We start from the raw sequence: 283,802 nt of genomic DNA on the forward strand, positions 1-283,802 counted from the left end.
ACAGAAAATCAGTCTGAGCGTCTGAAAATTGATTTCTTGCTTTTGGCTACAAAAATGATCCGATCTGATCCAGATTCAGATATGGTCATTATCTATGATTCTGCGTTTTTAGTTTTCTCGAATGTGCAATATTGTGGATGCAACAGATTTTCGTCCTTTGTGGGGTCGGAAGGGGGTGGGGCGAAATTTTGAGATACACGTTTTATAGTGAGATCTAACAGAAGTGCGGATACCAAATTTGGTTCCTCTAGCCTTAATATTCTCTGAGATTTGTGGATGCCCCAGATTTTCGTCCTTTGCGGGGGCGGAAGGGGGTGTGGCGAAATTTGGACACGAAACGGTCAAGGTCCGATATCACAGGAGTGGGGATACCAAATTTGGTTGCTCTGGCTCTTATAGGTTCTGAGATCCTTGAACTCATATTTTGCAATTGACAAAACCGACCATGAAACCTGTGTGTTAGAGAGAGACAGAGCGAGAAAGAATGAAATTGTTTTCTTGATTCTGGCTATAATCATTATTCGATCTGGTTCAGATTTTGCACTGTAGAAGATATGGTCATCCTCACCGATTCTGCGTTTTTGGTTTTATCGTATCTTTAAAAATGTGGATGCCACAGATTTTCGTCCTTTGTGGGGGCGGAAGTGGGCGGGGCGAAGTATTGAAATATTTTTGTAGCAGTGACATATCACAGAAGTCTGGATCCAAAACATCGTTGCTCTAGCTCTTATAGTCTTTGAGCACTAGGCGCTGAAGGGGACGGACGGACGGACGGACGGACGGACAGACGGACAGACCGACAGGGCTCAATCGACTCGGCTATTGATGCTGATCAAGATATTATATTAATATCTATATACGGTCACACCATCCAAGGGAGATAAAAAAAAAGAGAATCTTGAAGACAACGCGTGCTTAAGTCTGAGTGTCAATACACTACATAATTGGCGACGAGGATAAAATAGTGCATATAATATATGAATAGCAACATGACGAAAAATGAAGCACCAACATTCTATCAAATGGCAACAATTGCTGAGTTTTCGCCACACCAAGAAACGTTCTGCATTTGGAAGGAAAAATTCGACATACATTTGTGCGAATTGAATGTGAAAGAGGAAAACACAAAAAAGGCAGTTTTGTTGAAGTCGATCGGTACAGCGGCTTACACTGTACTACATAGTTTGTGCAATCCGGTATCACCCGTATCAAAAGCATACAAAGAATTATGTGAAATTTTAAAAACACACTACACACCACCTACACTCATATTCAGAGAAAGAAAAAAATTTCACATGTCCACAAAAAGTGAAGATGAGACTGTAGCGGAGTGGTATGCTCGAGTTAAACAATTGGCATTGGAATGCAAATTTGGCTCAAATCTGGAAGCGTTTGTATTAAACCAATTTGTGATGAGCCTTCCCAACCCTATATATGAAAGAATATGTGAAGAAGACGAAAATCTAACTCTGGCTGATGCACTCAAGAAGGCGATGATCATGGAGACGAAGATCAGCACAAGGAAGACAGAACACAACGTCAACTACATGCATCAAAAGAACGGGACTAGTCAATGGCAGAGGCAAAGAGGCGAGAACAGAGATCAAGCAAAGAGCAACGGCAGAAGTCATTTCAAGGGCAACCGAAACGTGAGTTACAGAGGCGGCAGAAGCGACGGTGACGGCGACGGCGAAAACGACTGCGACGCTGGCAGAGAAAAGAAGCAGCAGCCATGCACACACTGTGGCTGGCGAAATCATAACTCAAACAATTGCAAGTATAAGGCATGCAAATGTCACAGCTGTGGAAAAATAGGTCACTTGGCGAGCATTTGTAAAAATAAATCAAAAAAATCCGTAAATTATGTATCTCAAACAAAACATGACACCTATTCTGATAATAATTTTGATAATGATAATTATAACTTTTCTATCTATAGCGTTGATACAACCTCAACTAATGGAGTATATTATTTACCTGTAAAAATTGATGGAAACATAACGAAAATTGCTTGCGACACTGGTGCACCGTGCACATTGGTTCCAAAAACATTTTACGAAAGCTTAAATACCAGCAGACCACTTAGAAAATGTCTAGTTCCATATGTAGATTACAATGGAGATTCAATCAAAGTTATTGGTGAGTACGATGCAACGATCGAATATCGAGGTCTAAAAAAACAAATTGTTGTTGTTGTAACCAATGCAGTGAGTCCACCTTTGCTAGGTAGAACATTTTTGAGAGCTTTTAATTTTGAGTTAATGCAGGTGAACAATGTGTACGTAAATGAACCAAATTCTGTAATTACAGAACAGATTAAATCGGAGTTTGCTGAAGTTTTTGAGCCTCGTTTAGGTTCATATACTACGAATACGATATCGTTACTATTAAAAGAAGATGCAAAACCAATATTTTTCAAGCCTAGGTCAGTACCATTAGCATGGAAAGAAAAGATTGAAGTGCAGTTACGAAAATTCATAGATGATGGAATTTTAGAGCAAGTTGTTAGTTCTGAATGGGCAACACCTTTGGTACCGATTTTAAAACCAAACGGTGACATACGAATTTGTGGTGACTATAAGGTTACATTAAACCGGTCTTTAGTCGACGTAAAGTATCCACTACCTCGAATAGACGACATTTTTGCAGCGCTTGAAGGGGGTACACTGTATTCAAAACTTGACCTGTCAAATGCTTACAATCAGCTAAATTTAGATGAGCAATCTCAAAATTTGTGTACTTGGAGCACACATATTGGACTATTGAAAGTTAAACGCTTACCATTTGGTATAAAAACTGCAGCAGCTATTTTTCAAAAAACAATGGAAGGGTTGTTTCAGGGTATGCGAGGAGTTGTGGTTTATCAAGATGACATAACAGTTACAGGACGAGATCTTCAAGAACATATTTCAAACCTAAAAGCTGTACTTAGAAAACTGAAATCAGTTGGACTTAAATTAAATGACAAGAAATGTGAGTTCTTTAAATCCAAAATTTGTTACCTAGGATTTTCAATTGACAGGATAGGACTGAGCAAAAACAATGATAGAGTTGCGAGTGTATTGTTTGCACCGGCTCCGGAAAACGTATCACAGCTTAGAGCTTTCATAGGCATGGTAAATTATTATTCAAAGTTTATCAATAATTTCGCTCAGATAATGAGTCCTTTATATGCATTATTAAAGAAAAATACAAAATTTAATTGGACACGCGAATGTCAGAGTGCATATGAAGAGGTAAAGAAAGAAGTAACTTCTGAACAAGTTTTAGTTCACTACAACCCAGATCAACCGTTAGTATTAACGACTGATGCTAGCAGTCATTCAGTTTCAGGTGTTTTATCACATAAATGCAATGAAGATATCAAACCAATAGCATTTGTATCAAGAGCATTATCCAAAAGCGAGCATAATTACAGTACAATCGAGAAAGAGGCCCTGGCTATAGTGTTCTGTGTGAGTAAATTAAGACAGTATCTTTTAGGAAACAAGTTCATCCTTCGAACAGATCACAAACCATTACTAAGCATATTTGGAGACCTGAAAGGACTTCCATTGATGGCCTCTGCACGAATGCAAAGATGGGCACTGACTTTGTCAGGTTTTCAATATACAGTTGAACACATAAAGGGGACCTTAAATATAGCAGATGGACTCTCAAGAATGCCTCAATGGGAAACGGCTGTACCAAACGAAGACTATAATTACATACATTTTATACAGTCCGAAAAGGTGTTCAAAATTAGCTTCAAAGAAATAGCTCGTGAAACACGACGTGACCCAATATTATCAAAAGTTTGTGAGGCAATTAACACTGGTTCGAAGACAAGATTAAAAGGCAGCGAGTTTTCTGCCTACATCTCTAAAACAAATTAGAGGTTTTCATTTATTGGTTATTATAGATTCTTATACAAAATGGGCAGAAGTATTCAAAACGAAGGAAATAACTTCATTGTTTACTATCAACAAGCTTAGAGAAGTATTTTGTCGATATGGTTTACCAGACGTGTTAGTTAGTGACAATGGACGACAGTTCACTTCTGATGATTTTAAAACGTTTATGAAAAACAATGGTGTTTTTACTGCTCCAGGACATCCAGCGACTAATGGTCAAGCAGAAAATTTTGTAAAGACTGTTAAGAAATCACTATATGCAAACATAAAGGCTAATGAAAGACAAGATTTTAATACAATTTTAAATAGATTTTTGATCGATTACCGAAATACGATTCATTGTACTACGGGCGAATCTCCTGCTAAATTATTTTTTGGTCGTACACTAAAAACAAGATTTTCGTTGTTAAAACCACCTACGGTCGAAAGCATAATAAATAAAAAACAGACTGAGTGTGTTGTAAATCACAAAGGTAGACGAAGCACAGAATTTTTAAAGGGTCAAAAAGTTATGGTTAGGGACTACAAAAATCCTAACAAAGCAAGCTGGACTCAGGCAACTGTAAAACAACAACTGGGCCCGCGTTCGTATTGTTGTATTTTGGCGAACAATAACAGAGAAATAAAACGTCACCTGGATCAAATTAGAAACCAAAGCACTAACAATCATACATCGCCTAATGCGAAAACACCAGATGTCGAAAGCAATTGTTCAGTAGATGACAATTCCAAAACCAACAATGAACAAATAGTTTCTCAACCAACACCCACCAGGAGAGAGTTGAGACCACGTGAGGCAGGGAAGGTAGTAAAGCGTATTTAACAATAAAATAATATAAAGAAAGGAATTATGAAATCAAATTATGTACAAATTAAACACTGAAACAAATACTAAACAGATTAAGAAGAAAGAAAAATACGAAATCACATAAATTTTATATACGCTAATTAGATTAAGTACACAAATCAAATTGTTATAAGAAAATAGATTTGTAAATGACATGTATATTAAACATCTAAGGAGAGGCGTGTTAGGTATTATATTAATATCTATATACGGTCACACCATCCAAGGGAGATAAAAAAAAAGAGAATCTTGAAGACAACGCGTGCTTAAGTCTGAGTGTCAATACACTACAAGAATATATATACTTTATGGGGTCGAAAACGATTCCTTCTGGACGTTACACACATCCACTTTTACCACAAATCTAATATACCCCAATACTCATTTTGAGTTTCGGGTATAAAAATAGAGAACGACTTGGAAATTTTAGGAATAAAAACATTAAACCTCAAGAGCAATTTCAATATTTTTAGCATATATGCCCCGCCATCAACAACAGTTTCACAGTTTAAATCGGGCACAAAAAAGTTTTTCGAACTCGCGGCTTCGCTTGACATACCCTCAATAGTGGGCGGGGACTTCAACGCTAGGTCTTCTATCTGGGGAAGTCCGATCTGTGATCGCAAGGGTCGCAGCATTGAGAATTCCACCCGGGAGGCCGGATTTATCCGCCTAAACGACGGTTCGCCAACCTTCTCCAGGAGCCCATCTCAATTCTCCGTTCTTGACCTTTCTTTTTCGAACTACAGAAATGGAACTATTAACTGGCAAGTCCTCAAAACAAAAATTACGAACAGCAACCACTTCCCAATTGTATTATCAGTGCAAGGCCTAAATGCCCCTCCAAGGCAAGAAGATCCTTCACAACAGAATAGCCCGGATTCTGGGTGCAAGTGATTTCTCAAATCTGAAGGAGCTCAATGAAAAAGTGAAATCCCTGACCTTAAAAAACACGGTCACATTCCCAAGCAATTACAAGTACGTTGCTAAGAAATGGTGGAACGAGGAAACGGAAAAACTTTTTCGCGTGAGAAACGCTTGCAGGCAAAAATTCTACCTCACCAAAAAATTGGCTGATGCCAGAGCAACCTTAGAAGCTGACAAAAATCTACAAAATCACGTAAAAAATCTTAGAAAGCGCAACTTTTCCAAGTTTATAGAAGAGGTCTCCTCATCGCCCTCTATGTGGAGCAGGGTGAAGAACATCAAAAAATACGGTCAAATCAAAAATGTAGGGAACAAATGGACGAACGAAGATGACAAAAACTTTCTCAATATGGTTAAAGTAACACCATCCACGTCAAACAGTAGGCCCCCTAAGAAAATTCCTGCCCCTTTGTTAGGACCAGACGACCCGGAACCCCTGGAACTGGAAGAATTCCTGGCCTTCCTAAAAACCAGGAACCCCAATTCGGCTAGAGGCCCTGATGGCATCTCGTTCAGGATGCTTCAAAAGCTACCAAGTGGGAAAAAACAAGACATTTTTGAAATTATAAATAAAGTATGGCTGAGTGGCGTCATCCCTGAAGTCTGGCGCAGGATAAAAGTGGTACCCATCCCCAAGAAGAATGCAGACCCTACTTCCTTCCAAAACCATAGGCCGATTTGTTTGATTAACACGCTGTTTAAATCCATAGAGGGGTTGATAAAGTTGAAGTTGGACGAGCACATAGCAAACTGTGACCTGCTGCCGGTCAGGTCCTATGCCTTCAGGAGAAACAGGTCCACGGCTCTTTGCATCAACGACCTTATCAACAAAGTTCTGGCGCTGAAGGCGAGGGGTTGTCAGGTTGTCGCAGCTTGCCTAGATTTACAAAGAGCGTTCGACTGCGTAAGAGTGGACACACTCGAGCACAGGATGAGGGATATGCGGTTCAAAACAAGCCTCACGGCTTGGATCTCCAGCTTCCTTAACAGACGAATTCTCATAAAGGGCAAAAGCGAGGTAGAGGTGAACAGAGGTGTTAGCCAGGGTAGCTGTCTCAGCCCAACCCTTTTTAACCTTTACACAGCCGAACTACATGATATTAACAGTCATAACTGCTTACTGTTTCAGTATGCTGATGACTTTTTCATAGTTTGTTTTCATAAAGACGTATCCATTGCGAAAGGGGTGCTGGAAGACAGTATAGATAAGTTCGAGGAAAAATGCAATAGGCTAAGCCTCTCATTCAGTCCGGTGAAGTCTAAAGTGATTTACTTCAACAATCGTAGAGCTGCGCTAAATATCTCGCATCAAGGAGTTGAGATCAGACAAGTAGAGCAGATCAAATACCTAGGCAGGACTATCTCAGCAAACAACTCAGCCTCTGGTCACATTGATCTGGCCATCTCGGAATCGAACAGAAACTGTGCGTTTCTCAGATTACTCAGTGGGTGTCACTATGGTATCAGCCCAAAAGAGGGCTTATATTTTACAAGGCATTTGTCAGAAGTAGGCTAGAGTACGCGTGCTCATCATTCTGCAACCTGTCCAAATCTGCCTTGGCCAAAATCAAATCCCACTGCAACCATCACCTCAGAAAGTCGCTGGGTCTGATAATCTGCACTCCCGTTCCTATCCTATGGCAGGAGAACTTCCCCCGGACTACAGGATGAGATTCCTGGCGGCGAAAGAGTCGGTTAAGGTGTTTGCATTTAATCTCCCAGCAAGTGAAACAGTGTTAGCAAATAGGGATTTAAACACGGGCTACGCTAAGGCATATCGGGAGTTTGGCAGCATAATAGATAGAGTTGAGGGTTTCGAGAACACAGCTTCGTTTTGCACTAAAATTAGCTCCGACTTAGAATTTTTCAAGGGTTCTGCACCCAACAAGCACGCTATAGACCAGGCAGGTATCATGCTGCTCGTGGGAGGCGGCTGTTAAAGCAGCTAAATATCATTTTCATCGCATCGTCGGGACCTACATTTTTACTCTTGATGAAATTCAGACCTTGGCTTGTGAAATCTCTGCTTTGTTAAATTCCCGTCCGCTTTATGCAATTACAGAAATTCCCGTTGATCTAGATGTGCTCACGCCAAACCACTTTCTCAATGGAGCCCCGAAAGCTGCATTCGACGAGCCAGATGTGGCGCATCTCCGGGTCAACCTACTTAGTCGATGGCAGCGGCTGTGTCAAATGAAGCAGGCGTTTTGGAGAAAATGGAGCACGGCGTATCTTTCGATTCTTCAGGAGCGGAGCAAGTGGCGGTCATCGTCTCCAAACATCAAGCTAGGAACGCTCGTCATGATCAAGGAGGAAACGCTGCCACCATTAAGGTGGCCGCTTGACCGCATTGAGAGCGTCATACCAGGAAAAGATGGAACCATCAGAGTAGCCGTCATCCGCACTCAAAAAGGCCTTTTCAAGAGGGCCGTTGGAAAAATAGCGGTTCTGCCCCTTCAGGATGGATCTGTTGAAAGCCTTTGCCTTCCAACGGGGGGTGAATGTTCGGAGCAGAACCCAGCCGATTAGCTGCTTGCCAAATAGCACCTAATTCATGGCCCTCAGCCGCTTATTTTGTTTGTTACTTATGTCTATGTCACTCATTTGTTTGTTAAAGCTCTGCGCTTGCTTGCCCTGCTAAACGCTCTCTGCCAGCTCGCTCTTCGCTATCTCCGCTTTGCGTCTGCCTACCGACGTCGGCCGAGCGAAGCTGCGCTTAGCGATCGGAGCAGGCAAGCCACACTTGCAATTTGGATGTCACGCATTAAAGAACATATCGTAATTTTATTTCTGCGCCGAGTTTTATATAATTCGAAATAATTAGTCGGCCGATTGGGGATAAAAAACATTATCTCCACAAAATGTGTAATTATATTATTGTAATATTTTATATTTTGTGGTATAAATCAAACAAATAACAGCTTTTATTTCATTTCCCGCGCCCTAGTGTACCATACCCCCACCCCCTGCCCATTCTTCATTTATTTTGTGGCGGTAGGTCAGCTCATCAAAAGACCCAAAACAAGAACCAAACTCAAATTTCAGTTCCAGCGGCCAGCAATACTAAACACACACACGCAAAGTACGTGAGAATGCATGTGCACCCATACACTAAAACATACTGGTGGCAAAACAGAACCAGACCTGAGAAAGTTCAAAAAATCTGAAAAAGCATATAATCACATATTTTTGTCGAAACATATTGCGTGTGTACTAACACATGCAAAGATGTTCTCTCTGCGCTCTCTCTCTCATGATGACGTCACTCTGGGGTACTGAACGCGCTAGCCAGTGTGTGACGCTTTCGTTGTATGAACTGGCACATCTATATACTGTATGGTTAGTGGTACAACACAACAAGGCAAAACTTCCCATCTCTAAGAAAATATAATGATATTTACAAATTCTTTGAAAAAGAAAACATCAGCGCGTACCAAACACTAATTGACTTCATCGACGAAATTGATGTAAAGCTATAAACAGTACTCCAACATCTTCTATTCTTTGACTTGGCAATTTCCACCTTCAAAAGGCGGGCGGCCAAATAATCCCACGCTACTCACGGGTAGCTTGGTAACTTAAAATCTAAAAAAAAATAAAAAAATATATATAATTCTCGTAAAAAAAGAACAAGAATTCCGAGCAGTGCATGAACCCCAACATGAACATGATGCCTATGTCGGGACCGCAGATGATGCAAGTGATGCAGTCGTCGCCTCAGCCCATGATGCCGGCTGTCCCTCCCGGCCCCGTGCCCCAACAGCCCTTGCAACAGCAACAACCGGCCGAGAAACTGGACAACATATCGCGGGTTAAAAGTCTACTGGGGGTATACCGCAGGGGTCTGCGGGAGTCGATGTTCCTAACCATCCGATCGAGTGCATTCACGCTGCAGCAGAACAACCTGGCGAACAATTTGAAACGGGATACAGGAGCCCATGGGCATCATGTGCCACGATTCGATAAACATCTGGAAGACTTCTATGCCTGCTGTGACCAAATCGAGCTACATCTGAAAACGGCGATGCAGTGCCTGCAGCAGCAGAACTCCTCCAACCATTATCTGCCTGGTCTGGTTACGCCGATGCGAATGGAAAGCTTTATGCCCGAAAACGCCGGGCCTATTCCGTACCCCACTTACTTGAATACGGTGCGAGTGCACGTTCAGTCGGCGAAGGACATTCACGACACCTTGATTAGTGCCGCCCAAAATATATCCCAGGCTGATTGATAGTTGTAGTTCATTTAGTTTTCCATACTTATCTTATTTCAAAGTCTAGATCTAAGAACAGAAAAAACAAAACTCTGAAAATAGCTGGTTACATTTACCATTTACCAGTAGCAATATTATAAGAACTGCTTGTGCAGGATATAATTAAAATTAATAATAAATTATAATTATATAAACTTAGTGTGGAAAAATGTTAAATATCGGTACAAATTTCATCAATCTGCTAAATTTGCATTTTAACGCAGCTTAGGTGAAAGATATTGTTTGAGATGCCAAGCTTTTTTGGCACCTATGTGTTTCAAAAATGACAAGAGATTTCGGGTTAAACTTTATAATTCGTATTTAATCTTGGTGGCTTAGCGGAAGCCGATTGCTTGCTATTGCCAGATAAACCTTATGCGAGATCGATATGCAACCAATGCGCAGAGGGGTTAGCATAGAACTCAACTATAGACGACGGCGTTAGATCAAAGTGATTGCCGAAGTGGCGGCAGCAGATCAAAGTAGTTGCCGAAGTGGCGGCGGCAGAGAGCCCCTTTAGCGGGAGAGCGCAGCAGCTCTGCAGAACGTCAACGTTTTACAACATAGGCGGCTCTCTCTGCTCATACAATAATAATGTTAAAGTTACGGTTATTCTTCAGCGGCTGGCCCGAACATACTCCCCCCGTTGGGAGCTAGTCTCTCAACAGATTCCTTAAGGGGCAGCAAACATAGCCGAGTGACGGCCCTCCTGATGTTTCCTGAGGATGTCTTCAGGTCAGCGACGCGACACACTTGCTGTAGTTGGGTGACCCGCTGCCAGCCATCCAGACGATTGTAGTTCAGCTTCGTTAGGTCAGGCTCGAGGATTTGCTCATGGGGGCCGCCTAAAAGCAGATGAGCAGGAGTCAAAACGTCTAAATCATCAGGATTTTCTGAAAGCGAGAGCAAAGGGCGAGAGTTAACAATTGCAGTGATCTGACAGATCAGAGTGCGCTAATGTAGCACTTGATCGGAGGCCTCGTGCGGATTTCTGATCGGTAGAAAAAAGGTCCACAGTAATCTACTCCAGTGACTTCAAAAGCTCGAGATCCTTCCAAACGTTCCTTAGGTAGGTCTCCCATGATGTGTTCGACCATGCGCGGCCTAGTCCTGAAGCATCTCACACATCTGCTGACGACCCTTGACACTGCCTTAACACCTCCAATGGATAGCAAGGCGCGAGGTCCGGCATGGAGGTTTCTTTCATGATAATATCATATCAGCGCAAAGGTAATGGAATGTCCCTTTGGCATAATGAGCGGGTGCTGAGCGTCAAATCCTAGCGATGAGTTGCCAAGACGACCTCCAACTCTAAGTAGTCCAGAATGATCGATGAACGGGTTGAGCGAACTAATAGAACTGGATTTCATGACTTGACCATTGCGCCGAATCTCCTTTATGTCCATCCACAAATTTGCCAGCTGAATGTGTCGAATTAGAAGATGCGTTCCATGCCGAATATCAGAAACTGTGAGTCCTGGATGCCTAAGACGATGTATAAATTTATGCATGTAGGCGAATGTGCGCTGCATGCGAAAGAATGAATTCGCAAATTTGCATCCGGACGTGAGATCGGCATGTGGAGACGTGATTAGCAATCCTCTCTTGCGAAGCTCCAAAGTTGCTATGTTGTTAGATGGAGATACAGGCCACTTATCCTTGGAGCCTAGCAAAAAGGATGGGCCGTGAAACCATAGCTCTGACTGGATAAGATGGTTGGGAAGCGAGCCTCTCGAGAGAATATCAGCAGGATTTAAAGATGTGGGAACATAGCGCCATTCCATGGCTGCCGTCAACTCCTGAATTGATGCCACTCGATTTGCCACGAAAACTTGAAATTTAGCTGGCTCGTCCCTAATCCAAGATAATGCTGTTGACGAATCCGACCAGCAATAGAACCGACCTGTAAAGATTCCCATGTCCTTTACATTCTGCATGATTTTCGCAAGCAAATGGGCTCCACTTAATTCCAGCTTAGGAATCGATATAGTCTTTAGCGGCGCCACTCGCGACTTTGAGCACAAAACGTGGCTCAAAGACTGGGCTTCCCTGGACACGACATACACGCAAGCGCCATATGCTTCTAAGCTGGTATCACAGAATCCGTGAACTTCTGTAGCCACACTAGAACGAAGAACCAAGCGAGGAAATGAGATCCGAGAAATGCTTGCCAAACTATTTCTCAAGTCCATCCAAGTTGAATGCAACGCTGAGGGTAGGCTTTCATCCCAATCCAAATTTTCTCTCCAAAGCTGCTGAAGGAAGATTTTGCACCTGACAATGACTGGATTTATCAATCCAAGAGGGTCGTAGAACCGCGCAATCGTAGATAAAACCGACCGCTTTGATGGCTTTGAGTTTGTGTCCAGTGCGGACAAGGCAAAAAGCAGCTGATCCGAAGCAGGGTCCCACGCTAAGCCGAGAGTTTTGGCAATGTCGCTTCCATCATTAAACTTTAGGAACTTCTCTATGTCATCTTCAGGGGTTCCCTCAAGTACTTCCTGGTGACTGGAGCACCATTTCCTAAGTCTAAAATTACCACGGGACAGTAAAGCTGATGTTTGGTGCATCTTGTACATGACCTGTGCGACCGAATTACCGCCCGAAATAAGGTCATCCACGTAAAACTCCTGCCGCAGAGCAGCTGAGCCAAGAGGGTAGGACTCACCCTCGTCGATGGCCAGCTGGTGCATTGCGCGGACCGCTAAAAATGATGCAGCCCTCGTCCCGTATGTGACGGTGTCTAATGTGTAGACTTGAACCTCGGACTCGATGGAATCTCGCCATAGGATGCACTGATACAAATTGTCGGGTGGAGACACTCGTACGCAGCGGTACATTTTACAAATGTCCCCAGTGAGAGCGACTGGATATGTTCGAAAGCGAATCAATATGTTAAACAATGCAGGCTGAATAACAGGGCCTGTCATCATCACATCATTTAGAGAATATCCAGTTAATGTAGCTGCGGATCCGTCGAAAACGACACGGAGTTTTGTCGTCGTACTGTCCTCCTTTAGGACACAGTGATGAGGCAAGAAATATTTGCAGAGACTACGGGAATCAGGGTTGACTTGGTGCATATGATGCAAATCAATGTACTCCCTCCTAAAGGCGGAATTCCGCTCCTTGAGTGTAGGATTACGCTCCAGTTTTCGCTTGATACCTTCTGTCCACCGCCAGATACGATCCACCCAAGCCGGGTCTTCTGCAGAAGAGGCAGTCCATCGGTGAGTTTGATTTGCCCTACGCAGAGGAGATCATAAAAAACGCTCGCACCAATGAGAAGAGGATTGAGGATTGAAAAATGCAGGATCAGCGAGCTGAATGTTAGATGGAATACGCCAATCGGATACATTTGTTACACTTGGCTTGTTTCCCAGAGGGCAATGCCGGATAGCTGTCGACCCCAGGGCTGGGTAGTTCCCCTTGCCCGCCAAATGTAGACAAAAAAGGAGACATACTACTTCTCGGGACATCAAAACTAACAACAACCTAACAACAACAAAGAAAATCATAAACAGACGGCTATCAAGTGGGTGAAGCTTGGGTGTTATCACTTCGCGCGCCCGCCCTGCCTGTGACCAAACACAACGTTCATTTTGGCCACCCTCTGCTGGAACGGTAACGGCTGGCCTAATCCATGGCTTACGCCACGCGTCCTCCCTCTATTTTAAATTTAATGCATCATGCTTTAATATCTATCCAAGCTTTAATAATCGTAAATTGACAATTTCATCTTTCTCATTAATAAATAGCTATACTCAAAATTATCACAAACCACTAAGAAACACCAAAACGTTCGACACAAAGGCAAACAAGGAAATAACTGCTGAAAATTCGTTCAACCAACAGGGATACCCTCACCCATACGTAATGGAATATGTGTAGATGAGTGGATCCAGTTTTACGGGAGTTAATTTAACTCGGGCCCCTACGGAGACTTAACCTACCAAGAGCTCTTGTTAAGGGTCCCCGCGACATAAACAATAAACAATATTTTTCCACAAATCGCTCGACCAAATACGGTGGAACTGATGGACCCCCGCGTCACCCACTAAGGGTTAATCTTCTGGCACTGAACAGCTGATCGCAGATTTAGGTTCGTTAAAGGTGTTGGTGTTTTTACATATTTTTTTTCAATGTACGTTAAACGGTTTAAGCTAATACTAATTACTAAATAAAGGACAACACACGGAACAAAATAACATTTAATGTGGAACGGTGTTTGGAGTGCGGATTATGTTTTTTTTCTTTAAATTCAAACGACGTGGGCGATCGCTGGCCGTGGCCGGTCAGCCCTAAATTTATATAGGTCCGAGTATACGTGTGCGCGTGGGTGTGTGTGTGAATAGGGTTTCGGGGTTGTTACCTGGTGAATGAGACCAAACGTGTGGCACGCACTGGAAGGCGATGCAACGATCGTGCGGTGTGGCTAGAATCGCCCTGGCAGCTAAATCGTTCTCTTTCACCCTCCCCCTTCACACGTCCCGCGCTACTTGGCTCACACACGCGCACTGGAACGAACTCACTCAGGTTCCGTTGGGCAGTCTTCTTCTCTGCAGTCGACTTTCTCGAACTCCAGTGTCTCCAGGAAACCTTCTGGCCCGGTTCTGGTGGCTATATTCCTTGCCGGCTGTTTGTAAAATTTTCTGCATTACAACCTATTTTATCGCCCGCCTTTTCTGTACTCACTTCAAACTTTCTGTTTTAAGCACAAAATTTCCAATTTCGACGTTACTCCGTCCACGCTCCACGATTTCTATAATCCAATCCACGTTTTCTAATATTTTCACTCCTATTTATCCCTTTTTCCCTTACTAATACATATATCTAATCCTATTCTCTTCCTTATATCCCCAGTAACGGCTCCAGCTCCCCCCGATGTCACCATACACCATCGAGCCTCCCTGGACTTCCGCTAGATGGCGCGTCGCCCTCAGCCCTGGCCACCTATCGTTCAGGTGGGACTGGAACACATTTACTGTCATACTTGGTTGAGAATCGGTAATCGTGGGGGCGATGAGAGCAGTAAGTGTAGTTGTGTAAGCAGAGGTTCGAGAATGCATACAAATGCTTATGGTGGATCCCTCAGTAGAAACGCTGGTATCGCCCAGCCCAGACACAAGTGCAGACGATTGAGTTCTCCTAAGCAGAAGCTGCTGGGCGAACCTGGATGTGACGAGATGCAGCTGCGATCCTGAATCTAAGATGGCACGACAAGGAACTAAAACGCCAGACCGATTCTTTACGAGAACCACGGCTGTAGCCAGAAGCACGACATCAGAGTGAAGACCTTGGGCAGCAAGAGAGGTAGACGAAGGTAGAGACGAGCTGCTAGCAGAATTTTGAGCAACGGAAAGAGTGTCCGGTTGAACGGCCAGATCGGGAGGAGTAATACCTGGGCAGCCTTGTGTTGTGGGCTGTATACTATCGAAGTGCAACAAACTATGATGCCTACCGCCGCATACTCGACATTTTCCACTATTGCATGCGCGGCAATTAATTAGGCAATTAAAGCATAGGGAAAGCTTCTTCACTTCTTTGTGGCGCAGCAACGGTGAGAGATTTCCGAATATCTTACACGAGTATATTCCATGGCCCGCTGAGTGGCAAAAGACGCATACAGACGGGTCGGCGGAAGAGTTGGAAGCTACAAACGTTTTCTTAACCTGCGTATAGGAATGGTTTTTTCCCACCTGATCGCTACAAGCGTGTGTCGCTGTAGCATATTCCAACCGCATCCATTTTCTGGCAGCGTTGCTGCAAGAATTCGAAGAATTCCTCTGCGGTAGGTATAGCATCCGACGATGTGTGCTCCTCCTATTTGGTTTGCGTCTTCGAATCCAACTTCTGCAGCAGCATGTTGATGACCATGAATCCTGAAATCTCCTCAGCAGTTCCCAATTTCTGCAACGCTCGCATGTGTAAATTGACTGCATCCGAAAACTCCCGAAGCCTTTTAGCAGAAGGCGAGTCTACCCTCTTTAACCCAAGAATCTTCTTGATGTGTGCCTGGAAAACAAGTCTTTTGTTATTAAAGCGTTTATTAAGTATATCAAGAGCCGCACGATAATTGGCACTGGAGAGCTCTAACGATCGAACCGAATCCAAAGCCGCATCAGCGAGGCAAGAGCGAAGGTGCTGGAATTTCTCGATGTCACTGAGATCCGCATCCGCTTCAATCACCGATTTGAACATTGCCATAAAATCCGAGAACTCGACGTATCCACCAGAAAACTTAGGCACCTTCAGCTGCTTGTGAGCCATGATGATGGTACTATGGCCGGAATGGCTTGGCAGAGTCGTAGAATGGGCAGCGGCGTGTGACTGGCTTACTTCAACAGCAGCCAGCAACTCAGCTTTCAACGATATGAAAAGAGTATCGAAGATTTCGCGCAGCTCACTCCCAATCTCGTTTTGATCGAGAGCCTCCAACTCATTATGGGCCTTATTAAATTCCTCTCGAATTTCTGCCAACATATCAAGGCGCACCTCGACTTCCGCGGCGGTCAGCTTATCGATTTTATTCCCCGCGAAGGACTCGCCAAGCCTGTGCAATCGATCATATAATGACTGACTTTTACGCTTATACAGATTCAGTCTGGAATCAGCCACCACAATATTTCCGCCCGCGCCTGTATTCGGATCGTTGTCCATGTTAACCGTTGTGCAACAACGGAAAATGAAATACCGCTTAAGCGACGATGTATAGACGCGAGAGCGAGAATGCAAGCCACGAAAAGTCAAGAACCGCGGCTGCAGCTGCGCAGAGAATGAGAGATTCGACGCTTAAAGTACCGGAATTTGTCTATAAATATTCCAGCCGCCCTCTCACTGAATTTGCACTTTAAACTGTTTTTCAACGTGCACCCAAATGTATTTGTTGGTAGTTAAACTACCCAACAACAAAATATTGTATAAATAATAAGTGTTTTAACGGAACGCGATTAAGCAATGGTTTTATATCACGTCGGGGGGTCACCAATGTTTGAGATGCCAAGCTTTTTTGGCACCTATGTGTTTCAAAAATGACAAGAGATTTCGGGTTAAACTTTATAATTCGTATTTAATCTTGGTGGCTTAGCGGGAGCCGATTGCTTGCTATTGCCAGATAAACCTTATGCGAGATCGATATGCAACCAATGCGCAGAGGGGTTAGCATAGAACTCAACTATAGACGACGGCGTTAGATCAAAGTGATTGCCGAAGTGGCGGCAGCAGATCAAAGTAGTTGCCGAAGTGGCGGCGGCAGAGAGCCCCTTTAGCGGGAGAGCGCAGCAGCTCTGCAGAGCTCTCTCTGCTCATACAATAATAATGTTAAAGTTACGATAATTCTTCAGCGACTGGCCCGAACAGATATCGTGGTCTTTTTTTAAGGAAAGGTGAAGGATAGGATGGACAGTAAATATTATTATTATTTAGTTATTATTATTTAGTTCAACTCAATCTGATATCCTGTTTAAATAAAGGGGGCATCAGTGGGCTAAGTTCGCTCAAACCAAAAAGCAAAACAGAGAAAAATAAAAAAGGCGCAAAATCCAAAAAGGCGTACAAGTCAGCAGAAACCGACTGAAACTGAAGTTTATTAACATAATAAAAATGTATTCGCCTCGAAAAAAAGCACACCGTCCAGCAGTCTCTTTTCGGGAGTTTAGTAAGCTAATTAAGAACCTGCCGGACATTGCATTCGACGTGCAAAGCGACCAAGCTGAGGAAGGATCAAACAAAACGCTGGACGAGTGCGCCCAGTGGTACTACGAAGCCTTCTACAAGGATCCCAGTGTACGAAAGCGGTACAAGTTCAAGGTGCGCGCTTGTGCCAAGCTAAAGAAGGATAAGTTGCTCAGTCTGCCAGATGCAGAAGTAGATGAGACGCCCGAAGAGAATGAGCATGAATTGGCTGATGATGTTGCAGTCAAAGTGGAAAAGTAAGTATAAGTACCACCCAATGTATGCCACATTTTTGGCTAATTCTCTTGACCATTGACAGAATGGGAATGTTCATGTTTCCCGGAACCCTCGAAGACTTTGCAAAGTACGCGGACAAGTATATGATATGCAAGCTTACGACACAGAAGGAAACAAGCACGGAAGACATCCAGCCCGATAGCAAACAGAAACGAAGTCAGTTGCAGAAATTCTACAACTCACTCTACATGTTCCAGAAGAGCGAAAGTCCACCAATATATTCCCTGAGGCACCGCCTGCTCTTTTAGTGAAGTTGCTAAGACCTTGCTATCCCGTAGATGAAGCAACAGGCAGCAGTTTAGCAGAGCATAAAAAAAAGGGTCCAACAGTCCAAGAGCACGAGAGGCATCGGGAGCCTGAAGCTCCTGAAGGTCCTGAAGCAACCAGGTAAGTACACGCTATAAATACAAATGTTCCCCCAGCAGAGCTCTTCAATTTTTACGCTCGACAGCGACTTTTCCATTGAGAGCTTCCAAGTATTCGGGAAACATCTGGCGAACCTCTACGATATTGTGTGCCAGCTGAAGCTCAGCGATCCCGAGTATGTGGTCAAGGACTTCGAGAAGGGGGGGCCTATTGCTATTACTTGGCATTTTATCTAACGCCGGAGATTCGTGACAGATACAAGTACATCCTAAAGCCGTGTACGTCGGACCTGAGTGCCCGCCTACTTGCCATACCCAGCCGTGAGGAAGCCGAAAAGCTCAGGCGAAATTTGCCAGAGTTGATTTAACCATCGCCAGATCTGGAGCGACCCAAAAGTCCCAATTTGGTCACAGAACTAGCAGTGGCACCTGTCGACTTTAAATTTTTCAAAAAGTATATCGTGAATCTGGATGACATCAGCCAGCAAATGCGGGGCTGCCACGAGTACAAGGACTTATCCGAAGAGGAGTGTGGCGCGGAATACTTCAGGCAGTTTTATAGCTCGCCAGAAATACGCGAACGATTCCAGTATAAACTGAAGCCTTGTCCAGGAATGGTACGCGGAAGATTGCTGGGTCGACCGGCCTGCTCAGAAGGGTAAATGAAAATATGAACCCATTTCACATTTAATTTGAAAATGTTTGTGCATTGCAGGCCATCGAATGGAGTTGAAAAGGCAGCCGAACAGAACCGACCAGCTCCAATAAAGGAAAGCAGTCGTCAATCAGACCCGTAAATGTCTCTGTTTTCAATGCTTGTGTGGCTTTTGATTGGTAGATTACATCTATATTTATGTTTTAGCGAGCCTCTGCCTGAGGAGGAGCATTGTGTCGAGTAAGAAATAATGAATTATGATTGTCGAAACATTTAAAATCCCTTTTTGTTTGCTTTCAGAAACGATAACAACAAAAATAAAAAGTTTCCAGTTACGTTCAAGGAGTTCAAGCGCAGTGTGACGAATCTCAGCGAAATTGTACAGAAAATGCAGCAGAGCGAGGAGTACAGAGAGAAGTCCGAAGAGCAGTGTGCTAAGGAGTACTACCAGCGATTCTATTCCATGCCCCAGATGCGTCAACGCTTCGAATGTAAGTTCAGGCCCTGTCCCGCCAATAAGTGCAAGCTGCTGCTCCGCTATGCAGTAGAACATCCTGAACCATCCGAAGAGCAGTCTGAAAACATTCCGCCTAAGAAGACAATGTGGGTATATTCGCTTATAATGCAAGATTTTCATTTGAACAGGCTTTATCTTTATTGTAATTTCAGAAAGCCGTCTTCTTTGAGCTCCGCTAGTGATGACGTAGTAACTATTGGGTAAGAGAATGCCATATATTTTTTGTGACCACACTAATAATCTCGTGCTCTTATCTCTGCAGCTCTGCTCGCTTCAAGTTTCCCGTGTCCTTGGGGTATTCAGGCGCTCTATAAACTACGAGGAAATCGTCAGGTCCCGGCTGGGAAAATCTACCGTCAAGCCGCAGCTCCAGGCCCAGACTGCCAACCCGCAGAACCCACAATACGAAAGGTATTTCCGTCAGTTTTATGTCTGGTTCTACGCATTCCCCTATTTTCGCAAGCAACACGCATATCGATTCAAATGTGGTGAGGACAAACAGCTGCTGAAAAAGCAGTGCGACTATGCAGTACCATTGAATGAGAGTGCCAAGCAGAAAGTGGAAGACGAGCAAAAGCGCCGACGATCGATTGGTAGTCGTGGAAGACCAGAACCTGAACCTACTTTGAAGCCCAAACCAGCCCTGTCAGAGCGCTGTGGCGTCACACCACAGATTTCCTTTAAAGTATTTTCCAAACTGTTGTATCTCGAAGATGCAGTTAGCAAAATGGAGCTGCATCCAAACTTCGCTGCAATGACGGAAGTAGAGTGCCAACGGCTGTACTACGAGGCCTTCTATAGCACGCCCAGCATACGGGAGAAGTATCCTTGTAGAATAAAGCCCTGCCCGGCCGGCATGAGGGCCAACCTACTGCATATCCCCCAAGCCGGATAACCTGTCTGATCTCAGATACCCGCAGAGAAACGTATCTGGCCAGCGTCAGAGCACTCCAGATTTTGACAGATTGTATGCGGATAGGAAAGCCGAGCTCGATGGGTAAGAAATTTGAGTTTCCTGGCTCCAGGATTCTTTAGATGCATTGTCTCTCTTCCTTTCTTTCAGCAAACAAAAGCTTAACGTGGTCAACTACGTGCCCACAATCTCAGCTCCTACATAGCTCGTCGTGTTGCATGTCCCGAGAGAAGAGCTGTCGTTGAGAAGTACATAGTCGAAACGGTAAGGGATTTCAATGAGGCAGCGGCTATCAGTGTCTCGGGGCTGGATACAGCTAGGAGGGAAATCGGTGAAGAAGAGAAGACAGAGGCTACACCAGTGGCTGCAACGATAGGCGTTGGAACTACAGCAGCGACTGGCCGTGAACCTGCAGAATGTCCAGCAGGCTCTATTGAAGTTGAAGGGGAAGTTGAATCTCTAGAGGAAAACAGAGTAAGAGGCGACACTGTGCCAGAGAGTACAGCAGCAAGTGTTCCAGCCAGCAGCGCGAACAATCAGTCCTCTACTACTCTACCAGAGGTTGAAAAAACGACGAATCCAGGGACCACTACGTCTGTAACAACATCCAATGAAGTGCAGACAACAGCATCTGAAACAGTGCATTCTGAGGCATCTGCAGTCACTTTGAGCCACCTGATTGAACAACTTGAACAAACAGTGGACATCTTTGCTGCGCCGAGCTACCAGGTAGGATAGGCAACAAGCAGCGATTGGCGCAACCAAAAACTAAACCGCACCCTGTCTGTCCCTTAACAGGAGCACACTATCAAGCATTTAATCTTCCAAAGCACCGGCCTAAGGAGAACGGTTTGGCGCATACTCTTCCAGCTGAGCCAAGAGGAGTTCCGCACCTACACAAGCATCCAAAATGGCGAGGCTCTCTATGAAAAAGAAGGCATTCTGCAGCGATGTCATCAGCAGGTTGTGGTCCAAGGCTATTGGCCACTTAATTTGTATGTGAAGCTGCCCATGTTGCGCCGACTGTTGCACAGCAAAGGAGTGGAAATGCAGTCGCTGGATCTGCTGTAGCAGTCGCCAAAGATCTTGCATTGGAGCGATCTAATGCTGCTCACCGATTTCGATGAAATTGTTGAGCAGCATTACGCGGATCGCACCGGCAAGCAGATCGACGATGCGGAATTGCTGTTCCAAGAACGTGAGCAGCTTTATGCGAGCTGCTGACGCATGATCAATGGATACGCCAAGTGCCGAAGATCACGAATGAAGCATTAAATGAGCCAATTTTAGGTTTTGCTGATTCTGCTGTTGCAGGTGCAGTATTAAGTAAGTGTTTTACATTTGATTCGTGGATATATTCTAAATGTGCATTATATTGCCAGAGCTACTCTGTGGAGTGGAGGAAAGCCAGGCCTCGGCGATAACTATTGAGTCAGACAACGCCACACCCACACCATCTGGTAAGTTGTTTGCCTGGTTGCAGGCCTTTACGCAGTCTACTCTGCTTGTAATTACAGAAGTATCCATTTGCCCGCCCACTGAGCTCAACGCTCAGTCTACCAACTTTGTGGACATGGACGAAGTGGGTCCGGCTTCACAAATGCCAGACGCAGAGTATGATCCGCTTGGGAGAGCTTGCAGGTTCCGGTCAAGCAGGAGGCCATTAAGTTCCTCGACAAGCTGCGCGGCAGCTGTATCAACAGCCAAGACTTCCTGTGGGGGAGCATTGATTCAAACGAACAAATTATTAACTTGGATGACAGTCAGGAGTCACTTTCGGGCTTAGCTTGCTTTGCCATCCGCAAAGCTACAGAAATTGCGCCATCGAATGCAAATGCATTTCCACAGTTTCCTGAAAGTGAAAACCCTAATATATCCACGGAGTCAGAAATTATAGAGTCTCAGCCTGAGGCAGAGCCGCAGCTGAATGTGATGCAGAAGGAGGCGCTGGTGCCGCCTCTAAACGAGCCCATAAAACGCAAAGATAAAACGTCTGCCTCAAACGAAGTGGGCAAGAAGCCGCGTCTGATGAACGAGAAGGTGCTGAAGTTGCGACATGAGTTCCGCGCCCTTCCGCTCCACGCCGTGGTATGCTTGGGATCGACTGACTTTGCTCCCGGTCTAGAGGACGAGCAACCAACCACTTCCTTGCAAGTCGCTTCTGCCAAGGAAAAGGAGCCGCTTCGCAGGATTTTGCTTTAGGCAACACCCTTCTAGCATCCTCCCAGCTGGACGCCCTATTGGATGCTCCAAACGTTACGCTGCGCAAGGTAAATGAAAACTCTATCACTGTAACAGGTAGTGATAAGATTAGCGACCAGGGGCCCCCGCCTGTGCTGCAGATTTGCGTTATATTTCGAGAGGTGGAGCGCTACCGATACTGCAGAGCACTGACAACAGAACAGATAATCAAGCACAGGATCGATGGCTATATCGTGGGCAGTTCCTATCATGATGCGTTGATCAAGATAAACGGAAAGTTGTGCAACGTGCGGGGTGCCCTGATGGAAACCCTATTTCCCTATATGTCGGCTCGACTGCGATCTGATTTGCAGGACATCCTCTGTGATCTGGGGGCATACATCTACAATAGTCGCTGGCATGCGTACAATGATGCCCTCCAGGACCTTCGAGCTCGTGTGCTGTCCATGTTTATGGACGTGGCCCCCCAGTTTGCATACTTCCGCGCCGAGTTCGACAATGCGACTCGAGAATGGGCCACCTGCAGCACGATCGATTGGTGGGACCCGGAAATCGTTGGGCCACGGCCCAGAGGCGACGTCGGGACGGTGCTCAAGCTAGGGGTACTCGGGCGCATGAAAGAATTAAAGGCGCAACTGCGTTGAATTTTTGTTTTGTTAATAAATAAAGTGTTTTCCGTTATCCCACAACCTAACAAATTTTGTTTGCATCTTTTCAGAAACCGTAATGCCATTACAAGTTTTTCATTTTATGCATCGGTTGGCGAAGGACGAGAGGCAGGATGAATATAAGGCCATCAAAGAACTTCACGCTCTGCCGGTTGAAAAGAAGCTGCATTGGAGTTAGGAAATCGTGTCCCGAAATATGACGGTTCTGGTGCGATCAGGGGAACCCCCTATTTAGATCCTCTTCAAAGGAGCTTGTTCCAGATGAAAAGCTCCTTGGTGGCTTGGAATTTAAGCCAAATATTAATTTAACAATTTTAATTTTAATTTTAACATAAAGAAGCCAGAAAACAAAATACCTACAAATTATATTTTTAATTTAAAGTTAAAGTTTAAAAAAAATTAATTGTGGTTTATTGCGCGTCAATATTAGATTCAGTTTATGTTTTAAGTGTTTAAGTGGCGCCAGCGTCACAATGTACATATGTACACATACAGTGCTGATAAACTGAATAGGTTAAACAATTTTTAAAAGTCAAGCCGCCATATCTTTTTAACTAACTTACCGATTTATTTGAAATATTTTTTTTGCATGGATGATTCATTGTTAATATAGCAAGAAAGTTTGTGGTTTCCAGGACACATATTTGAAGGCTTTTTATAAATTTTTTCAAAAACATTACAATATGATCGTACTATATATCTAATCGTAGAAATATATTTATAATTATAATAAAATTATATTATAATAACAATAATATAAGCACAATAACCAAAAACGTTATATAGTTTAATAACTGTTTTGAAGAAAAAAAAAAATCGCTCTTTCTCATCGACGATAATTTTAAAACTTAGACTTCAGCCTTTAGCACTTTTGCTTACTTCGATAATCAAGTTAACGTAAAACGGTAAAAGCTAACCATAGTGCGACAGTGTAACTTTATAATTTATGAATTAAGTTGTCGGGACCACACATTACGATTGTAGCTATACTTATGACGAGATAACTTTGTCAACATTTCTTTGGAGAGATGTAGATCGTGTATATGAAATCATATACACTCCCCGACACTTGAATACGACATACTAAAATGTACACTTTAGGCACCAATATTTCCGGCACAAGCCAAAGAAAACGGTGAATTTGAATTTTCCTCAAATCTCTATTCAATTTAGCATAAATTAAAAAAAAAATAATATGTAAACTTTTAATAGCACGGTTTTATTATATGTTCTTCTTTCTTGATCGGCGTATTCGAATGAATGTGTGTTGGCATATCGATACTTGTCGAGGACAAGTATCGATATATCGAGTACATTGGTATTTCTTATAATACTATCGATGAGTAAATCTTAAACTAATATTCAAATCTTATAAACTAATATTCATATCTTACATTCGGGCAACCTGACTACAGATCGCCCACGATCTACACACTAAGGCATACAGTTGGTTAAACATTTCTTATTCGGTATTGTCTTACTTAACATACTATTTCATCGATTAACAACATGAGACCATAGTTTTATCCTTGCACTCTACCCAGGGTTTAAGCCTTGCTGGTTCTAATATACTTCGGAATGGCATTTGCGTCAACTGACAGTCCTCAATGTCGACAACCTCATAACGATCATTATCCAATACTCTATTGATCCTGTACGGTCCTCTATACTTTGGTGCGAACTTCTTATTGATCCCCGGTGTTGTGTCCACATGCCGGACTGCTACATAGTCACCAGGTTCATACTTTAATGGGGCTCTATGTTTATGGGCATACATCTTCTCATTTCTTTTCTGCGACAACCGTATGTTCTCACTTGCTATTTCTCTTATAGTTTCCAACTCTCTAAGTTCTGACGCTAACTTCTCCTCTAGGTATTCGGTTAATTCATCTACAACGGGTCCTTTCTGGGGTATTCCAAATAACAATGTGCTAGGTGTCTTTTTCGTACTGCTGTTAACGGAGTTATTAATGGCGTGCTCTACCTTGCTCATCAACCTATACCAATCGGCTTGCTCAAGGGGCTCTGACAGTTTTCCTAACATAGGAGTAAGAACACGATTCACCCGCTCCACTTGGCCATTCGCCTGCGGTGCACCTGTAGCTACCTTAATGTGCTCTATCCCTCTCTCCTGCAGAAAACTAGAGAACTCTAACGAGGTGAAACAGGTCCCACGATCTGATATTATCCTAGTAGGGCGACTATAGAAATCAAAATATTTACTTAAGGCATCCTTCGCTTCCCGCGTGCTGGTACTATTAACCGGGAACAATTTGACAAACTTAGTGAATGCATCTATTACCACAAGGAGGTGTTTTCGCTTAGATCTAATACTCGGCAACGGACCCAAATGATCAACATGTAGGGTATTAAAAGGAACACACGACTTTGGGATACTATGGAGCGTTCTGTTATGGATTGTTTTAGGCATCGAGTGTAGTATACACGGTAGACAGTTTCTGATGAACCTTGCCACTTTACTTCTCATTGACGGAAACCAGTAGGTCCTCAAAAGGTCACTCACGCACTTCTCTGCGGCCAGATGTCCTAGTTTTTCGTGTGACCGCCTTATCAACTGCTCTTCCATACACATTGGTACATAGAAACATAGTTTGTTTTCACAACTCCTCTTGTAAACAATACCATCTATCATTTCAAAATCTACTTCAATTCCATCCTCTAGCATTTTTCGAATCCTAACTACTTCCTTGTCTCGCATCTGTTCTGTTTGCAATATCAAATCAACATCTTCTGGCGTTGCACCTACTACCCCAACTATCAATGATTTTAGTAATCTTTCCTCCTGAAACTCTAACTTGTCCCTCTCTACTGTATCCTCAACACATTTTTTCTCTTTATCTGAATTCCTACTACTAATGTACTTTACTCCCCCCACCACATCGTTAACGCTTCCTCTACATTGGCTCAAATCTCTAATTTCAATCTTTATCCATCCTTTTCCCTATATTAACTATTCTCTATGTTATCTCTACAAACACCACCAAGGTTCTCTCTATCATCAGACTACCACCTATTTCCCAATCTACTTCCTACTGCACTTGATTCTCCACACTCAATCGCAGGGTTCTGTACGGTACTACTACGCTCTCTATTGATATTTAATTCTCTACACTTAATCACAGGGTTCTCTACGGTACCTCTATGCTCACTACCAGTGTTGTCTCTACTTACACTATTCCTTGTATATTGCTTTCTACTCTCATCTTTTTCTAAATTAGACTTTTCTAAACCGTATTTGACTCTATAACCATCCTCTAACATATTCGTCACTTGATCTTGTCTGCTCAGCGCATCAACGTGCGCCATACTGGCCCCAGGTCTGTGCATAATGGAGTAATCATAGTTCTCTAACTCTAGGGACCACCGTGCTATCTTAGGACTAATTGACTTTCTGGTTAACGTCTGTACTAACGAATTACAATCCGTGATTATTTTGAAGGACCTATGCTCCAAATATGCTCTAAAACGCCTCAATGCATAAATTATAGCCAATGTCTCTAGTTCGAAACTATGATAACGTGATTCTCTTTCTGTTGTTTTGCCGGAATAATAGGACACAGGGTGCATCTTCCCATCATCTTGTCTTTGCATCAGTATTGCGCCATAACCGTATGAACTTGCGTCTGTATGTAATTCCGTTTCTCTATTTGGGCTAAAAATGGCTAATACCGGAGGATTTGCCAACGCATTCTTAAGAGTTTCAAACGTCTTCACCTGTTCTCTATTCATGAGAAACGGACCACCTTCTTTTAACAACTGCACCAAGGGCTTAGCTGTCGTCGCAAATGACAACATGAAACGTCGAAAATACGAAAAGAATCCCAAGCATGAGGGCAGTGCTTTTACATTTTGAGGGACTGGGGATTTTTTCAAGGCCTCAATATGGGAATCACTAGGAACTATTCCGTTTTGATTAACTTTATACCCCATGAAATCGATGTTTCGATTGACAAACCTACACTTTTTTAGATTTATCTCTAAATTTTGCTCGCTAAACCGAATGCATAGTCTTTTTAATATATCCATGTGTTCTTCAACTGTTTTAGTCGCTACTAATATATCATCCATGTACACTACAATGCTTTTGTTCCTAATAAAGTCTCTCAAGAGCTCCGAAATAAATCTCTGAAAAATAGCGGATCCATTTTTTAACCCAAAGGGCATTCTCAAGTACTCATACTGTCCTTGCGGTGTCACAAACGATGTATACGGAACTGATTTTTCTTCTACGCCTATTTGATGATACCCACTTTTCAAATCTATAATGGAAAAACTGCACTGGTTTTCTAAAAACTCAAGACAGTCCTCAATAAGGGGCAATGGGAAATTATCTTTAACAATTCGTTTGTTCAGACCACGGTAATCGACACACATTCGAAGTTCTCCTGATTTTTTTTTTACTAGGACCAACGGGGAAGCATAAGGAGACTCACTATGACGGATTACTTTGTTTTCTAACAGATCATCTACTATTTCAGCTACTTTCTCTCTCTCATGGCAGGATAAACGACGCGGAGTACAATGAAATGGTGTTGTTTCTGTTACACGAATCTGCATCTGATACTTTGGTGGTGCTTTAAAGTCAAATTCTTTGTGTAAATAGTATGTCTTAATAACTTCCCTACACTTTTCTGCAAGAGTGAGGCCAAATTCGAAACCTACGTTAATATGTTCCTCTTCATCAATCTCTACCGACGCACAAAAGTTACTGAATTCGTCGCCTTGATTCATATTCTCGATGGCCATTTTGTCATTCCTTGAGTTTTCTTGTGTCTGATTTTTAAATGGATTAGAACGTTTGATTAGCTCGCTTCTTTCTGATTGATTACCATCTAACTTATCATATAGTCTTATGTTAATATTATTTTTACGTTCGGTGAATAAAGACGCGCAGGTTAAACTAATAGCTTTTTGCTTTAACGAACTTAATGATGTGTGTTGCTTCGCATTGATATTTTTCTTATGAACTAATTTTACTTCAATAACTTTAAGGGCATCGCGTCCCAACAATACCGGCAAAGGCAGCATGTTATCATCTACGATGTTTAATAAAACGATATATTTCTTTGTGCAAAATTCAATATGGCACTTAAATTTTCCCCATATGGGAATTGGTTGTCCTCCTAGTCCATAGTATTTCCTAACTTCATTATAGGCTTCAACTATAGCCGACTTCGGTATCAAAGACTTATGAATAAAACTTACAGGGCTTCCTGTATCAAATAGACTAAAAATACTGACGCCTCTTTGTTCACCAAACGGAAGTCATAAAGTGATTAACTGGACAGCCGCTAAATCGTCGTTGTTTTTTTCTCCTGGTCGCTCCTCATCTTGAACTGCAGCTACCCTAGTGGCCATCTTTCGTTTCGGGCACTGCGAATATAGGTGGCTGGTACTCCAACAGTTAAAACATGCCCCATCCGGTCTCTTTGGCTGACTGCATTCCTTCATAACGTGCCCAAATTGCCGACAGTTGTAGCAACGCATTGCGCCACCACCTTGCTGCTGCCCAACTGCCATACTCACATTTAGTTTTCCCTTTGTCATACCTTCGCTACGAATTGCTACGACGCCAGGAGCTCTTCTGACCTTATCATAGGTGACCATCTTGTCACGCAACTCGTTGAGTGTGCTGCAATATAGCATGGATGCTGCCATGCCCGTCTTGTCCTGCAGTCCCTCTACGATGAATTTGACCACATCGCTCGTGGCCATGTCTGCTTGCGACGCTATGCTGCACATTGCGACGAAATATTGCAATGCGCTTTCATTATTTGCAATTTTCCGTGCCTCCAATCGCTTTCCAATGTCCCACGCTGTCACTTTCTGCTCAAAGACGTTGAGCAATTCTGCTCGCATTAATTGCCAAGTCAAAGGCGCCACATGGTCGATGTACGCCTTCGCCGATCCGCCTAGCAGCCGCTTCGCTAATATCCAGCATTTGGACTCGGATACACCATGGAAATTCATAATGTCCTCAAAGTTACTTATCCAACTGGTTACAGCCTGGTCGTCATCTCCAGAAAATGGACGCATCAACGCCTCAATGTGTGTCAAGTCGATGCAATCTCTCGGCGTTTCCAACTCCATAGTCTCTTTCTCCGTTTTCAATATGCTTAATTTGAGATCAGCTAAGCGCTTGCGAGAAACGTACAATTGTTCCAACTGCTGCAAACGGCGCGATTCTTCTTCGTGTTCATCTGATCGCATGGTCAATTTCGAACAAGCGTTGTCTTGTCGCGGCATGAATGCTTCTCGAGCCTTCTGCACATTTTCACCATATTCTTCTGGCGCCGCTTTTACTGCGTGTTGTGCACTACGGTTGTCTCTATCTATCTCGCGCTCAACCGGGACTGCAAAAATGTCTGCCTGCATAGTCTCGTCTGCGCTTGGCGCCGTATTTCCTAGCTCATGCGTGTCTTCCATGATTTTTTTCACTGCTGTACGTAATTGGTGTATGTTGGCATCTTGATCAAAATATACGTTATGTCACTACGCAATATGTCGCTAAGTTCACTTTTGGTTTTCGCTCTTATGTCTGCATTGTTCATCGCAGTTTTTTTTTTTTTTGGGCAAACCCCACACCTGATATGTAAACTTTTAATAGCACGGTTTTCTTATATGTTCTTCTTTCTTGATCGGCGTATTCGAATGAATGTGTGTTGGCATATCGATACTTGTCGAGGACAAGTATCGATATATCGAGTACATTGGTATTTCTTATAATACTATCGATGAGTAAATCTTAAACTAATATTCAAATCTTATAAACTAATATTCATATCTTACAAATAGCAATATTCATCAAAGTAGATTGAGGAAAAAAATTTAATTGACAAGTTTTCGTCGTGTTTTTTAGATGCGGCTCGCAGATTAGATCTCATAGAGGTCTCGGAAGTAGCAATTTTGGTTCGGTTTTTTATGTTTTTGCCATAATTTGACCGGTTCTTTATGAAATCACTCAAAACACACCTAGTTTTACCAATTTCATCACTTATTTTCATTATTGATGGACCTACTTCGTTCGAGGCTTTTATTGTGGAGTTTTCGTCCTTTGAAAAGGACTTACCATAAATTTTTCAATGTGAATGTCGTATTCAAGTGTCGCATTTTTTGGGAGCGGAAATTTGAGTTATGTCAATTAAATTTTTTTCCTCAATCTACTTTGATGAATATTGCTATTATTTTTTTTTTAATTTATGCTAAATTTAATAGAGATTTGAGGAAAATTCAAATTCACCGTTTTCTTTGGCTTGTGCCGGAAATATTGGTGCCTAAAGTGTACATTTTAGTATGTCGTATTCAAGGGTCGGGGAGTGTACATATATACATATATGATATTCAATAAGGCAAAATAGTTCCCCAGGTACTCCTCCTACCTCTATTCCCTATTTACTCGCCAATGCGAATGCTAAATTTACATATATATGATGGTGCTAACTAAACCAACTGACTCCACTAAAAAACTAGTACCTGACTGATTAATCCTAAATACATTTAATGACAACAGGCCAATAAATAAAGATATAAATACGCGAATAATTACCTCAATGATTAAATAAATAAATCGGTTAATTTATATAAAAAAAAATTGATTTATTTTAATATATAAATGGATTAATTGAAATAAATAAATAAACACCTATATCAACAATTAATCTCCTAAGTAAACACAACACTGTCTAAATAAATAAATTAATAAATACATAAACGTACACTTAAAAAACGTGTACAAAGAGGGCATAAACTAAGAAGTTTATTTTTTATTTAATAATCCCGCATTAGAAGTGCCATATAAGGATTTATTTAAAAAAGGCAGCGTGACCGTTGTTTCAGGGTTACGAACTAGTTCCGTACAAGCAGCAAAGAAGCGTGAGAAATAAAAAGAGCAAGCAAAATAAAAAAAAAACATTCGGGGTTCTGAAATTCAACAAAAGCAAGTATTTAGAATAGACTAGTCAGGTAGAAAATTGATTCACTAATCGGATAAAATTATGTGGGCATGGCTAAATGTTCTATATGGCTGGGAATATTTGACGGAAGAAAGAATAATCAGGAATTAGTCGTAATAACCGGTTGACAACAATGATTACCGGCAATACTAATTCTCATACCCTAGGGAAAAGGATATTATAGAGTTGAGAAAATGTTTGTCGTCCCAGGCTCCGTAGGTATCAGGATCGAGATAAATATGTACAAGATACTAATAAAATACATGAATATGTCTAAAACATATCAGTTTGAGAAAAGTTCTTTATAAATTACGTTGTATCTTCATATCAAATTAACGGAATAGGGTATACAAAGGCAATACACGCATCATATCTTCAAATACCAGCAACATTGCGACTATTTTTTTTGTTGAACTTTTTTGTTTAAACTTTGTTTTAGTCAAAATACAATAACAGCAAGGACTAAAAACTATCCAGTTAAGTAGAAAGTTGATTCATTAGGTTAGGTTAGGTTAAGGCGGTAGCCGGGAGGGGGGGGGGATAAGAGCCTCCCGCCCCCAAGCTCACTTGGACCTATAAAAGGTCCGTTGTGTTGCCGCATGGGCATGTGCCCCTTCGCGTTGCCCGAACCGTGAGAGCATACTACTGCAGGTTAAGGGCAGTCCCATCCGGTGGCTTGGATGTATTTGGACAAGGTCCCTGGTTTGATTACGGACAGGTCCGAAATGTCCGTGAGGAAAGCGGCCCCGAGAATACGAAGACGACGATTTCCAAGGGCTGGGCAGTGGCAGAAGAAGTGGGGGACCGATTCCTCCTCCTCCTCGTCGCGACAACTCCTGCAGAAGTCGTTATGAGGGATTGACAGTCTAGAGGCGTGAGTGCCGATCTGCCAGTGTCCCGTAATGGCTCTAGTAACTGCAGAGCACTGTGCTCTGCTGAGTTTATACAGCTCTGCTGAGCGCTTCTTCGATCGATATGGCCATATCAATCTTGAGACTTTACAGGAAACGGTTTGCTGCCATCTCCTATTGGCATTTTGCTCGAACAATTCGTGCGTTAGGAGCCTGCACGTAGCCAAGGGCATCGCTACTTGCTCCCTCTCCGGTAGGAGATGAATCGTAGTACCCTGCCTGGCTAGCTCGTCGGCGGCGTCATTCCCCTCGATGTCCCTGTGGCCGGGGACCCATATAAGAAAGAGATCTAACTGCTCTGCGATCTCGTGCAGAGACCTGCGGCAGTCATTTACAGTCGCTGAGTTCGACGATATTGAGCCTAGAGCTTTGATAGCTGCTTGGCTGTCCGAGAAGACGCACACTAAGTGCGTATCTAGGAGTAATTTGGAGACGATCGAAATGGCCTCCTTGATGGCTTCAACCTCCGCTTGGAACACACTACAGTGATCCGGGAGCCTGAAGCAGTGACTGATGTTCAGCTCGCTGCAGTAGACTCCGCCTCCCACGCGGCCGTCTAGCTTTGAGCCATCAGTGTAGAAGTGGACCGCATTTGCAGGTCCTGGTTCGCACATCTCCCAGTCCTCGCTAGATGGGATTGACACCTGGAAGGGCGTCGAGAGGTGATCACTGGGGATACAGTAATCTGTCCTCTCTGGTAATTGCGGGAGTCTCATCAGGATTCCCGAGTGCCCAACCGCGGATGCTTTCCACAGTCTGGCTTCTCTCATTCTGAGGGCGGAAAGTGTTGCCACCTTCTTTCCCATGAGATCCACAGGGAGGAGGTCCAGCACAGTATCCAGGGCTTCCCCTGGAGTAGTGCGTAGCCCGCCAGTTATGCATAGCTCTGCCATGCGTTGAACTCTGCTGAGTTTATTGAGGCATGTCCTTCTGTCCAAGGCTGGCCACCATACCACCACTCCATAGAGCATGATTGGTCGTATGATGGCGGTGTAGAGCCACCGAACTATATAGGGGGTCATTCCCCATTTTAGTCCGATGGCTTTCCTGCAAGTATAGAGGGCCACTGTGGCCTTCTTTACTCTATCCTCTATGCTCAATTTCCAATCGAGCTTTCTATCGAGGATTAGGCCAAGATACTTGGCGTTTTTGCTGAAGACTAGCGTTTCCCCACATAGTCTTGGGGGAATCAGTACCGGAACTTTGTACTTCCTAGTGAAAAGCACCAGTTCCGTTTTAGACGGGTTGACGCCTAACCCGCATTTGTCTGCCCATTTCGACATTTTCGTGAGAGTACTTGTCATGCACTCACACAATGTCTGCGGAAATTTTCCGGCCCATGCTATGGCAACATCGTCCGCGTACGCCACCACACGGCAGCCACCCCCCTCTATCTCCCGCAGCAGTGTGTTCACTGCCACGTTCCATAGGAGGGGCGAGAGGACTCCGCCCTGCGGTGTGCCTCTGCTGACAAATCTGGTACACGTTGACGTCCCCAGTGATGCCTCAACCGTCCTGCATTGTAGCATCTGATCGATCAGGCTCACCGTCCTGGAGTCAACGCCCAGATCCGTCAGTGCGCCCGTGATGGCGGTCGGAAGGATGTTGTTAAAGGCGCCTTCTATGTCGAGGAAGGCTACTAGGGTGTACTCCTTAAAATTAAGGGATGCTTCGATGATCGATATGATCGAGTGTAGGGCCGTTTCGGTGGATCTTCCCTTCCGATAGGCATGCTGGGAGTCTGAGATCAGACTGGACGGAATGCACGCCGTTAGATGCAGCCCCAGGAGCCGCTCCATCGCCTTTAGAAGAAAAGACGATAGACTTATGGGTCTGAAATCTTTTGGGGCAGTGTGCGAGGGCTTGCCTGCCTTGGGTATGAATACGACTTTGGTCTGAAGCCAGGTGTCAGGAATGCACCCGTGGGAGAAGATTCCCTCGTAAATTATTTTGAGCCAGTTAATGGCTTTATGTCCCGCGTGAATCAGTTGGGCAGGGAAAATGCCGTCTGGCCCCGCGGACTTGTAGGGTTTAAAGCTTCTGATCGCCCAGGAAATGTTCTCCTGGCTTAGCAGTCCCAAGATGGCATTTGAGGCGACAGAAGGAGGCGCGAGGTAGTTGGGTCTGTTTTCATCGCAGCCAGGGAAGTGGGTATTTAGGAGAAGATTTAGCGACTCCTCGCTGGACGTAGTCCACGACTGGTCGGTGTTCTTCAAGTAGCCCAGGGTGGGTGTTGTCTTCGAGAGAACTCTGCGCAAGCGTGAGGCTTCTGAGTTACTCTCGATTTCGCTGCAGAACTTACGCCAGGAGGCGCGTTTGGCTTTTCTAAGTTCTTTGTTGTAGGTTGACAGACTGGCCTTGTATTCGGCCCAGTTTTGCTCAACGTTTTCAGCCTTAGCTTTATTGAAGAGTCTCCGGGAGGCTTTCCGGAGTTCACCCAGTTTCGGATTCCACCATTCAGGTTTCTTCCGGCCTCTGTTCTTGCCAGAGGGGCATGCTTTGTCGAGCGCCTTATTGCAGGCGTCGGTAAAGATCTTAAGAAGACGAGTCGTGGCCTCCGTGGAGAACTCCTCCTCAGATGGGGGCTCAGGGAGAACACGACAGAGGTAATCAGAGTACCGAGTCCAGTTTGTCCGCCTGATCTTTCGGAATCGGACTGGCTTCGGTACTGAGAAGGAGAAGACAGTTTCCACGTACCTGTGGTCCGAGAAGGAGTGCTCTTCCAGGACCCTCCAGGATACAATGTTACGCTGTATCTCATGAGAGGCAAGCGTGAGGTCCAGGACCTCCTTGCGGTTTTTAATGATAAAGGTGGGATCACTACCCCGGTTTAGTAAGACCATCTGAGTGGTCAGTAAGTAACTGAAAAGGTACTCACCCCTATCGTTTGTGTCAGTGCTTCCCCACTGACAGTGATGTGCATTGGCATCGCACCCCACAATTAGGCCGATGTCCTTGGCCGAGCAGTCTGCAATTAGAGCCCGGAGAGGCGCGTGTGGAGGGGGGTCTGGTTGTTCATGCCCCATGTATGCGGAGCAGATCCTCAGTGAGCGCTCCTGGCCTTCGAGGCTCACTGCGGTGTGGTCTTCATTGCTGAAATTTGGGAGCAAAAATAGGTGCAACTCTCTTTTTGCAAGAATGCAGGTACGAATTTTACCTGCGGTTTCAGCTACATATAGCTTGTAGTCAGAAGTCCTCAGACCGGAGACCCTGTTTCCGAGGATCCAGGGCTCCTGAATGAGGACTATGTCGGATCCACCCTTGGCCAGGTGGAGCAGTAGAGCAGCGCATGCTGCCTTACAATGGTGGAGGTTTATCTGCAGGAGCGTCAACGACATTCCTGAGGCTCGCCTCCACCATTGTTGCTTCTAGATCGCTGTCAGGGGACTCCGGCTCCTCCCCGACAACGATGTGGCTGAGACCTCTGGCTAGGTCGCTCTCGTCGAACGCGTAGTCGTCCAAGATATCGTCCGACATCATGGACGCCGCATCCGACGCCGGGTTGTCTTCCTCGCACGAGGCCCCCTCTTTCGAGATCTCCGGCAGCTCCGGGTCTGGCTCGACCTCCGCTTGCCTGCCCTTGCGATCGGACTTGTAAGTGGATATGGTGACCTTCTTGTAGCCATAATCCACTACACCGTCCGACTTTGCGAGGAGATCAATGGATTCCTCATTTAGGACGAGGATAATCTGGCGCCTCTGCCCTTGGACATCCTCCACCTTTGCCACCTTCCAATCGGCTGTAGGAAGGTGGGGGTTGCAGACCTGCAGTAACCTGAGGATCTTCTCAGGCTCTGCAGGCTTAGCCGAGACCCACGCTCTGGCTCTCGGGCGACTAGGGACATCTTCCCACTTCACGGCCTCCAGTTTCGTCCCTGGATAGACCTCTTTTAGGGCCGCCACCGCCTTCATGTAGAGGGCCGCAGAGCGAGCGTCTTGGCAGGCGATGGCTTTCACCTTGCCTTGATGCCACCCTGCGTCCTCACCCTTTGGCGGTGGTCCGCCGTTCTCCTCCAGTTCCAGTAGGAACCGGTCCTGGAGCTCGTTCTCCACCAGGTGCCACTTATCGCGAGGGACATGGCCGTCCTCGGCGCCCCTGTCCAGGACACCGATCAGGGTCCTGCCCTCGCCACCTCAGCGAACGACCGGTTCGTGAGGTGGGTCTTCACCCGCTTGGCTTGCTGGGCTTGGCCTGGCTGATTTGCGGGGTCCTCCGCTGAGCGTTGCCGCTTGTTGGCGGCCTTGGCTGCGCCCTTTCCGGCTTTGGCTGGCTGGAACAGTGGAAGGATTGAGCAGGCCCACAGCCTCTGCTCCTTTCCTTCGGCTGACGCCTTGAAGTTCGGGTCTTCGTTGGACAGGATGAAAGCCGCTCGTCTCCTGTCCTGGTACGACGGCTTTCCACCCCGTGGTGCAGAGACGCTGCCCGCCGGGGCTCCCATGGGTTCTTCGGTCCCGGTGCGCTTACCAGCCGCGATTACGCTCTGCTTGGCAGCCACCCCGGTATCCGCTTCGCCCTTGGAGCCACCCGACTTGGAAGGACCCGATTGGCTTTTCGGGCCCCCCTCGCTGCGGCTGCTGCCTGAAGACGGTGGACCGACTCAGTCTCCTTCCCCGTCTTCTTTGGACCCGGTTTCCCAGGCGCTGGTGCAGAGGGATTGGCTTGTCCCTCCGGTACTTTAAGAGGAGTACCGAGCTCCTTTGCGGTGTTTTTATTTGGTATTTTTGATATGTTTGGCATTTTTGTTCCCACGAGTAGGCGGGAAGGGGTTGGTCACCCGAGGCATAGCCCGCTTGCCCCGGGAAGCCTGATTTAAACTGGAGGTCGGCAGGTATCCAGAGTCCGCATATTAGCGACCGGGCACCCCCCCGGCCATGCATCCCTCGGCATATAACAGTGTCACCTTGGATTGGGGTAATTTCACTGAGAGTTTTCTTCTCTCCGCCCGACTACCATTCGCCAGCATCCTAGCAGAGACATGACCGTGCTAGGACCTGTTTCCAGCCGCCCTCACGGGGAGAGTATAGTCGCACTTCCACCGGTGTGCACAGTTACGGCGGGTGACGGTTCGCTCGCAACCCACTGTGTCCTAGGGGGGGGGGGGGGGGGGGGGGGGGGGGGGGGGGGGGGGGGGGGTGTGAGACGCAGACCGCACCGGGTATTACTAACCGGAGCGGCTGCGCCTCAGTTCCGAGTTCACAGTTGTGCGAGCCGACCCGTCATCCGTTTGTCCCCCTGTAGCACCCGATGGCTGACGACCAAGTTGATTCATTGATCGGTTAAAAATTTGTGGGCATGGCTAAATTTTCTATCTAGCCAATAATATTCCACGGAAGATAAAAAACGAGGAATATGTAAAATAGAACTTGAGCTCGTCAGTATATTTATGGTATATTTTTTAAGTAAGACGGTATGTTTCGGTATATTTCTGAGGGTCAGACCGTATAATTTTTAACAATAAATCCGCGGTCACACTCGTGAGAAATAAAAATAAAAACAAAATAAAAACACATTCGGCGTTTTGTTCAAATACCTTTAAATTAATATGAAATAGCAATGCAATAGTAAATGTATGTCAGTCGGTTACTCGTGGAAAAGGGGTATTTGCACACAGCTAACCGGTGTAGGCTGACTTATCTGCCCCCGTCGTGTTGTTCGCCTTATCAAACAAGACATTATTCATTGTGCGCTTAAATAGAATCCCCCATAGTGTACATATGTACACGGTAAATACATATTTGTACATAAATTTGTGTTTGCCATAACAAAAATTGCATATTCAAATATTTCCGTCCCTGCAGTGCGTGAATTTATTGCGTGAAAATTGAAGCCAAACAACGGCAGCGCCGAACGTTGCTTCTCCGATTGCAAGTTGATATGCCCTCCGGGTCCCGCTTAAGCCTATCATACCGACGGACAGAGTTCGCCGGGCCAGGTCTTTTGAATTCTTGTGAGTAAAATTTATTTCGTAAAGTTAGGCATTGGTTTAATTGTATAGTACCTGCATCATAGCATAACCTTTGATCTTGGAATCAATCCCTATCGGCATCCCGGTAAATACAGTTCCGTGAGTAGGGAACTGTAGGGACGCACACTGTATTTATGATTCATTATTACCAATCGTTCTAAGAACACCCACTAAAAATAGTCTGAAACGTAAAAATAATTGATAAAGAAATGTTAAATCTCGACAGTTCTCTCTAAGAGCGGCGATAAGATTGTTTCAACTGTTCCCCCAAACACCTGGATACGATTCTTCTGCACAGTCTCCCCCTTCTGTTTACCTTTGATAAAAAAAAAATGTAAACTCTGGCCCATGAGGGGATCGAACCCGCGACCTTCGCGTTATTAGCACGATGCTCTAACCAACTGAGCTAATGGGCCACGGCGACTCGGTCCGCCAAAAGGCAATTTGATGGGAGCTGCAGAGTAAAGTGTATTTCTAGAGCCCACTTGCATATGCATATCATTCCATATACTACTCGAAAAAAAAGAACGATTTATTTAATTTTAGGGGTATTCCCCTTTGTATTACTCTCCAATTTATCTCCGAGTGCTTCCAGATTAACATATGCATGTATTTCTGGCATACACTAGTATATGTAAGAGTATACGTATGGCACTTCATGGTCCACTTTCACTTCGGCCAAGAGCTGAAGCGGTTCGTGGGGCGACGCAGTCGTTGGAGGCAACTTTGTGCCTTCGCCCGTGGAGGATCCGCAGTTGCTTTTTGACTTCAGTGCGGCTTGGTCCTGTTTCCGCTTTGTCGCCGCAGACAAGAGCCAACACTTTGCCGTTTCCGTGTGAATTTGGTTGAAAGCTGCGGAAGTCGTGGCCCATCCACATCCATACCTGAACTAAAGCATGCGAGGAGTGTAATTGGAGAGGACTAATCGCTTTATTTATGGCTGCAGTTGACCATTTTTAGGGCTAGTGCCGCTAATAAGAAGTTCAATAATCTGAAGGTTCTCCCCCTGACGTGTTTTTAAATTATTTAGACTGCCACTCGCAACGGGGTCGCGACAAATTTATTAGAGCTTTCGTTGCAGCTGCTTAAGCGCGTGTGTACATATATCTGTCCAGAAAAGAGACCAACAAGGCAATAGCTCCGATGTTTAAGCTAAGTAGCAGTCCCTTGGCTTTTGAGTTTTAAGGCAGCGGCACTCAAAAATGGATATTTTGTGTGTCCCCCGCTCCAATGGTCTGTCTCCTTATGCATGTGCGTGACAAGGAAACGCTTTTAAATGCCACAAATGCAATGCATTTTTTGATGCTTCCTAACAGTTGAAAGTATTTCGACTACTTGCCAGCCATTTCGGCATACGAGGCGACGTTTGGGCTCCCCCTAAAAATTACCCATTGCCGGGTTGCTGGATGGCAGGGCAGCAGTTGTTTTGGTTCTCAACACCTGTCTGAGTCAAGGTTGGACGGGAAGCCAAGTCGGAAGGCAATTGCCTAAGGATTTTGATTAGTGTTTGGATATGAAAGCGTAACATCCCACCCGGACTGGGACCCACCGAGGCGCATCAAGGGTTTGAGCGATTCGCCTTACATAAGCAAGCGATGTAAAAATCGAGTCCCGGGAGACTGTTGAGCAAAGTGCCTTTATTGATGGATCCAAACACAATCCGAGTGAATATCAGTACACGGACTGAGCCTCAAACCAGTGCCTTTGGAATTATACGGAACAAGCAACCAAATACATACACAACTGAGATGTCGGGGAGGAGCTATCAGCGCCAGAGCCTGGAACTGCGTAGTCCTAACAACAGCTCGCTGGACGATGTAGCGGACAGCCGTTTTCGGAATATGCTCGGCTCCAGCGCCAGCGCCAGCCAGAGACGTCGCCAGCAGCGGGTGGCCCAGCACCGCCAGGAGTCGTGGTTCCGTCACTCCATGCCGCCGGCCGTCAACCGAGACTTCGAGTATCTGGAGAATCTGACGCCCAAGACCAGCTGCGGCCTGGACGAGCAGTTGGCCGCCTCCGTCTCGAGCAGCGTCCACAGCGGAGGGAGCTCCACGCTCTGCGGCAGTCGGGGCGGGAATACGAATACGGACCACTTCAGCATCCATCTGAACAGTGCCAACAGCAACCTGGGATTCATAGACTCCGACACCCCCAACACGCCGATCACTCCTCCCAGATCGACCTCGACCTCCCTCTGCGGTGGCCTGCAGCCGACCGCATCCGTCTCCACCTCTGTAGCCGGCACGCTCTCATCTCGCCAAGGCGCCGCCGTGCTACCGCAGAGCTCCCATCGCAGTCGTAAGGACTCCAAGGGGTCCATCCTCTCCAGACAGAGCCTGGCTCAGCGTGGCCTGCGAATGACAACCTCATTTCTACGCAGGAAACGGAAGGAGTACGAAGGTGAGTACGGTATATGGTCTTTTATTCTGCCTCATGCCCTGTCCAAGATGTGGCAATAAGCATCCCATTTTGTCGCGACATTCGACGGATCAATACAGACGACGCCCTGAAGTCTGGCCTTTGGTGGGGTGTTGTTGTCGTGCGGGAGTCCGGATAGAGTCTCTGCCAGAAAACCAGAGGAGGAGAGACCTCTAAAAATTTAAGTATTTAAACATGTTTTCCGTCTACGGCTCTCCACTTATTTTTAAGACCCTCCCTCCCTACCACAAAGCGCAGTCCCCCGCTTCTGGGCAGACTGACCTAGATTCCTTTTATACTACCGCAGAAATCACGCCACCCTACCCCACCCTACCCCACAGGATCCACACATCCTCTCGCATGTTTGGCCATTTGTGTGTGTGCAGGATGGTCAGGGGGCATGGCATGCATCGTGACAGAGGCAGAAGTCGTTTGATGAACAGTTAAATGAGCGAAAAAGTCATGCGAGTTGCATGTAAGAAGAGATTTAATTCTACTATACTGTCTTTTGGGCTGCCACATCGGCAAAGACTCCCGGATAGTTGGCAAGGGCGCACTGGCGGCCCCAGAACACAACGCCAACGAGGACGCCGCCGGAATCACCCTGGCAGGCATCCTTGTTGGCTGCTGCCGCACAAATCATGGTCTCCCGGATGGTGCCTCCGTATCCGTACGTGGAGCTGCCGCACTCCGACCGGCCGACAATGCGCGTGTCGATGTACAGCAGCTGGGCGGAGCTGGATCCCGAGTACGAGGTCGATCCCCAGCCGGAGATGCTCGCCGCTGCTCCATGGACGGGCGCGGAGGCGGCCAGCGCGATGGTCTTGATCGTTGAGCTCAATGTGAGCTTGGTCTTCAGGCGAATCACTCAGATGTCGTTCACCCTCGAGCTGGCGTTGTATTCGTGCTCCTGGAAGGCGGCCACCTGGACGAGGGACCCGCCCAGGTTCTTGTAGCTGGTGCCGGCTCGCACCTTGAGGACGGAGGCCGTGACCGGGGACAGTAGGCAGTGGGCGGCGGTCACGATGATGGTGTTGCTAAGGATGGATCCGCCGCAGTAGTGGGAGCCCGACCGCTGCAGCGATACCTGCCAGGGATGGTCTGCAATGGTGGTCTTCGTTCCGCCCACGATCCTGCCGCTGATCGGGGCCTGTGGCTCCAGGCCCGAGGGTAGCGCAGCCCCATATGAGGAGGCCAGTAGGGCTAGGAGGGTGGCGATTGGGAGGAACATTTCTCAGGAACTCTCTCTAGCTTTCGGTGGCTAAGTGACGACCAAGGTGGGCCTTATATAGTAGTAGCTGCCCAGCGATTACGGCTATGGCCCAGGCATGTGGCTTTATGAGCAGGAGGCCATATATCAAACCCAATACGACCGCAAATAACTGATTGCGGTGCTAACCCCCTCTTCTAACTTGCAGGTGATTGCTGCCATCAGTCAGCAATTGTCTCCTGTCTCTTCCCTATGGGTGCTTTAAATTTCTAAATGACTATTGATTTCCCGGTTTGGGAGCCGTGCATCGGAAGGCGGAGAGAGTGTGTGCCTGTTTGACGTAGGTCAGTGGCCCTGGGACCAGTGCAGTGTCCTTATCAGCTGGCTGTGCCTTAAAAGGGCCATAATGCTCGTACCTAGCCTACCTAGTACCTAGTACGGATTGATTGCGCCTTACCAATTGTAAATATTTCGCTGCCGATAGAAGGCCAGAAGGAGGCCCAAACAGCCAAGTCGTTGTAAATTGTCTTTGTTTCCCCCTCTAAAAATATTTATTTGCAGAAAGCACAAACCACCTGCGTGCTTGGTAATACCCAAAACATTTTGATGCAATGCCGAATAGCGGCTAAAGCTTTAAGTACAAAGATATTTGAGCCATTTTAGATGAAATATATAGAATATTGTGTGTATCGCATATACCCTGTCCTGTCCATAATAAAGTGCAAAATATGGGGCACAGAGACACGTTTGTTTTCCAATTAGGTTAAAAGTGTCACGTCGCCAATTTCCAACATCCGTTACCGTTTCCGCATCCGCTTCTTTCTGTTTGATTTTCCGAGTGTCGTAAATGGCCCTGGGAGAAGTTATAAATTGCCCTCACTGAGGCGCCGCTTTGGTATCTCCACCCCACTCAGTTGCTACACAAAATACATACACGAGTGTGTGCATAATCCACAATTACTATTAGATCTGATAATGGAACAACTTCGCGCTTACCAAGTTCTCGTCCGGGAGCAAGCTCGTCTTTTCCAGCTGCATCTTCATGTTGTCTGAGTAGGTGTAGTACTCAACGACGCGCTTGAAGGTGACGTGCTTCTTTGGCTTCTTTGTCGACATCCCGTCTCCGCTCGAGCCAGCATCCCTTAGGATTAGAATGGGCTTGAGTAAATCTTTCGGCGTCTCTAGGTCAGTCATAATAATTTCTAGAAAAATATGATACTTATTTGTAATGTAGATAGTAGAGAATTTCCAAGAGAAATATTCAAAATGAATGCTTTGCCATGGGTATGTTTATCACATATCGAAAATTATTACATTCTGACAAAATAAGCAAAAAATATTTGTCAGAAGTGGGATTCGAACCCACGCCCTCAGAGAGGACCAGACGCTCAACACTTTCGTTCAGAAAGCAAGATTTCAAACACCTTGAGTCTGGCGCCTTAGACCGCTCGGCCATCCTGACACTTGGATTGATCATTGCTAAAAAAGCTCCGTTAAAGTTCCGTTAAATAATAATAAATATTCTCATGAAAGTTCATTTATTTCAGTGTGTGGCATAAATTCCAATATCAATAAAATTTCTTTTCACATAAAACAGCCCATTCTTTGATTCCTTGATGGCAAATTGAATTGACATTTCACTTGGCTGTCTTGCAAGGAATTGACACGTGAGATCATCCATCGCTGTCTCCCATGACATCATCGCTGCGGTTGGGTTGGTTGCCCATTACATGGTATCCCTATGTGCACGGCATGAGATAACATAATTGCGCACAACCTCTAACGGGCTTAGCTTATCTGGCTCCGTATTAATCGCATCCAGGCAAACGGTCGTACCTTATACCGTATACACAACTTTTTAATTCCTAGAGTGCTGTGAAAAATAGATTTTAAAAAAAAAATGTTCTGGCCCATGAGGGGATCGAACCCGCGACCTTAGCGTTATTAGCACAACGCTCTAACCAGCTGAGCTAATGGGCCATATGTCACTTGCCTGCCAAAAGTTAAATTAGAGCCTGAGGCGAATTCGACACTAAAGTGGACTGCTTGCTCAGTAAATTCTGTAGCACGAAATTTTCTCAGAACGAGAACTGTTCGACGGTATTTTGTGTTATACAACATTTAACCTTGCTGGCTTAAATGCGGTATGTGACACGGAATTAGCATATGTCAGGATGGCCGAGCGGTCTAAGGCGCCAGACTCAAGGTGTTTGAAATCTTGCTTTCTGAATGAAAGTGTTGAGCGTTCTGGTCCTCTCTGAGGGCGTGGGTTCGAATCCCACTTCTGACAAACTTTTTTTGTTGTTTTTTGCTGTTTTTTTTACATTGGATAAATTAATAGATTAAATTATTTTTGTCTGTGGCATTATTTAGTATTTGAGCAGTGGAAATGCTTCACCGTTATGAACTAGCTATTGTGCTAAGATTGTGATTTTAATAAATACGGATCGGTCCAACAAGGCCCATTAGCTCAGCTGGTTAGAGCGTCGTGCTAATAACGCGAAGGCCGCGGGATCGATCCCCCCATGGGCCATTTTTCTACCCTCGTTTTCTCTTTGCATAATATTTTAATGGGTGCTGATGGAAAATGATGATAATAATTCGGCCTGGGCTTGGTCTGTGTCCCATCATTCTCATCAATTGTCTGTCGACTTTTCATTGCTTGACAGCAAAACAGTCTGTTTGTCTGCTTTAGATGTCTGATAAAAAAGCTTTTTATACCCGATACTCAAAATGAGTATTGGGGTATATTAGATTTGTGGTAAAAGTGGATGTGTGTAACGTCCAGAAGGAATCGTTTCCGACCCCATACAGTATATATATTCTTGATCAGCATCAATAGCCGAGTCGATTGAGCCCTGTCTGTCTGTCCGTCCGTCCGTCTGTCCGTCCCCTTCAGCGCCTAGTGCTCAAAGACTATAAGAGCTAGAGCAACGATGTTTTGGATCCAGACTTCTGTGATATGTCACTGCTACAAAAATATTTCAAAGCTTTGCCCCGCCCACTTCCGCCCCCACTAAGGACGAAAATCTGTGGCATCCCCATTTTTAAAGATACGATAAAACCAAAAACGCAGAATCGTAGAGGATGACTATATGTTCTAGAGTGTAAAAATCTCAACCAGATCGTATAATTATTATAGCCAGAATCAAGAAAACAATTTCATTCTTTCTCGCTCTGTTTCTCTCAAACACACAGGTTTCATGGTCTGTTTTGCCAATTGCAAAATATGAGTTCAAGGATCTCAGAACCTATAAGAGCCATAGCAACCAAATTTGGTATCCACACTCCTGTGATATCGGACCTTGACCGTTTCGTGTCCAAATTTCGCCACACCCCCTTCCGCCCCCGCAAAGGACGAAAATCTGGGGCATCCAAAAATCTCAGAGACTATTAAGGCTAGAGTAACCAAATTTGGTATCCGCACTTCTGTTAGATCTCACTATAAAACGTATATCTCAGAATTTCGCCTCACCCCCTTCCGCCCCCACAAAGGACGAAAATCTGTTGCATCCACAATATTGCACATTCGAGAAAACTAAAAACGCAGAATCATAGATAATGACTATATCTATCAGATTGCTGAATCTGGATCAGATCGGATCATTTTTGTAGCCAAAAGCAAGATATAAATTTGCAGTGGCTACGCAGCGCCCGACGTCACGCTCAGACTGATTTTCTGTCTCTCTCGCACGCACTCTTTGTCGTGTAAGATATGAATATTAGTTTATAAGATTTGAATATTAGTTTAAGATTTACTCATCGATAGTATTATAAGAAATACCAATGTACTCGATATATCGATACTTGTCCTGGACAAGTATCGATATGCCAACACACATTCATTCGAATACGCCGATCAAGAAAGAAGAACATATAATAAAACCGTGCTATTAAAAGTTTACATATCAGGTGTGGGGTTTGCCAAAAAAAAAAAAAAAAAAAACTGCGATGAACAATGCAGACATAAGAGCGAAAACCAAAAGTGAACTTAGCGACATATTGCGTAGCGACATAACGTATATTTTGATCAAGATGCCAACATACACCAATTACGTACAGCAGTGAAAAAAATCATGGAAGACACGCATGAGCTAGGAAATACGGCGCCAAGCGCAGACGAGACTATGCAGGCAGACATTTTTGCAGTCCCGGTTGAGCGCGAGATAGATAGAGACAACCGTAGTGCACAACACGCAGTAAAAGCGGCGCCAGAAGAATATGGTGAAAATGTGCAGAAGGCTCGAGAAGCATTCATGCCGCGACAAGACAACGCTTGTTCGAAATTGACCATGCGATCAGATGAATACGAAGAAGAATCGCGCCGTTTGCAGCAGTTGGAACAATTGTACGTTTCTCGCAAGCGTTTAGCTGATCTCAAATTAAGCATATTGAAAACGGAGAAAGAGGCTATGGAGTTGGAAACGCCGAGAGATTGCATCGACTTGACACACATTGAGGCGTTGATGCGTCCATTTTCTGGAGATGACGACCAGGCTGTAACCAGTTGGATAAGTAACTTTGAGGACATTATGAATTTCCATGGTGTATCCGAGTCCAAATGCTGGATATTAGCGAAGCGGCTGCTAGGCGGATCGGCGAAGGCGTACATCGACCATGTGGCGCCTTTGACTTGGCAATTGATGCGAGCAGAATTGCTCAACGTCTTTGAGCAGAAAGTGACAGCGTGGGACATTGGAAAGCGACTGGAGGCACGGAAAATTGCAAATAATGAAAGCGCATTGCAATATTTCGTCGCAATGTGCAGCATAGCGTCGCAAGCAGACATGGCCACGAGCGATGTGGTCAAATTCATCGTAGAGGGACTGCAGGACAAGACGGGCATGGCAGCATCCATGCTATATTGCAGCACACTCAACGAGTTGCGTGACAAGATGGTCACCTATGATAAGGTCAGAAGAGCTCCTGGCGTCGTAGCAATTCGTAGCGAAGGTATGACAAAGGGAAAACTAAATGTGAGTATGGCAGTTGGGCAGCAGCAAGGTGGTGGCGCAATGCGTTGCTACAACTGTCGGCAATTTGGGCACGTTATGAAGGAATGCAGTCAGCCAAAGAGACCGGATGGGGCATGTTTTAACTGTTGGAGTACCAGCCACCTATATTCGCAGTGCCCGAAACGAAAGATGGCCACTAGGGTAGCTGCAGTTCAAGATGAGGAGCGACCAGGAGAAAAAAACAACGACGATTTAGCGGCTGTCCAGTTAATCACTTTATGACTTCCGTTTGGTGAACAAAGAGGAGTCAGTATTTTTAGTCTATTTGATACAGGAAGCCCTGTAAGTTTTATTCATAAGTCTTTGATACCGAAGTCGGCTATAGTTGAAGCCTATAATGAAGTTAGGAAATACTATGGACTAGGAGGACAACCAATTCCCATATGGGGAAAATTTAAGTGCCATATTGAATTTTGCACAAAGAAATATATCGTTTTATTAAACATCGTAGATGATAACATGCTGCCTTTGCCGGTATTGTTGGGACGCGATGCCCTTAAAGTTATTGAAGTAAAATTAGTTCATAAGAAAAATATCAATGCGAAGCAACACACATCATTAAGTTCGTTAAAGCAAAAAGCTATTAGTTTAACCTGCGCGTCTTTATTCACCGAACGTAAAAATAATATTAACATAAGACTATATGATAAGTTAGATGGTAATCAATCAGAAAGAAGCGAGCTAATCAAACGTTCTAATCCATTTAAAAATCAGACACAAGAAAACTCAAGGAATGACAAAATGGCCATCGAGAATATGAATCAAGGCGACGAATTCAGTAACTTTTGTGCGTCGGTAGAGATTGATGAAGAGGAACATATTAACGTAGGTTTCGAATTTGGCCTCACTCTTGCAGAAAAGTTTAGGGAAGTTATTAAGACATACTATTTACACAAAGAATTTGACTTTAAAGCACCACCAAAGTATCAGATGCAGATTCGTGTAACAGAAACAACACCATTTCATTGTACTCCGCGTCGTTTATCCTACCATGAGAGAGAGAAAGTAGCTGAAATAGTAGATGATCTGTTAGAAAAGAAAGTAATCCGTCATAGTGAGTCTCCTTATGCTTCCCCGTTGGTCCTAGTAAAAAAAAAATCAGGAGAACTTCGAATGTGTGTCGATTACCGTGGTCTGAACAAACGAATTGTTAAAGATAATTTCCCATTGCCCCTTATTGAGGACTGTCTTGAGTTTTTAGAAAACAAGTGCTGTTTTTCCATTATAGATTTGAAAAGGGGGTATCATCAAATAGGCGTAGAAGAAAAATCAGTTCCGTATACATCGTTTGTGACACCGCAAGGACAGTATGAGTACTTGAGAATGCCCTTTGGGTTAAAAAATGGATCCGCTATTTTTCAGAGATTTATTTCGGAGCTCTTGAGAGACTTTATTAGGAACAAAAGCATTGTAGTGTACATGGATGATATATTAGTAGCGACTAAAACAGTTGAAGAACACATGGATATATATTTAAAAGACTATGCATTCGGTTTAGCGAGCAAAATTTAGAGATAAATCTAAAAAAGTGTAGGTTTGTCAATCGAAACATCGATTTCCTGGGGTATAAAGTTAATCAAAACGGAATAGTTCCTAGTGATTCCCATATTGAGGCCTTGAAAAAATACCCAGTCCCTCAAAATGTAAAAGCACTGCACTCATGCTTGGGATTCTTTTCGTATTTTCGACGTTTCATGTTGTCATTTGCGACGACAGCTAAGCCCTTGGTGCAGTTGTTAAAAGAAGGTGGTCCGTTTCCCATGAATAGAGAACAGGTGAAGACGTTTGAAACTCTTAAGAATGCGTTGGCAAATCCTCCGGTATTAGCCATTTTTAACCCAAATAGAGAAACGGAATTACATACAGACGCAAGTTCATACGGTTATGGCGCAATACTGATGCAAAGACAAGATGATGGGAAGATGCACCCTGTGTCCTATTATTCCGGCAAAACAACAGAAAGAGAATCACATTATCATAGTTTCGAACTAGATACATTGGCTATAATTTATGCATTGAGGCGTTTTAGAGCATATTTGGAGCATAGGTCCTTCAAAATAATCACGGATTGTAATTCGTTAGTACAGACGTTAACCAGAAAGTCAATTAGTCCAAAGATAGTACGGTGGTCCCTAGAGTTAGAGAACTATGATTACTCCATTATGCACAGACCTGGGGCCAGTATGGCGCACGTTGATGCGCTGAGCAGACAAGATCAAGTGACGAATATGTTAGAGGATGGTTATAGAGTCAAATACGGTTTAGAAAAGTCTAATTTAGATAAAGATGAGAGTAGAAAGCAATATACAAGGAATAGTGTAAGTAGAGACAACACTGGTAGTGAGCATAGAGGTACCGTAGAGAACCCTGTGATTAAGTGTAGAGAATTAAATATCAATAGAGAGCGTAGTAGTACAGTACAGAACCCTGCGATTGAGTGTGGAGAATCAAGTGCAGTAGGAAGTAGATTGGGAAATAGGTGGTAGTCTGATGATAGAGAGAACCTTGGTGGTGATTGTAGAGATAACATAGAGAATAGTGAATATAGGGAAAAGGATGGATAAAGATTGAAATTAGAGATTTGAGCCAATGTAGAGGAAGCGTTAACGATGTGGTGGGGGGAGTAAAGTACATTAGTAGTAGGAATTCAGATAAAGAGAAAAAATGTGTTGAGGATACAGTAGAGAGGGACAAGTTAGAGTTTCAGGAGGAAAGATTACTAAAATCATTGATAGTTGGGGTAGTAGGTGCAACGCCAGAAGATGTTCATTTGATATTGCAAACAGAACAGATGCGAGACAAGGAAGTAGTTAGGATTCGAAAAATGCTAGAGGATGGAATTGAAGTAGATTTTGAAATGATAGATGGTATTGTTTACAAGAGGAGTTGTGAAAACAAACTATGTTTCTATGTACCAATGTGTATGGAAGAGCAGTTGATAAGGCGGTCACACGAAAAACTAGGACATCTGGCCGCAGAGAAGTGCGTGAGTGACCTTTTGAGGACCTACTGGTTTCCGTCAATGAGAAGTAAAGTGGCAAGGTTCATCAGAAACTGTCTACCGTGTATACTACACTCGATGCCTAAAACAATCCATAACAGAACGCTCCATAGTATCCCAAAGTCGTGTGTTCCTTTTAATACCCTACATGTTGATCATTGGGGGCCGTTGCCGAGAATTAGATCTAAGCGAAAACAAATCCTTGTGGTAATAGATGCATTCACTAAGTTTGTCAAATTGTTCCCGGTTAATAGTACCAGCACGCGGGAAGCGAAGGATGCCTTAAGTAAATATTTTGATTTCTATAGTCGCCCTACTAGGATAATATCAGATCGTGGGACCTGTTTCACCTCGTTAGAGCTCTCTAGTTTTCTGCAGGAGAGAGGGATAGAGCACATTAAGGTAGCTGCAGGTGCACCGCGGGCGAATGGCCAAGTGGAGCGGGTGAATCGTGTTCTTACTCCTATGTTAGGAAAACTGTCAGAGCCCCTTGAGCAAGTCGATTGGTATAGGTTGATGAGCAAGGTAGAGCACGCCATTAATAACTCCGTTAACAGCAGTACGAAAAAGACACCTAGCACATTGTTATTTGGAATACCCCAGAAAGGACCCGTTGTAGATGAATTAACCGAATACCTAGAGGAGAAGTTAGCGTCAGAACTTAGAGAGTTGGAAACTATAAGAGAAATAGCAAGTGAGAACATACGGTTGTCGCAGAAAAGAAATGAGAAGATGTATGCCCATAAACATAGAGCCCCATTAAAGTATGAACCTGGTGACTATGTAGCAGTCCGGCATGTGGACACAACACCGGGGATCAATAAGAAGTTCGCACGAAAGTATCGAGGACCGTACAGGATAATGGATAATGATCGTTATGAGGTTGTCGACATTGAGGACTGTCAGTTGACGCAAATGCCATTCCGAAGTATATTAGAACCAGCAAGGCTTAAACCCTGGGTAGAGTGCAAGGATAAAACCATGGTCTCATGTTGTTAATCGATGAAATAGTATGTTAAGTAAGACAATACCGAATAAGAAATGTTTAACCAACTGTATGCCTTAGTGTGTAGATCGTGGGCGATCTGTAGTCAGGTTGCCCGAATGTAAGATATGAATATTAGTTTATAAGATTTGAATATTAGTTTAAGATTTACTCATTGATAGTATTATAAGAAATACCAATGTACTCGATATATCGATACTTGTCCATGTACTTGTCGATGTATCGATATGCCAACACACATTCATTCGAATACGCCGATCAAGAAAGAAGAACATATAATAAAACCGTGCTATTAAAAGTTTACAGTCGTGTCGTTTAATATTAGCGGCGTCTGCCGGAGAAGAGCCATACTGACTAAGTATCGGGTATAAATGTAGAGTTGCGGTGTCCGCAGCAACTCACAACGTTCCCCCTCGTTTTGTTTAGACTAATTACTAATTGTACCTATGTCGGCGGTGCACATTGTACATGCCCGCGTATGTAAATCAGTGACCACTAGCAATGAAATGAAACAATTTCGAGTAGTGTAAAATTGATTTCTACTCTTTGCGGTCTGGCAACTCTGTCACGCCAACCGGTAAGAGCTTACTTTTTCCAGTCGAACCTTGTATACCCTCGAAGTTCGACGCCCAATAAAATCCCCGACTTCAACTAATAACTCTATCTATCTCTCGGAATTTCCATACAAAATTGTCCACCATACCAAACAAATATTAAAATGCAATAAAAAGAGATAATATTTTCAAAATGTATTGAATGTTAGCTAATTTAGCCCATTGACAGAAAATTGCAATAACTTTCCCTATAAAAAAGATTATTATTGATAAAAGTTTTTTCTCAATGAATAAAAAATCGCATAAAATAGTAACGTAACATCACGTATTTTGATTTATATACTTAAATCCAAAATTGTATTCAAACTTGAACTTTTTCACTATTTTTTTTAAGATTTTGTCGTACGCCGGAATGGAAATGCCCATATATGAATATCTATTTATCGTAGAGATGCCGGTAATTCTGAGAGCATAGCTAAGATACATTATACACATGATTCTATATTCGAATAAAGTATTCTTTGTGTTACAAACATCTGCCCAACAATATAATACCCTCTTTGAGGGTACACAAATCGCCTCTCTCCCACACGCAAACACTTGATGCCCAGTGCGACATTTGCTCAGTTGCTTTCGGAGCTCCAAGAAAAACGTTTGTGCGCCAGGTTGGACGGGACTCGTGTATGGGACCGGTTAACGAGGTCGACGTGTTAAATAAACGCGAGATAAAATTGTAAGCCAAGTAAATAAACTGGATGCCAATTCTACATTTAACTTGGTTTTCGTGGTGATCACAGTGCGTATCGTCCGTCTGGCCTGGTATCAGATGCCTGAGAATGGCTGGATATTAGATATTAGGGAGTATATGAAAAATACTCGTGCAGAGAAAACAACACCTAATAAAGGTCATTTGTAATTATATTTGATTGGACGTTTGTTGCATGGACATGGAAACAAGAAATAGCATTCTACGTATAAGAGTGCTGTGCTCCGTGAATTTATGGTGGGATTTTCATACGCCGCGCGGCCCCAAACGAAGAGAAACAGCTGTGCCAGAGCATACAATTTGTAGAATCCATGGAATTGTCAAGCAACTCGGCTCTCCGTCTACCTCTCTCTCTTTCTTTCTGTGTACCCCTCTCATATGAGTGCCAATTCGCATAGAAAGTGGTTTTTAATTCGCTTTCAAGCCGTTATTCACTCTCGAAATCCTCTCTCGCCAATGTTGTAATTGCTGCACGATCGCTCTCTTTGGCAATCGGAGCCACTCCTATGCTCTTGAACAGGTGGAACGAACTTGAGATACCCCTTTCCCCGAGGGAGTTGACTGTTCACAGATGATGCCGACTCGAAAGATGAACTCTCACATCACCTTTTCGTGAGTCAGTCGTGGAGTTCTTCATCGTTATAATGTGGTATTTCAAAAAAGTTAATACACATGTAAACTTTTAATAGCACGGTTTTATTATATGTTCTTCTTTCTTGATCGGCGTATTCGAATGAATGTGTGTTGGCATATCGATACTTGTCGAGGACAAGTATCGATATATCGAGTACATTGGTATTTCTTATAATACTATCGATGAGTAAATCTTAAACTAATATTCAAATCTTATAAACTAATATTCATATCTTACATTCGGGCAACCTGACTACAGATCGCCCACGATCTACACACTAAGGCATACAGTTGGTTAAACATTTCTTATTCGGTATTGTCTTACTTAACATACTATTTCATCGATTAACAACATGAGACCATGGTTTTATCCTTACACTCTACACAGGGTTTAAGCCTTGCTGGTTCTAATATACTTCGGAATGGCATTTGCGTCAACTGACAGTCCTCAATGTCGACAACCTCATAACGATCATTATCCAATACTCTATTGATCCTGTACGGTCCTCGATACTTTGGTGCGAACTTCTTATTGATCCCCGGTGTTGTGTCCACATGCCGGACTGCTACATAGTCACCAGGTTCATACTTTAATGGGGCTCTATGTTTATGGGCATACATCTTCTCATTTCTTTTCTGCGACAACCGTATGTTCTCACTTGCTATTTCTCTTATAGTTTCCACCTCTCTAAGTTCTGACGCTAACTTCTCCTCTAGGTATTCGGTTAATTCATCTACAACGGGTCCTTTCTGGGGTATTCCAAATAACAATGTGCTAGGTGTCTTTTTCGTACTGCTGTTAACGGAGTTATTAATGGCGTGCTCTCCCTTGCTCATCAACCTATACCAATCGGCTTGCTCAAGGGGCTCTGACAGTTTTCCTAACATAGGAGTAAGAACACGATTCACCCGCTCCACTTGGCCATTCGCCTGCGGTGCACCTGTAGCTACCTTAATGTGCTCTATCCCTCTCTCCTGCAGAAAACTAGAGAACTCTAACGAGGTGAAACAGTTCCCACGATCTGATATTATCCTAGTAGGGCGACTATAGAAATCAAAATATTTACTTAAGGCATCCTTCGCTTCCCGCGTGCTGGTACTATTAACCGGGAACAATTTGACAAACTTAGTGAATGCATCTATTACCACAAGGAGGTGTTTTCGCTTAGATCTAATACTCGGCAACGGACCCAAATGATCAACATGTAGGGTATGAAAAGGAACACACGACTTTGGGATACTATGGAGCGTTCTGTTATGGATTGTTTTAGGCATCGAGTGTAGTATACACGGTAGACAGTTTCTGATGAACCTTGCCACTTTACTTCTCATTGACGGAAACCAGTAGGTCCTCAAAAGGTCACTCACGCACTTCTCTGCGGCCAGATGTCCTAGTTTTTCGTGTGACCGCCTTATCAACTGCTCTTCCATACACATTGGTACATAGAAACATAGTTTGTTTTCACAACTCCTCTTGTAAACAATACCATCTATCATTTCAAAATCTACTTCAATTCCATCCTCTAGCATTTTTCGAATCCTAACTACTTCCTTGTCTCGCATCTGTTTTGTTTGCAATATCAAATCAACATCTTCTGGCGTTGCACCTACTACCCCAACTATCAATGATTTTAGTAATCTTTCCTCCTGAAACTCTAACTTGTCCCTCTCTACTGTATCCTCAACACATTTTTTCTCTTTATCTGAATTCCTACTACTAATGTACTTTACTCCCCCCACCACATCGTTAACGCTTCCTCTACATTGGCTCAAATCTCTAATTTCAATCTTTATCCATCCTTTTCCCTATATTCACTATTCTCTATGTTATCTCTACAATCACCACCAAGGTTCTCTCTATCATCAGACTACCACCTATTTCCCAATCTACTTCCTACTGCACTTGATTCTCCACACTCAATCGCAGGGTTCTGTACGGTACTACTACGCTCTCTATTGATATTTAATTCTCTACACTTAATCACAGGGTTCTCTACGGTACCTCTATGCTCACTACCAGTGTTGTCTCTACTTACACTATTCCTTGTATATTGCTTTCTACTCTCATCTTTTTCTAAATTAGACTTTTCTAAACCGTATTTGACTCTATAACCATCCTCTAACATATTCGTCACTTGATCTTGTCTGCTCAGCGCATCAACGTGCGCCATACTGGCCCCAGGTCTGTGCATAATGGAGTAATCATAGTTCTCTAACTCTAGGGACCACCGTGCTATCTTAGGACTAATTGACTTTCTGGTTAACGTCTGTACTAACGAATTACAATCCGTGATTATTTTGAAGGACCTATGCTCCAAATATGCTCTAAAACGCCTCAATGCATAAATTATAGCCAATGTCTCTAGTTCGAAACTATGATAACGTGATTCTCTTTCTGTTGTTTTGCCGGAATAATAGGACACAGGGTGCATCTTCCCATCATCTTGTCTTTGCATCAGTATTGCGCCATAACCGTATGAACTTGCGTCTGTATGTAATTCCGTTTCTCTATTTGGGCTAAAAATGGCTAATACCGGAGGATTTGCCAACGCATTCTTAAGAGTTTCAAACGTCTTCACCTGTTCTCTATTCATGGGAAACGGACCACCTTCTTTTAACAACTGCACCAAGGGCTTAGCTGTCGTCGCAAATGACAACATGAAACGTCGAAAATACGAAAAGAATCCCAAGCATGAGTTCAGTGCTTTTACATTTTGAGGGACTGGGTATTTTTTCAAGGCCTCAATATGGGAATCACTAGGAACTATTCCGTTTTGATTAACTTTATACCCCAGGAAATCGATGTTTCGATTGACAAACCTACACTTTTTTAGATTTATCTCTAAATTTTGCTCGCTAAACCGAATGCATAGTCTTTTTAATATATCCATGTGTTCTTCAACTGTTTTAGTCGCTACTAATATATCATCCATGTACACTACAATGCTTTTGTTCCTAATAAAGTCTCTCAAGAGCTCCGAAATAAATCTCTGAAAAATAGCGGATCCATTTTTTAACCCAAAGGGCATTCTCAAGTACTCATACTGTCCTTGCGGTGTCACAAACGATGTATACGGAACTGATTTTTCTTTTACGCCTATTTGATGATACCCCCTTTTCAAATCTATAATGGAAAAACAGCACTTGTTTTCTAAAAACTCAAGACAGTCCTCAATAAGGGGCAATGGGAAATTATCTTTAACAATTCGTTTGTTCAGACCACGGTAATCGACACACATTCGAAGTTCTCCTGATTTTTTTTTTACTAGGACCAACGGGGAAGCATAAGGAGACTCACTATGACGGATTACTTTCTTTTCTAACAGATCATCTACTATTTCAGCTACTTTCTCTCTCTCATGGTAGGATAAACGACGCGGAGTACAATGAAATGGTGTTGTTTCTGTTACACGAATCTGCATCTGATACTTTGGTGGTGCTTTAAAGTCAAATTCTTTGTGTAAATAGTATGTCTTAATAACTTCCCTACACTTTTCTGCAAGAGTGAGGCCAAATTCGAAACCTACGTTAATATGTGCCTCTTCATCAATCTCTACCGACGCAAAAAAGTTACTGAATGGCCATTTTGTCATTCCTTGAGTTTTCTTGTGTCTGATTTTTAAATGGATTAGAACGTTTGATTAGCTCGCTTCTTTCTGATTGATTACCATCTAACTTATCATATAGTCTTATGTTAATATTATTTTTACGTTCGGTGAATAAAGACGCGCAGGTTAAACTAATAGCTTTTTGCTTTAACGAACTTAATGATGTGTGTTGCTTCGCATTGATATTTTTCTTATGAACTAATTTTACTTCAATAACTTTAAGGGCATCGCGTCCCAACAATACCGGCAAAGGCAGCATGTTATCATCTACGATGTTTAATAAAACGATATATTTCTTTGTGCAAAATTCAATATGGCACTTAAATTTTCCCCATATGGGAATTGGTTGTCCTCCTAGTCCATAGTATTTCCTAACTTCATTATAGGCTTCAACTATAGCCGACTTCGGTATCAAAGACTTATGAATAAAACTTACAGGGCTTCCTGTATCAAATAGACTAAAAATACTGACGCCTCTTTGTTCACCAAACGGAAGTCATAAAGTGATTAACTGGACAGCCGCTAAATCGTCGTTGTTTTTTTCTCCTGGTCGCTCCTCATCTTGAACTGCAGCTACCCTAGTGGCCATCTTTCGTTTCGGGCACTGCGAATATAGGTGGCTGGTACTCCAACAGTTAAAACATGCCCCATCCGGTCTCTTTGGCTGACTGCATTCCTTCATAACGTGCCCAAATTGCCGACAGTTGTAGCAACGCATTGCGCCACCACCTTGTTGCTGCCCAACTGCCATACTCACATTTAGTTTTCCCTTTGTCATACCTTCGCTACGAATTGCTACGACGCCAGGAGCTCTTCTGACCTTATCATAGGTGACCATCTTGTCACGCAACTCGTTGAGTGTGCTGCAATATAGCATGGATGCTGCCATGCCCGTCTTGTCCTGCAGTCCCTCTACGATGAATTTGACCACATCGCTCGTGGCCATGTCTGCTTGCGACGCTATGCTGCACATTGCGACGAAATATTGCAATGCGCTTTCAATTTTCCGTGCCTCCAGTCGCTTTCCAATGTCCCACGCTGTCACTTTCTGCTCAAAGACGTTGAGCAATTCTTCTCGCATCAATTGCCAAGTCAAAGGCGCCACATGGTCGATGTACGCCTTCGCCGATCCGCCTAGCAGCCGCTTCGCTAATATCCAGCATTTGGACTCGGATACACCATGGAAATTCATAATGTCCTCAAAGTTACTTATCCAACTGGTTACAGCCTGGTCGTCATCTCCAGAAAATGGACGCATCAACGCCTCAATGTGTGTCAAGTCGATGCAATCTCTCGGCGTTTCCAACTCCATAGCCTCTTTCTCCGTTTTCAATATGCTTAATTTGAGATCAGCTAAGCGCTTGCGAGAAACGTACAATTGTTCCAACTGCTGCAAACGGCGCGATTCTTCTTCGTATACATCTGATCGCATGGTCAATTTCGATCAAGCGTTGTCTTGTCGCGGCATGAATGCTTCTCGAGCCTTCTGCACATTTTCACCATATTCTTCTGGCGCCGCTTTTACTGCGTGTTGTGCACTACGGTTGTCTCTATCTATCTCGCGCTCAACCGGGACTGCAAAAATGTCTGCCTGCATAGTCTCGTCTGCGCTTGGCGCCGTATTTCCTAGCTCATGCGTGTCTTCCATGATTTTTTTCAATGCTGTACGTAATTGGTGTATGTTGGCATCTTGATCAAAATATACGTTATGTCGCTACGCAATATGTCGCTAAGTTCACTTTTGGTTTTCGCTCTTATGTCTGCATTGTTCATCGCAGTTTTTTTTTTTTTTTGGGCAAACCCCACACTTGATATGTAATTTTTTAATAGCACGGTTTTATTATATGTTCTTCTTTCTTGATCGGCGTATTCGAATGAATGTGTGTTGGCATATCGATACTTGTCGAGGACAAGTATCGATATATCGAGTACATTGGTATTTCTTATAATACTATCGATGAGTAAATCTTAAACTAATATTCAAATCTTATAAACTAATATTCATATCTTACACACAGCTGATTTTCGCTGCCAAAACTGTGCCGCACTGCCACCGCATATACATACATATGTAGAATGTTGTTTCTTTTAATAATTTTCGTCACTTTTGCTTTCATTTGCCAAATGCATATTAATAAATATAGAGCGAAAGAAACATCACATATTCATTGTTTGCTAACTCGAATGTGGGATTCGAAAAATTAGTCACACAACTATTGACATTCCACTCCCACTTACATAAGAACAAACAGTACTTGCATATATTTTACTATGACTGCACTGTGGGAATATGTACAGTAACTCTCCTCCAAACGGACAAAGAGTTCCCCTGTACATATGTACACATGGAAATTCATGTGTAGGAATGCTCCATTGGGGGCCTAACAAACGATTTATTCCGCCGCTTAGTGGTGACATCGAATTGTGTATTCCCCCGCTAATGTTGGTCGATTGCCAATAATTTCTATCGATTTGATTTCAAAATGTCTGTGGACGTCTTTGTTGAACTGTCGCTGTTCTGACTTCACCGAATCGGTGACATAGACAAGTATACCCTCTGTATCTTTAGGTGCGACGGATGTGTGTGTTTACCTTTGTTATTGCCCCCCGACGCCACCGGATAATAAACACGATTCATTTTAGTATTCGTATGAACTGCTCCTATTGTTGTCATATTTTACTTGGAGGGGTATACGTACGTGTACGTCGTTTGCTTGATGTGGCTGAGGGGTAATTATCACCTGCTTGCATTCGGCTCGACTGAGTCTTTTCTTGCGAGTTAGCAACCGATTCCCCATAAAAAAGTCCGTGTGCACTCGTTGGAGCGACCTTTTCCAGTTGAGAAGCAGATTTGGTTCTACTAGTACATATGTATGTACATATATGAAATCCACAAATAAGTAAATACGATTGGAATGAATCCAAAATACTTATTCCTGTGTTTGATGCTGGTATTTTTAGAGCGCTTCGTAGCTGGAGGAATGAATTTGAATAGCGTCGTGAATATGCAAACATGCGCCTATCTGCCCGAACGATGGACCGACTATTTACATCGGACTCCATAGAAAACAGAAATTTTCGCTGAGGAGCATCCATTAGGTGAAAACTTTGCTAATAAATATTTATGGCCGATTTCCCGTTAACCACTGAGACCTAGTATGCAATTACCCGCCTGGGCATAGCCATAGCTGAGCAGCCCAGCCACAGGTGGACATATCAAGGACGGGCGAGTAGCGGAAGTTGTTGCGCACCCCCGCACAGCGGACCGGGCACTTGTAAGAAACTGGAACAATCGATAAGCTACTCACTCACATTGGCATTTGCCAACTCAAGTGTATTCCGTTTGCCAAAGGATCCAATCGGATCGGAGCTAATGGCAATGGCACTGCACGGCTCTCCTAGTGACCATTTCAAAGCCTTTTGAGTGTCATGTTTCGGCTCATACGTGAGTATGTTCCGGGCACCGAGTAATGGCCATACAGTTATTGCCGGAAAACACGTAAGGTAACACAGTGCACGCAAATAGAATTTCTTTCGTTCCTGTCTATCCGTCGGAACGGAACGGAGCAGACAAACCGAGAAAGTTTCGTTGACTTCCGCTTTCGCAGACGAGGTCGATGTTCCCTAGTCAGTGCCTCAAACCATAGTACGAGTGGTTAATTATTTTCATGGATCTATTTATTCTATGGGTCTGTCTAGCGTGTTTATCATCCAGGAGTTTGACCAGTTGTCGCCTTTAATTATTTCCATGTTTCGTTTCGGGCGTACCGGGCGTTTCGTTTGGGGTCGATATATTGTAGCCAAAGTGGACAGCGGAGTGGAGCGTTCACTGTACAGGAAAATATGGCACTTAGCGCTGTGTGAAATGTCGGCAATGTCCTGCCAATGTCGCGCACTTGGAGACCGAGTTGTTTACCATTCTAGATGGCCAGCGATAATGGAGTTGGGTTGTGTGCTTGCTCACAATAGTACTATACACTCGGCAATAGAATGGAAAAGCCATGCTCTGGCCAGCAAATCAATACCGTAAAAGCAGTAATCAGCGCAGCAACCTTTGAAAATCAAATATATCAAATATACACACAGTTAATATCTGAACCAATCAAAGTGACATAAACGTAAAACCAAAAGTGCAGTGAAACCTAAGAAAACTAATGAAATAAATTCACATCGCATTAGATCCGAACAGTGTACTTAATGGGTGTTCCACAACCATGTTAACATGGCAGATCGCAGAAAGAATGAGAGCGACAGCATCGCTAGGACACGGAGCAGCAGCTCAGCACAGGACGGAGGAGGCGGCCATAATGACAACGGACAGAGCCGGGGACAGCAGCAGCAACGGCAAGAGGCAGCTGGGAGCAGGACTCATCCGGCTGCGACACCCGCCCAAGCCAGCGTCGATCTGTGGAGCCTGCCGGAGCGGGTGCAGAGTTGGATTACCAGCAGCGTGCGCTGGCTGAGGGGGGAAGCGATGCGGAGGGCAGCATCCACGGGACCATCGAACATGGGAATCTCCGCCGAGGGAGGCGACAGAGCGCCCCCTGGTGGGGAGGACGGCGGAAGGCCTCCTGCGGAGCATGAACCGTCCACCGAGGGAAACACCGCAACTACCTCGCCGTCGCGGATAGGCGAGAACGCTAGTGTGGTCGATCGCTCGGAGACCGATGCCAGCATCAATCATAGCCGCCTGACTGCCTCGTTCCGGGTGGGGAACAAGTTCACCACCTACCTATTGAATAAAACCGGCATAAGAAGGAACTTACGTAAAGGTGCTTTTTATATTCCTATATCATATACAGATATCTAAATATTAATTCCTTTCCTTCGAGCATACATTTTTAAGCATACGGGTACATTTACGAGGCTTTGGAATAACGAGTCCTAAGGGTTCTTTTATTTGTTTCGATTCTTTTATGGGATATTCCTGAGCAACTCTGGCGGAAGGAAGGAAGGCTGTTTCCGTCCATAGAAGCACCGAATTGTTGCCCCTTTTGTTTTCCGTATACAGGACAGCTTTTGAGGGCAGTTTAAAAAATGTACCCATATTCTTTAGTAAAGAAAGGAAGTAAGAATAGATGCAAAGTGGAATCCCGATGGCTGGAGATTAATATTGGTGTCATAAATAATATTACTCATGAAGTATATGCCGGTGTAATGGGAAATCTTGTATATAGCCCCAAAATCAAAATCTATCAAACAATTTTGTTTCCAGAACACTGCAATTTCGTTAGATTTTTAGTTTTGCTAGCGAATATTTCTTTACTACGATTGTTTTTCTATTCGATTCGTTTTCGATCTCCCTATAATGAATTTTTTTTTAAATTATTTTGATTGTGGTTTCCTACCAAAACAAAATGTATTTGGGGAAGTCCCGAACTCTAAATGTGACGCTAACAATCGATAAACATAATATCAGTCACCCAATAAATATTTTTGCATCAGTTCTCTACCTCAGAGGTGGAGGCTGATAGCAATCAAAATTTCGAAGCGTATCAGAGAGGAGGCATAACAACTCGCTGTAGCATTGGCACCTGTACGAGCTAAGTCCCTCCAACAGTTTTCCAGTGGAATCCGTCTACACAATTAAGACCTTCCTTAATCCGCTCGATGTAGTTCCTTGCTCGTTCGTTTTATTTCGTATGTGTCTTAAATCTAGTGATCATAATTCAGATCGTTTTGGCTCGATACTATTGATACTATCGACTGCGCTTCTTTATATGTACATAATGTAACGCGACAACTTCAAATTAATTCACAATTTTAGTAATATTTACATATTAATTCAAATAATTAAATTGTTAACCTTTATAAAGTAATTTAATCCTATATTCTATTAAGGGGCGTCAACAGCACCCTTAGAGTTTGAGGCAAGTGTAGGATAGTTGAATACAAAAAAAATGTAGTGAGGCAATCCCTAAACATCTTTAAAGTTTTTGTAAAAACTTATTTCTTTTTACGGATTCTATATAACGAATTTTCGGTATAACGACCTTTTTTTGGTCCCCTTGAGATTCGCTATATGGAAGTTCGACTGTATATAGAGTATCCCTTGGTCGAGACACTTTATTCCTATACGTTCTCTTCTTTTTTCATTTATTTTCCTTTTTTTTCTTTTGTTGCTATTGCAGCTTAAAGCTTTCGATTAACAGCGCCGGCGCTCTTTCTTTCCCTCCCTCTTGGATTCTCTCGTTTTGTTTTGCTAACTGCACACACATGGCGCATCTTCGGGTGTATCCATTCCCAATGTGTTCGGGGGGTGTGTTTTGGGGGTGGTGTTGGGGGTGGCTTCCTGGCACAATAACCTGAAGCCGAAGCGAGCTCCTCCTCTCCTCGTCACCCCTTTTACGAGTATCGTTGTCCTTTTGCAGCCCTGCCCCAACGGCACACATTCCGTCGTGGAATTTCAGTCGCAGGAGAGAAGCACTTCGGAAAAGTTCTCAGAAAAATACTGCTCGTGGATTTCATTCGCGCATCTGTGTTTTTGTTTGTCTTTGTGTATTAACAGGATAACAGTTTAAGTGTAACTGTGCTTTTTTTCGACACCACCGCTCCAGAAACCACAACTTCCACAGAATCAGACTCTAGGAAAATAGCTCCAATAAAGCCATGCCGATAATAATCCGATAATGCTCGGCCATCACGTGCTCTATCTCATCCGAGGTGTGACAAATCGATACCGTTAGACGGTCCCCATAGCACCTTGTTGCCAGGCGATGGTGAAGGACCAACAACTGTACAAAGAACCCAAAAGTGAAGAGCAATAGAATCGAATCGATCCGAATCGCCTGCACCAGAAGCGGAATCCATTTGATTTGAAATAAAAACACGAATTCGAATGCAAAGTGACCGAGTGGAGCGCAGGCGTCAGATTTTCTTGTAGCGCGAACGTTTACGCCCACTTGTGGCACAGCATCTCTCTGGCCAGGGGAGTAGTAGAGACCTGTCATCCTGTTTTTCTCCAAACGTCTAAACGAGTCTCCCGGCAAGAGCATCGCCTTCGTGCCCGTCGGTGAGTGCGATTCGGGATCCGAAGAACTGCACGCGGCCGAGGTGGAGGAAGAAGAGACGCTGGAGTCGAGTGGCGCCAACGCTGGCGCATCTGCGTTTGCGGATCGGCCCCGGCAAGCACCTGCCCAACACCAGCAACAGCAACAGCACCAGCACCAACGCCGTTAGTACAGAATGGCCCTCCGGAATGTCTACAAGGCGCTGCGCATGCGCTGGAGCCGTAAGTGTCGTATAATCCTAGGAAGCTCTGGAAACTCAATCTTTTCTATACGGGATCTCGAAATTGCTGCTCTTTGAAACGATAGCGCCATGTATAATGTTACGGCTACGGGCTGGTTAAATCTTGTTGGCAATGCAGCCTCAGCAGGAAAGGGAATCGGGGTTAGTGCACTATACTGCGCTCTGGGCTCAGCTCGCCGGATGGGGTCGGGGTCTTTCCTATCCCTATACTTCCTTGTTCTCGCCATATTATAAAAATTTAAGTGCACTTACACAGAATCTACTTTGATCAAAACAAAAAAAAACAAATGTAATCAATCCCCGGTCGGCATAGATGGCAAGAAGGAATCCGGTAGTCGCGTATTCAATTTAGTGATCCTAGGTGTAGGAGATCACTAGTTCCTCTATACCCTCCCTACCTTCGGCAATGCGTGGAACGATGTTGGCATGGCCCCTAACGTAACTACCGCTGCATTATTACACTCGATGCATCATTGGCATTATGTACTTAGACAGAATGGTTGTTATTTATTCCAAATTCATGTTAATTCAAAATAGTTCTATTAATCAAGATTCAAAAGATTCATATATAACAAAAAGTTCATTAACTTAAGAATATAAAATACAATTCTTAGCAAAACTGAGCCTTTTTACTCACGAAGGTCAACATTTCCATTCAATACGAAACTAATGATCATTACCAAATTCAAAAACTTTCCTTGACGAGCTCGTTGGGCCCAATGAACTGCTTCGGTAGCTGTGGAACAATATTAATTATATAAAAATAGTAAAGAATTAAAGAATGATGTTTTGGCCGGCATTGCCAGAGTGAATCAAGGCTTAACATTAAGTTGATTAGGAAAGGACTTAAGACATATGATAAAGAAATTAATTCTATAGGAAAGATATTCCTTAATATAACTGTATATGTTTATATGATTTTACATTTAAAGTCAAATTTAATTGAAGTGCAAACACAAGAATGCAAGCAAAAGAAAAGAACAGGACAAAGCAAAGAGAATGTCGATGATCAAATTAATGCACGTTTATATGTGTGTGCATACGCACGCATATGTCCGAATTCTCTTCGAAGGAAAGCTCGCTCTTGGCGTGTGAGCTATCACGCTCTCCCTTTCATTACGCTGCACCGCTGCTATACCCTGCTATTTCGCGGGTATGTTCGTACTCACGAATCGATGATCACATGTTGTCCACGACACAGGTCACCCTAGATTCCGATTCCTGATCTTGTATTCACATCTTCTGCACAATTTTAGCTGACATAAATTTCCACTTTAATTCCTAGGCGTTGTAGATTCCGCATCAAGGATGTTGAGTTGCATCTCGCAAGATACGATTAGAGGGCATTCAAAAGTCGATACAGATCGTCCGTACAACGGAAACGCTGGTAATTCGAAGCGGCCAAAAATAAGACACTGGAGGTTGCGTGGGGGGGGTTAGGCGTGAGAGCGCCAAAGCACGGCAGACCTCCAGTGACCAAGAGATTCTGTAATAGATTCGGAATTCAGTGAATGTACCAAACCTGCTTTCCTCTATAATCACCTTCTTTTTCTCTACGTAGCACTTTGCACTTTCACCACACAATATAGCTTGATCTTGCTTTTTAGTCGATTCTCCGCCGACTTGCAGTTATGTAATTTGGTATTTATTATGTAATACAGGGACACGTGAACTTCCACTAGAGTTTGGCACTATTGGCACAGGCACAACCGAAGTGTTTTGGGAGAAAAATGGAATTGATCCGCGTGTTCACCGTCGCTGTCGGCTTAAGCGGCATAGACGAGCTTTAACGGGACCCTTCCATGGAATTCGGTCTCGAGAGACGAAAAAGAACATTCGAGCAATTAAAGCTCCATATTCGAAGTAGCTGTTTTTAAAGCCTTGGTGTTCGAACTAATCAAGTTGGCGCGTGATTAGAATCTGCTTTATATCTGGGAAATTATTAGGGAATTTAATCTGGGTTTGCTTCACTGGCCACTACACATGTTTGTGAGCTGCCCTCCGCCGAATCCAGCGAGGCACCTGGTCGAGAGTCTCAGGCAGGCTCGCATTATCCCGGATGTGCTGACCTGCGAGCCGCAGGAAGTCATTCAGGTGCTGTACCCTTGCGACATCGAGGTGGAGCCAGGCATCTCCATTTCAGTCGATGAGGCGGTCAAAGAGCCTATCATTCGATGGAAATCGGAGTCGAGCAAGCTCTACAACTTTGTGATAATCGACCTGGACATGCCAAAGTCCAAGGGCCATTACCTGCTCTGGCTGGTGGGCAACATCCCCGGATGCGATGTGGTGCGGGGGGAGAGGATTGTGGCCTACATGGACAAGCGCTCGTCGGAGGGCAAGGAACTCCATCGCAGTCTCTTCCTGGCCTACCGGCAGTACCTCGAGTTGGACTTCGACGAGCCGTACCTGACGGCCGCCGACACTGAGGGACGTGCCCACTTCGATGTGAATGGGTTCGCGAAGAAGTACGCCTTGAGTAGTCCCATTGCCGCGAATTTATTTGTGGCCAAGTGGGAATGGGCTTGGAATTGGACTGCCGATTAATTTTGTTTAAAAAATAAACCAATGAGCCAATGAACGAATATAGTTTTTATAAAATACTTATTCCTCGAACATTTGCCGCCTGTTTTCAGATGATGAGGACATCACCTCGTCCGCCGGCTACGATGCAGAGGATGGAGAGCGGCGTGTCATAATCCTGAATGGCGCCCAGCCCGTAAAGTACTGCAACAATCGTATATCGACGGCCAAGTACAAGTAAGCATTCCGCTATCAATTAATAAGATTGATTAGATGCGATACTAACTGATTCATTTGTATCTGTTTCATCTGCAGCATCATCAGCTTTCTGCCCTCGTTCCTGTTCGAACAGTTCCGACGGTACTCGAACTGTTTTTTCCTGCTCATCGCATTGCTGCAGCAAATCCCAGATGTATCGCCCACGGGTCGCTACACCACTCTGGTGCCCCTGATGTTCATCCTATCTGTCAGCGCCATCAAGGAGATAATCGAAGATGTGGTAAGTATTTGTCAGCCGAGGGCTTAATTTGCATACGAGGCTCATACGGTTTTTTTCCCCATCCACAGAAGCGCCATCGCGCTGATAATGAGATCAATCATCGACACATCGAGCGGCTGGAGAACGGCACCTGGTCGACAGTCCGGTGGGCGGAGCTGACCGTGGGGGACATTATAAAAGTGTCGATAAACACATTCTTCCCCGCGGACCTAATTATCTTATCGTCCAGGTAAGCGTGAGCGCCAGCACACTCCATTGTGGCCATATGTTGATCCCAGCCCGTCCCACTTTCCAGTGAGCCCCAGGCCATGTGTTTCATTGAGACGGCCAATCTGGATGGGGAGACAAACCTGAAGATACGCCAGGGAGGGACTGCCACTGCGGGACTGCTGGAGACAAAGCACCTCGCAATGCTGCAGGGAAGGATCGAGTGCGAGCTGCCCAATCGGCATCTGTACGAGTTTAACGGGGTGCTAAAGGAATTCGGAAAGCAGTGAGTAGTTGTTCAATCGACTGTGTTACTGTTCCATCTTGATATCTCTATGTGTCCTTTAAAGATCCGTGTCCCTGGGCAACGATCAGGTCCTGCAGCGTGGCGCTATGTTGCGAAACACGGCCTGGGTGTTTGGGGTCGTTGTCTACTCGGGTCAGGAGACGAAGCTCATAAAGAACTCTACCTCAGCGCCGCTGAAGCGGTCCACCGTCGACAAGCTAACCAACACCCAGATCCTGATGTTGTTCATGATCCTGATCTCGCTTTGCATCACCAGTGGACTGTGCAATCTGTTCTGGACCCGGGAGCACTCGGAAACGGACTGGTATCTGGGCCTGAGCGACTTCAAGAGCTTGAGCCTCGGCTACAATCTCCTCACCTTCTTCATTCTGTACAACAACCTGATACCCATATCGCTGCAGGTCACCCTCGAGCTGGTGCGCTTCCTGCAGGCCATCTTCATCAACTACGACATCGAGATGTACCACGAGCCCTCGGACACGTCGGCCATGGCCCGCACCTCAAACCTCAACGAGGAGCTGGGCATAGTAAAGTACATATTTTCTGATAAGACGGGCACGCTCACGCAGAATGTGATGGTCTTCAAGAAGTGCTCAATAGCGGGGCATATCTATGCCCCGCAGCGCACTCCGGAGGAGTCGCTGCTGGTTCAGAACATCCTCAGACGGCACGAGTCGGCAGAAGTCATCGAGGAGTTCCTGGTGCTGCTTTCCGTCTGCCACACCGTAATACCTGAGCGAAGCGATGAGGGCATCATCTACCACGCCGCTAGTCCGGACGAACGCGCCCTGGTTGAGGGCGCCCACTTCTTTGGCTACATCTTCGACACCCGCACGCCCGAATACGTGGAGATTAATGCGCTGGGCCAACGGCGGCGATATCAGGTACTCAATGTTCTGGAGTTCACATCGGCGCGAAAGCGCATGTCGCTGATAGTGCGGACGCCAGAGGGCAAGATCAAGCTCTTCTGCAAGGGCGCCGATTCGGTGATTTACGAACGCCTGTCCGCCCAAGATAGACAGTACCGTGACCGGACGCTGCAGCACCTCGAGGAGTTCGCATCGGAGGGTCTGCGCACACTTTGTCTGGCCGTGGCCGACATTCAGCCAGATGTGTACGAGGAGTGGCGCAACACCTACCACAATGCTGCGACGGCGCTGCAGCACCGCGAACGCAAGCAGGAGGATGCGGCGGACTTGATTGAGATCAATCTGCGCCTACTGGGCGCCACGGCCATCGAAGATCGCTTGCAGGACGGCGTGCCGGAGACGATTGCGGCGCTGATGGATGCCGGCATCTATATTTGGGTGCTGACCGGCGACAAGCAAGAAACGGCTATAAATATAGGATACTCCTGCAGGCTGATCTCCCACACCATGGACATACTCATCCTGAACGAGGAAAGCCTTGACGTAAGCCCAAGTGTCACTTGATCAACAAATTGAAACTTATGTAATTGTTTCTCTTTCCTCAGGCAACCCGCGACGTCATCCTTCGCCACTTAGGGGAATTTAAGAGCTCGACGGCCAACGACATGAACGTGGCCCTGGTCATCGATGGCACCACACTAAAATACGCCCTGAGCTGTGATCTACGGGGCGATTTTCAGGAGCTCTGCCTACTCTGCCGCGTGGTCATCTGCTGCCGCGTGTCGCCCATGCAGAAGGCGGAGGTGGTCGAGATGGTCACCCAGAGCACCAAGGCGGTGACGCTGGCCATCGGGGACGGTGCCAACGATGTGGCCATGATACAGAAGGCAAACGTTGGCATTGGTATATCCGGCGTTGAGGGTTTGCAAGCGGCCTGCGCCTCGGACTATTCGATTGCCCAATTTCGGTACCTGCAGCGACTGCTGCTCGTACACGGGGCTTGGAACTATGCGCGTATCAGCAAGCTGATCCTGTACAGCTTCTACAAGAATGTCTGTCTCTATGTCATCGAACTGTGGTTCGCCCTCTACTCCGGCTGGTCGGGCCAGATCCTGTTCGAGCGGTGGACCATTGGTCTCTACAATGTGGTGTTCACGGCCATGCCCCCGTTCGCCATGGGTCTGTTCGAGAAGTTCTGCATGGCCGAGACGATGCTCAAGTACCCGATGCTTTACAAGCCCTCGCAGAACGCCAAGTTGTTCAATGTGAAGGTATTTTGGATTTGGATCTTCAACGCCCTGCTGCACTCGGTGTTCCTCTTCTGGCTGCCCATGGCCGCGTACGCATCGGATACCATCTGGAAGGATGGCAAGACCAACGACTACCTAATGATGGGCAATATGGTGTATACGGTGAGGCGCTCACACACTTCTCAATTAACCAGTCGACATTAGATTGAATTTTGCATTGCATTTCGATTGCAGTATGTGATTGTGACGGTCTGCTTGAAGGCGGGCCTCATCACAAACTCCTGGACCTGGCTGACGCATATGGCCATTTGGGGCTCCATAGTGCTCTGGTTCGGCTTTGTTCTGATCTACAGTCACTGCTTTCCGACCTTCAACATCGGCAGCAACTTCCCTGGCATGGACATCATGATGCTGAGCACGCCGATGTTCTATTTGGGCCTGGTTCTGGTGCCAATCACTACCCTGCTGATCGATGTCATCTGCAAACTGTGCGTCATTGAACAACCCTACTCTACCCTAAATATTCGGTATATTACAATGTGTGCTTTCTCCTCTCCTGTCCGCCTTCGTTACAGGATACACAACACCGTGTTCAAGACACTCACGGAGGCAGTGCGCGAAACCGAGATTAGGCGCAACGATCTCGCCGAAGTGATGAACGAGCCTCGATCTTCGTAAGTATCGACGCCACGCTACGCCAGGCACCTCTCGTAGAGTCACGCTTTCCCTTTACAATACATATCGTACATGCATATGTATTCGTATTTAGGCTTTTGTTTGTCTCCAAACAGAGAATCAACATCTAATCGTACATACATATATTTTCAATTTGAATTGTTGCGCATTTGTTGAAACTTGAATATGTAGACACCTCTACCAATATCTCTACCAATTCCATTCTAACCAATCAAAGGCTGATTAAACCTACATACGTGCCTTATACTACATAAACTATATATATACATATATACCGATATGCTTCCTGTAGTGAATAATTTGCACCAAAGTTTACAGTATCTTTAGCTCTCATAATTACTTAGCGTTTGTTTTTGGGTCATTATGTATTTGGCATTAACTTAATCTTACGCAATGCCTCATGCCTCATCCCAGTAATCGCACTGCCACTCCCACTTCCACCTCCCCAAATTGTGTTTGTTGAACTTTCGATGTATGTTAGTGCTTATTTTCGTGCAACCAAAGTCTCTTGTTGAACATTGGTCACTAAAAATTGCTCGAACCCTATCTCAAATTGTATACAAAATATCAAAACGAAACGGAACTCAACATATAATCGTCATAAGGACGCGAGGACACACACCAGTGTGCGAAACCTAAAAGGAAACAAACTTAGTAATAGAGAAAAAATGTGTACATAGTCTTAGAGCTGAACCTGTTGTTAGTTATTAGTTGTTCCAGTGCAGCACAAACACTCTCTACACTGCTGATCGTTCATACAATGAACTGTAACAGACCCCTAACTATACCTACAATACTATATAAACTATAGATCATACTTATACAATATAATGCACACTTAGCTGATGAAAAAAAGAGATTTCTTTTGAATTTACTTACGAGTGTATATGTATGTTTACTTAGTTGTGTACGCATTTTGTAGATCAGATCTTATTGAGCAATTTTGAATGAAATTTATATTGAAAATTGGAAATGTTTAGTGAAAACTCTTAAGGCAGCATTGCATTGCTAGCAGTGTATCATTGATTGAAATCAGCGCATTTAAAGAAACAAAAACAATTTCACTGGCTCCAGTCCAGAGTGCAAAACTATCCATCAGAATCAGACTTTACTCTTACTCCCACTGTTACTCTTACCTTACCACATGGATTATTCGTTATTCAGTGTTTTACTCAGTTTTGAGCAAGTATCTTTTGAATTGAATTTCCTAAAATGTAATCTTTTTATCCTTCTCTATCCCCCATCCATCCACAATACAATCAACTTGCAAACTCTTTTGTACATCATTTTCGCTGATGGCTCCTTGATCTTCTCCTTGCAATCAATCAATCAAACAATCAAAATCCATGCACCCATTTGCCGTCATTAGAGGTTCTGGTTTTGCTTACGCCCTGGGCAAGCTATTGCGTTCCAGCTCAGTCCTCATATCCCGACGGTCATCATTCACTGGCAGCAAAGAATTCTCAGTGGGCCAGCGAGCTCCCAGCCTGCGCATAGAGCACCTGGACCTCGAAGACGACAGCGTTGGCCAGCAGCGGAGCAGAAAGAGGCGGAGCGAGGTAGGAAGGGCGCGACGGAGTGCCGGCGAGTCTGTTATGAGCAACAGCTCCACCACCTCCACTATCACTACTACGCTTCATATGTGAACAGCTGGATCAAATCAATCGTATCAGTCGGATCAAGGCAAGGAAAAGCAAAGCAATATGTCAGTCGTATTGTCTTAATAGTGTAATATTTGTTATAGTGAATAAGTATACATAAATTCTTAAGTATGCGCATTGAGTACCTTCTAGCAACTGTCGAATTCATATCACAACGAACATAAGTCAATGTAAAATATGTAAATTTATGGAAATGTGCGAATGCGGAATATTTATACAAACGAGTATGTGGTATTGTATGTGCTAACTATTTGCCAACTGTGATAGTGTCTGAAGAGTATATATGTACATATGTAGATGGATAGACACGCTAGGATAGACAGCCTAATGTCAAAAGCTTTCTCAACATATATTACATACATAGGTATATAGGAACATATATATAAATAATTTATAATTAATATTGTACTTGAGTATTTGGTTGTATTTTTTCCATGGCCGGATGTACTATAATTTACAGTTTTAAGAGACGTTGTACCAGACTTTAACCAATCAAATCCAACCACACCCAACATCTTAAACCTGAAACCCAAGAACACACAACAATAACCAATAATCAATAATTTAATAAATCAATAAGTCAACAGCAAAATTATTTAAAATGTTTAATTGAAAATTCTATGAACATTTTCTGCGTAAATGTCTGTGTTTGCAGTACTATGTATGCCTTGGGATCGATTCTTCGGTGTAAGGAAATCGTAGATAAAACACACCGCACCAAACCACCCGTACTCGTACACACATCACAATGCCGTAACATACCATACCACACAATACCATACCATTGACACCACCACAAAAGGTTTCGATAGGATAGGGGGTTTTGGGGGACGAAATCAGTGGGATCCCAATCCCAATCCCAATTGGGATTAGTACAGGACACCACTCAATTAAATACGCGTATATTATATTCAAACACTTTATTTACGGTTATTTGTAGTGTCAACGATTCGTTGTAATTTTTGTAAGACTCGCATCGTTTCCTTTTATTTGCCAACTCTCAAATACTAGTAGGCTCATCTCCCTTTATTATGTACTCTGCATGCCCCTACAATTTTGTACACCTGTAAACACCTCGTTATTCAGTTGATCATCCTGATTTGATTATATGTATGTACTTAATGCCCAGCCCTGACCTGCCCCCCGCCAAGAGCCTCGATCTGTTTCAGCTACGTTTTCTATACAATAGAGATTGGATTGAATACTTGAATAATTGTAATGTTGTGAAAAGTAAAGTGCTAACAATTCAAAATGGAAAATCTTAGAGTAACATAAACTGCAATAACTCAAAACTCAAATCCTATACAAAATTAAATCCGATACTAAACCATATCCGCCCCCGCTCAAAAAATTAACCCTACAGATTCACGGAAACTGCGAGGCTGCTACGTAATGTATTTACTCGTCGGGCCAACACGAGAGTCGAAACGGAACTAGAACTATCCCGTGAGTACAACCGAACCGCCTTTAACCACTCAGTTCCAGGAATATACCTGTACTCGTAGAACTCAGTGGAGTGGTAAGACTTGACCTGTAGGTTTTAAATCTGGTCCGAAATCTATAAATAAATATGATTCATATATCGTATTTCTGGGATTTTTTTCCATTAGAAGGAGAATTGTTATACCGTGTACCTCAAACACACACAAATAAACACAAAGCTCATCCACACATAACCGATTCTACACATCAAGACCTGCATTCATACATTGATGACCAAGCCTATATGACGATTATTGACTGTATTATTTATGTTCTCAGATGGCTACGCTTTCTCACAAGAGGAGGGTGGAGCTGTGCCCCAGTCTATAGTTATACGTGCATATGATACCAATTTGCCAAAACCCGAAGGCAACTAGTCCCGGAGGGACGACGTTCGAATCGCTGGGCTGTACAGCTACCGCAAGGACCAGCAGTGCAACAAAATTTAATGATAACTTACCAATGTACATATTCCAATCCCAAGGGATAACATGAACATTTAAATTTGAACACACACGATTTGTACGGAAGCGATAGCGTTGCGGACATACCCATAAAAATATTACGATCAGAGCACCTGAGCAGAAGTGAGAGCAATCACTATTCTGGTAGGCCAAACATCATTTACATTTACATTTATTCTTTATGTGTCTTACATTAACCTAATGTAACTTAAACGTCTTATAGGAACAACATTTAGTACATATACATACATACATAGGAATATTAAATATGGAACACACACATATGCGAATATCTTTGCTGTTATTTATTTTTTAAGATCGGAAAAGAGAGTGAAGAGGCTAGAAATTCGTTCGATCATGTCATTCGTATCTGTCCTTATCTTTGTGCTGCTTTGTGATACGGACACAGACTTGCATTCTTTTTCTAATACTAAATCTAAGTATCTAAATACTGTAAACATTTGTACCTATATAAGCATTAAATTTCAACGTTGATGTCTGTCGGCAAAGATCCTGTATTTTTTGGTCACTAAATCATTTATATATTTTCGTTGAAAATAAATCATATTTCTCGACAATGAGTTTGACTATTTAAAGGAGGGCGGGACAACGTCAAGTCCAAGTGAAGTGAAATCGTTTATAGCTGTATTCGTATTTCACGAGATTTCAAACCCATTCTAGATTTCTTCGTTGTGATCTACTGGATCCATATAGTATATATATATATATATATATAGTAATATTACAAATACGCCGAGAGCTTTACAGTCCAGTTACAGTAACCACCAAAATGTGGCTTTTGGTATATTCGAACTTAATTTGTATATAATTGAGGGTGGTAATGTTACTTTCACATTAATTACGGAATTGGTGAAAGCTATTGTCGACAGTTGTGTATCAGGCAAACAACACTTAGGAGAATACCCCAATGAATTTGCCAGCTAAGCACTTACCAGTGTAATGATTTGTAATGATTTTCCAAACAAAGCGAGCCGGGAAAACGGTAAAAAATTTCGATCAACATGGTAATTGTATAATATCTTTTGTTTGAATCCTTCTCATGCTAAACATACATAGGCCAGCTTCTTGCTGTCTCTCGCCATCAGTATTTTCTGGGTAGACTGGGTCTTAGGACAACAGTTGGCCAATATACGGCTGATCTTGACAGATGATCAGGATGTCGAGCTGCACGGAATGTACCCGATGTATGAAACCAACAAGCTCTTGGGACATGCCGGAGCACAGTTCCACAATGCCTTCACGCCCACGCCCATTTGCTGTCCCGCCAGGGCAAGTCTTCTCACTGGGCAATATGCGCACAATCACAGAACCTTTAACAACTCTGTCAGTGGAGGCTGCAACGGCCCGGACTGGATGCATCGGTCTGAGCCCCGGGCTTTGCCCTTTATTCTTCAGAACCACGGCTATCGTACGTTCTTCGCTGGAAAATATCTAAACCAGTTTAGGCGGGCGAAGGTGCCGGGCTGTTGGAACGAGTTTTATGGACTGCATGGAAACTCCCGCTACTACAATTACACGCTGCGCGAGAATTCCCAGAATGTCAGCCATACGTCCACATATCTAACTGACCTGCTGCGCGATCGTGCGGTTGACTTCCTACGCAGTGCCAACCAAGGCGACGAGCACAGGCCATTTTTTGCAATGGTTGCTCCGCCAGTTGCGCACCCCTAGTTTCAACAATCCTACAGAAGGTAAGCTTTGCCACATATACTCGTATGTATTTTTTTATGATTGTCCAATTGAATGCCCCAGATAAACATTGGTTGGTTGGATCGTCCGCACATCTGTCGAATGACACAATCGCCACAATAGACAGATACTTTCAGGGGAGCTGGGAATCACTTCTGGCTGTCGACGAGTTGGTGGCCGCCTTGGTGGCAGTGCTAAGTGAGACGAAATCCCTCGAAAATACCTATATCATATACACCTCGGACAATGGGTATGGGGCAGTTCGCCCAGCCGTTTGACAAGCGACAGCCGTATGAAACCGACATTCACGTACCCCTGCTAATACGGTGTCCGGGAATAGCTGCAGAAAGCCACCTAAACGTAGCTGTCAGCTTGATAGATCTGGCGCCGACAGTTCTGGATTGGGCCGGCATAACCGTTCCCCCCTACATGGATGGGCGATCAATTTACGGGGATCTGTTACAGGCGGGTCGGACAGACGGGGATATTTCGCTACATCCCCCACCGCCACTCGTTGCTAATAGAGTATTGGGGAGAGGGTAACGATGACACCTACAATCCGTCATGCCCGTGGCGACGCAGTGATCGATTGGCGGAATGTACACCTGAAGCCGCTTGTCACTGCCAAGATTCGTGGAACAACACATTCGCTTGCCTGCGGGACTTTAAATACAATGACGATCGCATATACTGTCAGTTTAGTGATAACGAGGTAAGCTATCAAACTACCCAAAAAATATACATTTCCAAATTATTATCTCTTTGTAACAGAACTTTTCCGAGGCATATGACCTGCGACAGGATCCTTATCAAATGGTGAACATTGTCTACGACCTGCTGCCGATTGTGAGAGCTCTGTATAGGCTGCGTCTTCAGAACCTAACCAAGTGTTCTGGCCAGTCGTGCATAGTATAAAGATGCATCCAATAATCAAATCTGATCGGGAAATTCCCAACGCAACTTGTTATTCTTTGCATCCAATGAACATATTGTATTGCGCTGCTGTAATCTTGCTGATCTGTTTGCTTGTCGGGGCTGAAATCTCAATGTCAAGGTGCATCTTACTTTAAAATTACTCATAACTCGTTATATTCTATACATAAGACTACAAGTTTTGTTAAATATTTTTATTATCATAAACTTGTATGATTTAGGTATTAAAACTGAAAATGTAAAGGCGATTAGAAGTTGAATTCGTTTAGCTATTACTTACACGCTGTGAGGGTCGGCCTGATCGGCCGACAATGGAATTTCCGTGTTCGTCAACAAAAACTGTGCGGCCATCCGGACGCGTCCATACTGAAACTTTCGAGTTCCACACGCCAGCCTGATTCTCACGGGCTACAGAGTTTTCTCCCTGCACCCGAGCATCGTTAATACCACGGCGTCCACGCTGAACTACAAAACCTCCGGGACCAACATCTACTGTTCGACCAGGACGCTCAACGTGAAATTGTGGGCTTCGGCGTCCACGCTGAACTACAAATCCTCCGGGACCAACATCTACTGTTCGACCAGGACGCTCAACGTGATATTGTGGGCTGCGGCGCCCACGTTGAATAACATATCCGGCCGGACCGACATCTACTGTACGACCGGGACGTTCCACGTGCATGGGGGTCCCGTCGGGTACGACGACCGGCGTTGTAGCATATCACATACAACGATTGTTGTGTGTGGCGGTGCCACTCGAGCTGGTCGGGGGTGTATCGGGCAGGACTGGTGCACGCGCTGGCTCCGGCTGTATGATCGGTAGTATGGGGGGGTTCCTATACTGGTCCTTTTCTATACGTGCTCGCGTCGATACCTTATCTTATTATTATTTTTTTCGCGTGCGATACCCTGCGTATGACCGTATGACTAGTGTTAGGGGGTTGGGGAAGGAGGATGAGGAGGCTGGGGGAATTAGAAGGGACAAAGGAATTAAGGGGACAGGGAAGTGGGCTTCCGCGTTGCATATCCGAAGCGACGGGTAGCTGTGCTGGTGTTGGATGCAACAGCCATGGCCCTCCCAACCTTGATCATCCTAATTCCGAAGAAAATATGGCTTATGGATGATCCCTTTTCTCGCCGGGGGTCATACCTCACTCTCCCTCATCGATCCCTGCATGGCTCCTAAACAAAAATCTTCTAACAATTCATTTCCAAATCTTTAACAATATTTATTTTTATCGATAGTGCCTAAAGCTAAATACATGGGTGAGTATAAGCTAGGGCAATAAGAGAATTAAAACTATAGGAATAATAATTTTAAATAATAGGAATAAAATATATGATCTCAAAAACAGGTGGTAGGGTACTGGGAATAATTTAACGAATAATAACAATAATAATGAATATTTAAGTAGGAACTTTTGTAATTTAAGATTTCTTCATTTTCGGTATTTTTGTATTAATGCAGAAGTAAGGGTAACTAATCACCGTCGCATAGGTGTGAAGCACCTGCTGCCGCTGATCTGCGCTAAAGCTTACAGCTTCCAAAGCTCTTGAGCTTTGCGTGGGCTTAAGGCCTCTTTACAACAAAAAAAGCTCCAACATAATTTAGGGAAAAATCAAAGACTACGGGCGACCGGGCTCATGTATGGTTTTTTCTTTTGTCTCTTTATGTTAAAAGTTTATAAACGTTAACTGGGAGTTTGTTCACTTACGTACTTTCATGTTCCGGCCACGTCCAAAAGATCTTTCGGCGAGGGGAATACCTGTAAGTTTTAGAGAGAGAGCACACACACATGCACACGCATGACCACGGCTAACACCAGATTATCTTGATCTTCTTTTTCTTTTTGTTTAGGGCTTTTTTTTTGAGCATATATAGTTCATAAATCAAATTATTCCATCTTTAACTTCTATATTTTATACTTTATTCAATATTTATTCGTTTATTTAGATTCGTTGGGGTAGGTCTTGATCCATAGACCAAGGTGTGGGCGCACGGAAAAAGCTCCAAGCAGCTGGTTTCGTTTTATATGCACAAAGGGGTCAACGGCCTAACAAGCGCACATAAGTTCTTTGGGAATAAACGCACAATGGGCCACAAGAGGATCATACGAGTTCTGCCCGTTCCGTTGGGGGTTATTTAATACATTTAACCTTCACATGTCATGATCTGGCTTTTAGGTTAGGGCGAAGCACGGTGACAAAAAAAATTCGGGTCAGGGTCTCTTTTTCCTTGGACGGGTCTGGTTATTCCTGGCAAGGAAGATCACTTGGCACTTTTTGTTTAAGGCTCTTGGCCCGGTGGCTGGATGGCCCACTCTCGGTCGCGACGGCTCGCGTTGGGGCGGCGAAGAGCTCGCTGCTGCCGGCGCTAAAGCTCGGAAACGGCTGAGGGGCCGCTCTCTGTCGGCGCTGAAGCTCGGGAACTGCTGAAGGGCTCGCTGTGGAGGATGGCGTTGGGGCTTTAGGTGGAGCTTCCCAACTCTACGGTGGACCGCGTTGGCGGAGGGCGTTGGGGCGTTGGGTGGAGCTTCCCAACTCTACGGTGGCCCGCTTTGGGGCGATCGTCAGAAAATTCGCACCATCCTCTGCACCGTGGATCGGGGATTGGTTTCTCGTCTGGGTGGATGGGTTCTTTCTTCCGAAAGGCCGGCGGATCGTGCTGATCTCCCAAGAACTTTTATTTGATTTTTACCTTTTATTAATTTTTTTTTTTTTTTTTTGAGCTGGATAAGTACGTCCGTACTGTTCGGATACCACGAGGAGAGAGCGAGCTGCTTCTCCCGGAAATCAAGGCCTCATCCCCTCGTTCTTCCCTTTTTCTTTTCGATTTGTCAAAATGACAGTGGGAGGAGGAGGCCGATTAAAACGTCAGCCAAACAAAATAATATGGGCAGCCCACGGTGACGAAGCGCACCCAGTAGATGGCGTGTTAAAAGCTTAGCTTTCTTGGACCCAACAGAAGACTTAGCCTATTCGCGTAGCATAATTTTAGGGAAAATTAAGACGTCGATGCAAACAATTTTTTCTTACAACAAGCGCACTACATAATCCCCCCCACTTAAATCACGCTTGGGGTGGGACACCCAAAGTGGGATCCGCGCTTGTAACAATTCATGTCAAGGTTTTATACCCTTGGTATGAAATTTGCCTACAAGGCGGCCTTGAAGATCTTCAAGTTCGTAATAGCAGTTTCCTAGCTTCCTGCGCACTCGGGACTTTATAAAGGTTGGTGCTAACTTTGCGCTAAAGCCCTTAGCGAAATTGCTTTGCTGAAAGTTACGTCTATATACTTCCTGTCCATCCCTATAGGAAATTTGTCTCGTTCGTAAGTTATAGGATCTGGCATTTCGGAAGTGCTGGGCCTGTATAGAGCCTTTTGCTTTGCTGCGAATTATGTCGAAGGAATCTTCTCGCGAAAATTGGACACCGCGATCTTCTAACATGTCTAGGTTACGCATCAGTTTATAGCTACTGGCATCGGTTACCATATGCTGTCCAAAAGCAAGCCGATACGGGGTAGTGCTTATGGCTAAATGATGGCTAGACCGAAGTGCACAGCAAATGCTGCTTAATTTCTCATCCCAATTACGTTGATCCGGGTCAACATAACTTTTTATGGCCGCCAGAACGGATCTATTTACTCTCTCCGAAGCATTGGCTTGAGGAGAATAAAAGGCAGTATAGACATGAGAGATATTATATTTGTCAAGCAAGGAGTTAAAAGTGTGAGATTTAAATTGGACCCCATTATCGCTTACGATGGTTTCGGGGACCCCGAAACAGTGAAAGAGGTCTTCTTCCAGGAAGCGTTTTATGGAATCTGCTGTAAATTTTCGTACGGGCTTCAAAAATGGAAATTTTGACAGATGGTCTAACACGACAAAGATGCCAATATTTCCTGACTTGCTTCTCGGATAAGGTCCTAAAAAGTCTACAAATAATTTTTGAAAGAATCGAGAAGGTAAGCCCGTATTTCCCATTGGTGGCTTTAAGGGTTGATTTGGATGCTTCGTGGTTTTACAGATATGGCAATTATTTATGAGTTCTTTGACATCCACCGCTAAGTTTGGCCAATAATAAGATCGCCTGAGTCTTTCAAGGGTTTTATTTATCCCACTGTGGGCACACAAGGGATCCTCATGGGCAGCTTTGAGGACGGGTTTTACAAGGGATGGGGGTATCCAAAGTTTCCAGCAGGAATCGTCTGTGATCTTGGTTCCATCGGAAGATGCGTTCATCTTTGATTTTCAGATCAGGCAATCGGGAACTGTTCAACCTAATCTTCTCTTTAATTGACTGATATTCTGGTGATTTGAACTCAGGAGAATCAGGGTCGACCAACATGCTATCAATTGCCAAGAAGGACAAGTCTTCTGAGTGCGTACGGGACAAGGCATCGGGGACTATGTTATCACTCCCTTTTCGGTGTAAGATTTTAAATTCAAATCCCTGCAGCTTTAAGGACCAGCGAGCCAATCGGGAGCTAAGATCAGCCTGCGACATTAGCCACTTTAAGGAGGCATGATCTGTAATGATTGTGAATTCTTGGCCCTCAATGTATGCCCTGAACTTTTTTACGGCTAAAACCGCAGCGTAACACTCTTTTTCAGTTACAGTGTACTGCCTCTGGCATTTGTTAAGCTTTTTCGACATAAAAGCAATTGGTACGTCTGCGCCCTCGTTGTTTTCTTGCATTAGAACTGCCCCTACGCCGGTATGACTGGCGTCACAGTGTATTGAGAATGGTATGGAGAAATTTGGGCTATGTAGAACTGGCGCGGAACACATTTGGGACTTTAATGACTCGAAAGCAAGCTGAGCCTCGTCAGTCCAAATAAACTTGCGCTTAGATTTCAGAGTATCTGATATGGGTGAACTAATAGCTGCATAATTGTGGATGAACTTGTGGTACCAGCCTGTCATTCCAAGAAATCGACGAACTTGTTTGATCGACTGGGGAGCTGGAAAGTCCTTAACGGCGGCTATTTTGTCAGGATCAGTGCGAATATTCCTACCACCAATCACGTGGCCTAAATATTTAACTTCTTTCCGGCAAAATTTGCTTTTCTCCACATTTATAGTAAGATTGGCCTTGGAAAGTTGGGATGCGACCAGGGACAACACCTCCAGATGGTGCTCAAAATTATCGGATATAACTAAGAGGTCGTCAAGATATATGAATATTTCATTCCGTAGATGGGCTGGTATGACTTTATCCATAAGTCGCGACAAGGTACAGGGTGCGTTGGTTAAGCCGAATGGCATGACGACAAGTTCGTATAAGGGACGGCCAGGCACGGTAAACGCTGTCTTATCACGAGATTTTTGATCGAGAGGGATTTGCCAAAACGCGTCCTTTAGATCGATGCTTGTGATGAACTCTGCTTTCGGTAGTCTACTCAGGATTCCGTCTATAAGGGGCATGGGATATGCATCCTTTACCGTGACCGAGTTTACTTTCCTACAATCGATACACAATCTAACCTTGCCAGGCTTTTTAACCAGCACTACGGGCGAAGACCACGATCTAACCGATTCTTGTATAACCCCAAGCTTCAGCATTCGGTCTAATTCCTCGTACATTAGCTTCTCCGTTGCCGGTGACACAGCATAGTGGCGTTGTTTAATGGGCTTTGCGTCGGCTACCTCTATCGTGTGAGTGATTACAGAGGTCTTTCCTAGACCTTGCTTTGAGTAAGATGGGAAGAGAGCTATTACCTCCTGTAGTAATACTTGCTGTGAAGGCAGAAGCGCCCTCATTGTGGGGTCTTCTAAGGTTTCAATACGTAAAAGCAACGGTAAAAGTTCAAAAGCCGTCCAAAAATCGATTCCTAAATAGAGATTACCCGTCAAGGAAGGTACAATATAAAAACAAAGTTCCTTGGATTCCCCTCTATACGTGACTTTTGCGGAAATTTTGCCGACTATACTTTGGCTCTTTCCGTCGGCAGTTCTAACTTTTAGGGACAGCGGCTTATATTGGACTTTATTCCGAATAACGTCGGACGCGCAACTTCCCCCTATGCAGCTAACTGAAGCTCCAGTATCCATTAGTCCTATGACTGGTTTACCAAAAAGCATAATCTGAGCATGGGGTCGTAAATCATTTGGTTTTCCAACTACAGAAGCTAAGAGCAGTCTTTTCTCAAGTTTGCAATGTTTCTTAAAATCGCTTCTTCGGCGCTGGGATCGATTTGGAGGGCTAGCAAGGTGGTCAGCGTATACGCTGTTTGACACGTCTGGTATAATAAGGTCAGTGGAAGGAGAAGAATTGATCACTCGGTATTGGTCGCTTGGTTGACCAGTTGTTTGCGTGCACTTTTCGGCGGTACACGCGACAACGAGTTTTTTGCCGTGTGGGGGTTGCCCTTCCTGCAACTAGGCTTATAAGTATCGGCCCTGCCACAACCATAGCAATGGTTGCATGAATATTTCTCGCGTTCGGACCAGGTGACGTAAGGATTTCACCGTCGCAGCCGACTCATATAAAATTTCATGCTGTATATCAGCCAAAAGGTTTGCTCGCAGTGTCTCAACCAAGGCTGCCTCAGACATGGGCTCAGACAGTTTATCTGCCAATGCGGCAATTACGCCATAAAAATCATCAAAGGACTCGTTTGGTCGCTGTTTCCTTAATTCGATCTCTGTTCTGATATTCCTATCTGTTCTATCGTCTTTAAATTGGCCACGCAAGGCTAGGCATAGATCTGCCCAACGGACTTCAGGGACACTTTTATGATACCGCCAAAACCACTCGCTGGCGCTTCCATCAAAGAGGTTACTGGCGCATCGAGCTGTTATTTCAAAGTTACCGTCCAAAGTTTGCTTTGTAAGTGCTTCAATACCGTAAATGAAGTCCTCAATCGACATACCAGCCTTTCCCGTAAACCGCAGTTTCCAATTAGACATTATCTGGCTAACACGATCTGCCCGAAGGGATGAAGCGGAGGAACCTGTGGAAACTCCTGAGCCAACATTACGTGTTTGCCCCAAATTCGAGGGTGACGAACTATTTCCCGATTGATTAATCCCCGGCACTGGTACCTGTTCACTAGTGGACAGCCGAAAAAGTTGCTCGATCGTTTGCTGTTCTAGTTCTGCTACCGGTTGCATCCGAGCTGCATTTATGTTCGGGGAGGGTACAGATGCCGTACTTTGAAGTTCATCGGAAATGGCTCGAACTAGCTGGTTAGTTTGATCAGCCATGCTGGTCGCCAAAATTCGGGTTTGCTCTACCATAGCTACTCTAATCGCGTCCACTATGGACTGCTGTATAGTTTCCGCCATTGTGGCCTGATTCTGTTGAGGGTCGACGGAGATTGGAGACCTGTTGGCATTCTCTGAGTTAGCCATCTCAAGAGGGCTTAACGCTTCAACTCTTTTGCTTGGACTTCTAGTCTGAAGGGACTGAGTAACAGATGGCATTCGTGCTCTAGACGTAGACGGACCAATGGGACTAAGATTCTCAGCTGAGGCCGATGTGATGTTCATGTCTTGCTGACAAGTGGGACACTTCCGTTTGTTACCACTTTTAGCGGTGAAGCACACTCTGTGGAAGGTGTGCCCACAACTGGCCGACAATAGTTGTATCTGGTAAACGATTACTTCGGAGCAAATTTGGCAATGTTTCCCCGTGTCTTCTGAGAGGGCTAAATTCTCCGTACTACGAGACACCACCATTTCGGTTTGGGCACCACCAAGTATGAATATATTAGATATATATAGCAAATGCAAAAAAAAATAATACAAAAAAAAGTCACAGTCAATAGATATAGATATATGTAGATATCAAAACAGTTTAGGAGCCATGCAATCGTTTTTTGGGTAGGAATAGAGTAAAGCGGATTGCATTGTTTTCGGGTAGGGAAGGGACAGGAATGGGGTAATCTACTTATAACTGAAATCTGCCTCACAAGTTAATCCGTGGCAGGATAAATAATCCCTCATCCAGCGAAATCTAAAAGGTCAGATCAGAAGTATTGGGGCTGAGAAAGGTGCTGGATTAGTTCCACTAATCATCAGGTAGTATGGGAGTCCGATATCACCTAGGCTTACCGGGGCTTGCAACCTCAGTAATCTTCTCAGGGGTTCCTCGGGACAGCCAAAACCCAGTTAATTAGTGGCAATCTTCGTAGAATTTCATCCTAAACGATTTGGAATGCGCTCTCCTTTCCTGCAGTAGTGTTCTCGCTTAGCTCCTATAACAATCTTCGACTAGTTGATAGGCTAAGCTCGACCCACGGAGTTATACCCAATATAAGTTATAACACTTCCAGTGTATCGGACCTACTGCACGCCAATATACCCTGCACGATACTAGGCCCTGTAGGCCATGATGAGCTTACACGGATCCACAGTATCCACTGGATAAGTTGCAAAAAAAACGGTCTAGCAAGGATAAAAGTCAGGTGTTACTTTTGACCAAGTTATTTCTTTAAATGGGGCAAGCCGGATCGGGCCCCACGTTGGGCGCCAAAATAAGATAAATGTAGCATATCACATACAACGATTGTTGTGTGTGGCGGTGCCACTCGAGCTGGTCGGGGGTGTATCGGGCAGGACTGGTGCACGCGCTGGCTCCGGCTGTATGATCGGTAGTATGGGGGGGTTCCTATACTGGTCCTTTCCTATACGTGCTCGCGTCGATACCTTATCTTATTATTATTTTTTTTCGCGTGCGATACCCTGCGTATGACCGTATGACTAGTGTTAGGGGGTTGGGGAAGGAGGATGAGGAGGCTGGGGGAATTAGAAGGGACAAAGGAATTAAGGGGACAGGGAAGTGGCTTCCGCGTTGCATATCCGAACCGACGGGTAGCTGGGCTGGTGTTGGATGCAACAGCCATGGCCCTCCCAACCTTGATCATCCTAATTCCGAAGAAAATATGGCTTATGGATGATCCCTTTTCTCGCCGGGGGTCATACCTCACTCTCCCTCATCGATCCCTGCATGGCTCCTAAACAAAAATCTTCTAACAATTCATTTCCAAATCTTTAACAATATTTATTTTTATCGATAGTGCCTAAAGCTAAATACATGGGTAGAAGGAAAATGATAGATAGTTATGGGGTGAGTATAAGCTAGGGCAATAAGAGAATTAAAACTATAGGAATAATAATTTTAAATAATAGGAATAAAATATATGATCTCAAAAACAGGTGGTAAGGTACTGGGAATAATTTAACGAATAATAACAATAATAATGAATATTTAAGTAGGAACTTTTGTAATTTAAGATTTCTTCATTTTCGGTATTTTTGTATTAATGCAGAAGTAAGGGTAACTAATCACCGTCGCATAGGTGTGAAGCACCTGCTGCCGCTGATCTGCGCTAAAGCTTACAGCTTCCAAAGCTCTTGAGCTTTGCGTGGGCTTAAGGCCTCTTTACAACAAAAAAAGCTCCAACATAATTTAGGGAAAAATCAAAGACTACGGGCGACCGGGCTCATGTATGGTTTTTTCTTTTGTCTCTTTATGTTAAAAGTTTATAAACGTTAACTGGGAGTTTGTTCACTTACGTACTTTCATGTTCCGGCCACGTCCAAAAGATCTTTCGGCGAGGGGAATACCTGTAAGTTTTAGAGAGAGAGCACACACACATGCACACGCATGACCACGGCTAACACCAGATTATCTTGATCTTCTTTTTCTTTTTGTTTAGGGCTTTTTTTTTGAGCATATATAGTTCATAAATCAAATTATTCCATCTTTAACTTCTATATTTTATACTTTATTCAATATTTATTCGTTTATTTAGATTCGTTGGGGTAGGTCTTGATCCATAGACCAAGGTGTGGGCGCACGGAAAAAGCTCCAAGCAGCTGGTTTCGTTTTATATGCACAAAGGGGTCAACGGCCTAACAAGCGCACATAAGTTCTTTGGGAATAAACGCACAATGGGCCACAAGAGGATCATACGAGTTCTGCCCGTTCCGTTGGGGGTTATTTAATACATTTAACCTTCACATGTCATGATCTGGCTTTTAGGTTAGGGCGAAGCACGGTGACAAAAAAAATTCGGGTCAGGGTCTCTTTTTCCTTGGACGGGTCTGGTTATTCCTGGCAAGGAAGATCACTTGGCACTTTTTGTTTAAGGCTCTTGGCCCGGTGGCTGGATGGCCCACTCTCGGTCGCGACGGCTCGCGTTGGGGCGGCGAAGAGCTCGCTGCTGCCGGCGCTAAAGCTCGGAAACGGCTGAGGGGCCGCTCTCTGTCGGCGCTGAAGCTCGGGAACTGCTGAAGGGCTCGCTGTGGTGGGTGGCGTTGGGGCTTTAGGTGGAGCTTCCCAACTCTACGGTGGACCGCGTTGGCGGAGGGCGTTGGGGCGTTGGGTGGAGCTTCCCAACTCTACGGTGGCCCGCTTTGGGGCGATCGTCAGAAAATTCGCACCATCCTCTGCACCGTGGATCGGGGATTGGTCTCTCGTCTGGGTGGATGGGGTCTTTCTTCCGAAAGGCCGGCGGATCGTGCTGATCTCCCAAGAACTTTTATTTGATTTTTACCTTTTATTAATTTTTTTTTTTTTTAGAGCTGGATAAGTACGTCCGTACTGTTCGGATACCACGAGGAGAGAGCGAGCTGCTTCTCCCGGAAATCAAGGCCTCATCCCCTCGTTCTTCCCTTTTTCTTTTCGATTTGTCAAAATGACAGTGGGAGGAGGAGGCCGATTAAAACGTCAGCCAAACAAAATAATATGGGCAGCCCACGGTGACGAAGCGCACCCAGTAGATGGCGTGTTAAAAGCTTAGCTTTCTTGTACCCAACAGAAGACTTAGCCTATTCGCGTAGCATAATTTTAGGGAAAATTAAGACGTCGATGCAAACAATTTTTTCTTACAACAAGCGCACTACAGCGTGCAAATCCTTGTCTGCGTGGTTTCCATTAATAATTTTATGCTGCCCATTTGTAGCTGAGAAGCTGGAACCGCTGATGATGTGCGTTCCTACAGATATACTCATATAGTGGAATTCTTATAAAACTCGTATGGCTTGACTGTACCTGGCCCTCCGAATTTTTTTGGTTCACATAAGTGTTGCCACCTTTATCCGTATAGACGTGTTCGCCCCGCGATGGAGTGTTCTGAAATTGGCCGCCTACACCGGGCACTCTATAGGTGCCTTCACTTTGTCCCCGTATATATACCTGATTGCCAGGATCTCCAAATACATGGGGCCCATTGCGTCCGTCGTAGGTGTGTTGGGGATCGGCAGCTGTAAGGAAATATATATTTTCGATTAGCAATGTTGAGGACATCCAGGCCATTCAGGTTGCTTACCGACGCATAGAACGCCACAAACCATTAAAACCACTGATCCAAAGGACTTCATTATATTCTGTGGTGTTATCAGACACAATTCTGAGCTGCAACTGAGCTCTGCTTGACCGGCTGCCAGTATTTATAGTAGCTAAGCGGTCGTCAGACATCAAGACATGAACTACCTATCACATTAGCAGCTGGGTGAGCTTTCAGCAGCCGCCTCTAAATTTCCCAAACGTCACAATCTTATTTGATAAGGGAATGCGATCGGGAATTTTAGAACACGTCTTACAATACGTACTATTGTTGCAGTATTGACCCAGAGCAACCTGTCAACATACGAGCCTTTGTCTACCCAACTGATTGCATTTTATTTTCTATGCAGATTTCCTGTCAAACTTTCCAACTCAAATCTATCGAAAAGCCGAAACTTTTGCAAAGAAGGAACAATTTGTATACATTATAATTATTTTAATATAAATCCTTTACTTCGTTCCATAGTTTTAGTTACAAGGTGAATTGACAAACAAATAAAATTCCAATTGAAAAAAACCATCCATTTAACGGAAAGCTGCAGTTTCGTAGCAGCGGTAGATCGGTGTAGCATTTGTACTGACGTTGAATTGGCGTTGGCAATGAGTTTTTCGAGCTCGCCAACGAGCTATTCCTCAGCCACTTTCCACTGCAGCTGCTTTCCGCGCTCGTACAGGTTTTTGAGAGCACTCGTGAACTTCTTGTCGGCCTGCAATTTTAAATAGTGCTTATAAAGCTGCAGAGTGGTCCGTGCATCCTCAATGGAGTCGTGTGTCTCGGACTGTATCTTTGTGCCTGACCGATCGAAGAAGTAATTAGCATATGGTATGCAAGGGACGAAACAATTACAAACCCAAGAAATGCCAGGCCAGAAACCGCAGCGACACCATTCGATGGTGTGGCATGTGGAACAGGTGCACAGTGTCGATTATTTGCTCGGAGGGAACATATATATTGATGACCCTAAAGTGGCCCTAGTCTATTGTAATGGCTGTAATGTCTGATATATTTCGGTTTCTCACCTGAAATCATTTTTCAGACCGTGTCCCACAAATATGACACCAACATCAACCAGATATTTCAACTTCTGATACGAATACTTGAGGACCGTCAGCCGTTTGTTGCTGAAGTTCGCATCCAAGTCGCCCGGTTTGATCCCAGAAAATTGTGTTAGGTAATCCACAACCTTCTCTTGGGTCGAGATGTAGTCGTCCATGAATGGTACTCCCTCGCTCGCTCCTTGTCTATGGGCACAGGATTTCTTGTTTATAGAAGGGATTTCGTTCAAGTACTTGACTAACGAAATTACTTACCCTCGAATACATGAAATGCGAGCCCCGCTCATATGGCATGGTTTGATGGTCGCTGTTTTACCATTCGGACGGATTTCATTCTAATCCGGATTTAGGGTAACGAACTCTGCATCCATTGCGACCAAGTCTCCTGACTGTGGCATTTCATTGGATTGCAGTGGCTTCAGAGTTGCGTCTGTGCTCAAGTTGCTTGAAATGGGATTCACCATGTCCTAATAAATTGCACCGATCATTACTACATTCAACAAGCTAATGGTTCGTTACACTCACTTGTACACTCACTTCCTCCTCGATGCTTCTGTAAAAGAGCACGCACGGCACTTTCCAATCCAAAGTGAACCAAACCGACTCTTGCGGTGACACAGGAGAAATGCTAGGTTAGGTTAGGTTAGGTTAACCCGGACGGCCCTCAGCGGGGCCACGCATAGGCCAATATGGCCCTTAGTTATCCGGATGGGGGGGTATATGAACCGTTGCGGGAGTGTTAATGTGGTTTTAAAAGTCCCCGAGAATCGAGGTGTTTTTAGCATAGGCCAGCAGTTCCTGTGGCGTCCTTTTGGAGGCATCTTCCAGTGATGCCAACACTGGGGCGCCCAGGTATCTCCTCCTTGCCCTTGAGAGAGCCGGACAGTTGCAGATGAGATGTTCTAGGGTTTCGATAGCCCCAGGTTCCTCACATTTCCTACAACTGTCTCTGTTGGTGCTGCATGTGCAGCAGCCAGACAGTGACCTGTTAGTATTCCCACTAGCAATCTACAGTCCTTTCGTGGTAGGTGCAGTAGGTAGTGGCTAAGTTTCTCGTTGCGCTCCTTGCACATTATCTTCGAGGTTCTGCAGGTGGTGGTACTCCTCCACCTGCTATCAGTCTGTGCTCTAGGGAGTTCTGAGGGAGACAGGCACGTTCTCGGTTCTCCTATTCTCCAGCCCGACGCCTTCCTTAGCTAGTACGTCCGCCGCTTCGTTTCCTTCGATGCCGTGGTGGCTGGGAACCCAATAGATCCGCACTGTCTTTGTCGTGCTTAGGATGTCTAATGCCTCCCTGCTCGCCAAGACACTTCTGGAACTGACCGCGGACGACTGCATGGATCTTATCGCCGCTTGGCTGTCGACGAATAGGTTGACCGCATCGTGTGCTCGTTCTGTGAGGAGAGCGACCTCCGCTGCTTTCCCGATGGCAAAAACTTCTGCCTGGAATATGCTGCATTGGTCCGGTAGCTTATACGACAGCCTTATCTCAGGGTCTGTACAGTATAGGCCCGCTCCTACTCCTCCGTCCATCTTGGAGCCGTCTGTGTATATATTGAGGTGCTCAGTTTGGTCCATTCCAATTTTCCAGTCCAAAGATGAGGTTGTTTTGACGTCAAGGCAAGTTTGGGGGGTCATGTAATCAGTTGATCTGGTCATTTCCCTGCCGATTGAACTATGCCCGTATCCTTGTGGCAATAGATTTCCTGATGCTATGAGGCGTTGTGCTGCCTTTCCCGCAATCAGGCGAGCGTGAATGTCCAGGGGGTCGATTCCGAGGACAGTTTCGAGTGCTTTTGTTGGGGTTGACCTCAGCGCCCCTGTAATACAGAGCAGAGCCTGTCGCTGAGTCTTTTCCATAAGCTTATGGTATGTCTTCTTTTCAGTAGCCTGCCACCACACTAAGGCTCCATACAGCAGAGTTGGTTGGTCGCACCACCGAGATGTAGATCCAGTACATTAGAGCAGGTGACAGGCCCCATGTGCTGCTGAGCATCTTCTTGGATGCATAAAGCGCAATGGTAGCCTTCTTCACCCTTTCCACTACATTGGGCCTCCATGCCAGCTTGCTGTCCAGTACTGTGCCTAGGTATTTCACCTGTGATTTTGGAGTCAGCCTAGTTTGGTCAATTTTCGGGGGGGTCCATTCGGTACCTTGTACCTCTTGGTAAAGAGGATGAGGTCCGTCTTGTCCGCGTTGATACTGAGTCCTACCTCTTCCGCCCACTCACGTATCTCCCTAAGTGTACGTTCCATTAAGGAGCTGAGGGTCGATGGACATACACCCGTAATAAGTATGCTTATGTCGTCTGCATAAGCTGTTATCTTTGGGGCCTTCCTTTCAAATCTCTTGATGAGGTCGTCGACCAACAGATTCCACAGTAGTGGCGACAGGACTCCACCCTGAGGTGTGCCTCTGTGTGCCCCCTTTACCATGGAAGCAGTGCCCCACTCCGATTGCACCGGTCTACAACTTAGGAGGTTTTTGATCCAGACGTTGATTGCAGGGTGTATGTTATTCGCTTCTAGGCGACTTGTTATTGCGGTTGTGGCCACGTTGTTGAATGCTCCTGAGATGTCCACAAATGCTCCCAAAGCATACTTTTTGTTGTGAAGGGCGCTCTCGATGGTGGCTACTAGCGAGTGTAGTGCCGTCTCCACTGATTTCCCTTTAGTGTAGGCGTGTTGGTTTGTTGACATCAGTCCCTCTACCTCATTCCTGATGTGCAAATCCAACAGCTTTTCTAGTGTTTTTAGTATAAAGGAGGTAAGGCTTATCGGTCTGTAATCCTTGGGACTCCCGTGGCTGCACTTTCCTGCCTTAGGGAGGAAGACAACTCTCGAGGTTCTCCATTGGATGGGGATATAGCCCGTACTTAGTCATGCTGAGTATATTGCGAGGAGCCATGGGGTAATAACCTCTTTGGTCAACTGCATCATGGCTGGGAATATCCCGTCCAGTCCTGGTGCTTTTATGCCCGCGAAGGAGTTTATGGCCCAGTGGATTCTCTTAGTGGTTAACAGACCTATTGGAGGGTGCTGTTTCTCGGTTGCTAGGTCCTGATGCTCCTTGGCGTCAGTGACCTCGGTGCATCCAGGGAAGTGCGCCTCCATTAGTGCTGTTAGGGCTTCTTTACTGCCCTCTGTCCACTGTCCGTTGTCTAGTTTTAGTTGGCTCTGTACTGTGGGCTGCTTTGAAAGCAGCTTCCGAAGCCTAGCGGTTTCGGGCACTTTCTCGATGTTGGAGCAGAAGTTTCTCCACGAGTTCCTTTGTGCCTTACGTATTTCCTTCTTGTAGCTCCTAAGTAGGATTTTATATTCCTCATTGACAATCTCTTCGTTCGCTTGTTTGGCGATCTCGAAGAATTCCTTGAGGTTGTTCCTTTGGAGAGAGAGATCTCGGTTCCACCAGAGTGGCTTGGGCCTCCTCTTCGTTCTCGGGGGGTTGCACGATGCATGGTAGGCGTTCAGTAACTCGTTGGATAGGGTCTTTAGGGACTTCTCTATATCCTCCGCGGATTTCACTGAGCCCGGATTCGCGAGCTTCGAAGTAACTGTCTTTTTAAACTTTGCCCAGTTTGTGTTCCGGGGGTTTCTATAGACTGTTGTCTTCGAAGGGTGTTTGAATTCGCACTTGAACTGAATGTACTTATGGTCTGAGAAGGATGGTCTTTCGAGGACCCTCCAGCTAGATACCGTAGTACTATTTCCCGTTGCAAGTGTTAGGTCTAGCACGTTGGATGAGGTCGGACCTACGAAGGTGTGCTCCTCCCCAACGTTTGCTATATATAGATTAGTTGCTAGTATAAAGTCTAAGAGTGACTCACCTCTGTCATTGATGTCGTTGCTTCCCCACACATTGTGGTGGGCATTGGCGTCCGTTCCGATGACGAGTTGATAGTTTTTGGTGCCGGCTTCTGTCACCAGGCTCCTGAGTTCGTCGGGTGGTGCGGGTCTGTCGTGAGCCATGTAGCAGGAAGCCACCAGAAGGCGCTTTTCCTCACTTTCCAGTATCACAACCGTCAGGTCATCCGTGCTGTAATGAGACATAAGGTAAGCATGGATTCCCTTTCGTACGAGTACGACGGTTCTGTTCCTGCTTACCGATGTTGAGTAGAACAAATATGATTTGAGGACTTTAGTCCGGCCACTGAATTGCCTGTCGCAATCCAGGGCGCCTGGACTAGAGCTATGTCGGCGAGCCCTTGCTCCATGGCGATGAGGAGCTCCGCCGCCGCTACCTTGCTTTTATGCAAGTTGAGCTGCACCACACTCAGCATGGGTGGCTGGCTCACTTGCACCTGACGGGTTGACTACCAGCGTCAGGTCACCGTCCTTCTCTTCTTCGTCTTCAAGCGCAATACCCTGGGCGGCCTCCACGATGGACTCGAGACCTAAGTCCTTTTCCACCTCAGGGTGGCGCTTTTTGAGGCGCAGGTAGACGCTACCCATGCCCCACGCCATCTTCCCGAACTTGGGGTATAGCAGATCCTCTGCTTCCTTGTTTATTTGGAGGATCACACATTGGCCCCCCTCGTTGGGTAGTGGGCTACCAATGTGTAGGATCCTCCAATCGGCCGTTGGCACGTCCGCGTTTTGCCGCTGAAGGAGCTTCAGCGCTCGGTCCCCCTGGATTGTGATGGGGAAGAGTACCTTCGCCTTAGGCTTGGACGGGATAAGCTCCCGGTCCACAACCTCCAGCTTGGCCCCCTCCCACATCGCCTCCAGTTGGCAGACCGTACGCGTCAGCCACCTTAGGGTTGGATCATCATTGCACTTCAGGATCTTAACCCCACTTAGCCACCCAGCACCATCGAACGTGGGCATTGGGGCCGCGGGGTCTTCCTCCATCTGTGCAAAAAGTGCGTTGCCTCTTGGTGGCCATCATCTCCTCCACCTTATTGGCATATTCGCCATTCGACGCCCTCATCTGTGGCATCTGAGCATAATGTAGCCGACCCTCCTCTACTCTCTGCTCGGCCCAGGCTAGCTTGACCTTCTCCTCCTGGGAGATGTCTGCTTTACCTTGCAGACGGCTTTTGATGTTGAGGGCCGCTTTGTATTGCGCTTTGGCCTTCATGCCCTCCTTGGAACGCTTCGGCCCTTCCCTACGCAGGGAGCTGGTGCCGGGTTCCGGCGAGCGGAGAAGGCTCTCTTCATCCGTCCTGCTTAGAGAGAGCACGCTCTCCAGATCCGTGTCTGTATCGACTACGGCATCCTTGCGGCTCAACTTGCAGGGTACGGAGTGAGTTGTTTTTGTTGCTTGTTGTTGGAGAAATGCTAAGGATTGTATCATTTGAGGATGGTCAATCCGAGAACTCAGCGTCAGTGTCAGTGTTAGTGTTAGTTGCAACTTAACGTACCTGAAATCATTGAAAATGTACCACTGGTGCTGCGAATCCTCCGAGGACTCCGAGGCTGCCAGCTTCATGGTGTGGTACTGCCGTCGCACATTTATCATGGAAACAAGGTTCTTCTGGGTGCCATCATCGACTTGGCAGACGACAGCGTGTAATGAATACATTCGATTAATCTCGCCATTTTCTTTGGAAGGCTTGTCCCCCTCCTCCTCCTGTTCGCCCTTCTCCGTATCCGATTGCGTTTCCACGACCAGCTCTCCCTGGTCGGTAATGGTCATGGTCAAGGTTAGCGGGAACCATGATTTCTGACGACCGCTGGGCGAACTGCTAGAGTTGTTTGATTGGCTCGTGTGCGGCGGGGACTTTCTGCAATACGTTCATAAACATTTACACAGACGAAGCTTTTGAATATATCTAAACAGAGCTAACCGATCCGGGTGCATAAAGTGGCAGTCGCTGGCAGGGTTTGCTTGTGCTGAGGGAAGCAGATACCTCCACAGAGGCCTTTTCGTTGCAGCGATGGAGCTGGCGCTTTAGAAAACCTATATCCTTTTCGTTATTGAGACCGCAGTTGATAGCCAGCATTTGCGGAAGAGATGTGTGATTCCATTGTAAATGACAATCTCGCCATCAGGTGCGTGAAATCTCTTACCTTTACGCTCTGATTAGTGGGCGAAAACTTTTTACAGTTCTCGCAGAATGCCTGAATGCTCTTTTCCGAGCTGAGAGAACGCTTCAAAATAGTTCCAAAGTTGAAATACTGCTCACTATCTTTAATGTGAGTGGGATACGACATGTTGCAGGCCAGCAGCAGGTTTTCCTTCGATTTCTGTAAAATTAACTCTTTTAAAAACCTTGCACATGCACAATATAATTTATTAAATTCTACCTCAACGTGACATTTGATGCAGCGGTTTATACAGATCTGCTTGGTGCCGAATATTTTGCTTATATCCGTTTCTGCGTTAATCTTGCTGCGTTCCCTGTCATCATCCTTGGCGGTGTCATCTACTAGTGTGGAAGAAACCCGTGTTGCGTGACCTTCCATCCATGGCCACAATTATTAGTTATTGATCTGAATTATGAAGTCTAGTGTAAGTTAGGCTAGGGCAAAGCGGGAGCGCAATAAAAGCTCGCTCTCTCGCTCTTGGCGAATTCGCCCCGCTTTGCCACCGTAGGTTAGCTAGAGTAAGAGATTTGAATTGTGAAGAAAATATAGTTGTTCGCCAACCTTGAATTAGATCGAGCGTATCAAGTTTTTCGCCCCGCCAAATAAATAATTTAAATTACAGCCACCCAAAGTTTTCGGTAATTGATTAGAAAAACTCTTCTAATTTTTCATGGCGCCCCCGGGTGGACTGTAAAGTGAATTATAGGCAACAACAATAAGTGACAGTGACACAAGAAATTGCAGTATACATATGCAAACATATTCGTTGCCCGCGTCGTGTGTGTGTGCAATCGGCAATCAATTTGTAAAATATCATCGCGTCGGTCGCGCCAACAATAATTTTTGTGCAAATTCTGCTACCGCCGAGGGATGCCCTGCGATAAAGACAGGAAAGTAGCAGTTGGATTCAAAGATCCAAAAGAGGAATCAGAGGTATTTGTGCAGAAAATTGAAGGCTGAGCAAAAGACATTCAGATCTCTCTTTGAGGTGTCTTGTGCTGAAAACATTGCACATCGCCTTCAATTCTAGGCACAGACGTATGATATACAGTATGTCAAGAAACTCTTTACACACTGAAAATAAATTAAATTTTTTTACTTTGGATAAGAAAATAATGGCCTTTGGTTCAAATTTATCAAATTTTTTTAATTCATAACCATTCAGAGATTAATTATAAAGTAGTTAGTGAAAAAAAAAATAACAAAACTATAAATAGGTAACTTAAAAAATAACAAAAACAATGATTACTCATTTTTGACACTGTCAAGAAAGTCTTTACACAAAATATTTTCATTTTTTAAATTCAAAATTCTTCGTAATTATTTAATATATTTAACTTATTTTAATATTTGGTATGTCCACCCTTAGCATTGACTACATGCTGGAGCCGTTTTTTCATCGAATTTATCAATTTTTGTAGGTCATACTCAAAGGGAATCTTTTGCTACTCTTCCAATATGAATTCTTTGAGCTGATTGCGGTTTTTGGGCTGTCTTTTTCCCACTTTCTTCTTCAAATAGGCCCACAAATTTTCAATGGGGTTAAGATCGGGACTCTGGGGTGGTGTATCAATAACTTTTCCACAGTTGTAAAGCAGCCAAGCTCTCACATTGGACTCTTTATGTTTGAGATCATTGTCTTGATAAAACTTAAATTTGGCCCTATTTTCCGTAACAAATTTCTCCGCACTGCTTTTAAAATTTGTTTTTAAAATTTGGAGGTACTGTTTGGCATCCATTGTGTTCTCAATAAATTCAATATTTCCCACTCCTCGGCTAGAGATGCACCCCCAAATCATAACCGAACGTTTTCCAAACTTTACAGTCGGAATGATGTTTCGGTTATCTAAAGCTGTTAACGGCTTGCGCCATACTCTGGGTGGACCATCATTGTAATATAGCATCATTTTTGTTTCGTGGCAAAATATGACGTCATCCCAATACTCTGCCGGCTTACTGATCATGTTAACAGCGAAAGTGAAGCGCTTTTCCACATTGACCGACGAAAGCAGTTTTTTTCGTGCCACTCTGGAAGAGTATTTATGGCGTAGAATAACCTGGCGTACCGCTATTTGGACGCAACAGTTATATGTACATACATACATCTTTCGTTTACTGCAATCACTGTCGCTCCCCCCCCCCCCCCCCACCCCTTTTAATTTTGTTCTACCTTTCTTGTCGTTAGAACCTCACAAAGTTTGTTCGTTCGTTCAGCCAAGCCACGGCGTATAGAGAATACCCACACATATGTACATACAAGCAGCAGCACCGGTGCATTATTTCGCTTTCGCTTCTCCACTGCTGCTTGCGTTGTATTTGTTGGGAGAATTTTCGTTGCCGCTCTTTAGCTTAACGGTGCGCTACCCTGTATCTAACGGGTATATTGTTTTCGGCTGTTACTTGCAACGACTCTTTCCCTTGATACCTCGTGCCTCGACATTCAATTCAAATTCGTTTTCTATTATCGTTCTCGTTCAAACATAAAAAAAAAAAAAAAATAATAATAAATAAATAAATAGAAATAATAGTGGTTTGTTGTGTAAAATCTTCATACACAAACATTATGGCAGAAAAAAGTAAATCCACTCTTGAAGACTTAAAGATTAAGCTCAAAAGTCGAGTAAAAAGCATTCGCCGCTTAGAGGATCGATTAGATCAAGGGTCGATTCCTTTGCAATTACCGGAATTACAATGTAGATTAGATTGTTTGAATGCTTCAATTGAAAAGGCTAACCATTTGCAGGAGCAAATCGAGGACATAACAGGTGATGATGCATATGCAGCCGAGTTGGAAGAGCTGATAATTGTCACCAAAGGAAAGATAATGTCGCTTATCGCCGCCTTTGATGCAGCAAGCGAGACGAAGCCAGTGTCTTCTTCAGCCCCAACTCATGCTAGACTTCCGAAATTGGCATTACCCAAATTTAGTGGTAAACACTCGGAATTCAAAAATTTCATTAGCCTTTTTGAGAGACTAGTCCATAGCGACAACAGCATACCGGTGATCGAAAAATTTAATCATTTGATTTCGTGCCTCTCTGATGAAGCATTAGGAACAATAAAGGCGTTCCAAGTCACCGAGGCAAATTATGAAAAGGCCATGGCTGGCCTAAAACGAGTATATGACAACGATTATTTGATTTTCACGAATAATATTTCCACATTGTTCAATCTGCCGAGAATGTCGCATCAATCTGCATCATCTCTAAGAACTCTAATCGATACTGTTTCGTCGATTTACGGATCATTACTGTCGATCGGAGATGATACAAAAATTTCGAATGCAATGCTCATTCATCTCGTTTTAAACAGAGTCGACCCAGTGACGAAACAAAAGTGGGATGAACAGCTTACTTATGAGAAGTTGTCGCTTTGGTCCGACTTTGAGAAAGTCTTGAATCGTCGATACCAGCATCTGTCTGATGAAGAATCGACCAAGCCAAGGCAAGACAAAGTCATGCCAAGCAAGCAACATAATCGCAGTTCATTTGCTTGTTCTTCCACTTCCACCAACAGTAGAACTCAGCAAACTTGTAGCTACTGCAATTCAGGAGACCATGTAGTGTCAAATTGCCCTTCATTTTCGCGTCTCTCGGTGATGCAAAGGTTTGAGTTTGCTAAGTCGGCATCCCTATGCATTAATTGTCTGCGAAAAGGCCACGCTGTTGTAAAATGCAAAGCCAATAAATGTCGAGTGTGCAGCCGCTCACATCATACATTATTGCATCGATACACAGTGTCGGCTAATAGTCTCGCGTTGCCACCACCCCAAGAGAGTCCTTCTCCTCCATCAAATCAGAATCAACCTTCCACGTCACATGTTTTGCATGCGACAGCGTTGGACAGGGTAATTCTGGCTACGTCGATCGTAAGCGTCCGAACTAAGAGCGGTGAACACATTCTGGCCAGAGCTCTGCTCGACTCTGGATCACAAACAAATTTTATTACCGAGGACCTCGCTAATCGCTTACAGATCCGTAGAGAGGAGTCCTGTATTAACTTGCTTGGAATTGGTGAATCTAATTCTCAAGTAAAGGATAAAGGATACACACAGTGGTGAAGTCGCGAATAAATGGTAGTGAGTTCTCCTTTGATTTTTGGATCCTGAAATCAATTTCAGGTTATCACCCTGACCAGTCAGTGAATGTGACTGACTGGCGATTCCCAGAGAACCTACCACTGGCAGACCCTTATTTCTACAAGCCACAAAGAATAGATATGTTAATTGGAGCAGAATCGTTCTTTGAATTATTAGCTGTTGGTCAAATTAAACAAGGTCCTGACTTTCCAACTCTTCAGAAAACCCTTCTTGGTTGGGTTGTGTCGGGAAAATATGTTTCCAGGAGTTCTGCTCCTCAAATTACAAACAGTTTGAGTTGCAGTGAAGAGTTGCTAGTATCCATCGATAGGACCTTGAAAAAGTTTTGGTCACTGGAAGAAATGCCATCTACCAAGAAAATTGCCACACCTGAGCACAAGCTATGTGAAGAACACTATCGTAAGACGACTCAGGTACTATCATCAGGTCGGTTCGAAGTAAGGCTCCCGTTTAAATCAGATCCAAATTGTTTAGGCAACTCCTTTGAGGTTGCGAAACGGCGGTTTTTGTCGCTTGAAAGACGATTGCATCGTGACCCTGAGTTGAAGAAAATGTACTTGGAATTCATGGAAGAGTACCTCTCCTTAGGTCATATGTCTCCTACTGACAATACGATTCCTTCTACTCCACACTACGTAATCCCTCATCAGTGTGTTCTGAGGCCCCAAAGTACGTCTACCAAGCTCCGAGTCGTGTTCGATGCTTCGTCCAAGACGTCCTCACAGGTGGCCTTAAATGACATTCTGATGGTGGGACCTACCATTCAAGAGGAATTATACTCGACACTGCTCCGTTTCCGTCTGCACAGGTTTGCCCTGACTGCTGATGTTAAAAAGATGTATCGCCAAGTGATGGTGAACGAAGCGGATCGGCAGTTTCAGCTCATAGTGTGGAGAAGAGACCCTTCTGAATCCTTGAGATTATACAAGCTCAACACTGTAACCTATGGGACTGGACCAGCCCCATTCTTAGCTATCCGGTGTTTGAAAAGGTTGAGTGAGTCTGCGAAGCTCTCATTCCCTAGAGCTGCTAACGTTATTGGGTCCGACTTTTACGTCGATGACTTGTTGACTGGTGCTGCATGCGTAGAGGAGCTAAGGGCAATTAAGTCCGAAGTGTCTCAGGTTCTTCAGACCGCAGGGTTTGAGTTGACTAAGTGGTTTTCAAACTCACCCGAGATCACCGCATCTGAGAGCACAGCCAAACCCATAACAATCTCGGATTCAGAGTCGACAAAGGCGTTAGGAATCTCATGGTTACCTACTGACGATGCCTTTAAGTTCAAAATTGACAATTCAGTTATGGGTCTCCGAGCGACAAAACGGAACATACTATCGGTGACATCAAAGTTGTTTGACCCCCTTGGTTTATTAAGTCCTATCGTTATAAAAGGCAAGATCCTATTGCAGGAGCTTTGGCTTAACAAACTAGATTGGGATGAGTCGATCCCGCTGCATTTGGAAACAGCGTGGAATAAGTTGAAAAATACACTATCTCAATTGGAAGACATATCCATATCTCGGTTTGTGTATTCCGATCCGATGTCACCGGTTCAAATACATGCCTTTGCTGACGCCTCCATGAGAGCGTATGGAGCGTGCGTCTATATACGTAGCAGAACTGCAGAAGGTTTAAAAATATCATTGTTGACTTCGAAATCCAAAGTAGCGCCGCTCAAGACCAAAACGCTGCCAAGGCTTGAGTTATGTGCCGCTCACCTTCTCGCAGATCTCTGTCACAGAATCAAGCCCCTATTAAACGTGCCCATTGAACGAGTCGTTTATTGGTCGGATTCAGAGGTAACTCTCCATTGGATCCGGTCTCATCCATCGTCGTTGTCGACTTTCGTTTCAAATAGAGTGGCTGAGATTCAAGAGTGGTCAGATGATACTACGTGGCGGCATGTACCCACGAAACAGAACCCAGCAGATATTGTCTCAAGAGGTTGTGACGTCGACGAAATCGTTCAGTCAATTTGGTTCGAAGGACCATCATTTCTGAAAGAGGAAGAAGAAAACTGGCCCAAGAACGCTCATTTCGAACACTCCGATGATCTTCAGCTGGAAAAGAGGAAGACTGCGGTCGGGTTGACCGCGGCTGTGCGAAGTTCGGAGCTGTTAGATGTCATCGAGGGATTCTCGTCACACCTCAAACTGCTTAGAGTGTTCGTGTATGTGTTCCGCTTTATAAGAAAATGTAAAGACCCAAGCCTAAATTTCGAAAAAACTATCTCACCGACCGAATACAATGAAGCTTTTTATAAAATTGTCGAAATCATCCAGCATCTCGAGTATCAAGGAGAAATTGAAAAGGTTAGGAAAGGATCTTCAATTGGTCCTAGTCTTCAGCGGTTGAACCCATTCATCCATGAAGACACAGGGACTTGGTGCAACTTTTCGTTGTTGCGAGTGGGGGGGCGACTAGCCAAAGCTCCTATATCATGCGATGCCAAGTTTCCTCTGCTTTTGACTAAGCGCTCGCAATTCGTGCGAAGCTATATTCGTCATCTGCACCATTCGAATTTTCATGTCGGCCCACGAGCACTTGTGAGCATCCTTCGACAGAGCGTGTGGATAGTGAACGCTCAGGAGGTCCGCCGTCAGACAGTTCGATCGTGTATGCGCTGTTTTAAATGCAAGCCTCGATTGCTGACGCAACTCATGGGGAATTTACCCGCAGATCGACTCCGTGCTCTCCGCCCATTTTCAATTTGCGGCGTTGATTTTTGTGGACCAGTGCACACGACATTGAAAATTCGCGGAAGGCCCCCATACAAGTCATACATTGCGCTTTTTGTTTGTTTTGCGTCCAAGGCGGTTCACTTAGAAATAGTTTTTTTTTGGCTTTTCAAAGGTTCGTCGGGCGCCGAGGATATCCCCAAGTCGTTCATTGCGACAACGGGACGAACTTCGTCGGAGCGAGCCGCCATCTCAGCGCTCTGCGGATCAGGCTCAAGGAGCAAGGAGACGCAATTCGCGACTTCGCGTCAAAGAACGGATGCGAATTTGCGTTTATACCGCCGCGAGCTCCTCACATGGGAGGGCTATGGGAGGCAGGTGGAAAAACTGCCAAGAGCCTACTCCTACGGGCGGTAGGCAGCGCGCTCCTAACTGCCGAAGAGCTCGCCACAGTCCTCGTCGGCATCGAGGCCATAATGAACTCGAGGCCGCTGGGAGCCATCAGCCAAGATCCAAGCGACGGCGAGGCCCTAACACCCGGGCACCTGCTGACAGGCTCATCGCCCCCCAGCACTGCGGACTCCGGACCAGGAGAGTCTCAGTTGCTTGCGGCGATGGCGACTTGTCTCGTCAGTCAGGCAAGCGTTTTGGCAGCGATGGTCCCGCGAATATGTCCTGGGGCTGCAAATTCGGGGCAAATGGCACCAGCAGCAACCGCCGAACCTCGAGGAATGAGACCTCGTCATCGAGGACCACCGAGGACAATCTGCCGCCTCAGGAGTGGCTCGTGGGGAGGGTCATCGCCACGCACGCTGGAGAGGACGGCATGGTCAGGGTCGTCGAAATAAGGACTAGCACTGGAGTGGTTTTTCGGCGGCCCATACACAAATTAGCGCCGCTCCCAATGTGTTGAAGCCGATGCAGGCGTTCAACGGGGCCGGTGTTGCGTGACCTTCCATCCATGGCCACAATTATTAGTTATTGATCTGAATTATGAAGTCTAGTGTAAGTTAGGCTAGGGCAAAGCGGGAGCGCAATAAAAGCTCGCTCTCTCGCCCTTGGCGAATTCGCCCCGCTTTGCCACCGTAGGTTAGCTAGAGTAAGAGATTTGAATTGTGAAGAAAATATAGTTGTTCGCCAACCTTGAATTAGATCGAGCGTATCAAGTTTTTCGCCCCGCCAAATAAATAATTTAAATTACAGCCACCCAAAGTGTGGAGATAATGTTTTTTATCCCCAATCGGCCGACTAATTATTTCGAATTAAATAAAACTCGGCGCAGAAATAAAATTACGATATGTTCTTTAATGCGTGACATCCAAATTGCAAGTGTGGCTTGCCTGCCCTTTACATTGCCGCTCCGATCGCTAAGCGCAGCTTCGCTCGGCCGACGTCGGTAGGCAGACGCAAAGCGGAGATAGCGAAGAGCGAGCTGGCAGAGAGCGTTTAGCAGGGCAAGCAAGCGCAGAGCTTTAACAAACAAATGAGTGACATAGACATAAGTAACAAACAAAATAAGCGGCTGAGGGCCAAGAATTAGGTGCTATTTGGCAAGCAGCTAATCGGCTGGGTTCTGCTCCGAACATTCCCCCCCCGTTGGAAGGCAAAGGCTTTCAAAAGATCCATCCTGAAGGGGCAGAACCGCTATTTTTCCAACGGCCCTCTTGAAAAGGCCTTTTTGAGTGCGGATGACGGCTACTCTGATGGTTCCATCTTTTCCTGGTATGACGCTCTCAATGCGGCCAAGCGGCCACCTTAATGGTGGCACCGTTTCCTCCTTGATCATGACGAGCGTTCCTAGCTTGATGTTTGGAGACGATGACCGCCACTTGCTCCGCTCCTGAAGAATCGAAAGATACGCCGTGCTCCATTTTCTCCAAAACGCCTGCTTCATTTGACACAGCCGCTGCCATCTACTAAGTAGGTTGACCCGGAGATGCGCCACATCTGGCTCGTCGAATGCAGCTTTCGGGGCTCCATTGAGAAAGTGGTTTGGCGTGAGCACATCTAGATCATCGGGACTTTCTGTAATTGCATAAAGCGGACGGGAATTTAACAAAGCAGAGATTTCACAAGCCAAGGTCTGAATTTCATCAAGAGTAAAAATGTAGGTCCCGACGATGCGATGAAAATTATATTTAGCTGCTTTAACAGCCGCCTCCCACAAGCCCCCAAAATGTGGTGAGCGAGGGGGGATGAATTTCCAGTCGATTCCACTAGAAACGCAGAGATGTGACACAGCCGACGTATTAGGATCACTGAGGAACATTTGCCGAAGCTCCAAAAGCTCATTTTTTGCTCCTACAAAATTTGTAGCGTTGTCTGACCAGATGATTCGAGGTTTGGGACGTAGACTTATAAAACGCCTTAATGCTGCCAGAAAGGATTCTGTAGATAGATCCCGAATGACTTCCAAATGAGTTGCTTTGGTGCTAAAGCATACGAAGACAGCGATGTAACATTTGATAGGAGGCCTGCTTCTGACTTCCGACTTGTGATAAAAGGGTCCGCAAAAATCAACGCCCGTTGTGTGGAATGCTGGATTAGTCCTTACGCGATCCGCAGGCAAGTTTCCCATGATATGTTCCCTCAGCACTGGCTTCAAACGAAAGCATCTAACACATTTCCGAATGATTCCCGCAACATATTTGCGTCCACCAATAGGCCAGAATTTTTGCCGAAGCAGTCCTAGCAATCCTTGAGCTCCTGCGTGGAGAAACCTTTCGTGAAAGAAGATAATAATAGAGACAGTGACAGGATGTCCCTTAGGAAGCAGGATCGGGTGCTTCGCGTCGTAGCAATCCAAAGCTATCCAGAAATGGATTCAGTGAGGCCATCGTGCTTTTTGGGGGTAGGGCCTGTTTGCTGGCGAGGGCCCTTATCTCTTCCGAAAATTGTTGCTGCTGTATAGCCCTTATGAGCAAATGCGTACCATTTTTGATGTCGATTACGGTAAGTTGACCCTTCGACCGCGCTATGCCTTTGTCCTTGAGAATGTAGAATCGATATATGTAAGAAAAGACGCGCTGCATGGATCCGAATGAGTTTTGAAATTTGCAATCGTACGATACATCCCTTTCGTTTGAAACAACCAATGCTGCATGACGACGTTCTGGTACATCGGTCGGCAATTGCAAGCCTGCAGGCCACTCTGAGCTCTCAAGACGCAAGAATGGTGGTCCAGAGATCCAAAGGCTTCTATCCATTAGTACAGCGGGCGTGGATCCACGTGATATGATGTCGGCAGGATTCAACTTTGTGGGCACGTGATGCCAAGTCATTCCAGCGGTGAGCTCCTGAATCCGCTGAACTCGATTAGAAACAAATATATTAAAATTCAATGGTGATTCTCGAATCCAGGCAAGGGCTATGGACGAATCCGACCAGCAATGTATTTGGCATGGAGCTGATAATCCCTTAACTATGGTGGACACTAGTTCGGCTAATACGAGGGCAGCGGACCGCTCAAGCTTGGGGATAGTCATACTTTTCAAGGGCGCGACTCTGGATTTAGAGCATAAGAGATGACTTTGCACAATGCCAAGAGCTTCCGAACGCATGTATACACAGGCGCCATATGCTGCTTGGCTCGCATCACAAAACGCGTGCATTTCTAATCTGGCTTGCTGCCGAAGCACGTAACGTGGAAACTTAAAGTTTTTAACCATCGACAACTGCGAAGTCAGCTCAATCCAAGTCGTATGTAGATCCTGGGGCAGGCTTTCGTCCCAATTCAACTTTAGTCTTTCGTTCCATAGCGACTGCATAAATATTTTAGCTTTTGTGATGATGGGAGAGATGAGCCCTAGAGGATCGTAGAACCTAGCTAGTGTAGACAGGACCGAACGCTTCGAGGTTGGGCCTGCAGCGGTTCCGACGTGAGCGAAGCTAAACAGAAGATTGTCCGTGGTGGGATCCCAAACTAGACCAAGCGCCTTGGTTACTTCAGTCCCGTCATGAAAGGTAAGGAACTTTTCGCGATCCGCCTCCGATACGCCTTCCAAAGCAGCGGGTTCATTGGAACACCATTTACGTATGGGAAAACATCCTTTCGAAAGTAGCTCCTTTACCTGCTGACGAATCTTGATGACAGAATCAATGCTGTCCACTCCAGATATGAGATCATCGACATAGAAATCTCTTCGAACAACATCAGCGCCAAGCGGAAAACGCAACTCTTCATCATTTGCCAATTGATGCATAGCACGAATTGCTAAGAAAGCGGCAGGTTTGGTTCCGTAAGTAACAGTCTCCAACTTGAACACCTGAATCTCCTCCTTCGGGTCATTGCGCCATAGGATGCACTGCACGTGCGTATCGGGATGGGAAACGCGTACACATCGGTACATTTTGCAGATATCGCCACACAAGGCGACTTTAAAAAAGCGGAAACGAAGCAGAGTTATCAGAATTTAAGGTTGGATGGTGGGTCCAGCCATTAGCGTGCCATTAGCGCATCATTCAGTGATACTCCAGACGCTGTTTTGGCAGATCCATCGAACACTACGCGTAATTTGGTGGTTGTACTATCCTGCTTGTGGACGCAATGGTGAGGCAAGAAGTACTGCGGGAGGTCTGACTGCCGCGAAGCTGGCGACATGTGTCCTAAATCACGATACTCCTGGAGAAACTCCATATATTTTGCCTTAAGCTGTGCATTTTTTGCTAGCTTCCTCTCCAAATTGAGAAATCTACGTAGTGCCTGCTGATACGATTCTCCTAATTCCTCTAGACTGAATTTGGTTGGCAAACGCACGGAGCAAGCTCCGGACTCTAGGCGAATGCAGTTTGTGACGAAATGCTGTTCGCAATGAACATCTTCCTCCGAAATTGATGAGGGCGAATAATCTCCATCGACTTCCCAAAACCGCCTTACAATATCGCACAAATTAGTCTCGCAAGCGGAGATGACAGGGGGATCTTCAACGGCTGCTAGCGCCGCACGGGCTTTCTCAGAGTTTTTAATACTTCCTGACACTATCCAGCCAAGTTTCGTCTTCTGCATTGTTGGCAATTGGACTGACAGTCGAATCTGTCCAACGCACATTAATTCGAAGAACAAACCAGCGCCTATCAACCGATCGACACGCTGGGGCTTGGCGAAATTAGGATCAGCCAGTTTTAGATTATTTGGCATTGGCCAATCCTTTGCGTCTAGGCCGAAGTTAGGCTGCATTCCTGTGATTGAGGCAGTGATAATTGCAGAGAGGAAACCGCGATAGCTTTCGTCTTAAGATTGCAGGACGATGTCCACAGCCTTGCTGGATGGTAGAATTGACTCTCCAATACCGGCGATTTGAACGTGAGACGGGTGAGGATCTAACTGCAGCTGATTGGCGAGTCTCGATGTTATAAAGTTAATCTGAGAAGCGGAATCTAAAATGGCACGACATGGAGTAAGCGATCCAAAACGGCCCCTGACATATACGATTGCAGTAGCTAGCAGCACGTTTTGGCTAGGCAGAGATTTTTGACTCGAGGGGGAGGGCTAATATATTTGCTTGCTACTAGGGCACTTGCAGGATCATGCTGGGTCGATTCCGTGCTCGGCGACGGCAACTCAGCGTCAGCGCCCGACTGCATGTGGAGCAGTGTGTGATGCTTGGCTTGGCAATTTCTACATGCCCCTGACTTGCAGCGTTGCAATGAATGGCCTTTGTTGAGGCAGTTTAGACATAAATGGCGCTTCTTCACCTCCTTGTATCGAGAAAAAACAGGGAGATCTATAAATGCCTGGCATCGGGATATGTAGTGATCGGAGGATTTGCAATACTTGCATGTTGAGCTATTATGATCGTTAATGGAAGTGATTAGGGTGCTAGGTTTACTTTCTCCCACCTGCTGGCTAGGAATTGTTACCATAGCCGATCCCAAATTTTCCAGCATCCGACATCTTGCTTCCAAGAATGAGGCCATGCTTGACCACCGAGGCAATCCTGACGTCGGCAAGTTCTCTTCCCATTTCTCCTTGGTCTTGTGGTCCAATTTCGTGCCTATGATGAAGATCAGCAACCCATCGGAAATCTCCTGCGGGGTCGCCAAGGTCTGAAGTGCACGCAAGTGCGAATTGATTTTATCGCTGAGCGCGCGCAAGCCGATAGCCGAGCCCTTCTCCACCCCTTGCAGCCCGAAAATAGCCTTGACGTGTGCCTGAAAATGTAACAGTTTATTATCGAATCGCAACATTAGTAAATTCAACGCCTTGTCGTAATTCTCCTCAGAAAGTTCCAAGGAACGAATCGTATCCAGCGCAGCACCATCTAGACATCCACGAAGATATTGGAATTTTTCGATGATTGGTATACGATGGTCTTTGTGCACCATTGTCGAAAACATCGCGTGGAATTCTGGCCAATCCATGTAGCTCCCACCGAATCGCGGAAGCTGCAACTCGGGCATTCGAGAACGGCCTATACTATTATAGGCGAACAACGACGAATTCCCCTCGAGAGTATGCCGAGCCGTTGAATTGGCAACATTTACCGTGCGAGCAGCCATCAACTCCCGCGACAGCCTGGACCTAACCTTGACATAAACATTCGAAAAGTCCAGCAGGGCATCATGGGATAACTGCAGGAAATCCAGCCTTTCAAGGCTCGTTTGAGCGGCATCGAAATCCGCATTCATTCGCTCGATCTGCTCTAAGCGAGCTTGAAGTTCTGCCTCATCTAACTCGGCAAGCTCTTCCTTGGTGAGAAAGCGATCCATGGCCTTTAGTTGGCGCGCGATGGACTCGGCCTTGTGCTTGTAGAAATCTACATCACTCGGCATTGATGCGTTCGCGACATTGGTAGGCTCAGGTGCTGCCATGTTGAGGTTTTAAAAGAGTCACTCAGCACGACCGAAAAAGACACCCTGTATACGTATAAACGTGGGAACCGAAAGCAAAGGGATTACAGCTAATGCCTTTAGCTGGGCGGCTGTGCGAGCTGTCCGATTCCGCTTTGTACTCCGCTTGTGTGTATTAGTGAGTTCGCTGCACTGCCTACCGCACTGCACTGACCGAATTGTCGCGACAGAGAAATTAATAGCCAGCAATGCGTGTATGTAGGTGTATGTAATTGTATTTTAGCACCGAATTGTGCTTAACCGCCGAAAATTTGCTAGGGCTAACGAATGTCGATCGCGAATGATTATTAATTGACACTGCAACTCAGAGATCACATCAGGGTCACCAAATTTTATGTGGAGATAATGTTTTTTATCCCCAATCGGCCGACTAATTATTTCGAATTAAACAAAACTCGGCGCAGAAATAAAATTACGATATGTTCTTTAATGCGTGACATCCAAATTGCAAGTGTGGCTTGCCTGCCCTTTACATTGCCGCTCCGATCGCTAAGCGCAGCTTCGCTCGGCCGACGTCGGTAGGCAGACGCAAAGCGGAGATAGCGAAGAGCGAGCTGGCAGAGAGCGTTTAGCAGGGCAAGCAAGCGCAGAGCTTTAACAAACAAATGAGTGACATAGACATAAGTAACAAACAAAATAAGCGGCTGAGGGCCAAGAATTAGGTGCTATTTGGCAAGCAGCTAATCGGCTGGGTTCCGCTCCGAACACAAAGTTTTCGGTAATTGATTAGAAAAACTCTTCTAATTTTTCAACCCGTGTATATAGAACATTATCCAATTCAAGAAGTTTCTCTCTCATACACCTACCACAAATTGAGTCGTATAGATCTGTGGAGCCACTTGCGTCGACTGTGCTCGAGCTCTCAGCTGAAACATAAACTTTGTTTAGTATTCACACCCAATGAATATTGTTCATGGTTACCACTATTCGGGGCATACACAGTGCCGCCTCCCACAGATGAGTTCTTGCTGGAATCAAAGATTTCGTAATGCATTTGATGCAGTATAAATCGGTTCCAGTTCTGTAGATGCAGAGATGTTTGTCTCCAAAGTTTATGATAATACTACATACATATTTATATACATATATAAAACTTACCTGTATCAATGTGATTAGGTTTACATTTGCCGACCTATCAGTGAGAATCAAGCCCAAGGCCGAGGCCTCTGGGACAGTGCGAAAGGAACGCAGAAAATTGCTGGCTTGACAAGGCGATGAAGCTGCAAAACAAAAGCGATATCAAATATACTTCACCGCTTGTTTCTGGGGCAAATGTGGACCAACCGCTACTCTTGTCCAGCATGTTGAACAGGAAGCCCAGTTCGCATGACAAGCAGAACTCCTTTGTGCAGACATGTTCGATGAGTTTCATGCGCAGCGGCTCTGTAAAATACAGGATCTGAACAAGGTAGATACAATTATTTAAATGCATTGGCTATCATTGGCTAATCAATCAATCGGACCTGCAGCATGGAATTGCAGTAGGAATTGGGCAGCGTCGCCTCCAATCCAGCGAAGCATGTCTGATTGTGTTGATCAAAGTCGAAGTCTTGTGTGCCCAGCTTTGTATACTTGAGCTCAACTTTGCGATATCGCCTTGGAATGATTTTGACGCCGTTCTCTGCCTTGGTAACCGCCGCAGCTCCATTCAAATTAGTGCTGCCTGCTCCTCCTGGTTCATTTACATACGGAATTTGATTCCGTCGAGCTGTGCGTGGATTCGGCGAGTATCCTTGCATTTTCATGCTGCTCAAGACATCGGGCTCAATGGTCTTGGGTCTGTGGTAGCGATAGAGCAGCAGCTCATCGGGCCAATCGGAGAACCACTGTGTACCCGTCGTCAGGTGGGGCAGCATGACCGATGACAGCGGAAAGTTCGTATCCGTAATCGAAACCATAGGCAGCTGCGGCACCACATCCGCGAACTCGGTGTTGCGCGAGAAGGGATTGAACTGCGGCTGAGGGGTTTGCACTGACGCAACCATGTTGATGTGGCCCGACTGGTCGCCGAACGCCATCGCCTGCGAAGAGGAGCTTATGTCGAAGCTGAGGCACTGGCTGCCATTAGTGTTGATTTAATACATTGAAACTCGCGGCTCGCTTAGCTCGACTGTGTCAACCAACTGAATTTGGCCGTAGCTGGACACGACAGCCAAGCGGGATGTCAGAGTTAGTCGCAGCATACGCAGGTCGTAAACCATGAGGAAGCGATCTATGGCCAAGTTGTTCTGCCGTCCGCTGTAACCGCACGAGATAAGAAGGTTGCCCTGCACACTAAAGTCGGAGAGGACATTGGTATGAGTTTTAATTGTATGCTGCACACTCAAGCTGTTCAAGTCACGTAGCGTGACCGTCCCAAACTGATCACCGGCAAAAAGATATCGTGAGTTCTTGCGCAGAACCGTGCAGCCGGCGGCGCCCACATGCTCCAATCGGGTTTCCTTGAGCGTACGCAAGTCAAAGTCAATGAGCTCCTCCTGGAGCCCAGCCATAACCAAGCGGTTGGGGGATAGTTGCAGCATGCACACCATTTCCGCCATATGATTGGATCTGTAAGGATCCCACCCGATCCATTGAAATCATTCAACTTTTTAGACATTTCTTCACTTACTTGTGAGTGAACTTGGGAAGACCTCTTCTAATTTGGTGACGCAGCGAGGTCTGCGTTAGCACAAGCACTCCCGAGTCCAGGGTTGCGATTTGACGGACTATGTCGCTTGCGTGCACTTGGAATGATGTATATTTTTGCATGGAACTCGTATAGTAGGAGGTGACATGGCCCTGAAGTTACGTATTGCGTTAGGTGAGAAATATCAATGCTTCAATTAGCTTCCTCTTACTCCCTGGTTTCCCATCCACAGCAGCTCCTCATAGTCATCGAAGACCACACTGGAGACGCCAAAGTGCTCCCCGCCATCGGCAAGAACTGGGGCAAGTTCCACATAGTCCGGATCGGTGGTGCCTATATTGAAGCCATTGAAACTTGGGGAGAAGTGTCCAGTGCCGCGCGCTGGTCCCCCATCGTAGACACCTGAAACGTAAACAAAGGAGAAAGCTTTTCTGATTTTGTCAATTTAAATAATGCAGACGCATATGTTCATATGCAAACGTGTGTGTTTGTATTCGTATGCACATATCGGTGAAATGCGACATACTTAAAATATCCTCTGAGGCGCCGATTTCGGAGCCACAATAAACGTAATCCATCTACTAAACTGTGCTCGTCTGTTCTTCTGTTTGTTTTTGTTTTTTTTTTTTAGTTGAACTAAGTTTAGTTCGTTTCTGTTTTCGTTTGCATCAGTGTGATGACCCTCAGAAAGATACCGAAATACGTCACAAATTTCAAAATATACTGACGAATTATTTGTATTCAAGTTGCATCATATTCCTCGTTTTCGATGTTCGGTTGAATATTACTAGCAGCTAAGACCCTCAGTTCTGAAGTCATAGTTTTATCTGATTATTAAATTAATTGCCTACAAGACTGGTTAAAATTAAGTTTTCATCAACAATTTCTACTAAATTAATTTCCTTACGTGGTAATTACACGTGAACTACATTTGATACATATTAACTACATTTGTATGTAATTGCCAAATTGCGGGTTTTTTTATATGGAAGCGACAGTGTGGAAAACGTCCGTTTTTACTTTTTAACATGACTTTTTTCCAGAAAATTTTGAAAAAATTTCGATTTAGATGGAAAACGATCAGGCATTCGATGCTGATCACGAATTAGTATTCAATGGGGCCTGGGATATGGATTTAAATGGCATTTTGTTACGAACCTTTGTTTTCTTCGGGGCAAGGCCGGCTAGCCAGTCATCCCAGGGCTGCGTACTTCCCAAGCCCTCAGGTCGCACAATATACCAACTAATTGGACATCTCGAACAAATTGAAACAACAAAAGTAACCGACAAAAAAAACTGCAAACGGACTCTACTCGACAAACAACATTACAGTAACTTCCTTCAACACAGACGTGGACCAGGTCGAGGTGTCGGTGTTTTTACCCCTGACGTACCCTCCCTATCTGAGATCTGAATAACAACGTTTTGGATTTCCCTGCCATGTGCAGCAGCCTTACCCTCTCGTTGCTGTGGCTCCTCTTACCCCCATATGAAACGCTTAGCAATTCATTTTCTTCGTTATAATTTTCACTTCAATTTCCTAATTTTACACGGTATCATCGCTACACTAAGCCTGCCTATTCATACCCCCCTCATCTTATCACTACGGGCGGTTAATAAATAAATAGATAAATAGAAATAATTAATATAATAAATATAAATAAGTTACATATAGATATAATATGGACGGACTTAAATTAGGGGATTAACATATACATATAAATGGAGACGTCTAACAAAAATAAATAATGGGAGTAAATAAGTTGATTGATGATTTTTTTTTTTTTTTTCTTCTCTCCCTAAATGGGCGAGGGACCCGCTCTACGTGGCCAGGATTGTGTATTCGAGCCCAGCAAAAAGCAAGCCAGGTTGGCGGAGCTGTGACCTATTGTGCGTTTTCCTTGTTTCTAACTCAGTCTGAAGTTTTCGCTACAATTTTAGGTCTTTGGCGTGAAAAATCCCCACCGGCCTCCCCGACAGATCCTCCAGCTCGTAGGCGTTATTCCCTACTGGACGTACGACTCTGCATTTTAGGAATTTCCGGGCGAACTTGGCGTTGTAGCTTTTGCCAAAGTCGCTGAGGGTGAAGTTGCGCCTGTAGACTTCTTGGCCAGGTCTGGCGAAAAAGACTCGGGCCCGTTTGTTGTATCGCTGGCTGCTCCGCTCATACGCTTGGTGTAGGCTGCGTTTAATTTGCTCGCGAATGAGGTGTCGCTTATTCGCGGGATCTAATGCGTGCACTTCATGTTCCGTCAAAGACTGCAGCTTCCTCGCCAGCTTATAGCGGTTCCCATTCAGAAACATCTGTTGTCCAAATACAGCGAAAAACGGCGTTACGCCTGTGGCTTCGTGCACCGAGTCACGGATTGAAACTTCGATCTCCGGTAGGTAGATGTCCCAGTCTCTGTGATCCTTTTCCAAATACGTCCTTATTGCAGCGAGTATCGTACGATTTACTCTCTCGGCTGCATTGCTTTGCGGCGAGTAGACTGCTGTGCGCATGTGTCGGATCCCGAAGCCGCTGACCATGTCCATGAACGCCTTCGATAGGAACTGCTTTCCGTTGTCGGAGTGGATCACCTCTGGCACCCCGAATTTGTAGAATACCTCTTGCACCAGGAATTGAACGACGTTCGCAGCGGTCGCCTCCCTCATCGCCTTCAAGAAGGTAAATTTTGAAAAGTGGTCTACGACGACGAAAATCCAGGCCTGTCCCCTTTTCGACCTGGGAAACTTTCCCAGGAAGTCTATGTAGATCTTTTGGAATGGCCTCTCCGTGACCACTTCCTGACCGATCCCGACTTGGCTACGGTAATTGGGGGCTTTGGATTCCTTGCATTCGGTGCAGCTTCGGACGTATTCCCGCACTTGTGCCGTCATCGCCGGCCAGTAGTAGTGCCTTTTTAACCTATGCAAGGTCTTCTTCATTCCACCGTGTCCAGCTGTGTGGTCTTCGTGGGCCTTCGCGATGAGGGTTTTCGTCAGTGACGCGGGAATCCATAATTTCCACATGGACCCTTCCACTTGGTCGTCGATTTGCGCGAAGCCCATTCGCTTGAATACCAGGTCCCCGTCTATTCGCAGGTCAGGCAATAATTCTTTGTTCCTGCAGACTTCTCCTTTCAACTCCTGGTATTCCGTTGATTTGAATTCCGTCGTCTGGAATCCGAGGAGGTGATGGCCACTACTCCATCCTCATCCCACTCACTTTTTCTTTCAGAACAAAAAAAATCACTAGATCACTATGTCCGGCGCGCATGCTCCTCCGTTGCGGGAATTTCTTTCTCTGAACCCCCTCTTGGCTTAGCTGCTCTGTTTAATGCTCCCGGGCCGCTGATCCCCATCGCTCTCTCTTCTATCGCCCTTGAACTAGGTTCAAGGGCATGGCCTGATTCGGGCTGCTGGCGGCTCTCTTTTCTTTGGGGGATGGGTGAGTTGGCTTCGGGACTCCGTTATGGGATGAGATCGGAAATCTTCTCTCATAACGGCTCCGGAGAGCGCGCGGAACTCTCTCTCTCCAGGACCAGGTGGCGCCACTCTTCGCTAACCTTTTCCCCTTAAATTTTGGCCTTGCCACTCTGTTCAAACTTCTTTCCTCCTCACCGCTTCTATGGGGTATCACCTATCGATACCTTCGCATGCAACAATTTCTACACGGTTTCGACATTGGTGCATTGGTCAAGAGGGTGAGTAAAATATACTGGAAAATACTAGATAGTTTTATGAAAAGTTTAAAATTGGTAAAATGAGTGAGCTAGACTTGGTGAAAAAAATTTTTCAAAAAAGATGGCAGCGTTGCACCAAATTGTGCAAAACAATGAACGCGCTTCAGCGTTGGTTGACTCCCTCAAGTCAGAGGCAAGTATTACAGGGCTCTGTGAAATTCTATTTTCATCTCAACTTTGCGAAAACAGATGGCCGGGATCCAAAGTCAGCTCGTGCTCCGCAAGAAACAAGAGCAAATCAAGGAAAACGCCGCACTTGAAAAAGAAATCGAAGCGGCTCTGGCACAGCTAGTGCAACTCGAACTACGAAATGGCAAGCAGCAGATATTCGTCCCAGGCTCCCGAGAATTCTGCACCGACGCCGCGGTGGAAGCTGGCTCCAAGACGGCAGCAGCCGTGCAATGTGCCGTGGTAATGTGGTAATGTGCAATCTGAAACCAGCTAAAATGCGTGGCGTGACCTCAGAGGCCATGGTGATGTGTGCATCGACACCGGCCAAAGTAGAAGTGTTGAGCCCACCTGTAGGCGCAGTTCCCGGCGATCTGGTTCACTGCGAGGGATACACACGGCAGCCGGATGCTCAGCTAAATCCTAAGAAGATCTTCGAAACATGTGCTCCTGACCTAATGACCAATGCCGATCTGGTGGCATGCTACAAGGGCTCAGCTCTGCATGTTCCTGGCAAGGGCAATGTTGTATCTCAATCCCTGAAAAACGTCAATGTGAAGTAAACCAATAAACGAACATATTCTGACACTCGCGCCTCGTAGTCCACTTACTCAGCGTTTCAGGGATTTAATTTTATTTTACATCAACATATCGACATTAAATTTAGTATTAACAGTAACTTTTGTATATGAATAGATAAATTATATGCATAATACATATATACTCCGTACACAATTTGGCGGTGAGTGTTGTATTGGACTTCCTATAACTGACTGATTGTTAGCGATTACGTTGCTGCTGCTGCGGCACGACGGTACGGTATATGGCATTGGAATTGGACTCGACGATTATAGTCTTTGTCATTATATCGTATGCAGTTCTATTGTTCTTAAAGAATATCATAACAACGCAGATGGGAAACTGAAGCGTCATGACAAGGTTCTTCGCGAGGGCCCGTGCGAATGCCCTCAGCAACTTTGGTGTCTCAGCGGGATAGAGCAGGGCTCGCAGTGGTTCCCGCTGTGGCTGGAAAACAAATTGTGGCAAGACGGGCGCCTGCAAAGGAAGAACTGCCTCCACATAGTGTATGCGTATCTTCATCAGCGATTTTCCAGGCGTAGCTCCGTTGTACCAGACCGTCCAAACAGCCTCATAACAGCATACTATCATCTTGGTTAGCATCTCGATCATGAGCAGATCGGATGACATATTTATAAAGTCCATGGAGAGGTCGAAAAAGTTCACAAAGAGATCCTCGTCTTCCAGCGTTCTCCGCATGACGTCCTTGTCAAAATCGATCTCAAAGAGATTCACTATGCCAAAGGTAACAATTATTTTCAGTATGAACAGGATGAGCATGTCAATGGCCTCCGCAACGGCTCGTTTCCAAAACGGCGCCACCACATACTCATAACCTCCCACACGGTGAATGGTCTCTTGCTGCTGGACTTCGTCCAGCACCCGGAAGCGGTGGAAGGCGGGCGGAGCTGCTGCGGGAGCGGGGCATTTCCAGTTTCCTGTGCCCGTAGAGGGGGACTCGACAGGAGGGGATTCGTCTGAAACAGTTGCGGGTATTTGGCGAGCAAGTAATATGGAAACATCGCCATTGCGTTTTGGGAGATGGATGCTTGCTTTGCCCATTCGGAAAGACTGGCGAAATACGCTTCCTTCGTTGTCAGGTCCTGGCTGACAGTGGGGTCAGTTAGAAGCTTTTGCAGCTTTTCTTCGATTTGCTCGCTCATTTCTCTCGAGAAAATGAATTTATTTGTTATGAATTTTTTTTACTACTCGGTTGACGTGTATAACATCGATGTTTGCGTGCCCGATGTTTATATATATCGATACCAATATATCGGAAGGGCAGCCAACGGAAGCCACCGCTGCATCCGAAGGGTGTATCCACAAGTTGAGTTGAGGTTTCTTGAAGGGAGGATTTACCCTGATTTTCACTGACATGGCCGTTAACCAGGTGCCGACTGATCGAAGAAGTCGGTGTAATCCTTTAAATAGAGCTGCAGCAGGTTGGCGTAGAGCATGTGGTAGACTAGCTCCGCCCGAGGCGCCCGGAGCGCCAAGTGCGAAACGCCTACAACATTGAGCAGATCTTTACAGTAGATCAGCGATTCAAAGCGGTACAGGCTTAAAGTTTTTGTTTGCAGAAAATTTGAATCAGTGTCTATAGCATCACTGGTTCCACTGTGAAGTCCTTGCCATCTAGGTTCAGCATCACTGTGTCCACGTCTGGTGTGGACTTGTTTAGCCTCGTCGTTAGTTCATCCGCGAGTCTCTTGTCCTGGGACCCCATGTTAGAGAAAAGCAGAAGACTCTTGAAAGTGGTATTAAGAATAAATGCACGAGAATTTAAATCAATTAATATTACACAGTTCGAAGTTGTATGTATGAATGCATACATTAATCCGCCAACACTCCAGCCATGATATTTAATCATCACCTTGAGAAAAAAATGAGAGATTATCTTAAGATACGGAGCATTTAAAAGTACAGAGCCAAATCTTTTACTTTACATACTCTTTTCCTGCGTGGACTATTTAGGCAAATAGAAGGTATATGTACCTATTAAATAAATGTACATTTATTTCGGAAGTGCATTAGTTGCGTTGCTTTTAGATTTAGTTAGATTTTTATTATTTTGGTGTTACACATAGTTATGGTATAATTGGAATAGATTCGACGAACGGCCGTCGTACTGCACTCCCTGCTAAGCTTGAACATTATCTAATACATGGCTCGTCGCGAGAGTCAAGTGGATAATTCTGCTATCAATACGTATGTTTTGCTTGAACACGTCTCAACACAACTAACTGGCAAGTTGTACATCAAATGGATATAAACAAGTATTACTTATCAAGTATTACACGAGACATACGTTTGTCTTAAAATTAATTAAAGGAATACATATACATAAATACAATCTGTATTTATTGCCAAACATTACCGATATTTAAGTTTCCGAATTGCTGGTTCAGATTGGATGGTACTGAGGAGGCAGTGGGGCCTGCCGAGGTGGGGAATCCAATCGGCCCGGTTTGGGGCGCCATAGGCAAGCCACTGGATAGAGGTTGCATGACATTCATGGAGAGGCCCGCCAGCTGCGGGTGTTGCTGCTGCTGTGGAACCGCTTGTGGGTGTGCCCCAAACAGGGGCATCCCACTAAGAATGCTTTGATTTGTCTGCATCAGATTCGATCCAGATCCTTGCACGGGCAAGCTTCCGCCTGCAGCATACGGACTGGTTCCAGAGTTTAGAAACTGGCCACCGCCAAAGCCGACTCCACCCACTCCCGCCAGGCTCATTGAATTGGCACTCGAGCTGATGGGGGCGTTGCTGAACGCGTTTGGTGCAGCCATTACAGGAGCATTGTACATGCTAACGGAATTCGGCGGCGTCATAAACTGATGCGGAATCTGCTGCTGCTGTTGCTGATGCATGTATCCCCCAGGAGCCATGCCTGTGAATCCGCCGAAATTCAGTTGAGAACTATGAGTGGTAGGTGCATTTCCATACAAGGCGAGGATACTATCCTTGGACAGCTTTCCAGACTGGTCCTTGTCACTGGCCCCGTTCCCCAGCGAGCCTTGGTTGAAGAAGTCCTGCTCCTCCTGGGCCAATGAATTGGGTTTTGAGGCCAGCAGAGTATCCCCATTGTTCCCATTGAATTTCTCTTGCTGGCCTGTGGCAGTATCAGTCGGGATGATGCCACAGCTGCTGGCACTTAGAAAGCTGGTTAAACTTTCGTTTTGAAGGTCTTGGCTAGCCGTGGTGGCAGCCCCGCCGCCGACTATTGGCTTAGTGGGCGATGAAAGTCCCAAAAGATCACTTTCGCCGGCGCTTCTATTGCTGCTATTCAATTGTACACGATGTGTGGTCTTTGGGCTGCAGCCGCCGACTTGGTTCGGCTTGGGCTTGGGCAATGGGGCGGGTAGTGGCGAGTTTTTGGATGCAGTCGCCGAGGTGGAGGCCCGCTTGTCGGAAGCGCTAAAAACGCCACTAAGACCCAAGCTGGCTTGTGTACTTTTCTTTTTCCTCTTCTGCCGCTCTAGTTCTTCATCGATTTCTTTGGCCCAGTCTACTTTGGGTGGTGACGGCGGCACCCATTCGCGGGCCAAATACTTTTTGTGTTCGTATTTTGCTCGAATAAAGTTCTCCAATGCGGTGTCCCCCTGTGGTCGTCGGAATCCGTCTGGAAGCTGCGCCTCGTACACAGCGCGGGCCCTAGAGTTTCCCATTTGCTGCAGCGAGATCACTTGCTCCGGCGTCCAGGTATCCAGATTCACCGACTTCACACGTGATATATGAACGCCCAAATTCCGGTGGATGCCAGCGCAGCGGATGCACAGGAACATGCCCAAGTTCCACGACGCCCAGCGAGGACCTGTTAATGAATGCAGTTCATGTATTATAGTGCTCTTAAGCGACTGTACATAGATTTACATACATATGTAAAAGATAAAGATAAATTCTCACGAGTCCGCCCATTCTTTTCTGTTTACAATGTGGTGTACATATGTACACATATACATAGATAAGTATGGATGCATATGTGTACCGATGTACATCCAGGAGCGAAATTAATCATAAATTATAAATTATGTATTGCACCTACCCTTGGCATCGCAGTCAACGCAATATTTGTTATCTTCGTCGCGTAGCATTTGAGTTAATAAGGTTTGACATTTTTCCTGTATCAGTTTGGTGAGTTGGACTGCATTTGAAGAACTCATTTTCTTGCACTTGTCTCTTCGCTCCGCTCCGATGTATTGTATTGGTATTTCTGAATGTACGTGGATTTTGTACGTGTGCGCTGGTGCAACTTGGCGTGGGAGACGAAGAGGTGCTTTAGACCTTATCTATTATTTTGCATGGAGACAAACAAGCAATTTTTAATTTTAATTTTATCAGAAAAGTTTTTTACCGAAAAGCAGTGTAACCGCGGACCTATCGCTAGACTATACCGTCCGACCCTCAGAAATATATCGTCTCATTTGAAAAATATACCGTAAATATACTGACAAATTCATGTTCTATTATACATATTCCTCGTTTTTGATATTCCGTGGAATATTACTAGCTAAATAAAACCCTCAGCCAGGGCTGAGGGCAGGCCCACATAATTTTATCCGATTAATGAATCAATTTTCTACCTGACTGGCTTATCTTAACAACTTGATTTTATTGGATCTTGTCTCACTATGAAAATATCACTATCGATATTTATTTATAACAGTCCGAACGGCACACAATACTGTATGATCAGTTTCTATATACAATCTTATATAACTTATGCAAGATATTTCTGCACTTCACTCCGTCTATCCGCCGTAAGGCCTCAATTGCGGGAGTATTCTGGCCATCCGTTTAATTCCATATTTCCTTTTCCACTTAAATTCCGTTAGATAATAATCCAGCGCATTCATTGCTAGCACAATTAATACTAAATTTGTGAATAAATATTTAAATTCACATATTATCGATATCATCGGGCAGGCTTCGGTTTTCACTTGTGCAGCGCTTCTATTTATTTTTTAAAAGGGAAATCTTGGTGTTCCCTTTTTCGCTAGTTAGTTAGCAAAGTTTAATGTCTTACAGTTATAAAGTCTAGTACTCAGATCATCAAAATCTTACGCCGACCAAATCAGGGATGATATACGAATGGAAACGATAAGATAAAATATTTGCAACTGGCTTTTCAGGCAGTTAGTGAGAAATCGTGGGGCCAGTGATTAAAAATGAAAATAATAATAAATAAAATAAAAAGATAATAGTATTGAAACCACTAGTGTCAGAAATATGAACTGGCTGAATGTACCGTAAAAGGTCCGCAATGCCAGAGAAGATATTGCAATAGTTCTTTGTTCGCAGGACTTCTGTGCGGCTCTATTGGAATTTGCATCTGCTGTCCACAAATCTTTGAGCGACCGGAAGCAGAACGACAAAAGTCACGCGTCCGCAGAATTGGTTTGTCTTTGCCTCACTCAGATTATTGTTTGTGTGCGGCAGGTAGAGTGCACAATGAAACTGGCGTCTGGCTCTGCAGTTTCGGTAAATATCTCAAGAAAATTGCATACATACACACATTTCTGCATCTCTTTCATTAGGCGAGCCACCTCTATTTCCTAAGATGAGTGCTAAGTCCCGAACTCTTCGAACTCCAATCTCAAACTGAAAGCCATGACACTGGAACAGGCGCTCTATCAGCTAGAAGATTTCATTAATGATGCCTTGCTGCGTTTGGTGTTCACCTGCTTTTTAGATTTTCGAAAGTTCTCAGTGGACAAAATCCGCACCCTTCTGAAGAGCAGTTCGGATAATGACGCTATAGCTGATGAATTCATTGCCGATTTTGATGTGAATATCGATCGAGCCACCCAGATTGGCATTTTTGCAATTGCCTTTGCCCCCAACTTGAAAAGTATGCGATCCTTATCTTTTGAATATCCTGAATTGAAAAGTGCGCAAATCCAATTAAATATTTTCCGATAGTGAAAATGATGATGCGCAGCTGTCTGGCTTCCTTTGAGTCGTTGGACACCACCCTGATACCTTCCCTGCAGGCCAACGGTTCCAACCTGCACTCCGACGTTTTGGAGCAGCACTTCAACGAGGAAGTGGCCAAGTTTAAGGCTACTCTGCAGGAGATCATTGACTGTCGCGCGTTTCTTGGCTGTTGTTTGGAGATACTCACGTCCGGCATTAGTGCTGCCGAAAAGCACTACGAAAAGGTCCCATTAGAGGACTTGCTGGAAATGGCCCTGTTCGTGCTAGAGCATTTTCAAGTGGAAGTCAATCGAACGGTTTTGGCTGAAGCAAAGCTTCAGATCGGGCAGGATTACTTGCAACAGTTCATCCGAATACTACGCTAGTGCAAGGCCATTCTGATGTGAGCGTCCCAGGTGGAGCCAAAACGTATCATCAAGCGCTTCAAGATCCTGCGGACGATTTAGCGCAAGCTTCATGGCTGTATCGAAGCTTCAAAGTATCGTGAAGAGGGGCCCGACGACTTGGAATCCTATTTAATGGACGAATCCCAAGAAGAACTGACTGAAACAGTCAGCTTTTTACCCAGCTTGTCGGGCATTGCGACTAGTCAAGGCAGCATCCTCTACGACACAGCGCGTAGGAGGAGATTGGCTAGAACCCACGATACAAGGCCTAAAGAAAGTTATCATCAAAACATAAAGTCAGCCTATTACAGTGTGCGCCGCCGTAAGTAAAATTGCAAGCATTATGAGTTCTGAAATATTCTTGAAAATATGTACTGATTTGCAGGAGAAAGTCTGCGCACTGTTATGTTTAAGCGACAAAATATGGCGGAAAGCAAACGCATTTATACCACAATCAGCAACCAATCCGCAAACCTCCAGATAACTGGTAAGACGGAAAAGAATAATTTGTTTGAATACACAGTTATTTGAAATATTTTTTTTAGATATACTCGAACAACTCACTGGAATGTCAACTGGTGTCTTTGAATGCTGACGCGGACCTTCCGTCATCAGATTGTAAATAATTGAAAATAGTCTTAAGCACTCCGTAATCGAAGGCTCACGATTTGAATTAACGTACATCACAAGCTAAATGCCTTTGGGCAGGTGCGACGAGTACAGGGAGACATATGTAGATATGTATGGAGATATGTATGGAGTTTTGATGGTGGAGAGTGTTTTATCCGAAACAGTGGTTTGGCTGTTGCAAAAATAAAGCAATAAAATAAGTTAAGAAGATAAGAAGTACATTCGGTTGTACAACGGAGTAGCAGTGCTCTTTTGGCATCTAAAGGCTGCCCAATCGAAAGATGTGAAGCCGTGTGTTCGCAGTAGTCCCTATCGATTTTCCGACTCGAACAGAAGAACGACTTTAATCATTGGTACACACTTACAGCTATTGTTGATAGTCAACCACAAATTCTGGATGGTTAGACGATAGACCATGCAATCGCCATTTACCGAAAAGTTAATTTCTGAGGATGAAGTCGAGGCCTCGTCGACGGCCAGCAAAGGGAGAAACAACCACCATGTGGTCCCGCTGGGAATCCTCATGGTACTTTGCACAATGTATCTCGTGGTTGCTGGGGCGCAACGCAATTACAGATACTATTTCGAGCCCGGCGTCGCTGCCCTCGACCTACACGCCCCCGATGTTTCTCCCGATGAAGGCTACCCGCAGCTGGAAGCTATTGAGGATGAGCCAGTAAACAACCTGACATGCGAGAAGCTGGATATCTTCCAAAAAGAACCCGCACAAGAAAATGACAGCAATCTTTCTAGCAAACAAATGGCAAAGCCATATCAGTCCAAGGCTGGTAAGCGCCTCCGAGGTGGTAAAGCTGTGGAGAGCAACAGGATGTCCTGCTTCCTGCTTCCTGCTTCCTTCCCCAAAGAAGAGCAACACCGCAGAGCCCATAATATATCTCTTTGCCCTGGTATTTATTTATCTGCTGCTAAAAGCAGCATCCGACATCAATCAGCACTACAAATCGGTAAGAATAATACTTCGTAGGACTTATGGGAATACACAAGTACTAAAATTACATGATTTCTTTGTATACTAACAGCAAAACAAAGGGGAGCAGTCCTATGCCCAAATACACAAACAGGATCGGAGGGCCTCAAAAGGTATTTCTCCAAAAACTTTGACAACATTTTAGGGGTGTTATGTAACTCGCTGGGCCGGAGATTACACATCTGATCAGGTTAATAAGAGAACAACTTAAACATCTAAATGTACTCTACTCTACTCGTATTTACTACTATTTGTGTATTTAGTAAACTTCCTCTACTGCGAAGCACTGTCCACTCATATATGCATATGCATGTATGAGAGCTACGTTTTTGACTATTTCAGAAAAACAAACCCTTATATATTGTATACTTTTGATCTGTACAATCCTTCTATGGCACCTCTATACTTAGTGAACGGTCCGTGTCGGATACCACACCGTGTGCACCCCAAAGACACGCGATCATCAGCACAGGGCCACATCACCGTTAGCTTACAGACCGGCAGGAGATCCTGCAGCACGCTCGGGTACAACACACAGTCACTGTCACGGTATGGTATGTCACGCAAACAGCTCTAAGCCAAACTGTTTTTTCCTGCAGAAACGCGCCTCAATCGCCGCTCTTCCGTCCCCATCAGCATAGACTATCAAACAGTTCATGTATCAAATATCAGTCAATACTCTTCCGAATTGGCCAGACGCGGCTCTGTTATTAGCCTCACGGGTCCTAATCCGCCAAATGTAGATCCAAATGCTGTGCCCAGTGGATCGCTTGACTTGAAACGTTGCGTCCGTATGATAAATCGTCATTAACTATCGCGTCCACCCATTAATGCTTCAACAACGATCCACAAGACAATCGAATATATTGAAAGAGATTACAAGAGAACCTACCCAGAAAGAAGACTATATTATTTTCCCAATATAAATTGGATAAACCATTGTCATGTGTGTGTGTTGTTTTTGTTGTTCTTAATGCGTTTCTTTTAATCAGTTAATTAGTCAATTAATTCATTAAACTATAGTATTATTCAAGTATTTTAAAACGCACCCGCCGATGCAATCGCGAAGACACCAAAAATTTGTACACACGTTTCCCGAATTGCACAAGCGGCGAGCGGCGGAACGAGCAAAATGTATTTTCCTCCATCCATGTTGCCGATTACTATGGTACATTATTCTACTTAAGGCAAGATTAAAACAATCTTAGGCTAGCGTGCAGATTAGTTTGGAGTACCTACAACATTACCATTAACTACGAGCAAAGACTATACAATACCAAGATGACGCATAAGCGACCAAAAAGCTGTTCTATGGCGGGTCCTAACATTAGGACCCAAAAGGCACGAGGGAGCGCGCGGGGTTTCAATTCCCTTTTCGCCTGTACTTCGTCTCTACCACGACCCCGCTGCCCATCGGTTTCGTCTGTTCGGCAACAGCACCGTCGAAGCGGTGTTCGCGGATCGCCGAAGTCTTTGGAGCGGCACAGTGGGACCTTTGGCCGTCTCAGCTTGCTAAATTAGTTAGTTAGTCAATAAATATTTGCACACTGAAAAAATGTTAAACTTTGAGTGCTTATATCTCCTAAACTAAAACTATCTTGAAAATTCGATTGGAAAATTCTCTATTAGATGCGTACATTAAATTTATCTAAAGCACTCATACAATTTTTTGACTATTTCGGCTGAGTCCCCACTGTGCCGCGCCAAAGACATCAGCGACCACGCTGCCCTACGGTTTCGGCACGCAACCACTGACATGCTTTCAGTGCGCTTGTGTGTGAAGCTAAAAGCCGTATATGCTGCGGGCGAAACCGGTTTATGGCCGTGCCGACCTAGGACACACACACATATACACAACTACAAGCATATTTCTGGGTTGGCTCGAGCTCGTGCTGACCGAGGCATTGACGAAGCCGAGTAGCACTTCGGAGGCGAAGGTAGCGTAAAAGAGAATTGAAGCATGATGCAATTATACAAGGTGGTCTCGTCGGGAGCCGAAGTTCGTTCGTGTTGTCCCTTATCGTCAGTGCATGCTTGCTTGTTGATGATGAAGGTTGTTCACGGACGAATTTTTTGATATATTCTTAACCCTTATGTCCCGACAACAACAAAATTATAAAAAGCATATAAAAAAAATACAACAGAATTAGAAGTAATCTTTATATATTATGTAAAAGAACATTTTAATATAACTAAAAATGTTGAAGAAAAATTATTAATGGCTGCATAAAATTTAAATATTAATATATCACTAAAATCATTTTATTTTAAAATTTTAGAACCCACGGTCCTGCTAAGGGTTAATCAACATCAACATATACCGTCTCACTCAAACTCACTATACTATGTGCCCTTCACTCGCACTTATTGCTAGCATACGTTAAGGGACTAACTTTTGCCGACGAGACCACCTTGTATAATTGCATCATGAATTGAAGTACTAGCCCCGCGCGCCCGTACCGTGAAGCATCAAACGAAAATTGAAAAAGCATTTGTTCCTCATGCGACATCTTGGTATTGTATAGTCTTTGCTACAATCTTGTCATGCTCATTGCAGTGACAATTACATACGTTTATGTATCTAGATTGTTAGGTCGATCTTCAAAGCGGATGACAGGGTGTACAAAAAACTTAATGACATATTTATACTCGTATCGTATTGGATTATTGAGTTGGAACGGAACGTTAATTTGGAGATAGTTATATGGAATATGGGCTGCAATCAGCAGGGGCACGATATGGCTTAAATCTAGTACACTTCAAGGATATTCTGCAAGGATTCTTCTTTATCGATTTTTGCGCTAGCTTCTCCTATTACACTAAATTTTAAAATAAATTACGTATTTTAATTGCATGTGGTTAAACAGGAAAGGACAGGACAGGTGTTTATTCCATTGCATTTAACTAAGCTCGTTACCTTCGTAGAGACTCTCGCAACTCTCCAGCAGACGCAGCACCGGCGATATGTCATACGGATAGAGCTGGCGGGAGACCAGGCGCGATATCTGCAGGCGCAGTCTGATCAGCACGCCCATGGCCTCGTTCAGCATGGCGTTGCCCATGCCAAAGCTGTGGCAGCTGTGCACAAACATGGTCCAGTTCATGCGGATGTACTTCAGCAGGCGCAGCAGATACAGCAGGAAGCAGGTCTCGTTGCTCACCAGCAGGTCCAGCAGCAGGTCCGAGCTATTCGAAGTCGTCTTGAGGAACTCCAGAAACGTATACACAGGGTTCAGCATGGCCACCAGTTCGGGAAAGGCATTGTTGCGAAAGGAGATGCCCGACGTCACGTCCAGGGTGCAGACCATGGCCTCAATCAAATGATCGTCCTGGTCGTCGAATAGGTGAATCAGTATCTTGCTGAAATGACACTCCGGGTGGAACTCCAGGGTCTGCTTGATGAACGTTTCCAGCTTGCTCAGCACATCCCGAATGGAGCGCTCGATCAGCAACATGTCCTGGAATGCATCGTAGTCGCTCGAGTCAATGGACGAGTCGGACGAATCGCTGCGGATCTCTTTCACTGTCACCGCAATTGACTTTAGCACCAGCAGCACCATCTTCTGCAGCAGCGTCTTGTCCATTTCTATTAGGTCCAGCGGCGGCATTGGCGCCCCATCCTCGCCTGCATCGTGCACTGCAGCATCCGCCGATCGCGCCATCGTCGCTATGGCGATGGCACCATTCGCATAAACAAGGGGAGTGCCGTTGTAGCCAATCAGGCTAACCATATTGTCCGGCTGGCGTCGCGGCAATGATTCGAGTATGCGAAACCCACGGACATGACACACGATCTGGTGGGCCAGCTTGCAGGTCTCCTCGGGCAGCATGTCCTGCAGCGCTAGCGTGGAGCCATAGCACAGCGCCTCATTGAACAGGCACAGCATTTGCTTGTACACGGTGCACGACAGGCTGTGGTTGAGCAGGAGCTCAAACTTGTCCAGCTGTGCGTAGTAGGGTCTTGTCTCGTCGATGGACAGATTGGCCTTGACCGAAATGATGTTCTCCCACAGCTGCAGAAAGTTGAGAACGCAGTGCTCCGCCGTGTCCTGGTGGGTGGGAGCCATCAGCTCCGACATGTTCTTCACCAACGTGGGCCACTTGTGCTCCAGCTTCTGTATCGTGATGCACTTCAGATGCGTGGTGTCAAAGCTCTCGGAGTCAGTGAGAGTGACCACGTGACAGCCGCCGGGTACGGATGCGGGTTGTGCGGGGTGCGGGCTTATCGAATCATCATCGTACAGGCCGCCATTCCGCCTGCTCCTCTCCGTCTCTCTATACCTGCTTTCAGGCTCCCTCTCCCTCTCGGCATCGCCCGCTGCGTCCTCTCTGAATTGTAGAGCAAAGTAGTTGGTCGCCAGCGGCTGGTCCTGTCCTGGAAAGTGCATGTAGCTTACAGCGGCATCCGCTGGCAGGGCAATGGACGACGCAGCAGCACCAGCAACACTCGTGGTACTCGTCATCCAGTCATCATCCAACGGATGCGTCTCTATATCCTTCCATTCGACAATTCGCTTGATAATGTCCAGGCTAAAGTGGATCTTTTGCACCGCCGCCTGCTCGAGAAGCTCGAAATTGAAGAGCTGGTCGACGATTTTCTGCAGCCACTCATCATTCAGTTCCTGTTTAGCAATCACCAGAAAGGCGGCTAGCACACGTCCAGCCAGAAATTGCACATAGGAATTGTTGTAGCCAGCCAGCACGATGATCTCGTCGATAAGCTTGTTGTCGTTCCGAATGAGGGCATCACAAACGTCCATTATTCTCGTACAAATGAAGCCCTTGGCATTCTGCTTCAAGTAGATGTCGAACAGCAGCTGCAGATTGGACAGGAACTGCAGCAGCTTGTTGGTGGGCCACTCCCTAAGGTAGGCGATCCGTTTCTGGCCGTTTGTGTCCTGCGAGTAGTGCGACTGGAACGGCTTACGAAGCGTTCGCTCCGAAACACCACACAGGCACTGGCGCGTCAGTGATTGCTCGAACTCCAACATATCATCAATCGATGAAGAAGCCGACGCAATGCAGGTGCTCCTATTGCTATTATTACAACTACTATTGCTGCTGCTGATGATGCTGCTACTGCCGGTGGTTATGGTCAGCAGATCTGGCAATTTTGCGGCGCGGTCCACTTCATCCTTCGTGGTCTCTGGGTCGGTTTGCAGCTCGGGTTGTGGCAAGATATTGTGGACTAAGCTCTGTACACTGAGCAGCTGCGCATAGGAGGTTGCCCTCGAGCTGCATGGCGTCGTTGTGGGTGAGTTATTGGTGCTGCTGGGTGTTGACAGCGAGTGCGTGGAGGACGATGACAGCGATGAGCATAGGTGATGATTCTTATTGTTGTTGCTATTGGCATCTAGGGCATCCCGCCGATCTAGTATATCCGGCGGTGACGGTGGCGGGGGGGGCAATGACTTGGAGCCAACTTTGATTTGCTTCTCAATTTTCTGTCTCTTGGTCTGCGGCTGTTCGTTGTGAGCGATGGCAGCCGCCGTTGAGCAGGGGCAAACATCGGCGATGATGCCACTTGAACCACTGCCAGCTCCGGCTCCAGATCCAGCTCCAGATGTGGTGTCCATCTTCAGTGACGTACCCGACGTCTTTGGAATATTTACTCTACTGGCAATGCTTCACGTATCCGCTGCAATTTATATGTCCGTTTAGGTTATAAAATCAAAACAGCTCACGAACCGAAACCACATACATACGAACAAGTATTCCGATTTTGTTGGCGTTGCACTGCCACAGCCCAAGCCAAGTAACAGCTTCCGTGCTACGCACACACAAGGTTACGTGTGCGAGACTCGGTTCCTTGGTTGGAAATGCTCTTTTCTACCAGTTTTGCCTGTTTATTTATGGCAGATGTAGTCAATATACCTGTAGCCAGTTGGGCTGATGGCTTTTCCTAACATTTTTTCCGACCACAATATTTTTTTTAGACACTTGTTGCTCACTCGCCACTACCATGCCAATGTTTGTATTAGTTTCACTTCACTCTCTCGACGCTGCTTTTGCTCGTCTTTCACTACGGTTTGCGACGCACACAGCCAGCTCCTCTTGTTTATGAAATTTGCACCACTTTTATATTGTTTTTATATTTTAGTTGAAAAAACAACTACCCTACCTCTCTTTCCGACACAAGTAGCCCGTCGCCATCATGATGCAATTATACAAGGTGGTCTCGTCGGGAGCCGAAGTTCGTTCGTGTTGTCCCTTATCGTCAGTGCATGCTTGCTTGTGGATGATGAAGGTTGTTCACGAATTTTTTGATATATTCTTAGCCCTTATGTCCCGACAACAACAAAATTATAAAAAGCATATAAAAAAAATACCACAGAATTAGAAGTAATCTTTATATATTATGTAAAAGAACATTTTAATATAACTAAAAATGTTGAAGAAAAATTATTAATGGCTGCATAAAATTTAAATACTAATATATCAGTAAAATCATTTTATTTTAAAATTTTAAAACCCACGGGCCTGTTAAGGGTTAATCAACATCAACATATACCGTCTCACTCACACTCACTATACTATGTGCCCTTCACTCGCACTTATTGCTAGCATACGTTAAGGGACTAACTTTTGCCGACGAGACCACCTTGTATAATTGCATCATGGACGAGACCACCTTGTATAATTGCATCATGGTCGCCATCTTTAGGCAGTGCATATTTTTTTTCGTAAAACAATTTTTGGTACTCGTTGCTGGTTATTTGCTGCTAATGCGAGGAAAAAGAGGGTATGGACACCACGCTAAACGGCCCAGAAAGTGCAACGCTTGCAAGGTAAAATCCACCCCGTTTGCTTAATATACCTTGAAGACAAATAGTCGATTTTGTCCCATACGTAAGGTGAGGTTCGTAGAAATCTTGCAATTTGCCTTGGCTGTTTTTCCTGTTTTCCATACCCTTTTTTTATAGCCCATTCAAAATTACGACTCATTTTTTCGTTGCAGAGCGCAACGTGTGAGCAATCAGTGTGACCGTATAAAAGTATTCACATTCAATGAAATACCAAAGTTTGAAATCGATAAAGGTTTTTCTCAGCTGATCTTAGATGGATACACAAATTCAAAAATTCAAAAAAGGACATTTAACGGTGCAACAACGATGCAACAAGCGTAGCTCCATCAAAGGGCTCCAGCGTGGAAAACCAAGTCATCCTATTTTTGCATGGTTCATTTAGTCTTTCGGGAGAAGAACGCTCAGCCGCCGATAATCTGCCACAAGGCCATAGGTTTTTCACACCCAATCGTCTTTCCAAGAAGAATGACTTTTTCCCAGATTTAAAAGTTTTTTGCCTAATTCATGCTTTAGATATTTTCGGTATCAGTTAGGGTACAGCAAGTACAAAATTATCTTTAAGTAAATAAATGCATTCATTGACAAACATTTCATCAGTGCTATAATACCCTCTTTTCCCGGGGGTATTGCATTGCTATCGATACTATCCGTTCGTTAATTGGCAATTGATATTAGTAGTCGATAGTTGAGACACCTTGCAGCCCTAGTTTCACAGTGGTACCACCCTGTCAGAAAAAGGAAAAAGATTTAAACAAGATTCATTTAATTCATGAGAATTAATCGCCAGGAGATGTCAAATAAAATAAATTTAAAATTTTAACTATTTCGAAATTCGAATAAATACGTTTTCGGGCCTGATTTTCGATTCAAAACAAAAACCACCAGCGACGTGGCAACTCTGAGTCTTGTTTTTCATTTGACATTGGAGGAACTTTTGTAAAAATTTGCCGACAGCGAAAATTTTTGGAAAAAAATAAAAAAAATCAGCTGTTTAGTAAAAAATAAAATAAAATATTTATAACGGCGATTTATAAAAAAAATAACCTGTGTCAAGTAGCGGTATTTAAGTGAAGTTTCGTGATTTTCTCGTGTTTTTTGTGACGAAAAAAACCTCCCCAACCTCTCCCAAAGAAAAATGGCCGGAAACCCCCTGCCCCCTCTAAACGAGGAGCCCGCTTTCAAAAAACTCCAGGAGTACTACGACGCTAATCACAATCAAATTGTTATCAAAGATTTATTTGTGAACGATCCGAAGCGATTTTCAAAGTTCAGGTGAGTTCATTTGCATTAAAAATGAGGATTTTATCAATTAAAAATCAATTAAAATGATTGATTTGATTTGATTGATTAAGATTTTGATTGAGTTTTGACGTTCCCCCTCGTTTAAGTTTTTTAATTGGGGTAATGGGATCATATTGTCTTGCAGCCTTACCAGCCTTACTGGTAGATTTTCCATTTTAACTTTTATGTTTTTATTTCAGCCTACGCTTGCGTACCCCAAACGATGGTGAAATACTTCTGGACTACTCCAAGAATCGCGTCAACGATGATGTCTGGAACTTGCTCATCGATCTGGCCAAGTCGCGGAGAGTGGAGCCAGCCCGCGATGCCATGTTCAGCGGCCAGCACATAAATATTACCGAAAATCGTGCCGTCCTGCACACGGCGTTGCGGAACCGGAGTGCAGACGCCGTCCTGGTAGATAACACGGATGTGATGCCAGATGTTCGGGCCGAGCTCCAACACATGAAGGAGTTCACCAACAAGGTAATCTCTGGAGTGTGGCGTGGAAGCACTGGCAAACAGATCACCGACGTGGTCAACATTGGAATCGGTGGCTCCGATCTGGGACCCTTGATGGTTACCGAAGCTCTGAAACCCTACGGCAAGGGCCTGTACTCCCATTTCGTGTCCAACATCGACGGCACCCATATGGCGGAGGTTCTGAAGAAAGTCAACTACGAGACCACATTGTTCATTATAGCGTCGAAGACGTTCACCACTCAGGAGACCATCACCAATGCGACTTCGGCCAAGACCTGGCTGTTGGATCATGCCAAGGATGTAGGTGGATTGCTAGGTGCTGGTGTATGAATTTACTATAGATTTTCCCCATTCTCCCCTTCTAGGCGGATGCCGTTGCCAAGCATTTTGGGGCTCTGTCGACCAACAAGGAGAAGGTGACTGCCTTCGGTATCGATAGCGCCAACATGTTCGGCTTCTGGGATTGGGTGGGAGGACGCTACTCGCTCTGGTCGGCTATTGGGCTTTCCATTTGCTTGTCCATTGGGTTCGAGAACTTCGAGCAGCTCTTGGATGGTGCCCATTACATGGATAATCACTCCAAGACATCGCCGCTGGACAAAAATGTAAGTCAAGATTGATATTTGTGGGCAGCTCCTATGTTTAAATATTTGGTTTTTTGGTTTTCAGGCACCTGTCATTCTGGCTCTGCTGGGCGTCTGGTATTCGAACTTCTACAATGCTGAAACACACGTCCTACTGCCATACGATCAGTACTTGCACCGCTTCGCTGCCTATTTCCAGCAGGGCGACATGGAGAGCAACGGAAAGTTCGTTAGCAAGTCGGGCAAGCCAGTTAAATATAGCACCGGTCCGATTGTGTGGGGCGAGCCAGGCACCAATGGCCAACACGCCTTTTACCAGCTTATCCATCAGGGCACTCGCCTGATCCCATGCGATTTTATTGCCCCCGCCCAGACGCACAATCCCATTGCCGGCGGCAAGCACCACAAAATTCTACTCTCAAATTTCCTGGCCCAAACGGAGGCTCTAATGGCCGGCAAAACGTCCGATGAGGCCAAGCAGGAGCTTACCAAGGCCGGTTTGTGCGGCAACGAGCTAGAAAACCTGCTGCCGCACAAAGTGTTCGCTGGCAATCGGCCGACGAACTCAATTGTGGTAAAGAAAGTGTCGCCATTTACACTGGGCGCATTGATTGGTACGTTTGGCCGAATTGAATTTCACAAGACGCTTCAATTAATTATTGATTTCATTCAACTTTCAGCCCTCTACGAACACAAGATCTTCGTGCAAGGCATCATTTGGGACATCAACTCGTTCGATCAGTGGGGCGTTGAGTTGGGGAAGCAACTGGCCAAGGCCATCGAGCCGGAGCTCGACACTTGTGTCGAGGTCTCTTCTCACGACAGTTCCACGAACGGTCTAATTAATTTCCTTAAGGCAAACTGGAAGTAGATTTGTTCGACCATTTGTTGACAATTAAAATGAGATGAAAATGTTCGCGCGAACAGACACAAAAACACCTGTAGTAGTTCCTGTGCTGTTATTGGATGAGCTTCTACTTATGTATACTCTAACTACCTATAGAAAAGAAACCAAACCCCTGTTCTTGGCACAATATTCTACCATATATATAGATTGGAAATGGAATGTTTACGTTTGCTTGCTAATGACAAAATCTCATTGTCGGAAATTAAAAAAATAATTGGCTCCCTATTCGTTGTTGCACGTAGTTAATAAACACAAATAAAAATTGCATGGAATTCAGTGTGGAAAACTGCACTTGTTTAATTGGCTGGGGGATAGGACAATAAAGAAATTACAGTGGTACCTAAGCTAACGTATAGAGGAATAAACTAATCCACTGATTCATTGGAGTCAGTCGCTTAATCGCTCAAATCATCATCGTCCGAGCCTTGAGTCATTGCCATCGTCCATTGATCGTCCTCATCGGCCGCCACATCATCGTCTGCTGCCAGGTCTTCGTCTGCAATACTGTTTAAGCTGATGTTCTGGTCTTCCAGATCGCTCCAGTTGCTATCACCCTTTGCGCTATCACTCTGCGTATCGGCGGGCTCATCTGAAGCACAAAAAAGTTGATTAGTTTAGTGGGACTATGGTAAAGCATAATTTCACAATACCAACCTTCCTCTTCTTCGTCCACAATTAAAACGTTGCTTTCGTTCAAATGGTTATCTGCATTTCGCTTCATTTGACTGATGATCAGGTTGACGCGTCCAGATATTCTAAGAGTAGACATTACAAATCTGACTTTAAACAGTATATATACAAAATATATTTAACTGAAATAAAAAACACCAAATTAAGCTAAAATGGAAAACCTCGTCTCGGACTCGGATCTAAATGAGCGAAAATTTTCGCAAGTCTCCATTCTGATGAATTCGCGACGATTGAACAGGACTTCGGACAATGAGCATGACGGTTTGAATGCGCTCGTCTCCCCCATGGGCAATATCACAAGCATCGCCGATGCAGTGGCCCATTGCGATAAGCCAGTTTGTGATGACGCCGACATGCAGTGCGTCATGGACTTGGTCGATTCCACCATTTGCGAAGCCCTGACCATAGTTCAGTCCGATCCACGGGGACTGTTTTGCTACAAGCTTCCAGAAAAACCGAAGCCCGTGGTCAGTGTGCCTACTCTGGTCGATTTTATGGTGACGACAATTGCCGACGAGGAGCATGAAACCACTATTGTTGCCACAAAAGTTGCAGTGGGTGAATATGGTCCGAGCTCGGGCTCCAGCGGATTGCTTCGCAAACCGACGACCATTGGGTCATTCGAGTACAGCACTGTACTTTCCGAGATCCAGGACTTTATTGACCTGTGGCAGCTATCGCCAGACACAAAGTGTGCGGTTCTGAGCAACCCTATTCAACACGATATTCCCATCAAGGGAAAGATCTACTTTGCCGATGCACATTTCTCACGGCCCACGCCCCGCTGTCCTAACCCACTGGCAGTGGCAAAGGTGCGATTCATCATAACCGTTTCAAAGCTGGTGCAGAAGCACTATCCAGTAATGATCACATACCGCTTTGAGGGCTACAACACTCTGTACTATGCGGTGGGCGAGCGTTCGCAGAGCTCGTTTTCTTTTCAAAGATTCTACATTGATACCATACTGCACACCAAGTTGGCCTTCTACGCTGAGATCTGCGAATGCCGCCACGGCACTGTGGAGAAGCCGAAGAAATCCACAAAGACCAAGAAGGGCAAGCACTAATGCGAATTGAATGCCAATAAAACTGTTTCGATTTACCAAACACTTACTGTAGTGCCTCCGAAAGACAATGCATGCGCTGCTCCGCAACACCAAGACAAATTCCCAACTTTTCGCGCAATGCCTGTTTGTCTTCAGACATCAAGGCACTCGTGTGCGTGCAGGCCAGTACTTGCAGCCAGCGTATGGCTGATGTAACACTGTAATTTAAGGAGCCACTTAAGTAAATCCGCCATTCAGTGTAGAAATATGTGCTTACTTGGCATGCTTTCCTTGTATAAGTATTGAGAGTTCTTTCACCAATGGGTTGACATATTCGAGCGGCAGGCGGTCTAATGTCAACTGTATCGTCTCCGTGTCATGGGTACTGAGGACTGCGTCAATCATGCTAAAATAGAAGACTGTTGAGTGGGCTCTTCAGCATACAATTTATATCAGCAACATACGCCTGATCTTTGCTGTGCAGTGCCTGCATCAGAAGCTGTGTCTTGCTTTGTGTTTGCAGCTTTCCAGCACCCTGTTTGGTGGCCTTGATTTGCAGGTGCTGCAGGCGCGCCTCCATTGGAACGTCGTTTTGTACTTTCTTCTGGGAAATCGGCAGAGCACTATTGTACTCCACAATCTTCTGACTCACTACAGGAGCGAGAGTTTTGTGGGCGGCCTGCAAGGCCTGCTCTTTGCCCTTTTTCTTAGCATACAGCTTCTTCGGGTCGGCGCGAACGATAACATTCAATTTCTCAGCATAGTTAGGGGTAATGCGTTCGAATTGTATCTGTTTGCGATTTCCGTAACCGAAAAGAATCTCGTGCGAACGATTTGTGTCAGTTACAAAGTGAGACGCCAGAGCATGAATGGGCTCGACCGTATCGGCGCCATCCGAAACGATTTGCAGGGAGGTTTTCGGCTTAACGAACTTTTCGGCTGATAGACTGCGGATAGTATAGGCATGATTATGTATTATTTGTTTAAATCTCAATGGTGTACCTGTTTACATTCAACAGGTATATGTGTATGATGCCGTTGCGCGTCACACTCGCCACCCGCAGCTGTCCGTCGTCTTCAACTTCGCTGGACAAACAGTACGCCAGATCCTCCATGAGCAGCGTACAGGAAGAGGCCTTGTTTTTGCCCTTCTTCTCAATCTTCCAGAAGCAAATGACTCTCTCCATACGAGCTGTAGTCAGAACGAATTCATCATTGTCAGTGCACATAACGCTACTGATGGCATTAACCTCGCCAGAGTGCCCGGTAAATGTTTCCACCAACTCTTTAGTATCAACATCATAGACCTTCAACTGGCGCGAGCCAACTGCCAAGGCCCGGCTCTTTGGGAGATACACAATATTTCGCGGCTTTTCGGGCCCAACCTGCCAGTCACTGATGCAGCGTTCTTTCTCCAAAGACCAGACAAGTGCCCGGCAATCGGCTCCCACGGTATACAAAAGCCCCGCGTTGTCGTAAGCAATCGAGGTGACTGGACCATCGTGACTGTCGCCACTCAGAGTACGTTCAATCTGCAATTGTACGAGAACGTTACTGGGGATTGTGGTTCCATGAACTAATCAATTCTTACCTTTCCCTCGGCCAATGAATATATAACAACGCCGCCTTTCAGCGTGCCCAGAGCAATGTAGAGTTGGTCGCTGGGCGCCTCTTGGGTCGGCAGACTCTTGCGAGACCTCTTGGGTCGCTGCGCTGCCACCAAAACCCACGTGAACGCTGTGCAGGGGCCAGATAGCTGCAGGTTCGGGGTGAACTCCTGTTTCAGCGTGTTCGTTTCTGTGTTCCATACTCGCAGTATTCCCAGGTCGTCAACAGAAGCAAAGAGTTGACCACCATTGGGCGAAAACCCCAACACGTGCTTCTTGCCTTGCGACATTGTTATTTTACAAATTTACGTATTTGCGGCAATGGGGCTTCTATCGATTCCTATCGATAGAAAATTTGAATATATCGGTCACCAAATGGCACCGATTTTTTATTTAAAAATACCCAAGAGACGGGTATGCAAAAACTCCCATCCACTATATATACTCAACTTTTCCAGCAGTAAACTGTTTTTAGATTTAAATAGTCTACATATAATCTAAGTCTGTATTGGGAACCTGCAGAGGGTATTTTAAACTAAAATATATGTATAACAAATATTTATAAGTGGCAGTCACGGTTCCATAAAAAGATCCGATATATTCCGATGGAATAGTTATTCGTCTCATCGCTAGCACCTCAATACAATAGGTCCAGAATATTCGCCGCCGTCAAATTTATTTGAGGTTATACAAACTCTTGCTGGAACTTACCGACCGACTAGCTGTGTATTGAAATCTGTGTACAAAAATGGCTTTATCTGTACCAAAAGCACCCGGAGTATCTCAGATGCTAAAGGATGGCGCACGCGTAAGTCTAATATAAAGAATACATAACAAATGGCCCATATAAAACGCGATTTCATTGAAATTCTGTGTAAAATAAAAACATGCCGTCTCGGGGAGGCGCGTGATTAGTCATCGCCATGGAAAAAGTCATGCATTTTCTTGAAAAATGTTCGAAATCATAATTTGTCTCATATCCTCAGATGTATAGCGGCTTGGAGGAGGCCGTCTACCGTAACATCAGTGCCTGCAAGGAGTTTGCTCAGACAATGCGTTCTGCCTACGGCCCCAATGGAATGAACAAAATGATCATCAACCACATTGAGAAGCAGTTTGTGACAAGCGATGCCGGAACCATAATGCGCGAGCTGGATGTTGAACACCCTGCCGCTAAGCTGATCGTTATGGCTAGTCAAATGCAGGACGCTGAGGTCGGAGATGGCACAAACTTCGTTGTGGTTCTGGCCGGCGCTCTGCTTGAGTCTGCAGAGGAGCTCCTGCGCTTGGGCATCACCACCGCCGAAATAGCCGATGGCTATGAAAAGGCACTGGAAAAGGCTCTTGAAATTTTGCCCAAATTGGTTTGCCATAAAATTGAGGTCTATCGTAATGTTGACAAGGTAAAGGATGTCCTTCGCACAACCATCATGTCGAAACAGTACGGCCAGGAGGACTTCCTCAATGACCTGGTGAGCAAGGCCTGTGTCTCCATATTGCCCGATGAGGGCACATTCAACGTGGACAACATTCGCATATGCAAGATCCTCGGTAGTGGGCTGCCCAAGTCGGAGGTAGTCCGCGGTATGGTCTTCAAGCGCTTCGTGGAGGGCGATGTCACTTTTGCCGAAAAGGCCAAGATCGCCATATTCTCGTGCCCCGTCGACATTATTCAGACGGAGACCAAGGGCACAGTACTAATTAAGTCGGCGGACGAACTCATGAAGTTCTCATCTGGAGAGGAGAGTCTGCTGGAGAATCAAATCAAAGCCATTGCCGATGCCGGTGTAAAGGTTATCGTTGCCGGTGGTAAGGTCGGTGACATGGCCTTGCATTTCCTCAACAAATATGGCCTCATGGCTGTGCGTTTGAACTCCAAGTTCGACTTGCGCCGTTTGAGTCGTTCTGTGAACGCCACTGTTCTACCTCGCATTACCCCGCCTAGCCAGGAAGAGTTGGGCTACTGTGACAAGGTGTGCATTGAGGAGTTGGGGGACACGACAATCGTAGCATTCAGGTGAGTAATGCCATTAAATAATGTCATGAAACTGTCCAAATAACACCGTGTTCTTTAAGAAACGAGGGCAAAGACTCACGCATTGCCACAGTTGTGATCCGTGGTGCCACAGACAACTTCATGGACGACATCGAGCGCGCCCTGGACGACGCCGTGAACAGCTTCAAGTGCCTGACACGCGATGGACGCTATCTGCCAGGAGCCGGGGCCATCGAAATTGAGCTGGCCACCCAGCTGTCGGCGTATGCTGACACTTTGCCAGGCCTGGAGCAGTACTCTGTGCGCAAGTTTGCCCAGGCTCTCGAAGTGTTCCCCAAGGCCCTGGCCGAAAACTCTGGATTCAATGGCACCGAAGCTGTTAACCTATTGTATTTGGCTCACAATTCCGAGAGCGGCAAGAACATCGGTTTCGACATTGAAGCAGAGACGGCGAGCACAATAGATGCGGCGAAGGCAAAGATATTCGACCTGTATCAGGGAAAGTTCTGGGGTCTCAAGTACGCTGTTGGTGCGGCCACAACCATCTTGAAGGTGGATCAGATTATCATGGCCAAGCGTGCCGGTGGTCCCAAGCCGCGTCAGGCTGCCGGCAGTGATGAGAGCTAAACATCTCCCCTAACATCTAACATACTACTCCTAGTTTCGCCAGCTCCTGCAAAAATTGCTTCACACAAGGGGCCCCATGGAAATTATATATTTCATTAACATCTCTCACACACTCACTTACACTCATGCCTACATGCACACAGTTTCTTGTATTAATAAACGTAACTTACGAAAACTGAGTTAAGTCTTTCATTTTTGAGGAAATAAAACAATGTTTGGGTGTGTTTTCGCACCGAACCTGGTGCCTCATAACTCATCTAAGGTAGTTATCGAATTTTTATTTTTGGAATATAAGCAAACGATTATTTGTTTTGTTCATTTGAGTTGAGTACAATAGATATTTCAAATGCTTATTTGCAGATACATTTCAATAATATTTGTGTGGACTCGGCAAACGTCTCCCAGTGCGGAGACAGTGCCGTCCCAAAATATTTCTATTAGTTTTCGAATAAAATACGATCTCGTTGTCGCTTTTCAATTGAAGTGAATAAAACTTGTAAAAGTGTGATATCTGATCGATGTACATGATTTTGAGTAAGATGCGTGTGCTGGTGATTGCTTATTTTTGGTTACCTTTTAGTTTTAATAGTGGTAATAATTGGACGGGGGGTCTGCGCATAGCGAACGGGAACGAGTCCATCCGTGCTCCAATGGATGGTTCGTTCGCCCATCCGCCGCAGCAAATCCCCTGGCTGGCCCTAACAAATGAAAGAATATCTCAACCAATGAATAACTGAATGCCATTGTCTGGCAAATCGAAAATTGTTCTGCTAATTGTCGGAAAGTATGTGTAGGCAGGCTCCTAAACCAACTGCAGTTTTGATCTGAAGGCCTCTAACTCAAAATTCTTAAAGTCCATCCGAATGTTCATTTTGTGCCACATTTTGCTGTTTGCTCACGACAGCAAACTGTGGTTCAAAATCTCAGACAAAGTTCTTAAAACAAACGCTTCTTCAAAAATGTGTGATTCTTAAATTAATTTTGTTCTACGATTTTTCAATATTAACTAAAATCACCGCCAATTAATAACTATTTAAATGCAACACTGGAAGAACCGACCGATTAAATTATATATCTATTTGCATCATTTTCATCATTACAACATGTCTTCTCTGGCCGGAGGCTGACAGATTATCACGATGAAAATCAACATATATTGTATTTTTCTTATTTAACATGTACGAGTATGGTATGGTATGGTATGGTATGCATGATAAGCGTGCCTTTCTTAACTGTTCATTCGAATACCATACAAATATTCCCATTGCCACGTTAGAGTGTATAAAAATAACTTTTCTCGCGTTATTACTTTGAGTTTCATGCTAATTACATTTTAATAGATTGCCTCTAAATCCTTTATATTACCATGACCATGAATGGATGGAGATTGTGTAGTAAAATAATAGTGGTATCATAAATTTGGGATGTTTTCCCAGAGGGTAGGAAAAAAAATCACACATTTTTGTCAATTGTCATTTTCGGTATGCTTAAAAATGCAGAAAATTTTCGGATTTTGCCTGGTTTAACTGAAATTAATTATTGTTCTAAGATGCAAATACAAATTGGATTTCATTTTCATTGGATATTTTCATATTGGCATATTGTGTGAATCAAAATTGATAAACTACGCTAGAGAAAGAGTTAAATATTTGGATTTGTTCAATTTTTGGGTATTATTATATGCTTGCTGCGCTACTACAGCGGTTCGTAATATATTTGACTAAGAAAAACTTGATAATGAACGCACCAAAGTTTGCGATAAGTTCAACTAGCTTGTGGGTTCTTGCATTTCTGCTCATTTTAAAGCTTTTAAAGTAATTCGATAATATATTTGCGTATATGTATTTGGTTTTTGTTGGTAGTTTCCATTACCCACCCATTGCAATTGGTGGTTAACGAGCTTCGTGGCTCTGCTTCAAAATAGAAGGATATTCTCCGTTTCTCAATCCGATTTTCTTCACATTATTGTTTAGGTTGTCCTGTCTTTTATCAATATTCAATAAATATAACAGATGTATCTCGAAATAAGAAGCCAAAATATATGTATCTTCTGTTGGGTTTACGTTTATTGATAAATTTGTATGTCGGATCGATAATAGTTGATGATAGGGTATATAGAATATGTGTGAGTTTCGGTTTATACTTGTAGTTTAGGTAGTTGTAGTAGTAGTTGTTGTAGATGCTATAGTCAGCGCATTGATTTTCTTGTTAGTTGGGATACTCGCGTACCTGAACAGCTTTACTATTCGGATAGAGACAACTCTGATATATCTTTGGGACAAATGCTTCGATTATGAATTTTGAATCTTTCTGTGGGCTTTGTATAACCTAATACAACTGTTAACGTGAGTGGTGATATATCTTTATATATTCTAGCATATATTGCTTGAGACAATTTGTTAGTTGTTATTATAGCTTTTGCACAAAGAATTATATTGAGATATATTGATCCAGGTGACGTTGACTGGTACTGGTGTCATTATTAGACATATACATATTTAGAATCCATCTTGCTAAACTAAAAGTAAACTATATACGATCTGCGCATTGATGCTGAAGTCAACTGCTCCGTCCGCAGTTCGCCTTCTATCGCCAACTCCAAACTCCTCCTTAAAGAACGGTGCATGAGGACTTTTCACGGAATGGATTTACCTTCTGGCTGGTGAATCCAGTCAAAAGGTAATCCTCTTGCTCGTGCTCCGTGATGTACTTCATCATTTTGGCGCACGACTCCGAAATGGTCTGCCGTTCCATCGACGCCTCGCGACGCAGCTGGTCAACGACAATGCGCTGTTGTTGTAGAGATGATGACATTACGTCCATGATGGCTGTTTTGGATAGGCCTATGGTTGAAAAGTTTCTCAGTGATACTGTGATATGCAGTTACAGGGGTGGTTGGGGATGGTTGGGATGTCGGTTTGGTTTGGTGTTTTGGATGATTCTTAATTGTTCGCAGGAAATAATATTAAAAGAAGTGCATTGCAGCATGGTAATCGTTTAAGCATTTGTTTCAATTGTGTTTTCCACACCAGTTCAACATTAAACAAGCGACAGCGACACAAAGCTAGACACTCAATATTCTGTTCGCAGGTGGACACAGCTTGAAAGAAAGTTAAGTAGGAGTAGGTAGAGTTAGAGGTTCGGTTCAGACATTCCAAAGATAGATAGATTTGTGAGTCACTCGTAAGATACACATGTAAATTAGGAAATTTCATTAGGGGGTTGACAGCGCGACATACGAAAACGTGAGTAGGCATGGCATATTTAATCGATCGATGATTAACTTTTCAGCGCAAGCAACCAAAACCTTAACTTATGCACAGAACAAGAGCAAGGTTTTGTTAAAATTATAGGAGGAAGAGAGGCGGTAGGCGTGTAGGCGGGCACTATTTACGGGATAACATATAAATCACAGTATATAGTATATATACATATGTATTTTTTAGCAGCTATAAAGGAACATTCGTATGCACACATTCAAATGTATGCCACATGATTGCTGGATTTTGCAGAACACGGTGAAAGCGTTAGAAGTAGTAAAGAATTTAGGTAAATGCACACACAACACACAACTATAATCGTAACTTTTTATTTACCAGCTTTGTTGTTTAATATATTTTTATTTCCGAACGACAGCAGCAAATTTTGATGAACAGATACACACCCAAAACTAGGGATGTAATCAATACATCGATATATATATCTTTGTATGTTCCAGTCCCACCTGAACGATAGGTGGCCAGGGCTGAGGGCGACGCGCCATCTAGCGGAAGTCCAGGGAGGCTCGATGGTGTATGGTGACATCGGGGGGAGCTGGAGCCGTACTGGGGATATAAGAAAGAGAATAGGATTAGTTATATCAAAGACTATACAATACCAAGATGTCGCATGAGGAACAAATGCTTTTTCAATTTTCGTTTGACGCTTCATGGTAGGGGCGCGCGGGGCTAGTACTTCAATTCTTTTTTATGCTACCTTCGCCTCCGAAGTGCTACTCGGCTTCGTCAATGCCTCGGTCAGCACGAGCTCGAGCCAACCCAGAAATATGCTTGTAGTTGTGTATATGTGTGTATGTCCTAGGTCGGCACGGCCATAAGCTGGTTTCGCCCGCAGCATACACGGCTTTTAGCTTCACACACAAGCGCACTGAAAGCATGTCAGTGGTTGCGTGCCGAAACCGTAGAGCAGCGCATGATGCAATTATACAAGGTGGTCTCGTCGGGAGCCGAAGTTCGTTCGTGTTGTCCCTTATCGTCAGTGCATGCTTGCTTGTTGATGATGAAGGTTGTTCGCGGACGAATTTGTATACCCGATACTCAAAATGAGTATTGGGGTATATTAGATTTGTGGTAAAAGTGGATGTGTGTAACGTCCAGAAGGAATCGTTTCCGACCCCATAAAGTATATATATTCTTGATCAGCATCAATAGCCGAGTCGATTGGGCCCTGTCTGTCTGTCTGTCTGTCCGTCTGTCCGTCTGTCCGTCTGTCCGTCTGTCCGTCCGTCCGTCCGTCTGTCCGTCCCCTTCAGCGCCTAGTGCTCAAAGACTATAAGAGCTAGAGCAATAATGTTTTGGATCCAGACTTCTGTGATATGTCACTGCTACAAAAATATTTCAAAACTTCGCCCCGCCCACTTCCGCCCCCACAAAAGACGAAAATCTGTGGCATCCACAATTTTAAAGATATGAGAAAACCAAAAACGTAGAATTGTAGAGAATGACCATATCTTTAAGACTGCGGAATCTGAATTGGATCGTATCATTATTATAGCCAGCATCAAGAAAACAATTTCATTTTTTCTCGCCCTGTCTCTCTCTAACACACACGTAGCATAGGCGGCTTTGCTTAGAGTAAAACATTAGCGCCTAGATCTCAGAGACTACAAAAGCTAGAGCAACCAAATTTGGTATCCACACTCCTAATATATCGGACCGAGACGAGTTTGTTTCAAAATTTCGCCACACCCCCATCCGCCCCCGCAAAGGACGAAAATCTGGGGATATTCAAAAATCTCAGAGACTATTAACGCTAGAGTAACCAAATTTGGTATCCGCACTCCTGTTAGATCTTACTATAAAACGTGTATCTCAAAATTTCGCCCGACACCCTTCCCTCCACACAAAGGACGAAAATCTGTTGCATCCACAATATTGCACATTCGAGAAAACTAAAAACGCAGAATCATAGATAATGACCATATCTATCAGATTGCTGAATCTGGATCAGATCAGATCATTTTTATAGCCAATAGGAACAAATCAATTTGCAGTGGCTACGCAGCGCCCGACGTCACGCTCAGACTGATTTTCTGTCTCTCTCGCACGCACTCTTTGTCGTGTCGTTTAATATTAGTGGCGTCTGCCGGAGGAGAGCCATACTGACTTAGTATCGGGTATAACCGTAGAGTTGCGGTGTCCGCAGCAACTCACAACGTTCCCCCTCGTTTGATATATTCTTAACCCTTATGTCCCGACAACAACAAAATTATAAAAAGCATATAAAAAAATACCACAGAATTAGAAGTAATCTTTATATATTATGTAAAAGAACATTTTAATATAACTAAAAATGTTGAAGAAAAATTATTAATGGCTGCATAAAATTTAAATATTAATATATCAGTAAAATCATTTTATTTTAAAATTTTAAAACCCACGGGCCTGTTAAGGGTTAATCAACATCAACATATACCGTCTCTCTCACACTCACTATACTATGTGCCCTTCACTCGCACTTATTGCTAGCATACGTTAAGGGACTAACTTTTGCCGACGAGACCACCTTGTATAATTGCATCATGGGGCAGCGTGGTCGCTGATGTCTTTGGCGCGGCACAGTGGGGACTCAGCCGAAATAGTCAAAAAATTGTATGAGTGCTTTAGATAAATTTAATGTACGCATCTAATAGAGAATTTTCCAATCGAATTTTCAAGATAGTTTTAGTTTAGGAGATATAAGCACTCAAAGTGTGCAAATATTTATTGACTAACTAATTTAGCAAGCTGAGACGCCCAAAGGTCCCACTGTGCCGCTCCAAAGACATCGGCGATCCGCGACCACCGCTTCGACGGTGCTGTTGCCGAACAGACGAAACCGATGGGCAGCGGGGTCGCGGTAGAGACGAAGTACAGGCGAAAAGGGAATTGAAACCCCGCGCGCTCCCTCGTGCCTTTTGGGTCCTAATGTTAGGACCCGCCATAGAACAGCTTTTTGGTCGCTCATGCGACATCTTGGTATTGTATAGTCTTTGGTTATATGTATTAGTAAGGGGAAAAAGGGATAAATAGGAATGAAAATATTAGAAAACGTGGATTGGATTATGGAAATCGTGGAGCGTGGACGGAAGAGTAACGTCGAAATTTGAAATTTTGTGCTTAAAACAGAAAGTTTGAAGTGAGTACAGGAAAAAGCGGGCGAGAAAATATGTTGTAATGCAGAAAATTTTACTCACAGCCGGCAAGGAATATAGCCACCAGAACCGGGCCGGAAGGTTTCCTGGAGAGGAACACTGGAGTTCGAGAAAGTCGACTGCAGGGCGATTCTAGCCACACCGCACGATCGTTGCATCGCCTTCCAGTGCGTGCCACACGTTTGGTCTCATTCACCACGTAAAAACCCCGAAACCCTATTCACACACACACACGCGCACACGTATACACGGACCTATGTATATAAATTTAGGGCTGACCGGCCACGGCCAGCGATCGCCCGCGTCGTTTGAACTTAAAGGAAAAAAAAACATAATCCGCACTCCAAACACCGTTCCACATTAAATGTTATTTTGTTCTGTGTGTTGTCCTTTATTTAGTATTTAGTATTCGCTTAAACCGTTTAACGTAAAATCTTGGCCATTGAACTAAATATGTAAAAACACCAATACCTTTCACGAACCGAAAGCTGCGATCAGCTGTTCAGTGCCAGAAGATTAACCCTTAGTGGGTGACGCGGGGGTCCCATCAGTCCACCGTATTTGGTCGAGCGATTTGTGGAAAAATATTGTTTATTGTTTATGTCCCGGGGACCCTTAACAAGAGCTCTTGGTAGGTTAAGTCTCCGTAGGGGCCCGAGTTAAATTAACTCCCGTAAAACTGGATCCACTCATCTACACATATTACACTACGTATGGGTGAGGGTATCCCTGTTGAGTTATTTCCTTGTTTGCCTTTGTGTCGAACGTTTTGGTGTTTCTTTGTGGTTAGTGATAATTTTGAGTATAGCTATTTATTAATGAGAACGATGAAATTGTCAATTTATAATTATTAAAGCTTGGATATATACTGAAGCATGATGTCGTAAATTTAAAATAGAGGGAGGACGCGTGGCGTAAGCCATGGATTAGGCCAGCCGTTACCGTTCCAGCAGAGGGTGGCCAAAATGAACGTTGTGTTTGGTCACAGGTAGGGCGGGCGCGCGAAGTGATAACACCCAAGCTTCACCCACTTGATAGCCGTCTGTTTATGATTTTCTTTGTCTGTAGGTTGTTGTTAGTTTTGATGTCCCGAGAAGTAGTATGTCTCCTTTTTGTCTACATTTGGCGGGCAAGGGGAACTACCCAGCCCTGGGGTCGACAGCTAGCCGGCATTACCCTCTGGGAAACAAGCCAAGTGTAACAAATGGCGCCCAATTTATTTTCGAATTCGCATGCATCTGGACTGACGCAGGTTCGGGTGGTATTACAACAAATGTCACTCGGGCTGGTAAAGGCAGATGCGGGGAATGAAAAAAAATAATAAATTTTGTGGAGAAGACGACAGCTCGCGAAGTGCAGTTTAGCTGTCCCGGCAGAAGTCGCTGCTGCAGGCTTAAGGTGAGCGTAAACCTTAATGGCGCGGGGTGATTGATGCTAGGGATGGATAGACCGAGGCAGTTAACGGAAATATAAAATATGTGATAGGGACTTACGAATTGCAGTTGAACATTTTGTCGCTATTCGATGTCGCAAGTGAACGTAAGTCACTGCCGTTCAACAAAAAAAATGGACAGGGAGTTTGCGACGGACACATTGCCTGGTGGACTGTGATATCGAATTAATCTGTGATGGAATGTGATATTGGAATAAGTTAGAGTGAGTCATGTAGGCAAATGTTCATTGTAGTTTCGCACCTTCTTGTTTAAAACAAAGCCGCTTTCGTGTTTTTAAACCTGTTGTCTGTCTGCCGAGAGGTGGTGAGGAGTAGGTGGCCCGGGAGTCGTAAAGACAACCCGCGATGCATCTGTTGTCATGGCAGGTCGGTATGATGGATGACAGGAACAAATCACAAGCAAAGTGAGCTCATGCACCGTGAGGCTTCTCGTTTATCGGCCATCGCTTAGAGCGATGACTAGAGTAGATGACAGGCCACACATAGGTTGTGTACTTAATTGTAGGATATCCCTAGGGCGACTGTCAAGTGGAGCGCAGAAACTGGAGCGGTTACTGGTCCCGGCTAGTCACGTGTCCCCCTCTTAATGAATCTTGTAAGAAGAAGAAGAACTGTTAGGAATTTTTGTTGTTAGGTTTTGTGTTGTGTTGAATGTGTTTGAAGTTTGAGTGTCTTAGGTGTCGATCGAATATACATGTATGTTATTATTTATTTATTTATTCAAATATTTAATTGCATATATCTCGTTAACGGCGCTAGTTGGCGCAATATTTATATAGGTATTTATTTATTTATTTATCGGAGTATTTGTTGGTCCGAAGCGTGGTGTTATTTATTCTTACTAGTTATTTCTTTGGGTATTTATTTCTTTATTTATATATATTATCTTAGTTTAAGAGTTTCCCTTTTTTTTGTAATATTGGTGTTGCTCGGGGCAGATGCCACAAGAAGGGGGTAGTCGACAGTATCATACGCGATCACGCGTAAACAAAACAGTGGACCAGATAGGGGAAGTGTCAGGGGCGATGTTTGATCAAGATCGGGAGGAACTTGAAGCTGTGGGTGGGTTGCCAAGAACACCGGTCCTGGCCAGGTCAGAAGAATGGCCAATGTCCGATCCTACACCCACGCTTGCTTCCGAACCGGCATCAGCAGTCAACGTATCGTTGGCTCAGGCTCATGCGACACACAGGGCAGCGAACACTGACTCGATTAGTCGGAGTATCGAGGAGCAATCCCGAAAAGGAAGCCGTCTAGCACGACTGATGCGCCGATTCCGCCACCAAAACCATTTTTGGCTCGCTCGGGTCGAGGTGGTATTGGTCCGGAACCGTCTTCAGGAGTAGGACCGACCGCATCCAGTGAGCAGCATCAACGGGGTGGGCATCAAGCGCGAAATTGGCGAAACCCGATAGAACTCAGACACTCGGGTCAGGGCCGTGGCGAGGGTAGGAGAGCTGGTGGGATTCCTCGAGAAGATCCGCATCCAAATCCCCCGGGTTATAGACCTTGGCCACGGTGGGGCCGAGTCGAAAAATGGGACGTGACGTTCGACGGAGACAGCAACAAAATGACAGTCGAGGATTTTGTGTTCCGAATTGAATTCCTACAAGCCCAATGCCGCTGTCCGTGGAATGAAGTTCTAAAGGGATTTTATCACCTGGTTACAGGAAACGCGCGGGAATGGTACTGGCAGTACATCCGCGATCATGGCGGTGGTGTTTGGCAGGAACTAAGGGGCGACTTAATTGCTCGTTTCCGAGGCACGGCGTCCGAGTTCGACCGCATGAGAGAACTGCGAGAAAGAATGCAGCGGTCAAACGAGAGTGTGGAAGACTTTTTCCATATCATGAGAAAGCTCGCGTCGAGGTTGGAGATGCCACCACCTGAAAAGGAGATGGTAAAAATCGTCAAAAAGGCACTCACAGATGAGATAGCGAGTTTCGTCTACGGCTTACGGGTTTATTCCTTAGACCAACTGCGGGATGAGTGCGTGGAAATAGAGGCACATCTAAAGAGGAAGGCTCGATCTTCGAGGAGACCCTCACCCAAAGCCACAAACTATGGTCGCGGGGCGAATGCGAACGTCAGCGAGGTCGCGCAGGATCGATTGCCGATGAAGAGGCAGAGGTCATTGAGAAAGCGCAAGCGACACAGCGTGTTCCACAGAAGTTGATTTGATGGAACTGCGGGCAGACCGATCATGGCTTTAGGGACTGTAGGAGAGGCGGAGAGGCGAAGTGGCGGTGTGGAAAGCCCGATGCATATTGTCCAACCTGTCCGAATTGCGCGGGAACCGTGAAGAGGGGTGCGATCCAAGCAGGCGAATCACGCTCACAGAAGGGGCCTGCGCAGAGAAAGTAGAAGAAAATAAAAATGAATTAGATAGACGTAAATTGCATGCTAGGTTAAGGAACTTATCATATGAAGAGCGCTTAAGAAATTATTTAGAAACCAGAAATAGAATATTTTCTGAACTACGAGTGGATGGTATGCGAGCACTGTCGGTGCGGGTGAGAAAGGCGAGATCCCGGTTTAAGCAAAGGCGAGCTATGAGGAGGCAGGTGATTGCTTCAGTAAAGCGTGGTTGCAAGAAAGACCACAAAATTTTCGCAGAAATCTCGATAATGGGCGAGTCCGTGCGAGGCCTGTTGGATTCAGGCGCTACACACAGCATGCTAGGGTGTAATGGTCAGGAATTCCTGGAGAAGCTGGGCGTGGAGGCTCGTCGATATTCTTCTATAGTGAAGGTAGCGAATGGGGAAGATCGCGCAATCGTTGGCCGAGTAGAATTACCGGTGAAATACAAGGGAGAGGTAAAAAGATTAACGTTTTTCGTATGCCCTTTCTTGGAACAGGAAATTTACTTGGGGGTAGACTTTTGGCGGGTATTCTCATTGGCTCCTGAGGTGATGGGAGAAGGTCCAGTAGGGGCATCCCACAGATTAGTGGAAGAAGTGCTGGCTGATCAAGTCGCTCACTATGTGGAAGGCCCGGAGAAGGAGATAGTGCAGGAAGAATGGGAGTTGTCAGAAGAGCAAAAGGCAGCCTTGGATCAGGTGAAGGCAGAGTTTCTGACTTTCGAAGCCGTAGGCCTGAGGAGGCCTGGTCGAGAGAGACTCACAAAATTCAGTTGGTGGAGAAGGCGGAGCCTGTGAAGGATCGACATTACCCGCTGTCGCCAGCGATGCAGGAAGTGATGTGTGGTGAGGTGGACAAAATGTTGGCTTTGGGAGTCATCGAGTACAGTGATAGTCCGTGGAGCAACCGTACCACCGTGGTGCAAAGGCCGGGCAAAAATCGTTTCTGTCTCGATGCCCGAAAGCTCAACAAAGTAACCATCAAGGACGCTTACCCACTTCCTAGCATCGAGGGGATTTTGTCGCGTCTCGATCAGACGATATATATCTCCAGCGTCGACTTAAAATTCGCTTTTTGGCATATACGGCGTTCACGGTGCCCGGACGGCCTCTGTACCAGTTCCGTATGATGCCCTTTGGCCTCTGCAACGCCGCACAACGCCTATGTAGACTGGTCGATAAGGTGATTCCGGTTGAGATGCGTTCAAACGTCTATGCGTATCTCGACGACTTGCTGATTATAGCTGAGGACTTCCAAACGCACGTGAACATTCTGCGACAGGTTGCCGAGCGTCTACGAGAAGCAAATTTAACGATAGGGCTGAGCAAATCTCATTTTTGCTATAAAAACATTAAATACCTGGGATTTATAGTGGGAGGAGGAGCGCTGAAGATGGATCCGAATCGTGTGTCGGCCATTTTGCGCATTCCCGAGCCGCGATCTGTTCGAGAATTGCGTAGTTTCCTGGGAACTGCTGGCTGGTACCGGCGCTTTATGAAAAACTATGCTGAGATGGCCGGTCCGCTCACAGACGCCCTGAAAAAGTCGGGAAATGGAAAGTTTAAATTGACGGAAGAGGCAAAACGAGCCATGGGGGAGCTAAAAGCTGCACTCACCTCGGCACCAGTCCTGGTACACGCGGATTTCAAGCGGCACTTCTACATACAGTGCGACGCCTCACATTATGGGGTAGGAGCCGTACTCTTCCAACGGGATGACGAGCAGAACGAGAGGCCCATAGCGTTTTTCTCTGCCAAACTGAATTGCCACCAAAAAAACTACTCGGTGACAGAGAAGGAGTGTCTGGCAGCCCTCATGGCGATCCTTAAGTTCCGTCCGTACGTAGAGCTTATGCCGTTTACAGTCATAACTGACCACGCCAGTCTCAAATGGCTCATGACCATGAAGAACCTGGATGGTAGCTTAGCTCGTTGGTCCCTTCAACTGCAGGCCTTCGATTTCGGCATAGAACACCGGAAAGGAGCGGACAATGTAGTGGCAGATACATTGTCGCGCAGTATTGAAGAGCTGGAAGTGGATCCGAGTATTATCCTGGGTTTTGAAATGGTGGAGTTTGAATCTGGAGAATATCAGGAGTTAAGGAAGGAAAGAACAGAGAACCAAGACCGCTTACCTGATCTCCAGATTGTTGACGGCATGATATTCAAGCGCTTGCGCTTTGAACGATTGGATGATCAACTGGAGGGCGCCGTCTGGAAATTGTGGGTTCCGAGTTCGCTGACGGCCGCGTTGATAGACAAAGCACATTCGGAAGAGAAGACAGCGCACGGAGGAATCGCGAAAACCTTGCACTTATTGCGTAGGCAGTTTTACTGGCCGAACATGGCGATAGAGGTGCGGGATTATATTCGACGGTGCACCGTGTGCAAGGAGTCGAAAGCGCCGAATTATCGGATGCAGGTCGGGATGGGGCAAGAAGTGGTCACTGAGCGCCCGTTCCAAAAACTTTATATTGATTTTTTTGGCAAATATCCGCGGTCGAAGAACGGTCAGGCGTGGATATTTATTGTAGTTGACCAGTTCTCTAAGTTCACATTCCTAAAGACCATGACCAAGGCCACAGCAAAGGAAGTTGTAAGATTCCTCGTTCACGAGGTGTTTTACAAGTTTGGAGTGCCGGAGATGATTCACTCGGACAATGGGGCTCAGTTCATCTCGAAAACTTTTAAGGAGATGACCGATGCATTCGGAGTCACTCATATGAGGACGCCAGTGTATTCTCCGCAGAGTAACGCAGCCGAACGCGTGAATCGCACAGTACTCAGCGCGATTCGGGCGTATCTGGAAGACGATCACCGGGACTGGGATGTGCATCTGCCGGAGATAGAACTGGCTATTAGGAACTCGGTTCACGCGGCAACAGGCGTAACACCATTCTTTGCAGTCTTCGGGCAGCAAATGTATTTGCATGGGTCATGCTACAAGCTGGCAAAGCGACTGCGGTCAATCGGCGAGCATGACATATCGCTGCTGGAGGGTCAGGACAAGCGACAACTCATCCAAGAGAGGATTCGCGCTAGTTTACATCAGGCATAAGAGCGTAGTAGGGTACAACCAGCGAGCTCGGGTGTTTTACGCGAGGCCGGGATAAGAGGTATTCCGCCGTCCGTATACACGGACCTATATAAATTTAGGGCTGACCGGCCACGGCCAGCGATAGCCCGCGTCGTTTGAACTTAAAGGAAAAAAAAACATAATCCGCACTCCAAACACCGTTACACATTAAATGTTATTTTGTTATGTGTGTTGTCCTTTATTTAGTATTTAGTATTAGCTTAAACCGTTTAACGTAAAATCTTGGCCATTGAACTAAATATTGTTATGGGCGGCTTTGGAGAGAGCCGATAGGTATCAGGGCTGGAGAAGAAAGAGACAGCGGCATCTATAGTGGATCCTGGGAAGCAGGGGCAGAGTTGCGTGGGAGAAAAGGAAACGGGGCGAGGAAGAAAAAAAAGGAAGTTTCCGGTGGGTAATAGTGGAGGCCGCACGTGCCCTGAAAGAACGAGGGGGAACGTTGTGAGTTGCTGCGGACACCGCAACTCTACAGTTATACCCGATACTTAGTCAGTATGGCTCTCCTGCGGCAGACGCCGCTAATATTAAACGACACGACAAAGAGTGCGTGCGAGAGAGACAGAAAATCAGTGTGAGCGTGACGTCGGGCGCTGCGTAGCCAGTGCAAATTGATTTGTTCCTTTTGGGTATAAAAATGATCCGATCTGATCCAGATTCAGCAGTCTGATAGATATGGTCATTATCTATGATTCTGCGTTTTTAGTTTTCTCGAATCGGCAATATTGTGGATGCAACAGATTTTCGCTCTTTGTGGGGGCGGAAGGGGTGGGACGAAATTCTGAGATATACGTTTTATAGTGAGATCTAACAGAAGTGCGGATACCAAATTTGGTTACTCTAGCCTTAATAGTCTCTGAAATTTGTGGATGCCCCAGATTTTCGTCATTTGCGGTGGCGGAAGGGGGTGTGGCGAAATTTGGACACGAAACGGTCAAGGTCCGATATCACAGGAGTGTGGATACCAAATTTGGTTGCTCTGGCTCTTATAGGTTCTGAGATCCTTGAACTCATATTTTGCAATTGGCAAAGCCGACCATGAAACCTGTGTGTTAGAGAGAGACAGAGCGAGAAAGAATGAAATTGTTTTCTTGATTCTGGCTATAATAATTATACGATCTGGTTGAGAATTTACACTCTAGAACATATAGTCATCCTCTACGATTCTGCGTTTTTGGTTTTATCGTATCTTTAAAAATGTGGATGCCACAGATTTTCGTCCTTTGTGGGGGCGGAAGTGGGCGGGGCGAAGTTTTGAAATATTTTTGTAGCAGTGACATATCACAGAAGTCTGGATCCAAAACATCGTTGCTCTAGCTCTTATAGTCTTTGAGCACTAGGCGCTGAAGGGACGGACAGACGGACGGACGGACAGACGGACAGACGGACAGACATGGCTCAATCGACTCGGCTATTGATGCTGATGAAGAATATATATACTTTATGGGGTCGGTAACGATTCCTTCTGGACGTTACACACATCCACTTTTACCACAAATCTAATATACCCCAATACTCATTTTGAGTATCGGGTATAAAAAAGGAAACAAAATTGGTGATCGTGGAGACGACGATCCCACCAAGACATCAGCGGCAGGCATCAACATCAGCGGAAGCGGCGGCAGACGGCAGCAGCAGCCCGGTACTGGCCAGGCCGGAAAACTGGTGCGAGAACCGTCAGCGGAGCACCGGCACCAAGGAACCGCCAGCGGAGCACCGACTGGAGACACGTTTCTGTCCCCCCCCCCCACGGGGAAAGAATCCGGACTTCAAAGCAGAAATACACCCACACGAATCAATGTCACACACCTTCATCCACCCACATCACACACAACTCACGCATGTATACCCTCATTCATAACACATCACATAACATCACCACATTTCACACATCTACACCCGTCCGACCCACAATTAAACAAAATATCACGATCATACAAAAAAACACCACGATTAAACGTAAGCAACAACCTCTATCAAAGGGGGCTGCCAACTCGGCCGAAATAGGGTTTATTTTTTTTGTTAGTATTTTTGTGTTAGTATTTGTTTCCTTTATATAAGCCTAAATTATTAATTAATAATGTTCAAGATAAATAAGAAAATATAATGGATATAAAATGAAAATTTGAAAAGATTTATGAGTGAATAAAAACCGGTAGTTGGGTGGGACGAGAGCGAGAAGAAGAGCGGGACCCTGAATATGAAAAGGGAGCGAATTCAAAAGGTGGCGCTCATGGAAGGGTGGGACCCTGCTAGGGATAACGAAACCAACTATCCCCGCTGACGAAAGTGCCAACGAGGACAAGTCTGTCCTATATATTAGATTTGTTTTTTTTGTATGTTTTTTTTTGTTGTTTTTGTTTTGTTCAATCCGTCCCCTGGCTTATCGGGTCGGAAACACCCCTGACTTCCCCGTGAGCTAGCTGGGAACGATAGGCCAGGGTGGCAAAGAGGCGGATCATAACAAATGGCGCCCAATGGTAATAGAAGGGATCGATTTTAAACGCGAGTCTTAAAGACCCGGTGTAAAATGGAACCCTGGTAGAACGAAACTCAGCCGGCCCGCGAGCCGGGAATAAATCCTAGCCGTCGTAGCCGCTGAGAGGAGTAGAAGAGAGGAAAGTGGACATGGTAGCTATGTATCGGAGGTAGAAGGGAAGGAAGTGTGTGTCCCGAGTTGTGGTCCAGGTATTACCAGGTGGTAGTAGCCTCGTTGTCCGACTCGTGGAGCTCGCTATCTGGATCTGAAAAGAGGAAGAGGTGCCGGAGGATCTGTCGAGTCGTGGTCCGGGTTATGTCCAGAGGCATTAACGTCGTTGTCCGATTCTGGGTGATCCACGGTGATCTGAGGGAGGAAACAGCAAAGGGAGTTGGCACTCAGAAAAAGTAAGCGAAGGTAAATAGCAAGGGGAAAAGAAGGGGGTCCGCTCACCTGCAAAACAATTAATGCAGTTGTCTCTCGTCCCACCAAACAAATTAAAGGTGAATTTTTGTCTGAAGCAGTTTGGGAATTATATGTTTTTTTTGTTAGTGATTTAGCAGACTATTGGAAAGCCGAAGCAAGAAAACCCAAAGGGAAATCTTTTTTTTTTGAGGACTGACGATCCTCGCTAGCATTGTTTGGAAGCAATTTTAGAAGTAGGCATTAAGCAAGTCATCGGAAAAAGAGTTTTTGTTTGGGAGAGGAAGTATTTAGTTATTTAGTGTTGCATTTAATTAGGCGATTAATTGTAGATGTAGATGTTTATTTATTTGATTGAATCAGTTTGGATATTTAGATTTATCAATTTATTGATTTAAATTAACCGATTTATGTATTTAAATTTATTTATTTGGTTATCTAAACATGGAATTAATTATTCGCTTATTTATTTATTGCACTATTTATTTATTTGTTTTCTCGTTACGATTGAAGGTATTGAGGATTAATTAGCCAGGAACTAGGTGTTTAGAGGAGTAGGGTAGTCAGATAATAAACAATCCAATTTATTTATCACCAAAATAGTTAAATAAATAGGGAATAGACGAAGGAAAGGAGTACGTTAGGAAAATTGGTTGATGAGTGACCCGGAGATTTTTAAAGGGTCGGGAAAGACAAGGCGTAGCCCAGAGGCACAGCGCAGGTACCAGCCGTACAACATGCCGACGACTCGGTCCCAGGACGGTAAAGCCGGCAGTAGGCCGGAAGGGCCGTCGCAAGTGGCGGAAAACGTACATGCGGGGTTGTACCAGGAGGACCCAGAGGCCGGAGCGGTAGGAGGTCAACAGCGAACCCGTAAGGACCTGGTGTTACCGTCCGAGTTAAGCTCAGCCGTGAACGCAGCCTTAGCCCAAGCACAGGAGACCTACCGAGCGTCGCTCGGGCAGCAAATGGAAGCGCTGAGATCGTCAATGCAAGCAGACATGCTAGAGTTCATGCAAGAGATCAACGCTTTGGTGGGTTCGTTAAAAGCGGAGCGAACGGCGAGTGATGCGAATGGAAGGAATCGGGGACCAAATGCAACCAGTCTGGGAGGAGGTCAACAGGAAGCACCCGCGAACCAGCAAGCACATCCAACGCACTTGTTCGTGGACAACCGAACATTGGAGGCCGATCAGAGGACCCAAGCCGATCAGAGACCCGTGGAGGAGTGGCTGTTCAACGGGATGGGCGCAGGAGCAAACCCTAACAGGAATCGACCGAGTTTCGGAGAGGCTAGGCAGGAGCAAGGGCAGATACGAAGATGGGGACTTAGCTTCGACGGCGATCCAAAGGGGATGCCCGTGGCGGAATTCATATTCCGGGTGGAGCATCTACAGACGTCGTACCAGGTACCGTGGGCGGAGGTGTTAAAGCCTTTCACACATTGGTCAGTGGCCACGCAAAGGATTGGTACTGGATGCATGTTCGGACGGTAGGAATGCCGGACTGGCCGAATCTGAGATATGGTCTCCAGCAGCAGTTTCAAGTTCGTCGGACAGAGTACGAGCTGGAGACGTTGCAAGGCTCACGTATTGAGGTGTTTCACGCAAAGGATCTGAAGCAGTAGCCCAGGCATCTCAGTCGATGGATCCATAGACTCTCAATCTCAGGGTGTGGGCGATGGCCTACGTTTGGGGCCCCTTAATTGAAAAAGCCCGCCTGCTTGGCACTCCCGTTTCGGCGGAGTAATCCTGGAAACGGTAGTGTGGTGTTATGGGCGGTTTTGGAGAGAGCCGATAGGTATCAGGGCTGGAGAAGAAAGAGACAGCGGCATCTAGAGTGGATCCTGGGAAGCAGGGGCAGAGTTGCGTGGGAGAAAAGGAAACGGGGCGAGGAAGAAAAAAAGGAAGTTTCCGGTGGGTAATAGTGGAGGCCGCACGTGCCCTGAAAGAAAAAAGGAAACAAAATTGGTGATCGTGGAGACGACGATCCCACCAAGACATCAGCGGCAGGCATCAACATCAGCGGATGCGGCGGACATCGGCAGCAGCAGCCCGGTACTGGCCAGGCCGGAAAACTGGTGCGAGAACCGTCAGCGGAGCACCGGCACCAAGGAACCGTCAGCGGAGCACCGACTGGAGACACGTCTCCGTCCCCAAACACCACGATTAAACGTAAACATCAGCAAGCATCAGGAAGCAACAACCTCTATCGAAGGGGGCTGCCAGCTCGGCCGAAATAGGGTTTATTTTTTTTTGTTAGTATTTTTGTGTTAGTATTTGTTTCCTTTATATAAACCTAGATTATTAATGAATAATGTTCAAGATAAATAAGGAAATATAATGGATATAAAATGAAAATTTGAAAAGAGTCATGAGTGAATAGAAAACGGTAGTTGGGTGGGACGAGAGCGAGAAGAAGAGCGGGACTCTGAATATGAAAAGGGAGCGAATTCAAAAGGTGGCGCTCATGGAAGGGTGGGACCCTGCTAGGGATAACGAAACCAACTATCCCCGCTGACGAAAGTGCCAACGAGGACAAGTCTGTCCTATATATTAGATTTGTTTTTTTTGTATGTTTTTTTTTGTTGTTTTTGTTTTGTTCAATCCGTCCCCTGGCTTATCGGGTCGGAAACACCCCTGACTTCACCGTGAGCTAGCAGGGAACGATAGGCCAGGGTGGCAAAGAGGCGGATCATAACAATATGTAAAAACACCAACACCTTTCACGAACCGAAATCTGCGATCAGCTGTTCAGTGCCAGAAGATTAACCCTTAGTGGGTGACGCGGGGGTCCCATCAGTCTACCGTATTTGGTCGAGCAATTTGTGGAAAAATATTGTTTATTGTTTATGTCCCGGAGACCCTTAACAAGAGCTCTTGGTAGGTTAAGTCTCCGTAGGGGCCCGAGTTAAATTAACTCCCGTAAAACTGGATCCACTCATCTACACATATTCCATTACGTATGGGTGAGGGTATCCCTGTTGATCGAACGAAATTTCAGCAGTTATTTCCTTGTTTGCCTTTGTGTCGAACGTTTTGGTGTTTCTTTGTGGTTATTTTTTATTTTATTTTGAGTATAGCTATGTATTAATGAGACCGATGAAATTGTCAATTTATAATTATTAAAGCTTGGATATATACTGAAGCATGATGCCGTAAATTTAAAATAGAGGGAGGACGCGTGGCGTAAGCCATGGATAAGGCCAGCCGTTACCGGTCCAGCAGAGGGTGGCCAAAATGAACGTTGTATTTGGTCACAGGTAGGGCGGGCGCGCGAAGTGATAACACCCAAGCTTCACCCACTTAATAGCCGTCTGCTTATGATTTTCTTTGTCTGCTATAAAATAGCTGATTTGGCAACAAGAAAAAATACTCAGGGATACTCCCATCCCTAGTCGTCGGTGTTTTGTTATTATGCTGTCTGCCGAACGGCGTTGCTTATTTATTTTCTCGGCCGCGGACATCGAAACAACAGAGAAATATCTATCAATCACAAAAAACAAATGATGGCCAAGGATAATGGGATGGCTGGAACTGGGACGGCTATACTGGCAACAGGCGACCGCGAGTGGTCTGCGGAAGAGGAGTTGCAGCTTTTCCACGCCATGGAAGGACTACGTCCGGTTGGCATTAATAAACATTTCTATATGTCGTGCATTGCCCAGCGGCTCTCAAAATCTCTAAATCGCGAGATGCCGAGTGAACTGATTTGGAAGCACTTGGGTACCATGTATAAGCTGAAAGAGCTGGATGATCTTGAGACGCTGCCTTTTCCAAACGAGGAGCGAGAGTTTTGCCTGCCAGAACAAGAGTACGGAACGCTACTAAACAAAAAAAAAGTGGAAGTTAACTCCAGCGAAGAAACCACAGACGGTCCAGCTTCTGTTGTTGCTCCAGCTCCAGACAGCAACGGCAAAGGTAAAGTATTAAATTGCATGCGCAATAAATTACTGATGTAAGATAATTGGATTACAGCTCCGCCAGCTACAACCAAAGCACAGGTGCACAGCACTTCTAAAGACGCCGAGAAGAATTCATCGGCCAAGCCAATTGATCTACCCAAACGTCCAGCCAAGCGTACCCGCGGATCGATGTCAAATGAATCTATTAGCCCCTCAACAACACCACCGCCAGTGCAGAGCAACAAGCGTCGTCGCATTTAAACAACATTGCGCGGACTCGAAAATAAAAATACAATAAATAACTATAGTTCACGTGTAGCTTAAGTTTCAAAATAATGTTCTTATAAAGTATGTATAATACTACACGTAGATTGCATCTGCATTGCGTCTCATGAAAAGGCCGTCAACAAAAATTGTACTCGCGAGATCTAGGCAGTGCAGGGAACTGGTCATTACCAAGAGACGCGCTTGAGGGACGGACCCCCACATGGACGGCGCGTCAAAAGAGTGGCAAAAGACTCAAATTTCCATTCCGTCATGCAGCAGCAGCGAAGTTGTCCTCAACCCGGATAAGGAGTTCCGTTGTGTTTGAGATTGGGATTCCAACCATCTGCATCTAGATACTCCTTATGTATATAATTAATTTATGTAAGTCTAAAATATGATACTCAGGCAGGGTTCGGTTTTCGCCAAGAGTTCCGGTTTAATTTTGAAAATCAGCTAGTCAGTTAGCGAAGTCTAAAACAAAATTTTCCGCCGCTCAGTTGGATCTGATCCTCAGCACAGCAGACGCCGACACCAACAACCAATAAACCCAGTGATTGATAATGAAAAACAAATTTATTTGAAGATCGTAACACATGTGTGTAGAAAAAAAAAATATTTAAGTCGTTCGCGCTGATGTCTTTGGAATAGAATCCTGTATTTTCTGGAACGTCGGGACAAGGGAACCCAACGTATTTATCAATGATTCGTCCTGGAAATCTTTGGATTCTATCAAAGACTATACAATACCAAGATGTCGCATGAGGAACAAATGCTTTTTCAATTTTCGTTTGACGCTTCATGGTACGGGCGCGCGGGGCTAGTACTTCAATTCTCTTTTACGCTACCGGAGCATCCGAAGTGCTACTCGGCTTCGTCAATGCCTCGGTCAGCACGAGCTGGAGCCAACCCAGAAATATGCTTGTAGCTGTGTATATGTGTGTATGTCCTAGGTCGGCACGGCCATAAACCGGTTTCGCCCGCAGCATATACGGCTTTTAGCTTCACACACAAGCGCACTGAAAGCATGTCAGTTTTTGCGTGCCGAAACCGTAGGGCAGCGTGGTCGCTGATGTCTTTGGCGCGGCACAGTGGGGACTCAGCCGAAATAGTCAAAAAATTGTATGAGTGCTTTAGATAAATTTAATGTACGCATCTAATAGAGAATTTTCCAATCGAATTTTCAAGATAGTTTTAGTTTAGGAGATATAAGCACTCAAAGTTTAACATTTTTTCAGTGTGCAAATATTTATTGACTAACTAACTAATTTAGCAAGCTGAGACGGCCAAAGGTCCCACTGTGCCGCTCCAAAGACATCGGCGATCCGCGACCACCGCTCCGACGGTGCTGTTGCCGAACAGACGAAACCGATGGGCAGCGGGGTCGCGGTAGAGACGAAGTACAGGCGAAAAGGGAATTGAAACCCCGCGCGCTCCCTCGTGCCTTTTGGGTCCTAATGTTAGGACCCGCCATAGAACAGCTTTTTGGTCGCTCATGCGACATCTTGGTATTGTATAGTCTTTGATTCTATTCTGCGAATCAAATTCTGCATATCTTCAATAAGAGCCATATCTTCCATAAGAACCTTATCCTTCTCTTTTGAAATATGGGCTAAAGTAACCTCATGCGCGGCCAGATCTGACTTGCGATAGAATATACGGCTGCACAAATTACAGATATGCTCCTGGCAGCTACATATGTTTGCGCTTGTACTTCCTACGGCATTTTGTACATCGTTTTTCGCCAGACCAGCACAACAAATAGTTATTCATGGCGTCATTAATCTCCACACTATTACCTCCATCGTTTTTGCTATCCATGCTTTCCTTCAGCGGTGTTTTCACGGCTCTACTCACATTACTCTTCGTATCATCTATATTCTCCACATCCACACATTGGTTCTCATCGTTTTCGGTTTCCGAGTCGGTTTCTTCCTTCAGACCACGCCGACATTTGTGTTTCAAATACTGCTCCTTCAGAATGAACCTTTGTTTTCATTGTTGCCATTTGTATTTCTTCACCAAGTGATGATCCTGGTAGTGGCGACGCACCATGTGGAACTTTGTCATGATGACGTTATTGGGCATATGTTCATGGCTCCGACACTGCTTGACCGGGCAGTGAAAACAATCCTTTTCTTCAAATTCTATTTTGTGAATTTTCTTCATATGCCGATTATACAGGTGCAGCCCCTTAAATACTTGTCGTCGAGGGGACAACTTGCAGTGGTACTTGCGGTTGGGCAGCAAGTCGTCGAGATCTGGAATCGAGCATTTCTCACTGTATTTCTTGGTATCCATGGAGCCCATGCTTGTTTAAAAATATAAATGGTCAATGATCAAAATAAAGCCATCAAGCTTAGCGGCATTTAGCAGTGCTGACAAACTTCGCCACATAACTAGTGCTGTAAAACCGAAAAAATTTGCAGGCGTCCATTTTGTAGATTCTGGTTTTAAGACTAGTACTCAGATCAGATCAGTAAAATTTTCCGTTGACGTAACCAGAGATGATGTTCGTATGGAATAAGTGAATAAAAATGCTTGTAGGTTTTTTGCACCCATCAAAAAATATAACAAAAATAAGTGCCGATTAATACTGGAACGGCAATCGAATAAAACAGGATGATTGGGGCTGATTCATCGTCGTCCAACGGGAAGGTGAAGACAAAGACTGAATGTTTCCAATAATATGAGAGCATATATATGTATTTTCGTGGTTTCGTGTAGTGTAGGTATAAAAGGAGGGCACAACAATAGCACATCCAATACTAATGGTATACCCGAAAGTGCTCGAGAGTCTCATGGGAGGCGGCCTAAAAAACTGGGAACCTCCCGCTGGCATGGCGAAGGATAAGTCATATCGGCATCCAATAACATGGTATTCTTCAGCAATGTGCGGGGATCGTCCTTTAGCTTGTGATTCACGATCTGTCTCAGATCTGTGAACCTGCAGGAGAACATTTATTTACCTCACATCTTACGTATTCTTTGAAATCTTCCACAGCTTACCACCGAAAATGATAGCCCATTTGTGGGCTATCCCACACGCCGAGAACCGTTCTTCACGGAAACTAATTTGTTGCTTTTGTAATCCACCACCCGCTGCAGCGGGGGATTAAGGATTGGTGTCTGTGCCGTGATAAGTTTTCGCCCGAATAAGATAAGGGAAGGGACTGGTCTGGTCATCCTTGAGGGAACACATCGACACCTCTATGGGGGAAAAAATGTGTTTCAACGGTGACCCAAGTAGGTTTGAAAACAGTAAATTATAGTCCCCAAAATTGAATACTCTTTAGCGGTCGTCTTTTTCCCATTCAACTGAAAAATCTGTCTGCTGGCCAAAAGGACGTTCGGGGCTCTTAAAAGATTCTGTTGCTCCACAGATTTATTGCCGCGCTCAATTTGCTTTAATGTCCACATTGACAAACGGACAATCCCCAAAGACGAAAGATTGATAGAGTCCAATCACAGCTTCATTCAGACCTCTTAAAGAAGGAGAAACCTGCGCGTTTGCGGTATTATGGCAGAGGAAGGACAAAATCTCTTACCTCTTTTACCTCAAAATAATATACAAAATTGCATTAAATTTATTCATCATCATCATCATCATTCATCAATTTTTGGAAAGCCATTTTTTGGCTAATTAGGAGTTCTAAAAGTCCAAATGTTTCACTTCAAATTTATTTGACGGTCAAGTTCGAGATATTGTAGTAAATATATTTTATTTTCGTCTAATTTTTCTGGTATATTTCCTTACTGGGTAAAGACGAACTTGGACTAAGACGAGTAGTTGTGTAAGGAAGTTCTCAGGCCGAGGTACAGCTTCTCAGTCTGTCCAGGGCCCGGTCCTTCCCCACAGCAAAATTTGTTGTGTGAGGACCTAAGGGGAGAGCCGCTAGTGGCGAAAGCGCGCCCGTGGGGTGGATCGTGGGACGGTCGGGCCTGGCCCGGCCACGAGGCGTGGGTGAAGCCGTGCTTGGGAGCTGCAGAGACGTGCGTTGGGGGTCATGTGTGGCGGGAGACGGGGTTTGGGTCAGGGATCGGAAAGGTGTGGGAGAGGGGAGCTCAGCCTAGCAGATGCCGCATGATCCACGACTCACATCTGCGTCGCCGGGTCCCCCGGGCGAGGGTAGGAGAGGGAACCCGGCGAATGCCGCGTGAATCCACGACTCGCATCCAGCATCGCCGGGTCCCCAGGGGAGAAAGGTATAGGAGAGGGAAAACCCAGCTTGGTGAATGCCGCATGATCCACGACTCACATCCACTTCGCCGGGCCTCCCGGGAAAAGGGAAGAGAGGGGGAGGGGGGTGAGTGACTCCTACGGGCGAATGTTCTGAGACAGGTGGGTTGAGGTTGGTGTCTTTATTGTTTTCGGATCATTTCCCTACTTAAAATCCCGCTTGCAGCGGGGAAATAAACGCCAAAAAAATATCATAAACAACATGTGGGCATAGATATGTAAAGAAGCTGCGGGAATGTTCTGCTTATACCTGCCTACTGCACCGATCTATCCCCCCAGAGCTCACATACGTGAGGTGGCTCACCCTTGTTTCCCTTCTTTGGGTCCTGTTCTCCCACGGCGGGTCCTCGTCACTTCGGTGGCTTCCTTTGCACACCGCGTGGGTGCGGTCAAGGCTGGTTTTATTCACCGCGTGCGGGCGAACACGGCTTATTGTGTACACGGCGCGGTCACGGCTAGTTTTTCACACGGCGCGGTCCCGGCTTACTTTTCACATCTATGGCTTCCGCCGCACAACCGGTCTGGCTCAGCCCTCGGAGATCACTCCCGAGCTTGGCTCGCCCTGGACCGTGCCAGGCCTCGGCTTTTCCTTTTCGCAGCTTCTCTGCCGCTTCGCTGCTGCGCCGCCTTCGGCTGCCGGCCTCGGCTGCGTGGGTGTATGGCTGCGTGTGTGTATTGCCTGCTTCGCCGTCGGCTATTTTCCTCGGCTGCGTGGGCGTAAAACCGATCGGCGGCTTCTCTGCCGCTTCGCTCTCTTTCATGTTGTCTCTTTTCGTCTGCGTATAGCCGGTCTCTTCCTTGCGTTGGCTGCGTGGGCGTAAGAGCGTATCTCTTTCGTGTTGGTTCTCTTTTCCTTCGTATAGCCGTGGTGTGCGTCTCTCTTCGCTGCGTGGCCGTAGTGTGCGTCTCTCTTACGTGTTGGTTCTCTAAGTTCTAATAAGTAAAAAGGCCTACTGTTTTGGGGTTTCTTAGCCTATTTCTTACTTTAATGGGTGAAAATAAGGATTCATTGTTGTTTGTCTTGGTAATACTAATAATAATAGAAGTAATAAAATCGGATAATCGTGAATAATGATGAAATTAGATAACAAGCCGTCGGGGCGGTCCCTTCAGGGGATGGTGTCGTGGTCAGTGTTGTGGAGGCTTATGCCTTCACACTCCCTTCCTACTTCGGGGTGGGGCGCGGTGAAATGCGCACCAAATTTCCGCTGATGCATACGCGGAAGCGTTGGCCGTCGTGGTGTTCTAGGCTGCGGGTCCGGCTGCGCCCGTGCCGCGCCGCGCCGCGTTTGCCTGAGCGCTGGCGCCTTCCAGCAGGCTTTGCGGGATGCGGCGGTCAGGCGTGCTTACACGCCAGGCGACTGGGGCGATTGGCCATTCCTGCTCCTCCTGCAGCGCGTTTAGCTCGGACATCTCCTCGAACGCTGTGAGCAGTCCGCCCGCCTCTGCCTCTTCCAAGCCCAATGACAGGTCGCTGTCCTCCTTTGGTTGGCTCGGGTTTCCTGGTTCGGCCTCTCGGGCCGTGCAGCTCGTCGGGTCCGGGTTCGGGGCGTTGTGGTCGGTGGGAACTGGCGATAGCCACTTCATTGGTGCGTGGTCCAGCGGCTGCCAATCGGGATTCTCCCCTCTTTCCGGGGCTGCCGCCTCCTCCTGCGCGTCCCACTCCTGCAGTCTGGCGTGCCACCCGTCGTCCCAGATGGTGTCCGGGATCGGGCCGTTTGGGTTCTCCTGTTGATGGTCCATGCTGCGTGGTGTTGCCCGGTTCTGCTTGCGGGGTCGGGGAGTGGTGTCTTGCTTGTGGTTGGCTGGTCGTGCACCGTGGTTGCCTTGAGCTGGGCGGCGACGCACCCCTAGGATGCCCCTCCGTGCCATCCTCTGCCTCTAGAGGCTGTGCGTCGCTCGTCCTTGGGTTGTCCATGTCGGATCTGGTGGGGGGAAGAAACATTGTTTGGTTATAACCTGACCTGTGCCACTGATGTGCCCTGTGCCCTGGGTTTCCCTGATCGGTGCATTTTCTAGTTTCTGGCTATTTCTTACTCTAATCCCTTATCTTACTGCGTGCGTACGCGGTTGACCCCTGCGGGGCGAGGACATTACGGCAGCGCACTACCATAAGTGGCCCTCATGAACTCGCGGTTTTCCTGGTGCTGGGGTCGTCGTCATCGTTGTCTTCGTTGTCTTCGCTGGTGAGTGTGTGCTCGTTGTCGCGGTAGGCCTTGAGGTCGGCTAGTCCGGCCGTTCGTCGTTGTCTTCCTGGATGCTTCTGGAGTCGTGCTATGGTGGGAGAAATAAATTTAATTACTTTGTAAGGCCCCTCATATTTGGGAGCCAGTTTGGCAGCGAAGTTGTCCGCCGCCTTGGACAGGTGATGTTGGCGTAGCATCACGAGCGTCCCGATCGTGGGTCTCCATTCGCGTCGACGTAGGTTGTAGGTCCTGCTCTGCGTCTGTGATGCCTGCTGGGTATTTTCTTGTACGATGGCGAAGATTTCCTTGAGTCGCTTGGCCTTGTTGGTTGGGGTCTCTGTCACTTCGCCTAGTCCTGGGGTCGTCTCTTCGTACAAGGCTCCAGGCAACCGAGGTTCCCGGCCGAGTACGATGAATGCTGGGCTGAAGCCTGTGGTGTCCGATGTGCTGCTGTTGATGGCTAGGCTGAGTTCGGGCAGCAGCTCGTCCCATGTCCGCTGGTCTCCATCGATGTACTGGGCGATCATGGTTTTGATCGTCCTGTTGGCTCGTTCCGTGGGGTTTTGTTGTGGCGTATACGGCGCCGTATACTCCAATTCCATGCCTGCTAGTTTGCAGAACTTTCGGAAGGAGCGACTTGTGAATTGGGTCCCGTTGTCGCATACGAATTTCCGTGGGGTTCCGAAGCGGCTCAGGATCCGTTCCCGGAAAGCGGTCTCCAGTAGTGCGGTGGTGGCCTTGCGTAGTGGGACCAACTCCACCCACTTGCTGAAGGCGTCGAAGAACACCAGCAACATAGTATTGACGTGTTTGGATCGGGGCAATGGTCCAATGAAGTCGGCGCAGACGATGTCTAGTGGTTCTTGGGCTTGGCGGGTGTGCATCTTCCCTCCTGGTTTGGTTTGACTCACCTTATACTGCTGGCACTTGCTGCACTGCTGGATATATCGGGCGATATCTCGGTGCAGTCCGGGCCAGTAGTACCTCTGGGCTATTCGTGTCGCTGTCTTCCTGATTCCGAGGTGTCCTGCTGTCGGGTGGTCGTGGCACTCTTCTAGCACGCGTCGGCGGTGGTCCTTGTTGACACATAGTTTCCATTTGATAGGGTCTTCTTCGCTGGTTCTGCTGCTGGCTCGTTTGTATATTTGGTCGCTCTCGATGATGAACTCCGGGTGTCCTTCCGGCTGTTCCTGGATCCGCTTGCGGAGCCTCTGCAGCCAGGGGCAGGGGCAAGGGTCCCGGTCTTCGTCCGCTCGCTGCAGGGTTTCTACTGGTTGTCGTGAGAGGGCGTCAGCCACAACGTTCTGGCTTCCTCGGCGGTAGTGGATGTCAAACCGATATTGCTGGAGCTCCAAGGCCCAGCGGGCGATGCGTCCCGTTGGATTATCGATGGAGTTCAACCACTTCAAGGCGAGGTGATCCGTGATTACATCGAAGTGGTATCCTTCCAGAAAGCATCGGAACTTCCGGATTGCCCAGACTATGGCAAGGCACTCTTTCTCGGTGGCCGAGTAGTTTTCCTCTGCCTTGAGTAGTCGACGGCTTGCGTAGGCGATGACTCTTTCTGCTCCGTCGATCTGTTGTGTCAATACTGCTCCGAGGCCATACGAACTGGCGTCCGTTTGGAGTACGAATCGCTCGGCGAAGTCGGGGCATGCCAGGACTGGTGCTTGCGTAAGTCTTTCCTTGAGAGTGTCGAACGCCTGATGTTGTTCGTCTGTCCACTCCCACTTTTGATCCTTTTTGAGCAGGTTGGTCATGGGCTGGACCACCGTGGCGAAGTTGGGGACGAAACGTCGGTACCAGGATGCCATCCCGATGCAGCATCGCAGTTCTTTCAGTGTGGTGGGCGGTGCTACTTTCTGGACTGCGCTGACCTTGTCTGGGTCCCTGTGGATGCCTTGTTCTCTGATTGCATGGCCGAGGTAGACTAAACTCTTCCTGAAGAAACTACACTTGTTTCTGTTCAGTCGGAGGTTCGCCTCTCGCAGCCTCCTGAAAACCTCGCGAAGGTGGTCGATGTGTTCTTCTAGCGTGGCTCCGATGACGATGATATCGTCGAGATACGCGAACGCGTACGGCTCCATGGTGGGTCCGAAGACGCTGTCCAACGCTCGCTGGAACGTCGCTGGGGCTGAGTGCAGGCCGAAAGGCATGACCTTCCACTGGAAGAGTCCTCTGCCGGGACGGTAAATGCTGTTGCCTCTCTGCTGCCCTCGGCCACCGGGATCTGCCAGTATCCGTTTTTGAGGTCCAGCGTGGAGATGTAGCGAGCGTGGCGAAGTCTCTCGAGAATGTGGTTAATCCGTGGCAGCGGATATGCGTCCGGCACCGAGCGGGCATTTAGTTGGCGATAATCCACGCACATTCGCATTTCTCCGGTCTTCTTTCCTACCAAGACGATTGGGGCGCTGTGGGGACTGTGGGATGGCTGGATCCTTCCGTCCCGTAGCAGCTCGTCCACCTGCGCGTTGATGATCTTCTGCATGGCCGGGTTCTTCGGGAAATAGCGCTGCTTCACGGGCCTGTCGTCTCGCATTGTTATCGTGTGTTCGGCGATGTGGGAGACTCCAGCTAGTCCGTCGAATTTCGCCAGTTCTTCTTCCAGAAACTTGCCTGCCCACGGCGTGGGGGGTGGTTCGGGGTCTGGGTCTTCCTGCCATGGCGATAGGTCCTCCAGTTCCAGGGCGGTAATGGCGGCCAAGATCGCGTTCTCGTAGTCATCCGAGTCGGCTGGGCGAAACGGGTTTCGTTCCCGGGCTATTTGGGCGTCGGCTAATGGCTCCAGTTGGTAGTCCGTCGTCGAGGTCTCTCTGGTGTCGGGATTCGTGGCTGGCGTAATGTCTGTCGTGCTGGGTTACTCCGTGGTGACTCCCGGTTCGATGAGCTGGCCCTGGAGTGGTCCCGCAGGGCCGCAGCTATCTTTGCTGGAGTATTCTGGTGATTCCTGGGTCCTGTTGCTGACTCCCGGTTCGATGAGCTGGCCCTGGGTTGGTCCAGCGGCGCCGAAGCTATCTCTGCCGAAGTTTTCTGCTTTCTGCTGTGTCCTGTTGGTGACTCCTGGTTCGACGAGCTGGCCCTGGATTGATCCAGTGGAGCCGGAGCTGTCTCTGCCCAAGTCCCTTGCTTCCTGCTGTGTCCTGTTGGTGACTCCTGTTTCGACGAGCTGGCCCTGGATTGATCCAGTGGAGCCGTAGCTGTCTCTGCCCAAGTCCTTTGTTTCCTGCTGTGTCCTGTTGGTGACTCCTGGTTCGCCGAGCTGGCCCTGGATTGATCCAGTGGAGCCGGAGCTGTCTCTGCCCAAGTCCTTTGTTTCCTGCTGTGTCCTGTTGGTGACTTCTGGTTCGACGAGCTGGCCCTGGATTGATCCAGTGGAGCCGTAGCTGTCTCTGCCCAAGTCCCTTGCTTCCTGCATTGTCCTGTTGGTGACTCCTGGTTCGACGAGCTGGCCCTGGATTTATCCAGTGGAGCCGTAGCTGTCTCTGCCCAAGTCCTTTGTTTCCTGCTGTGTCCTGTTGGTGACTCCTGGTTCGACGAGCTGGCCCTGGATTGATCCAGTGGAGCCGGAGCTGTCTCTGCCCAAGTCCTTTGTTTCCTGCTGTGTCCTGTTGGTGACTCCTGGTTCGCCGAGCTGGCCCTGGATTGATCCAGTGGACCCGTAGCTGTCTCTGCCCAAGTCCTTTGTTTCCTGCTGTGTCCTGTTGGTGACTCCTGGTTCGACGAGCTGGCCCTGGATTGATCCAGTGGAGCCGGAGCTGTCTCTGCCCAAGTCCTTTTTTTCCTGCTGTGTCCTGTTGGTGACTCCTGGTTCGACGAGCTGGCCCTGGATTGATCCAGTGGAGCCGTAGCTGTTTCTGCCCAAGTCTTCGTTTTGTTGCGTTGTCCTGTTGGTGTCGGGGTTCGTGCTGGGGAACTGGCCATGGTTGGTTCCATCGGTGTCGCAGTTCTTTCCGTCGTAGCTTCCTTCGTGTCCTGTTGTGGTGGCGTAGTCCTGGGGTTGTTGCTTGATCTTGTCTGGTAGGGCTTTGTTGTCACTGCGGTTGGATGGTTCGTGGTTGGCTGTGGGGTGTTGGTCTGCGGCTGGTCTCGGATGGCAGTGGAGTCCGCAAACGTGACAGACCGTGGGCGTGGCTGGGCGGGGCATGATGGTATCGTCCCGGCGGGTTTCTGCTGCAACTTCAGCTGTAGATATGCCCGTCCGCAGTGGATCCTTGCGCGGATGCCACAGAGGAAGTCGAGCCCCAAGATAAAGTCGTCTAATACCGTGGGGAGTATAAGAAGAGATACCTGTGTTTCATGCTGATCCAGGCGCACTGTGACTGCTATCGCTTGGTTGATCTCCTTCCTGGTTCCATCTGCCAGGCGGATCCTGGTCCTCACCTCTCGCCTGTTCTCGGTCGTCCCTATCTCCTTCGCCAGCCGCTCACTGATGAAGGATCGTGTGGCTCCCGTGTCGAGGGTGGCCGCAAATGCTCTCCCCTTGATGTCCACCAGGGCAGCGATCCTTCCTCCGGTCATGCTTAATGGGTGGGTTTCTCCTGTTCCTGGGTGCGCGCCTCCGTCCATGTCCCAGTTGGGCGGAGACCCGACCTGTTTCCCGACGCTGGTTTCCGGCAGCAATTGATGGTCCGGACCCCTCGGTGGCCACATTCCCAACAGAACAGCTTCTGTCGGTTTGTGCCCGCACCACTGAAATGGCCGTTTTCCCCGCAGTTCCGGCAGGCTCGTTGTACATCGATCGCCTGCTCTTGCTCCTGGCCGATTCCTCGGTTGGCGATCTCGGTTTTCCCGGGTGTCTCGTGTGTGTTGCCTCGTTGTGGGTTGGTTCCATTGTCGGTATCGGCGGAACGAGGTCGATGGTTCTGCGTGGTCCCGATGCTGCGGAGTGCGTCTAGGTCCCGCGCGGTTTCGTAGGCCGAGACGAGCTGGGTCAATTTTGTGAGTGATCGGAAATCTTGTCTGCGCGTGTACATTTGATACTCCGGACGGAGATTTTCGTAGATCCGCTCGAGTTCCTGTTCCCGAGTATACTGGGCTCGTTGCATCATCAGACGCAACTCGATAAGGTAATCCCGGAAGGATTCCTTGGGCTTCTGTTCCCGACTTCGTATGGTGTCTTCCAGCCGCTGGAAGTATCTGGGGGCAGGAAGAATTCTAGGAATTCTTTCCGAAAGTCTGTCCAATTCTGTCCCTGCATCTGAAAAGTTCGGAACCATCCTTCGGCCTTACCTGTAAGGAGACCGGAGACCAGTATGTTCCCAAAGTGCGTAGCCAATTCGTCCAGCCTTGCCTGCACGGCTTCGGGGTTCCCAGGGCGTGCGATGAATGCGGTGATCCGGCTCCGTAGGTCCTCTACAGTCACAGTTTCTCCTAGTCCAAACTCCTTAGCTAGGCTCTGCAGCTCGTCCTTCCTGCGGGACGCTATCCAGCGGATGTTCATCCTGATCCTGGTACACTAGTCGGGGCACCGGTACGAGTCCTTATCAGCACGGTACTGGGTCTGGGGCTTCTGTACTAGGATACGCGGCACTGGGTGGAGAGTCCTGTTCGAAGGACACGCGGCACGATACTGGATCGGTGATCCTATACTAGGATACACGGCACTGGGGTGGGGGGATCCTGTCGAAGGATACGTGGCGAGGTACTGGATCGGTGATCCTATACTGGGATACACGGCACTGGGGTGAGGGATCCTGTTCGAAGGGCACGCGACACGGTACTAGATCGGTCATCCTGTACTAGGATACACAGCACTAGGTGAGGTGGCACGTTACTAGGAAAAGGTCCTGTCTGACTGCTCGGTGGTAACTGTGTGACTCCTCGGTAACAACTGTCTGACTGCTCGGTAATGACTGTCCTGACCGGTGTTCCTGCTCCGCCTTATATTGGCCGTGGCCATGGCTTTGTGGCCGAGGGCTCCTCTGCCATGTAGCTGCTCCGCTGCGATCGCCGGCTGTCCCTCGCTGCTCCGTTGTTCTACCGCTGCTTCGCTGCTTGGCTGCTCTGTCACTGTCTCGCTGCTCTGTCACTGCCTCGCTGCTCTGTCACTGCTTGGCTGCTCTGTCCCTGTCTCGCTGCTCTGTCACTGCCTCGCTGCTCTGTCACTGCCTCGCTGCTCTGTCGCTGCGCCTTCTCCGCTCTGCCGCTGCCTCGTTGCTCTGTCGCTGCTGCTTTGCTGCTCTGCCGCTGCGCCGCTGCTGCTGCTTTGCTACTCTGTCGCTGGTGCCGCCTTGTCGCCGTCGCGTGCCAAAGTTTTAGGCGCCGTCCGCGGCCATTTTCTCCCGGCACGCGGTGCTGTGTCTTCGGCGTCTTTCCCCGTCTCTTTCTGTCGCGTAGGTGGCTGGCCGCGTGGTTTTTTGCGTCTCTTTCTGCCTCGTAGGTGGCTGGCTGCGTGGTTTTTTTTTTCCGCGTGGTTTTCGCCGGCGCGTCTGGGACACGTGCCGGCGGCTGTTGCTTGGGGGGTATTAGAGAAACCAGCCTCAGCTGTACATAAGTCGAGGGATCAAAGATTGGTGCTGGCTATTCGCCGGGACACTGATTTTTGGCTGCTAATCACTGATTTTAAGTTTACCTTCCTTTTCTCCTGCTGCTTTTCCTGATCCGTGGCTCCTAAGCATCGTTTGCTGTTTTGCTTTTGTGGGTCTTGCCTTTTAATTGTTGGCTGCTGCTTGGTTCCCTTTTCACTTTTAACTGCTTTTCACTTATTCCCTATGCTCACCGACTCTCCCCTCGTGAGTCCCTGCTCGGGCGCCATCTGTAAGGAAGTTCTCAGGCCGAGGTACAGCTTCTCAGTCTTTCCAGGGCCCGGTCCTTCCCCACAGCAAAATTTGTTGTGTGAGGACCTAAGGGGAGAGCCGCTAGTGGCGAAAGCGCGCCCGTGGGGTGGATCGTGGGACGGTCGGGCCTGGTCCGGCCACGAGGCGTGGGTGAAGCCGTGCTTGGGAGCTGCAGAGACGTGCGTTGGGGGTCATGTGTGGCGGGAGACGGGGTTTGGGTCAGGGATCGGAAAGGTGTGAGAGAGGGGAGCTCAGCCCAGCAGATGCCGCATGATCCACGACTCACATCTGCGTCGCCGGGTCCCCCGGGCGAGGGTGTGGGAGAGGGAACCCAGCTTTGCGAATGCCGCGTGAATCCACGACTCACATCCAGCATCGCCGGGTCCCCAGGGGTGAAAGGTATAGGAGAGGGATAACCCAGCTTGGTGAATGCCGCATGATCCACGACTCACATCCACTTCGCCGGGCCTCCCGGGAAAAGGGAAGAGAGGGGGAGGGGGGTGAGTGACTCCTACGGGCGAATGTTCTGAGACAGGTGGGTTGAGGTTGGTGTCTTTATTGTTTTCGGATCATTTCCCTACTTAAAATCCCGCGCCTGCAGCGGGGAAATAAACGCCAAAAAAATATCATAAACAACATGTGGGCATAGATATGTAAAGAAACTGCGGGAATGTTCTGCTTATACCTGCCTACTGCACCGATCTATCCCCCCCAGAGCTCACATACGTGAGGTGGCTCACCCTTGTTTCCCTTCTTTGGGTCCTGTTCTCCCACGGCGGGTCCTCGTCACTTCGGTGGCTTCCTTTGCACACCGCGTGGGTGCGGTCACAGCTGGTTTTATTCACCGCGTGCGGGCGAACACGGCTTATTGTGTACACGGCGCGGTCACGGCTTACTTTTCACATCTATGGCTTCCGCCGCACAACCAATCTGGCTCAGCCCTCGGAGATCACTCCCGAGCTTGGCTCGCCCTGGACCGTACCAGGCCTCGGCTTTTCCTTTTCGAAGCTTCTCTGCCGCTTCGCTGCTGCGCCGCTTTCGGCTGCCGGCCTCGTCTGCGTGGGTGTATGGCTGCGTGTGTGTATTGCCTGCTTCGCCGTCGGCTCTTTTCCTCGGCTGCGTGGGCGTAAAACCTCTCTCTTAGTTCTAATAAGTAAAAAGGAGGCTTATGCCTTCACAGTTGTAAGAACAACTTGTTTGTTGCTAAAGATATTTCCACGGAACGTTCCAAAATAGGGTTTTCCTCTTTTGAACATTGTGAGGAACCGCGGTTCCCACAGGCCGAATTCGACCAAAGCATAGCCGGATAAAGGCGGTGGGACGGTCGGATAAAGGCTGATGGCTGGCTGGATAAGGCGAAGGTCAGCCCAGATACCCACGGATATCCGGATGCGGCGAAGAGGCCAAGGGCCCCGAGAGGAGAAGTGTCCCGCTCTCGGAGCGATAGAAACGCGAGAGGCAGAGGAGACGGCGGGATCGGGCCGGCAGCGATCCGACGCATGACCAAACATGGGCATGGGATCACGCCACCGGCCAGGCCCCGTTACGAAGGCCGTGGAAACCAGGAGACGGCGATGGAAAACTACCAACGCCGAGCCGGGGCCCGTCAAAGGGCTATAAAAGGAGGCTGCGGCAACGAAGCGGGTCTCTTTTGCCGTGGAGAAGTGATCGCGCGCGCACGTTGAAACCCCGCCGAAACGTAAGAGTAGTACCCGGTACGGTTCGAAGAAGTGCAGTGAAGTGAATAGCAACAGGAAGACAGGCCCCGCCTGCCCCCAGAGTGAGTCTAAGTTAAGAGGTGATCCACAGTTGCCGGCGGAAGCTAAGAGGGGAGTGTGAGACGTAGAGTGCGGATTTGCGTGGCGGGCCAAAGCAATAGCGGAGGTCAAACTGCCCCAATCGTTAGCCTCAACGCTGCCACACCCGACGAGAGCCCACACGTGGTGGAGATCCATAGATAAGCTGAATTGTAGCATCTAGCCCTAAGTCCTAATATAAGTACGAATAAAGAGAAATTCGATTAAAGAAAAGGAAGGTCTTATCATTTGTCGTTGGGGGCAACAATAAAAATACGTTGCGACGAATCGGCCGACCGCTGAGCGAGCCCAGCAAACTCAAGCGAACCAAGAAGCAGGTTCGTTACAACTGGCGCCCATCGTGGGGCCTACAACGACAAATAGTAGGACAAAGGGAGGAGAAATATAGACGAGAGAATGGGGAAGGGACAATGGATCCACCGGTTGAGAAAGGAGGAGCTTGTCCAATGCGGCCACGCCTTCGGCGTGCGGCTGGAGGGCACAGTGGACGAAATGAGAAGAACATTTAAGGAGTGGATGAGGGAACACGAAGATGAGTCGGAGTGGGCCGATCTGATTGAGGTATGGGAGTGTCGGGCGGACAGGTCCTCGCCGACACCCCGGGCGGACGACAAACAAGCCGCGTACGAGAGCACCTGGCACCCCCACCCGGCGCAGCCGCGGCGGCGCTGTGGAGGTCCCCAGTCGACATACAGAGAGAATTGATCGCTAGTCTCTCAGTGCCAATACCGGAACGCTCGCACACGGGGACGCCTAGCAGGCCTTGCCACCAAGGAAGGGATCGAAGCCGAGAGACCGAAAGAGGGAGAACCGAACCAGCCACAATATGGCCAGCACACCTGGACTACGCTAGAGTGGCGAAACAGGTGAGAGAGTGGTCGTTCCGGTTCGACGGGACGACGAAGCCTCTCGAGTTCTTGGAGCAGGTCGAGTGGTCCGCCGAGACGTACGGTCTGGATCCGGATCTGATCCCAAGGGCGATGCCGGAGCTGCTAAAATGGCGGGCGCTGATGTGGTTCGTGGCGAACAATCGACAGTGGAGTACGTGGAAAGAGTTCTCGTCCAGCTTCCAGGCTTACTTTCTGCCGCGGGGATACTTTGGGAAGTTGCTGCAGGAAGTGAGGATGCGGAAACAGAAATGGGGCGAGCCATTCAAAGAGTATATGGTAGAGATGCAGACACTTATGCGACCCCTGAAATGTCCCCAAGAGGAGCAGACGGAGCTGATTCGTGAGAATAGCATGCCCGATCTGAGAGCGTATATGAGGCCGCACCGGTGCAAGGACCTCGACACCATGATGGAACTGGCAGACGAGTTCGAGGCGTTAGAGAGGGACCGCCTAGAGTTCCAACGGGAGAATCCAACCGTGAAAGCCCGGGCAGCGAATCCCTTCCACAAGCCTGCCGAGACGACGGCATGTCGGCGATGCAAAGACGGCCCGCTGGACGGAGCAGCACGGGAGGAAAGGGGAGCGCGTGTCCTTATGCCGACACCGACCAACGGCAATATCGAGAACGGATATGTCAAGAATCCGGCCCAGGCGTGCCGAAGGTGTGGGAGCGCGGAGCCGGGAGTGCAACGGCCGACCTCTCACCTACTGCTGGAGATGCGGAAAAGTGGGCATCTCGGCATGGCAATGCTGCAGGAAGACGGTAAACGCCCCGCGACCCACGCCGCGGAGGGCCGTGCCAGGGTCGCAAGAAACGGTCCTTCAAGCCTAGTCGGCAGGCTGACCAGCGAGGAGGAAGAGTTATCCGCAGTAGTGGAAGTCGTGGGCATGGAGCTGCAAGCCACGGTGGATACAGGAGCTACCAGCAGTTTCGTGAGCCGCGAGCTGGCGGACCGACTAAAGGGTGAAGGCCGGGAGGCGGCGGCAAGGAAAAGGGTGAGGTTGGCGGATGGCCATAGCCAGGAGGTCACGTGCCAGATTAAAACGAAGGTATGCTTTGGGAATAAGGAGATCCCAATGGTGCTACTCGTATTGCCGGGTGTGATTGATGAGTTAGTGTTGGGATGGGGTTTTCTCCGCGCGGTCGGGGCAGTGGTGACCTGTGCAGGGCACAGGGTGGTGATCCCTGCCCAAGATCGGGAACGAGGAGACCAGGAGGAAAGACTGTCCGTGGCGAAGGCCGAAGCTGGAGACACGGCTCCGGAGTCCGACAACGAAACGGACACGACCCTAAGAGTGGCCGCCAGAGGGGTGTCAGCGGGCATGAGGCAGAATGAGGGGGCGAGGGAAGAGCCAGTGGAGGAATTCTTTGCCCGAGAGTTAGGGGCATTTTCCAAGATCGAGGGGGTGTCTAATGTGGCGGTGCACACAATCACCATGAGTGACCCGCAACCGATTAAGCAAAGATATTACCCGAAGAACCCCAAAATGCAGGCCGAGATTAACCAGAAAGTGGACGAACTATTAGAAATGGGATGCATAGAGCCGTCAAAGAGCCCCTACAGTTCGCCTATAGTGATGGTAAAGAAGAAAAATGGCAAATGGAGATTGTGCGTGGACTTTCGTCAAGTTAACGCGAGATCAGTAAAGGACGCGTACCCAATGCCCAGGATCGATTACATCCTCGATCAACTGCGGGAAGCGAAATTCATAAGTAGCCTAGATCTGAAGGATGGATATTGGCAGATCCCCCTGGCCGAGAGCAGCCGGCCGAGCACGGCGTTCACGGTGCCCGGAAAGGGGCTATACCAATGGAAGGTGATGCCGTTTGGGTTACACTCCGCGTCGGCCACCTTTCAACGGGCGTTAGACCAAGTGATTGGGCCAGAAATGATGCCGCACGCGTTCGCGTACCAGGATGACATAGTGGTCATCGGGCGAACAGAGGAAGAACACCGAAGAAACCTGAAAGAGGTGTTTCGACGGCTGCGCTTGGCTAACCTGCGGCTGAACGCAGACAAGTGCGAGTTCTTTAGGAAAGAGCTGCGGTATCTAGGCCACAAGGTGACCGGCGAGGGGTAATGTACAGACCCCGAGAAAGTCGCAGCCATAGCCGAATTGAAACCGCCGACAAATGTCAAGGAGCTGAGACAGTACTTGGGAGTGGCCTCATGGTACCGGAGGTTCGTGCCCGACTTCGCCACCCTCGTGCAGCCCCTGTCCGGGCTCCTCAAAGAAGAAGACGGAATGGGTCTGGACACAAGAACGGCAAGAAGCGTTCGAGGAGGTGAAAAGACGACTAGTGGCGGACCCCGTGCTGGCGTGCCCCGACTTCTCGACTTCTCGGAAAGGGGCGAACGGGTGATATCATATGCTAGCAGGACGCTAAATGGACCCGAAAGGAACTATTCGGCGACCGAGAAAGAATGTCTGTCCATTGTATTGGCCATCCGCCGGTTGAGGCCATACTTGGAAGGATATCGCTTCAAGGGGGTCACGGACCACATGGCTCTGAAATGGCTAAATAGCATAGAAAGTCCGTCGGGAAGAGTGGCGAGATGGGCATTAGAGCTACAGCAGTACGACTTTGAAGTCGCGTACAGGAAAGGACAGCTCAACGTGGTAGCCGACGCACTCTCCCGACAACCGGTGGAGGAGCGAGGCCGTCGGATAAGAAATGAGGAGGGAAAACAACCAGTAGGCGAGCCGCCCTGCAAGTGGTTAGAGGGCATGGTAGAAAAGATCAGAAAATAATCCCCGAAGTACCACGACTATGTGGAGAAGGGGGGAAACTTGTACCGGCACATTCCTCACCGGGCAGGGAGCGAAGAAGTCGCCTCGTGGAAGTTATGTGTGCCGAAATATGCCTGAGAAAGGGTTTTAAAGGAAAGCCACGATAGCCCGGAAGCAGGCCACGCCGGCGGAAGGAGAACCGCGGCACGGGTGGCGGCAAGATATTACTGGCCAGGGATGTACAGGGACGTGAGGGCCTACGTGCGGAAGTGCGAACTATGTCTTCGCTTTAAGCCAAGTCAGCTACAAGCGGCAGGAGAAATGTTGACACAGGTGCCGGAAGAACCATGGGCAACGGTATGCGCGGACTTTGTGGGTCCTCTGCCGAGGTCGAAACATGGGAACTCGATGCTGTTGGTGCTGGTGGATCGATTCTCCAAGTGGACCGAGTTGGTGCCGCTGAGGAAGGCCACAGCAGAGGCACTAATAAAGGCCTGTCGAGAGCGCATAATAGCCCGTTTTGGCACGCCCAAAGTCTTCATTACGGACAATGGGGTGCAGTTTGCAAGCAGGGCATTTACAAGATTCCTGGAGCAGCTAGGAGTTCGCCACCAGTTTACGGGGCCATACACGCCGCAAGAGAATCCGACAGAGCGAACGAACAGAACGGTAAAGACCGTGATAGCTCAGTTCACCGAGGGTGATCAAAGGTGTTGGGATGAAAAATGGCCGGAGCTGATGTTGGCCATGAATTCGGGAGTGTCGGATACAACGGGATATTCACCGGCGTTCGTGGTGCAAGGAAGGGAACCCCGGCTGCCAAAGGCCCTATATGACGAGGAGACGGTAGGCACGGGACAAGGCACAGAGACGCCGGATGAAAATGCGAAGAAATTAAAGGAGCTGTTTCAGTTGGTTCGACGCAACTTGGAAAGGGCAGCCCAGGATCAGGCCAGGCATTACAACCTGGGAAGAAGACCGTGGAGGCCCGAAGTGGGAGAGGTCGTGTGGGCCAAACAGCACCACCTTTCCAATGCAGCGGAGGGATTCGCCGCGAAGCTGACACCACGGTACGATGGGCCATACCAGATAGAGGACTTTATATCCCCGGTTATCTGCAACCTAAGAAAGGAGGGCGACAGGAAGAAGAGAACGGCACACATACGAGATCTGAAACCCCAACCCGAGGAGCGAGAGACACAGGGGTGAAGGAGAATGGCTGTAATAGGTCGCCCTAAAGGGTCACGCAGGACCAGGAGCGGTAGAGTGCCACGCAGGACACTGGGGAAGGGTGCCGCGCAGGACACGCACGAGACTCGTCAGCACGCAGGGTGATGGACTTGTGCACTTAGATTAAAAAAAAAAAAGTCGAACAGGAAGACTGTGGTTGGAGAAATCTAAAAAAAAAGCGAAAATTAGTAAAAAGAAAGCAAAATAAAACGAGAAGAGGAAAAGCTCAGCAAACCTGAACAGGAAACGCGTCACCCAAAGCTGGGAGGCGAATCCAGTGTCGGGGAGTGTAATCTCAGACAGCGGATGACCAGGAAAAACCCAGGGGCCAGGCTCACGCCTCAACGCGGACTCACGGGGCAACTACGAGCGTCGGGCCGGAACGACGGGTGCCGCTCATGCGTGGACTCCCGGGGGAGGAGTCGGATGATCCTGGGGTCCGAGCCACTGTGTGAGGGAGACACCTGTCAAAAGAGTCCGGCCGGTGGCGCATAGGAGTTGCCCTGGGATGTGAGCCCAAGATTCCAGCCCGGGCGGAGGGTCGGAGGACCCATTGTTCACGAGCGGAATCGCGGCAAGCGGCCCGCATTGAGGGCAGAGGGCGAGCTGGAAAGGGAGAAAAAATTGAGTAAAAGTCATCCGGGTCGGGAGAACTCACCCAGGCCAAGGAGGGTCCGAGCAGCACGGGATGAAGAAGACATAGATAGAAGAATAAATAGCAATTTTTATAACGATTAAAAGTTAATAATTAGCAATCCATTAATCCATTAAATAGCAATTAAAATAAACAAGAATAAAGGGCTAAATAAAAATTGTGAATAAGCAAAAATAAAATGGGGGAATAAAAAGCAAAATAATCATGAACGGGAAGGGGGTGGGTCGATCAAAGATGGAAAAGTGTTATCCATGAGCCAACAGAGAAACGCGGCAAGAACACAACAGTATCCAAAAAAAGGGATAAGGCGAAATCGGATGGAGAGCGGAGAGCGCGACGGCACTCACACAACCAGGGGAAAGATGCCGTTAGAGAGCGCGGCCGGCAGAGAGACGAGGCTGAGGGCCATGAGTACAAACGCAACAACCGTTAGAACCAGGCAGGAGAGACCGAAACACGGAGCACCGGCACCGGTAGAGGGAACGATTGGCAATGCAACGCGTGTATATAGGCGGGTGGAAAACGGAACAGCGAACACTTGAAGGTAATTATCACCAGAAAGAACGCAAGAAAAGCAGCAAGAAAAAAAAATGGAGATGAAACGCGGGCTCAACCACGAGGATGGCAGGAAGAAGATGGAGGATATTAGGGCCTTCCTGGAGGAGCAACAGGCGATCGTGGGAGAAGGGGGCTATCGCGCCGGTACTTCTCGTCAGCGACGGGCGTCTCTGCTCTCGCGTAGCGACGAGGAGGATTGGTGCGATGGCTCCCAGTTCCTGCAACTGCTGGCCTCGCCGTTGGTGTCACCGGCGCCATCGGGGCACGACTCGGTGTCGCCGACGGTGTCATCGGATGAGGAGGAGGAGGACGACGACGAGGTCATATGCACAGACGGCCCGCGCGCGCCAACCGCTCAGGAGAAGGCCAGATGGAGACGGCAGCAAAGGGCGGAGCCGGAGACGAGGAATGGAAGGCCGCTGACCCTGCGCGACAAAATCGAGGCGGTGAGGCGGATGTTTCAGGAGGCGACGCCGGAGGAGAAGCGCCGGATGCACCAAGTGCTGGAGAGGGCGCGGGCGATCAGGCGGCGGAGGGACGAGCGGATGGAGGCGCGGCGGCGACAGGCGGAAAGAGCCGCCAGTACGGAGGAGCACGGCCAAGAGAGCGACGAGGCGCCGCCACCCCCACCATTCCGGGTGGTGCTGCCGCCGATGCAGCCCCGGACCGACGAGGCGGAGACCGAGGGAACGCCGCCCCAGGCCACGGGCAAGCAGGCTACGAACCCCGAGGCCGAGTGGCAGCGGCGGCTGCAGCAGGCCGAGGAGGAGGAAGGCGAGCTGTGGCAACCTACGCCACCGGCCGAGGATGACGAGGGCCTCGAGAGGCGGCAGCCGTAGGCCGAGGAGGAGCAGCAACAGCAGCACCAGCAGCAGCAGCACCAGCAGCAGCAGCAACAGCAGCACCAGCAGCAGCAGCACCAGCAGCACCAGCAGCACCAGCAGCCGCATCACCAGCAGCAGGGGCAGGAGCAGTGGCAGCAGCAACCACAGTGGAGGGGACCGGAGGCGGCCGTAATGGGACCGTATGTATCGCAGGAGGTGCGGACCGCCGTGCGCCAGGGGATGGTGTGGCACCACCAGACCCTGCACATCACGTGGGCCTCGGGGCCCGCCCCGAGCGAAGCCCAGCCAGAGGCCGGCGCCCGGGTGTGGGAGGAGAGTCCACGCGGCGGCAACAACAGGGACCCGCGGAGGAGGGACCCCGGACCCGCCCCCACGACCTCAGCGGCAGCAATGGCGACGGCGGAGGCAGCGACGCGGACTGCAGAAGCGGCGAAGGTGACAGCAGAGACGCAGGCCGCGGAAATGGCGACGGCGGCCCAGACGGCGACGGCCGAAGCAGCGGCAGCCACGGTTACGGCGGAGGCGGCGATGCGTACGGCAGAGGCGGCGACGACGGCAGCAGGGACGCAGACCGCGGAAACGGCGACGGCGGTCCAGACAGCGACGGCCGAGGCAGCGGCAGAGGCGGCGACGGCGGCAGCAGGGACGCAGACCGCGGAAACGGCGACGGCGGCCCAGACGGCGACGGCCGAGGCAGCGGCAGAAGCAGAGACGCGGGCCGCGGAAACGGCGACGGCGGCGACATCACCGACGGAGGTGGAACTCGAGGCGTGGGAGCGCGGACCGTGGGTGTGGCCCGCACCGGAGAGGTCGACGGCGGCCGAGCGCCCGGCTCTGAAGCGGCAGGCCTCCTGCCCGGAGCCCTGTGCAGGACCGAAGCGACCGGCCCTGCAACGGCAGAGCTCGGCACCGGCAGCCACGGTCCACTGGACGGCGATCCCGCGGGAGGAGTGGCCGGCGGCGGTGGTCCGCGCGCAGACCCAGATTCGCCTCGTGGGTAGGAGGGTGAAGAAGCTGGTGAGCGATACCCGGTACCGCATTGCGAAAAGAAAAAAAACAAGGGCGAAACACGCGGGAAGAAAATGAATAAAGAGAAGACGAAAAAGAGAAAAGTGGAATACTTACTGGGGAGAGATATCGAGTGGATCGCCTAAACACCCCGACACCTTATCGATAGGCGGGGATTCGGCCCCAGCCAGAAAATTGCAAGGGCTGGCAGCGCCGAGCAAAGGCGCCAGAGGGCGCCAGGGCGCCCGTGATCCCAGATGCAGTAAGGAGCGCGCGTAAAATGGGGCCGTTTGAATGGGGAAAGCACACTCCGTCGCAAGGTCGCGGAAAACGGGAGTATTCCGCTGCGGGAAGAAAGAGGGGGGTGTGAGGAACCGCGGTTCCCACAGGCCGAATTCGACCAAAGCATAGCCGGATAAAGGCGGTGGGACGGTCGGATAAAGGCTGATGGCTGGATGAATAAGGCGAAGGTCAGCCCAGATACCCACGGATATCCGGATGCGGCGAAGAGGCCAAGGGCCCCGAGAGGAGAAGTGTCCCGCTCTCGGAGCGAGAGAAACGCGAGAGGCAGAGGAGACGGCGGGATCGGGCCGGCATCGATCCGACGCATGACCAAATATGGGCATGGGATCACGCCACCGGCCAGGCCCCGTTACGAAGGCCGTGGAAACCAGGAGACGGCGATGGAAAACTACCAACGCCGAGCCGGGGCCTGTCAAGGGGCTATAAAAGGAGGCTGCGGCAACGAAGCGGGTCTCTTTTGCCGTGGAGAAGTCACCGCGCGCGCACGTTGAAACCCCGCCGAAACGTAAGAGTAGTACCCGGTACGGTTCGAAGAAGTGCAGTGAAGTGAATAGCAACAGGAAGACAGGCCCCGCCTGCCCCCAGAGTGAGTCTAAGTTAAGAGGTTATCCACAGTTGCCGGCGGAAGCTAAGAGGGGAGTGCGAGACGTAGGTGCGGATTTGCGTGGCGAGCCAAAGCAATAGCGGAGGTCAAACTGCCCCAATCGTTAGCCTCAACGCTGCCACACCCGACGAGAGCCCACGCGTGGTGAAGATCCATAGATAAGCTGAATTGTAGCATCTAGCCCTAAGTCCTAATATAAGTACGAATAAAGAGAAATTCGATTAAAGAAAAGGAAGGTCTTATCATTTGTCGTTGGGGGCAACAATAAAAATACGTTGCGACGAATCGGCCGACCGCTGAGCGAGCCCAGCAAACTCAAGCGAACCAAGAAGCAGGTTCGTTACAACATACATATGGTTTTTGCGTGTTGCTTGTTGTTCAGAAGAATACGAAATTGTAGCATACTTTTGCGGGCAGGAAACAGTTTAAATCTTTGGCGCGCAGCATTGCCAAAATTGAATAGTGCACGTAAGTGAGAACGTAACAGAATTTTCTTTGAGCATAACGCAATGTGGATGTGGTTTGATTTTGGAATGGCGGAATTTATCTGTCGTACAGAGAAATGCCAGCACTCGGAAAAGTGCGCGAGCGCCGATAGGAAAATTCATTGATTGTAATTGGCCGCTCTCTCCGGCTGTCGTTTGTTCGCCTACTATGCCTAGGCTAGAGGCTGAGAGGTCGGAAAACTCACCACTAGTAGCGACTATAACAGCGACTGGCACGGACGAGCGGCGCTCAGTTCTTTGAGGGTAGTTAGTTGGACAACGGCGTTGCCGAAAACGGGCCACCTCAGCTGCCGCACAACCAATTTTTGGGTTAGGAATATACACACCAGCACACACTCGAATTCCCTCACACGTATACATACACACACAATCAGTATATGTATATGTATCTGACTGAGAAATGTATAAGGCCAAGAAAAATTCAGCTTAATTGCATTCGAAACGAGAAAAGTGAAATAGAAGGCAGAAAAAGTGCCATCAACACTTACGATTGTCTTTAAAATAGATCAAATCCAAATTAGTATCTGTGTGTGTGTGTGTGCACTCGTATTTATACATCTTAATGTTAATGTAAATGTGAATGTGAACGTAAACGTGAGTGTGTTTTTGTATGCGTGTGTAGCAGCAATTGCGCTAGAGGCTGCTCCCTGGATACAGAAAAGTGATTTCCTGTAAATTGTGGAAAAAGAAACTAAAACGGGAGAGAAAACCAAGTGCCGCACATGAGAAAAACTAAATGATATCCGAAAGAAATCCAATAAATACCGCTAGTTGAGGGATTCACTCCCCGAATACTCAGCCGATACACATACATATGTACATACATATATGTAATAGTCTGCATGTACTATTCATCAATCAAAGAGCGGACAAGTGAAGTGCGGTGAAGTGTTGTTGCCCCACTAAACGGTGTATCGATTGAGGAAAAAAGGAAAATTATTATAAATTGCTTCAACCTACATATGTATAAGCCATGCGGGATATACCCCACAACGGAACGCTGCCCCAGCCACCCACCGATACACGAACGAGAGCTCCCACACACGAATACACATACACAACACATACAAATACGCATACGCTTACAGGGAGACATTAAGTTGGAAAAGCTATAAGCTGTACGGTAAAGCAGGATAGGATGGTAAAGCAGAAGGTGGTGCCAGCATAATGTTGTAGACCCCTACCGCGCCGGAGTAGGGAGCGTGGAGCATGCCCCAAACTCCCATCGTTATAAAATCGTCGTTGGGCACGAGCCACTAAAAAAACTCAAAGCGCACAACAATGAAACAACAAGAACAAGTACAAAAAAAGCGGGCATATTTTAATTAGTTTATTAAGTTTGAGAGAAGAGAGTTCTTAACTGATGCGGCACGGTCTCGATTTAATTATCTCCCTCTACACGCACGCAGCCATGTACATAAAACAAAACCAAACCGGTTAACATCAAACACAAAATGCAATTAGCCAACTACAGAGGGCCACTAACAAGCACCGCAGAAGTCAACAAACTAACTAAAAAGTGCAATCAACTAAATTAGTGCAAGCAGCAAGCAGCAAACAGCAGGCAGCCGAAGGAGACAGGTAGGAGAGGGCCAGACGGAAAAGGAAATGCCCATTGAGCCGACAACGCCACCGCCTGACGACTGCAACAACAGCAATATAAGTAACAATACAACACTGCCCCCCCACACTCACACATGTAGCTTCTCTGTGAGTCAGTGCATTCGGTGTGTGTGTGTGTGCGTGCGCGCGTGTGAGTGAGCCAACAAATTGTTGCGGCTAATAGAACAGGAAGCGAAGGAGGAGGAGCAGCAGCAGCAGCAGCAGGAGGAGAAGCAATTTTCATACGCCGCCAGTTCGTCAGCGAAAATCATTCAAAATTCATCGTCTAAACAAAACGGGTGAGCACTCTCAACCACTCAACGACACGGACACTGGGCCACTCGCCCATCTATCCATAATCACCCCCACACGAAGACACACACTCCAGAAGATGGGAGAGCTGTAAGCGATATTGATATATGTATATTGATTTCTGATTTGTTTAGCCAGTGTATGCCTTGTGTAGCCAGTGAGTACTCTACTCTCACTAGTCGGTAAACAGTTCTCTGTCTTGTGTGTGTTGTATGCATTAACATTAACATTAACATTATCCTTCTCTTTTCATTCAACTTCCTACTCGTGTCTTTTCCAATTTCCTATCTATATATATGTAATTGGTATACGAGTCCAGTGACCAACATTCCTATATTCCTCATTTAATTTACTTGCCAGTCCTGAAACTCTTAGCCCTAGTTAGATCTATAGTCTAGTTGTAGTTCGATTTTGCATAGTATTGTTTGTAAGTTTCCATCATACGCTCCGCCAGCCGACAGTCGCCTGCCGCCAGTCGAGGCTGTGTCAATCAGTTTGGCAAGCAATTTGAAAACTTATAATGGGATGTGTGGATGTATGGATGGATGGCAGGCTCAATGAATAACGCACCGGGGGAGGTCGTTTCGATTTGGATTGCTCGCATGATTTGTCAGCCTCAGTCAGGGTCTTGCCCCTAAATCCAACTCCAAAATAGTGTACTCGTGCATTGTATTTCCTGTACTATTTGATGTGCGAGTATCAGTTGCCTGCTCTAATTTTAGATCGGTTTAATAATTTTTATTGATTTCAAATTTTAACCTTATTTGTTTGCCTGTGTATGTGTGGGTGTGGGTGTTGCAGCATAGGACAAGCAAAAGAAACGCCGCCAATCCATACATTGGGGCAGTGGTAACAGCAATATACGGCAAATATTTTACGATGACGCTATTGTTGTGAGAGAGTGCCGCCTGGTGGGGAGCATCGCTCTTGCGCATAGCTCACTGTGGTGGATTACCCTCCAGCACTCTCTCTCACCAGAGAACCAGAGAGAGAGAAAGAAAAAGACTATTGGGGGGGAAATTCAACATGTTTGTTTTGGGGTGGGCCCATGATTATCTGCCCGGAGTGTCGTCGCTCGCCCCATAGCAGATAACTTGTGTAGTGCGAGTAGAATGATAAGCGAACCCCCTCTGGCCATGCCCCAAGCATGGACAACAATTCTACACGATTTCGTCATCCATCTATCCATCCCATCCCAATACAGCTCCTGTTCTTGCTTCTGTTTCAGTTCCTGTCCCTGCCAAATATGCAGCAACGAGTGCAATCCATCTCCCTCTCTGTGTCTCCCCGAGCTGTTTGCTTAGCAAAGTGCAGTGCTTGCTGTTCCTTAATGGCATACCGATGTAATCGAATCTGGGCCCAATATTTTATGGCCTGTCTGCCATATCCTGACCTCATCTGCAGCGCTTCCTTCACATTTTGTCGCCACTCGCACTCGCACACGCACACGCACACTAGCAAACACTGGAGTTGGAGGTTGAGTGTGAAAAAACCCGGGTCGGTCGCGCGCCTCCGTTGCTCCTGTGTTTGCGACGCGCTCCGTGTGTCTGCGGAGCCGCCGGGGGTGGAATAGGCCCTGGGCTGACGAGGTACCGTTCTGGCTATCAGGGCAGGTCGAGCTCCTCCTCGTTGTGCCCGCCTCCGATCCAGGCTGGTGGTTCTTTTCTTCCGCGTCGGCGGTAGCAGCCACTGAGTGAAGTGACTGGCTATAACTCAAAGAGAGAGTGATCAACGGTAAGCGAGCGTACATCCACCCATACTTACCCTATGGGCGCGATGCCTACTGAGCTTTACTTTGGACTCCTGGTCCGAGCAGACCGTGTCCAAACCCAAGAAGGTCGTCAATCAGGATTTTAAAGCAATCTGCCATGGCTAAATTAATTTGGGGTTTGTCACTCAAACTCCAACTCACTCATAACACTCACGAAGCTCCCGGGGTGAGTTTCTCTCCTCCTCTCACCGGCTCAAGATGGATGGCGACGGAGTTACCATGTCAGGCAACTGAGTTGCCTGCACCGCGCGAGTATGCGTAGGTTGGCCATTTTAACGCCCGACATAATGCACCAGTTGCCTCAGCTTCTTTAAGATGAGCTCCACGTTTTTCTGTATGTCTATTTTCCTGATCAGAGCAACAGCTGCTGACCAGGGCTACAAGACGGCGATAGCCTACTCATCGCAGGCGTGTCCCACCGACAGAGGGCGCTGCTACGTAGCACGTAAAGGAAGACGAGCACCGGCAGATGGCGCTGCATCATACATCCTAGAAGTATACCATGACTTCTCGGTCCCCTCACCTCGGGTCTATAGGATTTGGCAATGTGGAACTGATGGGGATATTTAGAGGCTCACACAGCACATCGGCGCTTTCTGAGGCCATCGGGTACACAACGGGTCCCGGATCTGTCCTCCTGCCAACCCCAGCGCTACGGCGGCGTAACCTTTAACGGGGCGCTGGCTACCGAGAAGGGGCGGTATAACCCCAGCGACTATCGTCTGGATGAAATTCCCGGCCATCGCGGGATGCCCAGGATAAGTCTTTATAGTGGACCCATCGGTGCCATAGGTCTACCTCGCCCCAAGCCTGACGCTCTCCGAGTTCGCAGGTACTCTAGACAACCTAGCGGCTGATGCTAGAGGACGTCACCCAGTAGCCATTGGAGGGGACTTCAACGCGTGGGCTGAGGAGTGGGGAAGCGTGGCGACGAATGCGAGAGGTAGAGCTCTGCTGGAGATCATTGCGCCCCTGGACATCGCGCTCCTCAACGAGGGAAACCAGCATACCTTCTCCAGAGCAGGAATAGGATCTGTCATCGACCTTACATTTGTCAGCAGCTCACTTTTTAATGCATCGGGCTGGAGCATCAGCAGCATCTACACAGGGAGCGACCACAGGGAAATTATATGGGACATAGGCCAACAGACGTCTAGCGTAGAGACAGCTGCGCCCAGATGGAGATGCTATCGCGCCAAAACGCTCAATACGGCCCTGTTCATGGAGCTTATATCCAACCTCACGGCGAATGGAAATGCTGAATGCATGGCCAACCATGTCATGGAGCATCTGGAGGCAGCATGCACTGCCACCATGGCGCAGAGGAAGCACTACGGTCGCCACCACCAACCTGTGTTCTGGTGGAACGAAGACATTGCCGCGCTACGCCGGGAATGCAACCAAGCTCGACGCCGCTACCAGCGCTCGCGCGGAAGCACTGCCTTTCCGCAATGGCAATCCACGTTTAGGGACTGCAGAAGGGCCCTCAAGGCGGCAATTAGGGATAGCAAGCGCCAGTGCTTCCTCAAGTTATGCGACTCTGAGGAGCAGGACCCATGGGGAAGGGCGTACAAGTTGGTGACGAACAAACTTTGCGCCAAGAGTCAGGCACCCCCATCGGACCCCGACACGTCAAGATCCATCGTGGAGGAACTTTTTCCGTACAGGGCTGACCACATCGGGGATGTCCGCTGCCTCAAACTGCAACCGCCCAGTCAGGCACACATCGAGGAGGTGTCACTCGAGGAAGTCGAACGCGCAGCCAGGAGCATCAGCCCGAACAAGGCTCCTGGGCTGGACTCTATCCCGAACTCAAGCTGCTCAATCAGTGCCTTCGTGAAGGAGTGTTCCCTGTGAGGTGGAAAATACAGAAGCTAGTGCTTATTCCCAAGCCAGGCAAGCCGCCGGGGACAGCGTCGTCGTATAGGCCTATCTGCCTGATCGACACCGCGGGTAAACTGCTTGAGAAGGTGGTTTGCGCGCAGCTGTAACGCTCCATCGCGGAGGCTGGTGACCTCTCACCGCACCAATACGGCTTTCGCAAGGCCCGATCCACGATAGACGCCGTTCGTAAGGTGGTGGACATTGCCTCCGGTGCAATTGCCGGCACTCGGTGGAAAGGCGGCGGGAAAGAGTATTGCCTAGTAGTCACTCTAGACATTAAGAACGCGTTCAACACGGCGAGGTGGAGCTGCATCCTAAGGGCGCTGGAGAGTTTCGACACACCCAGGTACCTGCAGCGGATGGTACAAAGCTACTTTGAGAGAAGGCTGCTTTTGTACGACACGCAGGCTAGCACGGAGGAATACGAGGTATCGGCAGGCGTCCCGCAGGGTTCAGTGCTTGGCCCCACTCTGTGGAACGCAATGTACGACGGCATCTTACGACTCAGCCTCCCCCACGGAGTACACATGGTGGGTTTTGCAGACGATGTGGCTGTCCTAGAGGTGGCAAAAGACCTGTCCGTCGTGGAAACGACCTGCAACCAGACGATAGCGCGCATTCAACAGTGGCTGGACCTGGTCGGGCTCGAACTCGTGCTGGTATCCAGCCGGAAGAAAGTCGAGACGGCCAACATCTCGGTGGCAGGTACCCTGGTTTCGTCTAAGCGCGCTATCAAATACCTTGGTGTCCTGGTGGACACACGTCTCTGCTTTCGGGAGCACTTGGCCTACATGGGCACGAAGGCGGCGACCACCAACGGTGCGCTCTTGAGGCTAATGCTGAACACCCGAGGACCAAAGCAATGGCGGCGACAACTGCTAACGAGTGTCACGAGATCGGGGATGCTATATGCGGCGCCAATCTGGGCAAAGGCCCTTCAGACAGCGAGCTACGCACGGGGTCTGGCAGCCACGCACCGCCTCTCTTCGATTCGGATCACCAGTGCCTTCCGAACGGTCTCGGACGAGGCAGCACACGTGATCGCGGGCATAGCACCCCTGGAATTCCTGGCGGAGGAACGGTCCACTTACTACCAGGAAACACATGGCAGAGGAATGGACGTGGATGCGAAAAGGCAGGTACGCATGGCGTGCAAACAGGAGAGCCTCAGAAGGTGGCAACAGCGCTGGGACACGACCACTAAGGGGCGTTGGACCCACCAGCTTATCCCGTCCATCGACGCGTGGGTAAACAGGAAGCACGGGCAGGTCAACTTTTACCTGACTCAGCTCCTCAGTGGTCACGGCTGCTTCCGAAGCTACCTTCATCGCTTCGGGCACGCGGACTCCGCAGAATGCTCTTGGTGCGGGCACTACGTGGAGGAGGATGCCGAGCATGCGATATTTTCGTGTGGCAGGTTCGCAGCGCAGCGCCAGCGGCTAGAAGAAGCGCTGGGTGGAGCCGTAGTCAAGCAGAGCTTGGTGCCGTGCATGCTCCTGTCCCCGGAAAACTGGGAGGCGACGAGCTACTTCGCGGCGACCATTATGAAGGAACTGCGCGCTATTGAGCACCAGACAAGAGTCCAGTTAGTCTAAACGAAGCCTGCACATGTGTGAAGCATTGCTTCACGGCCGTACCACACATGTTGGGCTTGCATAGCCTAACCTTTAATATAGTTTGCTTTAAGTATAAAACAAGTTGTAAATACGGGCAAATAAATGGAATTAAAACGAGGGGGAACGTTGTGAGTTGCTGCGTACACCGCAGGGACCATTTATACCCGATACTTAGTCAGTATGCCTCTCCTCCGGCAGACGCAGCTTATATTAAACGACACGACAAAGAGTGCGTGCGAGAGAGACAGAAAATCAGTCTGAGCGTGACGTCGGGCGCTGCGTAGCCAGAGCAAATTGATTTGTTCCTTTTGGCTATAAAAATTATCTGATCTGATCCACATTCAGCAGTCTGATAGATATGGTCGTTATCTATGATTCTGCGTTTTTAGTTTTCTCGAATCTGCAATATTGTGGATGCAACAGATTTTCGTCCTTTGTGTGGGCGGAAGGGGGTGGGGTGAAATTTTGAGATACACGTTTTATAGTAAGATCTAACAGGAGTGCGGATACCAAATTTGGTTACTCTAGCCTAAATAGTCTCTGAGATTTGTGAATATCCCCAGATTTTCGTCCTTTGCGGGGGCGGAAGGGGTTGTGGCGAAATTTTGAAACAAACTCGTCTCGGTCCGATATGTTAGGAGTGTGGATACCAAATTTGTTTGCTCTAGCTTTTATAGTCTCTGAGATCTAGGCGCTAATGTTTTACTCTAAGCAAAGCCACCTATGCTAAGTGTGTGTTAGAGAGAGACAGGGCGAGAAAAAATGAAATTGTTTTCTTGATGCTGGCTATAATAATAATACGATCCAATTCAGATTCTGCAGTCTAAAAGATATGGTCATTCTCTACGATTTGGTTTTATCGTATTTTTAAAAATGTGGATGCCACAGATTTTCGTCTTTTGTGGGGGCGGAAGTGGGCGGGGCGAAGTTTTGAAATAGTTTTGTAGCAGTGACATATCACAAAAGTCTGGATCCAAAACATCGTTGCTCTCGCTCTTATAGTCTTTGAGCACTAGGCGCTGAAGGGGACGGACAGACGGACAGACGGACGGACGGACAGACGGACAGACGGACAGACAGACATGGCTCAATCGACTCGGCTATTGATGCTGATCAAGAATATATATACTTTATGGGGTCGGAAACGATTCCTTTTGGACGTTACACACATCCACTTTTACCACAAATCTAATATACCCCAATACTCATTTTGAGTATCGGGTATAAAAAACAAAACTAAAGCAAAACGAGGGGAACGTTGTGAGTTGCTGCGGACACCGCAACTCTACAGTTATACCCGATACTAAGCCAGTATGGCTCTCCTCCGGCAGACGCCGCTAATATTAAACGAAACGACAAAGAGTGCGTGCGAGAGAGACAGAAAATCAGCCTGAGCGTGACGTCTGGGCGCTGCGTAGCCAGTGCAAATTGATTTGTTCCTTTTGGCTATAAAAATTATCTGATCTGATCTACATTCAGCAATCTGATAGATATGGTCGTTATCTATGATTCTGCGTTTTTAGTTTTCTCGAATGTGCAATATTGTGGATGCAACAGATTTTCGTCCTTTGTGTGGGCGAAAGGGGGTGGGGCGAAATTTTGAGATATACGTTTTATAGTGAGATCTAACAGGAGTGCGGATACCAAATTTGGTTACTCTAGTGTTAATAGTCTCTGAGATTTGTGAATATCCCCAGATTTTCGTCCTTTGCGGGGGCGGAAAAGGTTGTGGCGAAATTTTGAAACAAACTCGTCTCGGTCCGATATGTTAGGAGTGTGGATACCAAATTTGTTTGCTCTAGCTTTTATAGTCTCTGAGATCTAGGCGCTAATGTTTTACTCTAAGCAAAGCCACCTATGCTAAGTGTGTGTTAGAGAGAGACAGGGCGAGAAAAAATGAAATTGTTTTCTTGATGCTGGCTATAATAATAATACGATCCAATTCAGATTCTGCAGTCTAAAAGATATGGTCATTCTCTACGATTTGGTTTTATCGTATTTTTAAAAATGTGGATGCCACAGATTTTCGTCCTTTGTGGGGGCGGAAGTGGGCGGGGCGAAGTTTTGAAATAGTTTTGTAGCAGTGACATATCACAAAAGTCTGGATCCAAAACATCGTTGCTCTCGCTCTTATAGTTTTTGAGCACTAGGCGCTGAAGGGGACGGACAGACGGACAGACGGACGGACGGACAGACGGACAGACAGACATGGCTCAATCGACTCGGCTATTGATGCTGATCAAGAATATATATACTTTATGGGGTCGGAAACGATTCCTTTTGGACGTTACACACATCCACTTTTACCACAAATCTAATATACCCCAATACTCATTTTGAGTATCGGGTATAAAAAACAAAACTAAAGCAAAACGAGGGGGAACGTTGTGAGTTGCTGCGGACACCGCAACTCTACAGTTATACCCGATACTAAGCCAGTATGGCTCTCCTCCGGCAGACGCCGCTAATATTAAACGAAACGACAAAGAGTGCGTGCGAGAGAGACAGAAAATCAGTCTGAGCGTGACGTCGGCCGCTGCGTAGCCAGTGCAAATTGATTTGTTCCTTTTGGCTATAAAAATTATCTGATCTGATCTACATTCAGCAATCTGATAGATATGGTCGTTATCTATGATTCTGCGTTTTTAGTTTTCTCGAATCTGCAATATTGTGGATGCAACAGGTTTTCGTCCTTTGTGTGGGCGGAAGGGGGTGGGGCGAAATTTTGAGATATACGTTTTATAGTGAGATCTAACAGGAGTGCGGATACCAAATTTGGTTACTCTAGCGTTAATAGTCTCTGAGATTTGTGAATATCCCCAGATTTTCGTCCTTTGCGGGGGCGGAAGGGGTTGTGGCGAAATTTTGAAACAAACTCGTCTCGGTCCGATATGTTAGGAGTGTGGATACCAAATTTGTTTGCTCTAGCTTTTATAGTCTCTGAGATCTAGGCGCTAATGTTTTACTCTAAGCAAAGCCACCTATGCTAAGTGTGTGTTAGAGAGAGACAGGGCGAGAAAAAATGAAATTGTTTTCTTGATGCTGGCTATAATAATAATACGATCCAATTCAGATTCTGCAGTCTAAAAGATATGGTCATTCTCTACGATTTGGTTTTATCGTATTTTTAAAAATGTGGATGCCACAGATTTTCGTCCTTTGTGGGGGCGGAAGTGGGCGGGGCGAAGTTTTGAAATAGTTTTGTAGCAGTGACATATCACAAAAGTCTGGATCCAAAACATCGTTGCTCTCGCTCTTATAGTCTTTGAGCACTAGGCGCTGAAGGGCACGGACAGACGGACAGACGGACGGACGGACAGACGGACAGACAGACATGGCTCAATCGACTCGGCTATTGATGCTGATCAAGAATATATATACTTTATGGGGTCGGAAACGATTCCTTTTGGACGTTACACACATCCACTTTTACCACAAATCTAATATACCCCAATACTCATTTTGAGTATCGGGTATAAAAAACAAAACTAAAGCAAAACGAGGGGGAACGTTGTGAGTTGCTGCGGACACCGCAACTCTACAGTTATACCCGATACTAAGCCAGTATAGCTCTCCTCCGGCAGACGCCGCTAATATTAAACGACACGACAAAGAGTGCGTGCGAGAGAGACAGAAAATCAGTCTGAGCGTGACGTCGGGGGCTGCGTAGCCAGTGCAAATTGATTTGTTCCTTTTGGCTATAAAAATGATCTGATCTGATCCAGATTCAGCAATCTGATAGATATGGTCATTATCTATGATTCTGCGTTTTTAGTTTTCTCGAATGTGCAATATTGTGGATGCAACAGATTTTCGTCCTTTGTGTGGGCGGAAGGGGGTGGGGCGAAATTTTGAGATACACGTTTTATAGTAAGATCTAACAGGAGTGCGGATACCAAATTTGGTTCTTCTAGCCTTAATAAACTCTGAGATTTTTGAATATCCCCAGATTTTCGTCCTTTGCGGGGGCGGAAGGGGTTGTGGCGAAATTTTGAAACAAACTCGTCTCGGTCCGATATGTTAGGAGTGTGGATACCAAATTTGTTTGCTCTAGCTTTTATAGTCTCTGAGATCTAGGCGCTAATGTTTTACTCTAAGCAAAGCCACCTATGCTAAGTGTGTGTTAGAGAGAGACAGGGCGAGAAAAAATGAAATTGTTTTCTTGATGCTGGCTATAGTAATAATACGATCCAATTCAGATTCTGCATTCTAAAAGATATGGTCATTCTCTACGATTTGGTTTTATCGTATTTTTAAAAATGTGGATGCCACAGATTTTCGTCCTTTGTGGGGGCGGAAGTGGGCGGGGCGAAGTTTTGAAATAGTTTTGTAGCAGTGACATATCACAAAAGTCTGGATCCAAAACATCGTTGCTCTCGCTCTTATAGTTTTTGAGCACTAGGCGCTGAAGGGGACGGACAGACGGACAGACGGACGGACGGACAGACGGACAGACGGACAGACAGACATGGCTCAATCGACTCGGCTATTGATGCTGATCAAGAATATATATACTTTATGGGGTCGGAAACGATTCCTTTTGGACGTTACACACATCCACTTTTACCACAAATCTAATATACCCCAATACTCATTTTGAGTATCGGGTATAAAAAACAAAACTAAAGCAAAACGAGGGGGAACGTTGTGAGTTGCTGCGGACACCGCAACTCTACAGTTATACCCGATACTAAGCCAGTATGGCTCTCCTCCGGCAGACGCCGCTAATATTAAACGACACGACAAAGAGTGCGTGCGAGAGAGACAGAAAATCAGTCTGAGCGTGACGTCGGCCGCTGCGTAGCCAGTGCAAATTGATTTGTTCCTTTTGGCTATAAAAATTATCTGATCTGATCTACATTCAGCAATCTGATAGATATGGTCGTTATCTATGATTCTGCGTTTTTAGTTTTCTCGAATCTGCAATATTGTGGATGCAACAGGTTTTCGTCCTTTGTGTGGGCGGAAGGGGGTGGGGCGAAATTTTGAGATATACGTTTTATAGTGAGATCTAACAGGAGTGCGGATACCAAATTTGGTTACTCTAGCGTTAATAGTCTCTGAGATTTGTGAATATCCCCAGATTTTCGTCCTTTGCGGTGGCGGAAGGGGTTGTGGCGAAATTTTGAAACAAACTCGTCTCGGTCCGATATGTTAGGAGTGTGGATACCAAATTTGTTTGCTCTAGCTTTTATAGTCTCTGAGATCTAGGCGCTAATGTTTTACTCTAAGCAAAGCCACCTATGCTAAGTGTGTGTTAGAGAGAGAGACAGGGCGAGAAAAAATGAAATTGTTTTCTTGATGCTGGCTATAATAATAATACGATCCAATTCAGATTCTGCAGTCCAAAAGATATGGTCATTCTCTACGATTTGGTTTTATCGTATTTTTAAAAATGTGGATGCCACAGATTTTTGTCCTTTGTGGGGGCGGAAGTGGGCGGGGCGAAGTTTTGAAATAGTTTTGTAGCAGTGACATATCACAAAAGTCTGGATCCAAAACATCGTTGCTCTCGCTCTTATAGTCTTTGAGCACTAGGCGCTGAAGGGGACGGACAGACGGACGGACGGACAGACGGACAGACGGACAGACAGACATGGCTCAATCGACTCGGCTATTGATGCTGATCAAGAATATATATACTTTATGGGGTCGGAAACGATTCCTTTTGGACGTTACACACATCCACTTTTACCACAAATCTAATATACCCCAATACTCATTTTGAGTATCGGGTATAAAAAACAAAACTAAAGCAAAACGAGGGGGAACGTTGTGAGTTGCTGCGGACACCGCAACTCTACAGTTATACCCGATACTAAGCCAGTATGGCTCTGCTGCGGCAGACGCCGCTAATATTAAACGACACGACAAAGAGTGCGTGCGAGAGAGACAGAAAATCAGTCTGAGCGTGACGTCGGGCGCTGCGTAGCCAGTGCAAATTGATTTGTTCCTTTTGGCTATAAAAATGATCTGATCTGATCCAGATTCAGCAATCTGATAGATATGGTCATTATCTATGATTCTGCGTTTTTAGTTTTCTCGAATGTGCAATATTGTGGATGCAACAGATTTTCGTCCTTTGTGTGGGCGGAAGGGGGTGGGGCGAAATTTTGAGATACACGTTTTATAGTAAGATCTAACAGGAGTGCGGATACCAAATTTGGTTACTCTAGCCTTAATAGTCTCTGAGATTTTTGAATATCCCCAGTTTTTCGTCCTTGGCGGGGGCGGAAGGGGTTGTGGCGAAATTTTGAAACAACCTCGTCTCGGTCCGATATGTTAGGAGTGTGGATACCAAATTTGTTTGCTCTAGCTTTTATAGTCTCTGAGATCTAGGCGCTAATGTTTTACTCTAAGCAAAGCCACTTATGCTAAGTGTGTGTTAGAGAGAGACAGGGCGAGAAAAAATGAAATTGTTTTCTTGATGCTGGCTATAGTAATAATACGATCCAATTCAGATTCTGCAGTCTAAAAGATATGGTCATTCTCTACGATTTGGTTTTATCGTATTTTTAAAAATGTGGATGCCACAGATTTTCGTCCTTTGTGGGGGCGGAAGGGGGCGGGGCGAAGTTTTGAAATAGTTTTGTAGCAGTGACATATCACAAAAGTCTGGATCCAAAACATCGTTGCTCTCGCTCTTATAGTTTTTGAGCACTAGGCGCTGAAGGGGACGGACAGACGGACAGACGGACGGACGGACAGACGGACAGACGGACAGACAGACATGGCTCAATCGACTCGGCTATTGATGCTGATCAAGAATATATATACTTTATGGGGTCGGAAACGATTCCTTTTGGACGTTACACACATCCACTTTTACCACAAATCTAATATACCCCAATACTCATTTTGAGTATCGGGTATAAAAAACAAAACTAAAGCAAAACGAGGGGGAACGTTGTGAGTTGCTGCGGACACCGCAACTCTACAGTTATACCCGATACTAAGCCAGTATGGCTCTCCTGCGGCAGACGCCGCTAATATTAAACGACACGACAAAGAGTGCGTGCGAGAGAGACAGAAAATCAGTCTGAGCGTGACGTCGGGCGCTGCGTAGCCAGTGCAAATTGATTTGTTCCTTTTGGCTATAAAAATGATCTGATCTGATCCAGATTCAGCAATCTGATAGATATGGTCATTATCTATGATTCTGCGTTTTTAGTTTTCTCGAATGTGCAATATTGTGGATGCAACAGATTTTCGTCTTTTGTGTGGGCGGAAGGGGGTGGGGCGAAATTTTGAGATACACGTTTTATAGTAAGATCTAACAGGAGTGCGGATACCAAATTTGGTTACTCTAGCCTTAATAGTCTCTGAGATTTTTGAATATCCCCAGATTTTCGTCCTTTGCGGGGGCGGAAGGGGTTGTGGCGAAATTTTGAAACAAACTCGTCTCGGTCCGATATGTTAGGAGTGTGGATACCAAATTTGTTTGCTCTAGCTTTTATAGTCTCTGAGATCTAGGCGCTAATGTTTTACTCTAAGCAAAGCCACCTATGCTAAGTGTGTGTTAGAGAGAGACAGGGCGAGAAAAAATGAAATTGTTTTCTTGATGCTGGCTATAGTAATAATACGATCCAATTCAGATTCTGCAGTCTAAAAGATATGGTCATTCTCTACGATTTGGTTTTATCGTATTTTTAAAAATGTGGATGCCACAGATTTTCGTCCTTTGTGGGGGCGGAAGTGGGCGGGGCGAAGTTTTGAAATAGTTTTGTAGCAGTGACATATCACAAAAGTCTGGATCCAAAACATCGTTGCTCTCGCTCTTATAGTTTTTGAGCACTAGGCGCTGAAGGGGACGGACAGACGGACAGACGGACGGACGGACAGACGGACAGACGGACAGACAGACATGGCTCAATCGACTCGGCTATTGATGCTGATCAAGAATATATATACTTTATGGGGTCGGAAACGATTCCTTTTGGACGTTACACACATCCACTTTTACCACAAATCTAATATACCCCAATACTCATTTTGAGTATCGGGTATAAAAAACAAAACTAAAGCAAAACGAGGGGGAACGTTGTGAGTTGCTGCGGACACCGCAACTCTACAGTTATACCCGATACTAAGCCAGTATGGCTCTCCTCCGGCAGACGCCGCTAATATTAAACGACACGACAAAGAGTGCGTGCGAGAGAGACAGAAAATCAGTCTGAGCGTGACGTCGGGCGCTGCGTAGCCAGTGCAAATTGATTTGTTCCTTTTGGCTATAAAAATTATCTGATCTGATCTACATTCAGCAATCTAATAGATATGGTCGTTATCTATGATTCTGCGTTTTTAGTTTTCTCGAATCTGCAATATTGTGGATGCAACAGATTTTCGTCCTTTGTGTGGGCGGAAGGGGGTGGGGCGAAATTTTGAGATATAAGTTTTATAGTGAGATCTAACAGGAGTGCGGATACCAAATTTGGTTACTCTAGCGTTAATAGTCTCTGAGATTTTTGAATATCCCCAGATTTTCGTCCTTTGCGGGGGCGGAAGGGGTTGTGGCGAAATTTTGAAACAAACTCGTCTCGGTCCGATATGATAGGAGTGTGGATACCAAATTTGGTTGCTCTAGCTTTTATAGTCTCTGAGATCTAGGCGCTAATGTTTTACTCTAAGCAAAGCCACCTATGCTACGTGTGTGTTAGAGAGAGACAGGCGAGAAAAAATGAAATTGTTTTCTTGGTGCTGGCTATAATAATAACACGATTCAATTCAGATTCTGCAGTCTAAAAGATATGGTCATTCTCTACGATTCTGCGTTTTTGGTTTTTTCATATCTTTAAAATTGTGGATGCCACAGATTTTCGTCCTTTGTGGGGGCGGAAGTGGGCGGGGCGAAGTTTTGAAATATTTTTGTAGCAGTGACATATCACAGAAGTCTGGATCCAAAACATCGTTGCTCTAGCTCTTATAGTCTGTGAGCACTAGGCGCTAATAGGGACGGACAGACGGACAGACGGACGGACGGACAGACGGACAGACAGACAGGGCTCAATCGAATCGGCTATTGATGCTGATCAAGAATATATATACTTTATGGGGTTGGAAACGATTCCTTCTGGACGTTACACACATCCATTTTCACCACTAATCTAATATACCCCAATACTCATTTTGAGTATCGGGTATAAAAAAAACGAGGTGGAACATTGTGAGTTGCTGCGGACACCGCAACTCTACAGTTATACCCGATACTAAGTCAGTATGGCTCTCCTCCGGCAGACGCCGATAATATTAAACGACACGACAAAGAGTGCGTGCGAGAGAGACAGAAAATCAGTCTGAGCGTGACGTCGGGCGCTGCGTAGCCAGTGCAAATTGATTTGTTCCTTTTGGCTATACAAATTATCTGATCTGATCCACATTCAGCAGTCTGATAGATATGGTCGTTATCTATGATTCTGCGTTTTTAGTTTTCTTGAATCTGCAATATTGTGGATGCAACAGATTTTCGTCCTTTGTGTGGGCGGAAGGGGGTGAGGCGAAATTTTGAGATATAAGTTTTATAGTAAGATCTAACAGGAGTGCGGATACCAAATTTGGTTACTCTAGCAATAATAGTCTCTGAGATTTGTGAATATCCCCAGATTTTCGTCCTTTGCGGGGGCGGAAGGGGTTGTGGCGAAACTTTGAAACAAACTCGTCTCGATCCGATATGTTAGGAGTGTGGATACCAAATTTGTTTGCTCTAGCTTTTATAGTCTCTGAGATCTAGGCGCTAATGTTTTACTCTAAGCAAAGCCACCTATGCTACGTGTGTGTTAGAGAGAGACAGGGCGAGAAAAAAGGAAATTGTTTTCTTGATGCTGGCTATAATAATAATACGATCCAATTCAGATTCTGCAGTCTAAAAGATATGGTCATTCTCTACGATTTGGTTTTATCGTATTTTTAAAAATGTGTATGCCACAGATTTTCGTCCTTTGTGGGGGCGGAAGTGGGCGGGGCGAAGTTTTGAAATAGTTTTGTAGCAGTGGCATATCACAAAAGTCTGGATCCAAAACATCGTTGCTCTCGCTCTTATAGTCTTTGAGCACTAGGCGCTGAAGGGGACGGACAGACGGACAGTCGGACGGACGGACAGACGGACAGACAGACATGGCTCAATCGACTGGGCTATTGATGCTGATCAAGAATATATATACTTTATGGGGTCGGAAACGATTCCTTTTGGACGTTACACACATCCACTTTTACCACAAATCTAATATACCCCAATACTCATTTTGAGTATCGGGTATAAAAAACAAAACTAAAGCAAAACGAGGGGGAACGTTGTGAGTTGCTGCGGACACCGCAACTCTACAGTTATACCCGATACTAAGTCAGTATGGCTCTCCTCCGGCAGACGCCGATAATATTAAACGACACGACAAAGAGTGCGTGCGAGAGACAGAAAATCAGTCTGAGCGTGACGTCGGGCGCTGCGTAGCCAGTGCAAATTGATTTGTTCCTTTTGGCTATAAAAATTATCTGATCTGATCCACATTCAGCAATCTGATAGATATGGTCGTTATCTATGATTCTGCGTTTTTAGTTTTCTCGAATCTGCAATATTGTGGATGCAACAGATTTTCGTCCTTTGTGTGGGCGAAAGGGGGTGGGGCGAAATTTTGAGATATACGTTTTATAGTGAGATCTAACAGGAGTGCGGATACCAAATTTGGTTACTCTAGCGTTAATAGTCTCTGAGATTTTTGAATATCCCCAGATTTTCGTCCTTTGAGGGGGCGGAACGGGTTGTGGCGAAATTTTGAAACAAACTCGTCTCGGTCCGATATGATAGGAGTGTGGATACCAAATTTGGTTGCTCTAGCTTTTATAGTCTCTGAGATCTAGGAGCTAATGTTTTACTCTAAGCAAAGCCACCTATGCTACGTGTGTGTTAGAGAGAGACAGGGCGAGAAAAAATGAAATTGTTTTCTTGATGCTGGCTATAATAATAACACGATTCAATTCAGATTCTGCAGTCTAAAAGATATGGTCATTCTCTACGATTCTGCGTTTTTGGTTTTTTCATATCTTTAAAATTGTGGATGCCACAGATTTTCGTCCTTTGTGGGGGCGGAAGTGGGCGGGGCGAAGTTTTGAAATATTTTTGTAGCAGTGACATATCACAGAAGTCTGGATCCAAAACATCGTTGCTCTAGCTCTTATAGTCTGTGAGCACTAGGCGCTAATAGGGACGGACAGACGGACAGACGGACGGACGGACAGACGGACAGACAGACCTGGCTCAATCGACTCGGCTATTGATGCTGATCAAGAATATATATACTTTATGGGGTCGGAAACGATTCCTTTTGGACGTTACACACATCCACTTTTACCACAAATCTAATATACCCCAATACTCATTTTGAGTATCGGGTATAAAAAACAAAACTAAAGCAAAACGAGGGGGAACGTTGTGAGTTGCTGCGGACACCGCAACTCTACAGTTATACCCGATACTAAGTCAGTATGGCTCTCCTCCGGCAGTCGCCGCTAATATTAAACGACACGACAAAGAGTGCGTGCGAGAGAGACAGAAAATCAGTCTGAGCGATACGTCGGGCGCTGCGTAGCCAGTGCAAATTGATTTGTTCCTTTTGGCTATACAAATTATCTGATCTGATCCACATTCAGCAATCTGATAGATATGGTCGTTATCTATGTTCGACTCGGCTATTGATGCTGATCAAGAATATATATACTTTATGGGGTCGGAAACGATTCCTTTTGGACGTTACACACATCCACTTTTACCACAAATCTAATATACCCCAATACTCATTTTGAGTATCGGGTATAAAAAACAAAACTAAAGCAAAACGAGGGGGAACGTTGTGAGTTGCTGCGGACACCGCAACTCTACAGTTATACCCGATACTAAGTCAGTATGGCTCTCCTCCGGCAGACGCCGCTAATATTAAACGACACGACAAAGAGTGCGTGCGAGAGAGACAGAAAATCAGTCTGAGCGTGACGTCGGGCGCTGCGTAGCCAGTGCAAATTGATTTGTTCCTTTTGGCTATACAAATTATCTGATCTGATCCACATTCAGCAATCTGATAGATATGGTCGTTATCTATGATTCTGCGTTTTCAGTTTTCTCGAATCTGCAATATTGTGGATGCAACAGATTTTCGTCCCTTGTGTGGGCGAAAGGGGGTGGGGCGAAATTTTGAGATATACGTTTTATAGTGAGATCTAACAGGAGTGCGGATACCAAATTTGGTTACTCTAGCGTTAATAGTCTCTGAGATTTGTGAATATCCCCAGATTTTCGTCCTTTGCGGGGGCGGAAGGGGTTGTGACGAAATTTTGAAACAAACTCGTCTCGGTCCGATATGTTAGGAGTGAGGATACCAAATTTGTTTGCTCTAGCTTTTATAGTCTCTGAGATCTAGGCGCTAATGTTTTACTCTAAGCAAAGCCACCTATGCTACGTGTGTGTTAGAGAGAGAGACAGGGCGAGAAAAAATGAAATTGTTTTCTTGATGCTGGCTATAATAATAACACGATTCAATTCAGATTCTGCAGTCTAAAAGATATGGTCATTCTCTACGATTCTGCGTTTTTGGGTTTTTTCATATCTTTAAAATTGTGGATGCCACAGATTTTCGTCCTTTGTGGGGGCGGAAGTGGGCGGAGCGAAGTTTTGAAATATTTTTGTAGCAGTGACATATCACAGAAGTCTGGATCCAAAACATCGTTGCTCTAGCTCTTATAGTCTGTGAGCACTAGGCGCTAATAGGGACAGACAGACGGACAGACGGACGGACGGACAGACGGACAGACAGACAGGGCTCAATCGAATCGGCTATTGATGCTGATCAAGAATATATATACTTTATGGGGTTGGAAACGATTCCTTCTGGACGTTACACACATCCATTTTCACCACTAATCTAATAAACCCCAATACTCATTTTGAGTATCGAGTATAAAAAAAACGAGGTGGAACATTGTGAGTTGCTGCGGACACCGCAACTCTACAGTTATACCCGATACTAAGTCAGTATGGCTCCCCTCCGGCAGACGCCGATAATATTAAACGACACGACAAAGAGTGCGTGCGAGAGAGACAGAAAATCAGTCTGAGCGTGACGTCGGGCGCTGCGTAGCCAGTGCAAATTGATTTGTTCCTTTTGGCTATAAAAATTATCTGATCTGATCCACATTCAGCAGTCTGATAGATATGGTCGTTATCTATGATTCTGCGTTTTTAGTTTTCTCGAATCTGCAATATTGTGGATGCAACAGATTTTCGTCCTTTGTGTGGGCGGAAGGGGGTGGGGCGAAATTTTGAGATATACGTTTTATAGTAAGATCTAACAGGAGTGCGGATACCAAATTTGGTTACTCTAGCGTTAATAGTCTCTGAGATTTGTGAATATCCCCAGATTTTCGTCCTTTGCGGGGGCGGAAGGGGTTGTGGCGAAATTTTGAAACAAACTCGTCTCGATCCGATATGTTAGGAGTGTGGATACCAAATTTGTTTGCTCTAGCTTTTATAGTCTCTGAGATCTAGGCGCTAATGTTTTACTCTAAGCAAAGCCACCTATGCTACGTGTGTGTTAGAGAGAGACAGGGCGAGAAAAAATGAAATTGTTTTCTTGATGCTGGCTATAATAATAATACGATCCAATTCAGATTCTGCAGTCTAAAAGATATGGTCATTCTCTACGATTCTCTGCAAATTGATTTCTTGCTTTTGGCTACAAAAATGATCCGATCTGATCCAGATTCAGCAATCTGATAGATGTGGTCGTTATCTATGATTCTGCGTTTTTAGTTTTCTCGAATCTGCAATATTGTGGATGAAACAGATTTTCGTCCTTTGTGGTGTCGGAAAGGGGGGGGGGGGCGAAATTCTGAGATATACGTTTTATAGTGAGATCTAACAGAAGTGCGGATACCAAATTTGGTTACTCTAGCCTTAATAGTCTCTAAGATTTGTGGATGCCGCAGATTTTCGTCCTTTGGGGGGGCGGAAGGGGGTGTGGCGAAATTTGGACACGAAACGGTCAAGGTCCGATATCACAGGAGTGTGGATACCAAATTTGGTTGCTCTGGCTCTTATAGGTTCTGAGATCCTTGAACTCATATTTTGCAATTGGCAAAACCGACCATGAAACCTGTGTGTTAGAGAGAGACAGAGCGAGAAAGAATGAAATTGTTTTCTTGATTCTGGCTATAATAATTATACGATCTAATTGAGATTTTACGATCTAGAACATATAGTCATCCTCTACGATTCTGCGTTTTTGGTTTTATCGTATCTTTACAAATGTGGATGGCACAGATTTTCGTCCTTTGTGGGGGCGCTAGTGGGCGGGGCGAAGTTTTGAAATTTTTTTGTAGCAGTGACATATCACAGAAGTCTGGATCCAAAACATCGTTGCTCTAGATCTTATAGTCTTTGAGCACTAGGCGCTGAAGGGGACAGACGGACGGACGGACGGACGGACGGACGGACGGACGGACGGACAGACGGACAGACAGACAGGGCTCAACCGACTCGGCTATTGATGCTGATCCAGAATATATATACTTTATGGGGTCGGAAACGATTCCTTTTGGACGTTACAAACATCCACTTTTACCACAAATCCAATATACCTCAATACTCATTTTGAGTATCGGGTATAAAAACACTAGCAAACAATTGCACACTCGCACCGAGAGGCAAGCCAGCGCACAGACTTCCTTCTCACAGACTTGAACGGTCTTCCGGTTTGCTGATTCGTTTAGCATTCATTTCAGGCGCTCCTATTCTGGTCGTTGCTGTGCCTGCTGATACGTGTGCTCTTGCTTGGCCCATTCCTGGGGCATCAGCTTCGAGCACGTCATTCTCGCCATCTGCGTATAGTACTCGAACTTGTGCCGCAGTGGAATTGTTTATGCGGGGGAATTAATGGAGACTTTCAGTACAAGCAAACTCAAAGATAGAGACTTTAAATGATACTTCTTTCATGGAGAATGATTATCTGCCATCTTATTTGAGAGATGATCTGTATCCGTATCGGTCAAATAAAATCTACTTCAGAGTCCACCTCCATTTATTAAGATAAACTTGATCAAAGTCTTTCCCCCCGCATGAACTGAGCTTACTGCGGGGCTCTTTCTTGCCTGTGGATTCTGTTTCTTTCTAAGCCAAGAGACTGCTCAAGGGGCAATTTGCATGCGATTTGTTGCCGTCTCTATGGAGAGAGAGAATTTGCATAGACCTGCCATAATGCACTCACTGCTCGACGAGATCTGTGATTTTCACCCTCACTCGCATCTCCCCCCCCCCCCCCCCCCCACGCACCCTCTATCCATTTCCCTCTGTGTGTTTATGGTATTTGTTTATGCGCTTATGGCCCAGTAGTGGGACAGTGGATTTCTGGCTGAGATTTAGGTAAAAAGCTTAAGGATATGCAAGTTGTGCGAGAGCCAATTTAAATGCTAACGAGGGGGAATGTTATGAGTTGCTGCGGAGAGCGCAACTCTACAGTTATACCCGATACTAAGTCAGTATGGCTCTCCTCCGGCAGACGCCGCTAATATTAAACCACACGACAAAGAGTGCATGCGAGAGAGACAGAAAATCAGTCTGAGCGTGACGTCGGGCGCTGCGTAGCCACTGCAAATTGATTTGTTCCTATTGGCTATAAAAATGATCTGATCTGATCCAGATTCAGCAACCTGATATATATGATCATTATCTATGATTCTGCGTTTTTAGTTTTCTCGAATGTGCAATATTGTGGATGCAACAGATTTTCGTTTTTTGTGTGGGCGGAAGGGGGTGGGGTGAAATTTTGAGATACACGTTTTATAGAAAGATCTAACAGGAGTGCGGATACCAAATTTAGTTACTCTAGCCTTAATAGTCTCTGAGATTTTTGAATATCCCCAGATTTTCGTCCTTTGGGGGACGAAAGGGGGTGTGGCGAAATTTTGAAACAAACTCGTCTCGGTCCGATATATTAGGAGTGTGGATACCAAATTTAGTTGCTCTAGCTTTTGTAGTCTCTGAGATCTAGGCGCTAATGTTTTACTCTAAGCAAAGCCGCCTATGCTACGTGTGTGTTAGAGAGAGACAGGGCGAGAAAAAATGAAATTGTTTTCTTGATGCTGGCTATAATAATAATACGATCCAATTCAGATTCTGCAGTCTAAAAGATATGGTCATTCTCTACGATTTGGTTTTCTCATATCTTTAAAATTGTGGATGCCACAGATTTTCGTCCTTTGTGGGGGCGGAAGTGGGCGGGGCGAAGTTTTGAAATATTTTTGTAGCAGTGACATATCACAGAAGTCTGGGTCCAAAACATCGTTGCTCTAGCTCTTACAGTCTTTGAGCACTAGGCGCTGAAGGGCACGGACAGACGGACAGACAGACAGGGCTCAATCGACTCGGCTATTGATGCTGATCAAGAATATATATACTTTATGGGGTCGGAAGCGATTCCTTCTGGACGTTACACACATCCACTTTTACCACAAATCTAATATACCCCAATACTCATTTTGAGTATCGGGTATAAAAAGGAAGCAGAAGAAAACAGAACAGTAGAGTATTCAAGAAGGGGCGTAATGTAATATAATGTGTATTATGTATAGAGAAAGTACATACATATGTATCATGACTGTACAATTGTGTTTGTTTTTCCGTTCTCTTTTCACTTCTTCCACTTGCAGATGCAGCGCGCACAAGAGAAAGAATTTAAATCGCAAATAGAATCAATCAAAACCGTGCATATCAACGGACACCAAGGATATAGATACTTGTGTCTCTGCCTCAGCCCCTAGCACTCTCTCTCGCCGACTACCGAATCGCCTGTGAGTGTGTGCGTGCTACGGGTCATTGCATGCCGCGGATGAGCCGCGGATTATGTCACGTGACGAATATAATCCAGTGAATAGCTCTGGTGTGCGCAGTCCTGGTCGCGTGCGGCGGCTCCAGGAATTGCCAACTGTAGATCGGTCACCATCACGGGATTACGGCGCCCGACGCGGAAGTCCTCTAGGTGAATGATGCTTCCACTCTAGAGAATAAACCCCCTACTAGACCAAGGTCCAAGCAATCCAAATCCTAGCACAAATGTAGTCCAGCACGGAATCGAACAAGCAAATGTCCCCCAAAGCAAAACAATTTTCGGAAAAAAATGCACCCAACGTTTGTGCGAGAGTTTGGCGAACCGAGTTTTAGTTTATTGTTTCAATTGGTCAATGGGCATACCTCTTTGATTCGTTTATGATTGCTCTACTAACCTACAATATTTCACATGTTGCATGCACTTGAGATGCAACATGGCATGAACATTTATCGAAATTCATTATCAAAATTTTGTGTCAATTTCCGTTTTGTATATCGCCCGATAGCTCTATTTCTGTATTTTGTAACTGCCATGATACCCATATATGGTATATGGTGGGGTATATGGTATATCTGTTTTCATTTCGTACTATTCGTAGTCTGAACTCAACTAATGCAATTCTAACTAAAGTCTATAATTTCTGTCTTACATCACACGCATGCGCATGGTACATAATACTTGATTTAATTTTTTTTTGAATTCGATTTCGTTTTGTACTTTGTTTGCTTCACTCATCTTGCAAAAACTCTAACAATTTTTATTTCAATTAACATGCACACGGACACGGACACAAACGCACACAAACGACCACTTGGGAAATGGGGAAATTCAATTGAATTGCATTCCGGGGAATTGGATTGGAATCCACTCAAACCGTGCAACAAGCAGCTTCTCTGCAGTAGCTAGTAAATCACATTATCGCCCGGACCCGGACCCGGACCTGGACCTGGAGCACAGCAGCAGCAGTATGGCTCACAGCTGAGAAAAGCCTAACAATCTGCATATCTGTATAACTGGCTGGCGGGCGCGCCTCATATCAAAGCCTCAAACTGGATTACAATTATGGTTGGTTATGGCTAAACAGTTTTTTAAGCCTGAACGGGTCTCCTGTACGGGTCTACTGTGCTGGTCTCCAGTACGCGGTGGGGTGTAGTGGGGTCGCCACTCAAGTCAATTAGAGGCCAGGCTGCGTTTGCACTCCGAGCTAATTAGAATGCAGGCTTTCCTCCACACGGCTGTAGATGTATGGATGAAAATGGGAAATGGGAAGTGGAAGTGGAGGAAAATAGGTTGAGGTGGGTGGGGCAGTGGGAGGGTTGTACTAAAGTATTTATGAGTGGAATATTACGTATACGCTGACGAACAAGGACGTTGGAGAAACCGCAAATTTGCCTTCGTGCTCTTCTCGTGCAAAATGATTTCGTGCCGGGAAAACTTAGTTTATGCCGTCCGATGGGGCAGGTTGGGTGTTGGGTCGGGCAGGGGCTAAAGAGCCACAGGATGCCTGAAATCCGATCTCAATAACTTTCAGTCATGGTGTTGTGCAAACTTGTTACACCTTAATGCCTCGAAATGCAAAGTTATGACATTTCATCGTTCTAGCCCTTTGTTGGCTCCCTACACCCTATTTGGTGGTTCTCTTGAGAGAATTACCCTGGTGGATGATCTGGGTGTTATGTTAGACCCCAAGTTAAAGTTTTCCGAACACATTTCTACCATGGTAAATAAGGCCATGGGCGTGCTTGGGTTTATAAAGAGGTGGTCAAAGGAATTTGACGACCCCTATATAACAAAGACTCTCTATACCTCGCTTGTTCGTCCGATCTTAGAATACGGCTCCTGTGTATGGTGCCCTCAGTACAAAGTACACCAGGACCGTATAGAATCAGTACAGAAAAACTTTTTACTCTTTGCTCTGCGGGGCCTTAACTGGGATGCGGGTGTAAGACTCCCATCTTACTCTAGTAGACTACTATTAGTAAACCTCCCATCCTTAGTTAACCGTAGAAAAATGCTTGGTGTGATATTTATGCACAACTTGATCAGGGGTGACATAGACAGCCCTGATCTGTTGAGCCGCATAAACTTCACGATTCCTTTTAGACTGACTAGAAATTTTTTACCGTTGTTCCTTCCACTTTGTAGATCGAATTATTCCTTGCATGAACCGTTTAGGGTCTTATGCTCGGATTATAATTCCCTCTACCATATTATATCCACCACTAATTCTCTTCCTCTTATTAAATTATTAATCCTTACACACCTTTCTATTAATTAGTAACTGTAGTGGTATTTGTACTTTGATTGCATGCTTAGTTTCTTAGTAAGTTTAGTAATAATTTTCCTCCAATGTTAGTCTAATAGCAATCTTTCTTGCATGTTCGCGTTTGGTTCGGCTACGCACCGCGCGTCATGCGGCAGCGCCCCTCGGTCGGTTGGGCGGGAGGAGGGCTGCGTTTTGCCTGGGATCCGCGCGTAACAGCCTTCTGCTGGTGTCACACGGGCCACTTGACGGTGCAGTAACTGCATCGCCTCTTGAAAGATGCAGTCATTGCAAGTAAACGTCCACACAAAGAAAAAAAAAAAAAAAAAAAAAAAAAATATGAGCAAGCCAGGATTCAGGACACACAAAGCCAACAGCTACTTTGTTTGCACAGGGTTGTAGGTGCTTGTAAGGGGATAGGAGGAGGGGGAGGGGAAGGGGGCAAAACCAAAGCCAGGACACGACAAACAATTTCCCTGCTTTCGTTTCGTTGACTTTTCCTTTATTTTCGTTTCAATTCGTTCCTTTGAGTCACCTGCGTTCCCCGCCACTAACCCAACCAGAAACCAAAAAAAACGAGGGGGAACGTTGTGAGTTGCTGCGGAGACCGCAACTCTACAGTTATACCCGATACTAAGTCAGTATGGCTCTCCTCCGGCAGATGCCGCTAATTTTAAACGACACGACAAAGAGTGCGTGCGAGAGAGACAGAAAATCAGTCTGAGCGTGACGTCGGGTGCTGCGTAGCCAGTGCAAATTGATTTGTTCCTTTTGGCTATAAAAATGATCTGATCTGATCCAGATTCAGCAATCTGATATATATGATCATTATCTATGATTATGCGTTTTTAGTTTTCTCGTATCCTGAATATTGTGGATGCAACAGATTTTCGTCCTTTGTGGGGGCGGAAGGGGTGGGGCGAATTTTTGAGATATACGTTTTATAGTGAGATCTAACAGGAGTGCGGATACCAAATTTGGTTACTCTAGCCTTAATAGTCTCTGAGATTTGTGAATATCCCCAGATTTTCATCCTTTGCGGGGCGGAAGGGGGTGTGGCGAAATTTTGAAACAAACTCGTCTCGGTCCGATATATTAGGAGTGTGGATACCAAATTTGGTTTCTCTAGCTTTTGTAGTCTCTCAGATCTAGGCGCTAATGTTTTACTCTAAGCAAAGCCGCCTATGCTACGTGTGTGTTAGAGAGACAGGGCGAGAACAAATGAAATTGTTTTCTTGATGCTGGCTAAAATAATAATACGATCCAATTCAGATTCTGCAGTCTAAAAGATATGGTCATTCTCTACGATTTGGTTTTATCGTATTTTTAAAAATGTGGATGCCACAGATTTTCGTCCTTTGTGGGGGCGGAAGTGGGCGGGGCGAAGTTTTGAAATAGTTTTGTAGCAGTGACATATCACAAAAGTCTGGATCCAAAACATCGTTGCTCTCGCTCTTATAGTCTTTGAGCACTAGGCGCTGAAGGGGACGGACAGACGGACAGACGGACGGACGGACAGACGGACAGACGGACAGACAGACATGGCTCAATCGACTCGGCTATTGATGCTGATCAAGAATATATATACTTTATGGGGTCGGAAACGATTCCTTTTGGACGTTACACACATCCACTTTTACCACAAATCTAATATACCCCAATACTCATTTTGAGTATCGGGTATAAAAAACAAAACTAAAGCAAAACGAGGGGGAACGTTGTGAGTTGCTGCGGACACCGCAACTCTACAGTTATACCCGATACTAAGTCAGTATGGCTCTCCTCCGGCAGACGCCGCTAATATTAAACGACACGACAAAGAGTGCGTGCGAGAGAGACAGAAAATCAGTCTGAGCGTGACGTCGGGCGCTGCGTAGCCACTGCAAATTGATTTGTTCCTATTGGCTATAAAAATGATCTGATCTGATCCAGATTTAGCAATCTGATAGATATGGTCATTATCTATGATTCTGCGTTTTTAGTTTTCTCGAATGTGCAATATTGTGGATGCAACAGATTTTCGTCCTTTGTGTGGGCGGAAGGGGGTGGGGTGAAATTTTGAGATACACGTTTTATAGTGAGATCTAACAGGAGTGCGGATACCAAATTTGGTTACTCTAGCCTAAATAGTCTCTGAGATTTTTGAATATCCCCAGATTTTCGTCCTTTGCGGGGGCGGAAGGGGGGGTGGCGAAATTTTGAAAAAAACTCGTCTCGGTCCGATATATTAGGAGTGTGGATACCAAATTTGGTTGCTCTAGCTTTTGTAGTCTCTGAGATATAGGCGCTAATGTTTTACTCTAAGCAAAGCCGCCTATGCTACGTGTGTGTTAGAAAGAGACAGGGCGAGAAAAAATGAAATTGTTTTCTTGATGCTGGCTATAATAATAATACGATCCAATTCAGATTCTGCAGTCTAAAAGATATGGTCATTCTCTACGATTTGGTTTTCTCATATCTTTAAAATTGTGGATGCCACAGATTTTCGTCCTTTGTGGGGGCGGAAGTGGGCGGGGCGAAGTTTTGAAATATTTTTGTAGCAGTGACATATCACAGAAGTCTGGATCCAAAACATCGTTGCTCTAGCTTTTATAGTCTTTGAGCACTAGGCGCTGAAGGGGACGGACGGACGAACGGACGGACGGACGGACGGACAGACGGACAGACAGACAGGGCTCAATCGACTCGGCTATTGATGCTGATCAAGAATATGTATACTTTATGGGGTCGGAAACGATTCCTTCTGGACGTTACACACATCCACTTTTACCACAAATCTAATATACCCCAATACTCATTTTGAGTATCGGGTATAAAAAGGAAGCAGAAGAAAACAGAACAGTAGAGTATTCAAGAAGGGGCGTAATGTAATATAATGTGTATTATGTATAGAGAAAGTACATACATATGTATCATGACTGTACAATTGTGTTTGTTTTTCCGTTCTCTTTTAATTCTTCCACTTGCAGATGCAGCGCGCACAAGAGAAAGAATTTAAATCGCTAATAGAATCAATCAAAACCGTGCATATCAACCGAAAGAAAACAGAAACCAGAGAACCATAATCAAAGTTCTTTGTTGCATTTAACGGACACCAAAGATATAGATACTTGTGTCTCTGCCTCAGCCCCTAGCACTCTCTGGCACGGCACTCTCTGGCACTCTCTCTCGCCGACTACCGAATCGCCTGTGAGTGTGTGCGTGCTACGGGTCATTGCATGCCGCGGATGAGCCGCGGATTATGTCACGTGACGAATATAATCCAGTGAATAGCTCTGGTGTGCGCAGTCCAGGTCGCGTGCGGCGGCTCCAGGAATTGCCAACTGTAGATCGGTCACCATCACGGGATTACGGCGCCCGACGCGGAAGTCCTCTAGGTGAATGATGCTTCCACTCTAGAGAATAAACCCCCTACTAGACCAAGGCCCAAGCAATCCAAATCCTAGCACAAATGTAGTCCAGCACGGAATCGAACAAGCAAATGTCCCCCAAAGCAAAAAACAAAACAATTTTCCGAAAAAAATGCACCCAACGTTTGTGCGAGAGTTTGGCGAACCGAGTTTTAGTTTATTGTTTCAATTGGTCAATGGGCATACCTCTTTGATTCGTTTATGATTGCTCTACTAACCTACAATATTTCACATGTTGCATGCACTTGAGATGCAACATGGCATGAACATTTATCGAAATTCATTATCAAAATTTTGTGTCAATTTCCGTTTCCGTTTGGTATATGGTAGGATATATGGTATATCTGTTTTCATTTCGTACTATTCGTAGTCTGAACTCAACTAATGCAATTCTAACTAAAGTCTATAATTTCTGTCTTACATCACACGCATGCGCATGGTACATAATACTTGATTTAATTTTTTTTTGAATTCGATTTCGTTTTGTACTTCGTTTTGCTTCACTCATCTTGCAAAAACTCTAACAATTTTTATTTCAATTAACATACACACGGACACGGACACAAACGCACACAAACGACCACTTGGGAAATGGGGAAATTCAATTGAATTGCATTCCGGGGAATTGGATTGGAATCCACTCAAACCGTGCAACAATCAGCTTCTCTGCAGTAGCTAGTAAATCACATTAGCGCCCGGACCCGGACCCGGACCTGGACCTGGAGCACAGCAGCAGCAGTATGGCTCTCAGCTGAGAAAAGCCTAACAATCTGCATATCTGTATAACTGGCTGGCGGGCGCGCCTCATATCAAAGCCTCAAACTGGATTACAATTATGGTTGGTTATGGCTAAACAGTTTTTTAAGCCTGAACGGGTCTCCTGTACGGGTCTACTGTGCTGGTCTCCAGTACGCGGTGGGGTGTAGTGGGGTCGCCACTCAAGCCAATTAGAGGCCAGGCTGCGTTTGCACTCCGAGCTAATTAGAATGCAGGCTTTCCTCCACACGGCTGTAGATGTATGGATGAAAATGGGAAATGGGAAGTGGAAGTGGAGGAAAATAGGTTGAGGTGGGTGGGGCGGTGGGAGGGTTGTACTAAAGTATTTATGAGTGGAATATTACGTATACGCTGACGAACAAGGACGTTGGAGAAACCGCAAATTTGCCTTCGTGCTCTTCTCGGGAAAAATGATTTCGTGCCGGGACAACTTAGTTTATGCCGTCCGATGGGGCAGGTTGGGTGTTGGGTCGGGCAGGGGCTAAAGAGCCACAGGATGCCTGAAATATGAGCAAGCCAGGATTCAGGACACACAAAGCCAACAGCTACTTTGTTTGCACAGGGTTGAAGGTGCTTGTAATGGGATAGGAGGAGGGGGAGGGGAAGGGGGCAAAACCAAAGCCAGGACACGACAAACAATTTCCCTGCTTTCGTTTCGTTGACTGTTCCTTTATTTTCGTTTCAATTCGTTTCTTTGAGTTACCTGCGTTCCCCGCCACTAACCCAACCAGAAAACAAAAAAAACGAGGGGGAACGTTGTGAGTTGCTGCGGAGACCGCAACTCTACAGTTATACCCGATACTAAGTCAGTATGGCTCTCCTCCGGCAGACGCCGCTAATTTTAAACGACACGACAAAGAGTGCGTGCGAGAGAGACAGAAAATCAGTCTGAGCGTGACGTCGGGTGCTGCGTAGCCAGTGCAAATTGATTTGTTCCTTTTGGCTATAAAAATGATCTGATCTGATCCAGATTCAGCAATCTGATATATATGATCATTATCTATGATTCTGCGTTTTTAGTTTTCTCGTATCCTGAATATTGTGAGGAAAGGTATTCCCACACGTAGGGGGCAGTGCAGGGTTAAGCGCTAACGGCCGTTATCCGGGGATATCCGGAGGCGGCGAATTCCCGAGGAGAGCTCTCCCGGGGACCCAAGATGAGAGGGGAGGACCCCTGGAGAGAGAGCCGGCATTGGCCCAGCGCATGACCAAATATGGTCATGAGATCACGCCACCAGCCAGGTCCCGTTGGAAAGCGACAAGGGAATGAAGGAACGCCGATGGAAAAATACGGGCACCGCATGGCGGAAAGTGCCGTTAGCGCCAGGCGGCATCGGCGGCGCTGACGCAGAAGCGAGCCTATAAGAGGAGGGCCGCGACCAGTAACACGGGACAGTCAGCAAACGGAGCTAGCAGGAGTGAAGTGCACAGTGAGCGACAAGAGTGAGACCAAGCGAAGGGAAAAGAGCGTTAGAAAGCGAACACGTTGTGTGAGGATTGAGAGGCGGACTCGAGCGTGCAGCCAAGAGCCAAAGACCCCAATCCCTTGAACCAACGGTGCCACGCTTGACGCGCATCCCACCAGGAGTGAGGCACCCTCGGGCCGCAAAGCCAAGGGAGTCGAGTGAGAGCGAACGCGTCAGGCGCCTGACTGAGAGGCGGATTTGGGCCACGTGCCAAGAATCGCTAGCCCCAGTCAGTAGAGCCGGCGGTGCCACGCTCGGCGACGCCGTGGAGGGCCCAGGGAGCGACACGCTCATCGAACCACAGAGGAGAACCACGAGGAGAACCCGCCCCGGAGTCGGAATATCGTAAGATAGACTTAAGATACCAATAAAGCATATTAGCATACTAGTACAAGACCCAACCCGTGCCTTCTTACTTGTCGTCGGGGCAACATACAAATATTGTTGCAGCGAGCCTACCGACCGCTGAGCCAGCCCAGCTGCATCAGACGGGAAAAGAACTGGGTTCATTCGTTGAGGAAAGAGGACTTGGTCCAGTGCGCGCAGGCGTGCGGTCTTCGATTAGAAGGCACGCTGACCGAGATGCGCCGAATCTTCAAGGAGTGGATAGAGAAACACGGAGAGGAACCGGAGTATGCGGACGCGCTCGAGGCCTGGGAGATGAAGGCGGGAGGAGCCGTGACCGCGGCCCAAATGGAGGACGGGGCGGATCCATACGAGCGCCTGACGCTGCCGGCGAGTGCGGAGCAAGTAACGCTGTGGAGACGGCCGTCCGAGACCCCAGAGGAGCTCATCGCGAGCCTGGCGGTCCCGGTGAAAAGCCGGTCGCCTAGCCGACCGCGGGCAGAGAGTGGGGAGAGGCCAACCAGGCCAGCACAGCCGGAGCAAGGGGGCGCGAGAAACCCACAGGGATTGGAAGAAGGGAGAGCTGGGGAGGATCGTCGACGGGGACCAGATGAACAAACCACGAGACCGCCCAGTTCGAGTTTTGCCCACGTCGCCAAGCAGGTCAGGGAGTGGTCGTTTCGGTTCGACAGAACGGCGAAACCACTCGAGTTCCTGGAACAGATCGAGTGGTCAGCCGACATATACGGGTTGGAGTTGAATCTAATTCCGCGAGCCATGCCTGAGCTGCTAAAGGGTCGGGCGCTCATGTGGTTTGTAGCCAACAACAGGCAGTGTCAGACATGGGACGCATTTGCGCGTAGCTTCCAAGCATACTTCCTGCCGAGGGGGTATTTTGAAAAATTACTCCAGGAGGTGAGGTTGAGGAAGCAAAGATGGGGAGAGCCATTCAAGGACTACATGGTGGAGATGCAGACCCTTATGCGGCCACTAAAATGCACGCCCGAAGAGCAGTTGGAGCTCATTAGAGACAACAGCATGCCCGATCTGAGGGTGTTCATCCGGCCACATAGGTGCAGAGACCTGGATCACATGATGACGCTGGCCGACGAGTTTGAGGCTCTGGAGAGGGACCGGCTGGAGTTCCAACGGGAGTGTCCGGCGAATAAGGCAAAAGCAAACAATCTGTTCGCTCGTCCGGCAGTAACGGAGATATGTCGCCGCTGCCAGGGCGACACGACAGCTAGCTCTGATTCGACAAGGGAAAAAAGGCCGGTCCCAACGCGGCGGGACGACCAAGCGAACACGAACATAGAGGCTGGGTTCGTGAAAAACCCAGCCCAGGCGTGTCGACGATGTGGAAGTGACCGCCATTGGGCACAAGAATGCGATGGCCGACCTATAACATTCTGCTGGAGGTGCGGCAAGGTAGGAGCCCCGACATGGCAGTGCTGCCAGAAAGCGGGAAACGCCCCGCAACCCAAGCCGCGGAGGGCCGTGCCAGGGTCTCAAGACGAAGCCCCCCAAAGCTCATAGGAGAACTCACGGAGGAGGATGTCCAGCTGTCGGCGGTAGTGAGGATCGCGGGCAGCAACTGGAAAGCAACGGTCGATACCGGGGCGACAAGCAGTTTTATCAGCTGCGAGGCGGCGAGTAGACTGGGGGAAGAGAGGCGACAGAAAGAGACGAGGAAGCTGGTGCGGCTGGCTGACGGACGCAGCCGGGAAATCAATTCCCAGATCGAGGTGGAGCTGGCCTTCGGGGACAAGATCGTTACAATCCCGCTTCTCGTGTTGCCCGGAGTAATAGATGAGCTGGTTCTGGGATGGGATTTCCTCGCCGAGGTCGGAGCAGAGGTGACCTGTGCGTGACACAGGATTGTGATCCCGGCGAGAGGCCACCGCCAGGGGCGGTTGGAGGAGAAGCTGTCAGTGGCGGTGGTAGCGAACACGGGAAGGTCTGTCGGGCCCGCATCCGACGGAACGCGAGCGGAGGAGGGATCGGTTGAAAACTTCCTGGCAAAGGAGTTGGAAGAGTTCCGAGAACTGAAGGGAGTGTCGAACATAGCTACACACACGATCTCTATGAGTGATGCACAGCCGGTCAAACAGCGCTACTATCCCAAAAATCCCAAGATGCAAGCCGAAATCAACCAACAGGTTGACGAACTGCTGGAAAGAGGGTGTATTGAGCCATCGAAGAGCCCGTACAGTTCACCCATCGTGATGGTCAAAAAGAAGACGGGAAAGTGGAGATTATGCGTGGACTTCAGACAGATAAACGCGAAGTCCATCAAGGATGCGTACCCCATGCCAAGAATAGACTATATTTTGGACCAGCTCAGGGAGGCACGGTTCATCAGTAGCTTGGACTTAAAGGACGGATATTGGCAGATACCACTGGAGGAAGGCAGTAGAAAGTTCACCGCGTTCACGGTGCCCGGCAAAGGGCTATTCCAGTGGAAGGTGATGCCATTCGGACTCCACTCAGCCTCGGCTACGTTTCAGAGGGCATTGGACCAGGTGATAGGCCCCGAGATGATGCCACACGCGTTCGCGTACCAAGACGACATCATTGTCATCGGCCGTACCGAGGAGGAGCACAAGCGCAACCTCGAAGAAGTTTTTTGACGGTTGAAGAACGCCAACTTGCGCCTAAATGTGGACAAGTGTCAATTTTTTAGGAAGGAGCTACGTTACCTGGGGCATTTGGTAACGGGAGACGGAATCTGCACCGATCCCGAGAAAGTGGCGGCCATTAAGGAGTTGCAGCCGCCAGCGAGTGTCAAAGAGCTACGACAATACTTGGGCGTGGCCTCCTGGTACCGGCGTTTCGTAAAGGGATTCGCCACGTTGGTGCAGCCCCTCAGCACTTTGCTGAAGAAGAAGGCCAAGTGGGAATGGTCAACGGAACAGCAACAAGCGTTCGAGGACGTAAAAAGTCGGCTGACAGCAGATCCGGTGTTGGCATGCCCAGATTTCTCAAAGAAATTCGTGCTAGAGACGGACGCCAGCGACTACGGACTGGGGGCGATCCTGACGCAAGAGACGGAGAAGGGCGAGAGGGTCATCTCATACGCCAGTAGGACTCTGAATAGCGCAGAAAAGAACTATTCGGCGACTGAAAAGGAGTGTCTGGCCATTGTATGGGCTATAAGAAAGCTAAAGCCCTATCTGGAGGGATACCATTTCAAGGTGGTCACGGATCACATGGCGTTGAAATGGTTGAACAGCATCGAGAGCCCAACAGGGAGGATCGCCAGGTGGGCGCTGGAGCTACAACAATACGACTTCGAAGTGGCATATAGGAAAGGGCAGCTGAACGTAGTGGCGGATGCACTGTCCCGACAGCCATTGGCGGAGCGATGCCTGAGAACCACCGAGGAGGAAGCAGAAAAGGGACACGAACCGGAGGCAGAGTGCGGATGGATTAAAAAGGTCAAAGAGAGGATGAGGACGGAACCGAGGATATATCCGGATTACGTCGAGGAAGCAGGCCGGATATACCGGCACATCCCGCACCGGGCTGGAGAAGAGGAGATAGCATCATGGAAGTTATGCGTACCGAAGGATCTAAGAGAGAGAGTTATAAGAGAGAATCACGACTCGCCGGAGGCGGGGCACGCGGGCGGCAGAAGGACGATGGCCCGAGTAGCCGCCCGATACAACTGCCCGGGGATGCACCGAGATCTGAGGACATACGTGAGAAAGTGTGAAAGCTGCATACGCTACAAACCAAGTCAACTGCAGGCGGCCGGGAAAATGCTGACACAAGTGCCAGAAGAGCCGTGAGCAACGGTGTGTGCCGACTTCGTGGGCCCTCTGCCCAGGTCAAAGCATGGGAATGCCATGTTATTGGTGATGGTGGATCGGTTCTCGAAATGGACCGAGTTGGTCCCCTTGAGAAAGGCCACTGCGGAAGCTCTAACGAAAGCGTTCCGAGAGCGCATCGTGTCCCGGTTTGGCGTGCCGAAGGTGGTGATCACGGATAATGGCGTCCAGTTCACCAGTAGAGCTTTTAAGAGGTTTTTGGAGCAGATGGGTGTACGGCATCAGTTCACGGCCCCGTACACGCCGCAGGAGAACCCGACGGAGCGAACTAACCGGACAGTGAAAACTATGATAGCTCAGTTCACCGAAGGGAACCAGAGGAACTGGGATGAGAAATGGCCAGAGATAATGTTGTCCGTAAATTCAGGGGTGTCCGAATCCACCGGGTACTCGCCGGCGTTCGTGGTCCAAGGGAGAGAGCCGAGGCTACCAAAGGCTCTATACGATAACGAAGCGCTGGGCACAGGACAGGGCACGCACACTCCGGACGAGAACGCGGCCAAGTTGAGAGAGGTGTTTCAACTGGTGAGGCGGAATCTCGAAAGAGCGGCGCAGGACCAGGCGAGGTATTATAACCTGAGGAGGAGAGCGTGGAAACCCACGATTGGAGACAAGGTATGGGCCAAGCAACACCATCTATCCAACGCGGCCGAAGGGTTTGCGGCAAAACTGGCCCCGAAATATGATGGGCCCTACACCATAATGGATTTCGTGTCCCCGGTCATTTGTAACTTAAAGAAGTACAGCGAGAAACGGACGCGGACCGCCCATATAGGGGACCTGAAGCCACAACCCGGGGAAGGAACCCCTAAAACAGGCCCGGGAGCCGAAGCGTAGACGACGCACAAGGAGGGGCAACGGGCGAGGCATACGGAGAAGGGTGGACGAGCACGGAAGACAGAGACTAACGGCAGGGGCAGAAAGGAGAGTCCCAGCTGGATGCCACGCAGGACAAGGTCGTACGAGTTACTCTTACAACTATGGTTCAATAAAACTAAGAACCACGCGTGTCACGCAGGACATGAATCGCCCACAAGGGAGGAGCGGGGGGCCCAACTTGATGCCACGCAGGACAAGGCCGTACAGGGTGCTCTTACAACTAAGGTTCAGTAAAACGGAGCAGCAGACGGCGGCCGGCGGACCAATAAAGCTGGACCTACAAGAAAAAAAAGGAGGATTAGCTCGTCAGCCAATTGGAACTGATCAAAGGCAAAGAAGGTAGAAGATACCCGGGTTACCACTATCCCAGGGGGGCGGGTTGCGTGGTGCGTCGACGGACGAGGGGGCGCCCGAGAAGGGGGTTCCGAGATGAGCAGAAGTTCGGGTCCGGGTCCAGGGCATCGAAGCCAGCTGCTAACGTCGGGGATGGCGGGACAAAAGCGGATGCCGCCCGTGCGCGGTCTACCGGCTGGGGAATCGGATGATCCCTGGGTCCGAGGCGCTGCACGGGGGTGACATCCGCGTCTAAGCCGATCCAGAGACGGGCGGAGCTGGCCACGGGGGGCGGGCCGATGTTTGGCAGCACGGGCGAAAGGTCGGAGGACCTATTGGTCACGAGCTGGGAGATCGGTCAGCACCCTGGACTGGAACCCAAGGACGGGCTGGAAGAAAGGCAAGGTGAGATGAGGAACCCAAGAACTCGGGAGGCTTACCAGATCCAAGGCGGAGCCGGGCAACACGTCGCCAGACCTGGAAGTAGAAAGGGCCAAATAAAAAAAAAAAAGGGGAAAAGGAAGAAAAGTGGGAACCGAAGGAAAGCTAACAAAATCAGGGGGCACCCTAGGGTTAACGCGGCGAGAGGCGCGGATAACTTTCAAAACGGGAGCGAGCGAGAGAGCCAGCTGGAAAGCAAGAGAGAGCCGTCCCACGGGCCCATGTAAGGCACCGTTACAGGGAACGGTGAACACCAGCACGAGCCCTTATAAAGGGGGGAGCAGCGCTCGATCAGGTCTTTTCAAAAGTTGACCACGTGGAAAAAAGAAAAAGGGTAAGATGCAGCAGCACTTGATAAGGTACATAGCGGAGCCGCGAAAATGGATTCGCCGCGGGTATCAGGCTATGGGTGATACACAAAGTCGGCGGCAGGCGTACCAGGTCGAGCGCGAGGAGCAAAGGGCGAGTAGGAGTAGGTCCCCGGAGCTACAATTGTTGGCCTCACCGCTAGTGTCAACCGCGGGATCCATGGGACCGACGGTGTCCCCCATGGTATCGCCGGGGTACACCGAGGCGGAAAGTGACCTAGAATTGGTGAGCTGGGAGCCGGCGCCACGGAGAGAACGCGCACGCGAGGCGAAGCGCGAGGAGCCCCGGACCAGCAGACGCGAGGAGCCCCACACCAAGCGCGAGGAGCCCCGGACCAGCAGTAGCAAGGAGCCACGCACCAGCAAGCGCGAGGGGCCCCGCACCAGCAAGCGCGAGGAGCCCCACACCGGCAAGCGCGAGGAGCACCGGACCAGCAGATGCGAGGAGTCCCGCACCGGCAAGCGCGAGGAGCCCCGGACCAGCAGGCGCGAGGAGCCCCGGACCAGCAGGCACGAAGAGCCCCGCACCGACAAGCGCGAGAAGCCCCACCCCAGCAAGCGCGAGGAGCGGCCTGAAGCAGGAAGGAGGGGGCGCACGGAGACGCGGAAGGAGGAGCCCAGTGAGCGGGCCTCGGAGACAACGGCGTGTATGGGAGGACGCCTTGACGCTGGCAAAGAGGCTGAAGGCCACGCAGGAGGCTGAAAAGGCGGCGCAAGAAGCGGAGGCGGAGCGCCACGAGCGAGACGTCGCGCACCAATGGCGGTGTATTAGCCGGGTCGACGCAGCGGAGCGAAGGGAGACGGCGCGTCTGCGGGCGGAAGCGGAGAAGGCAAGGGCGACGCGGGCGTAGGGCGCGGCAGGCGGGCTGGCGGTGATCTCCAGCGACGAGGAGGAGGCGGAGTGCCAACCAGCGCCGAAGGCGGCTCGAGTCCAGTCGCCCGAAGAGGAGTGGCAGGAGAGGCTACGACGAGCCGAGGTGGAGGAGGAGGAGCTCTGGCAGCCACCCCCTGAACACGTCGAGTCCGAGGAGGAGCCACGGCCGCAGGCCCCACCGTCACCGGGGGCAGAGGAAGAGCTGTTCCGGCGTCGGCCGCCGGCTGACAACGCGCGCGGTCAAGGGGGTCAGCAGCAGCAGCATCAGCAGCAGCAGCGTCAGAAGCAGCAGCATCAGCAACAGCAGCATCAGCAGCAGCAGCAGCAGCGTCAGCAGCAGCAGCATCAGCAGCAGCAGCAGCACTGGCACGGGCCACAGGGAGCCGCCATCGGGCCGCTCGTCTCGCAGGAGGTGCGCTCCGCGGTGCGAGACGGCATAATGTGGCACGTGCAAACGCTGCACATATCGTGGGCCTCTGGGCCCGCGCCCCAGCAGCCCGGGCAAGAAGCGAGGGAGGCTCGACTGTGGGAGGAGGCACCACGCGCCAGTGACGAGCGGGACCCGAGGCGGCGGGCACGGCCACAGGAGTCGACAGGCCCAGCGGTGGCACCCACCGCCGAAGAGGTGCCCGAGGAGGCGCCCGGGAGGACGGCAGAGGTCGAGACGGAGGGTACGACGACCACGCCAACGTCACTGACGGCGGAGGGCCCAGCGGCGGCGCCCGAAGCCGAGGTGGCGGCCGACGGCGAAGCGGATGACGGCGCAAGAGCAACGGCGGAAGCGAAGAAGGACGAGGCCGCGGAACAACACTCACCTGAGCCATGGGAGAGAGGTCCTTGGCGATGGCCGGAACCCGGCCAGGGCGAGCGTCCGAAGCTGGGCCGACAGGCGTCGTGCCCAGGGGAGCGGGCGGAGGCGCGCCGGCCCGAGCTCCAGCGCCAGGCATCGTGGCCCCAGACGGGGTCGGCGGACAACTCACGGTGGCGGGCCGTCAACCGCGAGGAGTGGCCGGCCGTCGTCACGCGCTCTCTCGCGCGGATAAAGCCAACCGCAAGGAAGGTGAAGCGTCTGGTCAACGACGGGGGCGTCCGGTACCGGCTATTGGTGTCCACCGACCGGCAGGAGGTATTCCGGGCTAGGTATTGAGGAGAAAAGAAGAGTAGAGAAGAAGAATGGAGAAGAAAGTAACTGAAAACAAGAACAAGTAAAAAAGAAAAAAAAAAACCAAAAAAAAAAGGGGTGTTTTAAGAAAAAAACACATGGTCTTACCTTGCAGCAGAGGAACAGCGGGGAATCGGGGGAGCTTGAATGAAGGCGGCGGAAGGCGTCAAAGCGGGAGGAAAACTTACCCGAAGCATCCAGAGGGCCGGCGGAAAGCAGGCGGCCCAGCGAAGGGTAGTAGGAAAAACCAGACGCGCACAAGGTAAACAAAGAACACACCCGGCATCGCGAGAAAATAGTACGTTTCCAGTCCATTGAGGAATTCGCGATCCGGAAGTAGAATACGCACGCTGCGACATATCGAGTAGAGCACAGAAGCGACCCTACGCTGTATCGAGTGGAGCGTAAGGGCAACGCTGTGTCATATCGAGTAGGTCAGAATAGCGACCGTACCCTATACCGGGCGGGGCAAAAAAAAGCCCCTATGCGAACTATCGGTAAGGGGGAATCGAATCGATCGCGCTCATCGGAGAGGTACGGCAACACCGCAAGGCGTGAGGCCGAAAGAGGGCGCCAGGGGGCACCCGGGTCGAGAACAAAGCACGCGCGCCGGTCGCGCGGGGCTTTTGAAGCATCCCAAACCTGGGACGCGGAAAACCGGGGTTTTCCGCCAATAAAAGAAAGAGGGAAGTGTGAGGAAAGGTATTCCCACAAGTAGGGGGCAGTGCAGGGTTAAGCGCTAACGGCCGTTATCCGGGGATATCCGGAGGCGGCGAATTCCCGAGGAGAGCTCTCCCGGGGACCCAAGATGAGAGGGGAGGACCCCTGGAGAGAGAGCCGGCATTGGCCCAGCGCATGACCAAATATGGTCATGAGATCACGCCACCAGCCAGGTCCCGTTGGAAAGCGATGGAAACGCCGATGGAAAAATACGGGCACCGCATGGCGGAAAGTGCCGTTAGCGCCAGGCGGCATCGGCGGCGCTGACGCAGAAGCGAGCCTATACAGTACAAGACCTCAACCCGTGCCTTCTTACTTGTCGTCGGGGCAACATACAAATATTGTTGCAGCGAGCCTACCGACCGCTGAGCCAGCCCAGCTGCATCAGACGGGAAAAGAACGAACCGTTACAATATTGTGGATGCAACAGATTTTCGTCCTTTGTGGGGGCGGAAGGGGGTGGGGCGAAATTTTGAGATATACGTTTTAAAGTAAATTTGGTTACTCTAGCCTTAATAGTCTCTGAGATATGTGGATGCCCCAGATTTTCATCCTTTGCGGGGGCGGAAGGGGGTGTGGCGAAATTTTGAAACAAACTCGTCTCGGTCCGATATATTAGGAGTGTGGATACCAAATTTGGTTGCTCAAGCTTTTGTAGTCTCTGAGATCTAGGCGCTAATGTTTTACTCTAAGCAAAGCCGCCTATGCTACGTGTGTGTTAGAGAGAGACAGGGCGAGAAAAAATGAAATTGTTTTCTTGATGCTGGCTATAATAATAATACGATCCAATTCAGATTCTGCAGTCTAAAAGATATGGTCATTCTCTACGATTTGGTTTTATCGTATTTTTAAAAATGTGGATGCCACAGATTTTCGTCCTTTGTGGGGGCGGAAGTGGGCGGGGCGAAGTTTTGAAATAGTTTTGTAGCAGTGACATATCACAAAAGTATGGATCCAAAACATCGTTGCTCTCGCTCTTATAGTCTTTGAGCACTAGGCGCTGAAGGGGACGGAGAGACGGACAGACGGACGGACGGACAGACGGACAGACGGACAGACAGACATGGCTCAATCGACTCGGCTATTGATGCTGATCAAGAATATATATACTTTATGGGGTCGGAAACGATTCCTTTTGGACGTTACATACATCCACTTTTACCACAAATCTAATATACCCCAATACTCATTTTGAGTATCGGGTATAAAAAACAAAACTAAAGCAAAACGAGGGGGAACGTTGTGAGTTGCTGCGGACACCGCAACTCTACAGTTATACCCGATACTAAGTCAGTATGGCTATCCTCCGGCAGACGCAGCAAATCTTAAACGACACGACAAAGAGTGCGTGCGAGAGAGACAGAAAATCAGTCTGAGCGTGACGTCGGGCGCTGCGTAGCCACTGCAAATTGATTTGTTCCTATTGGCTATAAAAATGATCTGATCTGATCCACATTCAGCAACCTGATAGATATGGTCATTATCTATGATTCTGCGTTTTTAGTTTTCTCGACTGTGCAATATTGTGGGTGCAACAGATTTTCGTCCTTTGTGTGGGCGGAAGGGGGTGGGGTGAAATTTTGAGATACACGTTTTATAGTAAGATCTAACTGGAGTGCGGAAACTAAATTTGGTTACTGTAGCCTTAATAGTCTCTGAGATTTTTGAATATCCCCAGATTTTCGTCCTTTGCGGGGGCGGAAGGGGGTGTGGCGAAATTTTAAAACAAACTCGTCTCGGTCCGATATATTAGGAGTGTGGATACCAAATTTGGTTGCTCTAGCTTTTGTAGTCTCTGAGATCTAGGCGCTAATGTTTTACTCTAAGCAAAGCCGCCTGTGCTACGTGTGTGTTAGAGAGAGACAGGGCGAGAAAAAATGAAATTGTTTTCTTGATGCTGGCTATAATAATAATACGATCCAATTCAGATTCCGCAGTCTTAAAGATATGGTCATTCTCTACAATTCTACGTTTTTGGTTTTCTCATATCTTTAAAATTGTGGATGCCACAGATTTTCGTCCTTTGTGGGGGCGGAAGTGGGCGGGGCGAAGTTTTGAAATATTTTTGTAGCAGTGACATATCACAGAAGTCTGGGTCCAAAACATCGTTGCTCTAGCTTTTATAGTCTTTGAGCACTAGGCGCTGAAGGGGACGGACAGAGGGACGGACGGACAGACGGACAGACGGACAGACAGACAGGGCTCAATCGACTCGGCTATTGATGCTGATCAAGAATATATATACTTTATGGGGTCGGAAACGATTCCTTCTGGACGTTACACACATCCACTTTTACCACAAATCTAATATACCCCAATACTCATTTTGAGTATCGGGTATAAAAAAGAAGAGAAACACCGAAAATGAGGCAGAGACTCCACTGCACTAGTTGCCACAGTAGACAACACTTTTGAGTTGCGAGAGTCCTTTGTTCAGGTGGAGTGCCGGATGCCGGCGAGAAATACGAACACGAAACCGTACCAGAGAGCACTCATTCACTCATTTGATCATCGTCATGAATTCTGTGTGTGTGTGAATTTCAGCAATGGGCAGTCCATACTACCGCGACATGGATGAGCCAACCAGTCCCGCCGGAGCGGGCCACCATCGCAGCCGGAGCGCCAGCAGACCACCGATGGCCCATGCCATGGACTATCCAAGTAATCCTCTCACTGCTCGTTCACTCTCCCCTTCCACATATTAACCTCTCTCTCTATCTCTGTCTTTCTCTCTCTCTGCCTCTCCCATCTCTATCCATTTGCGCACTTGCAGGAACCCGCTATCAGTCGCTGGATCGCGGGGGCCTCGTCGATCCGCACGATCGGGAGTTCATACCTATACGCGAGCCCCGCGATCGTTCGCGGGACAGATCGCTGGAGCGAGGCCTCTACCTAGAGGACGAGCTCTATGGGCGGTCGGCACGCCAGAGTCCCAGTGCCATGGGCGGCTACAATACGGGCATGGGGACCACCTCGGACCGCGCCTATCTGGGGGATCTGCAGCACCAGAACACCGATCTGCAGCGGGAGCTGGGCAACCTCAAGCGGGAGCTGGAGCTGACCAACCAGAAGCTGGGCAGCTCGATGCACAGCATCAAGACGTTCTGGTCGCCGGAGCTGAAGAAGGAGCGGGCCCTGCGCAAGGAGGAGAGCGCCAAGTACAGTCTGATCAACGATCAGTTGAAGCTACTCAGCACAGAGAATCAGGTGGGAATCAAACCCTCCACACAACCTCCACCAGACAGTGCCTACCTCATATCCGATCTCCCTCACAGAAACAAGCTATGTTGGTGCGCCAGCTGGAGGAGGAGCTTCGTCTAAGGATGCGACAGCCCAACCTGGAGATGCAGCAGCAGATGGAGGCCATCTATGCGGAGAACGATCATCTGCAGCGAGAGATCAGCATCTTGCGGGAGACGATCAAGGATCTGGAGTGCCGGGTCGAGACCCAGAAGCAGACTCTGATTGCCCGCGACGAGAGCATCAAGAAGTTGCTGGAAATGCTGCAGGCCAAGGGAATGGGTGAGTCCCCAAGGAACCTGGAAGCCTGGAATCCCTCCCAAATGTCCTCCCTTGTGTCCATTCCCTAGGCAAAGAGGAGGAGCGCCAGATGTTCCAGCAGATGCAGGCCATGGCCCAGAAGCAGGTAAGACTTCCACTGCTACTACTGAGATCTTTTTCCCACCTCTTTATCATGGGACTCTCTCTGTCGCTCTTTTTTTATATATCTACTTATACCTCTATATATATATATATATCTCCTTTAATCTCAATCTATATATCTAATTTTCTTTCGTTCGGCAAACAATGCTCTAGAGAATGATTTCGTACACGGACAGTGGGAGAGAGAACGAGGACAGTGATCAAGTAGAACTTTCTCTGGTCTTTCTGTCTCTCCGACTGCTCTTTCTCTCTGAACACGTAAAAACAAGAGAACACATCTTTCAACACCTATGTACATCTTAAGTTTGAAACATTTGATGCCACACATCAGATCCGTAACAATATTTATTTGAACCCCCCGTCTCAAATACACTCATACACATATTGCTATACTACTATGCTACTCAAACATACATAACATATAGGTACATACCTATATAATATACTCGTACATATTTGTTGTACCTCTATACTCGTATAACTGATACAAAAACTAGACCAAAATGTAGACCCTAGAGCTGTTCACTGAAGCTTGAGTTTTTCGTAGTCTCTCCACACTCACTGTTGATTTTTAATTTCCCATTCCAACACACTCAAAGTAGACACCCACACACACACACACACACACACACATACAGCTTGACATGTTTTATTCAGTTTTGCATATTTTCTGTTGCATTTTCCGTATTTTTTTGTTCTTGCCTCTGTTGTCGCTTAATTAATTTGCAACTTTGTGCCGACAACGAGAATGAGGACACTGAAGGCAGTCAACATCAATGAACGTCATTCAAATTACCATTAAGTGCAGTACACTCATACACACTCACTCACTCACTCACAGATACTCATGACAGACAGACGACTTAGTCATTTCATTGTTCGCACCCTCGATATATGGGGCAAGCAATAAAATTTCCATTTTGTTGCACACTTTTCGGCGTCCATAATGGGGATGCAACTTCGCTGCACACCGAAATACATTTCCCTCTTCATTGTTGCCATTGCCAGTCGTTATTTATTGCTCTCACTGTAGGGGGCTGCTCTCAAGTAAGGAGTGTGTGAGAAGGGAGTAAGGGAAGGGTGTGAATGGCGGGGACAACGTGCCGCCACAAGGGAAATCAATCTAAAATGGCCTGCCACATTATGTCTGGAGTTGCAGCAACTGCATTTGGCCCTTAACTTTTAGCCAGCTGTCTTCCCCAAGGACGAAACGAACGATCAACTGCTTATTACCGAACAGAACAGAACAGAACAGAGCAGAAAAGAACCCAACCCCCCAATCGCCATTCCACATTCCCCCGTCTGTAATTACATGTTTGCCCTAAGCTTATCCCACACATACTATTCGTAATATCGAGTTGAAACCGAACAAAAGGCAGCGAAGCAAGCACAGAAAACAAAGGCAAACAGAAACCATGTTCAGCTGATGCTGGTGGTCAGCCACATGGGAATATTCCCATCGGACAGCATAAATAACCTTGATTCAGCAGCAAAATCTATTTAAGGACAACGGACTCGTCCCTCCAGAAAAAGACGAGCGAAACTAGTGTGCACGGCCACTGGGCATACCCTGTGGGGCACACTGAATAGCAGTGTTATGGCACTGCCAAAGTTTTTGTTCCCCAACCGATTGAAATGGGATTGGTAGGATGCCGGGAAATATTCCGAGAATCAGTTTAAAATAAAACCGTTTGGAGAGGTTCATTTAAAATGATTTTTTTGGGATTGCAAAAAGGAAAGGTATGCAAATGTTAATGTAGCGCAAAGTACCGACGTCTATGTCAGAATCCAAAAGACTGTCAGCTCTCACGATGGGTTCATCTCTCCCCTTAGGAGAATTATTCCATTGAAAGGCTCTGCACAATAAATATTCAGATGCCGTATTTTTTGGCAGCGTACCAATTTGACAATTCCGGGACTCGCATTTTATTTCTGCGTAAAGCCTTGTTTATTTTCCACCCTCTTCCCACAATAGCAGTCCGCGGGAGTGGGATTCATGAAGGGGGAATTATTATATTAAAGCACAGAGCAATTGAAAGGACGAGCCCAGCAACAACTGTTTGGACCGGCGGTTGGTGAGGCTCGAAATTCATTTGTCACTTTTAAAGCAAACAAATCGAGCAATGGAAGGGGAAATGGAAATGGGAGGAGGGCAGGAGCAGGAGAAGACAGTGGCTGTGAAGAGTGTGTGGTAGTCACAGCAGTAATTAAAACCCATTCCACACAACCAAACCGAATTGCAAAAAAAAAACAAAAAAAAAATAAAAAGCCTCGCTTTTGGCCGTGCCTGAGCAATTAAGAGTTGTTGCGTATACGCCGCGTTGGCAGCCGTTCTTTCGAGGTCAGTGCGTTTTAAATTTCCTATTTATTGCTGCTGCAGTTGCCAGCCTTCCATACCATCCTCCGATCACCTCTAACTCTGCCTCCTCTCAGATACTGACTTACATGCCCTCCATCTTTGCATATGTATTCCTCCTTTTTCAATGATCTTGTTAGAAAATTGCACAAACTCTCCATAATTCATCTTGAGCCGCATTGAATCTCGAGTATCTGAAGAGCTTGGCTCCTTTGCTCCTCGTTCCCCCATGCTTGGCCCAACTTTTGGCAGTCTTATATAATCCAGAGCTAGAACACAGCAGACTTATCATCATGTATCTCCCCCTTATATATGTATACTATATATATATACATGTACTGTAGGATACTTTTTTACGAGCCTTTTCTTGGCTTTATTGTCCGCTTCTTATGGCCATTTAACTGACGCCACTTTGTCTGCCCGATGCTCTCAGCATTCGGCTTACATTTGCCCTCTATCTTGAACATAGCCCATTCCCATACACTCGTACTCACACAACACTCACACACACCCACACGTGCATATACTCGTATGTATAATGTATACAAAATCTAACAAACTTATGCGATACTCAACCTTCTCTCACTTCTGGTGAAACCAACATCGAAACAGCTTGATTTGGAGCGTGAAATCAAGAAATACGCTCAGGAGGAGCAGGGGGTCAGGGTGAGTGTGTGAGCCTAAGCCACGTTGAGCTAGAGAAAAACGAAACCCCTGTACAAAAAAATGAAAAACAGTCAGTCGACCCCAAGGTCGAAGACCTGCTAGGAATCAACCAACCGTACCCTACTATTACCCCTGGCCCTAGCCCAATCCTTTCCATGCCTTTCGCATGGCTTCGACACGACAAAGAGTGCGTGCGAGAGAGACAGAAAATCAGTCTGAGCGTGACGTTGGGCGCTGCGTAGCCAGTGCAAATTGATTTGTTCCCTTTGGCTATAAAAATGATCTTATTTGATCCAGAATCAGCAACCTGATAGATATGATCATTATCTATGATTCTGCGTTTTTAGTTTTCTCGTATCTGCAATATTGTGGATGAAACAGATTTTCGTCCTTTGTGTGGGCGGAAGGGGGTGAGGCGAAATTTTGAGATATACGTTTTATAGTGAGATCTAACAGGAGTGCGGATACCAAATTTGGTTACTCTAGCGTTAATTGCCTCTGAGATTTGTGAATATTCCCAGATTTTCGTCCATTGCGGGGGCGGAAGGGGGTGTGGCGAAATTTTGAAACAAACTCGTCTCGGTCCGATATATTAGGAGGATGGATACCAAATTTGGTTGCTCTACCTTTTATAGTCTCTGAGATCTAGGCGCTAATGTTTTACTCTAAGCAAAGCCACCTATGCTACGTGTGTGTTAGAGAGAGACAGGGCGAGAAAAAATGAAATTGTTTTCTTGATGCTGGCTATAATAATAATACGATCCAATTCAGATTCTGCAGTCTAAAAGATATGGTCATTCTCTACGATTCTGCGCTTTTGGTTTTCTCATATCTTTAAAATTGTGGATGCCACAGATTTTCGTTCTTTGTGGGGGCGGAAGTGGGCGGGGCGAAGTTTTGAAATATTTTTGTAGCAGTGACATATCACAGAAGTCTGGATCCAAAACATCGTTGCTCTAGCTCTTATAGTCTTTGAGCACTAGGCGCTAATAGGGACGGACAGACGGACAGACGGCCAACCCGCTGCTTCAAGTGCATGGCCTATGGACACACTGCAGCCAGGTGCAGATCCAAGCGGCCTGTGTCAAGCAATGCATGCTACAAATGTGGTGGGGAGGGACACAAGCACAACCAGTGCAACAACCCGCCAATGTGCATACTATGCGCTGGCAAGCCAGGAGACGTCCGCTCAGCAGCCCACTCGGCCCTCAGCCGCAGCTGCCCTGAGTATAAGAAGGCACTAGCAAAACTGGTTGATGGTTAAGCTCCTGCAGCTCAACCTAAACCACTGCCGAGCTGCTCAGGATCTGTTGGCGCAAACAGTCCTGGAGCAGAAGATCGACATAGCGCTACTCAGCGAGTCTGGCAGCAAAGCTCAGACGGAGGAGCAGCAATCTGGAGCTGTGGCCCACAACCAGGCCAGCTTACCCACAGGGCATCCAGAGTGGGATATGTGAGAGCTAAGCACAGCGGGACTTTTGTCTACAGCTGCTACATAGCACCAAGGTTCACGCAGCAGGAGTATGAGGCGATCATCAGCAACATCGCTAACGACGCACGAGGCAAATCGCCGGTCCTGATAGCGGGCGACTTTAACGCCAGGGCCACGACTTGGGGCAGCGCCAAGAACACACCCCGTGGGACATCGCTCCTGGACGAGTTTGCAAGCCTGAACGTCTGTCTCTCCCGTTCAGCAAAGCAGGGCGGGAGTCTATTATAGACCTCACCTTTGCAAGCCCAGAGCTCGCACGCCACGCAAAGTGGCAAGTGCTGAGTGCTTACACCCATAGCGACCACTTAGCCGTAATGACGGAAACCTTTGCACCCAGGAACACAACAAGGATACAGCGGGCGCTCCTGGCCGGGTACAAGGAGGAAAGCCTGAGCAGAGCCGCGTTCCTCTCGGCAGCAGAAAACCTAAGCGCCGCCGGGGATGCTGAAGCATCCGCGCTTGCCGTTTACAGGACCGTCAAAGCGGCCTGTGATGCAGCCATGAAAAAAAGAAAGATCGGAGGAAGCAGGCACCGGCCAGTACCGTGGTGGAATGAGCACATTGCCAAGGCCAGGAGGGAGTGCTGCGCAGCTCGGCGTGCCTACCAGCGAGCAAGAGGCTCCGCCCAATTTGGCAGAAATGGCGCGGCATTCAAGGCCAAAAGAAAAGAGCTGAAGGAGGCCATCAGAAGCAGCAAACTCAAATGCTTCAAGGAGCTCTGCGATGCGGCCGATGCGGAACCTTTTGGTGGAGCATACAAACTAGTCATGGGGAGATTAAACAGACAGCCTATGCCCAAGGATCCGGTGCATATGAGAGAGATAGTCGGCACCCTATTCCCTAGACAACCACCCTTACAAGAGGAAGCTAGGGTAGAAGGAGCTAGCCTGAGGGACACCACCACCATCATCACTGCCAGAGAAGTACTGGAGGCCACGGGTAAGCTGAAGATCGGGAAAGCGGCAGGTCCAGATGGAGTCCCTAATGCAGCACTAAAATGCATAATTAGAGCCCATCCGGAAGCATTCGCCACAATGTACACCCAGTGCCTAGCGGAGCGGACAGTCCCACGAGCATGGAAACGGCAAAGGCTGGTTCTGATACCCAAGCCAGGCAAAGAGCTCAACGACCCATCGTCATACCGGCCGCTGTGCATGCTGGATACCATGGGCAAGATTTTCGAGAGGATGGTATGTAACCGACTGGAGGCGGAACTGGCTGAGCGTCGCGGACTTTCCGACCTCCAATTCGGGTTCCGCAAGCAGAGGAGCACCACTGACGCCATCGAGATGGTGACAAACCTTGCCAGGGAAGCCATGGCAGGAACGCGATGGGCTGGAGGCGACAAAAAGTACTGCCTAGTATGTACACTAGACGTACGAAACGCCTTCAACTCTGCCAGCTGGAAGAGCATCCTAGAGGCCCTGACCAGGAGGGGTATATCTGAGCAAATCACACGGACTCTGCGAAGCTATTTCACGGACCGCGTCCTGATCTACGACACGGAAGAAGGAGCAGAACATCACCAAATCACCGGAGGCGTCCCACAGGGCTCGGTCCTAGGGCCGATACTGTGGAACGTGATGTATGACGATATCCTGCGGCTTACATTACCGGAAGGGTGCACCCTGGTGGGCTTCGCCGACGACATAGCACTGGTGACAGTGTCGAAACAAGTAAGAGACGTAGAGGAGAAAACCAACGTAGCAGTCGGGATGATAGTGGCCTGGCTCGCAGCCAACGGGCTAGCATTGGCGGAGAAGAAGACGGAGGCTGTGCTAATGAGCAGCAGAAAAAAGGTCGAGCAGGCATGCGTGAGAGTCGGTAGCACGATCATCAGGACCAAGCCTGCGCTAAAGTACCTAGGGGTAATGATGGACCAGAGGCTGAACTTCAAGGCCCACCTGGAATACGCCAGCGCAAAAGCGACTGCAGCAACGGCGGCCATAAGCAGGATGATGGTCAATACAGGGGGACCACGGCAGCGTAGCAGGCAGCTCATCGCTGGGGTGGTCACCTCCATAATCTTATATGGATCAGCAGTGTGGGCACCAGCAATGATGGTTTCCACATACAGCAGAGACTGCAGAAGCGCATACCGACGCTGTGCCCTGAGGGTTACATGCTGCTTCCGGAGGTGGACCAGACGTCTCCTTCCCCAGCTTAGCCCATGGCTGCGAAGAAGGCACGGCCAAATGGACCATTATTTGGGCCAACTGCTGACGGGGCATGGCTGCTTCAAGCAGTACCTGCATCGCTGACGACCCGTATTGCAGCTGCTGCGGGCCTGGAGTCGACGAGGATGCAGAGCACGTCTTCTTTGTATGCCCCCGCTTCTCGCAAGAACGAACGAGGCTAGGGGAGACGCTTGCAGAAGTGAGTGTGGACACCCTCACCGACCAGATGCTAGCCGATGAGCAATCTTGGAACGCGGTCGCCTACATGGCAGCAAGCGTGATCAAGGAGCTGCGCAGGCTGGAGCGAAGCCGGACAAACTAAGCCAGAAGGATGACCCCACAGCCCGCACCGCGAAGTAATGCCTAGCGGCAGTCCCGTGGGAGCGGACCCACCCCCCCTTCCCAGCCATAATTGTTATTTTATAAATATAAATTGTTTTCCCAATAAAAAAAAAAAAAAACAAAAAAAAAAGACGGACAGACAGTCAGGGCTCAATCGACTCGGCTATTGGGTATATTAATGGGAATGGCGGCTCTCGTTCCCGTTCCGAGCCAGCCTCAACTCCTGATATATTATGCTGTTGGCTGGCGGGAAGGCCCGTTGTGGGCGTTGGTGGAGCTTTGGCTCGGAGGGTGAGGTTTTGAGGGTGGGGTCATATAAAATAATTACACGGCCTAACGCAAAATTCATTTTTCCAGAACGAAAGACAAACAAACCCAAAGGGTTGGCTGAGGGGCTGGTGTCAGATTGCAGAAAATTAAATGAAAACGAGGGGGAACGTTGTGAGTTGCTGAGGAGAGCGCAACTCTACAGTTATACCCGATACTAAGTCAGTATGGCTCTCCTCCGGCAGACGCTGCTAATATTAAACGACACGACAAGGAGTGCGTGCGAGAGAGACAGAAAATCAGTCTGAGCGTGACGTCGGGCGCTGCGTAGCCAGTGCAAATTGATTTGTTCCTTTTGGCTATAAAAATGATCTGATCTGATCCAGATTCAGCAATCTGATAGATATGGTCATTATCTATGATTCTGCGCTTTTAGTTTTCTCGAATGTGCAATATTGTGGATGCAACAGATTTTCGTTCTTTGTGGGGCGGAAAAGGGTGGGGCGAAATTCTGAGATATACGTTTTATAGTGAGATCTAACAGAAGTGCGGATACCAAATTTGGTTACTCTAGCCTTAATAGTCTCTGAGATTTGTGGATGCCCCAGATTTTCGTCCTTTGCGGGGGCGGAAGGGGGTGTGGCGGAATTTGGACACGAAACGATCAAGGTCCGATATCACAGGAGTGTGGATACCAAATTTGGTTGCTCTGGCTCTTATAGGTTCTGAGATCCTTGAACTCATATTTTGCAATTGGCAAAGCCGACTATGAAACCTGTGTGTTAGAGAGAGACAGAGCGAGAAAGAATGAAATTGTTTTCTTGATTCTGGCTATAATAATTATACGATCTAGTTGAGATTTTACACTCTAGAACATATAGTCATCCTCTACGATTATGCGTTTTTGGTTTTATCGTATCTTTAAAAATGTGGATGCCACAGATTTTCGTCCTTTGTGGGGGCGGAAGTGGGCGGGGCGTAGTTTTGAAATATTTTTGTAGCAGTGACATATCACAGAAGTCTGGATACAAAACATCGTTGCTCTAGATCTTATAGTCTTTGAGCACTAGGCGCTGAAGGGGACGGACGGACGGACGGACGGACAGACGGACAGACAGACAGGGCTCAATCGACTCGGCTATTGATGCTGATCAAGAATATATATACTTTATGGGGTCGGAAACGATTCCTTCTGGACGTTACACACATCCACTTTTACCACAAATCTAATATACCCCAATACTCATTTTGAGTATCGGGTATAACGAGGGGGAACGTTGTGAGTTGCAGCGGACACCGCAACTCTACAGTTATACCCGATACTAAGTCAGTAGGAGATAGAGCCACTCCGGCAGACGCCGCTAATTTGAACGACACGACAAAGAGTGCGTGCGAGAGAGACAGAAAATCAGTCTGAGCGTGACGTCGGGGGCTGCGTAGCCAGTGCAAATTGATTTGTTCTTTTTGGCTATAAAAATGATCTGATCTGATCCAGATTCAGCAATCTGATAGATATGATCATTATCTATGATTCTGCGTTTTTAGTTTTCTCGTATCCTTAATATTGTGGATGCAACAGATTTTCGGCCTTTGTGGGGGCGGAAGGGGGTGGGGCGAAATTTTGAGATATACGTTTTAAAGTAAGATCTAACAGGAGTGCGGATACCAAATTTGGTTACTCTAGCCTTAATAGTCTCTGAGATTTGTGGATGCCCCAGATTTTCATCCTTTGCGGGGGCGGAAGGGGGTGTGGCGAAATTTTGAAACAAACTCGTCTCGGTCCGATATATTAGGAGTGTGGATACCAAATTTGGTTGTTCTAGCTTTTGTAGTCTCTGAGATCTAGGCGCTAATGTTTTACTCTAAGCAAAGCCGCCTATGCTACGTGTGTGTTAGAGAGAGACAGGGCGAGAAAAAATGAAATTGTTTTCTTGATGCTGGCTATAATAATAATACGATCCAATTCAGATTCAGCAGTCTAAAAGATATGGTCATTCTCTACGATTTGGTTTTATCGTATTTTTCAAAATGTGGATACCACAGATTTTCGTCCTTTGTGGGGGTGGAAGTGGGCGGGGCGAAGTTTTGAAATAGTTTTGTAGCAGTGACATATCACAAAAGTCTGGATCCAAAACATCGTTGCTCTAGCTCTTATAGTCTTTGAGCACTAGGCGCTGAAGGGGACGGACAGACGGACATACGGACGGACGGACAGACAGACAGGGCTCAATCGACTCGGCTATTGATGCTGATCAAGCATATATATACTTTATGGGGTCGGAAACGATTCCTTCTGGACGTTACACACATCCATTTACACCACAAATCTAATACACCCCAATACTCATTTTGAGTATCGGGTATAATAATGGGAATGGCGGCTCTCGTTCCCGTTCCGAACCAGCCTCAACTCCTGATATATTATGCTGTTGGCTGGCGGGAAGGCCCGTTGTGGGCGTTGGTGGAGCTTTGGCTCGGAGGGTGAGGTTTTGAGGGTGGGGTCATATAAAATAATTACACGGCCTAACGCAAAATTCATTTTTCCAGAACGAAAGACAAACAAACCCAAAGGGTTGGCTGAGGGGCTGGTGTCAGATTGCAGAAAATTAAATGAAAACGAGGGGGAACGTTGTGAGTTGCTGAGGAGAGCGCAACTCTACAGTTATACCCGATACTAAGTCAGTATGGCTCTCCTCCGGCAGACGCTGCTAATATTAAACGACACGACAAGGAGTGCGTGCGAGAGAGACAGAAAATCAGTCTGAGCGTGACGTCGGGCGCTGCGTAGCCAGTGCAAATTGATTTGTTCCTTTTGGCTATAAAAATGATCTGATCTGATCCAGATTCAGCAATCTGATAGATATGGTCATTATCTATGATTCTGCGCTTTTAGTTTTCTCGAATGTGCAATATTGTGGATGCAACAGATTTTCGTTCTTTGTGGGGGCGGAAAATGGTGGGGCGAAATTCTGAGATATACGTTTTATAGTGAGATCTAACAGAAGTGCGGATACCAAATTTGGTTACTCTAGCCTTAATAGTCTCTGAGATTTGTGGATGCCCCAGATTTTCGTCCTTTGCGGGGGCGGAAGGGGGTGTGGCGGAATTTGGACACGAAACGATCAAGGTCCGATATCACAGGAGTGTGGATACCAAATTTGGTTGCTCTGGCTTTTATAGGTTCTGAGATCCTTGAACTCATATGTTGCAATTGGCAAAGCCGACTATGAAACCTGTGTGTTAGAGAGAGACAGAGCGAGAAAGAATGAAATTGTTTTCTTGATTCTGGCTATAATAATTATACGATCTAGTTGAGATTTTACACTCTAGAACATATAGTCATCCTCTACGATTATGCGTTTTTGGTTTTATCGTATCTTTAAAAATGTGGATGCCACAGATTTTCGTCCTTTGAAATATTTTTGTAGCAGTGACATATCACAGAAGTCTGGATACAAAACATCGTTGCTCTAGATCTTATAGTCTTTGAGCACTAGGCGCTGAAGGGGACGGACGGACGGACGGACGGACAGACGGACAGACCGACAGGGCTCAATCGACTCGGCTATTGATGCTGATCAAGAATATATATACTTTATGGGGTCGGAAACGATTCCTTCTGGACGTTACACACATCCACTTTTACCACAAATCTAATATACCCCAATACTCATTTTGAGTATCGGGTATAACGAGGGGGAACGTTGTGAGTTGCAGCGGACACCGCAACTCTACAGTTATACCCGATACTAGGTCAGTAGGAGAGACAGCCACTCCGGCAGACACCGCTAATTTGAACGACACGACAAAGAGTGCGTGCGAGAGAGACAGAAAATCAGTCTGAGCGTGACGTCGGGGGCTGCGTAGCCAGTGCAAATTGATTTGTTCCTTTTGGCTATAAAAATGATCTGATCTGATCCAGATTCAGCAATCTGATAGATACGATCATTATCTATGATTCTGCGTTTTTAGTTTTCTCGTATCCTCAATATTGTGGATGCAACAGAACTCATATTTTGCAATTGGCAAAGCCGACTATGAAACCTGTGTGTTAGAGAGAGACAGAGCGAGAAAGAATGAAATTGTTTTCTTGATTCTGGCTATAATAATTATACGATCTAGTTGAGATTTTACACTCTAGAACATATAGTCATCCTCTACGATTATGCGTTTTTGGTTTTATCGTATCTTTAAAAATGTGGATGCCACAGATTTTCGTCCTTTGTGGGGGCGGAAGTGGGCGGGGCGTAGTTTTGAAATATTTTTGTAGCAGTGACATATCACAGAAGTCTGGATACAAAACATCGTTGCTCTAGATCTTATAGTCTTTGAGCACTAGGCGCTGAAGGGGACGGACAGACGGACGGACGGACAGACGGACAGACAGACATGGCTCAATCGACTCGGCTATTGATGCTGATCAAGAATATATATACTTTATGGGGTCGGAAACGATTCCTTCTGGACGTTACACACATCCACTTTTACCACAAATCTAATATACCCCAATACTCATTTTGAGTATCGGGTATAACGAGGGGGAACGTTGTGAGTTGCAGCGGACACCGCAACTCTACAGTTATACCCGATACTAAGTCAGTAGGAGATAGAGCCACTCCGGCAGACGCCGCTAATTTGAACGACACGACAAAGAGTGCGTGCGAGAGAGACAGAAAATCAGTCTGAGAGTGACGTCGGGGGCTGCGTAGCCAGTGCAAATTGATTTGTTCTTTTTGGCTATAAAAATGATCTGATCTGATCCAGATTCAGCAATCTGATAGATATGATCATTATCTATGATTCTGCGTTTTTAGTTTTCTCGTATCCTTAATATTGTGGATGCAACAGATTTTCGGCCTTTGTGGGGGCGGAAGGGGGTGGGGCGAAATTTTGAGATATACGTTTTAAAGTAAGATCTAACAGGAGTGCGGATACCAAATTTGGTTACTCTAGCCTTAATAGTCTCTGAGATTTGTGGATGCCCCAGATTTTCATCCTTTGCGGGGGCGGAAGGGGGTGTGGCGAAATTTTGAAACAAACTCGTCTCGGTCCGATATATTAGGAGTGTGGATACCAAATTTGGTTGTTCTAGCTTTTGTAGTCTCTGAGATCTAGGCGCTAATGTTTTACTCTAAGCAAAGCCGCCTATGCTACGTGTGTGTTAGAGAGAGACAGGGCGAGAAAAAATGAAATTGTTTTCTTGATGCTGGCTATAATAATAATACGATCCAATTCAGATTCAGCAGTCTAAAAGATATGGTCATTCTCTACGATTTGGTTTTATCTTATTTTTCAAAATGTGGATGCCACAGATTTTCGTCCTTTGTGGGGGTGGAAGTGGGCGGGGCGAAGTTTTGAAATAGTTTTGTAGCAGTGACATATCACAAAAGTCTGGATCCAAAACATCGTTGCTCTAGCTCTTATAGTCTTTGAGCACTAGGCGCTGAAGGGGACGGACAGACGGACATACGGACGGACGGACAGACAGACAGGGCTCAATCGACTCGGCTATTGATGCTGATCAAGCATATATATACTTTATGGGGTCGGAAACGATTCCTTCTGGACGTTACACACATCCATTTACACCACAAATCTAATACACCCCAATACTCATTTTGAGTATCGGGTATAATAATGGGAATGGCGGCTCTCGTTCCCGTTCCGAACCAGCCTCAACTCCTGATATATTATGCTGTTGGCTGGCGGGAAGGCCCGTTGTGGGCGTTGGTGGAGCTTTGGCTCGGAGGGGGAGGTTTTGAGGGTGGGGTCATATAAAATAATTACACGGCCTAACGCAAAATTCATTTTTCCAGAACGAAAGACAAACAAACCCAAAGGGTTGGCTGAGGGGCTGGTGTCAGATTGCAGAAAATTAAATGAAAACGAGGGGGAACGTTGTGAGTTGCTGAGGAGAGCGCAACTCTACAGTTATACCCGATACTAAGTCAGTATGGCTCTCCTCCGGCAGACGCTGCTAATATTAAACGACACGACAAGGAGTGCGTGCGAGAGAGACAGAAAATCAGTCTGAGCGTGACGTCGGGCGCTGCGTAGCCAGTGCAAATTGATTTGTTCCTTTTGGCTATAAAAATGATCTGATCTGATCCAGATTCAGCAATCTGATAGATATGGTCATTATCTATGATTCTGCGCTTTTAGTTTTCTCGAATGTGCAATATTGTGGATGCAACAGATTTTCGTTCTTTGTGGGGGCGGAAAAAGGTGGGGCGAAATTCTGAGATATACGTTTTATAGTGAGATCTAACAGAAGTGCGGATACCAAATTTGGTTACTCTAGCCTTAATAGTCTCTGAGATTTGTGGATGCCCCAGATTTTCGTCCTTTGCGGGGGCGGAAGATACCAAATTTGGTTGCTCTGGCTTTTATAGGTTCTGAGATCCTTGAACTCATATTTTGCAATTGGCAAAGCCGACTATGAAACCTGTGTGTTAGAGAGAGACAGAGCGAGAAAGAATGAAATTGTTTTCTTGATTCTGGCTATAATAATTATACGATCTAGTTGAGATTTTACACTCTAGAACATATAGTCATCCTCTACGATTATGCGTTTTTGGTTTTATCGTATCTTTAAAAATGTGGATGCCACAGATTTTCGTCCTTTGAAATATTTTTGTAGCAGTGACATATCACAGAAGTCTGGATACAAAACATCGTTGCTCTAGATCTTATAGTCTTTGAGCACTAGGCGCTGAAGGGGACGGACGGACGGACGGACGGCCAGACGGACAGACAGAAAGGGCTCAATCGACTCGGCTATTGATGCTGATCAAGAATATATATACTTTATGGGGTCGGAAACGATTCCTTCTGGACGTTACACACATCCACTTTTACCACAAATCTAATATACCCCAATACTCATTTTGAGTATCGGGTATAACGAGGGGGAACGTTGTGAGTTGCAGCGGACACCGCAACTCTACAGTTATACCCGATACTAAGTCAGTAGGAGAGAGAGCCACTCCGGCAGACGCCGCTAATTTGAACGACACGACAAAGAGTGCGTGCGAGAGAGACAGAAAATCAGTCTGAGCGTGACGTCGGGGGCTGCGTAGCCAGTGCAAATTGATTTGTTCCTTTTGGCTATAAAAATGATCTGATCTGATCCAGATTCAGCAATCTGATAGATACGATCATTATCTATGATTCTGCGTTTTTAGTTTTCTCGTATCCTCAATATTGGGGATGCAACAGAACTCATATTTTGCAATTGGCAAAGCCGACTATGAAACCTGTGTGTTAGAGAGAGACAGAGCGAGAAAGAATGAAATTGTTTTCTTGATTCTGGCTATAATATTTATACGATCTAGTTGAGATTTTACACTCTAGAACATATAGTCATCCTCTACGATTCTGCGTTTTTGGTTTTATCGTATCTTTAAAAATGTGGATGCCACAGATTTTCGTTCTTTGTGGGGGCGGAAGTGGGCGGGGCGCAGTTTTGAAATATTTTTGTAGCAGTGACATATCACAGAAGTCTGGATACAAAACATCGTTGCTCTAGATCTTATAGTCTTTGAGCACTAGGCGCTGAAGGGGACGGACGGACGGACGGACGGACAGACGGACAGACAGACAGGGCTCAATCGACTCGGCTATTGATGCTGATCAAGAATATATATTCTTTATGGGGTCGGAAACGATTCCTTCTGGACGTTACACACATCCACTTTTACCACAAATCTAATATACCCCAATACTAATTTTGAGTATCGGGTATAACGAGGGGGAACGTTGTGAGTTGCAGCGGACACCGCAACTCTACAGTTATACCCGATACTAAGTCAGTAGGAGAGAGAGCCACTCCGGCAGACGCCGCTAATTTGAACGACACGACAAAGAGTGCGTGCGAGAGAGACAGAAAATCAGTCTGAGCGTGACGTCGGGGGCTGCGTAGCCAGTGCAAATTGATTTGTTCCTTTTGGCTATAAAAATGATTTGATCTGATCCAGATTCAGCAATCTGATAGATATGATCATTATCTATGATTCTGCGTTTTTAGTTTTCTCGTATCCTTAATATTGTGGATGAAACAGATTTTCGTCCTTTGTGGGGGCGGACGGGGGTAGGGCGAAATTTTGAGATATACGTTTTAAAGTGAGATCTAACAGGAGTGCGGATACCAAATTTGGTTACTCTAGCCTTAATAGTCTCTGAGATTTGTGAATATTCCCAGATTTTCATCCTTTGCGGGGGCGGAAGGGGGTATGGCGGAATTTGGACACGAAACGATCAAGGTCCGATATCACAGGAGTGTGGATACCAAATTTGGTTGCTCGGGCTCTTATAGGTTCTGAGATCCTTGAACTCATATTTTGCAATTGGCAAAGCCGACTATGAAACCTGTGTGTTAGAGAGAGACAGAGCGAGAAAGAATGAAATTGTTTTCTTGATTCTGGCTATAATAATTATACGATCTAGTTGAGATTTTACACTCTAGAACATATAGTCATCCTCTACGATTCTGCGTTTTTGGTTTTATCGTATCTTTAAAAATGTGGATGCCACAGATTTTCGTCCTTTGTGGGGGCGGAAGTGGGCGGGGCGCAGTTTTGAAATATTTTTGTAGCAGTGACATATCACAGAAGTCTGGATACAGAACATCGTTGCTCTAGATCTTATAGTCTTTGAGCACTAGGCGCTGAAGGGGACGGACGGACGGACGGACGGACAGACGGACAGACAGACAGGGCTCAATCGACTCGGCTATTGATGCTGATCAAGAATATATATACTTTATGGGGTCGAAAACGATTCCTTCTGGACGTTACACACATCCACTTTTACCACAAATCTAATATACCCCAATACTCATTTTGAGTATCGGGTATAACGAGGGGGAACGTTGTGAGTTGCAGCGGACACCGCAACTCTACAGTTATACCCGATACTAAGTCAGTAGGAGAAAGAGCCACTCCGGCAGACGCCGCTAATTTGAACGACACGACAAAGAGTGCGTGCGAGAGAGACAGAAAATCAGTCTGAGCGTGACGTCGGGGCTGCGTAGCCAGTGCAAATTGATTTGTTCCTTTTGGCTATAAAAATGATCTGATCTGATCCAGATTTAGCAATCTGATAGATATGATCATTATCTATGATTCTGCGTTTTTAGTTTTCTCGTATCCTTAATATTGTGGATGCAACAGATTTTCGGCCTTTGTGGGGGCGGAAGGGGGTGGGGCGAAATTTTGAGATATACGTTTTAAAGTAAGATCTAACAGGAGTGCGGATACCAAATTTGGTTACTCTAGCCTTAATAGTCTCTGAGATATGTGGATGCCCCAGATTTTCATCCTTTGCGGGGGCGGAAGGGGGTGTGGCGAAATTTTGAAACAAACTCGTCTCGGTCCGATATATTAGGAGTGTGGATACCAAATTTGGTTGTTCTAGCTTTTGTAGTCTCTGAGATCTAGGCGCTAATGTTTTACTCTAAGCAAAGCCGCCTATGCTACGTGTGTGTTAGAGAGAGACAGGGCGAGAAAAAATGAAATTGTTTTCTTGATGCTGGCTATAATAATAATACGATCCAATTCAGATTCAGCAGTCTAAAAGATATGGTCATTCTCTACGATTTGGTTTTATCGTATTTTTCAAAATGTGGATGCCACAGATTTTCGTCCTTTGTGGGGGTGGAAGTGGGCGGGGCGAAGTTTTGAAATAGTTTTGTAGCAGTGACATATCACAAAAGTCTGGATCCAAAACATCGTTGCTCTAGCTCTTATAGTCTTTGTGCACTAGGCGCTGAAGGGGACGGACAGACGGACAGACGGACATACGGACGGACGGACAGACAGACAGGGCTCAATCGACTCGGCTATTGATGCTGATCAAGCATATATATACTTTATGGGGTCGGAAACGATTCCTTCTGGACGTTACACACATCCATTTACACCACAAATCTAATACACCCCAATACTCATTTTGAGTATCGGGTATAATAATGGGAATGGCGGCTCTCGTTCCCGTTCCGAGCCAGCCTCAACTCCTGATATATTATGCTGTTGGCTGGCGGGAAGGCCCGTTGTGGGCGTTGGTGGAGCTTTGGCTCGGAGGGTGAGGTTTTGAGGGTGAAGTCATATAAAATAATTACACGGCCTAACGCAAAATTCATTTTTCCAGAACGAAAGACAAACAAACCCAAAGGGTTGGCTGAGGGGCTGGTGTCAGATTGCAGAAAATTAAATGAAAACGAGGGGAACGTTGTGAGTTGCTGAGGAGAGCGCAACTCTACAGTTATACCCGATACTAAGTCAGTATGGCTCTCCTCCGGCAGACGCTGCTAATATTAAACGACACGACAAGGAGTGCGTGCGAGAGAGACAGAAAATCAGTCTGAGCGTGACGTCGGGCGCTGCGTAGCCAGTGCAAATTGATTTGTTCCTTTTGGCTATAAAAATGATCTGATCTGATCCAGATTCAGCAATCTGATAGATATGGTCATTATCTATGATTCTGCGCTTTTAGTTTTCTCGAATGTGCAATATTGTGGATGCAACAGATTTTCGTTCTTTGTGGGGGCGGAAAAGGGTGGGGCGAAATTCTGAGATATACGTTTTATAGTGAGATCTAACAGAAGTGCGGATACCAAATTTGGTTACTCTAGCCTTAATAGTCTCTGAGATTTGTGGATGCCCCAGATTTTCGTCCTTTGCGGGGGCGGAAGGGGGTGTGGCGGAATTTGGACACGAAACGATCAAGGTCCGATATCACAGGAGTGTGGATACCAAATTTGGTTGCTCTGGCTTTTATAGGTTCTGAGATCCTTGAACTCATATTTTGCAATTGGCAAAGCCGACTATGAAACCTGTGTGTTAGAGAGAGACAGAGCGAGAAAGAATGAAATTGTTTTCTTGATTCTGGCTATAATAATTATACGATCTAGTTGAGATTTTACACTCTAGAACATATAGTCATCCTCTACGATTCTGCGTTTTTGGTTTTATCGTATCTTTAAAAATGTGGATGCCACAGATTTTCGTCCTTTGAAATATTTTTGTAGCAGTGACATATCACAGAAGTCTGGATACAAAACATCGTTGCTCTAGATCTTATAGTCTTTAAGCACTAGGCGCTGAAGGGGACGGACGGACGGACGGACGGACAGACGGGCAGACAGACAGGGCTCAATCGACTCGGCTATTGATGCTGATCAAGAATATATATACTTTATGGGGTCGGAAACGATTCCTTCTGGACGTTACACACATCCACTTTTACCACAAATCTAATATACCCCAATACTAATTTTGAGTATCGGGTATAACGAGGGGGAACGTTGTGAGTTGCAGCGGACACCGCAACTCTACAGTTATACCCGATACTAAGTCAGTAGGAGAGAGAGCCACTCCGGCAGACGCCGCTAATTTGAACGACACGACAAAGAGTGCGTGCGAGAGAGACAGAAAATCAGTCTGAGCGTGACGTCGGGGGCTGCGTAGCCAGTGCAAATTGATTTGTTCTTTTTGGCTATAAAAATGATCTGATCTGATCCAGATTCAGCAATCTGATAGATATGATCATTATCTATGATTCTGCGTTTTTAGTTTTCTCGTATCCTCAATATTGTGGATGCAACAGATTTTCGTCCTTTGTGGGGGCGGACGGGGGTAGGGCGAAATTTTGAGATATACGTTTTAAAGTGAGATCTAACAGGAGGGCGGATACCAAATTTGGTTACTCTAGCCTTAATAGTCTCTGAGATTTGTGAATATTCCCAGATTTTCATCCTTTGCGGGGGCGGAAGGGGGTGTGGCGAAATTTTGAAACAAACTCGTCTCGGTCCGATATATTAGGAGTGTGGATACCAAATTTGGTTGCTCTAGCTTTTGTAGTCTCTGAGATCTAGGCGCTAAAGTTTTACTCTAAGCAAAGCCGCCCATGCTACGTGTGTGTTAGAGAGAGACAGGGCGAGAAAAAATGAAATTGTTTTCTTGATGCTGGCTATAATAATAATACGATCTAATTCAGATTCCGCAGTCTAAAAGATATGGTCATTCTCTACGATTTGGTTTTATCGTATTTTTAAAAATGTGGATGCCACAGATTTTCGTCCTTTGTGGGGGGCGAAGTTTTGAAATAGTTTTGTAGCAGTGACATATCACAAAAGACTGGATCCAAAACATCGTTGCTCTAGCTCTTATAGTCTTTGAGCACTAGGCGCTGAAGGGGACGGACAGACGGACAGACGGACAGGGCTCAATCGACTCGGCTATTGATGCTGATCAAGCATATATATACTTTATGGGGTCGGAAACGATTCCTTCTGGACGTTACACACATCCATTTACACCACAAATCTAATATACCCCAATACTCATTTTGAGTATCGGGTATAATAATGGTAATGGCGGCTCTCGTTCCCGTTCCGAGCCAGCCTCAACTCCTGATATATTATGCTGTTGGCTGGCGGGAAGGCCCGTTGTGGGCGTTGGTGGAGCTTTGGCTCGGAGGGTGAGGTTTTGAGGGTGGGGTCATATAAAATAATTACACGGCCTAACGCAAAATTCATTTTTTCAGAACGAAAGACACGTGAGATACACGTTTTATAGGAAGATCTAACTGGAGTGCGAATACCAAATTTGGTTACTCTAGCCTTAATAGTCTCTGAGATTTTTGAATATCCCCAGATTTTCGTCCTTTGCGGGGGCGGAAGGGGGTGTGGAGAAATTTTGAAACAAACTCGTCTCTGTCCGATATATTAGGAAAGTGGATACCAAATTTGGTTGCTCTAGCTTTTGTTGTATCTGAGATCTAGGCGCTAATGTTTTACTCTAAGCAAAGCCGCCTATACTACGTGTGTGTTAGAGAGAGACAGGGCGAGAAAAAATGAAATTGTTTTCTTGATGCTGGCTATAATAATAATACGATCCAATTCAGATTCTTTAAAATTGTGGATGCCACAGATTTTCGTTCTTTGTGGGGGCGGAAGTGGGCGGGGCGAAGTTTTGAAATATTTTTGTAGCAGTGACATATCACAGAAGTCTGGATCCAAAACATCGTTGCTCTAGCTCTTATAGTCTTTGAGCACTAGGCGCTGAAGGGGACGGACAGACGGACAGACGGACATACGGACGGACGGACAGACAGACAGGGCTCAATCGACTCGCCTATTGATGCTGATCAAGCATATATATATATACATTATGGGGTCGGAAACGATTCCTTCTGGACGTTACACACATCCGCTTTTACCACAAATCTAATATACCCCAATACTCATTTTGAGTATCGGGTATAACAATTAAAGAGACAGCTGCAAGTGTAAATGAGTACTAAAGTGCACTTCTATCCGTGGCCCCCAGGATAAAGTGGTGCCGGATCCGTTGCAAATCGAGTTTTCAATTTCGTATTATCGATTTCCTTTCCGAATGGAATTCAATTTGAAATGGCATCCAAGAAAATGACTATCTAATGAGCTGGTCCTGTTCTCAGCCATAGAATGCGGACTCCACTTAGCATAATAATGGAATGGAGGCTGATTAAATATGCAGAGCGTTGCCTACTTTTCCGGACCGTACGCCGCCCGCCGCTCCTTGTTCTACCGGACGGGAATGGAATTCTGCCAGCTAATCCAGAAGGAGAAAATGGCCACGCCACCCACCTCCGCTGGCCGAGTCAGCTGCTCGAGAAATGCACCCCTGCCATGCGCAACCCCGCTGCGTTCGTCAAACGCAAGGATGGCCATGCCAACTGCAGCAGAAGCGGAAGCAGAAGCACTAAGCAGAAAGCTGCAACCGAAGCTGTAGGGACAGGAGAGAGAGCCAACGAATAGGTGGCTGCGAGAACAAAACGAGTTCTCCCCCCAACCACCATCCCTGCCGCCGCAGCAATCAATAACATCAGAAAGGAGACGCCGAGCTTTTCAGCGTGCTCGTAAATGAGCGTAAAAGCTTTCGGCTGACTTGTAAAGCTCGCGCTAGCACAGACCACATGACAGCGTTTTTGAGTTAAACCGAAGGTGAGTTGGGGATTTTTCGCTCAATTGGGGCCCGCCGACGGAGTGGCCTCGTGGTAGCAAAAGCTCCGCAGGCGCGAACAGTTGTATACCCAACGTTCTAGCTGACGAGCACGAGGCACGGAAGAGCCAGAGTCGCACCGACCAGCAGCGCGACGCGAACGCAAACGCAAACGCAGAGAAGTGTGGCACAGGCAAATGGCAAATGGCAAACGGCAAAAGGCTAAAAAGTGCACAGTGGGCAGCCAGCCAAAGCCAAGTGAATTAGGATTGTGCCAGCAATAGAATACGCCTATGAGTATATGATATAGAGCAGAGAAACTGCTCCAATTTCGCAATAAAAAGAAGGGGAAAAGACGTGGCGCGAACGCGAGTGCTGCAAAAAGAAAAGTCCACGCGAAGGATGTAGAAAAAAGCAAAAAGAAATTCGAGCATTTCATTGTTGTGCCTTTACCTGTAAATGTTTGTGTCTCTCTCTTCCTATATCTTGCACTTTCCCTCAGTGTGTGAAAGCATAATAAATAACGCTTCGATTTTAGTGCAAATGCAACATTTCAATCACATCCCAGCAGCAGAAACAGCAGCAGCAGCAGCATAAAATCAATAATTTTTGCTTAAGCAGCCGCAGCAGCCCAAAAAAGTCTCTCCCGACAGCAGCAGCAGCAGCAGTTGCGGGGAGCAAACATTAACTTGCAACAACAACAAAGACAACGAAAGCGGGGAACCACAGAAACAACGATTTCTTTTTATAGCAGCCCCCAGACGCCGCCATCAAGTCTCTCTCTCTCTCGGCGTCTACGACGACGTCTCCTACGCCTTCTTCGTCCCCCTGTCCATATTATTCCACAGCTGGCTCTGTGTGCGTTTGTGTGTGTGTGTTCGCTCACGCGCGTATGTGTTAGTGTGTGATGGTCCAGAAGGTTACAGTTACAGCTAGAGCTACCGTTACACTAAGCAGACAACGCTAAGAATCAGGAAGCGCCAAGATAATAGAGGGTGGGAGCCCAGCCACCTCCCCCCCGCCCATCCCACTTAGTCAGTGTTCAGTAACGAGGAAGTGCCCGGCCAACGGTTTATTATTATATTACAATAAGACACACACACACATACGACACGCCTACACACACACATACATGTACGTATGTATAAACGCGTATAAGTAGTAAATGCAGCAGCGCCCCGCACTCAGACACCTGCGCACAACTTGAGGCCAACTCAAATTACATAAATAGTCCGACTGCAACAACTGCAACGACTGCAACAACTGCAGCTGCAGCAGCAGCAGTGGCAGTGGCAGCAACAACCAAACGGCAGAACTAAGTCCAAGTACAACGAACTGCAATTGCTATTCATTTGCATAGCATTCGAGCATACGAGAGTACGGCAGGAGGAACACCCACGAGGAACCACAACGAGAACTACGGCATTAGCTTTTAACGACCCAGCGAGACTCCCACGTAGTCGCACCACAAACCCATGGACAATGCCTATGTATACTATAAGGTACTGTAGTTCATCAGCGAACACTCGCACGCCCGCCTCCAACAGGAACTGAAACGAACCCCAAAATCAGCAATCAACAACAACTCAGCAACAACAATCACGTCATCGTCATAAAATCATCATCATCATGAAAACACAGCAACAATCGCAGCTCCATTTAAAAGTCGAAAGGTCGAATATACAGAAGGCTACTCGAAATAACAAAAACCAACAAAATGCAAACGACAAAATCTTCGGGGTGTCTGGGGGGAACGAATCGGTTGGGATAGGGAAAGGGATAGGGATAGGGTATGATAGGATGTGGATAGACATGTAAATCAAATGACAATCGACGCACCAATGAGCTCTGAGACACAAGACCCATTTGAATGTCCTGCAAAGCCGTAACATAAGCAATGGCAGAGCGAACAGAGAGAGGGTGGCCTGGGAAGGTAAAGACCAAGCACGAAAACAAATAAAACTGTAAACTTTCTTCTGTTTTCTCTGTCGTCTGTGGCCTCGAGTGGCAAATTAATTTCCGCACACACTCGAACCAACACACCAATACAGTCGCCCACACACACAACACAGAGACACAGTGTGTATTCTAGTGAGTGCGGTCGTGTTTTTAAATCGTTCCGTATAATTCAGTGGAAAACGTCGGAAGTTAGCCTGGAAAAGAGGCAAAGAGTAGTTAGCGCGAGCCATAGTAGTGCTGCGTTACTTACCTGCGCGGAACACAAGTCCGCAAGCAGAGAAGCGGCCACCTGGCCAATAGTACTGGCCGAAATCCCAGTGGGACGCCGTCGAGCCCTAGGCCGAAGGGGGGGGGAAGGAACAGCAGGTAAGTGCCTGTTTTCCTATTCTTCTTCGCTGTGATTCTTGGCGCCACTTGTTGGTTGCTGCCTTCTTTTTGTTTTTGGGCAAAATTGGCCAAGCACACCGCAAGTGGTGTTGGATAACGACGGAAGAACAGCTGACTGGAGGCACGGAGCTAAGTGCTGGAAAACGACAGCGTCTGGCCACAGCAACCGGAGTTGCCAGATCAACGGCCAGATCGGAGATGAGCGATCAGCGGGAACAAGATGCGGCTTGCAGCACTCCACTGACAAGCTCATTCGCCTGGGATGAGGAGAATCCCTTTCGCCGGAAAAATGCTCTGGCGCGATCGCCAAACCAGCTGGCGGAAGCAGTGGAGGAGCGCGCAAGATCCTCTCCTCCAACGCTGCAGCGCCCCCAAGAGGAGCAAGCAGACCAGAAGGAGAGGGCCATGGCGCATTTGGCGAGCTTGGGCCAAAAGGCCAGAGAGTTGAGGAAGCTGATGGTGCTCCCAAAGAGGTCCATCACGAACCCAATGAGGGATCTGGTGGATGAGATCGAATATCTGCAGCGAGAGTTGGAATCGTGCTGGCAGGCGATCTCTGCGGAGCAGGCTGTAGCCAAGGTTACACAGCCGGCAGTGACGGAGAGGGCGGGAAAGAGGGCACGGCCAGAGCCCAGGAACACCACCAGGAACACCCGTCCCCGTCCCCGTCCCCAAGGCCGAAGAAGCCAAAACATGGACCCAAAAAGTCAAAAAAAACGGAGAAGAAGCCGCAGGAAGGCCAAATGAGTGACGCCGTAGCTCGCAAGGGACCGGAGGACGCCCCAAAGGATCGAGAGGTGGGGTGGGTGAAGGTCGTAGCTAGGAAAAGGCCAAAGCCAAAGCAGCAGCAACGACCAAGACCGCCACGCAGCGATGCAATAGTCATCGCCGCCACCAGCACTGTCTCATATGCATACATTCTAAGGAAGGTCAAGACAGAGCCAAGTCTTAAAAAGCTAGGGCAATCGGTGCAAGGGGTGCGACGCACGGCAAAAGGAGAGCTGTTGCTGATGCTGGAAAAATCGGCGGACCCGAGAACCCACGAGATGCAGGCAGCAGTCAAGGAAGCGCTAGGAAGCACGGTTGAAGTAAGGAGTCTTACCGAAACTGTCATCTTGGAGGTAAGGGACATAGACGAAGTGTCCACCCAAGAGGAAGTCCTAGCGGAACTCAAAGCGCAGGCAGGGGTGGAAATCTGCGAGGCCGCAGCCATCTCCATCAGACCAGCCTATAGGAGCACGCAGACCCTGACTCTGAAAGTTCCACCGGCTATAGCAAAGCCCCTCCTGGAGAAAGGAAGAATTCGCCTGGGGTGGGGGTATTGCAGAATACGACCCAAGTCAACTCCCCGAAGATGCTACAAGTGCATGGAGTTTGGCCACATCGCGCCTAATTGTAAGAGCAGCCAAGACTTCACTAAGTGCTGCTACAATTGCGCAGGAGTCGACCAACAGGCCAAAGATTGCAAAAACGAACCAAGTTGCATTCTTTGCAAGCGCCACCGGGTGAAGGACCCGAAGCACCAAACGACGAGTTCGAGGTGCCCGCAGTACCAAAAGGCGATGCAGCAAATGAAGGATAGATGAAAATCATCCAACTAAACCTCAACCACTGCGAGATGGCACAGCAGCTGCTGGACCAGACCATAAGGGAGCACCGTATTGATGTAGCAGTCATAAGCGAGCAATACCGGAATCGCAACTCGGGAGAGTGGATTGCTGACTCGAGCAAGAAGGCAGCGATATGGAGCTGTGCGAGTTCCACACAGCAACTACTGCAAACATACGTCGGAGACGGATTCGCCAGAGCCCGGATAAATGGAGTGCACATATATAGCTGCTACCTGCCCCCGAGCCTCAGCCTACAGCAGGCGACGCAGGCACTGGAAAGGATTGCTGAAGATGCGCGGGAGAAACACCCTACGCTCATAGCCGGCGATTTCAACGCTTGGGCGACGGAGTGGGGATGCCCGAGAACGAACCCAAGGGGACAGGCGCTCTTAGAATGCTTTGCGACGTTGGATGCCGTACTGCTGAACACAGGCACACAGCAGACGTTCGGCAGAGCTGGAACGGGGTCTATAATAGACCTTAAGTTCGTGAGCAGCAGCCTCAGCCGCAGGACAACGTGGGAAGTTAGTGGCTTATACACCGGAAGTGACCACCAAGCCCTCATATGTGAAATCCAGGAAACGGGCGCACCTAACCCGTTCATTGGTAAGCAGATCGGTTATAAGACCGAAACGCTAGAGCCGGATATGGTCCGGGCCATGTTTGAGGACTACGAGACCAACGGTACGGCTGACGAGAGAGCAAGCCAACTGGCTATACATACGCTGGAAGCATGTGATGCCTCCATGCTAAGGAAAAGAAGAAGCCTGAACAACCGCAGGCCAACGTATTGGTGGAACGCTGCAATAGGTAGCGCCAGGCAGGAGTGCCAGCGGAAAAGACGACTATACCAGCGTTCGAGAGGTTCCCCGGAATTCGAGAGGCTCCAAGTAGAATATAAGGAAAGCAGACGCTGCTTGTAGAGGCAGATCAAGGATGCCAAGCGCAAATGCTTCGAAAAGCTCTGCGATGACGCAGATGCGAACCCTTGGGGCTACGCATACAGGCTGGTAATGAAAAGACTGCGAGTGTTCAGTCCCCCGCCGCCAATGTGTGCAGATCTGCTGGTTAACATAGTAGAAACCCTATTTCCAGAGAAAGTGGCAGCCCAGAGGGTGATGGATAGAATACCGCCACCTGAAATAGAAGCCACCACGGGAGCAGAAGTCCTCGAAGCTCTACAACGGATCAAGAACGGCAAAGCACCAGGACCTGATGGGGTCCCAAATGCCGTTCTCCGCACGGCTATTGAGACCAATCCACAAATGTACGTGGATTTATTCAATGCGTGCATGTCCGAAGCGACCTTCCCCAGACCATGGAAGCGACAGCGGCTAGTCCTCTTACCCAAGGGGAACAAGCCGACCGAGGAGCCATCATCCTATAGACCACTCTGCATGCTCGACACAGTGGGTAAGATCCTCGAGCGCATAATCCACACCAGGCTGGAGAAGGCAGTAACGCGTCAGCTCTCACCGAGACAGCACGGGTTTCGCAAAGGCAGGTCCACGGTGGACGCAATCGGCGAGGTATATGAGATAGCAAAGCGTGCTATCGATGGCACCCGATGGATGTACGGGACCAAAGAGTATTGCATAGCGGCAACACTCGATGTCCAAAATGCATTCAACTCTGCCAATTGGTATCACATACTAGAAGAATTGAGAAACTTTCAAATACCGCCGTATCTTCAGAATATCATCGCGGACTACCTAAGAGACCGAGTGCTCATATATGAGACGGATAAAGGGACACGTGAGCACCAAATCACTGGAGGAGTTCCCCAAGGATCGGTCCTCGGCCCGCTGCTGTGGAACATCATGTATGATGGAATCCTCAAGATGGATATGCCAATGGGCGCCACGGTGATAGGCTTTGCCGACGACATAGCAATAGTCGTAGTGGCAAAACAGAAAGAAGCGGCGGAAGAAATCTGCAACGACGCGGTAGAGAGAGCCAGAACATGGCTATCAGGGAGGGATCTCTCATTAGCCACCCACAAAACGGAGGCGGTGCTCATAAGCAGCAGGAAAGTAGTGGAGACGGCCACGATCCGAGTAGGAGACTGCACTATTAGCTCCAGTCCAAGCCTGAAGTACCTGGGGGTCATGATTGACCACAGACTCAGCTTCAAGCATCACATGGCGTATGCAAGCAGCAAAGCAGGAAAGACGGCAGTGGGCCTATCCCGCATCATGGCCAACACCTGAGGCCCGAAACAGCCAAGGCGAAAGCTACTAGCGAGCGTAGTTGGCTCAACGCTAATGTACGCTGCACCAATATGGGTTGATGCAATGAAGCATTAAACATATGCCCGAGAATGCAACGCAGTCCAGAGGCTGTGTGCCCTGAGGGTGTGTTGCGCATTCAGAACGGTATCCCAAGACGCCGCACTTGTGGTAGCAGGAATGATTCCCATCCATCTGCTGGCAAGAGAAGCCGCAGGAATCAGGGCACAGCGAACCCTGGGGACTACGGACCAGGACACCAGAGGGGCCTTAAGGCAGCGCACAATCCTGCAATGGCAAGATTCGTGGGATAACAGCAGCAAAGGGCGATGGACCCATAGGCTAATCCCAGACCTGAAGAGTTGGCTGAACCGTAGCCATGGACAAGTGGAGTATCACCTGACACAACTGCTGACAGGACACGGTTGCTTTAAAGCCTACCTGCATAGGTTTAAGCACGAGGACGACTCCTTCTGCGTGGTCTGCGCAGGGGTAATCGAAGACGCAGAGCACTGCTTCTTCGAATGTCCAAGATTTCGGCAAGAACGAGAGGATCTAAGCAACAAGCTTGGAAGAATGCCAGCGGTGTCAAACCTGGCAGAATGCCTGCTGGAGTCGGAAGGAAACTGGGCCTCGATTATATTCATGGCCGTAACTATGGCTACCAAACTGCGTCGCGAAGAAAGAGCACGCAATGCAAGGAGATAAAGGATAAAGGAGATTATTAAGAGAAGAGCCCTACGGGCATCTCCCCCGGCGAAGTAATATCTCGCGACAGTACCGCCGGGATCCTGGATAGGTGTGGTTGGTTTTAGAGCGGTTAGAGTCCATCACTTCGGCTTCGGCTGAGTCGGCATGAAGCTTTCCTGTAGTCACACAACAAAACAAACAAAAAAAAAAAAAAACACACACACAACACACACACAACCACTGACATTAGTCAACGTAATTAATTAGTAATTAGTGAAATTCGGCAACAGGGCGAACTTACGGAGAGAGGGGCAGGTTGGGGTTGAGGTTGGGATTGAGGTTGGGGGAGAGGTTACAGCACAGACAGTAAGTGCAGACAGGCGCACATCAGCCAACACCAGACCCCATTGAAACCCACACCTCTGCAACAGAGCCCTTTTCATCTGCTCATTAGCAGAAGAGCCTACCGAAATTCATAAAGAGTGAAATGAGGGCCAGCCACAGGACGGAACGGGACAGAGATGCACTTTATAAATGTCACTTGAAATACATTTCCATCAGGGGCACGTGCGTGGAGCACAAAAAAAGATGGGACAATGACAGCTACCAAGCAGACGACTGACAGGAGACAATAGGGAAAAGGACTCGACTCGACTCGACTCGGACTAGGACTAGGACTAGGACTCGTCCTCGAATCCGTCTGGCCTTGTACACGCACACACGAGAGAAACGTGATGATTTGTCATGATTACCGGGCGTGAGCATTTAGGGGGGATGGATTTAGATATGGAGATGCTCATCCCAGTCTCCTTGCCTGCTTTGTTTGTGTTCTGTCATGTTTTCACATGTCAATGTCGACAGGGGACACACACACACACACACACTCACACACACACACACACACACACACACACACAGTTAGTCTAAACGAAGCCTGCACATGTGTGAAGCATTGCTTCACGGCCGTACCACACATGTTGGGCTTGCATAGCCTAACCTTTAATATAGTTTGCTTTAAGTATAAAATAAGTTGTAAATACAAGCAATTAAATGGAATTTAAAAAAAAAAAAAAAAAAAAAACACACACACACACACACACAGTCTCTGCCTCCCCTCTAGTACCAGGCAACTAGTTCCGCACTGGTGCCGCACTAGCTACCATTCTCACCTCCCTGGTTCCAGATCGATTACCCGCAATGTGTTTCAGCGGAGAATTTAACACATGCATGTCCTAGGGCGGAACCACCCCTGGTTCCCGCTCGATTACCCTTCGATTACCCGTAGCTAGCTCTGACCTAGTGACCAGTAACTAGTTCCGAACTGACTATTGGTAGTAGTCAATCTGGCAGTCTGGAATAATACAAAAATAAAAACACAATGTCTTTCATTATAACGAATAATTTTTAATTTTATGATGCTTAGCCTACTCCTGGTTTTTGGCAAGACACTTCTTCTTAAAAACCATTTTCTTCATCCTTTGCATTGCCTTCCGCACAGTGTTTTCGGGGGGCTCATCGCCAGGCGAAATACATTCTGTAATTAATATTCGTTTTAATTTATATGAAACATTTTTAAATCTCTAGAAGTGTAAATGGTATTTTACCTAGCAAAGCTGCAAAAAATTCTTTGTGGGTCCTAAGGGCCTTCTTCCCTTGGACCCCATCGACGTTATAGGCTAGAACAAAATAAAGTTTAAGTCGCTCAAAACGCCAGCTGGCTGGAGAATCGATTTCCTTGCTGTTATCTGTTATCTTTCCTGCACAACGCTAACTTTGCAATGTTAGCTTCCCTTTCACTCTTACGGAGTCTACGCAAATGCCTTTTGCTCATCATTTTATTTGAAATATATGTATAATATATATTTGCATGTACCTGTTTATATTAATTTGATTTATTTATTAATTCTTTTCCACTTTTTTAATAAATGTTTACACAAAAGACTCTTCCAGCGATTAGATGTTGTACAGCAGTAAACAAAATCAACGCATAAAGCAAACGAGGAAAACAAATGCATTTTGTTTGTGTAAATTCTTGTCTCTTTCATTCCACGAGCGCAACTACAGTAAAATATCACGATTAACTTACCATTTCGGTGCTTATTGCATGTCGTGGCTCGGTAAAAACTAGCTGAGTGGGCACTGTAACTCCACGGAATTGCGGTTATATGCCGCCTTCAAAAACAAACCGAAGGCGGCTTCGTTTTTCGGTTCTTTTTCGACTGGTCCGCGTTCGCTTCCCGCGTAACTAGTTGCAGAACTAGTACATTGTAGTCGACGAAGACCTGGTCCGCGTTCGCTTCCCGCGTAACTAGTTGCGTAGCTAGTTGCGCGGTAAACAGCGCAGAACTAGTTCGAGAGGGGTCAATTGACCCCTTTGGTTCTACAGGGTCCCTCTCGCCAGTTCTCTCTTTACCGTGCGGACAGTCATTAAACTGAAAATGGTTCGCCGTCTCTTTTTAAAGAGCTTTGCGTCGTTGCCTGCGCTTCGTTTTGCAATATCCATTTTATGTGTTTATTTTAAAATTTTTATGATTTTCGCTGGGCATGCAACAACATAAAATTAGCCCCAGAGCCGCACGGCGATGGAGCCACAGAACCGAAGGAAGGCAGTAACTACCACTCTGTTACATGTATTTTCGCCACTTAACACACTTACACATAAAAGACACATACGGCGATGGAGCCACAGAACCGAAGGAAGGCAGTAACTACCACTCTGTTACATGTATTTTCGCCACTTAACACACTTACACATACAAGACACATACGGCGATGGAGCCACAGAACCGAAGGAAGGCAGTAACTACCACTCTGTTACATGTATTTTCGCCACTTAACACACTTACACATACACTCTCAGCCTTTGGCTTTTGCCTCTTACTTGTGTTCTTTGTTGTTGCCTCTTCTCTCTTATAGTCTCTGTCTTTCCTCCAGTTGCCGCTATTGTAGTCTCTGTTCGGAGCAGAACCCAGCCGATTAGCGGCTTGCCAAATAGCACCTAATTCTTGGCCCTCAGCCGCTTATTTTGTTTGTTACTTATGTCTATGTCACTCATTTGTTTGTTAAAGCTTTGCGCTTGCTTGCCCTGCTAAACGCTCTCTGCCAGCTCGCTCTTCGCTATCTCCGCTTTGCGTCTGCCTACCGACGTCGGCCGAGCGAAGCTGCGCTTAGCGATCGGAGCGGCAATGTAAAGGGCAGGCAAGCCACACTTGCAATTTGGATGTCACGCACTAAAGAAAATATGGTAATTTTATTTCTGCGCCGAGTTTTATTTAATTCGAAATAATTAGTCGGCCGATTGGGGATAAAAAACATTATCTCCACATAAAATTTGGTGACCCCGACGTGATCTCTGAGTTGCAGTGTCAATTAATAATCATTCCCGATCGACATTCGTTAGCCCTAGCAAATTTTCGGCGGTTAAGCACAATTCGGTGCTAAAACACACTTGCATACACCTACATACACGCATTGCTGGCTATTAATTTCTCTGTCGCGACAATTCGGTCAGTGCAGTGCGGTAGGCAGTGCAGCGAACTCACTAATACACACAAGCGGAGTACAAAGCGGAATCGGACAGCTCGCACAGCCGCACAGCTAAAGGCATTAGCTGTAATCCCTTTGCTTTCGGTTCCCACGTTTATACGTATACAGGATGTCTTTTTCGGTCGTGCTGAGTGACTCTTTTAAAACCTCAACATGGCAGCACCTGAGCCTACCAATGTCGCGAACGCAGCAATGCCGAGTGATGTAGATTTCTACAAGCACAAGGCCGAGTCCATCGCGCGCCAACTAAAGGCCATGGATCGCTTTCTCACCAAGGAAGAGCTTGCCGAGTTAGATGAGGCAGAACTTCAAGCTCGCTTAGAGCAGATCGAGCGAATGAATGCGGATTTCGACGCCGCTCAAACGAGCCTTGAAAGGCTGGATTTCCTGCAGTTAGCCCATGATGCCCGGCTGGACTTTTCGAATGTTTATGTCAAGGTTAGGTCCAGGCTGTCGCGGGAGTTGATGGCTGCTCGCACGGTAAATGTTGCCAATTCAACGGCTCGGCATACTCTCGAGGGGAATTAGTCGTTGTTCGCCTATAATAGTATAGGCCGTTCTCGAATGCCCGAGTTGCAGCTTCCGCGATTCGGGGGGAACTACATGGATTGGCCAGAATTCCACTCGATGTTCTCGACAATGGTGCACAAAGACCATCGTATACCAATCATCGAAAAATTCCAATATCTTCGTGGATGTCTAGATGGTGCTGCGCTGGATACGATTCGTTCCTTGGAACTTTCTGAGGAGAATTACGACAAGGCGTTAAATTTGCTAATGTTGCGAATTGATAATAAACTGTTACATTTTCAGGCACACGTCAAGGCTATTTTCGGGCTGCAAGGGGGGTAGAAGGGCTCAGCTATCGGCTTGCGCGCGCTCAGCGACAAAATCAATTCGCACTTGCGTGCACTTCAGACCTTGGCGACCCCGCAGGAGATATCCGATGGGTTGCTGATCCTCATCATAGGCACGAAACTGGACCACAAAACAAAGGAGAAATGGGAAGAGAACTTGCCGACGTCAGGATTGCCTCGGTGGTCAAGCATGGCCTCATTTCTGGAAGCGAGATGTCGGATGCTGGAGAATTTGGGATCAGCCATGGCAACAAGTCCTAGTCAACAGGTGGGAGAAGACAAACCTGTCACCCTTATCACCTCCAGTAACGACCATCCTAACCCCATATGTAACCATTGCAATTCCTCCGAGCATTACATATCTAGATGTCAGGCATTCCTGAATCTCTCTGCGTTTGAACGATACAAAGAAGCAAAGAAGAGCCGTTTGTGTTTGAACTGCCTCAACAAAGGCCATGAATTGCAGAGGTGCAGGTCAGGACTTTGCAGGCATTGCCAGGCCAAACATCACACGCTACTCCACATTCCATCGGGAACTGGTGCTTCATCTTCCTCTTCACCGGCCGAGGAATCGATCCAGCAAGAGGCCGCGACTGTGCTTCTAGCAAGCGGGTGCTCTAGCCCTCCCCCCTCGATCCAGAAATCTCAGCCTAGCCAGAACGTGTTGCTACCTACTGCCTTCGTCCATGTAACAGATCGTTATGGAGCACTTATCCCATGTCGTGCCATTTTGGATTCTGCATCACAGGCAAACTTTGTAACATCTAGACTTGCTGATCAGTTGCAGTTGGATCATCGCTCGTCTTATGTTCACATCTCTGGAATCGGAGATTCCATTCTACCTTCGAGCAAGTCTGTACATATAGTTGTACAATCCCAGGACGCAAGCTATCGAGCTTCCTTCGCTGCAATTGTCACCAACTCAATTACGGAAATGCAGCCTAACTTCGGCGTAGACGCAAAGGATTGGCCAATGCCGAATAATCTAAAACTAGCTGATCCTAATTTCTCCAAGCCCCAACGTATCGATCTGTTGATAGGTTCTGGTTTGTTCTTCGATTTAATGTGCGTCGGACAGATTCCACTATCAGCCCAATAGCCAACATTGCAGGAGACTAAACTTGGTTGGATAGTATCAGGAAGCATTCATAGCTCGGAGAATAAGCGTGCAGCTTTAGCCGCTTTTGAAAATTCCTCGTGCATCTCTATTGACGATTTTCGACCCACAACGCTGGAGTACCAAAACTTAGAGCAGCAATGCAGGAAGCAGCTGCTCGAGTGCCAGGTGCAAATGGAAAAACTGCGATCGGAGAATCAGGAACTGCAGCGCGAACTTTTCCATATATTAAAAACCTACATATCCACGCTAAATGAAATTTAACTTTCAACAATTTCTACATTGCAAAATTTCCTGCCATTCTATGCAATTACAGAGGTTCCCGATGATCAAGACGTAATCACGACAAGCCGCCTTCGTAAAAAAGCGCCGATTGCTGCGTTCGACGATCATCCCAGCGTAGCCGCCAGCTGCGCCCAAGCAAGCATCTTCAAGAGGGCCGTTGGAAAAATAGCGGTTCTGCCCCTTCAGGATGGATCTGTTGAAAGCCTTTGCCTTCCAACGGGGGGTGAATGTTCGGAGCAGAACCCAGCCGATTAGCGGCTTGCCAAATAGCACCTAATTCTTGGCCCTCAGCCGCTTATTTTGTTTGTTACTTATGTCTATGTCACTCATTTGTTTGTTAAAGCTTTGCGCTTGCTTGCCCTGCTAAACGCTCTCTGCCAGCTCGCTCTTCGCTATCTCCGCTTTGCGTCTGCCTACCGACGTCGGCCGAGCGAAGCTGCGCTTAGCGATCGGAGCGGCAATGTAAAGGGCAGGCAAGCCACACTTGCAATTTGGATGTCACGCACTAAAGAACATATCGTAATTTTATTTCTGCGCCGAGTTTTATTTAATTCGAAATAATTAGTCGGCCGATTGGGGATAAAAAACATTATCTCCACAGTCTCTATTCAAGCACACAAACACACACGTAACCTTGTAACCAAAATACTGTTATTTCGGTCCGCAATTTCCATGTGTGTTTTTTTTTTTTTTAATTGGGAAAACAATTTATATTTATAAAATAACAATTATGGCTGGGAAGGGGGGGGGGGGGGGGGGGGGGGGTCCGCTCCCGCGGGACTGCCGCTAGGCATTACTTCGCGGTGCGGGCTGTGTGGTCATCCTTCTGGCTTAGTTTGTCCGGCTTCGCTCCAGCCTGCGCAGCTCCTTGATCACGCTTGCTGCCATGTAGGCGACCGCGTTCCAAGATTGCTCATCGGCTAGCATCTGGTCGGTGAGGGTGTCCACACTCACTTCTGCAAGCGTCTCCCCTAGCCTCGTTCGTTCTTGCGAGAAGCGGGGGCATACAAAGAAGACGTGCTCTGCATCCTCGTCGACTCCAGGCCCGCAGCAGCTGCAATACGGGTCGTAAGCAAGCCTAAAGAAATGCAGGTACTGCTTGAAGCAGCCATGCCCCGTCAGCAGATGGCCCAAATAATGGTCCATTTGGCCGTGCCTTCTTCGCAGCCATGGGCTAAGCTGGGGAAGGAGACGTCTGGTCCACCTCCCTTTTGCCGCTTGCTCCCAGCGCCGTTGCCACTGGGCTATAGTGCGCTCTCGCCGCTCGCTGGCTACCTCCACTCCGCTCTGCCGCTCAGCTGCCAGGAGATCCAGTGGGACCATGCCTGCCACAATAAGTGCGGCGTCTTCAGACACCGTCCGGAAGCAGCATGTAACCCTCAGGGCACAGCGTCGGTATGCGCTTCTGCAGTCTCTGCTGTATGTGGAAACCATCATTGCTGGTGCCCACACTGCTGATCCATATAAGATTATGGAGGTGACCACCCCAGCGATGAGCTGCCTGCTACGCTGCCGTGGTCCCCCTGTATTGGCCATCATCCTGCTTATGGCCGCCGTTGCTGCAGTCGCTTTTGCGCTGGCGTATTCCAGGTGGGCCTTGAAGTTCAACCTCTGGTCCATCATTACCCCTAGGTACTTTAGCGCAGGCTTGGTCCTGATGATCGTGCTACCGACTCTCACGCATGCCTGCTCGACCTTTTTTCTGCTGCTCATTAGCACAGCCTCCGTCTTCTTCTCCGCCAATGCTAGCCCGTTGGCTGCGAGCCAGGCCACTATCATCCCGACTGCTACGTTGGTTTTCTCCTCTACGTCTCTTACGTGTTTCGAACAATTTCCATGTGTATGTGTATGTGTTTGTGTTTGTGTGTGAGGGTGTGGGTGGGTGAGCCAAAGTTCTTGGCATTATTTTAAGTGTGTTGCTCACCTGCGCTAGATCACTTTCTCCATCCTCCCCCTCTCTCCATCTCTCAACTTGGCATTTTTTTCCTCAATTTGTATTAAAATCTTGGCTTTTATTGTACTATATTGTATAAACATATATGTATAAACCATGCGTTTGCCTCTAAGTAGTTTTTGATAAACTTTCCTCTCCATTTAGTATGTGAACCCTACCTTCTGTGTATATCTCCTCTAGATTCCTCTAGATCACATTTTTAAGTTCAGTTTCGTTTGTTTGTATTTTTCAATCACTCCACACATTCCAACAAACACCCAAACACTCACAATTACACACACACACACACACACACACAATGTTTGTTCTGCTTTAAACTTAACATTTTGAACGGTACGCTGTTTTTTGAATTCCACTTTCTAACTGTTTTTACGTAATCAAAAAGTAATATATAACATTTAACCAAAAAACCAACACCAACAAAGAGCAAAGCAAATCAAAGATGAAACAAATGAAAAAAAGCAAGAACATTAACATCCATGCAGAAACAATCAGATCAGATAATAATTAACAAACCATTAGTGAACAGTGATCCTATTTAGCATACAAGAATAATTCTTTTGTCATTTTATTGCCAAAAGATGCTGAAGATTTTTTCACGAAACTTATCGATTGTAATGGCTCCAATAATTGGCACTTTTATCGAAGAAAATTGAACTAAAAAATACAAACACTTTCAAACGTCAAAAAAGGTCTAATTCCTGAACCAAAAATAAAACCAAATCAAAAACTCAATTAATAAATGCAAAATATATTTGTTTTCAGAATTGATCATTTTTAATTACATTTAAAAACATCTATTTTGTTGTTGTTCTAAAAGCAATCACTAAAAAAAGGAAGAGAAGAAACGCAATAGCAAAAATGAAAAAAAAAGAATTTGCTTACCAAGAATTAAAAAAAAAAACGTATGCAACTATTTACAATATGCTTTTGTAATATTTTCGCACTGAAACCAAATCAAAAAACAATCAAATCAACATAATATCAATATAAAAGTAATAACAAATCGAGAAGAGGAAGAGTAAAAGAAGAGGAAGAAGATGAAAGGAAAATCGATCGAATCGAAGGCGAAATCGAAAGCGAAAGACTTTCATTTACTGACAACTCTTTGACGATAAAATGATAAAACAATTACGACGTGTATATATATGTATATCCGTGTATATCCACAATATACTGCTCCAGCCTCTATTTCTATCTTTCTCTCTCTGTCCTCACTCTCTGTCTCTCTCTCTCTCTCTCTCTCTCTCTCTCTGTCGTTCTTTATACATACATACTCGTACATATATATACATACATATATGTTGCATATATTACTCCCAAGTATGTTGTTTTTGCTATATATATGGTATATATACATATAGTGCGTTACTCTGCTTCGACAGGCCGAGACGCAGCTGCAGAGCTTCCAAGGCCCCCCAGCGCCCCCCTCCAAAGAACCCCGCCCCAACAGAAAAACCTGTACGGAAGCCTGTTGCCGTGTCGTTACACCTCACATTAACACATGCATATAGATATAGATATGTTAAATGTATATGTATGTATATGTATATGTATATGTGTGTGGTATGTGCTTGTGTATGATATATTACTTTTTGGTTTTTGTAAATATCGAAATATCTATAGAAACGTTGACGGGAACCACAACCACTCGAACCAATTCGTTCCAACCGAATAGAACAGATCTCACACACAACACAACGTATTGTAACACTTCTCCAAGATGGGATTAACCAGCACACACACACTCTTAAACCTCCAAACCCTTCTCACATACACAAATATACACATTCACAGATACAAAAACACAGATACAAAACACAATTTATATTTGAATTGAAAGGAAAGGAAAGTGAAAAGAAAAGAAAGAAACCACAAAAAAGACACTGCTCTGTCTCTCTCTCTCTATATCACGCTCTCTCTTTCTAAGTTTATGTAAGAAACTCTAACTGTCTCTTTCACACCACACACTCTCTCTCTCTCTCGCTCTCTCTGTCTCTCTCTATCCTTCTAACTGTCTGTCCAAACAAGTACTACTACTACTACTACTACTACTACTACTACTACTACTATATGAATAAAATATTTTGTTTGTTTCCTCCAACCGAACACCGAAACAAAAACAACAACAAACAACCAAATCAATTATTTAACAAATATACTTTTGCACGTTATTTCTATAATGCATCTGAACTATATATTGTTATACGTAAATTTATGTTTCTTTTCTGCGTACAAACAAAATACCGAATGAAAAAAATACATTCAATACATACCACATGCCACTGTAAACCAAACCAAACCAAATACCAACCCAAAAATACTTAACCGAATATCGAAAGTTGAGAAGAATACTCAGAATCCAATACGAAATCAGAATCCGAGCTGCATTTGTATGCCACGTTGATCATACGATTCGACAATAAAGATATAGAGACACACACACCCAAACACATGCATAGGGACACCCACACTCACACAGATACACACATACTACGGCAATCCACACATAAATAGCTACGAACAGAAAAAACAACAAACAGCAGCAGCAGCGACAGGCTCGAGCCTGTCAAGAAAGTGACACACATTTCATGTTGCGACCCACACACTACACCACGCCCCCGAGACACTTTACACACACACGGACACAACACCATACAAACACACACACAAGCACACCATACAATACACCCGTCCCCCGCCCGTTGAAAGCGGCACAGAACTAACTATAACTATAAACGAAAACCGAAAGATAACCAATGGAAGAGAACCAGAAACCAGTAACCAGATACAGAACCAGAACCAGAACCGAATTCACAATCCATCATTCATTGATCAAAAATATAATTCTATTACAAAACCCTATTGTAAATTAAGCGCAGAAAGTGTAAAACCGAAAAGAAATCAGAAAAAACTTGTAGAAAAACAACAAAAACAATCAAATTAATAATTAATGATTAACAATAAAAGAAAACCGAACCAAAAACAAAAAAAAAAAAAAAACAAAAACAAAACAAATTAATCAAGCAAACGTTCAAATATGGGGCCAAGATAGTCCGTAAGTGTTCGGGCGAAGATCGCTTTGGTTATGTTAAGTGTAATCCAATTCTAAGATATATACATATCTAGATATACTATGTCGTGTAATGCATATATACGTATATATCTAGCTAATGTTTGTTAACCATGATCGTGATCAATACCCAAAACGCGAGTCGTGAGAGATACGATCCGATCTCAGATACAGCAACGAAACCCGGAATCGAAACCGAAATCAAAACCGAAACGGCTGAAATGAGCAATGTCAATGCTAAAGTACACCAAACGAAACTATAACCCAACTATAACAATCCCAGAGAGATCTAGGGATTCGACACAGCAACAACAAGTTTCAGTTACAGTTACAGTTACAGCAACAACCATTTGAAATCGCCCATTTCAGATGTACAATAACTACACGGGCATCAGCGGGTGCAGCCCCCCAATGCCAGACATTATCGGACAATATTACGTCCCGCCTGCGCACGCATACGGCCCTGGCCCCGGCCCTGGAAACGGCTATGGTAACGCGTACGATCTGTACGGACCCTCCACATCGTCGGGAGGATATTTATATGACCCGGGCGCAGCTGCTGCTGCAGCGGCCGCTGCCCAGATCTACGGCCAGAGCCAGACCTCGCCCATACGCCGGAGGCGCTACAGCATCGCCGGACTGCCCTCGGCCACCATGTATAACGACGTATACGGCTACCCGGCCCCGCCCCAGCACCAGACGAGCTCCTCGAACATCGTTAACCTGCTGAACGAGGCCCACAAGTCGATATCGCGCTCCTCCCAGATACTCAATCTCACAAACCAGGCGCGCCAGTTGGGCCAACTGGTGACCACTCCCCTCGGGGTATGCGGTGTCGGAGGCGGCCGGGTAGTTACCAGCTACCCCACCCTGCTCCCTGGCGATACCTCGCCCCCGTATCTCAACGACAATCTGCTGCAAATGTCCACGAGCTTCTCCTCCCAACCGAACATGTATTTCCAACCGCAGCCGCAGCAGGTGCCGCTCCCCACGCAGCTGGCGGCCGCCCAGAGCGCCGCTGCAGTGGCTGCGCGCCTGAGGCCCGCGTATTCCGTCACCAACCTGATGTCGGGATATCCGGGCTCTGCCGGCCAGGGCATGGGAATGGGAATGGGACTCGGGTTGGGGGGCTGCAAGTATGGGATGACGGGCCACGCGAATCCCTATCAGAGTGAGATGCAGCCCTCCTCCGGCTACGGAGGACTTGGACTGGGCCTGGGACCGTTCCAGCAGCGGCAGCTCATGTCACACTCCCTGCACGCCTCCAACCCCGCCATCTCGCAGTACTATCAGCAGCAGCACCAGCCGTCGGCCAGCTCCGCCGCGGCCCTCGCCTACAATCTCCAGCAGCAGTTCGCCGGAAGCCATCATTACGGGAGCGGGGGACAGCCGCCGCTGGGACACTCGCACATCCAGGCCTCGGTGCAGCAGCAGTTACATCCGCAGTACCAGTACCATGTGCACCAGCACCAGAACCACCTTCAGACCCACACCCTGGCGTCGCTAGCCAACACGAGTGTAACGTTCGGAGGGACTCTGGCCAGCAGTGCCAGGGACGCGGTCGCCGGAGCCGCCTACGAGGGACGGCATCACTCGCATCCGCATCACTCGCATTCGCATCTGCATCCGCACTCGCATCACCATCACTCGGCATACCCGCACTCGCATTCGCACCATCAGCAGCAGCCGCATCATCACCACCATCTGCCATACTCAAAACTAGACTTAGATTATCCGAAACTGCCGCAAGAGCATAAGCGACAAGTAAGTTTTAAATTTGACACAGACACGCTATCCCTAGACTCCTAAGCGACCCCGAATGTCCGAAACCGAAACCGAATTCGAACTCGAATTTGAAAGTTCCCCCAAAATACCCCCAATAAAGCAAAGAAATATCGCCTCATCATCGCCATCATCATCATCGTCATCATCCATCGACATCCACATCTACCCCAGCATCTAATAACAATAACAATCAGAGAACGATTCGAAGGCAACAAAACCGAACCGAATTGGAAGGAGCACCTATCTATAAGCCCGTGTGCATAGATATAGATCTACTGGTGTATGCATTTGCTATATATAGATAGGCGCCCAAACTGCATTTAACGCCTTCCTCTGCATACTCTCCAGCCATCTGGTAAAGCATCTGTAGTGAACGGTTCCCGAGTGGGGGTTCCCGAAGAAAAGACACCAAGTATTATACATACAATACCTATATAAATATACACCATACCATACAATATACAATATGATAATAATACGAAATATTCTTAGTAGAACTAGGCTAAGCTAAGGGAAGGAGAACTATTGTTTCATGTGCCATTTTAAAGTAGAAACAAAGGAAAACTTACATTTAAATTTAAATTTCTTTCTACATATTTAAATTCGCCATTCTGATTTAGGTTTTTTGCATAGAGCGATACTTTTCAGAAGTTAATAAAACGTTGAGTATGTTTTGATTCTCTGGAGAATTGTGGAGCCTTGCTCTTGACTCTCAAAAGTAAGAGACTGTATATAAAACTAAATGAGATTTACTCGCAAATAAACAACAATTTAAATATACAAAAATGAAAATCAAAACGAAAATGAAGCAACATGAAATTTACTTTAAACTTGTGAAAGTTGCAAATTTTGCGAGCTAACGAAAAATATTTAAACGTTATTAAATCAAAACCTATAGATAAACTCGTACTTAGTATGGAAATTCAAGATCTTAACAAATTGTTAGTGCAATACCGACACACACTCGACTATCTCTAAGAAAGTACTCGTACGCGTAAAGTAAACCCAAAGAAGCGAAAACTTGCCTGGTCCTAGTTTTAGTAATCGTAATCCCGGCCAGGCAAGCAAGTCAAGTATGTACCTCCTATACCCAACCTACTATCTAGCCATAACTATACCCAGAAGCTAGAACCTCTCTCTAAACTTCCTCTCCACCATACTAGAACAATTTTGTAACTTAACAGATCTTTCTTCCGCTTCCGCTTCCTCTTGCTACTCCTTAGTTCTGACTTCCTAATGCCTTCCCCAGCAAAAACAGCAGAAACAGCAAAAGCTATAGCGAACTAGCGTGTGATTAGCAATGAAGGTCAATTATGTGTATAAAGATACAAATTTACATATACATATGTGAATCTATGTGTGCAGATGGAGATAGGAACGGTCCGGAATTGTTTGGATCGGATCGTTTCCAGTGGAATTAATTGTTTGTTTGTCTGAGACAGCAACCGCAAAAGTGAAACGAAGAAGCATTCAAAATGTGTCTATGCGAATATTATTATACCCGATACTCAAAATGAGTATTGGGGTATATTAGATTTGTGGTAAAAGTGGATGTGTGTAACGTCCAGAAGGAATCGTTTCCGACCCCATAAAGTATATATATTCTTGATCAGCATCAATAGCCGAGTCGATTGAGCCCTGTCTGTCTGTCCGTCTGTCCGTCCGTCCGTTCGTCCGTCCGTCCCCTTCAGCGCCTAGTGCTCAAAGACTATAAAAGCTAGAGCAACGATGTTTTGGATCCAGACTTCTGTGATATGTCACTGCTACAAAAATATTTCAAAACTTCGCCCCGCCCACTTCCGCCCCCACAAAGGACGAAAATCTGTGGCATCTACATTTTTAAAGATAGTATAAAACTAAAAACTCAGAATCGTAGAAGATGACTATATCTTCTAGAAAAAATCTGAACCAGATCGTATAATTATTATAGCCAGAATCAAGAAAACAATTTCATTCTTTCTCGCTCTGTCTCTCTCTGCCAATTGCAAAATATGAGTTCAAGGATCTCAGAACCTATAAGAACCAGAGCAACCAAATTTGGTATCCACACTCCTGTGATATCGGACCTTGACCGTTTCGTGTCCAAATTTCGCCACACCCCCTTCCGCCCACGCAAAGGACGAAAATCTGGGGCATCCACAAATCTCAGAGACTATTAAGGCTAGAGTAACCAAATTTGGTATCCGCACTTCTGTTAGATCTCACTATAAAACGTATATCTCAGAATTTCGCCCCACCCCCTTCCGCCCCCACAAAAAACGAAAATCTGTTGCATCCACAATATTGCAGATTCAAGAAAACTAAAAACGCAGAATCATAGATAATGACCATATCTATCAGATTGCTGAATCTGGATCAGATCAGATCATTTTTATAGCCAAAAGGAACAAATCAATTTGCACTGGCTACGCAGCGCCCGACGTCACGCTCAGACTGATTTTCTGTCTCGCACGCACTCTTTGTCGTGTCGCGTCTGCCGGAGGAGAGCCATACTGACTTAGTATCGGGTATAACTGTAGAGTTGCGGTGTCCGCAGCAACTCACAACGTTCCACCTCGTATTGTATTATTACCATTATCATTACCATTTTGTATGTATTTGATCTGTACTAGTGTTGGTATTTCGTATTCGAAGAAACTCTTTTTATACGCTTAACTATCGATTTATGTATCATTTTTAGGATGCTTTCCCATTTTGTTTCGTTTTTCTTTGCTGTCTTTCAAAATCGAAAATTTATGCCTAGACATTTCTCAAAGAAAGTAAAAATTCTTGTTAAAGTAGTGGTTAAATTATACATGCATATATATACTTATATACATATATAAATATATGTACATATATGTACCTTTAGAGAAACAACAATCTGGAGCTATTTTTCCTAGTTGTACTCGTAGTAGTCGTAGTTCCAGTCAATCCATGCCCCTAAACGTATACAGCCAAGATAAATCAGAAACAGAAATTGTGTTCATATATAATGGCTTTATATACATATACATATGTACATATGCGTATTTATGTATAACTGAAAGAAGATTAAAGCTTATCACTTGCCAATCAATTCGGAAGAAAGGCATTTCTGTGCGTGCGTGAGTATAGATACATACATACATAGCTACAAAGATACTGTTACTATCCATTAGATACTACGACTAACTTCTGTTCTCGTTACCTAACCAAACTCGATTGATTCTCTTCTTCGATTCAGTTTGTGTTTTTTGTAAGACGACAAACAAGCAAAAAACGAGGCATTTGAATACTGATATATACATACAATATATATACAATCTATACATAAATCTATATACTTATACTTATACTTATACTTATTATACTTATACTTATACTTATACTTATACTTATACTTATACTTATACTTATACTTATACTTATACTTATACTTATACTTATACTTATACTTATACTTATACTGTATTTGAATAATTATGGTTAGTATTCTGATTAAACGCATATACATTTATGATCCAGCGAGACATACTATTTATACAATGATTTAACTGCAAACCTAATTAAGATTGCATTCAGACTTAATTCAACAAGCAAATATTCTCGAAATCTGTTAAAATTAAACTACATTTAAAGCATTATAAAATGGAAACTTTTCGAAAAGCAAACAATAAAATTACATACGAAAATCGAACGTCGAATGTCGAATATCGATGAACGAAGAAATACTAATGAATATAGTAGTTCAGGAGTGACCACCCAACCGACTTCTATCTATCTACCTTTCTCTCTCATCCCCAACAACCATCAACCACAAGCACACTCACACACACGCACTACACCGATACCGATACGGATACTCAGAGACAAACACACGCATCGAACTCAAACCTAGACCGGGGGCCAGGGCCAAACAGAAACATTCCTCCACTCTCCTCATCAATAAGATCCATTATTCACAAGGCGTAGGCTCGAACCACGCTCCACGCTCCTCCATCCCTACGCTCACCCACACGGATTTGCAACATCCTCACTACAAGAACAAAAACAAGAACAACAACTTTCAGACTAGAACAACACACAAAAACAAGAGCACAACAACAACCATCACGTATTTGTAGTCCTGGCTAAGGATCGACCATCCCCAGCCGAGGCACTGAGTGTTATAACAATTTCTGATCTGATATTATCTGTGTACTTTGTCCATTCCAACCTCTCCAACCAACCAACATCCTCACCTGCCTGCCCCGTCTATTTAAAAAACACCGATAAACCCAACCCGACCCGACCCACAGTTGGACGAATTTCGTCTTGAAATACAAAGAAGGGATCAAGAGATCCTGGCGATGGCGGCCAAAATGAAAACACTGGAGGAGCAGCATCAGGTAAATAAAAGCCTGAACAGGGCCTCAATCCAAAAATAGTCGTTTGCACAGTAACGAAATTCCCGCTAGGACTATCAGCGGCACATAGCGGTGCTCAAGGAGTCGCTATGTGCCAAAGAGGAGCACTACAACATGCTGCATTCGGACGTGGAGGAGATGCGGGCCCGCCTCGAGGAGAAGAACCGCCTGATCGAGAAGAAGACCCAGGGCACCCTGCAGACGGTTCAGGAGCGCAACCGTCTCACCAGCGAGCTGACCGAACTCAAGGATCATATGGACATCAAGGATCGCAAGATCAGTGTGCTGCAGCGCAAGGTTAGCTCTCCCCCAGTTAGCCAGCTCCCCAGCTCCCGCAGAACTCACCTTGAAACCGATCTCGGTCCACTCTCATTAACAGATCGAGAACCTGGAGGATCTGCTCAAGGAGAAGGACAACCAGGTGGACATGGCACGGGCCCGCCTGTCGGCCATGCAGGCCCACCACAGCAGCTCCGAAGGTGCTCTGACCAGCCTCGAGGAAGCCATCGGCGACAAGGAGAAGCAAATGGCCCAGCTGCGCGATCAGCGCGATCGGGCCGAGCACGAGAAGCAAGAGGAGCGCGATCTGCACGAGCGTGAGGTGGCTGACTACAAAATCAAGTTGCGCGCCGCCGAGAGCGACGTTGAGAAGCTGCAGACCCGCCTGGAGCGGGCCGTCAACGAGCGCGAGAGGCTCGAGATCAAGTTGGAGGCTTCCCAGAGCGAGCTGGGCAAGTCGAAGGCGGAGCTCGAGAAGGCCACCTGCGAGATGGGACGAAGCAGCGCCGACTGGGAGTCCACCAAGCAACGGATCGCCCGCCTCGAACTGGAGAACGAGCGGCTGAAACACGATCTGGAGCGTTCCCAGGTACTCGTGCATTATTGCCAGTTCCCTCGACTACCCCCAAAGCTATCTTTGTATCTGTATGTGTGTGCTTTGTATATATAATCTAAGGACATGCATAGATAATATCGATAATCTACTATCTACCCATATGAGTCTACACACATACATACATGTGAACCTATCAATATCAATATCTACATCAATATCTATATACCTATATCTATATCTATATCTATATCTGAATATGTATTTACATGTACACGTAACGCATCCCCAACTACCCAACAACAACTACAACTACAACCAACTTAAAACTCACCCAACATAAACCAAATATAGCTGCAGCTAGAAGAACAGACCACACTACACAAAGTAAGACTTAAACGCCAAATTCCATCTTCCAATTAGCCATAGACTGCATAATATCGTAATTCGTAATTCGTATATCGTTTTTATCGAATCGTATCCACAACATTTTGTATATAGTATTTTGATTTCGAAAGTGCTATTGTCGAATACCGTGGACCTGAATATCGTAGTTTTTTGTACATTAATCTCATTGATGCGAATAACAGCGTAAATCGTATTCGAGTATCACAGTTCTGCACTTTTTATTGCGAATATCGAAATACTGAATATCGTAAATCACAGAGTCGAACTTTAAAATGCAGTAATTTGTAATTAAATAAATATAAATTTTTTGTACACTAAAATCGTGAATATCGTTTAAGAGAATATCGTAATAGCGCAAATAGGCGCATCGACAATACGTACATACATATATCGCTATTATGCACACCGCAACGCCGCACACCGCATCACCTTAATCCTTAATCGTATATCGTATCGTATATCACATAGCCGACACTCGTTGCTCGTAGCAACTCTTGTTTATTTGCCCTAAGTTCTCCCTCGTTTCTTGCATTTAGTGCCAGCAGGCAGGCTGACGTTTTACTTAGTGTTCACCAAACCCAGATCTGATAAAGACCTGACATATTGCACTCTTTTAGATGTTTTGACAGGATTAACACCTTCAGCACCTTCAGTAGCCTGTTAGTTCAGTTAGCCTCTGTGCCCCTAGTTAGGTTTTGATTGAATCGATGCGCAGACAAATGGGAGTGTTTCCCTGAAAGGGAGAACGTGTTGAATGGCTGCTGAACATGCTAAATGCATACAAATAAATGCACATATGTGCAAACCTATTAAGTCATAAGTATATAAACATTTGTTCGTATCGCACTCTTGCAGAATGTACAAAAGTTAATGTTCGAAACGGGCAAGATATCGGTAAGTCGGCCAAGCCGCTGACCCAGACTAGCCACAAACCTAGACTTACATATGTACGTACGTACATACTGTACGTACCCTCGTATATCGCATAGAGAAACAAGCGTCAAATGCACCCAAAAAACACCAAAAGTCCAATCTGGAGCTAAGCTAGAGGCAAAAACCAAATCCAAAATGCAAATATCTCATTGAATCATTCACAGCCTCATAGATCGGGTCTATTCGTAAGAGAGCTAGCCTGCTGGACTCATGTACACATACTATTCGCAACACATCTATGCAATCACATTTGCTAATGGCCTGATCTGATTTAAATAGTTGTTTGCACTTGTTACCCCAGCGACTCCGCTCCGGTTGAAATAAACTAATTCAAATGTTTCGCGTCTCGTCCAGACATCATTTGGCAGGACCACGATGACCACGTCCCAGGAGCTGGACCGGGCCACGGAGCGGGCTGACAAGGCGGCCGCCGAGCTGCGACGCACCCAAGCAGAGCTGAGAGTCACACAGGTACGGTCCTTGCTATACTACTACTCAGTATATATATTGTACAGTGACAGCCATATACATATATCGATATGCATAACCGAATGCTCTTTTAGTTAGTATTACATACCTATTTATAATATATAACATATATATCGAACTCAGAAACGCATTGCAATTGAAACTCTCACGTGCAACTATATATGTGTATATATTTCTGTGTGCGTGTGCTCTGTTAATGGACCAAATTCTTGAACAAGCGATGAGGAGACCCCACTTCCACACACCACAACACAAACACAAACACCAGACTCGAGGAGGGACTCCACCTGCCTCTCTATCTCTTTGTCCTGCCTATCACACCTTCGCTGCCATTGGTGACCCCGATAAGCCCACAAACAAACACACAAACAAGCCGCGCATTGGTGACCCACACAGACACTGCAGCACTTGCTAAACCACGTGTAAAACGGCTACGATTTGAGCTTCTTTTCGTTTTTTTCGATTTCTTCCTAAACCTAACGTAACTGTAACTGTAACTGTAAATGTAAGCTTTAAGCTGTAATCTGTAATTTATTTTAAACTGTAAACCTTAACCCGTTAACAAGACACACTTGCGACAATGTATACTAAAACCAATACTCTATCTAAACCGTTGTGCTTACATTCATTCTCTAAATATAGGGCGAAACTGAAAAACGTTTTGTGAGTAAAACTGCTTCGAAAGAAACGTAACCAAAAAACAAACAAGTTTTTAGTAAAGCAACTAATCGTAATCGAATTCGAATTTGAATTCAAACTTGAACTGCATCTGACCATATGCCAAAGTATCTAAATTATCCAAAGAAAACCAAAAAGAATACCAAAAATAGTTGCCATCTGTCACTTGTTCAATTTAATGTAACTTAAATGCATTGCCTGATATACTAACCTGCCATACACATATACATATACCTATATACATATGCCAACTTATCCATTTAGTATACATATGTACATTTATGATAACAATCATAATCACACTCCCACACACATTTGTATATTGACCTCGTACAAGGAACATCGCCTGAAATTCATCTCTCAGTTCCTGCCCCCGATCCGGATCCCGGATGCCAGCAAAGTATGACAAAGCACTCGTATCCCCTGCGCTGATGTTGGTCTGGTCTCGAAAATCGTTTGCCGTTGGCATTTATCCCTCCCACATACACACACACACACTCGCACAGAAAGACGGCTTATACACTCACACCCAAGGCATAGCCAGGATGGAGTACCCGTAAAACGGAAGCGGAAGGTTGCTTAGCTCTCTTCTCAGTCAATTGATTTGGCTGAGCTCTAACTTTCACTCACTCACAAACACTCATATACACACTCTTACCCACACTTTGCCTTACTTTGCTCTCTCTCGCACTTTCTTTTCTTCCTTAATCACTTACTTTCTCGCTCTCTGTCACTCGCTACTCGTACTTTCCCTATTGCTTCTTCCATCATCCATAATATTTTCAAAGCCGTTTTGCCAACTGTTACCCATCTCCTCCGTTCCTGATCTAATTCCGTTATCCATAAATATGGTACCCCCAACTGTCAGCCATTATTCTTCATCTGTTATCATAAACTATCATTAACTAACCTTATACAGAAGAGACTGTACCATTGCCTCCCATCCTTTGTCCTCTGTCTATAGTTTGCTCGCTTCTTGTGCTCTCCCACTCGCTCTTTCTGTCTCTCTGTCTCTGTCAGTCGCTCGCAGAATAAATTGATCGCTCGCTAGACGTTGTAATCGTTGTATCGTACCTTAAGTAATCGTTATTCGTATTCGTTGTTCACCTTAGCCTTTGTTTTATGTCTACTAATCTGTCAGACAATCAGTCGCTCAGTCAGTCAAGTCAGTCATTTAAGAACCTTCCTCATTTGGTTGCCTGTAAATAATATCCGTTATCCAAACTTCCAATCTACCCCTGAACTACAACAACAACAATATAACAAACCAATGAACCCAACGATCAATCGAACGATCCGCTCCAACTCTTGATAACGTTTACCCGATAACCCGATAACCCAACCAATCGAATAGTCGGATGCGGAACGGGCACGTGAAGAGGGCGCCGCCCTGCAGGAGAAGCTGGAAAAGAGTCAGGGCGAGGTCTATCGGCTGAAGGCGAAGCTGGAAAACGCGCAGGGCGAACAGGAGAGTCTGCGCCAGGAGCTGGAGAAGGCGCAGAGCGGCGTCTCGCGCATCCATGCCGATCGAGACCGGGTAGGCAAAACAGTCTAGCTATAGTTACCCTCCTCCCAGGGCTCCTGAACCCACCACACTCACTTTCACTGCCCGAAATCCTTTGCCTAGGCCTTCTCCGAGGTTGAAAAGATCAAGGAGGAGATGGAGCGCACCCAGGCCACGCTAGGCAAAGCGCAGCTCCAGCATGAGAAGCTGCAGAACTCGCTGGACAAGGCCCAGAACGAGGTCGACCACCTGCAGGACAAGCTGGACAAGGCGTGCACCGAGAACCGACGCCTGGTGCTCGAGAAGGAGAAGCTCACCTACGACTACGACAACCTCCAATCGCAGCTGGACAAGGCTCTGGGACAGGCGGCGCGCATGCAGAAGGAGCGCGAGACCCTCACCCTAGACACTGATCGCATCCGGCAGAAATTGGAGAAGACTCAGGTATGCCCTTATGTCCGTATCCCTGTATCCCGTTCTCCCACCCCCACCACTTCAAAGCCCTCCACACTACTCGTACACGCATCTTGGAAGGTCCTCTAAGAGACACTGCTGCCCCGCCCATAGATATCTGTGATTGTGATCGTAACTCTGTTGTGCTAACCCCAGATCTGTAACTAACAGTACATTAACCCCACAGACTATAGACTACGCAAATTCTGAGCCACGGTTGCCATGAGGGCTTAAGTTTTTATTTGATAATTTAAGGAAGAATGCATTTCTTGTTCTAATGACATTGGTATAAATATGGCATCCGTGCTCAGGGCTCACTCAACACTACCCGAACACACATTTAGATTGGTGTCTGTTTATTGTGAACGTAACCCTATCGCTTAACCCTCTGAAAGCTGAAACCATGCATATCTATACATATCTCTCCCCTTATATACAATATATCTACGTATACGTAACTATCTTTCAACTGTCCCACACACCCACTACCGACCACCCACCCACACTCGTTAAAATGAAATAAAACTCACACCTCTACATGGAAAATGGAATATGGAACATGGAACATGGATCAGATGCATTTGGCGCGCATCCAGAAAGAGCGGGATCAATTCTCAGACGAGCTGGAAACGATCAAGGAGCGCTCGGAGTCCTCGCAGACGCTTCTCATGAAGGCGGCTCGCGATCGGGAGGCGATGCAAACGGATCTGGAGGTGCTAAAGGAGCGCTACGAGAAGTCGCATGCCATACAGCAGAAACTCCAGGTAATTCCTACACCCCGAAAACCAGATGAAGTTACCCAACCGAACCGAACAAAGGTATCCCCCTCAAATTATATCCCCCACAAAATTGGCTCTATCTAAACTCTATATATGACTTGTCTATGCTGCATACTAACTATCGAAAATCGCATGAGAACTGAAACTGAACCAGTGAAATTGGCTGTTTGTAAATCTATCTGTAGCTTACACTGCTTGGAACCCCCCGCCAAGGCTACGACCACTCAGTAAAACCTTCTCCCCTCGTTATGTTCTTTTAGATGGAGCGGGACGATGCCGTGACCGAGGTGGAGATACTCAAGGAGAAGCTGGACAAGGCCCTATACGCCAGCCAGAAGCTGATCGACGAGAAGGACACCTCCAACAAGGAGTTCGAGAAGATGCTGGAGAAGTACGATCGCGCCCAGAACGAGATCTACCGCCTCCAATCTCGCTGTGACACCGCCGAGGCTGATCGCGCCCGCCTGGAGGTAGAGGCGGAACGATCGGGCCTGGCCGCCAGCAAGGCCCGCGAGGATCTGCGCAAACTCGAAGACGAGAGCACGCGGCTCCAGGAGGCCTGCGATCGGGCGGCCCTGCAGCTGAGCCGAGCCAAGGAGTGCGAGGACAATGCCCGCAGCGAGCTGGAGCACCACCGAGATCGCTTCGACAAAATGCAGACGGACATCCGCCGGGCCCAAGGCGAGAAGGAGCACTTCCAGTCGGAGCTGGAGCGCGTCACCTACGAGCTGGAGCGGGCGCATGCCGCCCAGACCAAGGCAGGAGCCAGCGTGGAGGCTGCCAAAGAGGAAGCCGCCCACTACGCGGTCGAGCTGGAGAAGATGCGCGACCGATACGAGAAGAGCCAGGTGGAGCTGCGCAAGCTCCAGGACGTGGACACCTTTGGGCGGGAGACGCGGCGCCTCAAGGAAGAGAACGAGCGGCTGCGCGAGAAGCTGGACAAGACGCTCATGGAGCTGGAGACGATCCGCGGCAAGTCGCAGTACGAGTCGGAGTCGTTCGAGAAGTACAAGGACAAGTACGAGAAGATCGAGAACGAGATCCAGAACATGGAGTCGAAGCTGCACGAGACCAGCCTGCAGCTGGAGCTCTCCAAGGGAGAGGTGGCCAAGCTGCTGGCCAATCAGGACAAGCAGCGCTCGGAGCTGGAGCGGGCTCACATCGAGCGCGAGAAGGCGCGGGACAAGCACGAGAAGCTGCTGAAGGAGGTCGATCGTTTGCGCCTACAACAGTCCTCGGTGAGCCCCGGCGATCCGGTTCGCTCCTCCGCCTCTACCTCGGGGTTGTCGGCGGGCGAGCGGCAAGAGATCGACCGGCTGCGCGATCGCCTCGAGAAGGCGCTGCAGTCGCGCGATGCCACCGAACTGGAGGCCGGTCGCCTGGCCAAGGAACTGGAGAAGGCGCAAATGCATCTGGCCAAGCAGCAGGAGAACACCGAGTCCACGCGCATCGAGTTCGAGAGCATGGGCGCGGAGCTGGGACGCCTCCACGACCGCCTCGAGAAGTCCGAGTCAGAGAAGGAGTCGCTGCGCCAGGCCAGCCGCAGCGCAGGCGCAGGAGCAGCCGGAGGTGCTGCCCATCCCCAGCTGGAGAAGCACGTGCAGAAGCTGGAGACCGACATCAAGCAACTGGCCACGGAGCGCGAGCAGCTCGTCCTGCAGCTGGAAAAGAGCCAGGAGATCCTCATGAACTTCCAGACGGAGCTGCAGAACGCCGAGGCGGAGCTGCAAAAGACGCGCGAGGAGAACCGGAAGCTGCGGAACGGCCAGCAGGTGCCCGCGGCAGCCCCCGCCGAAATTCAGGCCATGCAGAAGGAGATCCAAGCGCTCCAGCAGAAGCTGCAGGAGTCGGAGCGAGCTCTGTCCGCGGCAGGACCTCAGCAGGCGGCGGCGGCAGCAGCGGTGGTGGGCGCCCGACCCGAGGAGATCGAGCAGTGGCGCAAGGTCATCGAGCAGGAGAAGGGACGCGCCGACATGGCCGACAAGGCCGCCCAGGAAATGCACAAGCGCATCCAGGTGAGTGGCAGACTTGGTGGCCCCTCTTTTAGAGATGACTAATCTGGGAAATCTTCTCCAGTTAATGGACCAACACATCAAGGATCAGCACGCTCAGATGCAAAAGATGCAGCAGCAGATGCAGCAACAGGCGGCACAGCAGCAGCAGTCAGCGGCAGGTGCCGCAGCCGGAGCCGGTGCCGATGCAAAGGAGCTGGAGAAGGTCCGAACCGAGCTGCAAGCGGCCTGCACCGAGAGGGATCGCTTCCAACAGCAGCTAGAACTGTTGGTCCAGGAACTCGAAAAGAGTCAGGTGAGTGGTTCGTTCCTTTTAACCAAAGGGACAGCAGGGGATCATCATCTTCAAACTAATACAAATTCTTTGCCTTCCTTGCAGCTCTCGAATCAGGAGCAGGCCAAGCAATTGCAGACCGCCCAACAGCAAGTGCAGCAGTTGCAGCAACAGATCCAGACGCTGCAACAGCAGATGCAGCAGCTGCAGCAGGCTGGCAGTGCGGTAGCTGCCGCCACGGCTGTGCAGCACCAGCAGCTGGAGCAGCAGCAGAAGCAGCTGGAGGAGGTGCGCAGGCAGATCGACAACCAGGCCAAGGCCACCGAGGGCGAGCGGAAGATCATCGACGAGCAGCGCAAGCAGATCGAGGCCAAGCGCAAGGACATCGAGGACAAGGAGAAGAAGATGTCCGACTTCGATGTGCAACTCCGCAAGCGCAAGGAGCAGATGGACCAGCTGGAGAAATCCCTTCAGACTCAGGGAGGCGGCGCGGCGGCGGCGGGCGAGCTCAACAAGAAGCTCATGGATACGCAACGGCAACTGGAAGCGTAAGTTCGAAAAATCTTCAATACCGTTCTCATTTATCTGATCCATACTGGATGCTCTCTCCTTCGCTTTGGCACCCTTTAGGTGCGTGAAGGAGCTGCAGAACATAAAGGAGGAGCACACGAAAGCGGCAACCGAAACGGAGCGTTTGCTGCAATTGGTACAAATGTCGCAGGAGGAGCAGAATGCCAAGGAGAAGACCATCATGGATTTGCAACAGTGAGTAGCTCCCATCAAGCAGACTAGCCCAATAAGAAGCTCATTATCTGTCCCTTTCGTTTCAGAGCCTTGAAGATCGCTCAAGCCAAAGTCAAACAAGCACAAACGCAACAACAGCAGCAGCAGGATGTAAGTTCTCTTTAGGTCGCTCCCTTAACCGTTCCACAAAGTTAAGCCCCCTCCTCTCACTCCGTAGGCTGGACCAGCTGGCTTCTTGAAGAGCTTTTTCTAAACGGTGCCCGCAAGCGAGAAAAACAAGCCCCACACACCCACAGCTACATATGCAGATGCAGATATTTACCTAATACGATAAAAATGAAAAAAGAATATCCAAAAGCACTGTCTACTATATTGTATACTACCGATGCCAGATACTTATACCATATACATACATACATATGCAGTATTTCTACAACTCTCACAAACCAACACATTTGTAAATGACACCATGTAAATGCGAAATGAAAATGCAAAATGCAGAATGCAAAATGCAAAATGCAGATTGCAGAGTGCAGAATGCAAATTATTTGATATTTATGTGTATTGTGTAAAATTAGGTTGCCGCTATACTCAAATTATGGATGCATTTAAATGTCAGCTCGTAAAGCTTAATTTCTCTCGAACTTTCTTAACTCTCTTTCTCTCTGTATCTCTATCTCTATCTCTCACTCGATCCTTTTTCGAACACAACTTAATGTTTAGCGTTAGTCAACCGATCACAATCTTGTCTCGCTCCCCCTCTCTGTCTATAAAACCCGAACCAGAGCTTTCTGTCCAACACTTTCTCTCTGTCGCTCGCTGTCGAGTTTATCGTAAAAGCACAGGATCGTGACTACGCTACCACTCAAGAAGCCCCCAATGTCCCCACGCATCAGCCATTGCATCCAAACTGCGCGAATGTGATTTACAAAAGGGAAGGAAACAAAAAAGAAACGGTCAAAAGAGAAATAATTATTAAATACAAGTTATTAACTAATTTAACACTGTCGCAGTGCGAGTAGATTATGTATC

The 283,802-nt window shown here is 46.8% G+C and overlaps 19 protein-coding genes, 1 long non-coding RNA gene, 5 other non-coding genes and 4 pseudogenes across 49 annotated transcripts in view; 14 read left to right on the plus strand and 15 right to left on the minus strand.

Annotated features, from left to right (window-relative positions):
• The first annotated feature begins 9,286 nt into the window (after positions 1-9,286).
• LOC117192816 (mediator of RNA polymerase II transcription subunit 29-like) lies at positions 9,287-10,043 on the plus strand. The gene has a single exon (XM_033397576.1). The coding sequence runs from the start codon at positions 9,317-9,319 to the stop codon at positions 9,896-9,898; it is 582 nt and encodes a 193-aa protein (XP_033253467.1). The 5' UTR covers positions 9,287-9,316; the 3' UTR covers positions 9,899-10,043.
• Positions 10,044-17,339: 7,296 nt separating this feature from the next.
• On the plus strand, positions 17,340-20,583 carry LOC117193331 (protein telomere ends associated-like). Of its 2 annotated transcripts, XM_033398060.1 has the most exons (8): positions 18,136-18,277; positions 18,342-18,913; positions 18,971-19,048; positions 19,118-19,150; positions 19,211-19,513; positions 19,580-19,627; positions 19,690-20,424; positions 20,491-20,583. In XM_033398060.1, the coding sequence occupies exons 2-7, from the start codon at positions 18,744-18,746 to the stop codon at positions 19,739-19,741; spliced, it is 684 nt and encodes a 227-aa protein (XP_033253951.1). In that variant the 5' UTR covers positions 18,136-18,277; positions 18,342-18,743; the 3' UTR covers positions 19,742-20,424; positions 20,491-20,583. The 2 variants fall into 2 exon arrangements, with proteins under 2 accessions (XP_033253952.1, XP_033253951.1); XM_033398061.1 differs by lacking the exons at positions 18,971-19,048; positions 19,118-19,150; positions 19,211-19,513; ... (1 more) ...; positions 19,690-20,424; positions 20,491-20,583 and adding an exon at positions 17,340-17,850 and having other exon boundaries at positions 17,913-18,277; positions 18,342-18,739.
• Positions 20,584-37,951: 17,368 nt separating this feature from the next.
• On the plus strand, positions 37,952-73,770 carry LOC117192552 (probable phospholipid-transporting ATPase IA). Of its 8 annotated transcripts, XR_004474374.1 has the most exons (12): positions 39,399-40,460; positions 66,159-66,282; positions 66,361-66,544; positions 66,613-66,773; positions 66,840-67,037; positions 67,102-68,470; positions 68,533-69,339; positions 69,412-69,665; positions 69,753-69,851; positions 72,898-72,980; positions 73,296-73,624; positions 73,704-73,770. XR_004474374.1 is itself a non-coding variant. In XM_033397251.1 (11 exons), the coding sequence occupies exons 1-11, from the start codon at positions 39,704-39,706 to the stop codon at positions 73,391-73,393; spliced, it is 4,083 nt and encodes a 1,360-aa protein (XP_033253142.1). In that variant the 5' UTR covers positions 39,398-39,703; the 3' UTR covers positions 73,394-73,770. The 8 variants fall into 8 exon arrangements, 7 of the variants coding, with proteins under 7 accessions (XP_033253145.1, XP_033253140.1, XP_033253142.1 ...); XM_033397251.1 differs by lacking the exon at positions 72,898-72,980 and adding an exon at positions 72,190-72,221 and having other exon boundaries at positions 39,398-40,460; positions 73,296-73,770; XM_033397250.1 differs by having other exon boundaries at positions 73,296-73,770.
• On the minus strand, positions 38,403-38,476 carry Trnai-aau. The gene has a single exon. It is a non-coding gene; the product is annotated as a tRNA-Ile (tRNA).
• On the minus strand, positions 40,975-41,727 carry LOC117192845 (annotated as a pseudogene).
• Positions 42,343-42,972, minus strand: LOC117192553. Its single transcript, XM_033397256.1, has 2 exons — positions 42,685-42,972; positions 42,343-42,605 (listed from the first exon to the last, which is right to left on the minus strand). The coding sequence occupies exons 1-2, from the start codon at positions 42,880-42,882 to the stop codon at positions 42,552-42,554; spliced, it is 252 nt and encodes an 83-aa protein (XP_033253147.1). The 5' UTR covers positions 42,883-42,972; the 3' UTR covers positions 42,343-42,551.
• Trnal-caa lies at positions 43,030-43,150 on the minus strand. Its single transcript has 2 exons — positions 43,113-43,150; positions 43,030-43,074 (listed from the first exon to the last, which is right to left on the minus strand). It is a non-coding gene; the product is annotated as a tRNA-Leu (tRNA).
• Trnai-aau lies at positions 43,595-43,668 on the minus strand. The gene has a single exon. It is a non-coding gene; the product is annotated as a tRNA-Ile (tRNA).
• Trnal-caa lies at positions 43,857-43,978 on the plus strand. Its single transcript has 2 exons — positions 43,857-43,894; positions 43,934-43,978. It is a non-coding gene; the product is annotated as a tRNA-Leu (tRNA).
• On the plus strand, positions 44,148-44,221 carry Trnai-aau. The gene has a single exon. It is a non-coding gene; the product is annotated as a tRNA-Ile (tRNA).
• Positions 73,771-74,435: 665 nt separating the features above from the next.
• Positions 74,436-76,348, plus strand: LOC117193220 (annotated as a pseudogene).
• A 10,308-nt stretch (positions 76,349-86,656) lies between these two features.
• On the minus strand, positions 86,657-87,602 carry LOC117193219 (immune-induced peptides-like). 2 transcript variants are annotated; one of them, XM_033397973.1, is made up of 3 exons: positions 87,406-87,601; positions 87,129-87,340; positions 86,657-87,072 (listed from the first exon to the last, which is right to left on the minus strand). In XM_033397973.1, the coding sequence occupies exons 1-3, from the start codon at positions 87,455-87,457 to the stop codon at positions 86,977-86,979; spliced, it is 360 nt and encodes a 119-aa protein (XP_033253864.1). In that variant the 5' UTR covers positions 87,458-87,601; the 3' UTR covers positions 86,657-86,976. The 2 variants fall into 2 exon arrangements, with proteins under 2 accessions (XP_033253864.1, XP_033253863.1); XM_033397972.1 differs by having other exon boundaries at positions 86,657-87,340; positions 87,406-87,602.
• A 344-nt stretch (positions 87,603-87,946) lies between these two features.
• Positions 87,947-111,473, minus strand: LOC117192796 (annotated as a pseudogene).
• LOC117192795 lies at positions 95,164-102,288 on the plus strand. Its single transcript, XM_033397554.1, has 2 exons — positions 95,164-95,441; positions 101,461-102,288. The coding sequence occupies exons 1-2, from the start codon at positions 95,379-95,381 to the stop codon at positions 102,196-102,198; spliced, it is 801 nt and encodes a 266-aa protein (XP_033253445.1). The 5' UTR covers positions 95,164-95,378; the 3' UTR covers positions 102,199-102,288.
• Positions 111,474-114,677: 3,204 nt separating the features above from the next.
• LOC117192822 (aminoacyl tRNA synthase complex-interacting multifunctional protein 1-like) lies at positions 114,678-115,244 on the plus strand. Its single transcript, XM_033397586.1, has one exon. The coding sequence runs from the start codon at positions 114,890-114,892 to the stop codon at positions 115,217-115,219; it is 330 nt and encodes a 109-aa protein (XP_033253477.1). The 5' UTR covers positions 114,678-114,889; the 3' UTR covers positions 115,220-115,244.
• LOC117192821 lies at positions 115,237-116,481 on the minus strand (annotated as a pseudogene).
• Positions 116,482-117,227: 746 nt separating this feature from the next.
• Positions 117,228-119,611, minus strand: LOC117192820 (stromal membrane-associated protein 2-like). The gene is made up of 2 exons (XM_033397585.1): positions 119,281-119,611; positions 117,228-119,049 (listed from the first exon to the last, which is right to left on the minus strand). Exons 1-2 carry the CDS (start codon positions 119,396-119,398, stop codon positions 117,596-117,598), a joined length of 1,572 nt encoding a protein of 523 aa, XP_033253476.1. The 5' UTR covers positions 119,399-119,611; the 3' UTR covers positions 117,228-117,595.
• Positions 119,612-120,377: 766 nt separating this feature from the next.
• LOC117193950 (serendipity locus protein alpha-like) lies at positions 120,378-122,569 on the plus strand. Its single transcript, XM_033398607.1, is given in 6 exon segments — positions 120,378-120,479; positions 120,537-120,716; positions 120,807-121,086; positions 121,158-121,880; positions 121,944-122,045; positions 122,104-122,569. Coding segments are annotated over 6 exon segments (1,350 nt in total). The 5' UTR covers positions 120,378-120,464; the 3' UTR covers positions 122,154-122,569.
• A 3,432-nt stretch (positions 122,570-126,001) lies between these two features.
• LOC117194195 (protein lines-like) lies at positions 126,002-129,355 on the minus strand. Of its 2 annotated transcripts, none has more exons than XM_033398849.1 (2): positions 128,882-129,355; positions 126,002-128,814 (listed from the first exon to the last, which is right to left on the minus strand). In XM_033398849.1, the coding sequence occupies exon 2, from the start codon at positions 128,750-128,752 to the stop codon at positions 126,077-126,079; it is 2,676 nt and encodes an 891-aa protein (XP_033254740.1). In that variant the 5' UTR covers positions 128,753-128,814; positions 128,882-129,355; the 3' UTR covers positions 126,002-126,076. The 2 variants fall into 2 exon arrangements, with proteins under 2 accessions (XP_033254740.1, XP_033254739.1); XM_033398848.1 differs by having other exon boundaries at positions 128,878-129,354.
• Positions 129,356-131,025: 1,670 nt separating this feature from the next.
• On the plus strand, positions 131,026-133,504 carry LOC117194197 (glucose-6-phosphate isomerase-like). Its single transcript, XM_033398852.1, has 5 exons — positions 131,026-131,254; positions 131,464-132,046; positions 132,112-132,351; positions 132,416-132,944; positions 133,011-133,504. Exons 1-5 carry the CDS (start codon positions 131,118-131,120, stop codon positions 133,199-133,201), a joined length of 1,680 nt encoding a protein of 559 aa, XP_033254743.1. The 5' UTR covers positions 131,026-131,117; the 3' UTR covers positions 133,202-133,504.
• A 5-nt stretch (positions 133,505-133,509) lies between these two features.
• Positions 133,510-136,921, minus strand: LOC117194196 (WD repeat-containing protein 43-like). Its single transcript, XM_033398851.1, has 7 exons — positions 136,565-136,921; positions 135,976-136,505; positions 135,438-135,920; positions 135,251-135,379; positions 135,042-135,191; positions 133,892-133,992; positions 133,510-133,826 (listed from the first exon to the last, which is right to left on the minus strand). Exons 1-7 carry the CDS (start codon positions 136,868-136,870, stop codon positions 133,633-133,635), a joined length of 1,893 nt encoding a protein of 630 aa, XP_033254742.1. The 5' UTR covers positions 136,871-136,921; the 3' UTR covers positions 133,510-133,632.
• Positions 134,033-135,048, plus strand: LOC117194199. Its single transcript, XM_033398854.1, has one exon. The coding sequence runs from the start codon at positions 134,080-134,082 to the stop codon at positions 134,992-134,994; it is 915 nt and encodes a 304-aa protein (XP_033254745.1). The 5' UTR covers positions 134,033-134,079; the 3' UTR covers positions 134,995-135,048.
• A 322-nt stretch (positions 136,922-137,243) lies between the features above and the next one.
• LOC117194198 (T-complex protein 1 subunit theta-like) lies at positions 137,244-139,382 on the plus strand. The gene is made up of 3 exons (XM_033398853.1): positions 137,244-137,388; positions 137,567-138,597; positions 138,657-139,382. Exons 1-3 carry the CDS (start codon positions 137,329-137,331, stop codon positions 139,201-139,203), a joined length of 1,638 nt encoding a protein of 545 aa, XP_033254744.1. The 5' UTR covers positions 137,244-137,328; the 3' UTR covers positions 139,204-139,382.
• A 1,863-nt stretch (positions 139,383-141,245) lies between these two features.
• LOC117194200 (guanine nucleotide-binding protein subunit gamma-1) lies at positions 141,246-142,902 on the minus strand. Its single transcript, XM_033398855.1, has 2 exons — positions 142,800-142,902; positions 141,246-142,046 (listed from the first exon to the last, which is right to left on the minus strand). The coding sequence occupies exon 2, from the start codon at positions 142,024-142,026 to the stop codon at positions 141,814-141,816; it is 213 nt and encodes a 70-aa protein (XP_033254746.1). The 5' UTR covers positions 142,027-142,046; positions 142,800-142,902; the 3' UTR covers positions 141,246-141,813.
• A 6,838-nt stretch (positions 142,903-149,740) lies between these two features.
• LOC117193683 lies at positions 149,741-149,967 on the minus strand. Its single transcript, XR_004474654.1, has 2 exons — positions 149,936-149,967; positions 149,741-149,807 (listed from the first exon to the last, which is right to left on the minus strand). It is a non-coding gene; the product is annotated as an uncharacterized LOC117193683 (long non-coding RNA).
• An 8,897-nt stretch (positions 149,968-158,864) lies between these two features.
• Positions 158,865-159,699, plus strand: LOC117193723 (MRG/MORF4L-binding protein-like). Its single transcript, XM_033398448.1, has 2 exons — positions 158,865-159,344; positions 159,402-159,699. Exons 1-2 carry the CDS (start codon positions 158,930-158,932, stop codon positions 159,587-159,589), a joined length of 603 nt encoding a protein of 200 aa, XP_033254339.1. The 5' UTR covers positions 158,865-158,929; the 3' UTR covers positions 159,590-159,699.
• Positions 159,700-163,939: 4,240 nt separating this feature from the next.
• On the minus strand, positions 163,940-174,117 carry LOC117193255. Its single transcript, XM_033397996.1, has 2 exons — positions 173,535-174,117; positions 163,940-165,757 (listed from the first exon to the last, which is right to left on the minus strand). Exon 2 carries the CDS (start codon positions 165,702-165,704, stop codon positions 165,078-165,080), a length of 627 nt encoding a protein of 208 aa, XP_033253887.1. The 5' UTR covers positions 165,705-165,757; positions 173,535-174,117; the 3' UTR covers positions 163,940-165,077.
• A 10,042-nt stretch (positions 174,118-184,159) lies between these two features.
• The window catches only part of LOC117185877 (myosin-9-like), a 100,878-nt gene continuing 1,235 nt past the window's right edge, over positions 184,160-283,802 (plus strand). Inside the window, exons 1-22 of one of the 13 annotated variants that reach the window (XM_033397148.1) lie at positions 184,160-184,252; positions 185,353-185,844; positions 227,406-227,522; positions 227,635-228,068; positions 228,137-228,383; positions 228,452-228,507; positions 267,882-269,276; positions 273,557-273,646; positions 273,716-273,961; positions 274,044-274,532; positions 274,851-274,883; positions 276,192-276,308; positions 276,969-276,989; positions 278,359-278,541; positions 278,632-278,952; positions 279,537-279,725; positions 280,001-281,755; positions 281,817-282,047; positions 282,132-282,574; positions 282,657-282,791; positions 282,857-282,920; positions 282,988-283,802. The exon at positions 282,988-283,802 is cut by the window's right edge and continues 1,234 nt beyond it. In XM_033397148.1, the coding sequence (XP_033253039.1) occupies positions 227,408-227,522; positions 227,635-228,068; positions 228,137-228,383; positions 228,452-228,507; positions 267,882-269,276; positions 273,557-273,646; positions 273,716-273,961; positions 274,044-274,532; positions 274,851-274,883; positions 276,192-276,308; positions 276,969-276,989; positions 278,359-278,541; positions 278,632-278,952; positions 279,537-279,725; positions 280,001-281,755; positions 281,817-282,047; positions 282,132-282,574; positions 282,657-282,791; positions 282,857-282,920; positions 282,988-283,023 (6,600 nt within the window). In that variant the 5' untranslated portion in view covers positions 184,160-184,252; positions 185,353-185,844; positions 227,406-227,407 and the 3' untranslated portion in view covers positions 283,024-283,802. Of the gene's footprint in view, positions 184,253-185,352; positions 185,845-213,180; positions 213,634-214,327; positions 214,505-227,405; positions 227,523-227,634; positions 228,069-228,136; positions 228,384-228,451; positions 228,508-231,492; positions 231,547-249,855; positions 251,309-267,881; positions 269,277-273,556; positions 273,647-273,715; positions 273,962-274,043; positions 274,539-274,850; positions 274,884-276,191; positions 276,309-276,968; positions 276,990-278,358; positions 278,542-278,631; positions 278,953-279,536; positions 279,726-280,000; positions 281,756-281,816; positions 282,048-282,131; positions 282,575-282,656; positions 282,792-282,856; positions 282,921-282,987 lie in introns of those variants that run through there. The other 12 variants (XM_033397147.1, XM_033397142.1, XM_033397149.1 and 9 more) reach the window with 12 other exon arrangements.
• Positions 221,593-224,524, minus strand: LOC117192454. 3 transcript variants are annotated; one of them, XM_033397155.1, is made up of 4 exons: positions 224,330-224,516; positions 223,795-224,115; positions 221,737-221,773; positions 221,593-221,685 (listed from the first exon to the last, which is right to left on the minus strand). In XM_033397155.1, exons 1-4 carry the CDS (start codon positions 224,454-224,456, stop codon positions 221,655-221,657), a joined length of 516 nt encoding a protein of 171 aa, XP_033253046.1. In that variant the 5' UTR covers positions 224,457-224,516; the 3' UTR covers positions 221,593-221,654. The 3 variants fall into 3 exon arrangements, with proteins under 3 accessions (XP_033253046.1, XP_033253047.1, XP_033253048.1); XM_033397156.1 differs by having other exon boundaries at positions 224,250-224,514; XM_033397157.1 differs by lacking the exon at positions 223,795-224,115 and having other exon boundaries at positions 224,330-224,524.

Source organism: Drosophila miranda, assembly GCF_003369915.1.
Source record: "Drosophila miranda strain MSH22 chromosome Y unlocalized genomic scaffold, D.miranda_PacBio2.1 Contig_Y2_pilon, whole genome shotgun sequence".
NCBI lineage: Eukaryota > Metazoa > Arthropoda > Insecta > Diptera > Drosophilidae > Drosophila > Drosophila miranda.

Bases quoted from the DNA above. Each gene is read 5' to 3' on its own strand.
- LOC117193723 (XM_033398448.1), top strand. From the start codon at position 158,930: ATGATGGCCAAGGATAATGGGATGGCTGGAACTGGGACGGCTATACTG. The intron at 159,345-159,401 runs GTAAAGTATTAA...ATTGGATTACAG, and splicing joins TCCAGACAGCAACGGCAAAG to CTCCGCCAGCTACAACCAAA.
- LOC117193255 (XM_033397996.1), bottom strand. From the start codon at position 165,704: ATGGCACGGAGGGGCATCCTAGGGGTGCGTCGCCGCCCAGCTCAAGGC.
- LOC117192820 (XM_033397585.1), bottom strand. From the start codon at position 119,398: ATGAGTTCTTCAAATGCAGTCCAACTCACCAAACTGATACAGGAAAAA. The intron at 119,050-119,280 runs GTAGGTGCAATA...ATTCATTAACAG, and splicing joins CGTTGACTGCGATGCCAAGG to GTCCTCGCTGGGCGTCGTGG.
- LOC117192454 (XM_033397155.1), bottom strand. From the start codon at position 224,456: ATGGACTGGAAACGTACTATTTTCTCGCGATGCCGGGTGTGTTCTTTG. The intron at 224,116-224,329 runs GTAAGTTTTCCT...CTCAATACCTAG, and splicing joins CGGCCCTCTGGATGCTTCGG to CCCGGAATACCTCCTGCCGG. The intron at 221,686-221,736 runs GTAAGCCTCCCG...CCTTTCTTCCAG, and splicing joins CCGGCTCCGCCTTGGATCTG to CCCGTCCTTGGGTTCCAGTC.
- LOC117194200 (XM_033398855.1), bottom strand. From the start codon at position 142,026: ATGGACGTAATGTCATCATCTCTACAACAACAGCGCATTGTCGTTGAC.
- LOC117192553 (XM_033397256.1), bottom strand. From the start codon at position 42,882: ATGACTGACCTAGAGACGCCGAAAGATTTACTCAAGCCCATTCTAATC. The intron at 42,606-42,684 runs GTAAGCGCGAAG...TATTTTGTGTAG, and splicing joins TGCTCCCGGACGAGAACTTG to CAACTGAGTGGGGTGGAGAT.
- LOC117194198 (XM_033398853.1), top strand. From the start codon at position 137,329: ATGGCTTTATCTGTACCAAAAGCACCCGGAGTATCTCAGATGCTAAAG. The intron at 137,389-137,566 runs GTAAGTCTAATA...TCATATCCTCAG, and splicing joins TGCTAAAGGATGGCGCACGC to ATGTATAGCGGCTTGGAGGA. The intron at 138,598-138,656 runs GTGAGTAATGCC...GTGTTCTTTAAG, and splicing joins ACGACAATCGTAGCATTCAG to AAACGAGGGCAAAGACTCAC.
- LOC117194197 (XM_033398852.1), top strand. From the start codon at position 131,118: ATGGCCGGAAACCCCCTGCCCCCTCTAAACGAGGAGCCCGCTTTCAAA. The intron at 132,047-132,111 runs GTAGGTGGATTG...CTCCCCTTCTAG, and splicing joins TGTTGGATCATGCCAAGGAT to GCGGATGCCGTTGCCAAGCA. The intron at 132,352-132,415 runs GTAAGTCAAGAT...TTTGGTTTTCAG, and splicing joins CATCGCCGCTGGACAAAAAT to GCACCTGTCATTCTGGCTCT.
- LOC117192552 (XM_033397249.1), top strand. From the start codon at position 39,704: ATGGATCCAAACACAATCCGAGTGAATATCAGTACACGGACTGAGCCT. The intron at 69,340-69,411 runs GTGAGGCGCTCA...TTTCGATTGCAG, and splicing joins TGGGCAATATGGTGTATACG to TATGTGATTGTGACGGTCTG. The intron at 69,666-69,752 runs GTGCGTCATTGA...CCTTCGTTACAG, and splicing joins ATCGATGTCATCTGCAAACT to GATACACAACACCGTGTTCA.
- LOC117194199 (XM_033398854.1), top strand. From the start codon at position 134,080: ATGGAAAACCTCGTCTCGGACTCGGATCTAAATGAGCGAAAATTTTCG.
- LOC117193331 (XM_033398060.1), top strand. From the start codon at position 18,744: ATGCGGGGCTGCCACGAGTACAAGGACTTATCCGAAGAGGAGTGTGGC. The intron at 19,151-19,210 runs GTAAGAAATAAT...GTTTGCTTTCAG, and splicing joins GAGGAGGAGCATTGTGTCGA to AAACGATAACAACAAAAATA. The intron at 19,514-19,579 runs GTGGGTATATTC...TTGTAATTTCAG, and splicing joins ATTCCGCCTAAGAAGACAAT to AAAGCCGTCTTCTTTGAGCT.
- LOC117193219 (XM_033397972.1), bottom strand. From the start codon at position 87,457: ATGAAGTCCTTTGGATCAGTGGTTTTAATGGTTTGTGGCGTTCTATGC. The intron at 87,341-87,405 runs GTAAGCAACCTG...ATTTCCTTACAG, and splicing joins TTGTGGCGTTCTATGCGTCG to CTGCCGATCCCCAACACACC.
- LOC117192822 (XM_033397586.1), top strand. From the start codon at position 114,890: ATGTGCCGTGGTAATGTGGTAATGTGCAATCTGAAACCAGCTAAAATG.
- LOC117192816 (XM_033397576.1), top strand. From the start codon at position 9,317: ATGAACCCCAACATGAACATGATGCCTATGTCGGGACCGCAGATGATG.
- LOC117194196 (XM_033398851.1), bottom strand. From the start codon at position 136,870: ATGTCGCAAGGCAAGAAGCACGTGTTGGGGTTTTCGCCCAATGGTGGT. The intron at 135,192-135,250 runs GTAAGCACATAT...CTTAAATTACAG, and splicing joins ATACAAGGAAAGCATGCCAA to TGTTACATCAGCCATACGCT. The intron at 133,993-135,041 runs GTAAGTGTTTGG...GTCTACTCTTAG, and splicing joins TGTCTTTCGGAGGCACTACA to AATATCTGGACGCGTCAACC.
- LOC117194195 (XM_033398849.1), bottom strand. From the start codon at position 128,752: ATGGACACCACATCTGGAGCTGGATCTGGAGCCGGAGCTGGCAGTGGT.
- LOC117192795 (XM_033397554.1), top strand. From the start codon at position 95,379: ATGCCCTGCGATAAAGACAGGAAAGTAGCAGTTGGATTCAAAGATCCA. The intron at 95,442-101,460 runs GTATTTGTGCAG...GGCTTTTCAAAG, and splicing joins ATCCAAAAGAGGAATCAGAG to GTTCGTCGGGCGCCGAGGAT.